General features: G+C 39.9%; 5 protein-coding genes and 1 long non-coding RNA gene across 15 annotated transcripts in view; 3 read left to right on the forward strand and 3 right to left on the reverse strand.

The window, feature by feature from the left end:
- Nucleotides 1-1,472: 1,472 nt before the first annotated feature.
- On the reverse strand, nt 1,473-134,926 carry LOC148223046 (uncharacterized). 2 transcript variants are annotated; one of them, XR_015805030.1, is made up of 3 exons: nt 134,531-134,926; nt 1,966-2,061; nt 1,473-1,688 (listed from the first exon to the last, which is right to left on the reverse strand). It is a non-coding gene; the product is annotated as an uncharacterized LOC148223046 (long non-coding RNA). The 2 variants fall into 2 exon arrangements; XR_015805031.1 differs by lacking the exon at nt 134,531-134,926 and adding an exon at nt 53,312-53,444.
- A 20,250-nt stretch (nt 134,927-155,176) lies between these two features.
- On the reverse strand, nt 155,177-183,201 carry GPAM (glycerol-3-phosphate acyltransferase, mitochondrial). 3 transcript variants are annotated; one of them, XM_088169331.1, is made up of 21 exons: nt 183,023-183,201; nt 181,524-181,654; nt 179,505-179,627; nt 176,456-176,529; nt 173,517-173,630; nt 172,121-172,270; nt 171,314-171,410; nt 170,164-170,300; nt 168,755-168,854; nt 167,856-168,068; nt 167,379-167,492; nt 165,323-165,408; nt 164,271-164,386; nt 163,400-163,470; nt 162,030-162,294; nt 161,396-161,538; nt 160,013-160,090; nt 159,107-159,244; nt 158,219-158,408; nt 158,061-158,119; nt 155,177-156,896 (listed from the first exon to the last, which is right to left on the reverse strand). In XM_088169331.1, exons 2-21 carry the CDS (start codon nt 181,623-181,625, stop codon nt 156,780-156,782), a joined length of 2,487 nt encoding a protein of 828 aa, XP_088025457.1. In that variant the 5' UTR covers nt 181,626-181,654; nt 183,023-183,201; the 3' UTR covers nt 155,177-156,779. The 3 variants fall into 3 exon arrangements, with proteins under 3 accessions (XP_088025457.1, XP_088025458.1, XP_088025456.1); XM_088169332.1 differs by having other exon boundaries at nt 156,633-156,896; nt 159,107-159,247; nt 181,547-181,654; nt 183,023-183,134; XM_088169330.1 differs by having other exon boundaries at nt 156,633-156,896; nt 159,107-159,247; nt 183,023-183,127.
- A 32,283-nt stretch (nt 183,202-215,484) lies between these two features.
- On the forward strand, nt 215,485-224,568 carry TECTB (tectorin beta). 4 transcript variants are annotated; one of them, XM_014872456.2, is made up of 11 exons: nt 215,520-215,612; nt 216,506-216,594; nt 218,387-218,577; nt 218,954-219,096; nt 219,177-219,249; nt 220,575-220,678; nt 220,758-220,841; nt 221,001-221,163; nt 222,908-222,977; nt 223,858-223,890; nt 224,365-224,568. In XM_014872456.2, the coding sequence occupies exons 2-11, from the start codon at nt 216,519-216,521 to the stop codon at nt 224,415-224,417; spliced, it is 990 nt and encodes a 329-aa protein (XP_014727942.2). In that variant the 5' UTR covers nt 215,520-215,612; nt 216,506-216,518; the 3' UTR covers nt 224,418-224,568. The 4 variants fall into 4 exon arrangements, with proteins under 4 accessions (XP_088025460.1, XP_014727942.2, XP_088025459.1 ...); XM_088169334.1 differs by lacking the exons at nt 223,858-223,890; nt 224,365-224,568 and having other exon boundaries at nt 215,485-215,616; nt 222,908-223,277; XM_088169333.1 differs by lacking the exons at nt 223,858-223,890; nt 224,365-224,568 and having other exon boundaries at nt 222,908-223,277.
- Nucleotides 224,569-245,159: 20,591 nt separating this feature from the next.
- On the forward strand, nt 245,160-264,534 carry ACSL5 (acyl-CoA synthetase long chain family member 5). Its single transcript, XM_014872499.2, has 21 exons — nt 245,160-245,881; nt 253,468-253,653; nt 254,190-254,298; nt 254,952-255,016; nt 255,096-255,197; nt 255,504-255,603; nt 256,293-256,471; nt 257,084-257,116; nt 257,303-257,354; nt 257,873-257,946; nt 258,394-258,471; nt 258,687-258,821; nt 259,299-259,433; nt 259,508-259,603; nt 260,133-260,205; nt 260,970-261,058; nt 261,138-261,254; nt 261,699-261,842; nt 262,766-262,867; nt 263,243-263,314; nt 263,690-264,534. The coding sequence occupies exons 2-21, from the start codon at nt 253,498-253,500 to the stop codon at nt 263,828-263,830; spliced, it is 2,052 nt and encodes a 683-aa protein (XP_014727985.1). The 5' UTR covers nt 245,160-245,881; nt 253,468-253,497; the 3' UTR covers nt 263,831-264,534.
- Nucleotides 264,535-266,152: 1,618 nt separating this feature from the next.
- On the reverse strand, nt 266,153-276,780 carry ZDHHC6 (zDHHC palmitoyltransferase 6). Its single transcript, XM_014872500.2, has 10 exons — nt 276,388-276,780; nt 274,577-274,668; nt 272,849-273,008; nt 271,637-271,798; nt 271,000-271,053; nt 269,403-269,570; nt 269,074-269,115; nt 268,592-268,737; nt 268,452-268,495; nt 266,153-266,715 (listed from the first exon to the last, which is right to left on the reverse strand). Exons 1-10 carry the CDS (start codon nt 276,634-276,636, stop codon nt 266,612-266,614), a joined length of 1,221 nt encoding a protein of 406 aa, XP_014727986.1. The 5' UTR covers nt 276,637-276,780; the 3' UTR covers nt 266,153-266,611.
- Nucleotides 276,781-276,856: 76 nt separating this feature from the next.
- Nucleotides 276,857-288,358, forward strand: part of VTI1A (vesicle transport through interaction with t-SNAREs 1A) — a 258,318-nt gene continuing 246,816 nt past the window's right edge. For all 4 annotated transcript variants that reach the window (XM_088169337.1, XM_014872501.2, XM_088169338.1 and 1 more), the window contains exons 1-3: nt 276,857-277,284; nt 283,836-283,894; nt 287,745-287,855. In XM_088169337.1, the coding sequence (XP_088025463.1) occupies nt 277,191-277,284; nt 283,836-283,894; nt 287,745-287,855 (264 nt within the window). In that variant the 5' untranslated portion in view covers nt 276,857-277,190. The remainder of the gene's footprint in view (nt 277,285-283,835; nt 283,895-287,744; nt 287,856-288,358) is intronic.

Raw genomic sequence — 288,358 nt, forward strand, 5'->3', positions numbered from 1 at the left:
TTCCAGCACAGTGTCCTTCTTGAGGAAAGGAGTGAGGCATACTGAAGCAAATCTGCTGAAACATCATTTGGCACTTCAAGCACCACCAAGGATGGAAAAACACTTGGCAGAGACTTTTACCTGTATTGTGTTGGTCTTCCATAAAAATGATATCTTTGCAAGTGTCATAAATTATGGTAGCATGTTCATGGCTGTCACACTCCCCCACCAGAGTGGGCATCCGAATTTCCTTCAGAGTAATCAGTCAAGACTGATGTTTCAGAAGTCATCCACTCCAGTCTCATTAAGTTGACTCAGACTATGAATGGATGATTCGTCTTATTCTTTTCTTGTCATCTACCACCAAAAAGCTCTATCACTTTAACCCCTTCCTGAAGGCTCCTTTGACTGATCTGATTACTTTCCTGGCTCCTGAAGTATTTTTGACTCAATCTGATTATTTTCCTACTACTTTTTTCCCTTTGCCTGTTCTTCTCTGTCACACAAATATTGCTTTCTCTTTTTCCTCCAACTGATGCTGTAGAATAGAAGAGCACTGGAGCAGAGATCTTGCTGTCTACTTTCCTGGAGGTTAAAACTGAACAAGTCCACCACAAACTTAGTGTGCTACCACATTATAAATTGTGAAAATGAAAAAAATACTTGACATCCAAGAGACACAGATTAAACTGCTGAGAGAGAGAGAAGCATGTTTTTTTAATGGCAGATGAACACTTTGATTTTGTTCGAACTCCTGTCAATACAGGCTGTAGAATATCATGCAATTACCTCCACATTCAATCCAACATTGTACTGGAGAACCAGAACATTTCCTTTAGAAATTAATCCAGGTATTAAGATTACCTCTGGGGAAGCAACTAGCCCAAAGCTATAAGAGGCTGCATTTTTCAACAGCCAGGAATATACGGCTACATCTGCAGATTCTAATGATTAAACTCATTTCCCTCTTTGGAGCCTTCCTATTTTCTCCTTAATGCCTCTGCCATACCAGGATTTGAATGGGGAGGAGAGATATAATTAACATATGTCCATGTCTAATTTCTCAATTGAGAAATGAGCATGATCCAAAGGCATGGGGAGAGAATATTGTGTTGGCCTAGCATTTGGGAACTTCTCAGTTTTCTATAGCCTCAATTTCAAACTACATCTGTGCATTACATACAAATGGGCTAGATGAATGTAAAAAGAATCACTAATTTAAAACAGCAATGCAAACATTTTTGACATTTAAACATTATCCAGTAAAGGTGATCAACCCTTCTATTTTACAGAAGTGAATACTAATGAGAACTCACACATTAGAGCCCTCCTGGAGTAAAGAGGGGAGGGAACACATTTCTATTATTTCATATTTTTTGTAACAAATTAATTCATTACTATGCTTCAAAGACTGAATAATTCCCCACAGTGCTGGCTGGTCTGGACTCTTATTCCTCTTTTTTTTTTTTTTTTCTGTTGCTACTGCTGCCCAAGTGGCTGCTGATTAATGTAACAGAATATTCAGCATTACAAATGAAAAAAATACTGGGGATTATGTACTTTCTGCCTTTCCAAAGGCCAGCTGCTGTCCAGATCAATTTATCTCCTTCTTCTCCTCACTCTCTCTTCACCTGCAGGTTTCTTTGACATGCTTTCACCTCACCATGTTTTTCTCTTGCTCCAAGGATAATGTGTCCTCCTAAGGAAGCCTGGTGAAATAGAAAAATGGATGGAAAGCTTGACCCACACATAAAGATCTACATTACCAGAGTGCATTACAAATGACAGAAAGTGACATTGACAATACAGAACCTAAAATACTCCCTATCCCAACCGTGTGCCTGTAGCTTTTGAGATCTTCTGGGACCTCAGAGGCTGACCTTTGATTGTGTCAAATTTCTTTGTATAATTGAGTTTAGTTGAGCTTGATTTTGGTGGTGACCTTACCAGACTGTGAGCAGGGCCAAGCTTTTTGTCTTTATTCACCTTTGTGTAGCTAGGATATGATTTCTAGCAATGTTCCTCTTCTGTGCAGCATGTTGTATACTAGGGTAGTGACCTCAGCTGATAACCCTGCTGCCCCTGCAATACAGAAAAAAATTATATCAACAGAGAGAACAATAAAGAAGGAAGCAGAAAGGTTAAAAAATAAAGCCATGTTCTTTCATATAGCACTGTGAGCTAGAACATGTATTTCTACTCCTTTTAACAGCTTAAGTATGGCTGTAGAAATGTCATGTAAATGGTCTCAAAAACCGAATACTCTGAATAAGTTTGTCCATGCCATATATCAATTTATTGTTAAGCTCTGAAAATACAGCCCCTTCTCTCATTTACTCCTGCTGAGGATGTCTCTCTCTGGCAAACAGTGTTTCTAACACTGTTTTCTTCCTTGGCATCCTGGCCCAATTCTGCACTCAGGTTTTTCCATGTTTCTAATTTGTCTGTTTGCTCTCAGCTCCCCACGACAGGGTATTGGGTCAGATTGAGATGAGCTGATTTTCCCAAGGCAGCCTTGGAGCTGTGCTTTTGTATCAGTAGATGGAAAGGTGTTGATAACACACCAGTGTTTTAGCTACTGCTGAGCAGTGCTGGCACAGCATCAGCCCTGTCTCTCCAGAATTCCCCCCATCATGAGCAGGATGGGGTGGACATGGGAGGGGACACAGCCAGGAAAGCTGATCCAAACTGACCAAAGGGATTTTCCTTATCATATGATGTCTGCTCAGCAGCACAAGGCTCCTCAGGGAAGTTCAGGCAGCCTGAGTGCCCTTCAACCCATCCTTGACAGCACCTGTGCACAAAGGCAACATATTCTGTCAAAGGAGAAATCAGGCCCTGCAAGCTTTGCTAGCAATCAAATCTTCTAGGCAGGAAGTGAACAGTGAGAAAACAGAGGATATTGCAAAGGGGTCAAAGGACTTCAGGGGTCTGCTGAGACTCAGCCTCCTGAATCATTTACACCTTCCTTATACATATAGAGAGGAATTATCCAAGCATCTCTCAGTGCTTTACACGGAGAAAAGCCCAATTTGTGTACTTTGCCCGAGCTCCAAAGTAAAAAAAGCACAGGGGAAGATGGATGAGGGACACCACAAGGGACATCACATGGCTTTCTCCCCCAAATATTCCACTACCTTGACTGGGTTTTTAAAGAACTTTTAATACTGTGTTAAAAACCTCTCTGCAAACCAGGAGAAATAACGTCTTTTTTCCCAAACAGGAGCATTACTTTTCCCCTCAAAAAGTTGTCAAATCAGACAAGAAAAAAGAATATTAAAATGTTATTTTGCTTGTAATTATGCAGGTCATTTAGCCTTTTAGTATCTATTAATTATTCTTTTTTGTCTAGGCTTATTATAGAGTATCCAGCTGATACTGCTATTCTCAGTAGCCTGAGGAAGATACTTTGATGTTAAATGCTGTGCTATCAGGAGCGTTTACAGAGCTGGCCTGGGTTTTTTGGCTTGTGTTTTTTATTTGTGGGGTTTTTTTTGTTTGTTTATTTGGTTTTGTTTTAACTCCCTCCAATTTAACTCCCTCTCATGTAGCCTGTTGCTCATTTGACCTGAATTGAATTTGCCAAAACTTTGTACTAAAGCAAGTGATACTGTTTTTCTGTTCTGTAATAGGGTTTTTTTCAAGCTACTTTTTCAGTCTTTTCAGACTGACCTGTGAAGCAACAATTTTCTGATCCACTTCTTCAACAGTAATTGTTCCTGCCTATCTTAATCACCCAGCATACGGTGTGTGCCTGAGGATTTATTCCAAGTGATTAAAATGATTTCCCAAGGATGTTCCATATGATCCTTATTTGATTTACATCTCTCTTCATTTTCACTATTGTCTTCAAAATCACAAAGGTTCAATACAGGTTTTGTTGTTTTAGGGGTTTTTTAAAGGAAATTATGCTGAGAACTTCTCACTGCATTAATGCTTCTGATGCTCAAGGATGTTGGTAATTTGTGTGTGTGTAATTACAAAATTCTAGTTTGCTTGGAGTTTTGTCCTTTTATTCACCCTGTATAAAATGTTAAGAGTAGCGGAGTCACAAATGCACTTCATGGTATTTCTGATACTCTACTGAACTGAAGATAAAATCTAATAATAATCTTTGCCATAAATCAACTGTCTTCCTCTAGAGAGATGATGAACAAGCTTTTTGTGGCGTGCTATCTAATAACTCAGCTGGTCACAAGGCTTCTGTATGACCATACACCTGGAACACGAAAATCATCTGCTTTATTCTGAAGTTACTGGTAGAAAAATGAGATATGAGAATGTCACAGCAGAGATAAAAGGATTGGATCAGTGCAGTTATAATACCTGGGATAAAATTAAAAGTGTTATCTAATTTTGTGCTTTAGGGTATGAAGTGAACACCAGCTTAGGTCAGGAATAAGTCCTTCCTCTGAACAACATATACCCTAGAGCACAAATGGTGACTGATTGGAATAACTGGTGACATGGCTGCAATTTTTCATCTTCCTTTGCTGAAAATGTCTTCATCATTCTCAGACATTAAATGAACCAGTGCTATCTTGTGATTTAGAAATCCCTTGTTTTGACAGACTTGGCATTCCTGTGTCACAACAGAGCTGATCTCAAGTTCTCCTACCTGGAGAAGAGTTTGGTGACAATTCTCAGCTGCAAGGATACATCTATATCAGTTTGCTAAATAGAATGGTACCCAAATTTCATAATTCATCAGTACATGACCAAATAGCATCAACTCATGTGGTATTTAGATATGTAGGCATTTTAGAAGTTGCTTGATCTCTTTTTTCATCTCCCTTCAGAAGTGCTCTTGGAAATGCAAAAATTTGGGGAATCTGAGATCCTCTGGAGCTGGCAGTTCTATAAATGTAGGGCCCAAATATTCACCAAATGCAAAACAAGAGACATTCACTGAGACCAGTGTGACAAAAACAGGTGACTTTGTCAGGACCACTCCAGTTTATGACACCTGAAGTTTTGACCCTGAACTGAATGGATGGATAAAGCAGGTCCTTTATTTGCTTGCATATTGAGTCCCATTTGTCTGCTGACTAATGCAGGATGCAGCAAGAGGCACAAAAGCCATCCATAGTATCTAGAAAAGCACCCAATGCCCAGTACACTTTGCCCATTTTTCTGAAAGAGTGGTACTGTTTGAGTGCCAAAAGTCTTTGGAGAGTGGTATCAAAAAATCTGAGAATAAGAATCAACTCTAAAACAAGAAGCTATGAGAATTACTACAGGGTCACACAAAGGTAAGAAACACACCCACATTAATTTTAGTGTGTCCTAAACAATCAAAGAAATGCAAGTCTGAAGGTTCAGACTATGTTTCTGACTGGTTGACATTTGCTGTCCCCACACAACCATGACAGCATAGCATAGCTGAAGGAATCTCTGCCTTTTGGGAGCTATAATCCTAAAATAGGGCCACAGCTGCCCTGGGGGATCCAAACCCACAAACCATTGTTTGCCCACCTGGGGTTTAAATAGAAAATACAAAACAAGAGGTATGTAGAAAAATTATGATTCTCTTACTATCCAAAGAGCAAACTAGTTATAGAAAGGTTCTAGGTTCTTGGGAGTGCCAAGATTGTATCCTCTGGTATCTAGAGTCTGACATAGCTCAGGAGCTCTCTGGGTCTGTAGTAGCATTTCAGCACTGCACTTTGTAGGGTAGATGAAGCCCCTATCACAAATGGGAAGACAAAACTCTAAGAGTAATTTAAGCCTCCACAACCAAGTGGCAGGTTATCATCCTTCTCAACTACTGGTTTTAGATGACACTTTTTTCTGCACAGCAGCACTAAAGTGTTCAAAGCAAAGCTTAAAAAGGAAATATTTTGCTACACACATGAACTTCCATTTCTATTATCTACATGTGATGGCCATTCAGTCTCCTTCCTGTTCACTTTTTGTGCCACAAACATTTTCTTGTGACTGGTGAACTAAGCCTGAAGGAGGCAAAAAAAGATTTTAAAACCAATTTATTTCAGAGCAAAGGAAATAAAAATGAATACAGTCCCCAAATAAAATCTTTTCAACTCCCTCTATTTATTTCTTATCTACCTTCAGTAATAATGAATAAATAAAAATTAAGAAGGAACTATACCCCATCTCAAAAACCAGAATCAGTCATCCTCTGTGCTGACGCAACTAAGAAACATAAAATTGATGTAAAGGAACAACAGACACTCTTTTTTCTTCTAGGGAGTTATTTTCTTGTGATGGAAGCCAATTAGTGTTGTTCTCTGAAGAAACATGAAAACATCAGAGAGAACACTTTTTGTCTGAAAAGAAACAAAAAGAATGAAAATAATCTGATCTAGAAAGACATTTTCATGTGCCTTCAAAAAAATGGAGAGAGAAAAAGAGACCACTGCAGTTTTCCTGACAAACATAATGCAACTTTACTCTTAAAACTGCCGGAGTTCAGATTTTTCCCTTAATATTATCTACTGAAGATGTTCTGTTTCAGACAGTGTCTCACTTTGCCAAAATTTTCCTGCTGAATTATTTCCTTTAAACAGGGAAGAAAAGATGCTTCTAAAGCATTGCTGCCTGTTGAGATCAGGAGTTCAGGCAGGAAGAAATGTTGATTTTTTTCAAATGTTCTTGCAGGAAGACTGTTGCTTGTCTTCATTTTGAAGTGGATTTTTTTGCTCTTCTGGGATGCACCTTCCTCTCTCCTCAAAAGACTCCTGTTTGCATTAGAGTAGCCTTGAAGACAAATGTGACCCTGCTCTGGGAGAAGCCTTAGATCCTGCCTGGGGAGATGGAAAAGCACCAAGGCTCCACGGAGCTGTGAGTCTGTCCTTGTGCAAACATCGATCGTGTCCTGACACAGTCAGGCACTGGAGGGACTCAATGAGCCTCAGAGTGATGAGGCAAACAGTCTATCTGTGCAAACAAGATTTGAATTGATATTTGAACATGCAAAAAACAGACAATTTTGCACACAAAGACAGAAGGAACACTGAAGATGCACAGAGCCAGGAGAGTGGCTCCTCTGCAGAGCTCCATGGGCTGGCAGGGCAGAGGGATCATGGCAATGGAGACATGAAAGGAGCCACAACACTTCCATTTCCACAAACATCCAGGGGCGTTCTTAGTGTCCAGGGATGAATTCCAATTTGGACAACTTGCCAAATGCTGTCATAAAGGAAGAAATACCAAACTAACCATGTAAGCAAGTTCTTCCTGCAGCTCAGTTGGCAGTTTTGTGGGAGAGAGCCCCAAGTGCCACAAAATATCACAATTTATTTGGTACAGCAGGTGACAGTCAGAGAAGCAAAGAGAAGGGACTAAATCCTCCAGGTCCTCAGCTGCAGAGGAAGATGATCACCAGATTCCAGACAGCTTCAAGTGATGAAGCTGACACATTTTAGGGAATTAACACATGACATCTGGAAATTAGAAACACACAATTGAAAGGCAAGAGCTGGCTGTATTCCTTCCACTATCCTGCTAATGCACAATAAAATGTGAATTAATCTTAATGATCTTGTTGTTTCTAGTTGATCTTGACTTTTTTTTTTTTTAAGTGATCATTTTACTCACTTATCTAGATTTTTGAACCATATTAACCACCTACATTTTTTGGCAACAGGGAAGTTTTTCTGATTTTTTTGCACAGATGGCTAGCCCATTGCTGAAGTCCTTTATTTGGAAAAACTCAGCCTTAAAAAGCTGATGGTGTCGGTAAGAGAAATCTTATATTTCTGGTTTTTTCTTTAACAACATGAAAGCGTCCAATTTATCACTACAGAATTGATATGATCTTGATTTTTCCCTCTGTCTTAAAAGATTCTGGCTTTTAAAATATAATGTAAATACTTGCTAGGGTATTTACAGAAAAAGAGAAATCGGAGCTATGGCAGCACTAAGAGATCAATGGACTTGAATAAAATCAGCATAAAAGTAGCACAAATACCTTTAACATAAAAATAGCTAAGGCAAAACAAGAGCAGTGGTTTCCTTGCTGATTCAAGTCTTGACAAGTTCTGACACCCATAATTTTGTTCCAGAGACCATTTGTTCTCACAGCTGTAGCTGTGACAAAATATCTTCCGTGCATCTCTTTACATCAGAGATCTAAAGCCCTCTGTAGGCAAAGATGCCTTTACAAGAAATTTCTTGGCTTTTGAAAAATTAAATACACTTGTCAGCAAACTAATATTTTAGTTCAAATATTTTTATGACACCTATGCAAATCTACTTAATCTAAAGAGAGCATGAGTCCCCTACATGAAAAGTCATCACATCTAATCTGATTCTGATAATACTGCATGTGTGTTTCAGGGTTTCCTGTTTGCTTGGCTAACATGGACTATGATTCTGCAACCTCCCATCTGTAGTTCTGGTTGCTTTTTTGACTTGATTTGGTAACAATATTTTAGAAATGCTGATATCTTTCCAATGCCTTAAATCCAAAACAAGGGTCATGGGAAAAACTCTCATGCTTGAGTGTAACCACAGCAAAGTGAAGCCTGGGCCAGAGATATTATCTTTGAATGATAAAGGAAGCAGATTAAACACATGGGACTGCCCAGAGACATTTACACATAAGGCAGGCCATTAATGGGCAATGAACTAATGATACATCTTCAGAAAATGCTTCCTCTGTGCCCAGAACCACTAACAAGATATGTAAGATGCAAACACTCCGCCACATATTAGGCACTGGGCTTGGGTGACTTGTGTCCCAGGATACCCAATTTAGTTGACAGAGCAGGAGGAGCTGCTCCAGGCAGCAGGTCAGAGCAGGTGCTGCAGAGGTGACAGTGAGGATTTCTCATCATGGAATTGCACTGTAGCAGTTTAATGTATCAGACCTGACTGTAAAACTTTGTGATCTGCTTGGTGCAATCGGGGATTGAAAGAATTTGTCTGTGCTGTGAGATGCTGAACACATGAAGGCACGCAAGCAGTCACCTCTGGGACTGAACTAAATGAGAACATAAGCAAATGAAAGGAGAAACAGAAACAGTAAGGCAAAACAAGCCAAGATGCTACGAATGTAAACACTTCTCAGTCCTTTTGTGATATTCTTCATGTGTATATCCTGCACTAGTTCTGCTGCATTATTTTGTTCTTTAAAACCGCACAGTTTACAAAGAGTTTAAACAAATCCAACAGAAATATTCTATGCTTAATCTAAGCTGTGGGATAGAGCACACTGCAGAGATGCAGAGTCAAAGATGAGATGGGCAGTGCCTGTTAATAACAAGAAAAGCCTGTACAACTTACAGCATGGTGCTCTAATTAACAAAGAATGTAGCAAAGACACATTCCAGATCTGTGCCTAATTTTCCTTCAAGTAATTGCACTTCTGTAAAGGAATCTGCAAGAATACAGTCCTCTCTTGTGTGTGGATGGCTTTAACCTCCACTCATGGTTTCATCCCGATGGAGCTTTCCTCCTCAATTTGTATTCCTTATGAATTTCCGGGCTCCAGCCAGAATCAGAACCAAAGATGAGGCACTGCAACTCTGAAGGAATTTCTGTCTGGGGACCCAGACGTGGGAAATCTCACGAGAAACCATGCTATGAAACTGCTGGACAGGTTTGGGGAACTTGAAAGATGAGGGTAACCTGGACAAAACTTCACACCGGTGATTATTTGTGCAATTTAGATACAAACTATTAAATCTAATTGGTCTGGATAATGTCTGTGATTATGTTCATGGCAATGGATCTGTAAAGCAAAGCAGCTGATACTGAGGACCAAATATCACTGGGCTTATTTAGGTTTTTATCATTTATGTCATTTTTAGATGTCAGATTTATATCAGACAGGCTCCCAAACCATTTGCATCTCCCAAAATTTCCCTGCCATAGGAACCAAAGTTTAAGTGAAATTTGCTTCAAAAGCACACTTCTGCCCCAAGAAGACATGGTAATTTGCATGTGTCTGAAGGTACTTGGCAATGACATATCATATCTGAAAAATTTAAATATGAAAGTGCTTTGTAGATATTCATCATAGACAATTAGAAAATGGTACTTACCCAACATAATCTCCTAAATTCAAAAATATTCTTCTGAGCTTTCAATGAAAAAATGTTGGTGAAAATTTGAACACTTTTTTTTTCCAAGCAAAAACATACCAAGGTATTTGGATTCTACATATGTTGGCTCTTTGCATCATGCTTGTCTGATTCACTCAATCAGATTCCCAAATTTTAGCTCTGTGCTTTGGAAAAACAAGATCCATCTGGTAGATGCAGACAAAACCGCCATAAAAAGGATTAGCTGGTATGATATTTTTCTCATTTTCATTCCTAGTCTTGAGAAGGACCCAGAAGAAAAGTCACAATAAGAAAAAAGGTCTCTGTTTTAATGGAAGAAGTTATCAGTTAACATGTAGCACCAAGATAGATCTCAGTGGATGAAAAATACAGCCAGGCATGAGAATTTGGTAGCCATGAAACCTCTAACTCCCCGTGTATGTGTGTACCTACAACAGCCTGACAAAAAAACAGTTCTTGCCTGCTGACATGAAGGAGTGACACCATTACCATCAGAATTACTGTGAAGCTGACACAGGCATAAAACCTGTGTGTTCATACAGTAGAAATAGGGGCACACACGCAGCCAGAATAGCATTATGATATATATCATATACTGTCTTCAGAACAGAGAGCTACCTCTGAACTCAGTGTCATTTAGTGTCTGCAGCACAGCTGAGTACAGATAAAGGGTTTGGTTTCTCCCAGTCTGAATGCCTCTGTGGCAAAAATGGGCTGGGAGAGCATTGCTTTGCCAAGGAGTTTGCTATTCAAATGTGCTGCATGTAATTAAGGGCATTTGCATGAAATTTCTACATCCTCAAGGCTCAGCTTAGAAACACACACATCTGTCACAACCTGACATGTTCAATGAAAGAAGAAATAGAGTTGAAATCATTACAGGGTGGTTATTCTTAATGAGAGAACAAGTCAAAATACAAAGAAAGGAGACAGGAAAGGAAAGCATTCAGGGACTGTCAAGAGCATGTCAAAGCTGCAGTGTTAATAGTAAAAAATCAGCAAAAAGCTTTTTAATTTCATGTCTTTCATCTTCAAGCCTCAGCAGTTATAATAATTCTTAAACCTGTGATTTGTATGTTAGCTAAAGGTTAATGATTTTTATTTATAGCACCTCAAGGCAAAGCTCATTGACAATTTTCCATAGATGGCAACAATGTCTGGAATAGATTTTTAATCATGGGAATTATCTGGAAGATTTAAAAAATCTAGGCCTGTTAATGCTTTATTCAAATTTCAGAGACCAGATGATGTTCTTTTGCAAAATATCTTTTAGACTCTGCTGGCATTTTATCAGACTTTATAAGGAGGGCTTTTGGCTAATAGTACCATATAGCTCAGCAGCATGACTGCTTTGCTCTTGAAATTTTCTTGACTTGAGGATAATTTTAGGCAAAAAAACAATTACCCAGTGTCCTGGATTCATCTGGGATAGAGTTAATTTTCTTCCTGGTAGCTGGTCCAGTGCTGTGTTTGGGATTGGCTTTGAGAATGATGTTGATAACACAGGGATATTTCAGTTGTTGCTGAGCTGCACTTACAGAACTCGTCAGCTTCTTGTGCCCTGCCAGCGAGGAGACTGGGGGACACAAGGAGCTGGGAGGGGACACACAGGACAGCTGACCCCAGCTGAGGGATATTCCAGCATGTGGCACCATGCTCAGCTTGTAAACTAGGGGAAAGCTGGCTGGAGGTGGATGCTCAGGAACTGACTGGGCATCAGCTGGTTGGTAATGAGCAATAGTTTTGCATTTGCATCACTTGTTTTTCTTGAGCTTTATTTCACCCTCTTCCTGCTATTTTCTTAATTAAAATGATTATTTTTGTTATTATTATTCAATTATTAAACTGTTTTTATCTCAACCCTGCAGCTTTCTTACTTTTACTTTTCTGCTTCCCTCCCCGTCCCATGGGGGCTGGAGGAGGTGGAGTGAGCAGCTGTGTGGTGCTCAGTTTTCAGCTGGGTTAAACCACAACCTTCAGGCTGCTGAGGACATCCAGATTCCTTCTTTAGGTCTGTTTGAGAGGCCATGTTGGTACTACTTTAACATAGTGCCAGTAGTTACAAGAGCAAATTTACTCTTCTGAAGATAACATTCTGCTTTACAGTTAGGGAATGTTTCAAACCACAGGCATCTTGCTGAAACTACAAAAGCATCTTAATCAAGGTTAAACCCCTAAATTCCCACTGTGATCCAGCAGAGTCGATTAATATGCTACTTTCAGTAGAACAAAAAATTGGAGAGGATCAAGAGTGAATAAAATACTTCCTCCTTTAAGCAAGGTTAACACTGAGTTGAAACCTTGGTCAACTTAGGTCTGTGGTGAATGATTTTTTTAATAGCCTTCTATTTAAGCAACAGAAAAAGCATCTCTGGCAAACTAAAAAGAAAAACCTCAGGCAGTTAAAATATCTAAAACTTAAAAGAATAAGGTAAAATTTAACTTTAACACTACCTCTTTTCTTTTCTCTTTGGGTACAGAGTAATTTTTTGTGATGCTGCGTCTTTGAATGTCTTTCCATTGGCAATTAATTGCAGGAGGCCTTAATTGCCCTCCTGCAAGTCATTGTTACCTAAAATGAGTTAGCAGAAGCTTCTTCTGTTGATTTCTCTTTATGAGTATGAATATGATTTCTTGGACACAAAATAAGACAAATACCCAGAGAGGGAGGAAGAAAGAACAAGAAAGATAAATGTGCTACTTCTGATTCTGCAGACCATGGCATGAAGTGTCTCTGTAAGAGAAGCAAAGTTTGGTAAACATCCCTATCAGCTGCCTGGGTAAACACACATCACTAGCAGGTTATTTCAGACAGAGCTGCCTTCCTGGTCACAGGCTGAGAGCAGCACAGCCAAAGGCACTCTTCTTCAAAGTAGATTCTTTTCTTTAGTAAAATGCAGAGAAGGAAGAAAAGAAACAGAGTCAAGAATAGAAAGAGCACATATTCAGAGATGGGTAGCAGTGGGAAAATAAGTTATCTTCCAGGTGAAAAACATTAAATTTTTTTATGGCACACTTTATTTCTCCAATCTTCAGTAAAACCTTGACCAAAGGCTGACTGATAACTTTGGTTATCTGATAACTTTGGAGGCCTTGTTCTCAAAAGCTTGCAAGGAAGGCAGAAAGGGTGGAGAAGGTTGTTATTTCCACCCATTAGTAATGCTGGTTTCAGCACTAAATTAAAAAATCTCAGGTGTTTTCTCCATCCTCTACTCTTCTCACATTTCTTTCTGATGTTTCTGTTTAGTTCAGTACATTGGCTTAATAGCAAAACCTATGCCAGATGCTAAAATGGCATCAACTGATTTAAAACTTCATTATATCCATCTTTCCATCTTTAAATTTAAGCTAAATTTATAAATAATTTGCTGGGTTTTTTTATCTTGGCCAACATAAATTGCTTGTACTTCAAATCCAAATTTGAAAACACACACACTTCCTTTTGAAACTTGTACAAGAAGGTTCACTTTTTAATTTTCATGTCTTTATTTATGTTCTTTTTATGCTATAAAATAAAGCCTTAAGTGATGCAAAGAATTTAATCTGCACAACCAGAGTTATTGATTTAGCATCTGAAAAGAATTAATCACTGGATTTATATCCTGTCCTCCATTAATTTAACTAGTCTTCCACAACCATAGTCTCCAGAGACAAGCCTGCGTGAAGAAATATATTCCCTGTTAATTCCATGTTGAAAGATCAATGAAGTGTCCCAGAACTTGGCATTAAAGTTCATCTTACTCAATTTTACAAAAGGTTTCATTTCTTTACATGCCACAATAGTATTTTATGTTGCAGTCTCCAGTGACACGAGGAGAACAGATGCTGAATGGTACCTGAATCCGGCAGAGATTAAACAATCTCAGCATCCACAGCAGTTCTGTTCTCAGGATCCTCTGCTACCCTTTCTGACTTATTAGAGGATGTCTGTGGGGTCCTGGTCTATGGCTGCACTCTCTCATCCAAGCACTACAGCACAAAGGTTTGAAATGCACATTTCATCCATCACAACAAGAGCTGGACATGTCAGTGAGGACATAAACACCAATGGCCCTCGTTAATGCTGGAATGGTCTTCAGGACTCATGAGCATCATGAAGTCTCATGACATTTACAGATGTCTTGCCCTACCAAAAAGCACAATAGCCTCTTGATTACATTTCCAATTATGAGTTTAGAAGGCTAATTTAGGTCATGAAAACCATGTTTGGAAATAATGTGACCGAGGTTTTTTTACTAGTGTTGATGTTACATTAGATATAAAGAATGACAAGGACTTATTACACATACTAGCCAAGAAAAAAATTAATTTAAAGTAAGCAGACATTTTCCTGGAGTCATATATCAACTGATCAGAGACCTTCTGTTCCTCATGTCAGCTTTATGAAGCAGTATGGAAGGCTTCTCTGCAGTCCAAACCCAGATTTTGTTGCCACAACTTTCAGGTTTCAAACTGAGAATAGGGTGGGACTACAGCTGCCCACTTAGATTATCTTAAATCCATCACAAACATGCATCCTGAGGAACCTAGTGAAGGCTCAAGTACTTTACTATATATTCAGTCTCATTAGATTTGTTTTCTTTACTCTTCTCTCTTCTTGCCCTTTGCACAGAAGTCCTTAAGTAGAATGTCAAAACAAACAGTACTCAAGTGGGAGATAAACATTTGATTTTGGGATGTTAAAGTTAGTTTCAGATGGCTTAACTATCCCACAATGCCCCAGAATGCATCCCAATTCACACAGGGAAAAAATCTTACATAAAAATGAAACAGCAACCCAAATCTACAGAGAACTGCTAAATACTTCCATATTGCAGCTGATGTTATGGTCTTTAGGAAAGCTCCACAAAGGCCTCCAGACACGTATAAGTAAGACAAGATATGAGCATTAAGCTATTTTTGCAGAAGGCCAAGGTCATGAGAAAATGGTTTTGTGTTTTTCTGTTTTTCATGCTCTGTGAAAAATCAGCATCTCTCCGATATGTTACATTGTACACAGAGTTCTACAGCAGTAGCTTTGCACTGCATGTATGTGACACCTTTTGAAACTGCTGGAAGATTGGATAGAATGCAAAATAATGACAGATTCTGCTAAAAAGACTGAACCAGAAACTTCAAAGCAGTTGGAAAGCTCGGACTTTGTCCCTTCTTTTTATTTTTTGCAGGGTCAAGGTCAGCCCTTTAAGAGGACAACAAATTGGACTGATGGAGGCATCATGTTCTGACCAGGCAGGAGAGCTGATTTCTGCAATGGAACTGGAGAACTTTTGGGAGATCACACTGACCTTGTAAAGTCCAAGTGAGTCACACCATTGGAAAAAGTGGTTCTTACCAAGACCAAGAATAGTCTTGCCACATACATGAAAGTGAAGCAAGACAGAAAAGAAAATAATTGTTTTCACAAGCAAATTGCCAGCAGTCTGTACTGCCTAATAACATCTAGAATCCATGACTAAGTTTATATTTCTATTGTGCATTTAAAAATTGCAATGCAGTCACCAAGTCCCACTGAAACCAAGAGAAAAGGAACGTACTTTTCACATTACATGTCAAAACAGTCTGGAAACTGTAGTCTTTCCTTCCTTATTATTTATTTTTTGCTTTGGTTACCTCACAATACGTGACCAGAACAAAACCTTAGAGAGAAAGCATTTCCTTACCTAAAGAAAACTTTCCAGATTTTGAAATATTTTTACCTTCCATAAAAGGCCACAAAAGAAAACACAAGAAAATTTTCACAGAATGAAAATCTCCCAAAAACTAGATCAAATTTGGATTATTTCCACATCAGCTTATTGAAAGCACTGGTAAATGAAATTGAAGGCCAAGGCCTCAAAAAAAAATTTGTCTCAAAATGGGGTTTTTAGCTGAAAGCTGCAGTGAAGTGAATGTATCTTGACAGGTCAGTCAGAGAATGTTGTTGAGTGCTATGTGATCCCACTGCTAGAAAAACTGATATAAACCTACCAGGCTGCTCTCCAGAGCCACCATAGCAGAGCATGCTCATGTGCAGAGATGCTCTCTAATCTCCTTCTCATCAGGCTTCTACCAACTGGTTGCCTGTGCTGGAAAAGGACTCAGTGACACAAGTAGACCCAATTCCAGAGTTACATAGCAAAATTTATCAAATTAATTTTCAAATGGAACATGTGTTGACCTCAGCTCTTTACTGGTGCAGCTTAAATTTCAATAAAATCAGTGTTTTTCGGTAGGCAAATATCCTCAAATCCCTGCTCAACTCATTTAAACGTTTCAGTGCTGCTGTCCTTTGAAGCTATATTCATTTGCTTTGGCTAGACAATGTTCCACATCTTGATCAACTCAGTCTCAGTTGATTCATCTTTCTTATTACACGAGAATGTGAGCCTGAGAATGGGACCTAAATGAGGACAGTACCTTATTAATTTGAACATCAGCTGATGGGAAGGCAAAATAATTTTATTGCAGTCCCTTCAGCAGTGAAATACAAATTACTACAGCAGATGTTACCATGAAAATTTAACTCTGATTTTCTGTTCCAGCTACCAGCCTATAATTTAACTTTTTAGTCAGGTTAGCAGTGGTGTACTACCCTGACTTCTTTAATATCTTGACTGAGGACATGGGATTTGTCCTCTAATGGCTTGGTATGCAGTGACACCTATTACAAGCACAGCTCACAGCACTGAGAGTGAATTTGCCGTGTAACCCGTTCTCCATGATCACTTAATCAGAACTTTGGTTACCATTTGGACACAAAGTTCACACATTACATCTTTTTGCCTGCTCACCCACAACTAACAGACTGGGTAATTTCAACCAAAATTATTTTTTTTGAAATCATGATGAAGGGAAAATACATTAAACTGGTTTGATTGCAGAGAGTCCTGCTCTTCATTTTTTGAATAACGATTTCCCCCCCAGTGCATGTAGAGGTCATTTACATTTGGGAACAGAATAAGCTCTCATCACTGTGTTTTCCCATCTGAAAAAGCTGTCCAAATTTGATCAAGCTATGAGAAAAATGCAATTTACACACCACGTGTTCTCTAGGAACTTCATATTCTGTTATATCTTATTCTAACCTTCAAAGATATCTTGTAGAGAATAATGCTCTGGGGTCCAGTCTCAGAGCTGTGCTCCCCACATATGGACATGCTGAAATCTAATGTACTGACAATTCTGTGGAGTTTGCTTTAAAAAACAAGTTATGAAAGACAGTGAACATTTATTTTAATACCACAGGTTTGTATGAACTAAAAATTGGCAGTAATTAATTTACCAAGGGATGTTGTTTATAAAATGTAGGTATTCCTGATAATTCTGTGTATTTTGCAGTTTTGGAAACTAGAAAAAAATGTGAAGAAAAATAATGAGTAAGAGTAGTATGAAGCAACCCATTGCAATAGCAAACAGAACAACGTGCACTGCAGGAAGAGTTCATGAGGAATGGTAAAAGGTTCTGTGACCCATAGTCATGGGACTGGTACCTCTGTGGAACAAAATTAAGGTCCTTAATCAGGAAATGTCAAGATGAACAAAAAAACAGAGGAACCAGCAGCATGAATAGACCTGTTCAAACACATTAAAGATTCCAACTTCATATGTCCTCTCCTTTGAGACTGGCAAAATTCCATTGTTGCAGTTTCTGCTTACATCTGTTCACTTGGCTTATCTGATAGGTGAGCTCAGGCCAGGCTATGAGACTTACAGACATAATAGCTGTGTGGTACCTTTTGCTTTGGAAACAGATCTTAAGCAAATCCCCCTGACCAAATAGAATTGAATTTCTTCAACAGTTATGCATGCTCTCCAGATGTGCTAATGCATTATTTTAGGTAAACAGTGAAGACACAGGGAGAAGAAAAAAGATCAGGGACCAATTTGAGGTGCATGAATATAATAGAGAAGATATCTCCCCAAACCCCTAGGAGGTGTTCAAGATTTCTGCATCTTTGTTCATTTTCTGAAGAAAATCAGCTGTGAAACAACCATAGGAGTGAAAGGTTTGCTGGGTGACATCTATAGAAAATTTACTAAGAGCTTAAGAAGAAACCATTTAATTACAGGGAAAGACTGGAAATTCCTTCAGAAAGCCCAAGTAAGGAGCTTCTTAACTGAAATGAATTACAAAGAGAGAACACTCAATAAGTGGGGGGGAAAAAAGAGATAAGCAGCATGAATATGAAAGCACTGCTGTGGCAAGAGTAAATCCCACGTGGAGGAAAAACTAACAAAGGATGTCCAGAGCAATAAGAAGGGATTCAGCAGATATGATTGTTTCAAGAGAACTTCTGGGAAAAGTTGGGTCTACTGCTGAATGGGGAGACAGCACAGCTGGCACAAGGAAGGCTGAAGTGTTCCCTGTCCTTGCCTTGGCAAAGACTGTTCCTGTGTTTAGATGTGTACCAGCACAACCTAGAAAGAGGGAGACGGGCACACTGTGTGAAGAACAGGTCTGTAATGCTGAGCTACTCTGACTAATCACAATGTAAATTGCTCAGTCTGATTACCCCAAATCAGTGGCAGTTTTTTGGTGTCTGTGGTCATTATTTCTCTAGGCAATTTTACCTATGAGAACAGGAAAAGTGGAAGGAGAGAAGGATGAAGCAAGCCGCAAGGATTAGGTGTACTAAGCTGTTCACGTGTTATTCCTGTACGTGACAGAGAAACTGTGGGGCAGGTGCATTTCTGTGCCAGCCTGAGGGGCTGGGAGAGCCTTTCTGCAACACTGTGTGCTTGAAGAAACCTTTGTCTCTTCCATTTTCCCTTGTCCCTCTTGCTCACAACTCCCTCCTTCCCAAAATTAACCTTTGAATTGAAAGTTCAAAAGGTGTCAGGGCTAACAGGGGTTACCCTTGCAAATCAAAGGCCCACCTAACAATCTGCTCAGAGTCATAATGTCTGCATTAAGAAAAAAGCTAGTCAAAACCCAGTGATTAAGTCATTAGTTACGAAAGCTCTTCATGTCCTGTCGACTTTTGTGCACTTGGAGAGCAATGTGCTAATCTGAACCACGATGATGTAAAGAAATTTTTTCTGAAGTTTAGTTTCATTTTAATGTGGCATCTGCACTGACTGAGCTAGCAGTGTATTCCCTAAAGATACAGCACAGCAGTTCTGTTCTTTCACCTTAAAAAACTCGTTGCTGAAACATCCTGTGTACCCATTCAAACTCCAGATGTTAATGGACCCCAGAGTTATTTTGGTAGGAAGCTGGTAGGAAAGCTGTATCAGATGTTTTCTCTAGAGGAGAGAGGGAGGGAAGGTTCTTTCCTGAGAAGTGCAATCTCTGGGCAAGAAGATGGGAATGATGATTTTGCTGCTTGGCAGCTGATCATATGAAAAGTTTTAGACAGAACCAAAACTTTCCGGGATACAAATTGCTTAATTCTCCTTTTGCAAGAGCACTTTCACTACAAGACAAGAAAAGACAAGTTAATGCTTAACTGCCAGCCTACCTTATTTTAAGTTTAAACATTAAGGTAGAATTTTTTTTCTCAGTGGACTTTCCTGAGCCACAAATGTGTCCAGTTTTCCAGTTTGCCTGTGTGCCCTTCCTACTGTTTGGTTTGACAACTGTCTCCTCTACAGAGCCAGTTTCACCCCAGCCATCACTGTGGTCTGGATGCTCAGCTGATGCAAAAAGATGGATATAGAAAATATTCTGAAAGAGGCCTGTTTTAAGGAAAAACATTTCACAATCTGCCATGAAAGACTTCAGATGATCCTTAAATAACAAGCCAAGAAAAATACAAATTGATATTCATGTGATTCCCAGGAATACAAAAGTTACATCCATGAGAAAAATGATCTGTTGTTGTATTTTCTTATAAACTGGAAGGAGTCTGCATATCTACATTGTAAGCAAAGACAAGTATATAAACAGCCAGCAGAGCCTCAGGATCACTTCTTGCTAACAAGTTGCATCTGAAATAATAGAAACTACTCACATTAAATCCTTTTCCCTGGCATCCAACTATTCACTTTCTAACACACGAACAGAGCTAAGGCAAAAGAATTATATTCTAATTACCTTGGCCAGGTGTATTCACATACTCAAGTGTAATTCTTGTGTGAATTTATTCTTTATGGCAAAGGAAGACTCATTGAAATGGATTTTGGACAGAACCAGAGTAAGGCTCATTATTTCCTCTCCTCAGCAGCAGCCTCATCTTGCTGGAGAGCAGCAAAAGCAACAGACTTTAAAATGATGGTGACAGGGTGTAACTGGGCCTGGGGTGGAGAAGGATGCCCCTAATCTTGGCCACACAATGAAAACCCCATTGGGACTGCACTCAAATGGAGTCTAAATGTGGCAAATCTCTCACACCAAGGTGAAAGATGACTCCAAATTCCAGTGAGAAAAGGCACCAGAAGTGCAGCCTGAGGGTCATTTGCAGGAGACGGACAGCAAAGCCACAGATTGAACATCTGAGAGAGTTTAGAAACATTTCTGATAGAGATATCTGAGACTGCTGCTGAACTGCTCCATTCAAATACCTCTCCCAAACCCAGTTTCACCAAGCCTGTGCCAAGGAAGGTGAAGAATGATCAAAATTTGTTGCAAGAATTCAAAAGAGTAAAAATACCAAATTTAGAAGCAGTTTACAAAGTGTCCAGGTTAATTTATATTTTTTCCTTAGAGCTGAGTTACCCTAAGCAGAAACAAACTCAATTTTCAGTTGTTCATTATGCAGTGATGCAGACTATGAGCCAAGTTAAAAAAAATATGAAAAGAAATACATTGTTGTTAGACAAAATTGGACAAACTAGTTGTAAATATCTCTGAAATGAGATTTTGAACATACAGATTATGAGACTGTCTGAAAAACTCAGTGAAAATATCTTTATGTAATTTTAATTTTAAATCAGTCATAACATTTATTTTTTTTTTCTTCCCCTTAAAGCTGCAGTGCTTGCAGCCAGCTGACCATGAAGTTCTTTCACTCTCAGGTGAAAAATATATTCCACTCTCTGGGATTATGAAAGATAAATATTTTTTTAAATAAAATATATGCAGAATATAACCCAAAAGATAAATTAAACAAAATATCTATTTATTTTATAAAACAACAAAACCAAATAACCTTGTAATTTCATGTTCAGCTCATGATGATTGAGTAACATTTAGTACACTACTTAAAACCTTCACTAATCAAGCAAATGAACCAATCAGCCCTGTTCTGAGATTTTTGAAAGCAAAACTGGGGGGATTTCCAGAAGACTCTTGCATGGACCTGAGTGTTGTACTGTAGTTTAATAAGAAACAGTTTTTTTCTCTTTGCAGCAGCTGAAATTTAATTAATTTAACTTTGAAATCATTTTCTCACAGAAGTATATGCACAAATTTTTAAACTCCTGCTGTTGAGAGTTTGATCTATGACTTTAATATTGAATATATTTCAAAATTTGCATCCCAGGTCAAATAGCCAGGTATTTGCATTTAAATGGATTATCAGCATATATTTCTGTTCTTGTTACTCTCTGTGCTTTCCATGCAGCTGTTTGATATGAAGACTTCTACTGATGCAGACAGGATTTTAGTAATCAGGGCAGGAGACAGGTTAATATACTTTAAATTAGATATAATGCTATTCCAATATATGCTATCACATTCATATCAAATCCTTATATGGAGCATCATTTCCCAGCACACTGAACTCCATTCACACAGAAAGGAGGCTTGAGGGACAGGCTGAAGTGTCAGCTTGGTGTAACAGGCACCAAACACCAGCAGAGACTGGGATATTGGGATATTGGGATATTGGGATATTGTGTTCCCCTGCACTCCCCTCCAGCAGTGCTCCTGCCATTGAACATGGGCAAATCACTGCCTGGTGCCTCTGTGCTGGCAGAACAGACCACTGCTTTGCAGAGATGCAATGGATTCCCTGGCCAACATCACATGTTTTAACTGGGTTTTTACAGGAGCTCAGCAGCAAAGCTGAGATGGGCCTTGTGGAAGCCAATGCAGAACTGCTCCGTTTTTATCCAGCTTGCTGGAAGCATCACACACTGTCCTTGGCACAAATCCACACAATATTCTGTCAATCTATTGTTTTTTATTCAGTTGCAGAGAGAAGATTTATGTTAGATTTATGTTAGATGTTGGCAGGGGAAAAAGAAACAACTCTAATTTGCTTTTAATTATGGGTAAGGTCTGTAATAAATTACCTGGAGAGGCTGAGGACTTCCCACAGTTAAAGCTCCCTAGCAGCAGGACAGAGAAAGAGCTGCCTGAAACCGGAGTGATGGCAAGGGGAGCTCACAAGGAAGCTGTGCTCAGCAGCATGGACTCAAGCCTAGAGGAGTTCTCAGGGCTCTTCTTACCTGATTTTTAATGAAATCTGGTTGAATAATCATAAACATTTTGCTGGCTGCCTGTTACAAATAGACGTGGCTCCATCACACAGGTATTTAATGGGAACATACAGCATTGGAGATTACACCTGGAGGAGCTCAGGGAGGCTACAGCACCACCTTGGCTCCCCAGCTGGCAAAGAGCTCCTTCTCTCCTGCCCTGTGCTCTTCTTGAGATTCGTGGTAGCAAACAGCCAGAAATTTGGCAAGTCCTGCCCAGTGTCTGATTGGACTTGTCCCACTGGTAGGGAAGAGGAATGACAGACAAATAAACAAAACAGCAGCAAAAAAAATCGGCATGTGAGTTATCTCAGAGATATCCACATCTCCTGCTGAGTGAAACTCTGTGAGAAATCTTTTGGCTGACACTCTGAAATCTGCAAGTTTACTTTGAAACACCAAAGTTGTTCAAGTCCTTATACTATCCACATTTTAAAAATCACCACCTGAAGGATTTATGGCAGGGTGCACGGACAATTACATTACTCTATTTGTTACTGTGGAAACACGTTTTGTGGCTGGTGAAATCTATGAGAAATATATTGAATGAAGTTCTGAAAAACAATATTTTAAAATTAAAACCGAGCACCGGATTTAGCAACACTCGGAAGCCTTAGCCTCAAGGAAGTCATGAAATGCCACGGAGTCAGCACAGGAAAGTGCCACTAAGTCTTGATGGGATTGATTTGGTTGGACTAGGTCTGTGTCATAGAACAGAAAAATAAAAGTAGAGTCAGCTCATCAAGCTGGTGCTCTCACAGCTGGAGAGCTTTGCCCAGAAATGGGTGCAACAATGAGTCAGAACACAATGGTAATTGCTCCTGCTCGCTTGGACTGCGAATATTCTCCAAGCAATCCAACCCTATGACATGAAACTGTCAAGACTTCAGTTCTTTAAGTAACTTTTTCAAGTTTTAAGCTTTCCATTGGCACTTAGTCATGAAAAACTATTGAACTTCTCAAATGTTTGTTAGAAACAGATCTGCAGACGCAGGATGGAGTGTCTTCACATACCTAAATCAAGGAAAAGAACCATGCACTTTGTTATGAGACAGCTTCAACCTTCCTGGTTGAACTGGAAGAAAGGAAGAAATCTGGTTATCACCTCCCATAAATGATGACTTTTTCATTTTTATATTGAAGGTGGTTTGGAAATGGAAATCCCAGTACTTAGTTAAGAAATCCAATTGCATTGAAATAATTTGAGGTGGCAAGACAGGAAATCCAAATACCCTCTGTTGCTCAGAAAGATCCAAGCTTCATACCTAGAGGGATTTCACAGCAAATAAAAAAGATAAAAGGAATAAAGGAATTAGAGGAAATGTGTTTGTTAAATAAGAAGGGAATTATCCTAGTGAGGGATTCTTCTGGACTCTGGGGGGAATAATAATTTCTTTCCTACTGACCAGGCGCTAGTCTTTATTGACTAAGATGATGTAAATAAAAATATGATATATCTTTTTGAATTTGTCTAGTCCTTTCAAGCAAGTTATAGCATTGTATTGTAACCCTCAGTGAAGTTATTCTTGATTTACCCTGGTGTCTGTGGGAGGAAGATTGAGGCTTGCAGAAAACCAAGGTATGAGACTCCAGATGTGATCTATGCAAAAGCAACAATGACAAAAACTGAGATGTGTGCATAAAAGTGCCAAGTACTGTGAGTTTATTGTTTACCTAATCAGATATTCACTGTCAAAAGTTCAAAAACTGACAATAAACTTAACTGTTGCATCTTTAAACTTATTTATAACTTACAGAGGGAGTATAATGTCTTGGGTTTGTCTCTTGCATAAAGTTTACAGCCAGAAGGAGATAATAAAATCTAGGCTGAGCTCATATTGCTGAGAGAAAAAAAAAAAAATCAAGACCTGTATGTGTTGGTGGCTGTCAGGTGAGATATTTTATACCTCATTAGTGCTGCAGCAGTTGTTGCTTTTGCTTCCTTTATGAATAGATCATGTGATGCCATGCCTCGCTCACACACTCCTCACCAATTTGTCACAGCAAACAGAAATAAGGGATTTCTTGTCAGACTCCTTTTCACATCAGTGAAGTGAAACGATGAGCCATGCTGCAGGAACAAGTCTGGACGTGCTTCACAGCCCTTGGACCACCCCAGTGATGCAGAGAGGTTTCTTTAGGAGCTGCCCATGCAGTGTGTGCTCCCTCAGCAGCATGGCCTGGCAGGGCTCTGGCTGACCTCCCTGGAAGGGCCCCTAAGTTTCAAAGCACTGCAGATCACCCCTGGGGAAAGCCGTGGTTTTCAGAGCAGACAAAGCACTGCTGAGCAGTGTTTTCATTAAACAACTCAGTCCTGGAGATTATTCAGGACTTTGGGTCAGTGTCTCCCCAGTAGAAAATGCCCTCCTCGTGGAAGTTGACTACATGAGTTCTTCCCTCAGATCTGAGCTGGAATAGTCTTAGGTTTTGGCCAGACAAAAGTTGTGTTCATGGGGGGTTTGTTGTGGTGAGATTATTCAAACCATGTCCAGTCTGTGGAGAAAATGTACCAGGATTCTCATATAATTCAGGGCAAAGACACAAAGGAGAAGTGATGTAGATTAATTGACCTACAGACAATGCAAAATGGAATAGAATTCTACAGACAAGCAGTTATGAAGAAAAGCACATGACAATACCTAGTCCCTGTTTCCACAATTGTTAATATACTCTACAATAATTACCCATTATTTGCCATGCCCATTCTGAGCACTCCTAAGGCAAATAGAAGCCACTAAAGTAATTTTTGGGAAATTGACTCTCTCTTTCACTCTCTCTGCTTGCAGGAAAATCTATTCAGTTAAAGAAACACAGCTAAATATTGTTTTCCTTTTTTAAAAAGCACACAGTTGTTATTATACCATGTTTTTAGTGGAGGGCATGATATTGTGTAAGCTTTAATTAATCCACTGAACCATCAACTTATATTCCACTGCAAATACTGCCATCTGCTAGCAGTCCATGCATCAATAATTAATGTCTGCTACAAGTTTGCTCCCCCAACATTATCTGGTTAGGTAATTAGCCTATGGAACAATACTTAACGTAATGCATTATTGTTCTATTAAGTGTGGCCTGTTTGAAAGCACTAAAGAATACCTTAATACTGCTCCATTTCCATGACTCATACCTCAACAAACACTCATCCAGAAAATGACAAAGCAATTCAGAAAGGATGGGGGGATAACAACAACAAACCCAAAACCACATAAAAACATTAAAATTAGGCATGAGAACTGTTTATTTCAGAATAGCCTGAGAGGAAATACAAGACAATCCAAAATCACTGCTCTCCACAGAAGGCATGAATCAACATCAACAATGATCTGCTTATGAGAAAGGCCCCTTCAGAAAACAATGATGAAACATTTTGTCATCAAAACTCAGGGGTTTAATAAATCAATGGAAGGGGGAATCAGGAAGAGGAAAAAACAAGGCAGCATGTCATCTTTATTCACTAGTGTAAAATGTGGTTGTTTCCGAGATTACATCTGAATTAGGCTTGTGAGGAAAGCAAGTGATGAAGATGCAGCAGAGGAGAACTGAAGCCAACAAATCAGCACTGTCAGATCCTGTGGCTGTAGTGCAAAACCTATCAGTATTTGGCTGAGCGTTTTTTTACTGAGGCTCTTGGCCTCAGGTGATTACAAAAAGAACTCTGATTTTATTTTGAATGAGATCACTAGCTTAGCCTGAGGCAGAGAAAAAGTTAGCAAAGTCAGCCCCTAAGTGCACGAAAAACACAACAAGCATATAAAAAAGTCAAAGTTTAGGAACCTGGAGACCTCACACATCATCTCTGCCATCTCAAAAATTGAGGTCAGGATTTATTTGACCAAATTTACATACCAACATCATAAGCAACTACACTTCAGCCGATTCTCTCCACTCATTTTATAGCCAAGAGAATCCTGCCCCTCATGTTGGCAACACAAATGTTTTCTACCACATTTACCTGGAATAATTTGCAAAATTATTGTCAGTTTAATGGTGTAGACTGAAGATTATGTATCTGCAAGTTTTACTCCTGGACCAGGCTTTCTCAGTTTCAGGTGTCCTTCCTTTCCAGCAGACTCTTTCACAATTACATATTTTCAGTGGTTGTGACCAAATAATGGAATAAAATCTATAAACTATTTCAGTAAGCCAATCCTAGCAGGAGCTCATTGTCCTGTTCTCTCACTTTTCCTTCACTACTTGTGTTCTCATTGACTTCTCCTCCTATTCCTTTTCTTACTCTGATAGCAAACCTAGAGCTTATCTACAACCACAAACTCTGACCACCCCAACAGTGCAGTATCTTTGTCCAGCTGCAGCACTCTCAGACCTCCTCTGCTGTCTAAATCTCTTTAAAATAAGTCATGATATGCAAACAGTAGAGCACTAAATTAATGGAATAACAACCCCTGAGCTACTGGGCTAACTTCCCTCCTCATTAAGAGAGCAGGAAGAGCCCTACAGAACTAGGCCAGCACCTCATGGTCTCAGCTGCAAAACTGAAGGGATCCTTTGCTGATCCCTTCTAGAATTTGTGGTTACTTGCAAATTTCTGCATTTCTACAAGTATCAACATTTCTCTACAGTTAGGGGAGTACATGACACATGAAAATATTCTTTTTGCTCCCATGATTATGATTTGTCAAATTTTATTTAAACTTTGAATATTGTTTTGTCTTGCCATAAGAATGACAAAACTGAAATTACAAGTCCTTGCCTATTCTTATGTCTAGTATTTTCCTGTTATCAATGTCCCTTGGATCTCTGAAAGCACTTGGGGCTGTCTCCTTTGAATAGGTGTAGAAACACATGTGGAGTTTCTGATGTCTGAATAGAGACCTTATGGAGATAGTAAGGTTTTTTTTATTATTACCATTATTGTCTTTTGCATAGTGCCTAAGGCTCCACTTGGGACCAGGATACTTGGCATTGGATAAATTACTAGAAATAATCCATCTAAAGCTTGCAATTTAAAGAATATATACAAGGTCTGAGATTACTTTGGTGATATCACTAAAGGTGTGTTAGTCTGAGACTACAAGAATTTTTTGGTAAAAAAGGTTGCAAAGAAGGGCAGGAGAACTATAAACAGAGCAGTTTTCTATGTACCTATTCCCTTGTAATTAAGATGTTGAGTTGGTGGGAGGGAAAAACATAACACTTGAGAGTATTTATTAATTACTTTTCAGCTTCAGTGCACAAGGTTAAATGCAGCCTCAGGCAGCTTTCACTGATGTGACTCACATCTCCACAATGTCAGAGCTTTCAGTGACACTGAAGGGCTCATATTTTGCAAAGAATAAACGACCCTCTGGTGTATTAATTAAGCATGTCCTGCAGTGAGGCAGTGCAAAATGATAAGAAGTTTTACACAGTGATTTTCGTACCTCTAAAACGTGTCTTGACAACTGCTGTGCGTGAAATCTCTCATTTATCCACAGAATGTGGGCAGCATGGATAAGAAACGTGTTTCCCCATGGCAACTGTGTCCTCAGTGGGCTCAGTCCTGGTGGAAAGTCAGCACAGGCCTCTTCCCCAGGAAGATGACCAAGAGATGACCTCATTATGTCCAATCACAGCACTATTTTCTATTAATTTTCATATGAATTCAAATGAGAGTTGAGGACCTTGGTAAATATTCCAATGGAAAAAATTACAGAAATACAGAATCACTGGTATACATTTTTTAAAAATTTTGGCTATTATTTTACCATGTTTTCTAACCACATAAAATATTTTTACTTATTTTTTACAAACATGCCCCCAGAAAAACAAACCTAACCCACTCACAAGTCTTGATCCAATCCAGCTATCTCAGCTGCTGCATGACCTTAGTTCATGATCGTGCTCTCATATGGATCCTTGTGACCTCCTGGAGGGCAGAATATAGAGTGTCCTATAGGATTAAATCCATCCAGGTGAATTGTATAAAGAAAAATAAACCCTATCCAACCACAAAAAAACAGGAATAACACCTTTTACCATGTTTCCCAGTGACTGTCTCCCCCAGACTAATCATTATAAAAATCATGGTTAATAGACAAGTCTAGAAAGTGTGTTTCAAAAAATATTCAATTTTTCTATATTTTGTTTGCTAAAAAATAGAATTCCTTTCAAAAACAACATAATGCTTGAAATTTTAAAAGACAATCCCAGAAAGAACATATAACAGAGTTTATGCTCCCTCTGTAACCTTCCTTTCTTTTAGAATTCTGAAAATGACCAATTCTGATACTTTACAAAAATTTCAATTTAGACTTTTTCTATTTTCTGTAATTTTTGGCACTAGATTACAAAATTCTCTTACTCTTCCTCACAATGTCAAATTTCAATTTCATCAGGCAAAATCAAGGATGTTGAGTGAGGCTGCTGCTGGCATGGACAGCTACATTCAGTTTCACCACACTTCTGCAAGCAGTTTGGTGTTTATTTAAGTGCTCTGATCCCATGTACCTTAAATTCCCAATTATTGAAACAGAACAAAGTGAAAGCAACATTTTTCCATTTATCTTCCCAAACACAAGGTGTCCAAAATAGCAAGATCTTCTTTCTGCCACTCTTGTTTTACACCTGGGTCCCTGATCACCTGAGTGCTTGGCATGAACTCTTGTGAGAAGTGTGTAATGTGGTCTCAGCCCAGCCCTTTGTTCAGACCTCTGGTTTGGCTGCAGTTTTGCTCTCACATTCTTCATAGCAGCTCCATCAAGTGGCCAGAGATCTGAATGTGCCACTGCAGTCCATGACAAAGCCACCCACAGGTACCACGCAGGTACCTCTTGGTTGGGAACACTGCAAACACATTCTGACATGCTTCTGGGGCAAAGTCTGGGTGGAGTAGCAGATGCAGAAGGGAAGTACAGAGAAAAAAACAAAAAAACCCCAAACACATAGGGGTCCAGACAGAAGATTAGATATGAGAAAAAGTATCAATGATTTGATTTTCAGTAGTTTGAAGATTTGCTAAAGTCTATAGACCAAGGGTTTGGGTTTTTTTTCCCCCTGAAAACTTTTTGGAGGGAATTAGTTTGGGATGTTTTCTAGCCTTCACAATAAAGCTTGTCTTCCATAAACACCAGGACAGAGGCAGGTAAGGTTCCAAACCAAGAAGGTAGTTGCCATATCTCCAAGATATGCATGGAGCCACAGCTCAGGGGATTCATCTTAGGTTGAAATTTCCAAATTTCCATCGTTCCCTTGTGAAGTACAACAGGTATCTGGTGCTGCATAATTTGTAGTCTGAGGAAAGTGAGCCTTTCCTGTTTCCTTGCATGTCTCCCTGGGTTCTGACTCACCTGGAGCACAAGGATTTGCTGCTAACCCCACCTCTAATAGGAACCTTTTTTGAGATATTGGGGAAAGTTACTGCATTCCTCCATAACCTCCTTTTTCTGCCTTGCTTTCAAATGTACTGTGCACTTGTCCTGCCAGCATTGGCTCCTGAAAGGATCCAATAAATAATAACTAACCCACAGTTCAAACATAAGAATTTTACAGAATTATTTAGGGAGAAAAGAGATTGAAACTTCAGAGCCCTAGGAAATCTGAGCATTGTTCTGAAAAATAAAAGTAGGAAAATTCTCCACACATGGTAATTATCATTGCTTCATTAAAAACTAAAAGAAACCATGACAATTTTTACACATTGGAAATGTGATTTCTCTAACACTAAGGAGCACAAATTCCCCTTCAGTTCTGCATTAGCTTTTTTAAAGTTTCCTAAGTGGAATTGTCTCTCCTTATAGGCTATTTTCAAATAATCTAGTTCCTGCCAATATTCTTTGTTTTCCTGAAAAGATATGGGACAAAATAAAGCTCTATGTAGTCATGCAGAGGTAGATTGCCTCTGGTTTCTAAGCTGATTGACTCTGAACAAGCAGTTTTCAGTCTTTTCTGACTTGTAAAGTTCTAAAATTTTCCAACAGAGATGCACTCCCAGCCCCCTGAGAGCAAATTTACTCTACTGACAGTGGGTTTTTCTCAGCTGTGCTTTGTGGATTCCTTTGCCCACAGGTTCGAAACCACTGCTGTGTGCTGTCTGGCATTCTGCAGCATAAACACATCTCTGCTCTGAGGAAAATTGCTCCCAGTTTTGGGTCTTTGAAAAATACATCTGGATCTACCTACTGAAATATGAATTCATTGTATTTTCAAGCCTTGGAGCCTGATTATGGCAGCATGAGCAAGTAACCTCAACAGAGCCAACTGATCTGCATGGGTGTGAAACCAGATATAAATTAATCCCTTTGTTTCCACAGCCCTCACTGTCAAATCTTCTTTGAGTGCAATCAGAAGTTAAGCTACATTATTAACTTCAGACCATGACATTTTTCCACACCCACTAATCAAATACTGAATCCATTTAGCAGATTTTTTTTGTAATGTGGAACACAAAAACAATGTTGGATTTTCTCAACAATTACACCTTTAGACCTCACTAACTTGTTAGCTTTCTTTTTTTAGTGTTGTATATTACTTTCTGCACTTCTGTTCTTGCTAAGGTATAAACATCTATATATATTTTTTGCAAATGAATTACATCGTTCCATCCACGATGGGACTCAGAGATTCATTTTTGAAAAGCATTGCCTGTGCTATGTAGGATTCTCACCAAAGGGAGAAACAGAACACCATTTTTAAATTCTCACTTATGGCCCCCATCCAACAAAACACTTAGCCATATGTCTGCTTTTCCCCCCAGACTGGGGGTTTGGCTACTGGATGGCACAAATCTATGCACCAGGAAAGATATCCACTGCTACTTACAGTCAATCAAAGATGCTTAAATAGCTAATTTAGACAACTGGAATGTGACAATTATCCTATGGAAATCCAAAGACTAATGGGCTCAGGGACCCTGTTCATAATGGAGGTGCAACAGAATAGTCTCAAAGCACACAACATTAGAGAAAATTGCCTCATGTATGGCTGTTCTTATGTTCTCTGGTTATCACATTTTAGAAATTGAAGCATTCGATGAAAACCACTGGACTATAAATTGGTGCCTTCAACATGTAGTTTCTTACTTCACAGTGTGACCTGCTCAGTGTACCCTATTAAAAGGGTAAACATGACAAGATAATGGATTCATTTTGGCAGCAGCAATACATTTTGATTTTTTATTATTTCTACTTTACTAGCTCACATTGAAAAGTCTAAGAGCTCTCTTCAGTTGCTAATCTATGAATGGCTAATGGCTAGACCCTCATGTTCTGGGATTAATGTTACAAAATGACAGAGGAATTGCTCACTAGACAAACAAGCACTGGTCATAAATTTTCAGGGGATTTTATTTACAAAGTTTAGCTTTACTCTCTAAATATGCTTTCAAATGCTAAATATACTTTTAAATATGCTCTCTAAAATGCTTTCCTGCTTTGCTTTTCGGATTATCTCAATGTTAATCTGAAACTAGCTAATTTTGAACACCCTAGGAGCTGGAGTGCTGAATTTATATTGAAGTCCAGCCTAATCCTTGTCAGTAGCTCCAATCCATTTTCTAGGTAAGCTAAAAGCACTTCTATCTTAACAATTTAAATGCATCACCAAGCAATCATCCTTCTAATCCACTTGCACAGATTTGTGTTTACTGCCTGTGTTCATGTATCTAAAGAATGAAATATGGAACCAACAAAGTGCTGAGGATCTACCTGGCAGTTTCCTGGCCCCTGAAATTGGAGGCTATTTTTTTGTTGTTGAGGTATAAACTCTCTTCTGTGCTCTGTCAAAGGAAATAAAAGATAGAAGCAGGGAAGGGAGAAAGCACCTTTTAAGGCTCCTGAAACTTTTAATTGAATCAGTGATTCAGGAAATCTCATTCTCCCTTCTGCCTGTTCTGAGGTGGAAAGACAATGAGCAGATTTCTGTCAGTGAGCAGATGCTCTGAGCATGCAGACATTTTTGTGTCTAATGATAGCTTTGACGTTATGATGAGTTTTGTGGGATCTGCTGCCTGGGGTATCAGTAAGGGATTCATTAAATGCCTTTCCTGTGAAAACTATAAAACGTTCTCTTAAATATGAAAAAAATGCATAAAATTTGGCTTGTAATGATGTTTCACTTATCACAGGATTGCTCTGGCAGTAAGGTTTTAATTGCTCAAATTACAGTATCTTTCAGATGTCAAAATTACTTGCATTAATTGCCAGTGGAGACAAAGAAATAATGCTCCTGTACATTGCACACCCAATTAGCACTAATGGTATGGTTAAACTTCATATGTCTTTCTGTAATATGATTAAAAGGAATCAGCTACCAGATAAAGTTCAGAACTAAGATGAATGCACCTTTTCAGTCTTCAAGTCTTAGTCTAAGTATTTGCTTACATGAAAAAACCCATCCTCAGATCTGTTTTTTAGATGTACATATTTCCCTAACTTCATTTTAGGCTGATTTATGTCATATCGGAACACGGCTTTATTTTCTCTTATAACAGAAGCCAGCACTACCCCTACCTAAGTGGTTTTGTGAGTGGAAATATCTGGTTTCTCTCGCAAAAATCCCAGCTCACATATTTCTAGTTCTCCTTTACCTTAAGGAAACAGACTCCTATTTACCAGGAATGTGTTCAGTTTGCTATCCAGCAGGTAGTTTCTCCTTCTCAGCTGGAAACCACACAAAGAGCTATGACTAGAATAAAAAAAAACATCATTATATAATGCTACTTGTTATCATTAGAGAGGCACCACATGTTTTGTCCTCTGCATTTAACATGTCGTGCAATAATGAAATTAGTAAATCTGAGATCCAGTGTTTAAGAGGATTTTCCTCTACTGTTGCTTGGAAAATATTTTTAGTAATAGAGCCACAAATTAAATTTTGAAAAGTGCAGGAAGGTACTAATAGGAATAGTAAGCCTGTACTCTTTAAATAGGTTTTCCAAATTGTTACACAGCAGTACACATTATGTATCATGACCTGAAAAAGACGAATTCTTTACACCGGTTTTTCATAACTACAGAACTTGTTTCTCATTGTAGAGTTAAAGGAGAAGCGTCTTCTGCTCAAATACTGAAAAACTGCAAAGTAGCTGCGAAAGTTTTGGCATTTTAAGTTTACCTGCTTACTTGCTAAATTTTTAAACGCACATATCCGAAAACTCTTTTGACATTATCTTTAAAAGGCAGTATTACTGAAAGAGTCTACGTTTAAGGAAAAAAGTCTCAAGCCCAAATAAAGAATAACAGAATGAGCAGAGAATTTCCCATTGGCTCATGGTGGTCACCAGGGCAACTGGTGCTCCTGAAGGAGCTGTGAGAAAGGAGAGGGTCAGAGTGGGCAAGAGATTACTTCGGGTCCTGAAATCAAAAGGTTTTATATGTTCTGCCAAAGTTGTTATCACTTAGTAACTCCACATATATTTGTAATCCTCACTGCAAATTCCATCAAATTCCACTGCCTAGTAGCACAGTGATTTTATTAAATGTCTCACTGGGGAGTTATAAGAAAAATAGAAAAATGCATCATTTGCAACCTTGCTGCACACTCTCTTTATGGACACATTTATGAATTCAAGGCTTTGTTTTTGATCTGCATCCTTTTTACTCCTCTAATCTCCTTTTAGGGCTTTGTGGATGGGATGTTCACACCACATAAGCATCACATAATCCACACCATAATTTAGGAAAGCCACCACGACATTCTCTACACTTTCTCCAGTCCCACACTTATTTTGGAATAGCAGATGTGAGTCCATCCCTACTAAAGGATTCTGTAGGGGTTCAAATTTCAGCTGACCTAACAGAGATATTTTATTAACTAATGCAAAAGCAATGCATTGAGGATTATTACAGTCCTAGAAATCATCCTAAAGCCCCTGATGTGAAAATAGCTGAGGAGATTTTTAAGAGGAAGTATTTAATGTGCTTGTCTCCTGCTTTCCCCAGCCTAGGTACCCACCTACATCCTCTCAGAGCCTGGATGTGACACAGACCATTGGTGCTCAGCACAGCCCTTCTCATGCTCTAAACTAGTTTGTCATGGCATCAGAATATTATGATTAAAGTTTAGAAACGGGCTGAGCCTCAGCTGATCAGGTCTCTTTGGCAAGGATTAAATCAACACAGCTTCAGTTCTTAGACTGGATCCTGATCTTTTACAGGAATTGGACAGATTAATTGGACAGAGTAAAGAGAAGCAGTAAAGAAGATTAATTGGTTTAAATCCTGGATGAATGATCTCTAATTATTAAACTAAAGCAGTGGTGCAAAAGTTATGAACATTATGTCAGTTTGGTTTCGACTTTTAAAAAATTTTAATACATATTACTGGTTTCTGAGATGTTTATGAAGTAATTTGGCTAAAAGCTAAGTATGTTGCAACCAAGAAAATTAAGAGCAAAAAACAGAACCTAACCCACAGCTGGAGAAAAAGGGGTTTTCTTTCTATGCAAATGTGGTATTCAATGCTTGAAAGATTTCTTATTCACAATAAAAGTTCAAACCGAATGAAGAGATGTTAAGTTTCTGGAAGCTACAAAACTGGAATACAGTCCCTGACCAAAGCAAAGTTACATCACACTCAATAATGCTAATTTTATGATAATGAGCAGAAGTTGGTTTAAACTACAAGTCTCTGTAATGTGTTCAGCATTTTAAACCACATATTCCAGTTAGGGGCTAAATGTTAATACAGATCTCCACACAGTACCTTCAAATACCAATTAATTAGTCAATATTTCTAAGTGATCAGAACTGACCCCACATAAATATAGAAAATAAAGAACAAAACACATTTAGGCTAGTGTACTTTATAATTTTTTTTTAAGAGGATATTAAAGCTGATAATAAACTTCAGTCCATTGTTAGCAACAGCTGTCAGAGCAGGCAGGTAGTGTAGCAAAGGTGGAAAGGTTAAGGAGCCTCATGAATATGAAAAGCTTGAAATTACTGCTCATATTGACCCATTGTGTGGCCCAGGACTGGACCCTACAATGCACACCAGGCAGGGACCCTTGCTGGCCTCAGCATTAGAAACTCAGGGGGCAGATAAAATTTATCCTTTAGAACACAGAAAAAAGCCTGTTCACTGAACAGTTTATAGTCCCATAATATCTTCTTAAGCAGCTAGATGCTACAGGTTATCTCATAATAGAAACTTTTTCCTTTCTCCTCTTCCACTATAAAACACAGCCAGTAAAAGAGGAAATTTAACTTAAAAATCTGGAAGTAACAGAAAAATAAATCCTTTCCCTTTTTGAAAAAAAACCACAGAACCATCACCAGCAATGAAATTGAAATGTCATCTCAAGTTAGACACATAGTTCGAGCTATCAATCACAGAAAAAATTCTGCTTGCATCTGTATGAAAAGTACATTTCACCAATTTTGTACCAGAAACACTCCCACAATTCACACAGACACTTTTCTCTGTGCTCTTTACTGGCTTTAGTACTATGAGCCAAAGGATATTTTAGGCAAAGTATATTTTTTTAAGTTTATTCCAGGACATCTAAATGAGATGTGTGAAATAATTCTTCTACTCTGCTACTAAAGAGCTACAGCCCAAGAAGGCTGCTCAGTTTAGGGGATAGTTTCCTGAAGACATAGATGGACTAGAAAGATGCCAGGAAAACAACAGAATTACTTCAGGTCTAGAAAGCACAACCTCTGAAAAAAAGGCTAAAAACCCCCCAGTGCTGAACATAAATAAGGACATGGTAAATCCTGAGGTACATAAAATGCACTTATAAAGAGCAGGACTATTCTCTTTACAAGGTGCAATGGGTCTTGGTGCACCCAGAAAGGCTGAGGTGAAATAATTGGAAAATCTGATATAGAACACTGAAACACTGAAGGTTTTTAAGAACATGGCAGACATTTGTCAGGATTGATTTAGGCTGATCTGGATCTAGGGCACAGGAATGGATAAATTGATCACTTAAAATACTGTCCAGTCCTATTTTCCTTTCATCTGATCTCTCCTATTGAGTAAATGAGATTTGTGCAGCATGCATGCTGTGAGAGTCAGAAGGGCTAATAATCCTTTGCTCATTCTTAAACATTAATTCATTTGAATCTCTTTACATTGTATGTGTAGGTTATTCTATGAAGACATTTATCATTACTACTCCTTTACGAAATGAAGGCCAGATGCATTTATTAAAAGCACAATATTCCAGTTTTGTCTAGAAAAATTGAGATCTCCTTCCAGTTTTAATTCTCCTATTTAATTTCCTCTTTTATTAATCAAGCTTCTACTTCCTGTGACCAACTCTGTAAAGAAACAAGTGGAAAGGCTAGAAGGCTTATCTGTTTATGTTGCTATATCTTGTACAAAAATCCTTTTATTCAGCCAAAATGTCAGAGCCCTGACTAAATAAAAACACAACTCTCAGAAGCATTGTATAGTTGCAGCATGTTAAACATTAATACTTCTGAAACACTGACCCAAGAAAAATATCCATGTTGGTGACATTGTTTTTTATGCTATATTATAGAAGCAATAAGAATTTACTTATTTATAATATCAGATACGAGCCACTAATCTAGAAAATTAGATTTCTGAAAGAACACAGATTCCATTTGCCAAGAACCAAAAATCTATCTGAATCTCTTCATTCTTTTTAATGAACTTTCTCAGTGAAACATTGATATTGAAGGAATCAATATAACTTTTTAAAAATATCCCTATTGTCATTCATTTATTCAAATAGAGACCTTAGCCTTAATTAAAATAACGCTGCAGAGACCCAAGGGAAGCACATATGTATAGTTTCTACAATTACTAATTTATTATTTCAATTAATTATTTATTACTAAGAGATTTTTTCAAAAAAAGCTCATAGAATTTTAATAAAAGTTACAGTAGACTCTGAGTACTAAAAGTGCACATACAAAATACTTTCATATATCAAAATGAAGTCAAAATAATTTCAATGCATGTTAATCTGTAAGCAGTTCTCTTTCTGTGGAAGTGCAAATAAAGTTACACACAGTCAAAGACCAAAAGCTCAGCTGCACACGTGGCTGCAGTGTCAGTTTGGTTTAGTCTGACCCTTCCCTTGGGTGAAGATCAGCCCAGCCTGGTCTTCCTCAGCCTCTAACCCAGGGATGATGGAGTGGAGTTGGAGAGCACAGCTGTGCTTCTCTCATGCTCACCATGCACTGCCAGAGAGAAGGATTCAGGCTGGTGGGCCTCCAAATTCCAAAAGTAAATACTAAATGGCAGCAATCCACCTGTGTGGAAGGATGCTGCCTCCAACCTCCTCCCGGGTCAGGTGGGCATTAACCTCACCAAGCTCATTTGGATGGAAAGATCACACGTGGCACCTTCTGTCACCAGAGACACTTTTGGAGCAGATTATGTGTTCAATTATTAAGTTGCTGCAACAGCTTGGTTGTCATTTGGCAGTTGATGCAAATCTGGCCTCACATGCTGAACTCTACTCTGTCACAATCTACATTTATTAAGCCTGTTTAGGCTGTTTCTAAATTAACCTGCCATCAACATCTTCTCATTACATCATGGTCAAACTAGCAGTGCAGCTCAGGAAAGTTTACTATGCCAAAAGACTAGTCCAGAAATATCAATAAAGTTATATTATGTCTATTTAAAGGGTGAAACCTGCAGTTGTCCCTGGATATGTACAAATGTGTGATAATTGACTGCACTGTTACACTGTGTACAGGTGTAATGGCATATGGGACAGCCAAAATCTTATAAAAGCAGATTCCTTTGGGATTATTAGACTGTTACCTGATGAGTAAGCAGCAGTGTTTTGCTGAGATGAAAGGCAAAGAGTAAGGAAAAGTTGTCTGTTTCAGTGAATTGTGCACAACTGTTTCTTTTCTGTTTTAACATTCAGCACAGCCACACTGGGGAAGTTGTTAAAAACTTTCACCTTTTTGTGTGTACTACTTAAAACATACACTGTCAATACCACAGCACTCTGAAGGACTTCCTAGTACAATCTTGCTTCAAATTCACAAGGCCAAAAGCAGAAACGTTTACTCATGATCTTCACAAAAGAATGTCTGTCTGAAAGGTTTGCCACAATATCTACAACAGAAGTAACTCAAAGGTGAGAGTCACAGCCTTGCCTCTCAGACATCACCAGATACTAGTTAAAGATAGTATGCTCTCCCCTACCCTGGCTTTTATACGGTGATTGAATACTAAAATTAAAAAATAAAATACAGTGACATACCTTATCAAATCTTCTTTAGGCCTAGAGCCTTTGTAATAATTAATTGTAAGAATTTGAGTCTGAATCTGCAGATATACAGTGACATGAAATCTTTGTCCCTGTTAAGGCAAGGGCCATAAGGGTAAAGCATAGCTCAGACTTGCTTAAGGTAAATTGGCACCAAAATCATAAAATTTATTTGTGTTAGCTGTTAAGACATACCAAGAAGACAGAAAAAAAATGGATGAGGCTGGTGATGGCCAGCCAAGGGCAGCTTCGTACCAGGGCCTGGGGAGTACAGAACAGTCTTGACTTACTGACATTACTGAAATGTTTGAAGAAAACAAGATAAGAAATCCAGCTCTGCTGCTTTGCAAGATTTTGATGAACATATGGAACATCCTGCTGATAGGAAAGTGAGGTTTACAGCCATATGCTCAGCCAGTCTCTGGTGTGACTACTGCAGGGCTGCAGTATGCCAAGAATTGATCGTGTGTATTTATATTTCTCATGATGCTGTGTGACAGTCATAGTGACCCAGCTGAGCTTCATCAGTGAGGTCTCATAAGGAAAAGATGTGGGAAGAAGAGGATGTGCTTGTGTCATTCTTTCTGTTGAGCTCATTGTTGTGGGAAATGCGAGTTTGAGGTTTGACTTTATTTTTTTGTTTGTTTGTTTGGGGTCTTTTTTGTATCTAAAATTGTGATAAGATAATAAAAGACAATAAAACCTTGGAGTTGCAATATATTAAGATATTTTCAGGTAGCTGTTGACAATTAAAATATGATGAAGTTATTAAAATCTAGTAATAATGATTCTTAGCTATCTATCTGTGAATATATACAGCCATGTTTTAAACTGTATTTTTTTTTACTAATTCAAACTACTGGTAAAAGTCCTGTAAACAAAAAAAAAAAAGGTAGACTAAGTATATTAAGATTCTTATTTGTTATTGTTGAAAATAATATTTTTAATACCTTCCTGAGGTCATCAAGGACAGAACTAGAATTATAAAGATGTAATAATTTGCTGTTTGTGTCAAACCCACATGATCTTCAAATAAACTGCTTGTGCAGTATCACTCCAGGAACATATTATTTCATAGCTATAACAAGACCAAAGATACACTGAGCTAAAACAGATGGGATTGTGTTTGTAATGCATTATTAGGCAGAACCCTTTCAAGGAGCCCAAGACATTTCAATGGAACTTGAGGACAAATTAGTCATGGTCAGCAAGGCTCTCGAGCACCAACACAAGACGTCTGATAAGTAGCTTAAGATTTAACAACTACCTCAGAGAATTCCTGAGCATTACACAGGGTACTCATCTTCTGATCCATTGCATCTTAAAGAGAAGTGGAAGTAAAGCAAGGAGATTTCTCTGTTATTCATTATTTACCTGTTGTCCTAACCCTTGATATTTTATAGAACACTGAAGTCTCTTGACTCCTCTGACAAGGTGAATTATGTTGGAGATGAGGCAGAGGAAAGCTGCCATAGTCTGTGTACAAATCTATTTTCAAAAACAGCACACATAAGCCTCCAGTTCCCATCTCTGGAGAGAGTAGTTTCCTTTCCCTCTTGGTCTTGACTGAAAGGTCATTTACAACAACAACATTTTCATGGCAAGATTAGGTAAATTGCTGTAAAGAAACTGTAACAGTTTGTGTGCATTGACAGGGCACTTGAGCACAATTACACTCGGGAACTTTATTTAACTTCCTCGTTTTATCAACACAGAGCAACCAACTTCTCCACAATCTTTTAAAAGTGGGGAATTCAGAGGAAACCAGATTTTAGACAACAAAGGTAAAAGCTCAGAATCCATTTTTCTGGCTTAATAGAATTTTCTCAGTTCCTGTAGCCAATAAACTGTGTTCATAGTGTCAGTAAGTATCTTAAGGTAGAAGGAAAAGCTGTTTATTTTAATTTTTATTAAAGCCTAAACTCTAAATCCTGGTGCCTTCCATTCTTAACTTTGTCCTTGTGACTAAAGGACAGGCTGCATTGCTATAGAAAGATGAAAAAGTAGGGAAAAAATTCTGGGAGAAACTAATGTCAGGCTCAGGATCTAAAATGAAAGTGCTTAAAGAAAGCAAGCAAAAAGAGCAAGATACAGAAAAGGGAAAAGGAAGGTGGATTCTTGTCTTAAGGATATTTAACTCACAAAACTTGCATTGACAGATAGAACATACTGGCCAGTTACAAAAAAGCACTAGCACCCAATATGGAAGTTAGGTCAGATTTTTCTACCTCATTGGATTATTTTTCATCACTAATTTTGTGTTTCATATTTATGGTTTGTTTGGGGATTTCTGACACAGATTTTAAACAATGACATAAGGAATCATTGTGCATTACAGGGATTGCAGTTCTAATCTAGATGGACTACCTGGAAAAATTATATTAAAACAATTTTTTGGGATAGTAAACTTCTCTTAACTATATTTGACAACAGATGGATGACTATTTGCATTATGCCCATCAGATTCACAGATTCTTCTCAGAAAGGAGATTTTCAGCTGCTGTCTAAAGCATCTGCATGTGGCAGCATTCCTCCAAGAAGGCAGAGGACTTTTATGTCCATCATAGGACTACAGGAAAAATCACAAACGTGTTAAAAAGTGAATGAATATATTTGTCCAAAATATGTCTGTAATTTCAGAAATTTCTGCCATGTGTCATACACCTTTAAGAAATACAACATTTGTTGTATGTCCCATGGAATATCATCTAACATGATAACAAAGCATATGCAGACAAACTCAGAACCCAACAGAACTCTAATTCACTACAGATATTTTCAGTATAATTAGGTTTTATGGCATTAGCTCTGCATTCTTTGGGAAATAATTTTCTTGCAGTAATTTATTGGTTTGCTTTTCTGTTATAAACAAAAAATCACTTGTTTTGGAATTGGAGCAGTATTACCTTCTACCTGTTGTCTAATAGATAAAAAGGAGCAGAATAAGTGAAAGTGGCATCATGGAGTAGAAGAAACTAGAAATTTATGTAAATCCCATCTTCTTGGAATGGCTGATCAGGGGAATCATTAAAAATAAGATTATATTCTTATTCTTATGTTTTGCAAAAGCCAGGCTGGGAGCAGTTAATAAAGACTCTCTAAGGCTCTTCAGAAAGTCTGCAGCACCTGAAACTGTGTCAGACACTGCAGACAGAGCCTGTCCAATGTAATTCTCTCAGCTCAGTTTTGCACACTGACCTTAGCTTTGCTGGGATGAACATTCCCAGAGGGCTTAGAAGACTGTTAAGGGAAAGATCAAAGACAAATTTCTTCCTCCTGGTTGCTGCAGCATCTATGACCACTTCTAGTGACTTGTCTCTTGCAGTGGGCAGCCCCTTGTGAAGTCCTGTGCTTTCATGCTGACTTCTGCATAGACATCAGCTTTGGGTTTATGTCTTCAATAGCAGCTCTGAGGGACTACTGTGAAATGGTAATTTCTAGCCAACAGACCTTATGAATTTTTTCTTAATGTTTTCTATAACTTCTAGCATTAAAAACACAGTATTACATGAGGAAGGAAGTTATTCCAAAAAGCAAATGGTTATTTGCTTCTGTTTGAGGAAGCCATATTCCAGAGGAAACATAATTCAAGAATTTTTCATTATCTTTAACATGGGTAAGAGCTCCATCATGAAAAGTTGAAAAAGGGCACTGTCTCCCTTGGCTACCCTAGAAAGTTTATACAATAAGAGTGCTTGAGGCTCTCTTACTCTAAAGCTCTGTCACCCTGGTAAGGCTCAGCAAAGCAGAAATACAGCAAAGGAAGCAGCAGTCCCAAACCAGAGTCCTGTTACAGGACTGGAGGGCACAGCCTTTTGGAACCCAGCATATCTCACACTTCTGAACCTCCTTCTACTACCACAGAAGATCCCTATCACAAGGGAAAGCTCCAGGCTTCCCATTTCCCAGCATCCTCGTTCCTGTTGCAGGTCTCCCCACAGCATTTCCCAGTTTTTCTATCCCCACATATCAACTTTTTACCCTCTCATGTCTCAGACATGTCTGCACTCAGCAAGCCTCACCTCCATCCTACTCCCTCTCACAGCAGAGCTGGTGCCCTATACACAGGATCCCTTTTGGGATGCTGGCTTTGTCCTGTTAAAACACAGGGCCCAAAGCCCCAGTAAGACTGGCCTGACATGCCTTGTTTCTCACAAATTCAGGGAACTTTTATTCATCTCCATAGTGTCTTCCTTATCTTCACATTCTTATGCATTGCTTCCACGATCATTTATTCCATGACTTATGCAGTAATTAAAATTGCTCGGATTTAGAACATCCTAGTCATTCTAAGACATGGACTGTGCTCACTCTTCCCCTATCACCCCCAGTCTCCCAGGGAGAACAGCTCTGTGATTGCTCTATAGATCAGCAGACCCGTGGTTTTTCAGTCACCCCATACCACCAGACTGAGTAACTAACATCCCTAATGAACTGGAGGGCATAGGTGGCTTCTGGAATGAACAGCTGGGGTTAGCTGGCATTGAACTCTTCATTAATTAAAACCAAGTCAATGCTTAGCACAAGTTCAGGGACCAGGAAAAGAATTAATTAGCTTCTTATGAAAAAAATAATACCAAAAAGAAAAAAATAAAAAATAGCCAGATTCGGATTGGTTTGGATTTGATTGGACTTGATAAAGAAAATAGCCAGATTCAGATTGGTTTGGATTTGGACATTATCTTTTTTCTGTTGTTTTGGGCTTTGTTTGTCAGGTGAATGCAAGAAGAAATCATTAAATGTAAAAAACCTGCTTCTTCAATGTCTGTTTGCATTGCACCAAGGAGATGGGAATGAAGAGCAATTCCAGACCCACACATTCAACTTTCCACTGCAGACAATCTAAAGTTATGGGGAAGCAAATGTCACAGGCACGGTACATTCCAGCTCCAAAAGACACAGCACTTCATTCTCAGGTTTGGTAATTCAGAGTGCAGTCTGTTATTGACAGCTGAGATTAAGGAGGGTAAAGATTAGAGCATGAAAGGAATTTGTTCTGTTGTATATTTTAATACAATAATTGCTGGTTAAGCAAGAGAGTGCATCACGAGACTCATAATCAGTCAGTAATATTCACTCTCATTGATTGCTGCATGCAGCAGTGAAAGACGAGATTTTAATGTAAGTAGATACCCTCCCAAAAAGCAAATGTTTCCACTATAGCCAGCAGTGCCCTGCTCCTCCCTGGAAAACCGTGCAGGTAGATAATTACAACTCAACCAAATGCCTCAGACAGACATTAAAAATAACTTTCCTTTGCCACTTAGCATTCAGCTGAATGCTTCAGGATGATAGTCCTGCACCAAGACACAGGTGTACCTGCATTTTTGTCTTCACAAACCAACAAATGAAGTTACATTTAAATCTATTCCCCTTGTTCATTCCTGTGAAGTCATCATAATGGCTTGTGTCATGAATCTGTTCTCTTTAGATACTTATTGTGTGATAGAATTTTCTCTGTATTGTGAGGATGAGGGAAAAAGCAAGAGCCTGAAGTTTTAGTGAGTAATCTTATTCAAATATAGGAAAAAAAAGGGGTGCCAAGAAAAAAATGTCTTCCAAAAGAAATTATTTTGCATAATAAAAAGAAGAAGGGGGGGGGGGAAAGGATGGATTAAGAAAAGATTTAGAAAAAATTCTAAAAATTCCTTTTTTGAAATTGACCAAAAAGGATTAATCAGCCACAAGACAAAATCACCTCTCATTTTCATTTGTGATATATCCTAGTTTGACTGACATATAAACATAATAATAAACATAATAATAAACAACCTGGTTTATTATACCTGGATATTAATATGGATGTTGTGAATGATTTTGCTAAATTTCCTGCCCACAGACTTTTTTCTAACACAGACGACTGGAGAATTTGTGAACAGAAGCCACTTATACAGAAATAGTAGCTGGATGACAGTAATGGCAAAGTTATACCACAGGTATTAATTCAAGGTACATCATGTTCATGTTCTCTGTGTTACTCTGAACAACGAATGCATTAAGGAAATATAGTCTCGTCACTTGAGAGTTTATATTAAGTTAAAGGCTTGAATTTAACCATCTCAGGTACATGATTTAGGTTTGAGGTTATGAGAAGTGAGGATCTAAACCATATATTTTAAATCCAAGTCCACAGCATAACAACAAATAACTAATTTGGAACATTTTAACTATTTTCTAGAGGAAAACACAGCTTAATCAAAAATTAAAAGCAACACTTCGGGTAAAAGAAACGATTTAGCCAAAATGTTTGTTTAGATGGAGAGAAAAGGGAATTAATCTAAACAGCCTCAATCACAAATTTGTTGCTCTATTTTTCTCCATTTCTCTGTGCTTATAAACAATATATTAAGAAGCATAAAACATTATTCAGTTTCAAGGCATCTAAAATGAAATATTTATCTTTCAAAACTTGATGTATATCCAGCTGAATTCAGGATTAATTCTGAACAGGAGAAAAACAACATTCATAATCCTTCACAGAATTGTTTTTTTCACTTAGAGCAGAGTTTTCTGGTGAGGTTCATTTGTGAGAGGTGTTAGCAAAATTCTGAAGTCCCTAAAGTTGCACTCTGCTCTAGGGAATGGCATATAACAAAATGAGGAGGGGATTCAGTAGGAAAACATTCTTTTCACCTGCAAAGGATTGGGAAGAAACCAATAGGTTGCTAGAAACATCACTGAGCTTTGTTTTGTTTCACGGAAGATCCCCAAACTACAGCATTTGGCAAAAATTCAGGTAAATATTCAGAGTTTTCAGACCTGTCCTCATTCCAAATCTTTGAGTGGAGAGTTCTGGGTCCCCTGGGTCCCAGTCTTTTTTGTTGAAGCAACAAAGCCATCATTAGATCTTGTGGAAAAACAAGAAACCCTTGAGGTTGAGTACAGAGTAAAACCAGTGCTTGTGGTTTGTTTATTCTTTACTTTCAGGTGTCATGCAGCAGAGCAGGTAGAATGAGAAATGCACACTAAGAAGTCTGCAGTCAGTACAAAATTTGGTTTTTGCTTAAAGAAGGGAGGAAAAGGAGAGCACAGAAATGTTGTCACAGCTTCACCTTTCCTAGATTCAGCTCCTCAGTTCCACAGGAACAAAAAAATACTAACAAGCTAATGCCTGACAGAACTGATGTGCCTGGAAGCTCTTCCACATCTTCCATGTAGTAGTGGAAAAGCCCAGACACTTCTGTAGGATATTGCTTTAGCATTACCTTTGTCATGTACAGTAGAACAGCACTGCTCAACGTGTGTTTGCCTTGCCCTGCAAGCCTTATATGAGCAATTTATACAGCAAGGTAATAAATGCCTTCCAAGTCACTGGCTGTTCAGTACAAAAAAGTTAAAAACAACCTTGTTCACATACTCTGAACATCTGAGGCTATTTGAATTAAATCAGAGAGATTTGCTGATTGAGATTCAAGTGCTGAAAGGGTAATTTGAATTAAGAGAAAATGTGGAAAAAATCAAATGTGCAAAGTCAAAATCCACTACAGTCAATGACTATATTTACCTCAGTGAAGAATGTTCTTCTTAAACTATTGATTTTTGCTTTCTTCACCAAAATCAGTTCCCTTTTAAGTATAATTCAAAAGCTATGATCAAACATGGTGAAGATTGTTATCAATTATAATATAATTTGCATAGCTTTAGCCCCAGCTGAGGAGTAAAGATCTTTATATTAACAGCTGTAATAATTCAAAGATCTTGACTCAAGCAAAGCTTTAAAAAAATAAGGAAAGAGAGGATCAAGTCATTATGACTTCCATGTTATAGATGAAACATGAAACAGCATTACAGGACAGCAATTACCACAGCCATGCAAACTAATGAACTTACAAGTCTTCTGACTGTGACTCACGATCTGTTCCGAAATTAAGCCACAGATGGATTTAGTGATTTAAATGACACTGCTATGTGGAACCACACCAGCTGCCTTCAGCCTTAGGGCTGAAGACCTTACACTCTCCAGCTGCCAGAGCAAAAGTCAAAGGGTATCATGAATGATAATTTCAATTGAGATGTATCAATATAAATTCAACTTGTTACAATTTCAGTTACCTGATGTGAAATAATGCATCTCTGTTTAGCTGCTGCAGAAATTTTAACAGTTACCAGCTGGCTGTTGTCCACTGCTTATAAATAAATGGATAGTAACTTGGCAAAAATACAGAGACTTTTTCTCTTTCTAGCAAAAGGAAATTGAAGACAACAGAACTAATTTCAGTCTAGCTCAGGATGCGATTAAGATTACTAGCTCAGTTCTATTTTTTAAAGGTATTCTTTTAAGACTAGTACCTGACCAAGAGGAAATTACCTGGATTATTAAATGTTCTTTGAATTGTTATCACATCAAGTGCTGTCAAATAAGCAAAAATAATGTAAATAAAAATCTTTGTAGATGTACTGATGAAGACCCTAGAAAGTAATTTAAAAATCTACCCTGAAAAATTTTGGATTTAGGTTTGTTATATGATATTGTGACAATTTTTATCTTTCTATGTGTTAAAAGTTCTGTGTTATAAATGGCAAGTAGCTTGAGAATGGTTTTCAGGTCCTTCAGGTTCCTGATTCTCTGGACTTGCTTCCCTTGAAGTTTGCTGTAATTCCTGTTGTGTCTCAGTGACATGGCTCTATTTCTGGACATGGCTGCACTCAGCTAATATTATTATGTGATACACAAAGTCATTCATTATTACTGAGAATACTCATTCTAATGCAAAGTACAAAACATTGTGAAAGATTTTATTCTTCTTGAGGAAGGCATTGATGCTTGCTTACTTACTTGCAGAGTTTCTTGGAGAGTTTTTTGGGTTTTTTTAATATTGTTCATTATTGGTATTTTCAATATGCAATATGTTTCTATGCAAGATTTTTAGTCCTGGGAGAATTCTATTGCCTTTGAAGACTTATTATGGGAAGGCTGAAATGAATGTTGTTGGATTGGAACTGTAGGACATTTGGGAGGTGCTTACTGTTTCTAGAAAAATAGAAAAACGGCATTTCCTGAATTGAAGAATTTATTATTACAGTAACTTCAGACTCATCAGTTCATAGAAAAAAATTCAATTCTTATGGGTGTTTTAAGGATCATAATTGCTTGCTTAAGCATGTTCAACAACTCCAGTGGGTAGTGAGGATACAGTATAGTGCTGTCATCACCATATATTGTACCGTGAGGGGAAGCTGGTCCTCATGAGGTAGCACAAAAATGAGGACACATCACAAAGCCATTTCATGCTTTTGTCTTGCTACACATGGAGATGAGTACAGCAGCTCAAAATTCCCTTTCTAACATTAAGTCTAATTTACAAAGTTTTGGCTAAATATTCCTATTTTCAAGAAAGAAAAAAGAGCAGGGGAAAAGGACACGAGGAATGGAGCAAGGACAGTGATAGAAAGGATTATCAGCATAAATTGACTTAAATATGCTTCCAAGGGAAGCCCATTATTTCTGGCTGCTCTGACGTTTTAAAAGGACCTCTTGTCCTTCTTCAAGGCCCTAATGTGATGAAAACCTTACCAACTTATAAGTTGTCCTAGCAACCATTTGCACTCTATTTCTAGATTGTGTCTTCAAATTCCTGCTACTAAATTATTACCCCTTTACCCCTTTCTATCACATCTTCTCTCCATATAGGTTGTTTTAGGGATTGTTAAACTCATGTCTTATTTTCCTTCCAAATAACCCAAAGAGACTGAGCTTATTAATGTCTCATTTATTAGGTGCTTTTTCTGTATTTAAAATCACTGCTTTTGCTGAAGCTGTCGAAACTCACTGAACTTTTTAAAGCACTTGCCTTCACAATGCCACTCCTCATAAATACCAAATAGAGCAAAAAGAGCATCTATTGCACTGTATGCAGATAAAACAGTATGCATTTACTCCAAATTAAAATACCTTTTCTTAAATAACCTTCAGTGATGCTCTGATGAGTTCCAGAAGGCTATTAAGATGGCTGGGAAAAAAAGGAGAAAGGGCAGAAATAATAATAAATTATGTTTCACTGCATTATTTAAATATTAATGATTATTAATATTATATGTATTAATATTATAAAAGAGAAGTTGTTGTGGAGGTCAGAAAATATCTGCAAGCTAGTATATTTGGATATTTGGCAGTGAGAAGCAGTTACCATGGTAGGAGCACAGAGGACAGCTCTGCAGTGGAGCAGTCCCATACTCGTGCTCTCTCAGGAAAGAAGCCTAGATAGGGAAAGGGAAACTGAGGATGCTGGGAATGGGGACAGATGTAGTTGTAGCCTTGATGGAAAATTTTGTCCAGGTATCTTAGACCCCACAATTAAAAAGCTGAAGTGAAAGAAGCAGAGCCTATACAATTATTTCTCTAAAGAAAAATCAGCTGATCCCTAACTGAGAGCTGATGGGGAACAGATTGCACTCCCAAAGAATTGCTCTTCTGGCAGCTAGAGAAATGCACAGGAGTGAAGGGATAAAATACAAGAAATACCTGAACCCAAGAACAGTAAATAGCTCTGATAGACACATGCTCAGAGCACTTAATGGAAAGGAATACAGGAGGAGATTAAGAAACATATGACCATTTATTAGTGGATTTTTCATAGGATTTATGTACTTGTGCACCTTTGGACAGAGCATAAAAACTTGATAAGTGAGGATTAAAGAGTCCCTCAAGAAAATGTATTAACTGGGAAACATTCACTAAGCTTCTAAAGATTTAGTACTTATTGTAGAAAGGAATACTGAAGTGTGCCTTAAACATGATCTAAAGTGAAATATTTGAAATGATTTTATGAAGAAATAGCGTTACCAGGCTCTTGAGGACAGCAAAACTGTGAATCACCCTTTGGTAACAAAACTGGTTCCTGAAGTCTTTTCATTTTGATCATCACTGAGATCCTATTCTTTTCCCAGGTGTCCTTCCCCTGAGATATGTACAAGGCAGTACTTACAGCCCTTTTGTCCTGACTGTGGTGCTTTAAAACCAAGGTACAGCAGGCAATTCGAAGAATAAGGTAATTTTGTTAATAAATAACTAGGAAATCCCTTTATGCAAATTTCCTATCTGGTTCAACTATTTGCTCAACAGCCATCAAGAGGAGAATAAAATTATTCCATATAATATTTAATCCACTGTAGCTGTGCTGAGTCAGATTGGATGTAACAAACTCCTTTCTTCCATGGACAGGCCTTCAATTGCACAGCATACAGAGGGAAAATGAACCACTCTGATCCATGCTTTGACACCTTGAAGACAGATTGCAGCAAGGTGCTGACTTAGACAAGACTAAGAGAAAACAGAGAGCATCCCAAAGCAAACCAAGAAGGGTCAATGCAGAACGAAAAGGAACTTTATGATTCTTAGTCTGATAGTTTAGTAGCTTAACTGAACAACACGATTCACCTTCTGATTTAGCAGGAACACCTTTTATGGATTTGCTTCAAACAAAGATGAACGCTTTTTTATACTGTACTACTTTTTTTCCCGTGTTGTTTTGGTTTGACTCTAGACCTACCATTCTCCCATCTCCAGAAAGAGAATAGAAGACTGAAGGTCAAAAAATTCCTTGTGATAGCACAACCATGTTTTGTCAGAGATTCACTCAAACTCTTACCTACTTGAATTGTCATCTCTGGTCTATCTGAGCATTTTTTCTTGCCTGCTGTTGGTGTCAGAGGGATTTTCATTTGTCAGCTGATCACAGCTGCCTCCTCCTGCCTGTCAGAGAAGACACTGCCTCATGGCATTGAGGTTAAGAAACAAGGTAAAGGAATGAAGCAGGTTTTGCTACTCTCCATAAAGTGCTTATCACTTGCTGTACTGTGAATAAACGAGTTCATTTGGAAATTAGTCACGGCAGCACGAGAAAAGAGGCTCTTGAAAGCTTTGAAAGTGAGTAAAGAAATGACCAGGGCAGGGCTGGAGATCTGAGCACCAACTATTCTCCAGGAGGATGACTGCACTTCTCTGGACAAATGCCTACAGATTAGGGATGCATATTTTTATGGAAGTGCTTTGAAATTTTCATTTTAAACATGAGCTCTAAACAAAATTCTAAGTTTCATCACCTCTGAGACCAGTACAAAACTCAGCCAGTATGATTATACGAGAGCAGTGCAGGAGCTCTTCCTGAGCACAGCACAAAATGTGTTGGTGGCCAACTGACCCAGTCCCTCACAGATACAAACTGGCCAGAGATTAACAAATTATCTGTGGCCATAGCAAGGAGCAAATCAATAGCTCTGAAGCCTTATGGAAATATCAGCAAAACAAGGGATACTTTAAAGAGCAAATAGGTAGTAATTTAGAGATTTTTTTTTTCCCAGAGAGTGCAAATCAGTTCAAGATGGTTTGTCAGTGGTTTGTCAGTGCAGAAGGCCTCATTCAGAAATAAATCTTAAAAGTTGAATAATTCCACTGCAACCATGAGAGTGCAATGTTGGAGTTGCTTACAGCAGTGAGAAATGGTGCATACACTGCAGGCCCCAGGGAGAGGGCAGTTGGTGTTAATTTATTGCCATATGAAATGCAAAACAACTCATGAAAGTTACCTCTTTCTAAGTGCAATAAAAAAGGCAAGGGAAAGCATCTCACATGCTAAATAGTATTTGGAAATTGCTGACCTGTCTCTGGACAGTTACCCCTGAGCAAATCCTACCAAATTTAGAGAATAAAGTAGAAGAGGAAACTAAGGAAAATAAATAGAAACCAAGAAAAGCATCAGCAGTGAAGAGTGAGGCCAAGGTAATATACTTATTTCTGTATCAAGCATGTGAAATACTGAAGTAAAACTCATTTATGTTCATTGACTTCAATGAGTTTTTCATCAGCCACTCACTGCAAACATGGTTTAAAATGACGAGGAAATCATACAAGCAGTGACATTATGTAAATGTGTTCAGAGACAGAATATGGCTTGTAAATACCTTGTATGACTTCTGATAAATATCTAATTCAATTAAGAAGCTGAGTAAGCATGGACTGTATTTATAAATTAGAAGTAGTCTTCTAGGAAAGTTGATAGTGATGATGTGACCCTGGGAACACAAAAATCAAGGCAGTCTCATACTGGAGATCAGGGGTATAAATCACTATAGGTTCCCTGACATCTAGAAAATAAAGCTGATTAACACTGGCTGAAGGCTTGACCCATGGTAACAGGTATCCATGGTAGCCCCTCATGGCCTCATACTTCTTTCAACAACATCAGCAGCAAAATTGAAGCTTTACAGGGGGATATCATTACACTTGGAGTCCTAAAAGTCTTCCTTAGTGATAGAACAAGAAATGTATTCCTGACACGATTCTGACTTTTTTTATGTCTTTCTTATTGGCCATTTACAAAAATGTAGAGTGGAAAAAATTACTTCTGACAGATAATTCATCAGGACCTGAAAGCCAGGACCTTGGTTCACAAAACTGCACTGAAATTTTCTAAATTACACTGGCAGATGTGACAGAAGGATGTGCTGTAAAGTTTAGTGCCACAGCTGCTTGCAGAAAACGTGTGCTGACTATATAATAATACAATGAAGAAGAGGAAAAAAAACCCCACAATTAATAAATAATAACATAAACCATGCTCCATCTTACAACCTTGAAGGAGTTGTAAGATCTTTAACTCCATTTGGTTAATTTGTAAAAGGGAACTTATTAAGTGCACAGGCTGACCCAACAAAGATTTCTGTTTGCTTTGGTTTTGGATGGCTTTAATTTTACTAGATAAAGAACTTGCGTACAAATACAAGATAAAGGATACGAAGTCTAATTGCTTAGCTGCATTTATGTATTTTATAAACTGGGTGCCTAATGATCACTTTTCTTAGACCCACAGTTTCTAGTGGGAGACTGGCTCATATCACTTCTAGTGGCTGCAATTCTGTCATTTTCTTCCTCATCCATTTATGGTCAACTGTTCCAGTCTCTCTGTGCCTGAAATTACTCACTTGGGTTTATCTCCAGCAGGGGATACTCATATCTCTTCTCAGACTTGATTTTGTCAGAGCACAGTAAAATCCCCCTTAGTCTGATTTGTCCTCTCAGCCCTCTTTGCCCCCATTCTGACACACTGGTGGCTCCCAATCAAATGTCTTTAAGGAAACCACCCTGATTTTCTCTCCAGCTCTCATCTCCATTTGGAGCCACCTGAACAAGTAGCAAAAGTTCTGCTCATTAATGTGCTTGACCCTGTTCTTTGCTGCATTAATTTTCAGCTATTTTTTTGCTATTTCTGTCATCCAATTGCTCTGGTGTGGTATTTCAATCTTTCTGCGTACTAAAATTCAGCTTTGTGAGATCAACAAATTTATTTCAAATGCTTCTATACTTTGTGACAAGTTTATTAATGGGAACATTAAGCAAGGCCTGTGCTTGAGGAATTTAATGGTAATCACCCTTCAGTCCATCAGTTTCCTTTCCAGACGACCCCGTTGTTATTTTTCTTTCAGCCATGACTGATTTGTCTCCTCCAGTTTTAGTAACTATCTTTGTGTCACTGTCACACATCCTTTACAGAATTGCAGAGAATTAGACTTCAGAAAATTCAGCTACCTAAACTTTATCAGAGGATAAAGTTGACTTATTTTTGATAAATCTTTACTGCCTTCACTCACTGGCTTTTAATTGCTAAAAATTGTTAAGTTTTCATGCAAGCACAGTTCCTTTTTTATTTTTGTTTTTCAGAATGCAGAATTCTTTTAATTATTTAGTGCCTTGCCAGTTCAACAAGGTCCAGAATGCACTCAACCCAAAAATCCCAATACAGACCCTACAACACATCTTCATGCAACACAGAGACAAGGAAATGCACTTGCCTTGCTGGAACACTGGCTCATCCCCTACCTGCAAATACGGCTGCATCAGCTCTGGCTTGCTGTGTTACTTCTTCAGGATTTTTGCTAGGAATCAGCACTTGGAAAAGCAGAGAAACATTTTACACTCCACAGAATCACAGATGTGGCAAAACCCAGCTCAGTACTGGTTCTAAGTTAACACAGGTCACAATTCCCCCAAACTTCCAGATAACCAACACTATCAGAGAGGCAGAACAGTAAAAACTGAGGTTTTCCCATTCACTTCAGGAAATGGAAGCAAAAATCTGTGATGGACACAAGTACACAGCCAAGCTTCTGTTGCTCCCTATGAACCCATGCAATGCTCCCTGCCTAAAATGCCACTACCTATTTTCCCACATAATTTAAACATAATGCAACTTAACAGGGAAAAAGGTTTTCTTCCATATCTGACCAATTGTACTCATGCAGCTGAAATAAATATGTTGGAGCATTAATAGAATCAAGCAAAATAATGCATGATTTCTGAACTAGGGAGCATATTCTGCATATTAACAGAGTTCCATCTCACTGCTGCTAAGGGGATTTCAACATTATATTTGCTATAGCAACCCCTGGAAATGCTCTTCCTGTCAGTGAAAGTTACTTCTGTGCTTAGAATAATAATTTCTTAATAATACCAAAACAGTACAGGAGACTAACATCTTAGGTAAGAGCTAAGAACAAATTACACTGCAAAACAGAGGTGAAAAAGAGCTATTAGTTCAGGATCTCATCCAGCCAACACAATATTGCACCTGCTAACTAACAAGATACGAGCTGAAAGTCATACTGATGGTTTTCAAAATGATAACAATCCTTCCTCAATAGAACCATGTAACTATGACAGAAAGCTCCTTGCTTTATTACTGAACTTTTCCACACAGTATTTTTTGCAATAATTGTTCTCCAGCTTCACAACATCACTGAAAAAATAAACCCCTTACCTTCCCTGCACAGCTTCATAACTGGAGTGGTGAGTCCCAAGAGTAATTCACAGTCATGCAAGCACTGTGACTCTAAGGATAAATCTATTGCACAGTCAGCATGCAAACTAAGAATTTTTTTATCATCTCATGGTTTTGGATCACTTGTTGCAGAAATGGTTCATTCATCTATACCACTGTTCAAGTTTATCCCCAAAGATTGTGAATAATGTTGCATTTTAAAGAGGATCACACAACAACTTCAGGAAATGTTCTTGTCACACCAGTGGCTAAGGCAGGAGACAGGCCAGTTTCAAGCTATTTTGCAGAAGCCTTTCAACAAGCTGCAGTTTAAACCCCCCAAAAATAGATTTTAACAAGTAACAATATGATACTGACAGTTTAAATGTAACAGAGCTGAGTCCTAGAAGGAATTTGCCATCTCCACCTGCCTGCGTTTCTGGCCTTATACAAGGAGGACCAGCTCTGACAGGGGAGAGTGCCTAAGTGCTCTGTGTTTCTACAAGAAGCAGAAGGCAAACCTGGCATAGATTACATAAAAAACATAAAACTTCTAAAAAAGCAAAACAAAACAAAACGTGAAACTGTTTTATGTAATTCCAGTGGTAATTGCACAACAAGTCTTATTACTGCAAGGCTACTCTAATTAATTTAATTATTTTATAGCATGTCTGATTATGACAAGAATGATTGTAAGAGCTGCAGTAATGTGGCAGATCAGTGTTGCACTGCATACTAAAGAAGGAAAACATACAGATTTTGTGAAGGCAGGAAGGAAAGAGACACAGTCTTGTGATATTTCTGTCAGATTGCCACTGAGAGAGAGGTTTTCTGGTCAAAGGTATTGGCAATATTGCCCCTGGTCACCCAGGTCTCACTCAGTGTGGTGAGATAGGAACCTGATTAGGACACCAATCTGTCTGAAAACTGTCTGGGAAAAAAATAATCTGGATGAGGCTGAGGATTCACCAACAAGCAGGAAAGGAAGAAAATGCTTTGACTGCAGGTACTGTACAAGGTTCCTGTATGTTCCTATAGCTATTACCCCAAAGAGATCCTGTGCAGGAAAGAGGCAGGAATCCATCTGAATGTCTCAGTATGACTGGAGCACAGCTGCCAGGGAAATTAAAAACCCCATAATGAAATCATTTGCACATTTTTGCTTCTAAAGTAACACATCAAAGTTTGTAAATTGAGGAGAAGGAAAAGACTGGCATGAAATCACAAGGCATAAACTTATCACACAGACATCTAGAGAGTCAGATGTAATTTTTAAAACATTAATGAATTGGCCCTTTCTTCATCACCTCTCTTACACATTCTTTTACCTCCTGTTCTTACATTTTGGGTGCAACTTTGATATTCCTTCCAACATAACAGGAATGAAAGAGTGAAGCTACGTCCCAGGCAGCAAAACCAGAAAAAATATGTTCTCTCAAGGACATTAAAATGGATAATGTTGGGTGTGACATTTTTTGGTTTTATAGTCGTTTATCATGCATTTCTTTAGTGAGATCCTCTAAAGTAAATACCTGAAATCAAGGCACATTGAATAGACATATTAAAGTATGAATTAAGCCATAATACTTGAGGTATAAAACATCACAAATCTAAAGAGACAGAAGGCACAGAGGAAAGTATAAGGTCTCATACTTCAGTGCCAGAACTGGAAACAGAAATCCAGTTTCTGAAGTGCCAGTGCAATACACTGCTCACTACTGGGAAAGCCAGAAGTGGTTCACACAAACAGTGAGTATTACTTATGGCAACAGCTTAGTAATATAAGAGTTGGCATTCAAAGGATAGCATTTATCATGATAGATAACAGTTTATTACCTATGATATGAAATATTGAGACATAATATTGAAAGAGTGAGGAAATTTGTGAGAAAGCAATAATGAGAAAATGTAGATTTCAAGATAACCAACATTTTCAGCCCTCTCCCTCTTCTGGGAACTGAAAATGTTTCAAACAGAAAAGACTAAATAATGTCCATTCACTTCATGTTTTCATTCTTTAGATATAAATTATTCTTTTGAGTATATTTTACACTAATATAATTGTACCACATGCAAGATTATTCTGCAGTAGCTCACAGGTTTTGTTAGCATTCTTATTTTCGTATGTTTCTTCTTAGCAATTACAATAGCTTATATATAAAGCTTTTAACAGATCTCCAAACATGCAGATTTTGGGTCAATATCAATTGTGCTTGCACAAGGTAAGTCATAATTGCTGTTACCCCTGCAGCTTTTAGCAAGCTCAGGTCAGCAATGAGGTTTTGACCTTTGGAAAAAGTCCAGTTCAAAGTCAGCTTACATGGGCACAAGAGCATCTGTGTTTGTCATGCATTTCTTTTAGAAACACTAAGCAAATACATCCCAGAATAATATGACCTGTGGTAATATAGATTTTCTTTCAAACCATAAAGCACAAATATTTATGGGAACATTTTGTCAGTTTCATACAAAGTAACAAATGTTCGTCAAGTGTTTGCTTGCAGTCCTTGAAGAGCTATAATCAATAAGGATCTGAGCTCCTACAATACCATGTTATTTCTGTTGCAGAACCAGGCAATGGTGCCTTTGATATAAAATATGTTTACTGTGCCTTTTTTATGCAAAGAAATATTGAGTCTGTCCATCAGAGAGACGAGGTTACTGTGTGTGACCTTTGATAACAGAATGCACACATAGCCCCTGCTCCAGGGAATAAAGGAAATGCTATTTTCCTTTGTGTTGTGGGGAAGCACAAGATGAGCTGGGAGGAAGACTACAAGAAGTGTTTGAAATGACAAGGATGATATGCCAGCATTCACTAGGATGGGAACAGCTTTTCTCATCCATTGTCTGGGATCAAATCTCTCACCTCAGAAGTGGTTACATTTCTGTAATGATGAAAAGCTCTATTCTGTGGTTTATCCACACCACAGAAATTATCACCCTCATTTAAAATACTAGTAGTTCATAAGTGAGAGAATTACAGAAGGAATATTTGAGTTATGTTTTTGCCTGACTTTCCTCAATCATTACCTTTCTTCCCAGAAAGAAGCTAGACAGAGCTGTTTTTTCACCAATGCAAGTTTGGCTTTTTAATGAGCAGAGAAGTTCTAAAGAATCCCACTGCTTCAAAACTGGGCTTGCAAACCAGCATCTATTTATTCGAGAAAAGAATTCCATGGGAAACTGTTCCTGATTGATTAAGGGTTGTAAAACCCTTCTATCATCCCTTCAAATCTGCTTTAACAAAATTTCTGTTTAAATTATCCTTCCCAGAAGGAGGAAGAGAGGAATGCATAGACTAAGAAGAAAATTGCAAGTTCCAAGTATTTTAATTAAGCATCAAATAACAAAATTGTTAGATAGGAAATAATTACAACTTTTTAAGGAAGGACAATACAGTAGCTTTATCAAATCTCCTCTAACACAGACACCAGCAATATCTAGCCTGTGTTAGAGTGAATGAGAAAAAGAGGGCTATCTCAGCCTTATTCTCACTGCTGTCCTCATCTCCTGCCACGTTTCAGCTTGGCCTCTCTTTTTTTATCAAGGAGCAGTAAGGATCTGCCTGAAGTAGTCTGCCAGACACCCACCCACACTCCAAAACTATTGATCTATAGGAAAAATAAGCATCAAAAGTAACACAGATAGAATCAGAGGCAGGGGCAGATCAAGAGGGCAACCTGAAGTGTAGATCAGAAGCAGACTCCGTCAGCTCACAGGTACTTTGGCAGCTTGAGGTTTTCATGTACTGAGATACCTTTGACCACTCAGAAGTAACTTCAGAGACTCTGCTGCAAAGCAAAGGCCTCAGACCACTTTGTGTGTTTCAAGTGCTTTTCGATTTGCCACCGCTACCAATATATGTCAAAACTTGACTTTAAAAGTTTTTGTAGCAGGCATGAAAGGAAATGGAAACGGCAAACTCAGGCACACGGGCACAGTTTGTCTGCAAAGAGACTTGTATAACTTTAAGGGAAACAAAAGCTTTTCTGCTCCCTTTATAAACTCAGAAGTGTGCTGCTTTTTTCCAAAATATTGCCCTACAGCAGGGGAGAACAACATCCTTGCCTAAAATTATGAGCCTCTGACTTACCAACAAAGTAGACATGCAAGCTGGGACCTCAGATTTCCAGTGGGATCCACAACAAGATTTTGTCAAAGAAGAGACAAGTAATTTAAATATACATAGAGATACAAGGACAGATGTAAAGCTGATCTGCATGCAACCAGAGCAAGATGAGCCTCAGGATTCTTTTTTCGCACATTATCATATTTTCTTTATGCAGCTGGTTTAGAAAGGTCTTTTGGGTGAAGGTTATCTAAATTCTCTTCTTACTCTCTTCTCACTGTTACTAGAATAGGAATCCAAACTGCTCTGAGACCTGAATGTGTGTTTAAGAAAACACAGTTCAGAGGAGAGAATGCAATAGCTGCTTGGAACTGAGTATAATTCAAGTCTGATATTTGGAAACTTCTGCCTCGTAATCACAGTGGTGCTTATGAAAATGTCAGGCCAATTCCTTACATTTAAAGAAAACAACATGTTTCTTATGAAGTCACAAACACCAAGGTTGATCTTATTTCAGCTGCTTTCTAAAATGAAAGAGTTTCTTCCAAGAATTTCAAAGTACTTAATGTAAATTCTGTGCCAGGACAGCAATTAGAGCACAAAGAAACCCAGCAGCAGCAGGGCTTCAGGAATTTTTGTCAATGCTGAGGTCAAAAGCCAAGTGCTCTAGAGATGAGAAAACAATTATTTGTGCAATCTATGGTCTTGTTTCAGTTTACAGTACTGTAAGGAGAGGGAAACTGGGGCTGCTGTTTGTTCCAAGCACTGGACTAATATAAAAATAAAAAGCACTCAGCATTGATGGAACAGACAAGATGAATGGAGTATAATTTCTCCATTCACTCAGTCATACTTCTATACACACCCATATGCAAAATATTTAAATCAGTAGACCTGTAATAAGGTGAATTTATAAAATACAATGTTGACTACCAAAACAATAACTATACTATTTGTTTCACAGCAAACAATCCATACCAGAGGAAGAAAAAAAAAGGATAAAATAAAATAATTTTTTAAAAAAGATAAAGCTGCCTCATTTAAGTAGTGGAATGACATTTCTAAAAGTACCGAAAAGCTGAAGGGGTGGGAAGTGGGAGGGAACAGGAAATGAACTTTAGAAACTCAGAATTAATACAAGCAATAAAGAAAAGGAAAATCAAACCATTATTTTAACTCCTTCCTTATGAACTGTGGATCACAATTTTCAAACATTTGCAGTGATACAGAGAAACTTAGATTAATCCAGTATTTTTTTCTGTTCCTTGTAAACTATCAAAGGCTCAAAATCCCTACAGGCATCTGGTTGTCTCCTAAAACCTGTCTCACTCCTGGCCTTTGTAACCTCTTGAGTAAATGTTCCTTTGTCTGTAGATCCATCATGTAAGAACATGACATTTATGCAATCAGACAAGCTTTAAAGAGAAAAACAGTGAAAATGAGTGAAATCCAGATTCTCTCTTTTGAGGAGTTCCCAACATTACATCACAGTAGGTAACATTCAGAGAGGAAAAGAACAAGCTTCAAATTCTGAAGAACTGACAGTTGATTTTTAGGTAATCCCAAATGCCTTAAATCACAAAGCTATGGAAATATTGCTAGAAAGTAACCTTTGAGTCCAGCCTGCCACTTCAAATGAGACTGTCTTGGAAACCCCCACAAAAGGATCTAACACAACTTCTCTTGATAAACTGTCCAATTACAGCAGGCAATCGCAGGATATGAAACCAGAAATTTTCAGTTTCTCATCATCTCACAGAAGTTTCTTTCCAGAGTCCAATGCCCCAATTCGTCAGTAGTTTAGATTCTCTGAAAAAGAGCTGAGGTGAAAATCTAATTTTGACATCCTTAACGAAAAAACTAATTTTGTTTACTGAGATAAAAATGAAAATAGTCCAATGAATAAAACCTTCCATAACAGTGTTCACAAACCATCTGCAGATTCAGACTCAGATGACCCCTCTGACCAACAATAGCAACTGATGTTCATGTTTCAGAAGAGTCTATTCCATTTGTAGAATTTTTTTGAGAAAGATGATGAAATTAAATGAACTGCATAGTGAGTCAAGCTACAAGTGGGTTAGCAATTTGCACAAATATATGAAAGTTATTTACCCACTTGTAGTCTGTCTCATCATCGCCACTCTCTCCTATTTAAAATGAACAATGGTGTCTATTATCTTCATTAACCAAACTGTTTTGAATCAATATGAATCTCTATAGCCATAAGCTATTTTATCTGTGCCAGAATGGGATCTGCACTGAAACTGCAGTGGCATTATTATCTTATTTCCTGATGAAAGTAATGCAAATGAAAATCTCTGCTAGCTGATACCTCACTCTTATATGCTCATAGTTGAATGTCTTAAAAAGATGTTATAGCCCAGTATAGAAACAATTTATAGTGGAGATACTAGCTGAGATCAAAGGCAAAACTATATGTTAATGAGTACAAAATACATACCCCATACTTAGGAAAAGACAAGGCCTCTAGGAAGGGAAGAACATAAAATCAGAGTGCACATGTAGCTAATAATTTGGAAGAACTTGTAATTATGAAAGAAGGAAAAATTAGAGCAACAGGAAGATATTAGAGAGAGCCCTGGGGGCCTCTCAGTTGTATATTTTCAAATAGAAAATGCATACTGGAATGAAACAGCTACTATGCTGGCCAGATTTGTCACTGCTATTCCATCTCTTTGCTGATGTAAACATCAGTAAGATCAGAACAGTAGCTGGGGGAATTTTATACCCTCAATTTTCTTCTTTCCACTGAATGACTGCATGACACACTGTTCCCAGCTACTAAATTATTTAATGTATCATCTACAAACACCTGGAAAAATATTTCTTGCTTCATTTCAATCACTTGCATTTTATCCCCTAATCTACTAACAGAGGAAGTAATAAGAGCTGTCATTTCAAATGACTCCTTCAGATTGTTTGAAATTATTTCAGTAATGTGTTACCTCAAAGCTATTTTTAAATAATCCTTTCTCCCCATCTTGTTCACTACAGAACAAGTAGTGTGTGAAAAAAAGTGTGAAACTAAAAGTGTGTTTAGAGGCTGCACTTTATAAATAGTTAGTTAACTTTTGTTATGGTTAATGGAGGAAAACTCAGAGGAGCCTTAATGGTCAATACAGCTGTGGTATGTCTTTGTGATCTGGAATACATACCCAGGAGAAAATAATAGTAACACCCATCTATTTAATGGAGAAATCATCTCTAGGACACAGCAGTCTTTAATAGAGGAAAAAGGTCCCAGAGAACCCTCAGTGAAATGTCAGCACTGGGCTGAGACTTTTGTGTCCGAATTAATGAGCCTTTTCTCTCCAAGCTTAAAACACTAAACCAGACACAGCTCAATGAGCATGCAAGAAACAGGTTGCCCATGGGATGGGCTAAAGAGCCAGGCCCCAGCTCTCAGGCTTTGTGTTCTGGAGATAAAACTCATTTTATATGGACTGCACTGACCACAAGTGTGAGCCCACAGGCAAATGTCTGTGTTTTCTGCCTGGGGCCGCATCCCCACAGCCCTGCCAGCCACTGGGGCAGCATAAGAATCCCTGAATCCACTTTGGACACACTCAGCTGCGTTTCTGAAAGGCTCAATGGGTTCTGCTAGGACAGGTGATTCTCCTGAAGTGAGACAGGGAGCGTGGTGGGACTGGTGAGCCAGCAAGGGGCAGCCATGGACGATGGTATTTCAGCCAAAATCGGTGAGGGATGTGTTCCCAGGGCATGCAGTGGCTCTGAAACCTGCATCAAAACAGCTGCTTGTTTTCAAAAGTGTCTTTAATCAGCAAGCTTCTGCACTATTGGCTGCTCTAAAACACCACACAAGTTTTGGTCACAGAGGAGCTGCTGCTTTGCATACTGGGAAGAGGAAATCTCCTACTGCTCACTGGAAAATTCAGAGGGCGAGCATCTTCAGAAGATGGCAGCAACTAGGAAGTTTGTATATTGGTTAGCAGCAAACTGCATGTCTGTACACCCCTCTGTGTGACTGTCATCTGCCAAAACACAGCATCTCACCTGTGGCCAGCTGTACTTTACAGAAAGGAGAGGGGACACAGCCAAGAGCTCATCCATGCTAGCAGGGACACAAACACTTGCTGCCAGGGTGCCTTGTCCCCTCCTCAGCCACATTAGTAGCACAAAGCCATGGTACTGTAGTTTCCTTTTTTGACAGCTTTCAGCCTCTTTCTGAGGCTGCTAAAGGAACATCTCTGTGACAAGCATTGAATTGCAGCCCAGAAAGGAAGATAAAAAGACATCTCTGTCAAAACAGTGGCCTGGTTTGTCAAACCTGCCAGCCTGATGCAACGCTTCCAAATCTATACAATCTGACCCACATATAGTAACAACCTAAATTCAGAGTTATCTATCACTGATAAAACATAACAAAGTTAGTGAGAAATAGAGAGGTGATGATGATTGAATACTTGGAAACTTAGATATCTACTTATAAGCAAGTATTTTTGAAAATGTTGGTTTATGTCGATATAGTAACAATCAGTGCTCTGAATTCTTCTGACTCTCAACAAAGAGCTTGCAGCCACACCATTGATCTTGAAGCCTGTCTGTGCTCACCCGGTTGTAGTAACACAGATCTGGGGCAGAAGGGCACAACATTACTCATCCAAGATCACAATGGAAGTTTGTACTGAGGTAGAGAAATGCAATAACTCTCATCATTGCACAGATTTCAGCAGTTTTCAGACCAAACCAGAAACTCACCATCCAGCCCTCTTCTTGCTTTTCCCTTAATTCCATGCCATGCACTGCCAATGCTTTACCTTGAGACAGCTGTGGCACAGGTCTGATCTCACGGTGCTTCAATTGCATTTCACAAGAGAGCAGAAAATTACCTTGGCAAAAAGCAAAGCCCTTAGTTGGGTTAGAGAGGCAAATTGGCTCCCCATGCAAACAGATGAGTGCCAGAGCCAAGGAAGGAGGGAGAGGGATCTCACTCCTTCATTTGAGTGAGCTGTGACCAGCTCAGCTGCCTCCTGCATCCCGAGCCTCACTGCAGGCACTACAATAACCCATCTTGCCTCTGGAGATATAAGTGCTGACAAGGAAGGCATGAGAGGGATTAGGAAAAACAATATTTGTAGGGAAGTAATTTACCTTTTATCACACAACCATTCAGTGACAGAGTTGTTTACCAAGACCCCCTCAGACAGCATTGTTTGAACAAAGCTAATAGTGTTACCATCAATTTTATTTTAATTTTTTTTGAGAATATTTTTTTTTCTGTGCACAGTCATCTTTTCTCTTTAAAATAGCTTCTTCTTGATCAGCTGGAGTGTGGTCAAAATATGTTGACTACATCATAAATCACACACAAAAACCTACAGAGGCTAAATGTGAGAAAACACATGCAATGAAAACTCCAAATGAAACACCGAAAAATAAGAGCCATGGAGAAACAGAAAGTAATTTCTTCTAGTGTGAAAATCATGCTACCATATTTATAAGTTTACAGTGGAAACAGTCTTCAGCAGTCAAAGTGAGGGAGATTGGATCTTCGTGGAAGGGAAGTAAATCAGCCCCACAGAAATATGTGTGATATTCTTCAAAATGAAGGAAACTTGAAAGGTGTGCCTGAAACCTCCACATAAGCTGATCCCAATGAATATTTGCAACCATTTCTCAAGTGAAAAAGAGCCATAGAATAAAATGCAGGTGTTTTCCAATAGCTAAACTTTTAAAATTCTTTAATAATTGTTTTCTAACTATAAGAAAATAAATTAAGCATATTCCTGGCCCACCTAAGAGAAAAATATTACAGGGCTCAAACTTTATAAATCTTCACTACTGGTGAAAAGAATTATTTTGCCCTTGGGCTACTAAGAGTGGCTGGGTTTACCAGCATTTGAAAGAGTATTAGACATTTATATGGCTAATGAGAGCATTCATGGTTACGTAAGAAGGGATAAATAAAATTAAGGCTATAAGCCTTCATCCTTCAGGGCTAACGAAAAAAAAATCTTTGGAGGTAAACTATTACATGAAGACCTGAGGTAAAATCTTGGCCTTGTTAAAGCTAGAATTCCAAAATAGCTGTGGTTTTACATCAACCTTGCTTAATTACGCAGCTTTCCCTGACTTCATTAGGCTATTTGTCATCTGCAGAGCTGCTTATTCTCTTTCACAGCACCTGAAAACAGCCGGTGTAGCTACAGATAAGCAGCTGGTGTGATTTTATGTATAAACTGTAATGACAATTTCTGTATTTTTTTCATGTCTACTTTAGAGAACTGAAATTAAATATTAGATCTGATTAGGAGCAGACAGGCTGCTATTTTGACTGGCCCTAGGACTATGAAAGTCCTTGGAATGAGGCAAGAGCACAGTACAGCACATGCCCATCACACTGCATCATCCTGCTCCCAGGGAGCAGCACGAGGTGTTGAGTTAATCATGGAGAAACTCTGCTCCAGTGCCAGCCTGAATTCCTCTGCATCATCATCAGAGCAGGATCCCTGAAATGCCCCAGCATTTGTCATTAGTCCTGACTGGCATCTTGCAAGCAGGTTCTTACTTGCAGGACCCTACAAGTAGGCTCTCCCAGCTCCCACTCTGCCACCTGCTCCCCAGGGCAGAGACAAGCACCAAAGCTCACTGCCTCCTCTGTTTTCTTCTGGTTTTCTACCTTCTTGGGCCTCTCACAGACACACACATCTCCCTGCTGTTCCTTCCCCAGCAGTTCTGCCTCCAGGCAGTTGCTTTATTTCCTCTACCGATGTGGCAGACACAGTAAAACAATGCAGGGCTTCCAAAGGGTGGCTCTCCCATAAAAGCCTCAGTTTGAGCTGGCAGCTCTGCAGGACAGACCCAGGCAGGGCTTTGGCAGCTGTGATGCAGAGCCAGATGCTGAAGCTTCCCTGCTTGTCTTGCTAGCATACCCAGCAGCCTACACAACCCATCATGATTATTCACTGCATTGTGACAGGATTTGGGATTACTCTTTTGATGTTTGCCAGCATGAGCCAGGACTACATTACTCCTTTAACACCATGATGAAGCATGATTCTAAGGGCATTTAAATGCTGGAAAGTAACACTCTCCCAGTGCTGCTGGTGACAACATCCCCTCCCTGTAGCCATATATCTTTTGATGCCTCACATATGTATGGGGTATTCTCCCTAGTAAAGTACTAAGATGATTGAATATGAGAGAACAAAAGTGAGCTATTGAATTAAAGCCATTTATTTCTCCTCTCTTGTGCTTAAACCCCTCAGTTCCTTCTGCAGAGGTAGAAAGAGAGAGAAATCCAGCTGACAGATAAGACATTTACCACAGAGTAACTGGTGAGACAAAAAAATAATATTATGCACCTGCTGCTTAACTTCTCCATAAGAAAAGTTAGGAAACTTGTGAACATTGTGAAATACTTATAAAACTTGTATAACAGGAGTCCTGAGACTGGTCAGTCTTTTACTGACTAACTTCTTCCAAGAATCTTGCAGCACAAATTGTTAAGGAGTAATTCTCACAGGCTGTTAAAGAAATAGCTAGTCATTACACTTGATTTTCAAAGGAATTTCGGTGTAAAATCCCCTCCAGCTCTAGAAAATCTGGGCTCAATGTTAGTGAGCCTTATTTTCTGTCCTCTAAAATTGAGCTTACCTAGCTTCCTAAAGACTTTGTGTGTCTCTGGATAAAGGTTTTACAGTGCTGATTTTATTATCCTGACCAATAATAAAGGGAAAACCCTACAACAAACAAGTTACACCAACTCAATTTTTGCAGACATATAAAGCAAAACCCAGAGCTTTTAACGAACACGGTACACTTTGTATCTCCTTGTGCCTCTGTCCCAGGTCCATTGAAGCTCTCCTGTGTAAATATTGCTGAATATTCCTCAGACATACACAGAGATTCACGTATTCATTGACTGTGACTGGCTTTAGAGGTGGTATCAGAGAGCTGATATCCCCTTTTTGGCTGGAAAAGGTCAGGGTGAGGCAGCCTGCCAGCCAATTGAATGGATATCAGCACAGCTGGCCAAGACTGAGCCAACAGCAGAACCACACCAGCCTTATGGAGAAAATGTCATTCCTTGAGTGGGGAAGACAACTGCTCTAACTCACAAATGGGTTCACACACCCCTCATTTCTGGTAGTGTGAAGAAGTGTCTGTTCCTTCAAACGTATTGTACAGGAACTAGGAAGAAAAAATTAAACAACAAAAAATCCCCAATGAATCAGCACAAGAAACTTTCCCAAACTGAGGCAGCATTGGCACTCTAGGGAGAAAACCTTACAGCTTGTGAAATTCTTGTAGGTGGGGAAGTTTAAAAGACCTTTATCACTATTCCCCACGCCCTAGGATGGGTATGAGGTTACACAGTTAAACCAGCATTCAGTTTTGAATCTCCAATTGTACAAACCCAGGCAGGTTAGATCTTTGTCCATTTATGTCAGGACACATGGCTCTCAGTCAAAGCTCATCTGCAGTGTCACACAGGTTCACAGAAATTGATATCAAACATTTTAAGGCAACCTTGCTGTAACAGCTGGGTATCAAGCTCCCAGGAGGGTGTGGTGAATCACAGCCCTACTCCTTCTCCATGGATGGCCCTAATTTATCTGTAAGTCTCTCAGTTGTGTGGAAGGACACCTTTGGATGGAATTATAAAGTCTTCTTTTTCATCCCAGGCAGGGAAACAGTTCTTCAATTTTTTTCTGTACACAGCAGAAACTTCTAAAGGTGTGGCAGTGACCTAGCACTAGCCTATGCCTTCTCTTCAAATTAGTTTTGACAAAAGAAAAGAAAATACTAACAACTGCACGTATAATTTCACTGTTTTGTAGTCAGAAAGTAAAGTGCTTTCTTTGACAAGTCTGAAGCTCCTGTACTTTTATCTCCACTGTCTTCATCTTCCTGTGTCATCAGGGCAAGGAAAGAAGCTAAACAGTCAACAATGAAAGAAACTGGTGTTTCTTCACTTTCCACCTTTTTTTTTCATCATCAATAGCAGTATGATTGATTCCTGCAGATAGGTAGAACACTGTATGTGACTTGGAATAATCCCCATAAACTTCAGCTGCTCAAATGTTAACTGCACCAAGAGTCAAATAAGAAGCTGATCCATTTCTTGCTTTCCCTCTAATTGCTTCAGGGTGCTTCTGTCCTTTCTCCTTTTCCCCGTCTTAACAATTATCCCATGAAAAACACTTTGGAACTGATTAAAGGAATTTCACATTGTCTCACCTCACTGTGCCATCGTGGAGCACCAGCCCCCTCTGGGGACAGCAGAGCATTGTGTCCCCAAATCTCAACACAACCTCACTGGCGATTTGTGTCTCTGAGCAAAGCAGCCCCACACAAGCAGGAGGGCACCTGCACAGGCCACTTTCCTGACAAAACTCTCAAGGTGATGCTCTTTGCTGGATGCATTTTGCTGTTTGCTATTGCGGTGTGCTGGGCAAAGCAGAACAGTTATTACAGGTAAGGAAGGATTAAAAAGCTGAAACAAACAGTGAAAAAACACTCTGTCTGCTGCTTCATTTTTCTACAGATGAGCAATTCAAAATTAAATTGAAATCCCTGCTATCAAAGCTATCTTTCCTCATAATCTTCATGTACCTTTTTCAGAAAAATATACAATTTAGTTCCTATGTGGAACCAGTTTGCTCTTAAATGAAGAGAACAAGGGATGGAAAATCATGAAGATGTTATCTAAAATCTATTTGTCCAATAGCTTATCCATCAGTTTTTTGTTAAATACACATAAGGATACTGAAAAAGTGTGGAAAATATTTGGTTACCTAGATAGATACCATCATATAGAGACGTATAGTGATATGTGAGTCCAGCAAAATTCCTTTGGAGATAAATAACACATCAAAATCTTTCAATAACACCCAATACAAGAGTAAGTAAGGCTGAATTGTTTTTCCTCACCAAAGACTTCCAGTGTGTGAACAAAAGAATCCAACTTCTGGTCAAAGAAATTGGGCCATTCTTCTAATGGAAAATTTGTTTTGGATTGCTAGAGACTTTTCAGCTGAACACTAAGTCAGATTAACCAGTTCAACAATTAATTATTTTTTCGCAATTAAAATATTGAAAAAGATCATTGTTAAGTGATCTGTTATACAACTTGGAGACTGTTCAGACAGCTCAAACAGGCTTGATTAGCATGCCATGAACAAGTATTTTTAATTTTTAAAAAACTCTAAAGAAATAGATCTAGATGAATCTAAAGATTGAGTCTTATGAAAGTCATGTAAGTCTAACTTTTCTTGAAACTATAGGGCAACAAGTCTTTGGTTATATTTGCTTTCAAATTTTGCTTCCCAAGGGGCATTTTCAGACACCTGATTGTACATATAAGAGGATAAAACCAAAAATTTATATCTGCTAAAACTACCTTGGAATCATGCTAACTTATGTGAGATCTCAAACATTCTTATATTAACTATAAATTACCCTTTTTTAAAAATTTTCTTCAGCTTGGCAACACAGTAATCTAAATTTATTAATTTAAATCTTATTTTTCAGGAATTTTAGTTAGAAGCTGAGCATAACTATTCACTGCAAACATAGCTTCTTTGGGTCTAGCACAAGATTTCTGCTAAGGAGGGACCCTACCATTTCTTCTGAAATAAAACACTTCCTTGCTGTTTGTAAAGTGATTTTCTGCATGCAGTAGAAATCCTAAAACATCCTAAAGCAGCAAAGCGCATGTTTGAACTTGCACCTTCTAACCTGAATGGAACATGACATGTGCTTATATCCGAGTGCAGTCTTCAGTGATTATAAACTTTACATTAAGCACTCTGGCAGAAGCACCTGCCTGAAGTGAAGTCTGTATTTACAGTTTCCTGAACATCTGAACTTCTGCCACTGTTATCCCCCAAGGACTCTTATGATATGGTCTGAAATGGAGATCTTCATTAGAATGTGCACCACATGCAGCTTCTCCTCAACAGTTGCTTACAAATTAGATGTAGCACGGACTGTCTCTGACCTTCAGTTAATTATTTGATACCACTACTGAATTTCAAGAACTCCAGGGGTTATCTTTTAGAAAACACCTTTTGAATACCTGAGGAGCAGCAAATGACACAAGGTCATTCATTTAATAGGATAGTGCCAGCATCCTGTGCTGAGGACTGCAAAGCAATCCTGCCCTCAGCACCACCAGCTATAGGAGGAACGAGTGATTCACAGGGAAGGGGGAAGATTCCATGTTTTTCAGAATGTTCCGTGACACAAATGTAAACAAGGTCATTAAGGATTTCCTTCACAGGAATCCTGACTTTAATTCTGTTGACTTTTACTCTGGATCAACACAGCAGAGAGAGTTCAGTGAAGTGAGAACTTTTCTGAGCATCGTAACTGTAGAAATAATTCTATTTGTGGGCACACCTCACCTGAGTTCCTGCTTCTGAATGTGGTTTGCTTTGATCCATCCTAATGCAAACTGACAAACAGAGCAGTATTCATATGAGCAACAATTTCATCAAGTCCTCCTTGATGGGCAACCACCTTAGAGTACATACAGGTGTTACAACCTTGCAATAAGCCTTGAAGGATATCAAATAATTAAAACTCTTATGGTAATAGTCAAAATAACAAAAGTACATTATTTTATTCCATTGACTTTTATTTGGCCACCCGTGTATTTGTAATTTGCCTTTTAAAAGTTATCCTAAACTTATCATTTGCTCTTGTTTGTTCTCTGTAATACGGGAATATGAAATAAAGGAACCATCAAACCAACAAAACCCAGTAATGCAATGTCACAGTCAGCTGAAGAAAGTCCCAAAGGATTAACTGTATTCTAGGAAATAAAATTGGAGGTAGTGGAGCCCTGTGCTTGGCAAAGAAATACGAGTCTCTAAAGACATCCCTACTCAACTGAGGTACTTACATATTCCCTCCAAGATGGATGTGTGGTGGATTTGTGGGGAAATGAGACTGGCCAGGAAGATTGGAAAGAAAAATTCAGGAAGAAATGCAATTCTGTCGTGTACAAATATGTTGCACAAAAAAAATCACAGAGCAACCACACAGCTCTCTCATCTAACTCCATTTAAAAAAAAAAAAAAAGTTTTAGATTACAGTACTAAGTAGAATCCCTGAGGTGAAATTATTCTTTGCAAGACATCGGACTTCAGGTGATGTCTCTTACAGGATGTTAAGTTCACAGCAGTATTTTTGTCAGAGGAGAGATGTGCAAGCAGATCCATCTCCCATCATCTCAAGCACTTTCTCCTGCTATTAGTTACCCTACCTACTGTTCTATCAGCAGTTTGTCATCCTGAAAAGCCTCAAGCATCTCATCCCCTCCAACACTGGAACTCACAGTGACAGGTGACACGGACCTTGAGTTTTGAAATGAACAATTAGAATTACTCTTTTGGCAATGACTAGAAAGTCATATCAGAGGGGAAAAGTAAAACAAGTTTTCAGGACAACTTTTCCCATTTTCTGCTGAGCAAAGCTTCCTCGACTGACAGAATCTTATAGCAGCATCAAAACAGCTTAATTTTGACTTAAGTCTTGCTTTGCGTTGTGCCTGAACTTGATCAACACCAAGCATCAAGAGATAGAAGAATTGTACTAAAGTTTACAATACTCAGACACCTATCAGAAAACAGAAACTGCACTTTTAAGAATAACTGTGGAGACACCCCTGTTTTTATGATTGCAGCTCAGCTGAAAGAGCAGGAAATCTCTCCAGACTCCATAGTGTGTGGACCAGCTCTCCAGGACACAGACACTTCCTTGCTGATCAAATCCAGCTGTGAAATCTTGTCACTGCTCTGCTATGTTCCAAAAGGTGAATATAAACCAATCTTTTACATATCCAGCCTTACCTCCAAGACACATATAGAACAGTAAGTATATTCAATGACACACATAAGCACAAAATAATAGAAGATTAATGAATAGATAAGAAAGAAATGGCAGAAAGGCTTTGGTGGGGGGAGGGGGACACTAGCACTGAGACTGTAAAAACTGAATAATAGATTTGATTGTTTAACATCTCAAAGAAATCCTTGAGGTAGTTTCAAAACCCTCAAGTCACTTTCAAGCCCTGACACAAAGTGCAGTGAAATCAATAGAAAGACATTTAGTGCTTAAGAAAGTTAACAGAACAGAGCACAGAGAAGATACAACAATTTGATTTTGCCTGAGGCTGTGCAAATTTTTTACTTCACTTTTGCACCCTAGTGCTAATATACGCTTTAGTACACAACGAACTAAAGTGCTTTGTTTTACAGATTATTACTGAAATTTTCTACCGTGATGCCTGCTGTTCAAGACAAAATTATTTATAAGATCTCTTAATTATTTTAATTATTTTTTCTTCTCAGCAGATATAGTTACTTTTCATTGTTGGTTTTTTTCTTCTGGATTGATCAACTACAAAGAATATAGAAACAGACATGCAGTAAAGAAGATATACTATACTATTTCAAGCAAATAGAAAAAATAAGCCTCTTACAACAATTACTGACTGACAACAGGATTTCTTTTATTAGCCAACATTTCACCACTGGAAACAACAGGGAAGAAAAGAGATTTAATGGAAATACATATGGCTGAAATCTGTTTTCATGCTGCACATTCAGCAGTTTAGATACAGAAGCCCCATAAGTATTTTCATCTGGCACTGAATCCCTGTTATTCAGACCTGTCCTTCTGCCATCCTGTTAGCTCAGGATCAACAAACACACAAAATCTGCCTCCCTGCCGTGGATGTGAATGTCTCTGTATGAGATCTACAAAGTCTCAGATCTTAATGTCGTGTTGTATTGTGTCAGCCACATTTGTTTGGTTAATTGAAAATCTTTTCGTTTGTAGGTAGCAAATCCCATGTTTTGTGCATCTCCTTCAGACTCCCTCATTTTCTCTGGATTCCTGGGCATAAAGGGAAACCACACTGGATGGCTCTGAAGTCTGACATAGCATCTGCTCCATTCTCATTCCACATGCAAAATTATTTATTTTACTCTTCAAACATTTCTGTATAAAACAGCACAGTTTTGGGGCTTTAGGAAAATCTTTTCAAGTTGTTGTCTTCTCTGCATTTAATTGCAGGTTGAAAATAAATCTCTTGGTTTCTTGACACCTCTCTGCACCATTATTCCTTAACTTTTAATTAGTCATCCTCTGTTAGCTTCTTGCAAAGCATCTGCTCCCACATCACTACTTGAAATGCCATCCTACCTAGAAATCTTTTTACAGATTATGCATCTATCATGCAAATAAACAGACATTTAGATCAAGAGGGTCAAAGAGAACCTCCCATATGCTACCAACAACATCCTTTGAGAAGGCCTTTAGAGGAAAAGTACAAAAATTACAAGAGTTCATGATGCAAGACTCAAAAGCTCGTCACAGGTAAAGGAAGGGTATTAGCAATATAATGATGTGATTTTCATTCTACAGCAGTAGAGCTCTTGAGGTCTATTAAGGAGAGGTGTGCAGACAGCACAAAATAATAGACACTTGATGAAAAGTGTCTCTCCTGTCTGCTGGCACTTTCAGATCTCACCATGCTTTAGTAAACAAAGTGAGAAACAGCACTTGGAACAGTTCAGGCTGCATGGATTCACCTCTTCTTTTACATCCCTTGAGCAGGACCCCAAACAGTTGGGAGCAGCTCAGGCTGATAACCTGTTTTGAACACTTCAGTCCCGTGTATCTGCAAACAATTTCTTCACTGACTTCCTCTCCTTATCTGCCCCAGGAAAATTACTCCTTTCCAGATAAACAAAAACTAGGCATCTTATCCACATAGGCTGGAATAAGATAGGAAAGGAAAAATGTGGAGGAAAATCCAGTGACTGTCTTGTTAAAGGGTTTGAGTAAATTGAGCTTTGGGAAGATAAATACTCATGAATGTATGCATTGTGCAGCCAAATGGCACAGAAAATCCCTCAGTAAAAGAAGCAGACACAGAAAATAAAATTAAATTTTAAAAAAATGCTCATGCAGTTATACTTTCCAGCATGATCCCACAGAAGACCTCCAGATAGATTTTCAGGGTGTTAGTGAGTCTAAAGGTGGGATTTTCTTAGAAAGGCAAGTGCCAGTGCAAAGCTTCAAATGTCAAATATTTATATGGTCTGCAGACCTTGACAGGAAAAGTATCTGGAGGTGTGTTCATTAATATTAATTCTTTTTCCTACAGGGACTAGGATTTCAGATAAATAAGAACTTGAGCTAATTTTTGGCTAAATCCAAGATTATCCAATTCAATCCTTTAAAATACAAAATACCACCCTAAAACAAACAGAGTGAAGTTCTAAGTGATATCAATTTTTAAAGATTTTTCCAATATTTTGTTGATAATAGAGAGAAAAATGGCCCAATGTTTAAATATTTGACCAACGTTTGGAAGCTCAGAATTCAAGTTTTAAGGATATTTTTTAGTTTAAATAAAGAGATTTTCTTAACCTTCCATTTCTCTGATTGTCATTACAAGTTCAAGTCAAATAGGCTTTTTCTTCCACGAAGAGATACAGCAAAAAGTCAGACGTAATATTTTATGTAGCTCATTTTGCTCTTTTCAGATTTTTGTTCATAGAGGGTGCACTTACAAAGGGGCGTGGAAGAAAATATAATTTTGAAAACAACCCCCAAAATCTAAATTTCCAAACATCACAAACCAAAACATATCATCAGCACTAACAAAAAGAAGGAATTTTTAAGCATGAGAGAATATGGTTTAATATTTAAGGAATCATCACCATTTATTCATATATTGTCTTAAGTTCTTGCAATGAGTCAGCTTCCCAGGTACTTTTTGTTTTTATGATTCTGTTTTCCCTCTACCCTTCCCCCTCTTTTTTAATTTGTGACAAAGTTACTGTTCTTTGGGCAAATGTCATCCAGGTCTAGCTGCAAGAAGCTGAATCATTTTTCCATAAATAAAATTTTTTAAAAATCAAAACAATACAAATAATAACATTTCTTTGCAAATATAACTCAGTTTTTTCTGCATTTTTTGTGTGGGTTGCATGTCCTGCTGCTCTTCACCATCTTTGGGGTCTAAATGTCATGCCAACTGGCTAAAATGTACTTTACGTTTTTTCTCCTTTTATGTGGTTGTATTGCCTTGTTGGGGGGGGGGTTCAGCCTGGAATGAGGCATAAATACACATATCTTTAGAAATATCTTGGAGAGTGGTGTGAGAGATCAAGTGTGCCAAGTTGTACTCGTGATTAATCCATCATACAAGTATTGAAAATAAAACAGGAGTAACTTAACGAGACCCAGTTAAAAGTGTAAACCCATGTACTGAGAGGAAGATAATTTCTGTGCTGTTTTTAGAGGTGATTGTTTCAGCTGCCCCCTCTACTCTGATTCTAAGGCAGCTGGAGAAAACAGGAGCTCTGAATGGACCCTGACACCTCTCCTCGATTGTTTTCCTTCCAGAAAAAGGAGATACAGTAGGGCAGGAGTGAAAGAATTGCCACGACAAATTGTTCATGGGGCAGAACCCCATCAGTCATTGGAACCTCTGCTTCTCTCAAAGAGCTCTGAATCCATCAGCCTCACTCTGCACTGCAGCCAGAGGCATGGCTCTGCTACACACAGGGATAGGTTTCTGTAGGATTATCACAGCAGCTGCCAGAGACAGGAGAGAGCAGCTTTGGTTCACTCCCACCACTTTCCTCCTGACACAATTGTCCTTTCCACTCTGTAAGGTGGAACAAGCAGGAGTCTAAAACCCCAGGCACACCTATTGTACTGTACAGCCTTGGCAGAAATGGTGGCCAGGGCCATAAATAACCCCCCAGCCTTTTCTTCTGACACCAAGGGAAATATTTATGTCATGACTGACTGGATTAGGGACATTTTTCTTTATGAGCACTCAAATCTTGAGTTCACCTATATCATTTCTCAACATCAGCAACTTGAGATGCTGGGTAACTGATGAGGAAAGAGCCAGGACTATAAGCAATGAGATAATTTGGACCTTCTCCGACCTTCTAAGCTGTAATTTAAATGGTGAGACCCCTGGAAGTTATAGGAAATACTGGAATTTTGTGATCTGGACTGCTTTTGGTGGGTTTCACCATTTCCTATATTCAGGAAATTCTGAGATTGCCTCAGATTGTCAAAGCTGAGAAGTGTCAATAGAAAACATTAATCAACTAAAAAAAAGTCACAAATTTATAATCCTATGCAGATTGATGCCTTCTGTCACATGGTCAGCCACTGACAACTTTAGCCCTAGGCAAACTGGAGATCCTTGTCTCTCACAGAAGACAGGGGGAGGACAGACAGAGTTCCAGAAACAAACTTTGCCTGTTACTTTTTTTAAGTACTTCTAGTTTCACCTGTCTACCACCTCTGTTTCTGACACAGGAAAGACCAAGAAAGATAAATGTAACATTTTTGCAGAAGAAACTTCTAAACAAGAATTCTACAACCATGGTTGGACTGTGTGATCTTAAAGGGCTCTGCCAACCTTGATGGTTCTATAATGCAGAAGATGACATAAGCCTCTTAAGGTGAGGGGTTTCTTCCAATCAGCTAAATCAAATATATCTGGAAAAGCCTACTGTCAGGTATCAGAATCACAGACTAAACCCAAACAACTCTGATTTCTCACTGCTCAAGCCTTAAAAGCACATTTTTGAAAATCAATCTATCTTGTCCTGGAACTGATAATTGTACATACCTGCTGTGAAAGCTGAATAAGCAGAGTTTTTAGGAAACAGAACCCAGGAGCACAGTTCTCCACTGATGGAAAATTGAAATGATGAAGCATTACCCCTGAAGAAACAAATATCACAGCCAGGAAACCTGGATGAAGGCTGAAACAAAACCTGACAGAGCGGTTATTTCAGAAATTACAAAAAGGACAGGAGTCAGTAATGACATGAGGAGTCTAGAGGGCTGAGGGGATTTTTCTCTGAACCTTGTTTATTTTCTATAATGCTATTTTCCTTTAATGTACAGCAGAGCTTCTGTGTTGACAATTACTAATATTTCTGGATGAATCTCTGTGCCTAGCACTTCTCAAGGATTCTGTGGCGTTTTCTATCAGAATACCACATTTAAGAGAGATGCAGTATTCACTGTACTATCCATTGAGTTGTAAGAAGCTCTTGTTAGCATAGAACCAAAAGTTCCCTGTGTCAGGGACTTGATTAAAATTATAAGCAGAGAAAATCTCTTATTGTATTTAATCACAAAGTCAACCATTTTCTGCTTCAACAAATGTGTGTTTTATGGAAAGGGTGGATGCCTCACTAAACAAGTGTCATGTCTTTTAGGGTAAGTGAAAAATAAAAACACAGAAGCATAAGAAAACGAGATTTTTATCTCAGTTTTGAAGAAACAAAGGATATGAAAGCTATTAAATGAAATTTTGCCCAGTCACTATTGCCAAACCACACTTAGTTATCTTTTGTTCAGGTGAACCATTTCTTTGAAAAATTATATTAGAAGAGCTTATAAGTTTGAATGCACATTGTTTCAAAATGTCATCTTTTCCTTCTCTTAATCCTTTCAGAACAAGAAATACCAAGTTCCAAAGGAAAGCAAACTGCACGTGCCTAGGAAGGATAAAACCAACCCCTGCTTGATTAAGAGCTGAGAATACTGACTCTGACACGGCCGAGAAACATTTCTTTCTCCTTCTCCAGGTAAAGCTAAAGGATTGTGTGTGCACACATACATACATTTAGAATCACAAAAACCCACGAGGAGCAGCTGAAAGTAAAAGACACATTAACACTAATGTTATCCTGTGCTAGAGAGGAAATGGACCTAAATTTTAGTTCCTTAATACTGTTTTTTCTTTCTCCTCAGACTAAGGAAAAAAAAATTCCATTGCTACTTGAAAGGAATACATCATCTGTCTATATTCAATCTGTTAGTAATGCTTTCTTCAGCAACAGAATATTTGCATAACACTGTTCTCCTTGTCAGGTTCACAATAGTGGTGGGACTTATTAGACTGACTTTGTGTTGAATATTCAACAGTAACTCACTAGTCAGATAAGCAGCCTCATAGGAGTCAAAATGTACACGAGCTAAGACAGATGATTTAAAATATAACCCTCTCCAGATTTTGAAAACAAAACGCACTTTGTGCAAAAGACTGAAGGCTGGTGTGCAGGCAAATTGTCAACAAACCTAGTCTGGTGCATTATTTGTGTACACTGAATTTTTCTGGTTTGAAATAGAGGCTGTTGAGGGCTTGCAAAGGCATATACACGTCTTGACAGCGTCATAAATCCTTCCCTTCTTGACCAAGCTGCTTTGAACAGCTCCATGTCTCACCTGTGACTGCTGAAACCTTTCCCCTTCTACAGAGAGATGAGATACTTCACATAAACATTAAAGAAAAATCTTTACAGAGACAAAAATGAGAGAAAAGGGCTCTGGGTACTTTTGCTGTTGCTGTGCTTTGTCAGACATAACTGGAAGGAACAAGTTAGCTGAATGTAGATATGGCAGGATAAAGAAAATGCAATAAAACACTAACTTTCTATAAACAAAAGGATAATAACTATCATTTAAAGGAGAATGGGGTTTATATATTGGGAGCAAAGGGAGCCTTTGACATGGTGAAAGCCCTGGACTCCAAGGAGAGAGGCAGCTGGAAGGTGGAAAAACTCCTATGAAACTTAAACATATTCCAGTGAAACCAGTTTAGATGTATTCCCTCTGTTTCTACAGCAATATCATCGAGGAAGGAGACACCTGATAAGAAAAATGAGCTGAGTGAGAAGCCAGAGACTTCCCCAAACAGGCTGGACAGAACTCAGAAGCCAAGGACTGAGAGAGAACCTGAGAAGAATTGTGGAAACAACAACGTGCTGCTGAGAGCTGGGTTCTGGGCAGCACTGGGAGGAGCAAGGGCCATGGAAAGGATGCAAGATTTACACTGTTCTCTGGAGCAGGAAGCAACTCCAACTTTCTGGAGATCTGACATATAGTCTAATAACATCAAAGACCTTTGCAAAGCCTAGCCTCTGCCCACAAGGTGAGGCAATGGGACCTGCTCCTCCTTCCACAGCTGTTGGGACTCCCTTGACCCAAGGGCTGTCTCTTCACAGCTCTTTCTGAGAGCCATTGCACTGGAACAGGATCAAACACACATCTGTGCCCAGATCACACATTTTATCAGCCACAAAACCTCTCCAGATGGCAGACAGTCATCTACTACCAGTAATCCATTTCTCCTCCTACTTTTCCACCACAGCAAATTGATGTCAAGTCATCCCAGCAGTCTTTTAAGAGAGAACAAGGATATACAGATGTTGTTTGTTGTTGTTGTTTTTAATAACAGACAACCCAGGGGAAAATATTAAAAATTAAAGCCCATAGTGCTGCTACAGAACAGTAATTTGGTTTAAAATCACATTATTTGCAAGTAGTTTTATTTCTGACAAATGGCAAATGCAGCCACTATAGCTGCTTGCCAGGCCAGCTCACTCTTTTACCTGCTGTGAGCTGAAGTGTTGGCAAACTTTATTCTTGTGCCTTGTCACAATTCCTTTCAGCCTCGTACACAGTTTGTAAACATTGCTCCCACTTTCTCTCCCCTGGCATAGAAATTTTGTCTGCTCCTAGAGAAATATTTTTCTCAGTATTTATCGCTCCAATTTCTAGCTCCTGTAACCCTCTCACCTTTTCTCTTTCAAATAACATTTTAACAATCAAGAAAGAAAAAGAAAGCGTCTTGGGAGCACCAATTTTGGCAAGATAAAGTAATATTGGAACTGGTAAAGCAGGTCCTTGCAGAAGATCAAGATTCAAAAATTCATATCAACAAGAAAAACAGGAAGCTGTGCTGGACAATTTTCACAGCTGGAATCATCATGGTAACCAGTTTTCTAATCTTGTGCTCTAACACAGGAGCTACACAGCAGTAGCTGTGAGCTTTCAGATATTCAACACATCTGATTCTTGAAATCATGTTGAACTCCTGCACTCAAGGTCTCAAGTAGATGAAAATATGCATTTTTCCACTTTATTTTTTTCCTGTGAAGTTAGCATATAAAGTTCCTTTCCTCCTTGCTAATTTATGAGGTTCACATAATATTTCATGTACAAGGACCCACAACATCAACACATTTTTAAGTGTGTGAATTCCTGCACTAAACCATGTCCTCCAGGACTTTCTGATATTGAAAGACTAGCTAGGAATATGACTATTCATCTCTTGCTTCTTCATGAATCCTGAAGCCACCACCAGGAAAAAGACTGCAGAAAACAAAGGGGACTCTGCAGAGCTACCACAGTGTGTGGCACACACTTTCACAGAAGCATCAAAGGGGCAGAGGAGCAAGATTTCTGAAAAATTCAAGGGTCTGAATTTGAGGGTTTCACCCACAAGCCTTTAGAGTTTTACTCATTGCTTGGGATCCTCTCATAAGTAAATAGCAAATCAAGCTGGATGGCCTTGTACCTACCAGCTTGACTTGAGACTGGATTCTCTATAGCAGCATTTTATGCTCCTGAGTACAGTAGAATACAATACAATACAGAATACACCAGAATATAAGCAATAAGCACACAGGCTTTCTGTGACACCCACAAAACCAATAAAAAACATATGACTATGTGGTCAGTCAACTCACTTCTCGGCAGTAATAAGCACATTTTAAATAAATATAGAAGTGGAATCAGAAAAAAATACAGGAGCAGACACCTTTTCCCTCCCTTTAAGTTTGGTAAAGTTAAAGATCATTGCATTTCTTACCAGAGTTTATTGAAAATAATAAATCCTGTCTCTTTTGTGGCTGACATAATGAACCTGATACTCCTACACTGAAAACTTTTTCTTTGTATGATAGCAATAGATAATTTAGGTGTCTCACCAAAAACAACCCAGAGTTTGTTGACATTTACCTGCCTCATGCAACCTTTTCATTTCAGTCTGTAGAAAATAGGAGATGGGAAACCTCTCCAGAAACTGGATTTTTTACTTCTGTTTTTATGTCTGCAGCAGAATTTTAGGTTGCAGGTGCCACAATTGCTAAAGGAATAAATGCCCAGAAATTCCAGATTCGATGTAAGCAATCTCCAAACTCCAGAGAGTGATGGGAGCAGTGTTGGAAACATCAGAGCCAGAAACTCTATCCCAAAAGGTCTCATTATACCTGCTAGACAGCCCAGAGAGCAGAAGGGAGTGCTGTGGTTGAGTCACAGAGGCAGAGCTATGGTCAATTCATGCTTTCCAGATTGCAGCAGCACAAACATCTGAGCAGTGCCAAATTCTCATCCAGATGCAGCCAATGCCTGGGAAACGAAGGAGCTCTCTCTTCCCCCACCCTGCCCCAAAGGATTTGATACCAGGTGCTCCTGCTCTGCCCCCTGAGCACAAGGGAGCAGATCTGATCCTCTCCACCTGCCTTGTTCCCTGCACGAGATTTCCCTTCAAATTTCCACTGCCCTGTCTTTGTTCACCCTCTGGAAGCTGTTCAGGCATTTTCATTTTTTCATTTCCTTTTTTTAAATTTAATAGCATATGTCAGTAGTTGATCTTTCCTAGACAGGAACCTTGAAACTATAATTCCAATAATTTTTAATTCAGTGTAACCTCTCTTGATACATTTATGCATCTCTTAATATTAGAAGAGGCTTCAATAAGCTCACATTGCTAGAGAATACCCAGATTTTCAATCATCTACAGCAGTACAAATTTCTAGGTCTGCTGAATGGATGCCTTGGTTTCAGCTGATGTAGAGTTAATTCCTTCTCAGTGACTGGTACAGTGCTGTGTTTTGGACATGGAATGAGAATGGTGTTGATAACACACTGATGTTTTGGGGTTTGCTAAGTCATGTTTATCCTAAGTCAAGGACTTTTTGTGTGTGTGGCTCATGTTTTGCCAGTAGCTGGAGGAGGTACATTTAAAAAAAAAAAATGGGAGGGAGTATAGATGGAAAAGATGACCTGAACTAGCTCAAGGGATATTCCAGATATTCATGCCATAGAACACCATGTCCAGTAAACACATAAACAGGGAAATGGGGAAGGGGGGGCAATCAGGGGTCAGCATCAGCCAGCAGATGGTGAGCAATCATGTAGTGCACCACTTGTTTTGGTTTTATTTTTTTCTTTCACTTGTTATTAATATCATTATTATTGTATTTCCCTCCCCCCCCCTCCCCCCCCCCCAGTTAAACCATTCTTATCCCAACCTACAAGTTTTACTTTTGATTCTCTTCCCCATTCCACTGGGGTAAGGGTGGAGAGGGGGTTTCAGCAAGCAGCTGCCTGGTTAATTCCCAGCTGGGCTTAAACTCCACAACAATAGGGTAAAGTTTATTTCCAGAAGAATATTTGAAAAAGAATAGTTTTCATACATATTTTTGAGGAAGAAATGAGGTCTGAAGAGACTTAACCAATAACTGGGGAAGGAAGAAAGAAATCCCATTAGAGTTGCTTAGGTCAGAGAGGTGCAGAAGCATTCTATCTCCACTCCTACACATCTCTCATCCAGCCTCTAAATTGCCTTCATTTGTGCAATCACTGAGGAGTTTGTCTTGCAGGCTCCAGTAAAACTCGCCCTGCACAGAAGCATGCAAAGCTCCTGGAGAAAATGTTGCTCACAATGAGCTCCCATCAGTGCTTGCTTACTCAAGAAAAGGCATTTTCTGGAAAATCTAGGCAACATGTGGATAACACACCAACACATATAGATGGGTTCAAATGAGCAGCACCAGCTCTGCCACCTGGTTCCTGGCAGTAATGAGCCACAGCTGACAGTGGAAATGAGCATCACATAGCCCACATTTCCTACTTTTAAACCACAAGAGCCATTAAACCGTTCAGACATTTTTTTAAGCATCCTTTTGTGCTCAGGCTGTGACTTCCCTATTCTATGAGGATTAAATCTCTCTGAGGTTCTCAAGAAAACCTTAGGAACTCAATAAGGGCTTGTGTAGCTTGGAATGTGCACATTTATTTTCCGAACTTCACTTGATTTCACAGCAGTTTTTTACCTCTCCTGCTAACTCCTATGAATCATGTTTTGCTTTGACCCACGACTTTTTATCTAAAAATTGCACTCAACATGTGTTTTCTACAGGAAACATTTTCAACTTCTCAGGCTCAAGTTTTTGCTTAATCACTTCTAAGGGTAATTCCTGGGAGAGAAAAGGTAGAAGAATATTTACTTCTTGATTGAATTTTCCCATAGCCAGAACTCTTTAAGTATTAATTTTGTGGCTCTTACAGCATCTCAACCTTCTAAAAAATAAACTAAATCATCAAAATAAACAATCTAAGATCATGAAAATTCAGGTTTTTGCATCTTCTAAAATACATCATGTTACCTTGTATAGAAACAGATAACATTTCCATAAACAATAGATTTTAAAAAAACCCTATAAAATTTAATGGAGCATTTCAAATGCTTGGTTAGAAGGCATGGTTAGGAAACTAATTTTCAGACTAGCAGGCCACAAGTGGTAAACAAATTCCCAGTACAAAAATGTTTCAAATGGAAATTGCATAAAATGAATGATGCTTATTCATGGCCACAGCAGGCTGAGGAAAAAAATTAATTTAAAAAGTTGGGGTTTTTTTATTTTTTTTAACAAAGTCCAAGCACATCTTATTTATAAATCAATAGCTGTCTCTAGCCAAACCGAAGTGCTTGTACAACTTCAGACAGGTAATTACTTACAGGGATTGGATGAGGAACAAGCACATCAAGGGATATTGCTACGTCAATCTCTCTTCTTTTATGTTTTATTGTAGCCTTTTAGATGTTTCAGAAATCAACACTAAGAACTGATTTTATCCTCTAGCAGCTGCAATACAAAGAAAAGCCAATATACTAATACACAGAAAGATGTGCATGGCTGCCTTGTCAAACCATTTAGTGTCATGGTTTTGGGGCAAATTTCACAGGAAAAACAGATTGAGAGATTTAGATTTTTTTTTTCTTTAGGCTGATGAGTGCAAAATGAACTAAGGTCCCTGTAAAGGGCATTATGAATATGCCAACACAAGATGTGAAAACTACTTAATTTCAGGATGAAATACATTTTTAAGACCCTTTGCATAAGCATAGAAGAGGGTAATACTGTTGCATTTCATTAAACTACACTAACATGGTACAGTAACAAAACACCAATTACCTCTCCATTGAGGAAGCCCCTCAATACACATTCAGCTTAACCAACAGATGGTATGACCACCTGACATTTTCCACTGTCTTTATTAGAGAATTTGAAGTATTGACTTTTAAGTTACACCCTAAATTGTATGGCTTTTATTTAAAAGCTTATTTTTAGCTGAAAACCTAAAATTTTTAGGTTTTGCAAACAAAATCCAAAATATATATTTTGCTTCTTTTTATCAAAAAGTACAGTTTTCTCTAAATATTTGTGTGCATGCCTATGTGTGTATTGGAAAATACATCAGCATTTTCTGTAGGGAAAACTTGTTCTTTGTAGATCTAATTTTCAGTACTAAAGTTTTTGCTTTTTTAAGATTGAGAGAGCTTCTGTCTCCAAAGTCTATTTTTGAAGAAACAATAAGAAACAAAATCATATTTATTTTGCTGGTTAGAAAAACAATTTCTAAAAATCACCCCCTAGGATACTTACTGCAATAAGAGTGAGATAGTACATGAAAATTATATAAGTCCTAAAAGGTCTAGGCTTGAATAAGATCTGCAAGTGTTCCTCCAATTTCCCTTGTATCTCTGGAAGGTCTTGGCAAGTCTTGCCTCACAGAGAAGTGAGCTAAAGTATACAACTCTCCTGAGATAATGCTACTTTTTATTAGAAGATTATGTATTTTAATGAAGTGGATACATTTAGTTGCCTCTAGTATTTCCTCTGGTGTTCACTGCTCTCCCAAGTGGTGAGTCAAAATTTGCATTTTAACACAAGCTGAGTACTCTACTGGAAAGGCATCATGCTTAAAAGCTCATAAGTAGATTTTTGTCTATTATTTAGTTTATTGAAATGTTTTACTGCCTTTAAAGTCTCTTGTTTAAGAGATACACAAAGCTCCTGTTAATTGACCTAATTTACCATCTGTATTTCTGCACTTATTTGTAGGATTATTATACTAGAGCATAAATGTGATGAACTGCTTTGCTGGGCAATTACTTCACCTGCTTTGCACTGATCTGATGGCACAGAACAGGTAAAAACCTCCTGGTCACCTGGAAACTGTGCTTTGTGATGTAGCTTTGGCTATTCAAGACCTTTTTTGCTGAGTTTCAGCCATACAGAGCTGACAGCAACTGTCCAGCTTCTTCGAGAAAATAATCAAATGTGCCACCTAACAACAAATGCAATGCTCCCTTTAGGGGTCTGTCGGAGAAGGGAGACGCGGACACCAATTCGGTCATCAGCAAAGTCTCGTTTATTGATACGCAGAGTGGCGATTAAATACAGTGCTTAATTAGCTCATGCATAGTGCAAAATCTGAGCTCATCATTGGTCTAGCTGTGCGGCTTAGCTAAGCACTTCGGCATTCATGTTTTTCTCAATTCTGCGTGTCTTCCTTATCTCAAGGACACTGTATCCGTGAGACTGAGGCCCACTTTGCTAGCTTTACTAAGTTGATCTGACTATGGCCTTTTTCTTCCAGCTATTCCTGCACCAGGCTCTCTACACTTCCCCCGTTTTCTTTTTGAGCTAGAAGAGTGGTATGTCAAGCTTTGCTAATAGTCTTTTGAATAAAATTTTGTAAGCATGTTATCAAGCAAGGTAGCAATAAAGCTAAGCACAAGAATATATCTAACACCATAATAGCATACTTAATAACGGTTCGAATCCATCCCCCAAGACCTAGGCTTTTTAACCACTCGTCAATGCCCCAACCATCTTCTTCTTTTAGGTTGTGTAATTTCTGCTGCGTGTTTTGTATCTCTTTGTGGATGGACTCAGAGTGGTTAGATAAATTTATGCAGCACATTCCCTTGAACCTCTTGCAACCATACTGGCAACCTTACTAGGCAGGTTTTAAAAGGATTTTGTACTCCTCCTAGACTTAAGCAGATTGATTCTTGTCTTGTTATGTTAGTGAATGTTACCTATACATTTTCCCGAGGCGCATGCTGCATTGGAAAAGATTTTGTGTGAGCAAAGTTAGCAAGCATAAGCAGTGTAATGATCATCATTTTGATTTCTTTGGCGGCCTATTCTTTTTACGCCCTGTATTGCTCCCTGTTATCTGCAGTTGTTTTACCTCTTCTATACTTTGATTTAATACCTCCTCTGGGTCTGTACCGGGCTTAACTGGTCCTACCCGAGGCCAAGGCAGGTGTGGGACTTTATGTCTGCATCTTGCAGCGATAATGTGTGAATTTGCATAGATGTGCTGTCTCTTAATCCAGTTGGTAAGTTCCCACCAGGCCCAAGCTAACAGGAGCTGTTCTGGTGTCTCGTATAGGTTTCGTACCTGGGCATATGGCACTCTTGCTTTTTTTTTTTCTAGGGCCCGACCCCAATTTGAATCTCTTAGGTCGTCACTTTGACACCTCTAGCACCACAAACTAAACACTGTTCTCTGTTCCACCCACGAGCAGTCCCCACAGCCCCCGCACTTTAGGGCTACCCAGGCTTCACACCATGACCCCCCACACGCACAACAAGGACGGCTGCTGAGAGGCTGTTCCTCTTGGTGGGCGTGGCTCTCAATCCAATCAGCCCAATTCGGTGGTGGCTGCCTTAGCGCCTCACGGGCAGCGCTGTTATAGTGTCCCAAAAAGGTGGGGTTATCCATTCTAGTACCCGTGTCTCCCGCGTTTTCTTTTGTAGCTGTGTGAGTGCACCGAGTAGGTGGTTGGCAGTACTCCAGATGGTAAGATCGATGGGTGAGGAGATATCTCGGTGGGAGACAAACCCTTCATCGATGCAGCGTATAATACCTTCAAGGGCTTCATGTTGTTGCGGGGTCACGGTTACGGGTGCGGTTGGGTCAGTTCTTTTAAGTAGTGGTCTGAGGGAGTCTAGCAAGGAGTTGGGTATCCCAACAATCGGCTTGAGCCATTGCAGATCTCCTAGCAGTCGCTGTGCCTCATTTAGAGTGGTGATTTTTGTTGTAAGCTGGAGCTTCTGTGGCCGTACGATTTGGTCTGTGATAGACCACCCCAAGTACCTCCATGGTGTGGATCGCTGTATTTTTTCTTGAGCTATTATGAGGGATGCCTTTGCTAGGGTGCTTTGAATTTCCTGCATCTGAGTGTCTGTAAATGCTGATTCTTGAGCAAAGAGGATATCATCCATATAATGATAAATAATTGTGTTGGGCCACTGTATTCTCAATGGTTGTAGTGCGGCATCAACATACAGTTGGCACAGGGTAGGCGAGTTTTTCATTCCTTGTGGAAGAACAGTCCATTCATACCGTTTATCAGGTTCTTCTCTGTTTATTGCTGGTAGGGTGAACGCAAATCTTTTAGTATCTTGAGGGTGTAAGGCAATAGTGAAGAAGCAGTCCTTTAGATCAATGATTAGAAGAGGCCAATGCTGTGGGAGCATTGCTGGGTTGGGGAGGCCTGGCTGTAATGCCCCCATTGCCTCCATCTGATTATTTACTGCCCTTAAATCATGTAGAAGACGATATTTTCCTGACTTCTTTTTGATCACAAAAATTGGCGTGTTCCATGGGCTTGTTGAGAGTTTTAAATGTCCTTGTTGGAATTGTTCTTTTACGAGTTGATGTGCTTGTATTAGACTTTCCCTTTTTAGAGGCCATTGCTTAACCATTACCGGTTCATTGGTAGTCCAGGTGATTGGGATTGGGAAAGTCCAAGCAATGGCAATTACCCCAAAGGGTGCTCGTTGGATAAAACGACCCCCATCTGAGCCAAAATGTCCCTTCCAATCAAGCAATGTACTGATGGTGGTAACGCAACTACGGACAACACAGTCACCAAATCTTGCCCATCTATAGTGACCCCTATTGGAGGAGTTTTTCTGGCAAGGGTGAACCCTCCGACGCCTGTCACGGTATCCGTGGTCTGCAGCGATGGCCAGTTGTGGGGCCATTTTTCTGGTGAGACAATGCTGGTATCTGCCCCAGTGTCTAGGAGTCCTATCATTTCTATTGTCTCTCCTGCATAGGTTAGTTTCACCTTCTTTTTGGGTCTGGTATGGAGATCCATTGTGAGCATAGCAATACCTGATGATCCGAATCCTTGGTCTCCACGTGGGGTTTGTCTTTGTGGTTGAACACCCCGGCTCAACTGTGGAAGTGGAATAAATTGAGCAATACGCTGACCTGCCTCAATTGTCAGAGGAGGAAAAGGAGTATAAACCATTATTTGTATTTCTCCCGTGTAGTCTGCATCGATGACACCTGGCAGCACAAACAGTCCTACAATGGAGCTCGACGAGCGTCCCACTATTAGTCCTCCATAAGCTTGTCCTTTGATATTTATCGGGCTATAAACTCCAGTTGGGACTTTGACAGGGCGAGCTGTTATCAAGGATGTTTTTACTGCGGCTGCCAGGTCGAGTCCCAGGCTCCCTGTTGTGGCTGGTTGTAGACAGGAGATGGCGCTGATGTCACGGCGGCTACTTGTGTTCGGGCGCGGCTGCCGGGCGCGCTTCGCTGGGAGTTTTCCGACTTGCGGCGACAAGCTGATGTGTTATGCGTGTTGTTCTGGCAGTTTTGGCACCATACTCCTGGGGCACGGCACTCACGTCGGAAGTGGCCTCTTGCTCCGCATCTGTAGCAGCGCGCTGAGGGAGGTCGGTGATCACTCGACGTGGCTGGGGCCGCTGTGGAAGCACGGAGAGGAGCAAGAGCGGCTAGCACCTGTGACTGTGTGGACTCGGCTTGTTTCTGTAGCCCTAAGCCTATTTCTTTTAGTGCATTAACTAAGAAAACCTGTGCCCCTGTCGGCTGTAAAGCCATCCTTTCCAATGCCTCTTCTATCGACCAATTGGCTCCTAAAGTTGATAATACCCTTTTTGTTGCCTCATTGCTATTCTGCAGCGCACATTGCTTTAGTAGCGCCCCTCTCATATACTCTGGGACTCCTGCCTTTTCAATAGCAGCAGCAGCCTTATCTACAAAGTCCCCAAAATATTCATTTCTTCCCTGTTTTATCCCCATATACATGGGTATGCCTGAGCTATCTTTGACCCGACCGATGGCACTCCTTACTAGACGCATGGCTTCCCTAACCTTGTCGGGTCCCGAAATCATTTGAGCTTCTGTCCTGCAGTATTGACCCAATCCCATCAGTTCGTCTATGGTAATTCCAGCTAACGGATCTCCCGGGCCCCTCTGTGTTGCAACTGACTCCTGAACAAGGGCTTGCCAGTGGGCGTTAAATAGCAACTGCTGATGTTGCGTGAAAATCAGTTTCACTATACTTCTCATATCATTTGGCAACAGCAGGTATGTATCGAACAAGAAATCTAGCATTTGCTTAGCTGGCTCACTCCGGAAACCAAACCGACTCACTGTCTGTCTTAGCTGGGCTAGCAGCTTCCAGTCGGGAGGCGAGTATGCTCCTACTTGGACGGCTTGTCCTTGCTGGTTTATTCCCTGTGTATACGTGACGGGGAAAACCCAGGTTTTCGCTGCGTCAACAGCGCTCTCGTCCCCAGTCTCCAAGCCGTGTCTGGCTAGCATACTCCACGCCTCCCCCCGCCGTCTTGCCATCTCCTCCCACAGGTCGCTTTCCGCCCTAGGGACCGGAGCTGGCTCCACGGTGGGCTTAGGGGCGGTAGGCTCAGACTGGCAAGGGGATTTTTCGCCGCCGGTCTGGGGCCCTTCGCTGTCGGAAGGCGGGGTTACTCCGCCTTCTGCAATTGTCTCCGCCGCCGCGGCGGAATCCTCCTCAAGCTCTTTTAAGGGGGGTGCCGAGGGCCAAGCGCAGCTAGCCATGTCTGTCATTCCTGCCGCCTCCCCAGAGATAGGTATTTCTACTCTGGTCGTGCTGGGTGCTCGGGGCTCATTATCGCCATACTGAGCATTCCTTTTATATGCCTCTACTGCCTCCCGAGCCGCCCTTCTCTCTGCTTGCTGCTTTAGCAGCGCATTATGAACTACCCGCCAGATCTTTCCCAGCTTTTTTGCTGTTTTATCATCCTGTAATACCGCCTCCCACAGTGCATCCCCTAACTTACGCCACTCATTTAAATCATGCACGGTGTGAGGATTAGAGAATAAACCTTTAGCATAACCCCAGACTAACAACCCCGGTATATCCTTCCTGGGATTAATCTCTTTTAACCCTAACTTATCTATATGTGCTATAAATAAATCATATGCTGCTTGCCTGTCCATTTTTCGTCGTCAGCGCTGTTGCAACTCTCCGGCTTCGGCAGCACGTATGGCCCAGGACCACCTTTATGGCTCCTGGGGGTGTCTTCCCTACGTCGTTTGACACCGACCCGGTTGCAGCAGGCCCCAACTCTACTTCACCGACCGTGGCGCGTTCTCCCCCGTTTTCTGAAACCGTTTTCTTTTCAGCGACGGAGTCACGTCGGGGTCACCAAATGTCGGAGAAGGGAGACGCGGACACCAATTCGGTCATCAGCAAAGTCTCGTTTATTGATACGCAGAGTGGCGATTAAATACAGTGCTTAATTAGCTCATGCATAGTGCAAAATCTGAGCTCATCATTGGTCTAGCTGTGCGGCTTAGCTAAGCACTTCGGCATTCATGTTTTTCTCAATTCTGCGTGTCTTCCTTATCTCAAGGACACTGTATCCGTGAGACTGAGGCCCACTTTGCTAGCTTTACTAAGTTGATCTGACTATGGCCTTTTTCTTCCAGCTATTCCTGCACCAGGCTCTCTACAGGGGTCTTTTAAGATAAAGCAAAAACACCTTCCCAAAAGAAAGTTACCACCTGTCCAGCAATCATTTCAAATTTGTCTGAGACCTGTTTAAATTTTCTCTCCTTGGCTTGGGAGAGGTCAGCAAAGAAGCCTCCCTCTTGTTTTCCGTGTCCTGTGGCTGAGGTGAGAGAGGGGGGAACAAAACTCTTCTTCCATCTCATCCTGGCTGCAATCATAGCTGTGATTTTTGTGCACAAGGCCAGCAGCACTTGCCCACCTTAAAAACTAACCCAGGCCACAAGTAGCACATGATCTAGTAAAAAAATCCAACCAACTAAAAAAAATAAAAATTAACAAAAAGAAAAGCCAAATTCCAACTCTCACTTGTCTAAAGTAAAGCTTCACTTCCTAAATTATCCTGTGACTATACAAAGCACTTTGGCTGTTGAAATTGTTCATTTTTTTATTAATTATATGAAAGGGGACCAATTCTGAAGCCTCCAAAACCCTTCAGTTTTCTGTTGAAGTCACTCTCATTCATTATTTACTCCAAGAATTCTCCCTTCAAGCAAGACACATGCATTTCATTTCCCTTTTTCTTTCATTCAAGACCTATTTAACTACAGCTACAAAACAAAATATAAATACAACATTAAAAAGTACCATTTGAGTGAAATACTGAATAACTAACAGTGAAATAACTGACAATTTTTGGTTTAGGAAAAATGTTCTCTTCCTCCTCTGCTACTTTTTTGGAGATGTTTCACTTCCAAATCTACTTAAGATAGAAAGTCTACTGAACTGAGACGTTATAATCATATTTGCTGATTGCTTTAGCAATTGTCTCCTGCAATCTTCTAAACAAGTCATTAGACTCCCACTGATGGTTTCCAGGATAGAAAAAGACAGCATGAACAACCAACAATCATTATTTTTTTCAGTCCAGCTGTACTCACATCCCACATTCACACATTTAGGTCTGAACACATCATAGGCTGCTATTACTGTGCAAGGCAAATAGATGATGACCTGAAGGAGCCAAGACTGCTTTTTCAGTTCCTCACATTACCACGAGGCAGACAGAGATCTCCAAAACTCTGCATCTGTGGCAGGAAATCAGAACCTGATCACCCCAGGAGCTGTGGGTTCAGTTGCTGCTTGCACCTCCCAGCTCCTGCTCGAGCCCTGCAGAGCAGCTCAGTGCTGGCAGCTCTGGTCCAGGAGAGGTTCCATGCCCTCAGGGCTGCACCACCTCCTCTGGGAAAGCAGCAGGCCAAAATTCACCTGCTCTCCCCTCTTAGGAAAGTCAGTTTGATAAGGATTGTTTCTGATTAATAGACATCCATTCACTGCATACATTTGCAAGGTAAGGTCTAAGCTATCCACAGATGGTTTGCCTTCAGATCTGTAGTGCTCTTAGGTTTGGGCATTTAGGGTTTTTTTGGTAGTTTTGTGGTGGTGTTCTGTGAATCTGGGTTGTTTTGGTTGAGGGGGATTTTTATTGTTATTATTCTTGGATATGGATTTTTTGTTTTCATTTTGGTTTTACTAAAAGGGAGATAGCTCATATGCATCTCTGCAAAAAAATTCCAGGGTTTACTGCAATACAGCAACAAAACAGATTTATATTGTTGACTGTTGGTCCCATGGGAAAATAAGTTAGTAGACCAATACCTGGATAATTAGATTAGACAGCAAGTCCGGTTGTGAAGGGTGAGGAATATCCTTTGATACTTTTTACCATCTAATCTCCATTCTGCAATGTTCTTAGCCAAAATGGCAGATACTGGTAAGTCTGGGCTTTATCCATATCCCCTATTACCCTGTCTAACAGGACAGTGTTCTAGCTATTTCCGAGCTGTGATAGAAAGCAATTTCTCAGCTGTTTAGATTGTAACATATATTAGCATAACAGTTACAACTTAATTAGCTCTTATTCTTGTTGATTCACCAGCTTGTTAGCATCTGATCATCTTTTCCCATCTGCCTCTGGGGGACTGAAGACAGCTTTGATACATTAGAACTACAGCATAGTCAAAATTATTCCTTATCACATTTAATGATTTCCACCCTCTTCCTCATGGCAATACAGCACAACCCAAAAGGGAGCGGGATGAACTCTGTCAACTCCTCCCAGGCGATGTGTGATGATCCAGGAGGTCACAGTCCCTCTCCCTGGTCAAAGTTCAGCATCTCTGGGTCTCACCTCCAAAGCAGCATCACAAACAGCACAGATCTGGTGGCAGATGGCAATGTGTGCTGGTGGTAAGGACTGCTAATAACAAGCAGTACCAAATGTTGAAATAAATTATCAGTAGAGATAAGGAGTATTCAGCACAGAGGACTTTAAAGAATAATGAAAACAGTGGCTAGGAAGGTGCAGGCAATTGCTCCTGTGGTTACAGACTGATGTTCACTTGATATTTCCCCCCTCCCTAGACAGAAAGCCAACACTGTCCTTCTGCAGTTGACCCCTCTTGCTCTCTGGGGGGAGATGCTCGGCAGTCATCCCTACAGCCTCCCCCAGCACAGCCAGGGACAGGGGAGGAATTCCCTTCCCAGAGGCTGAGGCCACCTCAGAGGGCAGATCCAGGGATGTAGAGGCACTTCCATGGCTCCATGAGCAGCATTCCAAACAGATCAGGTTTGCCTTTGTTATCGTCCTTCCCCCCCATAGACCTGGCCTCAGCCACCTCCAGCAGTTTCCCTCACCACCTCTCTCGGAAACTTTGGCAGGCACTGTGGGCTGCCAGAATAATTTACTAGAAGGGCAGAAAGAAACGATAAATCAGTTTCAAAACACATACACACACAAAAGTGCATCTTCATCACACACCAGTGAAATAGGTCCTCTGTCAGGGCAAGAGGCCACAGCTCCTCTGTGTTCCAGGGTCAGCTTGGGCAGCATTCACACATTTTTTTAGCATCACCTGGGCTTGGCAATTACCACTCTATTCTCTGCTGTTTAGTTACAGAAATAAGTGACAGTTGCTTCACTCCCAGCACTAGGCAGTGGTAGAGGGAAAAAATTAAGCCTACAGTGTGGTTAGGGACATTCCTGGAACTGAGGCCACTGTGGGGCTCTTTACCTTATGGTTTGGCTTTACTGCATAATTGCAGATCCCACACAGACTGCTTGGTAGCCTGTAGAATAACCTAGGCAACAGAGCAGGAGGGCCCCCTCTGCTTGCCTTTTATTTTTTTTTTTATGAATAAATGTAAGAAAAAAAGTAATTACCACAGTGTGACCATGCCCATTGATGCAGTGGAGTGTGGAGGAGGAGGAGAGAATGTCCCACTGCTGAGAATAGCTTTTAAGTATATACCATGCATTCATTAGCTTTGTTTACCCAGAATAATGTCATGTAAGTCAGCTGTGGTGTAATTGGGTGCATAATACAAATATATTCTTTAGTTCAAAAGCACAATGAAAAGAGGGGGTAAAATAATACTTCACACTGTGAGGTTATTTATTGTTCAGCAAAGTAGAAAACCTGATAAGGGGTTGTTTTCATTTTTCTGACTATTTACTACTGATTTGTAAACTTTTACTTTCCCCAAGCACAGGCCACCTTTTACCCAACTGTGTCCACTGAGAACAAAACTTTTCAATTCTATAATTGAAAAAAAAAAATTTCTTATAAACATAACTTAGTTTTATGAAATAAGAGAAATCAAATATGATAATAGTTGCTTGACTGTTCTGGCACCAACTTATAGGCAGTCATTTCCAGTTAAACTTTCAGCTTGCTGGAAACCAGATGTCTGTGTAGCCCTGGGAAAGGACAACAGGCAATGCTCAGAAATCATGAGACTGAGCAGAGATGTCACCACCTCTATCAATATTGCTGGGAGAGGAGCTTTTGCAGTTGTCAAAGAGCCCTCTGTGCCCAGCACACCTCACTCCACCAGGCCAGCTGTGACACAACACAAACTGCTGGGCTGGGTGGCTGCACCATGGGATTCCCTTCCCACACACCAACATCTGTCCCACATCTGGCACAGCAGGAGGAGACACTGGCACAGGCTGTCCAAAGAAGCTGTGGATATCCCATCCCTGGAAATGCCCAAGGCCAGGCAGGACAGGAATTCCAGCAAACTGGATTAGTGAAGGTGTCCCTGCCCATGACAGGGGGTTGGACCTAATGAATCTTTAAAGGTCCTTTCTGACTTAAACCATTGAGTGGTTACAGTTCTGACAGCCATGTGTTGGTCCTCTCATAATCCCCACACCATTTCAATGCAAGGAAACAAAAGAGTCAAATAATAATTTATATTCAGCTATAACATAGAAATCAACCATATATGCCTACATCTTTATGCACAGATGGTGATAATAATCATACTGCAAACAGCTAAAAGGCTTCAGTCTGGGTCTGCAGTCACAGCAGATGTTGGCTGTTCAGTTCAAGCAAGTTCAAAGGAAGCAAATTGGAGAGTGTTTATTGCAATATTAGCTATCCAGGAAAAGACACACAGTCACCAAAGTTCAGGTTTTTCTATTAAAATCTTACCCTAATGCTTCTCCAGAATCCCAAACTGTATGAAATTAGAAAATTTAATTCTACACTACTCAAATGTAGAAATTAGAATTTATTGTTAGAGCAGAGTAAATACCAACTCTAAAATACAAAGATTTAAGTTTTCTAATTACAGACAAAAGCTTAAACTGTAGCAAGAAAAATATTTAAAACTCAAAACATGAATACTGCTGGTTTGCAAAAATACTGCTATATTTTTTAGTTACTGAACATTGCAGTTTAAGCCTGACAAAATGTAGTTTTGAGTATTATCTGAGACCTAACCAGTTGTTTAGTTTGGTTTTGGTTTTAATTCATGGCTTTGTTTAGAAGATTTTAATTTTTTTACTGTGCTTTATATTTTCATTGTGAAAAGTCATTTCATGAACAGGACAAAATTTTGGTCATCATCACCTTCTCAGTTCTCCAGGTATATATTCAGCTAGAAGAGCTGTAACCTTATACTGTGTCACAGGATGTTCTTTGGGCAAGGAGAAGCAGAATAAGTTACTTGTAGGGTTTCTAGCTGGCAGCATCATTGGCTGTATAAAAATGCAGGGTGGTTTTCTAAGACAGGGCAGCTGTTTTAAGAAAATAAACTTCTCCCTCTGTGGTTTTACTCTCAAGAAATCTCACAAATGTTGATGTTGCTCAGTATAATCAAAGCCTCAGCAAGATTCCTAGGATTTTTAAATGAAGAAACAACTTAAATCTTATTTTAATGCAAGTCAGCAACCTGTTAGCACAATGGGTCATTGACTTCTCAAAACCCTTTCTCCCTGAAGTAAGGGAAAAACAAAAGAGAAAACAGAAGGGTCAAGCAGCTTCTAAAACATTCAAGACAAAATTAGACAGGAATAGATTTGACAGCTCTGCAATTTAAAACCATTTAAATGCAAGATATTATTTCGAACTTTGTCCACCAGAAGGAGATGATTTGGACGGGGAATCATGACTTCTGCTCTAGTCAAACATGTGGAAATAAAGAGTTAGAGAGGAAATCTTTGCCAAAACTAAACTTTTCTACTGGAAAGTTTATCTATCTCAGAACACACAAGTTAAATTGTTGCGCAGCAGAAAATTCTGAAATTCCTCTAAAAATTATTTGAAATATTTCATTAGTGCTGTGCAATAACGTGTTTCTAGTAGAGATTTATACTCCTCACATCATAGAAGGGCTGTGATGTTGAAAAGCACAGTATCTTTTATAATGCTGTGGTCTTTTGATAAAGCTTGTATTATTAAAAACTTTTTGGTCTTCAGGTACCTCCAAATAAAGTTTTTCCACCAAAAAAAAAAAAAAATCTACATTTTTTGTTATGAAAATTCTGACTAGCTGTTATAACCAGAGTCCTGATTTCCTACATGCCAATTCTTAAGCCCATTATCTACCCCTTGTCTTGCTAATTAAATAGCTCTCTTGTCTCTGAAGGCACAAAGCCAGCAAGAGTCCTTTCCGTGCCTTGCAGCAGGGAGGCAGCAAAAGCCACTAAACCTGACCAGAATTTGACAATGGCTTGCTTAGACCCAAGACCAGACTATGAAGAGCACCTTTGTCTCTGTGCTGACACAGCCTACGAGTGCCCCATTTCTGTATTTGGGTTATTTTTACAGCAATCAAGGACGGGGCTTGGACCCCTCCACTTCAGGTACATCCAGGGCCCAGTGCAGGCAGAAAAGTGAGGACAGCATTCTCCACTCAATTTCCAATTAAAAATGAAGAGTCAGCCATCCTCAGTCAGCAGTAGGGAACAGAAGAGGGCTGGTCACACAGAATGGCATTTTTCATGTTGCTTTGCAAAAGGAACAGACAGGAAGGGCACAGGTATTATCATCCTGACATTAAAGGAATGAAAGAAGAATAGGGAGCTGAAGGAATTCTCCTAAATGGGAACTTTCTTGCCCCATTAAAAAGAGCTAGGACTCTAAATGTCCAGTCCACGTTCTCAGGCTGTTTCCCTGCCAGGACAATGTATTCAGACTAAAAATAAAAGTACATTTTTATTTCCACCAAGAAAAAAGATGTTGCAACTGTTCACCCAAAATTAGTCAGCTGTGGTCATTTCTACATCAAAGAATATATTTAGAATCAGAGTAGACCTTTGCCCATCGAACAGGACGCTACAATTCAAGCAGGAATTCATTCTTAGAAAACCCTTACATCACACTGCTCAGGAGGTTCAGACACCTTTGAACTCTGAGCTACAAAGTCTGAGACGGGGGAAGTACAGATCACAATAAAACATTGTCCTGCATTTGAGAAATAATCCACTTACAGGGAAGAAACCCTTTTATTTTATCATCATGTTAGTCAATTTTTTTTAACTGACCATACTGTAAAAGATATTTTCTACTGACACTTGACAAAAGAGAAAGTTTTATAGCTAAAGAAAAAAAGTCAGTTAACCACTTCCCTATTCTTCTGCTGGCAATATCTGTCATCCAGAAAGCCATTTTCCATTATTGCTACCACAGTAATATAGAATCCTTTTCACTCCTTGGAAAGAATATTCATCATTTATAAATAACCTCTCAGTTGTTTCACTTTATCTCACTTTCTTGGAATTTTTGAAACTTTAATGTAATTCTTTCTTGTCCAGAAAGATCTGTTAGTTTGCAGCATCAAAATGTCAGAGACTGAGGAAAGTTCCTCCTGAAATGAGTTTCCTCAGCTCTTCAGATCTGACTTAACTGTGAGGCTCTTTACCCATGGCATCTTTCATGACCTCAGTGAGTTTAGTTAAAATGTTCACTTCGAAGGAAAATGAATATTGAGCTAGCAAACCATTTTCTTCCTACTATGAGAGTGCCTTCAAAAGATCTCCTACTCACACCCTTCTGTTAACAGCCTAGTGGCCATTTTTTAATAGCACTCTTTTGCTACCTTCAGCAAGGGGTACCTTTTTCCAAGTTTCCCTTCATTTTTGGGTTAAACCTCAAAGACTTTCCTCAATAACACCTTCAAATATCAGAAACACCATTGTTTTCCAGTATTGTGTCTTATAGCAGGTGGAGACTTGGGGCTTTGAACTTATTTCCACTCCTGCTGCTGACATCATATGATACATAAGTGGTGATGAATGACAGCTATTTAAAATCACTCTACTCTCAAACTTTCCCTGACAGGGAAAGTTCTGCATTCCACTATCATCCTCTGCACAGAAATAAGGTAAAAGCCTGCAGCTCTCTTTGAAACTGAAAGCAGCCCTTCCCTAAGCTGGTTTTATGGCATGGAAAAGATACACACAGAGCTGCCATGGCAAAACCATGTTGAGGATTTGTCCTTTCTTTGTCGCACTGATCTTCCCAAAGAACTTTTACACTTCAGGTTGTGAAAACACACGGTATTTAACCTTTTCCAGATGCCTCCTGCATGAAGAAGTTGAGTTTGGCTATTCTTTTAGCAAACAAAAGAAGCTCTTAACCTTCTAGCAGTGCTTGTAACAAACTAGAGTGTTTGTTAAGTACTAAACACCCCCAACACATGCTTGAAGAAGTCATTTTATACCTACTGGTGTATAATCTACGTTCCAAGCAAACTTTGTTTGGGAAAACTTGAGAGCAGAATTCTCAGGCTTTAACCCCAATTGGTAACTAAGTACCACACAGCTTCTCACTCAGTCTTCCATCAATGGGATAGGGAGAGAATCAGAAGAGTAAAAGTAGGAAAATTTGTGGATTGAGATAAAGACACTTTCAACCTGTAAATAAGAAGCCATGCACATAAGCAAAGCAAAACAAGGAATTCATTTGCTGCTTCCCATCAGCAGATGTTCAGCCATCTCCAAGAAAGCAGGGCTCCATTGCATGACCTGATTACTTGGGAAAAACATCACTCCTGACATCCCTCCATTCCTGTTTCCCCAGCTGTATGTACTGAGCAAGGTGCCATGTGGTTTGGAATATCCCTGTGCTCAGCTGGGGTCAGCTGTCCTGGCTGTGTCCCCTCCCAGCTCCTTGTGCACCTCCAGGCTCTCACTGGTGGAGTGGGGAACAGAAAAGGCCCTGATTCTGTATAAGCACTGCTCAGCAGTAGCAAAAACATCTTTATCACCAACACTGAGCCAAAATACAGCTCCATAACAGCTACTTTGAAGAAAACTATGCCCCAGCCAAAAGCAGCACAAGGAGTTTGCATTGCCATCTTCTCATGAAGAACTCTTGATGGATCTTGCTTCCACGGCCTTTTCAAACTATCTGTACTTTTGGCCTTCAAAACACCTTCTACATAGCACATAACTATATTGCTGACACTGCCTTCAAAGTTATTTTTGTTCAGACATTCTATGTTATTTCATTTAGCCTTAAAGTTCCTGTCCTGACTGAAAACATCATTCACCATCTCTTTCCTGAATGACAATATTTCATTCCAAGCCCATCACTGCACACATTCAGTTAAGGGAAGATTCTTCCTCATGTTCATTACTTTGCATCTAGTAACACAATTATTTTGCCACATTCATATTCTGAAATTCAGGATGGTAAAGTTTTCCTGCTCCTGTATCAAGTCTCGATTCTTGCTTTCCACTCACCCCTTTTCCCTGTTGTTATGAACATACAGATTTGTCTGTTGCACAAATTGATTTTCTTCAAAACATCTCTCACAATGTATCATTTGCACAGTCAGTGACAGGTTAGTTACTACCGAAACCTCTGGCTAAAACTAACCCAAAAGGGGTATTTTAGGAAACTAGCTATACCACAGTATCCAGGTAATTTTCCTTCACATATATATATATATATATATTTACTTGTATAAAAATTAATAATTGCAACTTTTTCCCAAAAGGACACATTAAAACAAACAAATACACATTTTGATAACAAGTAGCAGCTATTTTCCCCAGGCTTGTAGTTTTAAAACTATAATCAGTAGTTCAATAATTTTGCATTTTCTTTCTTTTTGAAATCTTGGTCAAGCATCCCCAATATAGGGACTTGTTACTCAACTTTTTTAGAACTCTTTTGGTCCCCTTTTGAGAAGGGAGGGGTAGTCCTTTTACCTCCCTTTTCCAGTAAAAGAAGCCTGTTTTTTCCACTTCCAGTAAGAACAGCCTGTTCTTTATCAAATCATAAAAACCTGTGTGGGAGTGAAAAAACAACAAAAAAAAAAAAAAAAAAAAAAAAAGGAAGAGGGTAAAGTAAATTAAAAACAGCTAAGTATGCATACCATAGAAAAGAAAAGCAATATAAGTTTAAATGACCTTCTTGCACTTTGGTGGCAACTTTTGACAAGCTTTATATAGAAATTCACTGAGTTTTGAGTTTCTGATGGATTTTCTTGGGCCAACTCTGGCTCTGATATCTGACAAGGAGACAGCCATTTGCAATGTTCCAGAAAGGTTTGGTAGCAAGATAAATATATTGCTGTGTCCTTGTAGCACTCACAACAAAGATAAAGAGTTTTGAACAGAATCAACCTCTAACCCCTAACAGGATAAGCATCCAACTCAGCCCCAGCTCCCAGGCTAAAGCAGGAAGGTTGAGCACTGCTGTTTTCACATAGAACTCACCTCATCTCCTTAGATCCCTTGGACAAATCTGTGTCCACGTTCTCACTAACTACATTTAGTTTCTTTTTCTCTCATTTTACATGCCTGTTTTTTCCACAGTGCTTGGCTAAACTTAAGATTATGACCAAACTATTTGAAAAGCAATGGAAGGGTTGATGGGGTGCTGTTGGCATCAGAAGCAGGCTCACTCATTGATGAACTCTGAGATCCACTCCAACAGAAATAGGATAATGTATGTAAGGTGGAAAAGGTGACACCTCCCACTAACACAAAAACTACCCCACCACAGTTGCCAAAACATACAAGAAAATCCATACACAAAATAAGGAATTTGTTCTCTAGGTGTAATTCTTAAAAGGTTCCCACCAGATGAAAAACATTTCTTAACTAAGCATGCAAATCCTTGAAGTAAACAAGGGTAAAGTTGTAGGATCTGAATTATGGGGGTAAACTTAAAATAACTTTTCATTTGTAATTAACTGGATGACAACTGTGAATGAGGCAAGTCCTGAACTTGTCTGAGTCTGATCACTGCTGTCTGGTGTTCCACACCACTCCTTTAAAAGAGCTGGTTCTGTTATGCTCAGATAATCTGAATGTACACACAGCATAAGGGCTTTGAGGGAATCTTCCTCCTGCAGGATGACAGAGTGCTAGTAAGTTATGAGGAGAAAGGATAGGGTAGAAAGAAGTGTTTGGAACTTTCAGGAGCAATGGAGGGATTAGAGGTGGTGGGAGAGGGTTTAGTAGGGGTAGCTTATAGGGTTTTATGTAGGAAAATATAGCTGTTGTACTCCAGTGCACACAAATCTGGATTAAAGTTATTAAAACCACTGAACTGCAGGCACCCATAAACATCACTGTATTTTATTAGTGAAAATATACTTAAATCTCCTTTCTCTTTAGACTAAAAGGATTATCTAACCCTATGAGCATAGCCATGTAAAAGAGAAAGGCAAGGAAGCAAAAGGAAATCTTTGGAGTTTGTTGTGTGTTCAGACCTGGAGTGCTCAGCAGTTCACAGAACAGCAACTGAAGTGAGCAGCACAGGCTTCTGGCTCTCTGATCACCAGAGAAAAAAGACGAACACTTAGGAGAAACAAATCATATAAGCAATAGGAGTGCAAGTAAAGTGATTTGGGAAAGGGCAGCTTTCTCTCTAGTCACTGCTGATGAAAGCTGGCAGTCAGCAGCCACAAGCTCTAGGCATTGCCTGGCAGATTTCAGAGGGCTGTGCCTTGGAAGAAACTGCAGACATGTAGTGAGTGACAGCAACAATCATTCAGAAGAGGCCATGTATTGCATTTTATCAAATCAGAGTGTGCTAACTGTTCCAGAGAACACGGCTACAATGAAAAATATCCAGGGTAATAAGATAAATACCTCAAAAAGCATTAGTAATAGACATTAAAATGACTTGTAGCACAGAGGTGTTTCCTATAGACACAGGCTGCCATTAAACATTTAAGGTGAAAGCATTAAAAAAAAATATTGCTATGTCAAATATCAACAAGACTTCAGGTCTTAGAGGCAGCAACAGAAATGCTAATGGCAGTGAGAAATCCAGATTTCAAGGATCTCTGCCTTTCTTTGTCATGTGCATGCACACATCAGTGCTTCCATCTGAAGACAGCACTGAGCTGAGAGCAGCTGAGCTCAGCACCTTCTCCATTTTTAGAGTGCCTTCAAGGCAATGAGACAGGGCCAGTCAGACATTATAAACCAAGGGCTTGGATTCCTAGCACTAAGTCCAAAAAGCTGTTTCCAGATATGTTCATCCAGTTCTTAAATAAACAGGATATATCCTTTGTAAAGGCTCTGGGAAGCCAATAAATGCATTTATGCTAGTGAGACCGTATACCCACTGTTTCAATGACGGTTTCTTCTTCAGTTTGCTTTAAATAAAATAGAAGCATAAAAGAGTTTAGGTTGGAAGGAACCGTTAAAGATCATTTAGTCCAGCTCCCCTGCAACCATCATGGACATCTCAAACTAGATGAGGTTACTCAAAGCCCCATCCAGCCTGACCTTGAATGTTTTCAGAGGCATCTACCACCTCTTTGAGCAACCTGTTCCAATGCTTCACACCACTTTCCACGTGAAAAAAATTATTCTTTCTGTCTAGCCTGAGCCTACCCTATTTTAGTTCAAAGCCATTATCCCTTGCCTGATTGCAAAGGTCCAACTAAAAAAAAAAAAAAACCTGTCCACATCTTTCTTATAAGCACATTTAGGAACTGAAAGGCTGCAAAATAAAGTTCCTCCCAGAGGTTCCTCTACTCCAGACTGAACAGCCCCAAATCTCACAGCTTATCTTCTCAGGAAAGGCATTCCACGCCTTTGGCCATTTTCATGGTCCACTCTAACAGATCCATATCTTTCCTATGCTGAGGATCCAGGAGCTGGATGCAGCATCCCAGGGCCTCAGCAGAGCAGAGGAAAGCAGCAGAATCCCCACCCTCACCCTGCTGGCCACTCCTCTTTTGATGTAGCCCAGGACACAGTGAACTTTCTGGGCTGTGAGTGCACAGTGCCAGCTCGTGCAGCCTCTCCTCCACCAGCACCCCCGAGTCCTTCTGGGCAGGGCTGCTCTCCATCAGCTCATCCTGAGTTGATAACCAGGGATTGCCTTGACACAGGTGTAGGACACTGGACTTGGCCTTGTTGAACCTCATGAGTTATCCATTGCTGGAGCTTGTCCAGATGTTCTGCAGCTGCATTCAGTCCCATCATATCATTGACAAAGGCATTAAAGGTCTCAGTCACACTGCAGACCCCTGACACCTCTCCCCACTCAGTGACAGTGGTGTGACTTCCCCAAGCTCAGAGAACTTGTAGGAGGGAATAGATTTGAGCAGGCCAGACAGCATCTCAGTGAAGGTGGATTCTAATAAACTAATAAACTAGTCAGGATTTCCTCAATCACTCTGCAACATGCTTATATCCTTCCCCATTTCTCTTTGCTTGGAGGTAGTGAATTTTTGGCCTTGTACATAATTCATAGAGGACAATTATATTTCTAGAGCTTTTCTAGCCCTGTGTACTGTATAGGCTATGACACTACCTCAGGAAAAAAAAAAGGCAAATTTTGGAATGCAGCATAGGGGAAGAGGAAAGAGTGAACACAGTTTGCAGGAAGGGTGAATGTAAGACACCACATGAATAATGGATGCCAAAAGGCATAAACTGGAGAACTGAGAATGCTCCTGGAAAGTTCAGCATTCTCCTTTCTTCCTTTTCACAGCAATTGCAATAAATGCCTCCTGTTCAAAGATTAATTAAAATAATTTATTTTTCTTATCTTGAAACCATCACTTCTAACAGATATTTTGCAAAATCACAACCTTAGAAAATTTTCCTCCAGGTTGGGAGCCAGGAATCAATAGTGATACCCATTGGAATGTTTCCTATTCAGTGGGCATGCAACAGGAGCATAATGCATGTCCTCATCATTGTTTTTTATTGTCTTAGGCCTTTATCTCAGCAGATTTATACTGTGTAACTATAATTGCCAGAAATTGTCTTCCAATGTGCTACTACACAAAAGTGTTTGAAGGTAAAAGAGCAAGGATGGTAGATTTGTTTAGTCAAAAGCACATCTGATTTCAAATTATCACATTCTCTTCTATTCTGAGGAGTGATTTAAAGGAAAAGAAGGTGGTTCTGTACGGGCAGCACCCCAAAGTTCTGTACATTTACCAAACAATTTAAGCAGCCATCATTCCTAATAAATTAAGTGTCTCTTCTCACCCTAAGACCAAGCCAATTCTCCTATCTCAAGGTAAGGCACATTATGCCTTGTGGTTCAGTAACAATATTACATTGCATTTCCATTGCTCAAAATCAGAAGTGTGGAAGGAGAACCAAACATGACCAAGGACCAGACTAATCCCCTTAAGGAAGAAAAATCCACTGAAATCAGCAGCTAAGTAACTCCCTCCCATACTCTCAGCTGCAGAAAGAGTCTTGAACCTGCTGTCAGTGGAAAGCAATTCAGGGACCCCTCTTTTCCATCTGTGCCCCCAGCACACCTCAGAGGAGGTGGCAGTGGTGTAGACACCCCAGCTGCTGCCAGCAGAGCCTGACCACCCCGGGCTGTTGATCACCACCACACCCTGTCACTGCTGCTGTGCCCAGCCCCAGCCCAAACCAGCTCTGCCTTGGTTCACTCCAGGGTTTCTGGTTCAGGGTGCTGGCACAGGAACAAGGCCAGCAGGTGGGTGAACACCTCCCCTGTTCCAAGCCCTTCTCTAACCTATGGGGAGAGAGTTATTTAAAGATCTTGCTCATTGGCACAAACTCAGCAGTCCTCTCACCCACCCACCAGCATCACCCCAGGGCAGGAGCTCTGGGATTACGTCTGCACAGATGGGAAATTAAGTCTTCCTTTCCCCGTGAGTTTCTTGGTGCAAATTCCAACTCTCTTTGGTATATAAGAAAGGTTAACTGCAGCTGACAGTATAATCCTGTTCATCTTGAGTTTCTGGAGTGAATTAAGACAAGAGAAAGGTTTTCAGACAAGTTTTTGTTACTGTTCTTTAACACTCATGCCAGAAGCTGTCCTAGTGATAGTTAGGATTTCCACAGCTTTTATTTGGTCTGATACTGCAAAAGTTGCATATTTCTAAGTTCTAAGATCAGGAGATTCAGGATTATAAAAGTCAATTTTATGGGAGAGGGAACATGAGCATTTTGAAGTGTTTAGGAAGAGCTTTCAACATGTCAGAGCAAGAAAAGTGAAATTAGTGAAAATTTGTGCTCTTTGCATTTTATGATGGGAGAGTTTTCAGATCTGTACTGTTTTCATTTCTATTGCTATGACAATGCTCTGAAAATTTTTTCTAATCGGAGTGCAGAAAGAGTGACCTCCTTGTACCCCTCCAGAGTACCTTAATTTCTGTAGTTTCTTGATTCTCCTCACACAACATGAACTCTGCTTCCCAGCTACTGGTTTCTTTCTGTGTGCCTGATGAACACCCAGCTCACTTCCACAGCTGTACATGAGAAACAGCTGATCCACACAGGTCTAATACAATGCTACACCTGGAGTTTTAATTCTGTGTATGCCCCATTGTCCCTGTCACACTTTACAAAACCATTAAAAAAAGAAGGATGGATATACATAGCATTTTCTTCAGCTTCTATAGAGCTCTTATTAACTTTCCTGAGCTCTGGGCCAGTCTTGATTTTATTGTCAATTTGCAGCCATTTTCCACAGCCTCCCCTCTTGCCTCCAAACTTAGCTGTAGGGAGTGACTTTTCTTCACTTCATGTAAACATCCAACCCCACCTCATCCCAGAACCTTTTCTGTTTCTCCAGCAAGAAAATACTGCCCTCCTCCAGCCTCTTCAAAGACTCCTGCAATTTTAGTGAGTAACTCTTGTGCAGAGCAAAGACAGCTTGCCCCTTTAGACTAGATTTTCTGACCATGTTCTCATTACCACTCAACACAAAGGTGTGATTAAAGTTAATTGCAAGCAATACCAGGAAAAAGCAGCACTTTTCTCACTGCTGAAAACACCTAATTTCCTCCTGTAGAAATAGACTCCGTGCTCTCTGCACCTCAACACTTAACTACTTTTAACATCTACAGATCAATTAGTCAGATACCTACACAGATTGAATTTCCACCCAAACACATGTTCTGTTACTCACCAGTGAACACACTTAACAAGAACACAGCATAGGTTGTGTTCTGTATAAAAATATGCCAGTTAACTCAACTTAACAAGCCTTAGACCCAAACTGCTTTCCAATTTTTAGCTCTTAGAGAGACACTGTCTGAACTTCAGCTGAACAGGTCTGTGTGGGCTTCATCTTGCCTAAGCCTCAGACTTCTTGCATTACTTCCAAAGCTTCAAAGTATCAGTGCCAGTTTAAAATAAAGCCATTGTATGAGAACAGACTTGGTGTTCAAGAGCAGGTTGTTTTTTTTATTGTGTCTTTTTTAGCTTGGACAATAAAAAACAGCCTGTGCAAGCTCCACATTTTATCCTGTTTGATACCTTGGCCTTCACCAGCACAGATATAACAGGTAGAAACACCAATAACTTTCACTGACATTTAAAAGCATGTTTCAGTGAGTATTAGACAGTTTAAATGCTGGAAGTAGAGGTGGCTTAAAACAAATATTTTCCCTTTTCCCCAGAAAATCTTTCAAAATTGTAATAAGCATAAAAGAAATAGGCCCTACGAAAGTGTAACAGCTCCTAAATGAACCGTTATAACCACCTTCTGAATTTTTAGATAGTATAAGCTTGTTTCTATAACTTTTCCTTAAACTACCAAGTAGAATTGAGGGAATAATTACATTCCAGAAATTCAGTACTGGCACCAGATGTTAGATTTCACATGACAGCATGAAGCTTGTTATAAATTAGTATATTTCCAGTTACTACTGAGATTTTCTGTGAGAACAGGTAAGCTTAAAAGTAATTGGTTTCTCAGTTTTTCTAAAGAGACCAAAAACATGTTTATCATGAATGAATAAAATAATGGACATATAGAGTTTGTTGCTTTTCTTTCCCTCATACAACATTCCCATGAGAATTAATCTGAAAAGGTAAATGCTCCAGCATTTCACAGATGCAAGGTGCTGCTCATCCACAACTTCTCTGTCCAGCAAAGAAAAGCTCAGCTTCCAGCCCTGGTCCCATGAGAGGCACCACAGGGTTCAAGAGTCAAAACTTTCAGCAGGGGCAGAGCCACTGGGATCCTCAGAGAAAACTTAATTTCTCAGGCAGGCACAGCTGAGCACTTCCAGCTGGGAAGGTATTTGCTGACACAGCTCAGTCTAAATATTTGATTCCATCTAGTATGAAATCTACAGAGAAGTGGTGCATTAAGGTTTCAGTTTGGCTTTGGGGAGGACATCAATACCATTCAATCCCAAAATTATTTCTAGCATAACTTCAGAAGAAGTGCTGAAGTGCTCTGCCACTCAGAAGCAGAAAGCTGAGCCAACCCACTCGAGCAGATTCCTCCTCTGTTCTCTGTGGGGTATTTCATTAACTTCATTAAAGAAACTTCCCACTAGTGAACAGCATTATGCAATTACATCTGTTGTATATAAGCAGGGGGATCTTCTTTCATCTTCCTCTTGGATCACTCTCTCCCCAAAAACAAATCCCAAACTTAATTCTGCACTCATAGAAACTGAGGATCAAAGACAGGTAGAAACATTCTCCAGTGCTTTTAAAGGTGTCCCTGTTTGGGGACACTTTAGTTTAAAAAGCATCTTTCATGTCTTGTGCTGGATACACAGTGACAAAAAAACCCCTCAGCCAGGAAGGAAGCATCAATGATAGGAGCAGCATGAGGAAAGCCTCCCTTAAAGGAGCAGCAACTCCAACAGTCTTTAGATCAGCAAATTTCAGAGGAGCATCTGACATAAAATTTGAATCCCATTATCTCTGATGTCCAGTTTCCATTTTAATTTATACCCAGCTGCCTAACATGTTGAGCAGACACAAAAACAATCTTAGGCAATTTTAATTCAATCCACTGTCCCTTAAGGACATTATTTAGCTAGATTTCAGGTGCTTCACTTGCAGTGGAAAGGTCAAACTCTCCAGTGATAGAATTACTTCTGGTATGTGGAGATTCATACACTTCACTGGAAAAATTTCAGTGAAGTGAAATAGACAAAAGAACAGTTACATGCCTAGTGAACCTAAGCTTCTGAAATGATGTGTCTCTGATCCAGCCCACTGGCAGTAGCAGGAAATACAAATGCTGACTACTCAGTAGCAGCTAAAACTATCATTTTTCAAGAACTGTTCAAAAGAAAGTGCTTTATCTGAATGACCAAGTTTTTGGTACAATATCTCCCCATAATGTCTCAACAATTTGTAGATCAAGTACCAATAGTTTCTTGCTCAGCAGTCACTGAGACTCCACCATCTCTTTAGACCATACCAGGATAAGAAGTTCCCACCATGAACTGGATTTTTGCAGTACCTGAACAAGAAGCCTAGGAAGACCAACATCATTTCACTTGGCTCTCACTGCATCAGTTTCTACAGATGGAGGTAAAGTTGTGGTATACAGCCAGTATTACATGGCTTAAAGCTTCATCTGGGAGGTGCTCACCTGTGCTCTGGTTTGGCTCTTCCTCATGAAACTCCTGCAGCTGCAGAGTGCAGCAGAGCTGTGCTGGCACTGAGCTGGTCCTTCCCCAAAGGGTGTTTGAGCAGGTTAAATTCACCAGCTTTCAGAATGATACAGGGGAATTGCAAAGCACAGGCTCTAATCACCCAAAGCCTCTCATTTCATGCCCTTCATTTCTGTGAGCCCTCCCTTGCTGCCCTATACATTTGGATCAATTTATACAGGCCTCTGAAATACTGCTGCTGCCATAAGACACCTGAGAAAAATTAACCTGAGACACCTGAGCAAAATTAGCTGTGGTAGCAGGAAAGGAGTAGATGAGCAGCAGTTTACAGAGCCCCTGAACCAGCAAATTGCTGTCTGCTGAGCACTTTGGCCATGATGGATACCACAGCTTCATTAAGAACCCACATGCTCCTGTCTTGTGTCACAGCACACACATCTTCTGCTTGAGCTCTAATTAACTCGCATTGGTCTGCAGTTCAAACTGTGGTAAATAGGGTTTTGCTCAAGTTACCATGCTTCTGCTGGCTACTGAGGCTTCCTCTCCCTTGTTAAATCCTTAATGCTGCCCAGCATTTTTTCTCTTATTAAAATACTAGATGAGCTACCATTCAGAAGATTTGGGATTCATTACACAGCAAAGACTTAATCTCAAATGTCTCACCAAAACCTGCCACTTTCTCATAAGCTCCAAATCCATGTTTTACACCTTCTGTTAATCCCCTCAGAGTAGTCCCCTGGAGTAAATTTGAAGGCATCTAACACAATATTATCTTACAATAGGTGACAAGCAGTGAGAAAAGCACGCTGATTTCTAGCTGCAGTCTGAGTGTCGGGTCCTTCTCTTGTGAGGAGAGGAGAATCCAAGCAGGCAGATTGCTATTGCACAGATGGCCTGACCACAAAGAGCAAGAAAGTTACACAAGTTATCCACTTGAAATCCCAGTGAGCAGCACAAGGCTTTTGTGCTATTTACCCTTCCCAGTAGCTGTAAACAATCCACTCCAGAAGAGACATTTTACAATTAAAGTCATGTTCTCCCAGAAGCAGGAGATTCTCCTGATGTTGCTACCCACTCCTGGTGTTTCTCAGCCAGATACAAAAAAAGCTCTTCACAAAACAGGGCTTCTGCTAAACATGGGAGTGATCAATCCAGAGCAGTCTCTCATCTGCCCATGCATTTGTTCTATGGCACAGAGAAAAGCTTCATGGCTTGTGTTCTCCAGACTTCACAGATTCATGAATGTCACTGTTGTGGTGCCTGAGCCATGCTACACACTTCCCAGGAAGTTTCCTGTGTCTTCAAGGAATAATAGCGCTTTGCAAGACCTTTACTGGACAGCCAGTAAAACCAGGAATGTGGACAGAGCATGATCCAGCTGGTCATGGATGCTTTCCTTGGTTTGCTAGGCAGGCAACTTTGCTTCCTTTAATGTTTCCTCTCTTGATTATTCTAAAATCAAGGGAAGATATTGAGAGAGCTGTAGAACAATGCATAAAATTTTGTCAGTCCCTGGAGATGTTATAGAATGCTTTTCTGGAGCAATACTAACATACTAAATATAATTCAACAACTGTCAGGTTTAATTTCAGTACAACTGTGCAGGGTTTAGAAAATCATGGTTGCAGACCTTGATCTGCAATTGGATCTTGTGTAATAGGCACATTTACTTACTTGGAGATAGTATTTAATTAATCCCAAAAATGTAAGATAGGTACGTCTCAAAATTATTTCCAAATGAGCAAATGCACCTTTATGATGGAGAGTGTAATTTTCTTTACCACTTTTCTCTGGCAAAGGCAATAGAGATGCATGCTCAGAAAGGAGAGTTGTCACTCAGTATTGTATGAACACAACAGATAAACCCTGCACACTATTGACAAAAGGCAAAGACAAAAGAATGAGGTCAGTATTCAAAGAACAGAACTCTAACATTGAAAGCAAGCTCATTTATCAGACAAGCAATTATTAGACAAATAAGACAACTTACTGAAGTGCACTGTCCTGTGAGTGCACAATTTGCTTCTAAATTATAATGTCTGTAGTGAGGACATGTTTTCTTAGCCCTTTCCCACCTATTGAGTAATGTTGTACACACTTCTGATGCCCTACAAAGGAATAAATAAAGGTGATAAATCCATCTGAGAAGAAATTGACTCTATCCCTGCTGAAACCAAGTCAATGTCATTTCTTATCCTTGTCAGAATAGAGAAAGCAGGCAAATAAAGCTTTTTATTCTTCCTCTCCCAACCCCAGACTCCTGCCATCCACTTGGTTGTCACTCCAATGAAGGCTGTAACTATGTCAAGCAGAAATAAAATGTAGAAGACGCTATGTTAACTAAGTCTACTTGGATGTTTGATTGTCCACATCCTTCTCACTGAGTAGAAGTGTTTGGAAAAGAGCTGCATTAGATGGGACTCATTTGGTTTATTAAAGAAAATGAGCATTCATAATCAGATCAGGAGTGAAATGCTAGCTTTCATCTCTGATCACTAAAAGTGCTCAGACAAGCACATATCTGCATTAATGCCCACAGATTGTTTGCCAGTGATTGGTATAATGATGGTGGGGAATAGGCACTGACCTAAGTTCTTACAGTGGAATCAATAATGATGTGCAAAATTATCATATTGCTGTAAATATGTGGAACCTTCACAGCTCTTATGTAAGTTTACACAGTCCAGAGAAACTATGACTTATGGCACAGAAAAAGCTAATTTACATCATGTAGAATGCACAGGAATAAAAGCCTTTTTTCCTTAAAATATTGTCTATACACTTCCATTTATTTGCCCTTACAAGTATCTTAAAACACTTAAAATGAAAGTGGAACATGATGTTTTATAAGACCAAAGTGTTTTGTTCAAATGTCATTTAATTTTTTTTAAAAAAGCCTTAAAGGTCACTTTAAAGAAAAACCAAAGAGGGCCTGAATCTTTCTCAACAGAAGTTCACCAAATATGTTTCTCTGATTCATTTCTCTCAGAATGGCATTTGTCAACACAAATTCATTCTCTCCCAGAGCTCCCAGCTATCTCATGCTTCAAGGCTTTTTTTCCAATGACACTAGATAAATGACTTTTTAGTAAGGTCCAGCTGCCAGCATAGCCAAAGGGTAGGCAGGTACTCCACAAGTCCAGTAGCTTTTCCAGTCAGCCAGCAGACATTTGTAGGAGTAAAACTTTGGAAGTTATTGGGGTTTTTCTTTATTTCTCCCTGTCTACCCACAAGACAGGAATTTTAGCAGCATAGGAGATTTTTTTCAAAAAATATCAGCCTGAACAACTTCCAGTAACTTCTCTACAGACCCAGAAACCCAAGATCAATGAAACAATAAAACACCCAGACGCAGCCAAACAACAGCTTTAGTGAACAGACTTAAGTAAAATCAGAGCTGTAGAAACATGTCAAAAAGCATATAAGGAATTTTGTTTGTAAACATTTCAATCATACCACAGAAATCTACTCAAGAGTATCTTTATTGGAGTCCAAGTTCAACTAATATATGAGCTTGGTTCTGTGCATTACTTTCCACAAGCCTGACACAGCCCATTAACCATCTAATACATTAGAAGTTTTCTTGTACCCAGCTAAAGCCACAATAATTTTTTTCTTGAAATAAGTTTGTTCTGTACTCACTTTTAAACATACCAAAAGATTGAAGGACGTCTGAGCAAAGTGGTAATTTTAGTACAGCCACTCAAGACCAGTACAACTAAAATGCCCTTGACAGAAATTTTTGGTACACTCACATGAAAGCAGCAAGTTATGTCTATGTTACTACCATTAATTTCATATCACTCTTTGTTGCTGGTCACAATTTCTACTTAGCAGCAAGGCCACAGTGTCAGTGCAAGAAAAATGGGGCCCTAGGAGGCACAGCAAGTCCTCAGTAAATTTCTTGTGAGGCACATCTGCCTTGGGGTTTTGTACCAGTATGTTCTTCACAAAGGTAATTCCACCATTTTCAAGAACTTATTTTTCTGTGAATTGTACAAGCTGTTTGCTGTCAGAACCTTAACAAAATACAAGAAACATTCCAATGCTTGGACCAAATCTCAAGTCACTGCATAAGCTTCAGGAGCAACCACTCATTAACATCTTCATCCCAATCTTCAAGTCATATGTGCCAAGACATTTAAATCCTTTTAGTGGCATACTTGCCAGAGAAGTAAGCACGTGCAGGTATATAAAATTTTGAATTGCCTTTGCATCTCACAAGGCAACAGCACCAAATAGGAAGATTCATGTTCATAGACCATGAGTGAAATATATGATCAGATGCTCAGAAAAATTCACTTGTAGTAGTCAGTCATTCTGACTCACATTGTCAGCTCTTTCAAATCCATTTACCTTGGCTTATAAAGAACTTCACCAAAATTACTGCATTTAGAAGCTGACATTCTGATTAGACCATATGCTAGAAGAAAAAAAAAAGTCACCTTGGAACTAATGACTTCTCCTCAAAGTCCTTTTCACCATAGTTTGAATCCCAAAAGCATTTTATTTCTAAGGGTACAGGTATGTACTGTTAAGGAATTTCACATGAAAATTTGTATTCTTCATCTGTGCAGTCACAAAATCTCATCTTTTAGATATTTTTGTCTTCCTGGAAAGTTGTTTGAATCTTTACTGCAAAAAAATATGCTTTATTCTCAGTCTGATAAATAAGTGATCTGTAAAGTTAGAGACACAGTACTGGCAAACAAGACAAGCTCTTAATTTTCACTTTTTCTTTTCACACACTAAATAATGCCTCTTCAAGGAGGAAACACTGAGCAGAAATATTACTAGGTTGGAACTTGCTAACATAAGAGTTCACTTCAAATAGAGACTAGCACAAGTGTGGCTGCTGCTTTCAGCTGAAGGAGCACTAGAGTAATTCCTAGCTGTTTTCACTAGATATAGAGAAAAATCAGCATTAAGCTTTGAGCATGCAAACTGCTGATAAAGCGGATTAACTTGTAAAAGGCTCATTCCTGCAAAATCCTGTTGCTCATTGCTGAACTCCTTGTGTGACTGCAAGTCTAGTCTCACCTTCAGACCTAATACTCCAGGCTTTTCCTCCCTGCAGCAAACAGGAAGAGGACAAAAGTTTTGGCTTTATATTAGTCACTTCTTGCATCTGTTACTGTGCCAACTACAGATTTATTCCTTGTCTTCTTACTGCAGTCTCAAAGCACACCACAGCTACTGAGAATACACCATTTTACCAAAACAACCACAGAACTGATGGTATAGTTATAAATTGCAGGAACTAGAAACTGCATCCAGACTTCCTAGATTTTGCTTGTAATAACACCTCTGTTTTCCTTTACATATGAGGGTTTTTTCTCATCATGACTAATACTGCAGTCTTACCATCTTCTCTTTAAAGCTGCCATACGTGAGAGAAGAGGTTCCAGGATCTAGCATCTCTTTTAACAGTCCAAGGAGGACTGCAACTATTTTTTCCAGCTGCCTTAGGGCACAGGTTAGAGTTTGAGAGTCCAGAAAAGCAATAGAGTTGAGGCAACACAAACATTTTGGCATAAAGTCTCGACAGCTCAACATCTTAATGCTGCTGACAGTGGCTGCTGTATTTCACATCAACCAAGAAATGCAGCATGGGTTGACAACTTCAAGTAACAGGATGAAGCATTAAACACTTCATCTGCTTCCCAAAAAAGCTGCTGTAGGACTAGAAGTTGAAACTCTCCAGCTTCAAAAATATCCCTCAAGGCCTACACATCATATGCCTGCTGGGGACTACTGCTAGAATTAAGAACTCGTGCTCATGGTCAAAGGCACAAAACCTTCCAGATCTAGAGAGGGTGAAGAAAGCTCATAATACTTTTGCCAAGCCTGAGTATATTGCACTTCAGAGCTCCAATATCAGCATGGAAAGTGAAGCTGGGGATCCTGATACCACCTGCTCTTGTCAGTTTTGAGACCTTTGGTGTTCTTCAAATTAGACAGTATTGTTAAAAAAAAAATTTTCTGCTGCTACAAGCTCATGATGCCTAAAAGAAATGTTCCCACAAACACTTCAGATGGCACAAACATTTCACAATTGTTTCCGATTTGGGGATAAAACTGATTGAAGAGATCCATTGCCATTCTCTTGCTGCAAAAATTGATGAGAAATGACTAATTCAGTGTTGCTCTGCCTCTGTTCCAGATAACATCCATGTGACCCATATCTGGCACATCAAACAGTTATGCCTTGTACAGTTGTGAGCATTTGAACTGAGTGTGGACATGTGTGGCCAAAGTGAGGGGGGAAAAATGTCCCAAGGGTGCCATAGCCCTTACTCATCATTATTAGGACATAATGAAAATGAGCAATGAAAGCCCCACAAGAGAGATGAGGCTTCCAAATAAAAGGTACACTGATGCAGGGAACCCAAGGCTAACTCCAGCTGACCTGGACCCAGAATGGGAAGCAGCAGGCTAATGTTTCCTCTGCAGCCTGTCACCAACACATGGACATCCTCTCACCATTGCCAGAGAAGCAATTTGGCAGGCTACCCTTACCATGCATTTGTTATCATCTGCCACCTGCAGATCGTTCCTCCCTTCCATTTACAACGCTCTGATGCTCACTAAAAGTTTTCCTAGTCCTGAACAATGCAGCTGCTACCAGGGGTTTGAGCTAAATTAGCTTTTTTGCTCTGTTCAGCCCTCACTGAGAGTCGTACCAGCTGTGGAGATGGTAGTTGCTCCAAGACCACAGGTAGGGATAAACTGAGTTTGAATCATTGAAGAAAAATCCTCCCTTACATGCTGCAGGATAAGGAAGTTTCAGAGTTTTGAGTAGTCAATCATAATTTATGCTATTTTTAATATCACAACTCATATTTCCTCTTGTAATAGATTCACAATTGATTTGGCCTCCATTGAAACACAATTCTCTTAAGGGTCCTCATTCCATCTCCTGGCATTATTAGAATTAATCTTTGTAAGAAGAACATGAGCCTTTCTGACAAAACTTTTCCAAAGCATGGTGATTTTGATTACCAAACTCCAGCTATCTCAAATTATTAATGTGTACATTACAGGCTAAATAATATGAAAAATACCTCCTCCCAAATCTTCTCCAGTAAGCTTACTACTGTCAATAAAATGAGAGCAGCAGGGCCGATGATTCAAAACTGCATAGTAAAAAGATTCAGAAAGAAATATCAAAATTAAGCTTATAACCCATAAAAACCTCTTAGGAAATGAATGAGCAGTCAACTAAACTGTGCTAGAACAAAATTCCAACAGTAAATACAGAAGCTATGTGACAGAGAGGTCTCAGCTGCAGGAAAACAGCCTTGCTAGATTATTCCATGCTTTTATCACAGTCATCTTCAGGAGAGCTGGCAGCTCCGCAGCTCCTCCATTGCACAGTGCTTTGAGCTCATGCCCACATCAAAGGCTCGGTGGGAAGGTTGGGCACATTTTGTTTTAAGCCTTGACTTCACACAGCTTCCAACTAGATTGGAAACATTTTAACATAGTCAGTATTCTTTTGGTAGTTGTAACCATTGACAACGCATGGTTGGTAATACATTGACATGGATACATAGAAGCCTTTTGCCTTTCCGGTGGTGAAAGTTCACAGGAGCCACTTAAGCAGAGAAAAAAGGGAATATTGGGTGAAGCACACAGTCCTGCTTCACAGTTCCATCACAGCTCCCAAATTTGTTTCTTCCTCCCATCCCTCCATCAGCTCCTTAAGTCTTACAGAATGCTTTGTCTCCCCTGGTCAATACTATTGCTTTGCACTGGGGTAAAGCATGTCTTTAAACCTTGACAAAACAATCTTTAAAGAGCCTTGAAGGCAGACTCCTCTTTTCTTCAGCTTCTCTCTGCCCAGCTGTTAGGGGCATCGTGTATTTGAAATCCAGAAGGCACAATTCCCACCCATGGAATTGGGGGCAACATGGCACAGTATGAAACAGGAACTGAAATCCTGACTTCCTCTTAATGTCCACTTTTACCTTACAGTGAAGTCATACAAGAAACAAACTTCTTAACTTGGGTCCAAGAACTCTCTCTAATCAGTAGGTCAAAGGTTTATAAGTTTAGATTCATGGTTTTCCATAAACAGCAAGATGACATATTCTAGGAAGCAATTTGTGGTAAAGACAAGCCTTTGGAAACCCAGGAACTTCAAATCCTAAAATGAGATTTTGTTCAGTGAGAACATTGTCACTTATCTCTGAGAAATTATTCCATTTCTAGGTCACCTGTGAGAATCAGCTGGTGAACATCAGAAAAATGTTCCCTCAAAACAATTTTGGATTCTCTTTATCCATTGTTTCCAAGAGAGTGGTCATGGTCATCTTCCTGACATGCTCTTATAGCACACAATTTTCTACAATTGAGTCTTACCAGGCACATTTCAAATATCAAGAAGATGACAGAACTAGAATACCCCTGTGTCTACAGCAGTGACTCTCAATTAGCTATAAACATTCACGGCGCAGTTCTGGTAATTAGTTTGAAAAAGTTACAGCATAGCTCTAGATGTTCCAGGAAGAGATGTAGAGAGCCAGAACTGCCAGATGGATTATTTTCTGCAAGTTATTTATTCAGCATACCATCACAGAAAATTCAGATAGAATGTAACACAATAGGACAGTGTAACAATTATTCTAAATCTCTGTGTAGTTTAGAAGACATTACTTCCCTTTTGTAGCTCTACTGAGCCATCAGCATGCTGCTATAACTGAAATATGGTAAAATTTACTTTTTACTTCTGTAGCAAATTCAATCAGACAGTTCTTTTCAGAACAAAGCAGAAAAGAGTTTCAGAACTTTCAGGCTTACTCAGTATTCCGAATTTTCTTTAAGGAGTTCGAAAGAAAGATACATTGTTCTCATTCTATGTACCGAATTTTTTTTAAAAACCTGGCCTTTACCTACTGAGCAAATGAGATGGAAAAGAGGTTTAACATGCTGGAACAGACACATGATACATCCAAATCTACCAGTGAAAATTACATCAAATTCAAAAGTGAATGGACATTTTAATCCAGTGTAGTGCCTTGTACCTCCAGACAGAACTCCTGGAGCTATTTTTCCACTTCAAAGAGAGCAAAGCAGTACTAGACACCAGTGCCTTTGAAGTACCATAGTCTTAATATAAAGGAAACTCTTCCTATAAGGGAAGTAGATCAAAAGAATTTGGTTGTCTAAGTTATTCATTTGGTGATATTTGGTCATTTGTGTATTGAGCCCTTACAGAAGGTCAGTATAAGAAAGTGAAGCCCTGCCCTGCTGTTTGAGTGGTCTAACACTGCACACTGAGTAACAATCCCTGGCTGTCATGCTCCAGTCATTAGAAATGCAGTGTTTTGTAAATGGCCAGAGTGCAGTGATGCCCTCAGCTTCATAAATTGTGTCGTGTCCCCACACCTGGTTTAGTAGTGCCACTGGACCAGTATTGCAGTTATACTGCTCACACTGTTTACACTGGCCCTCTTTGAAATAACTTTGCAATTTTATATCCCATGTCCAGCCTGCAATATCTGAAATTATGTTGATATCAAAATTCAGGCCAGTCACCAGTTTCCAGGAGCATGGCAGTACAGGGTACATTCAAGGTACCAAATAGTTGCAAAAAAAAAAAAAAAAAAAAAAAAAATCCAAAATCATGGTTGATTTTCAATAGCAATTACCATTATCTTTCCAACCCCCATAGTGCTACAATAAATTTTTAAGGGCCTAGAAAGGAAAAAAAGAGTTTTTGAAAAAAAGCCAAGAGCAAACTTACTGTATGGTGGATTAGGGGTCATACCTTGGGATAAACTATTACATCAGTGACTCCTTTTAGTGTGGTGTAAATCTAGTGTTTTACAGGGTACCAACAGCAAATTAACCTCCTGTCCTGCCTTGATTTATCCCCAGATAAAAGGATAGAATTACCTTATTTGTACTGAACAGATCCCTAGTTACCAGTTTCAGAGGGAATTCCACCATAACGGAACTGAATCCCAGACTGCTACCACTGGAAGCCCATGTAACCCAACTCCATGCATGCTGCCTCTTACAGCAGCAAGAGCTGCTGCAAAGGCCTTTGGGATTCAATTCCTCTTCCTATGTTAATTTGGTAGGTATCTAAATTAAATAACTAACCCAGATTCTTTCCATAATCTACAGAAATAGAAAACATATCTTGAGAGAAATTTGTACCACTCCAAGTCTCTCGAGAGGTGTCACTTGCTCTCTATTAAATAGAGAGGGAGCTTGGGCTCTATGTCCAAATAAAGTAGACCTCAGCATTTGAAGTTTCTTGATATTTCATTAGTTGTGCAATTACACTCAAACTAATTTTAACTTCCAGTATGGAAGTAGTTTGCTTGGCATACACAGGCATTGTGTATAAGAATGATTTCATTCCTATGGCTGTTAGTGAATATGCAAACAATAAATATTCAAAGAGGTAAGAAACCTTCCAGCTCTAAAAAAAGTAAAGTGTTACTATACTCTAAAAATCATCTCTGTTTTATGTCTCTGAAGGTTGACATTAGATTGCTTCCCTACAGTTTTCCTATTTGCATGTTGCTAATGAGAAATTGCAAGCCATTTCTTTTGCTGGGTTTCTAATGAACCTGATGTGTTTCAGTCTGCAGCCTCAATACAATTTTATCCCAAATACTGAATGTCAAGTGCCACTCCCATCCCTCACCTGTGTTCTTAAAAACCTAGTCAACTTGTCCTCTGGGAGAAAGGAAAATGCTAACAACCAAAATTACAAATACTTCATTGTCTTATTACAATATGCTTATTTACATAAATGCCCTCTATTCATCTTATTGGATCAGCCTGACAAAAACATAATTTGCATTTAAATAGTATGACTATAATTGACATCAAGTATCTGCACTTATTTTCATACTCTTATATCCCCATATAAGAGGCAGGGAAAAGCTTTTCCTACTCAGAGAACAAAAGATGAGGATGAGATAATAGGCAGAGCAATTTCTCAGATCTTATTTTCTAAGTTCTCCATGGACCCTGCACTTTCCCTCCTCTACAAAACGTGGTAGTGGAAGAAGAAGCAGAGAAAAATCAGGCTTGATCTGGTCAAGGAGAAATTGAATCAGTTTGGATGATGTAACAAAGTCACTTTTAGATAGCATATCTGAGTAGAAACATCCGAGACAAAAGATATAGCAAATGGAGAACACCAGCCATTGCTTTTGTTTGTGGGGGTCTGCATTTCTTTTTCTAATCAAGACAACTATCAAATCATACCATGGAAAGCAGAAGCATAAGTCCAAAGTATAAAGGTTTTCTTATCAGTCTGGAAGAAAAGGTTGTCACTTCGGAACTCCAAGAGAATGCTACAGAAAGCCCCTGGAAATTCTTGCAGTACCACTCTGCTGCAGGAAGGGAACTGGATTGCACCTGAGAGAAGGTGGGAGAAGTGGTGGTCCTGTTCTCCACAAGGAACAGTGGCCATGGAGTGAGAAGTGGAACAGGAAAAGACTAAACAGCACCAGCTACAAGAACTGGAACAGGATCCTAGAGCAGATTCATGCCTTCAGGCAGTAATGCCCCCTCTGAACAGCAGCTGCAGCCCACTACCTGAAACCATCCCATAGACATACAAAGCAACTAGAAACTGCTTTATCATCTCAAAAGGAAGCCCAAAACCAGAATGAATTATTGAAAGCTTCATTTCCTGAGGTTCTGGAATACAACACAATCATTGCTTGGATGAAGGAGTATGGCAATTATGGGATACTGATTACGGTTTATTTGGTGATGTTGTTGACACTCTGTGTCTCTCTTCTCCACTGTATTTCTCCTCCATAAAGCCACAGAAGTGTGTCATTGCCACATGACAAAATTCCTAAATGAAACATTTAAATGAGATGATTTGTTAAATCCAAGAAAGGCGAAAAAATTGTAGCAACATTGAGAGGATAAAAGCTTGCAGAGTTATACGAGCACAGCTGAGCTGCTTCAGCTAAAGCATCATTCTGAAGGCAATGGCCAGAAAGCAGCAGAAAGTTCACACAGGACATCCCACTTCAGGCAACAGGATGGCAACTCCCTTCACCAAAGAAGTTATTATCCAGTTATGGGCTGCAAGACTTGCCCAAGAAAGGGAAAGGTTAGTTACTCCTAACTGCTCCTATTGTGACCCCAAGTCAAAGTGGATTTTAAACATTTCCCAAGTCTTTGGGGTGGAAAAGCAAATCTCAGGAGTTCACAGAGGCTGACAGATAGACTGATGTTTATGGCCCTTACAAAACCCTCCTTTGTGTCAGTCTCAGTGCCACATTAGCACAGGTTTGTTGAGCTGAGCTAGCCTGATCTATTTGCTCAAATATTTTGTGGCTCAAGGACAGAAAAAGTCTCCATGACATTTAAATAGATCCAGCTCACTCCTTGTAATATCAGCAGCATGTGTTTTGTGTTTGATTTCTCCTCTTTTTAATCCAAATAATTAAGAGAAAGAACATCTTTAGAAAAGAAAAGCAAGAAAAATTCACAACTAAACCTCAGGCAGAAAAAGTTGTTTCCAAATATCCTCCAAAGCTAACACTTTTATTTTTTGCAAGACATTTTTTAATTAATCAAATTCAGAGAAATAAAATACTTGCAAGACTTCACCCTCAAATGAACATCTTTCAGCTGCTTTGCCAAGCCCAACAGCATCCTTTTCCCCCAGCACACCTGGAGCATTTGTCTAGCGCCCTCTGCAAGTTATATCAGCATCTCCCAAAAACCTCAGGTATTCTCAAATTTCACCTGGCCATGACCAAATATATACAAATACCAAATTCTTCAGATTCTTGACTCTAGCATCCAGCATATGGGCACTAGCCCAAGAATTTGCACAAAGGCATAGTGTGCAGGATGCCACACCAACCAATTTAAAGGGCCCTTTTCAATGCAACTGGATAATTAATCTTATTCCTCATGAGAAGAGGAAATGGCACCCAAGACTCCAGTAAGTATCTCAGACTTAAAGTGCAATATAAAAAGAGTTAAAGACAAAACACAATTAACTGAAATTTAAAGTCTCTTAGTAAAATTACCAATATTTCCTTTTTCTTATGTATTAGTGTCATCTATTGCAATCAACCCAAGATTTTCCCAAGAATATAAGCCAAAAGATTACATATCACCTTGTTTAAACAAAGCTTCAGTAAATGCTTCAGGTCTTTTATCAATACTCTGATTTGTCAAGCACTTTATGTCTTAAAGGTATCTAGTCAATTAAGTTGATGCAAATGCTACCAGAGTCAAAATGGCATTTTCTATTGCCTACAAACCTAAGTCAGGCCAATTACTTACTAAAAATTACAACCAAAAAATACTCTCCTTTATTTTACATGATTTGAGTTTTACAAATCTTTTACAAAGCTTTTGTATAATCCATCTGAGCTACTGATGGGATCTGGAAAACAATTTGCCTTATTTCCCTGCATTTTTGGAGACCAATGTACTTGTCAGCTCTGACAAAGGAAAGATTTTGGGTTTTTTCTGCCAAAATATGTCACTGAGTTACAAGCTGATTTGTAACTTTTTTTTTCAGATCAATTCTCCACACTCAGATTAGTCAGAATAAAGCAACCCACGGATCCACTCAACTATTTGAGACTACAGGTAAGTGCTCAGTGCCCACCATTGTAAATGAACCTTACAGGGGTCAAAAGTCAACTCATATACTCTAACAGGTCAGTGTTTGTCACTTCTTCCAGCAGAGGACTCAAGTTCCCTACAGACTTCTGGGCACTTGAAGACTCCACATCCTAATCTAGGCATCAATCTGGTGTCCAAGCCACATTTCTGTGACCCAGTTTTTTCCCCTTCACATCCTGATCTGCTTGTGAGCCCTCACTCCATTTCATGCTGTAAGTGTGCCAAGAACTTTCATTAAATGTGATTATCTCCATCCCAGGGATATCAGGGCACTGTAAATCACCAGCTGTTCTGCTCATCTCTTCTATGAGACATCAGTTTCAACCTGATGAAGATCAAACTCCAGCTCCAACTTGTTCATACCACAGACATGAATAGCTTTTGACCTGCTCAAGTGAGTCAGTTGAGGCACATCTAAATTTCATAGAGAAACACTTCTTGCTGGTCTTTATGACCCCATGGACCCTTGAATATGTTTGACTAAGGATTAAAGTGTTTTATAACAGTATCTTATAGCAATTTATTCACTCCTTTCTTGCTCTCATTCCTTCTGCATCCTCAGTGTCTAAAAGACATGTTTAGTTCCCAGGGAGCAGCAGATTGTTTAAGTTGCTTTCGTTGAATTCACAAATCATCTTGTCCTTTTCCCCCTTCACCTTGCATATCACCATTAATTATCTTTTTCCTTATATACTACTAAGAAATTTCTCCTTTTGTACCCTTCCAGTCCTCTTTTTTACTCTCCCACCCACTATTTGTGGGTTTTGTTATCCCAGCGTCTGTTTCTCTCTAATATTGTTTCAGTGCAGTCGTGCACATCAATCACTTATTTTAGAATATTATTTTCTTTTTTCTTTGCCTCTATCATTGCTGCAATATTTCATGAGGTATTCACTAGACATCCAGAAGCGCTACTTAATTACTTGCCTTCAGCCTGCAAGCCACTCACATGATCAGAGGCGGGAGCTCCAGAAGGCACAGAAAGTAATTTTCTGGCATTTTGGTTGAAATTTAAAAGACTTGTAACACCTAGGACAGCTACAGAAGTGAGCTGTGCTAAGTCAGTGGCCATTTCACAAGCTCGGGAGAGTTTTCAGCATAAGGATGATAATTATGTTTTGTACAGTTTTTCCTAATTTCTACTCCAGATATTTTTATCCTCTATGACAATTTCTGCTGACATATCTGTACAGAAATAGCAGGTTAGAAGCTACTACAGGCTCCTCTCAAACAGCTACCTGCAAGCAAGAGACTGCTTGGTTACTTTCCCCCTTCCACTTTTATTCAAAGAGTCAGGCAGCAAAGGAATCCTCATGCAGGCCTGGAGATGCAGTCCCAGCTAAGCCAAGAGGAAAAGTTCAGATAGAATTGGTCCATCTGCCAGTCTGCAGTGCCATTTCTCACCTTAGAATGACTAGAGAAGCCAGCCCTATGGGGCAACATGGCAAAACCCTACAAGGGTTATTTAGGAGAATCACACCATCCCACATAGAGCCAAGTTTGCAATTACATCCTTTCTGTCCAAGAAGCACATCCTTCAGCAAGCCAGCAGTGCATGTGAAGCAAGAGAGGAGCAGTGGTGCAGCTCAGGCTGCCTCAGCCACTCTTTTACTGCACAGTCTGATTTGGGCAGCTATTTGTCAGCCCACTTCCCTGGGCCTTCATTCAGCAAGGTACCAAAGTACACCATTCTTGCTATTTTAAAGCCAACTACAATGACAGTGATGGACTGCATCTGTCCTTAGCATTAGAGCTGCTTTTGGTGAAATTAGGGCTAGATAAGCCATCCATGGAACACACAGTGCTGATCAAACACCTGCACACGCTCAGGTTTCTCTGATGTTCCCTAAACATCAAATTCACCAGGATCAATCTATTTTTCCCAGTAAAACCCAATCCTTGAGCCCACACTGCTCCTGACACTCCCAGCCTGAAGCACATTGTAAAGGCATTAGTCTCTGCCTGTTGTCTTCCCTGCTGCCACTAACACCAGGGAAGAAATTAACTTTAGCAGACAGAGCAGCCAGGACAATTATTACTTCAGTCAGGGAAAGCACAGTATTATGTTTTCCAACCCTATTATGAAGGAACTCTAAAGCCTTAGGAAAAGCCATTATTGATGGACCTGAATAAGTTTGTAAATCTATTATACTGCATATCACCTAGACAACTTGTTTTTTCAGGTTCTGACTTGCATAATCAGTGAAAAACTGGGGCAGGGTGAGGGGATGTGGAGGGAGAAAAAGCCTTTTCTGCCTACTAATTAAATCATAAATAATAGCAGAGAACACAAGATATCCATTTTCTGTATAGAATCAAATCCCCAGGGGCTGACTGCCTCCTTCACTAACCCATCAAACTTCATACAGGCAGAGCACAGTTTCTCATTAACTGTTTTGGGGTTTTTGATGAAACAAAACCTTGGAAAACAATATATTTAAGTGAAGCAGCATTAAAATTACTTGTTTTGATAATATTTGACTAAAAAAACTGTTTTGAATTATTTATTTCATGATGAATTTGCCCACAAAGAGAAATGACAATGTTTCAAATCTGGTGATTTAATTATTCCATCTTATAAAGATTTTTTTTAATAATACTGCCTTATCCCAGCTCATGATGGATATAGCAATTTAGGAGAGGTACACACACAAAAAAATAACAAGAACAACAGTCAAAAGAAATCTGAGTTTTCCCTGTGAGAACATGGCTGTGACTGGAACACAGTCCAGGATTTGAGTGGCAGATAATTTGACTTTTCCTTCCCACAGTCTTTTGGGGAAGAGTGACAGCTACTGAGCCTCAAAAAACTCTTTTGGACAGGGCAGTGCATTATCCTACAAGACAATAGCAATTCTCCACCCAGCTAAGGAGAAACTGATGCACTGCTGGTTTATCTAATTCCTTAATTTTCTGTCTTTTCCTTTATTTCAGCAGCTGATATAATACCACCTAAAATGGATTCAACATCAACTTTTACTAAGTCACTTACTTTTCCTTGTTTCCCCTGCTAAGGCATTTCCTCCTCACTCATTGCAAACTCAAACATCTCTTGACAAACAATTCTATTTTCAGGGGAGCAAGAAACGGGGGGGAAGAGGAGAGAGGAAGAAGAGATGCTTGCAGAAGTTGACTCCAAAATCAATTTGAGCAGAGCTTTGTCTCCTCTCCATTCCCACTGTGCTGCATCCCCAGTGTCTCACTTAAACTGTAACTAATGAGCAGAAGCAGCAGGCTCAGCCATAAGGCAGCACCTGCAGCAGAGCCTCTGCTGTGGTGTCAGGTGGCAGAGTTCAGCAGTCCCCACAGCCATCCTCCCCACTCCAGAAGAAACCACGATCTCCCTTTCCAATTTATTTCCTGCCAGTCAAAGCCTAAGGCCTGCATTTAAATGCTGTACTCCGGATTTACACAGAGATGAAATCCCACCAACTCCAGAGGCAGCTGCTTCATTCCAAGTTGAGTGAAAAATAACCATGGCAGCAGCTGACAACTGATTAGTCCATCCCCAGATGGGAGAAGAAAAAGGTCTCTGACTAATCCAAGCTACTACATAAAACACACAGGCAGGTCAGCTAAGTGAAAAAAGTGGGGTTGACAGGAAAAATAAAACTGATTCTGTCACTAAGAAATGCTTAACTTTCCTAGGGACAAAGTATTGCTTAAGGGATCACAAGATCCCCTGGCTCAAATCCTGGGTGCATCTTTTTAACATATTCTTAACATATTCTCTGCATTCTTCTCTCCAAATCTTCATCGTGGAAGCTTCATCAAAATTTATGCAGGTTTTCTTAGCTTGGCTCAGATCTTGGTGAATCTGGAGGAAACTCCAAGACACAGTAGGAAATATTGCCCTGGTACAGAAGCAGCCCGAAGTTACATTAAATTACAACTAAAGGGTGATTCCACAGCAACATGGAAACCAATAGGTTTCGGTATTTATTTATAAATAGAAACTATGTTTAAGAAATTAGTATTTATTTTAGCATTATTAGAGCACTAAATGTACATCAAGACACTGTTACAAACATAATGCATGCAGCCACATCTGTTTTTACCAACAAGTTTCCTATTTGAAACCCATAGGAACTTGGTCCAAAAACCCACAAGAAAACGTTTTATAAACAGTGTTAGAAAATAAGTGAAGTGAAAGAATCACTTAGGCCTTCCTTGGAATCAGCACACTTGAGAGTAGTCAGAAGTAAACCAAATGAGAAACTCAATCCCTGTGCTGGGCCTAGAAACAATTTATATTTAATAGAAAAATAAATAAAAAACCCCACAAAGTATCACCAAAAAAACCCACAAAAGAACCCAAAAAAACAACAAGAAAAAAACACTTCCAAAAAACCCAACTAACCCAGAATATTTGTCTTCAAGAGGATGAAAGGAAAAAGCTCTCCACTTATTTTCTCTACTTTGATTTAAAAGGTCTTACACAATCAGGCTCCACCTGAAGTGGTCTGCTATTTATCATATCCATCAGGTTACACATCCTCAGCCTAGTGTTTCTGATGACAATTGTACTCTACCACTCAGAAGAAAAGCCAAAGCACCAAAATAACCAGAGGCTCTATAAGTGTCAAAAAGTGCTCTAGTTCAGGAAGAAAGCAAATATTCAGTTTTGGTCCCCAATCATCTGCCCCAATAACAATTTTACTATGGATGAAGAACAGGAGAAATATTTTTCTCCTATTAAATAGCAAAACAAGTAACTAAAATAAAGCATGGTTTTAACTTTAGCTTTTTGGCTTTCCTCAGAATCCAGCCAATATTTCAAGGGAAGAACACTGTGTTCCTGCAGTGAGCTACACTGCTGAGTGAGACCAAAACAGACCTGAAGAGCTGTGGAGCACTAACTCAAGCATGTTCTGTTTATTCCTCCTGGAGAAGGTAAGTGTGCCTGCCCACCTTGTGAGGTGATACTAAAGAAGTCTGCAGATGGCTGCGGTGTGCTGCTGCTCTCACAGAAAAGGAAAAGAAAGGAGGGACAGCTCCGTGGTGCAGGACACTCCTGTGGATGTTTCTGGGCTGGGGCAGGAGCCCAGCAGCACCTCCTGGGGCAGGCAACAAGGTGAATAAGAGGATCAAAACAAGGGAGCAGATGGAGGTCTTGGAAGCTGCACACAAACTGTGCAATGTAGAAGTCACTGGGCTGCAGGACACAGGGACAAGAATGCCTGCAGCAGCAGAGCCAAATGCAGGTCCTTCACTGTGCTGAGAGAGCAGTGCCAGTCATCACAGAAACAGCCAAACCCTAAAGAGCAAGATTCAGATGTCTCCAGGAGTGTTACTGCACTGCACAGCTCTGACTCGACACAATAACTTTTTGTCAACTCACACAACAAGATAGAATTCTTATTTTAAGAGATTCTTGCTATACCAGACAGTGCTCAATTTTTCCCCAGACATTTTTCTTTACCTTCAAAACTGACATGTCTTAATCAAAAAACACCTTATGTCAGTATCGGTTTTGTTTTTTGCAGTACTCTCTGCAAACTTCTGTCAGTTCCCCACGTCTCCCACCTGAGCAAGGGGGATGTGCTCTCTCAAACCTGGCCCAAGGCCTGGCCACAACATTACTTATCTTTCTGCATCTGACAGCTCCAGTTAAAGCTTTATGTCAGAAAAATGGAAAGCACCTGGGAAGAAACTCAGCCTGTAATTACCTCTGCTCTACAGGCTCCCAGGATATTCCATGATGAAAGGAAATACTCTTCTACCACAGTTTTACTCAATAGCCACGTTAGCAGGCTACTACCTTTGCAGAAATAATGGCCTCAGGACTTGGATACTCCATCTGGCTTCAGCTCTGTAGTTTTTGTTGTGACGGGATACACTTTAGGTTTCCAGAGTTATTTACCACAAATCCCTTCTTTACATGGTCACAAGTAATAATTAAATCTTAGTACTGTGTGAAATAATGCAAGCGCCTTACAATTTGATGTGTTCATAATTACATTTATTTCTAAACCAATATGGTAGCTGTGGATATGAATGCAATGTTTCAGCATTTAGTTTAATATCAGCAGGCAAGAGAATAATTAGTTAATGGGCATGCAGTGTTTTAGTAAAAGGATGAAAGCATTAATTATTATTTCTTATATTTTAAATTGCTCTAATAGGCAGAGTCCTCCCAGAGTACATCTAAAGATTTATTATTCAGGTATTGTTTCATACATTGAAATTCAGGCTTGAAATTAGATGTTGTCCAGGGAATTGGTAATGACTATTATTCCTAATTTTTTTCCTTGAGAAGTAAATCCCATACTCTTAAGAAGTAACTCACAAAAGGCATTAATGATTCTGCATTACAGTTGTCAGCAAATGCACAAATTTGCCTAATTCAGCAGTGATTTCCAAGGCAAGTACTTATTAAAATGTCCTTGACCACCACATAAGTATAAACATTGTGCAATTGCAAACAACAGGAATTTTCTTTTGGTGCCAGCAATTTACAGGGTTGACCAAATTCAGAGGAAGGCTACTCAAGAACTTAGTTCCATGCAGGGACAGAGCACACAGGTTGGTAGCACAGCTTCAGACATGTCACAGAGTGGCAATAAGGGAGTTGTATGCTTCTCAATGTCAGAGTCATTTTCTGTTTGGAAGCTTTCATTAGCACCATACATGTAGCAGAAATTAAATGGTGACAATCCAGGGACAGCAGGAAGTGGTCTTTGCAGAGAAAGAAAAGCAGGAAACTCTCTCATGATGGCTTCCCATAACTTTAGCCAAATGCAGAGCTGCTGGCACTCAGGTTTTGGAGTTATTCACATCCAGCTTGTTGGGAGAGTATGCTAAGCCTCAGGGGCAGGGCTGCCCTTGTCACCCTTACAGCTCACAGACAGAGCTCACTCCAAGCTCTGGAGCTTCCACATCCTCAGACTGAGCCCAGCACCCAACAGGAGCTCTGCTGCTGGCACAGCAGGAGTTAGTGCCCAGAAAGAGCTGAAGCCAGAGCCAAAGCTCTGCCCCTCACCAAAGCCACTGTTCCCACCAGAGAGGAGCCTGAGATGCCCCACCCCCTGCCAAGCAAAGAGACTTTTCTGGGAACAGCCCAGGTGACCCCTGCCAGGAAATTCAGGCTCCCACTCTGGCCCCAGCTGACCTTCTTCAAGGAAAATAATGTTGATTTCCAGAACCATAGCTGCATTTTGAGTACAAACTGTTTTCCATGGCATGGCTGCAGCATTCAAAGGGGGAAGGTACAACAGTTATGCTCATTATCAAGCTCCAAGACAAAAGTATTCCCACCAGCAGAGCAAGAAGGGAGCTGTTCAAGACAAGGTACTACATCCATTATTTACATTTTGCATCACCACCAGTCTTATTAGTACATATATACAAACTGAAGGATTTTTTAATCCTCTTTCAGATGTTAAGTATTCCCTACATTATTTCCCATGTCAGTCTAGTAAGGCATATAAACAGATACAGTTTCATACTTGCTGAACATCTCACCATTGTCACCTAATTATTGTTTGTATTAATTAAAATACTGTATGCAGATAACATCAACGCTAAATGACAACAGATTGAAAGCATCTAAGCAATTCATCGTGTCACTAAAATATGCAGGCATGTTTCTCAGCACTAGAATGTCTCCTTTCTAATTTAGAGGTGAATTAGGCATTGCTGCAAGTTTGTGACTCAAAGATAATTGCAAGACACTTTTCCTGGCTTCTTGTGTTTTCAATTTGTGATTACTGCAAGAAGTTTAATAGCAGCTGTAATTCTCTGTGCCGCCCCAGAAGTCCCCAAGGGGCAGGCCACAATGCCAGTTTCTCAGAAGTAACCCATTACACTTGCTTGCTATAAAGATCAGAATGTAAAATAAATTTGAAATAGAATGTAATTAAGAACTCTTTTGCCAAGAACCATTTCCCTTCAGGACATTATTCAGAAAGTCTGAGTGTTTTGATGAAAACAAGTAGAGACCAAACCCCTGGCCAAGTAGCAAGGGCTACCTCTCATGACAATTACTTTCTTAAAAATTAAGAAGCCCCATCAATTGTCTGCTCACTGTGGACTAGGCTGAAACACAATGTTTTCTAAGTTGCTTAATGTTGAGTCACATTGCTTAGCTCACAAGAGACAAGTACCTAAATTCCCCATGAGGAAAGTTAAAATAAGGAAAGACAAATAGGTTTTTCAGAACACAGTCCATTGGCCAATTTCTCATATTGAAGGCTAGAAAAAAAAAAGGGTTTGCTGTTCTGCAGGTTTGCTTTTTTTCCCCCAAGTTCTACCTGTAATGCTAAACAGACTGGAGCAGGTGTTTCCAGTCACTTCAGCAAGGAAAAAAATTCTCCATTCAGTGATATGATTGAGACCAATTGGAGAACAGCAGAAGAAAGACTGCAAGCAAGATACTGGTACTGCATTGCTGAACATCTGTAACAAACCCATACAGCCAGGATCAAAGCATAGCTGGCATCATTTCATCCTATTGCAATTAAAGCCAACAAGCAACTTCATCAAAACCAAGGCAGTCAGTGTGAGGAAATTCTACCAGAATTCCCTCAGCCCAGACTCAGAAGTTCCTATTGCAGCCTTGTACTTAACACCCAGACCACAAGTCTTAATGTCAATTAAATGTGGGGAGCACACCCACACAAGCACTGAATATTCCCCATACTGAATCCCTTCAGCTTGGAAGCAAGCCAGCACAAAAAGTGTTGGAAGTACCTGGGAAGGGAATCTATCCCTCTTGCCTGCACACCTACTGAGATAAATTTGGCTCAGTGCTGCACCCAAGACCAGCACACAGTTCCATGGTGATCTCTCCTCAGACAGAGCTGCATTGTCAGAGTCAAAGCATTTGAAACATCATCACCTTCACAGCAAAACTCCATGCACCCAATGCTGCCAAGTAGCAGGAAAGAATTCCTGATCATCTTCCAACAAGTACTTCAGTGACACTTCATCTTATTTCTTCCCACAGAGGCACAACACTAGCCTGAAATTCTTTAATTTCTTTAAAGTACATAACTCCCTTAAACACACAGCAAGGTTTCGTCATACATTAAAAACCACAGGCCCCAGGGCCCTGGTGCCACCAGACCATCTCAGTAACAACAGATCACTTGTGAATTAGATGAAAGAGACTAAAAAACGAACAAGCAAAAGCTGCTCTCAAAGTCAAGGCAAACATATTTTTAGGGCACGAAAACAAGAAAGGGAATATAGAGCCCCCAGCAGAGAACTACAACAGAATTATATATTAAACATCCCCATCAGTGCAGGCAGACCATGAACATCACTGCCAGCATCACACACTGCCTCAGCTCTAACCAAATCCCTAAAACATTGTATTCAAGCAGATTTTGCATCTCAAAACACAATCAGTTGCAAGAAATCTTAAGGATCCCAAAGATACAAAAACCTGAGCCTTAAATCTGAAGCTTGATGTTATATGAGTAATTCCAGATGAGGAACAGAATAGCACAGACTCAAAAAACAAGGAAAGAAAATTTATAGGGCAGGCTGATTTAAAATAAAATAAAAACATTACAGAGCACAATGACTTATTTTCACATTTCCTTAGTTCAGCCATCACATCAGCTCAGCAGGTCAGAGCAGAACTCTCATGAGTCACTTCATGGTCTTTGTCTGACAGGGTACATGATGCATCCTTAACACAGTACCTTTTACAAGGGGAAAGAAATCCTTAACAGCTCACCTGCAAAGGGCTCCAACAGCTTGCAGGCAACCATCACATTTGCCTTCAGTATGGTCAGGACCATGTCCCACAATGAAAATGACTGTTCAAGACAAAAATAGTCCTATGGAGCAATGCTGCACCTTTGAGTTCACAGAGAAGAGCAGAAACTGACATTTCTTATCACCAAAGCAATGAAGCCAATGTGGGTGCTTGTACTGTCCCAGCCAGACTTGCAAGGCTTTACTTGTCCTTGGAATGCCTGAATGCCTGCAGGAATACACATCACCCTAAGGAGATGGTTTTTTGTGAGCACTGAGGACAGTTTTGAAACACTGGAGTTGAACAGTGGATATTTGGACATGCCCAAGCAGAATTTGTGCCCAGAATTCCACAGCCACTTTGGGAGCACTCAGTTGAGCCTAGAAGTCACAAGAAGCACATGCAGGGTGGATACCAGCAAGTCATCATTAGGTTGGGTCTTGAGTTGTCTGAATGCACTGGAACAGAGACTCACTGTTGAGCCAAGAGCCAGCACTGCATTTGGAGATACTCCTGCAGATTATATCTTCTCCCTGTTCAGTCAGGCCTCATGGGTCACCACCAGCAAGTCTTTTATATTCTGGTTGGTGCCTTACACTCCTTTAAGGAGGATCATTAAAATACTTTAGAATGCTTTAACCTATATGTTAAGAGTAAAATATAGGGTATTCCACCAGAAAGAAAGGACTTTGATTCCTCCCTCTTTGTGAAAGAGCACAAAGATGATCAGATGGAAGCAGCTACATGGATGTCACACAGATAAACCAGAACAGATACAGACCCACAGAGTGGGACAAGTGGGGAGAGCTCCAGTGTGACCCTGGGATCTGGGAGGACATGGCCCCCAGCAGCTCTGCAAGCCCCCTCTTCATCACATGTCAATATCTGCCAAGCCTCCTGTGCAGGCCCAACACCCACACACATTCACTTCTTCATGCAGCACACTTGTTTGTAGTTATTGCTGAGCATTTGCCTGTGTGCTCAACTTTTCAAAGCTGGGTTGCTGAATAAGGTCTTCATCCAGTGAAAGACCATTATTCACACAGCAGTGTTTGTTAGAAACCAGAACAATACATTATTCATACAGTTATTCCATTCAGTCAGCCTCACCCTTCCAACACCTCATTTTTCCTACTTAGTCTAGCACAGCATTTTCCAGAAATTGGGCATAAGGCTGAGATTTTTGATTTATTTTTTGAGGCCACTTGATATGTACCAGGCTAAAAGAAGCCCTACCACATACATACACACACATAAAAGCCTTTTTTCCCCCCTCCACTCACTGCATCATCCTTCAACTCTTTGAGTAAGACCCACTCCCTGCTGAGCAATGCACTCCATTTATCACCACCTGCAGAGAATCCTGCATCAGGATTTGGCTCTGTGCTGCAACAACCCACTGTCTGCTCTGAAGGTTACAGAGGAGTGCAAATACGTGTATTATACCCACTATTTAACATATCACCTTTCATCTGTAAATTGTCTGAAAATTCAAATTGAACTGATATGAAAGACGTATATTACATTTCCCTAAACTAAAACTTGGGTACAAGTCTTGGCTCCTCATTTCAGTTAAACCAAAACCTCTGGCTGCTACTGTAACCAGCATACAAATAAAACAAAGGATTTACTTGGTCATGAATTCTTGATTCACAAACACATTCACAAGAAAGCAAAGTGTCATTTAATATACAAGAGGAAAAAACAGTTAACAGCACAAAATGTAAAATTTGCACCTCTATTACACTACAAACTTTCTATCAATAAATTGTCCATCACTAATCAAGAAGCCTGCAGTAAATGAATTCCACCTCCATTTTTTAAAATTAAGTTTGATGTATTATTTGTTCATTGTGTCCTGTAAAGCTTAACTTCATCTGTTTTACAGCCCTCTGAAACTAGAAAAAGCTTCAAGCTGCCAGGTTCAGGGGACAGCATATGATGCAAGGACAGAATTAATCCTGTATCTTCCAGCATCTTTTGTCTTCCAAGCAAAAGTTTCAATCAAAACAGATCCAGCAGTTACACCAAGGTATAGTGAAAGTAAGGCTTACATGTCTGGACAGAATAACTTCTGCAATTTCTGTCACAAACCGCAGGCAGAGAGAATAAAAGGATGTGGGAGAGCACAGAGTTCCTATCACATTCCTGCCATGTACTTTGCACATAAACATTTTTATTTGCTACTTTTATTAAAAATCCAATATTTCCTTCCAGAAGCACTGATGCACACCCTCCTAAGAGGAGGAGCCAAAACATCTAGTCCTGGATGCCAACCCACATAGTTTTGGGTAAAGCTCATGATCTCCTCCACAGCTGCACTTTACCAAGACTCAGAACTACTTCAGTGAATCTTGGTATAAACAGTCTTATTAGAATTAGTTGGTTTTCTTTCCAGAGAAAAGCCTTGAGTCACTGCAGGTTTTAATCACTATTTTGGAACTGTACAGAGAGGCAGGCAGTAATGTAGCAAGAAAATGCTGACATTAAATAGACCATGAAGAGCACCTGGAGACAAATATATTTTAGTTACAGAATCTTTTCCACATTAAGAAACAAACAAAATGTAATGCTCTAAATCTCTGCCACATTTGCCTAGAGCCCTGTTACAGGCATCAGTATCTCCTGCAAGAGGATTAGCTTCCAGTAAATGTGATCTAAAGCCAAGTACCACAACTGCTGCAGAAGTTACTGCTTTAAGGAAAGAACTGAACTAGAGCTCCTCTATTCGCAGGGTAGGAAGCCTACACTCATATCTGGAGTTTCTCTGATTATTATTTTGACACAGAATAAAGAGCTCCCAAACCAGCCCTTTAAAGGGATCCCATAGCAAGATCTAGTACCTAATTTTCCTCAGGACTAATGATGAATTAGCTGTAGTTCACCACTATCACCTCACCAAGGCACAGTATTTATATATATGCCTTTCAACCAAACAACTTCAACATTTTCAGACATCAATAGATAATAGGAATATTCAGAAGTATAGTATATTTACATACCTAGTCTTCAGGCACATAACCACTTCAGCCAACTTCTGGATTTCTCTTGCCCCCACAGGATTCTCTAAACCACTTGTCTTTAGTAATACCTTCTTAAAAGAACACCTTCTTCCTACCAAGAAAACATATTAAAAACACAACCACCTTCAACTTAGCCTCTTCCTTCAGGTTTTATCTTCTTCAGCGAACTGGCTAATTAAGCCAGCAACTCAGCTTCACCTGGAGCAAATGGAGAAGGTCTCTTATTGCAGGTATGAGCAATGAATCACACAAATCATGTAACATTGGTAAAACATGAGTATTTTCACAGAACGAAGGAAAAAATACATTGGAAGGTGATTTTAGTAGAAAAGGACTGGGTCAGCCATTGTTAATATCTGTAGCATTGGAGATGCATGGGTTAGGTATGGATGTGCCCTTCCTAAGAGACATAGGATTAACTGAGTTTTACTAAAGGAAAAAAGTTCCCAGAGCAGCTGATGACTCAAAAACTGGCACAAGAAATCTTTGTACATTTTTTCTCTGCAGGAAAGATGTTCTCCTGATGAAGTTAGCAGCTAAATCAGACCAATATGACAAAACTGGTTGATCAGATGGAATTTACAAGAATAACTGGATGACAGATCTCAGGTTAGGTGGTCTGATGATATTTTTGACATTAAGACCCAGGCATAAAAGACAGGAGACAAGCAGTGGGTAGGCTGTGATTCACCCCTTTAAGTCCTTATTATCCAGGTTAACTTCCAACAGCTGGCTATTCACAGTTAGCTGCACGCTTTCTTTTTATGTGCCATGAACAGGTTTTGTAAGAAGAAATATTTTGGGTGTTCTTCTGAACAATATCCTCCAGAACAAACCAGGAGGATTTCTGAGCTGCCTCACTGTCCTTGAAACCCTTTGAAAGTGATTCAGTTTTTCTGGGACCCTGAAACCTCGCTGAACTCATGGCTCATCTGCTGCCTGTGGGATCTCGGAGTAAGGCTCTGAGAGTGGCATTGGGTCTTTTTCTCTCACCTCCTACCAAGATGTTGTCTTTCTTCCTTACAAGTTTCTTTATACAGTCAAGAACAGCTCAAGCATTTCCATATCAAACTGAACTTGGTTAGGACTGATCTCCAAGTATTGAGCATAGAAGATCTCACCATAGCAATAGAACCCTAAAGTCCACTCTCTCCCAAACTATAATTACCAGTTTTGCTCCTCTAGACTCAGCCCACTCAACTCTCTTTTTCAGCTAACTTCCAGTTTAAGTTTTCCCTGTGCTTACAGAGAAGGTTTCCCCTACTTTTTTCACTCAGCTTCATGTGCCTTTTGGTTGAGGTTATCTAATGGGGTAGTTAAATGTTTAATCTTTGTCCCTTAGCCAGAATTAGCTCTGTTCCACCCAGAGTCTTTTCTTTGATTAATTAAAAGGAAGGAGGAAGCTATACAGTAACTCTATTGCTGTTTTCTACTGAATAGCATTAAGTGTTCTGGATATTATCTGACAAATGTGCAGAACCACAAAACAGAACTGATAATAAATATAAAGTTGATAGTATTGTAGCAATACTAACACCAGTGATATCAGTTAGGAAAGTCATGACACACTATGCATTACTCAAGGAATTTGGCTTTTTTTGTTGTTTTGTTGTTACTGCTGCTGAATTAAAACAGGGTGCACTGTTTTAATGACATAACAGAACTGCATAAGGCTCTTCACATGTTGCTTTAACATCATGGACAAATCTCCAGTCACCATTCCTGTCCACGCTATTTTCTAAAGGCAACTAAAATGATTTCCTTTTTATTTTCCGAGTAAAGTGTGAAACTGTTTTCAAAACTAATTAGCACATTGTGTGGCGAGTAAAAATTAGTACAGCAATTGACATCACAAAACCCTTACAAGTCCACAAGAGAATGGGTTTTGAAATAATTCACCTAAATCTTCATAAGATCTTGAGCCCAAAGAGACAGAGAAAATCACCACAGAGATTTAGTGTGAGCTCCCATCAAAGTACTGTCATATGTAGGAATATACTGTAATTAAATGAAAAGTAAACAGTATCTTTCTTTGCTTTGCAATGATAAAAAATAGCCTGTGGTCACAAATCTGCACAGTCTAAATCTCCTGCACCTGTAGTTTTCTCCTTCTTAGAAAATAAGAGGAAGCTCAGAGACACTTCCAACAGCTGCAGGCAAGCAACAAAGAACTTGTGTTTCTCCACCCTGCTAATACAGATGTTATTGTTTGGGTTTGGACCAAAGTGAAGCTCTCCAACTTCCCAGGAAATCCATGGAACCAACTGGGCAAGGAGATGTATTGTTAGATGCGCTTTGGCATTAAATATTCCTTAGAAGAAAAAGCTGTAATTTTGATGTGCAATCTTTCACTAAACATTAAATGGATTTTTAGTGTGAAAAACAAGCAAATAAACCAAATTCCCAAATATACTTCCTTTCCTCTCAGTCTTTTGTCCAGTTGGGGTTTTTTTTTATATGGAGCTATCACTTTGTAATTAGCTGGCTACTCTTCTGGTTCATGAGTTAAATGTTTATTTGATTATTTCCTTTTCTTTGCCTAAGATACTTTAGAAACTTTCTATTCTTCCCAGGTACTAGAGGTATCTCCAGTAAAGAAGCATATCCTTGACTTTCCAGTCACTGTAATTGAAGACTGCTCCACTGACCCAAATCAGCTTCCCAGAGCCCAGCTGAAAATTCAAATACTGCCAAACATTTGGTAAGATCCCATCCAGAAGTGGCTTCATCAAAGCACCCACAAAGGAAGATTTCACCCCAAAGGAAGAACAGAAGAAGACAAATTACTTGGTCAGGGCAGTTCCCTGCAGTGGGGTGCCAGGATTTCCCCTGAGGGGTGCAGGAGGTGGCCAGGTGGGTGTTTCTTTGGCTAAGAACTGTTCAGCAACTGATTTATTTCTCCAGGGTTTGGAAACCTTGAGAATATCTTTCTTTAATTTCAACTCACTGTTTCCCATTCTGAGGGATCCATAACAAACTGACAGTGAGGTCTGAGTGTTGGCTGCTGCCTTTCCTTCCACAGAACTCAGGAGCATTTTCTCCACAGCATTTTAGCCCAAAAAAGTGAAAACAAGCAGAAGCAATCAATCATCCAAGAAAAAACACTGTAGAAACTGTTTAGTGGATGACTTCTACATCTGGGATACAGCAGCAAAGGACATTTCAGAAAGACTGGAGTGCAGACAAAGCTGTGAGATATTTCCAAGAGGTTAACCTGGCACATGGGATCCTTACAGGGACCATGCACCATGGGCAGGGACACAAAGAGCCATTAATGCCCTCCAGGGCTGCCAGTGGGACCCATCCTGCGTTTGAAGGATTACATTTGCAAATGTTAACTCCAGAATAAAAGCCAACAAAAAACAACCTTCAGTTTTATGATCTCAGTAGTTTTCTGGGCTCTCCTTCAACTACATCAACACTTGCTGGGATTAGACTTTATTTGAGTTTGTTTTTTTCAAAAACATTGCTAGGCAATTATCTTCAGTACCAGATTAGGTGATCCAGCTCACAGTTCTCAAATGCTGGAAGTCTTCCTCGCTCATCATTAGCACTCAGTTCACCGGCTGACTGAATTATTGCTTGAAAGTACTTTTGGATTAATTACCTCTTGTGGGGTATTTGGAGCTGTTTGAATCACTGTAAATTAATTTCTTGATCTTAAATTGTAAAACATCAGAGAATTGGACTCACAGAAATGCTTTATTCTACCCTATATTATACTGTTTGCATCATTTACATGGCTTCTTACAACCCCTAGCTGGACTGAAATGCATATTCCAAAATAACTGTGTCCCATTATACAGGTAATTAAGGCACAATTAGATCCTTGACACCTTTAAAGTTTTCTCTCAGAGCTGCAGGGTCAATCCAAACTATGTTGATTTTCTTTTTCCCTCTCCTACATCAGAGTTCTTAGCCAAAAGCCTCTTTAAGATTTACAAAGATTTCCTGAGAGCTGGTAGACGTGTATGAGCCAGGGGTTGGAAGCTGGATTTCATTCTTTGCCTCTGACTTTCCAGGCATCCTCAGGCCTCTCAAATCACTGACTTCATTTACCAGTCACAAGGGGTACCACTTGCCATTCACATTAATTTCCCATCACATGGGAAAAAGATATTTAACATTTTGCAAGGACATGATAATTCTATGGAATATTTTTAAAACCTAATATGAGATATACAAAGGAAAGGGAAAATATGATTATTCAGTTCTAATTGTCCTATTCTTCTGCAGAGCACAAAGTAGTCAGCTACAGGTACGATTTTATACAGTTCAGTCTGTTTGCTTTTTTCAAATTGTTCATCAGTGCTTAGATGGAGAAAATTCCTGTCTATCACTGTGGGATTAATACTGTAAGATTTCCTAAAAGAGAGCTACACCAAAGAAAATTCTCCCTGATATGAGCAAATAAATTTCATGCATCCAAACAGCTCACTTTTTAAAATATCCTATTTTGGGATATTTGTGGCATGATCCATCCTAGAGCCGTTGAATTTTTCGACTCCACGATTTTCTAGAAGTGGAAAGTCTTTATTTTTTAGAACTAGCAGAAAGAAATAATGATATTTTTAAACCCTCAAATGCCAGAAGATCAATATGAAATCTGCAGAAGTACAATCCTTCACAATTTTAAAACAAGCCTTTTTTAAGAAGTAGTTCAAAGTGCGCCTCCTGGACCAGCTATTAAAACAAACACATTTCAGCTTGGAGATTAAAGTCCATGATTTTGCCAAGTTTTCCCGGGATTTATTCTGCAGTTTGCATTGTGCAACGAGTGATTCTGTGCATCACATTTCCCATTGCAGCAGCCTCCAGCAGCGGGAACCAGACAAGACACAATCTGTTCAGTCACATCTTCAAAGCAGGAGTCACAACAAACACTCAATATTCCCACTTCACATGGAATGAGCTGGCGCATTTATATTAACCATTATTGTGGGCATTTAAAATCTAAAAGAGAATTGCCAATAGGTACCTAAATACCCCCAATATGAGTTCTCATTCCAGAGCTTACATGAAATGTGATCCTAATAATTGCCCCACTGCTTGCCATGACAGTGGTGGCCACTGATTCCCCAGCTGGGGCCAGACCTTGCAGTTCATGTTTACTACCACTAACATCACTTTTTCCTCTCTGTTGACACAGCCAGAAGTGCAGACAAGGTGGTCTTGGGCTGAAGGAAGTCTCTGAGCACTGCTAAAGTTAGGAATAGAATGTTTGGTCCTTGGATAAAATCACGTAGCAGCCAACCAAAGGGACATGTGTAGCCCAGAGCAGCAGAAAAGAGCTATTAAAAGATAATTGCCTAATTAATTACTTGAAGACTTCTAGAGCATATGAAGACATGAAATTGAAGACTTGAAGGTGCCATTGAAGATCTGTAACTGCTGTGGCTTCTCAGCTGTGAAAGCAGAGCCTTTCATATCCCCATGAAGGAGCACATCCTCCTCCTTGCTGGCTGCTGGAATTCTCTGCTCCCGGGAGGCCCTGCCAGTGTTTACCCCTGGGAGCTTGCAGAGAGCTCTGGCAGTTTCAATATTAGTCAAGCAGGATGTTCAAAGCCACATAAGGCATTTACAGGCCCAAATTCCACTAATTGTAGAAGGAACTGAATGCTCAAAAACCTTAGGGACCATCAAGTATTTTACCCCCATTTTCATGTATAAGATTTCCTTTAAAGGAAAGCTTTTGGTCAGAGATGCCATGGGGAAAGCATTGGTTTGCAGCTCCTCTTGCTGAACTGATTACAACAAGCAATGAGTTAATGAGTTTTCTTTGTGGTTTCTTAGTCCTGTTTGTAGAGATGATTTTTTTATCACTTCTAAGCTCTCTGTTGGACGTGACAGCTACAAGGTGGGGTGAAGAAAGACGATCTGTGCAAAATGTGCTGCCAGTAGCTAACGCATAAAAGTTTTAAATCACTTGCTTATGACAAGCAGAAGGACTCTGTGGCTAAGGTTTACTGACTCTCTGACACAGCAGTTCATCACTCCTGGCCATTCTGTCTCTCTGCTTGCTTCTACCAGGTAAAGTGCTACTAGAAATGAAACAAATGACAGCACAAGCTCACACACGTTATTTTATTACTGATGGACCCAAGGCACTACCACAACCTTCAGATGTTTATCCTGATGGTTCAGGGAACACAAGCATTCAAGCCTCAGATTTTATTTCACCTTGTTCTAAAGATGGAGATTAGCCAGGTAAGCATCCTTTGCTAGGTCAGTCATAGGAGATTTCACAGGAATTTAGTCAGGCTGTGATACTTTTGTTGATCCCACTGCAGATGCAGAGAGATGACTCCTACATAAGGTAGATCTTTCTGAATTGCTGTGTAGTCTGGCACACTACAGAGACTCACTGGAGGGCTCCTGCACACAGCTCTGCACACAACTCTGTTCAGCAGTGCTGTGCCTCCCCTCCAGCCCTGTGGTCCCTCTCCAGGGCAATCTTCCCTCTGCCTGCAGGGACAGAGCACATTTTTGGTGCCAGCAATCACAGAAGTTTGCTAAAGAACGCAGCTTCCACAGGATTCAGTTAATATTTTAATATTGTACAAGAGATCAAACTTGAGATGTGGTTTGAAGCATTTGTTAACCTTAGCAGACAGGTATTGAAAGGGCAGTAACCTCCTCCTGCCACCTTCCTTATCCAGGTAACAATCAATCTGCTCCCATGTCTTTCCTCTCAGGGTCATTTCCCTTGCTGCTTTCAGACAGTTTCATACATGAGAAATATTGAAAGAAAAAAATGTAAAACTCCTTTCTTAAAACATTTACTACAGAACAAAGTAACAAGAAAACTCCATCTTTCTGCCACACAAGCTCTTTCTCAGGAAAAAGGATTCGAGGTACCTTCAGTGTCCTGGGTGGTTTTCAGAGCTCTCTACATGAACAATTACAGTCATTGAACATGTCAGTTCGGTGGCCAAGCCATGAAGTAACCCAAGAGCCTAATTCCTGAATGACTAGGGAGAAAAATCTCTTCTAGGCTTTTAGGACAGTATTAAGATCAGCAGGAGGGATGCACTCACAGTGCTGTGGCCTGGAACTGGGCAGAGATGGGACCCTGCAACCCACACTGATAATCTGCAATTGGGAAGGAGGACAGGCACCTCTGCAGCCTGTTAGGACTGAGGGAAATAAAAGGATGAAACAGCAACCTGTTTCTTAATTTTAACTTCAATTTTTGAAGGAAAAGTCCTAACTTTAAAAGTCCTAATTTCTTCCCCAAATCGGGCAGCAGCTTTATGAAAGCAAAAGTGTAACACAGCCCAAGTTCAGGGGGTCAGAGTACACCCTGAGAAGGAAGGATTAAGAGGGACTCTCTGTTCCTACACACACAGATACCACATGCAGGGCACATCCACACTACCCAAATCTCTCCATGGAGCAGGAGGAGCTGATTCCTGCTATGTTTTCTTTGATTGGCTGAGTCTCACTGCCTACCACTACTTGTATGCTTCTCTGTTGTAGAAGTGAGGGATAATATTGACATTTAAATTAAAAATTATCCCACAGCAGGAAAACTTACCCTGACACAGGGTGATACAGTGCTCCCCAACTAAAGGGCAGCCAGTGAGCAGAACTGACCATCATAAAAAATAAACTTTACATTTCACATCAGAAACAATAAACAATAAATTTCACATCCATATGGACCACCAAAAGGCCTATTCCATACTGAATTCACATACACTGATGGGTGCCCCAACATCTAATCCAAATGATCAGTTGCAGAACAGGAATAGCAGTTAAAGAGAAGAAGGGGAGATACACTTGTGAAATATCAAGTGGGATATAGAAATAGAGCTCTCCTGCACATATCCTTATGAAAGGAAAGAGATCATCTCTTTGATCAGTTGATGTGAATTGGAAACCCTTTGTAAGCTGGTCAGAGGAAATGCCTCTCCCTGTGCAGGAGCAATTAATGCAAACACTAATGAGCCTTTGAAACTTGTTGATGCTGCACCACTGAGGCAAACAGGAGATCACACAATAAAAGCTATCCTGCATTTCAGCCAGTGTTCTGAGGCAGGAACTTGGAGATCTGGAAATTAATTTTTAAGGTAAGTTATTTAACTGTGAGAGTTTTTTGATTTATGTCTTATCCCACACCCCAAGCTGCTATCAGGGGCAGGATAACACAGACATGATTTTCTCACTGCAGGACAAATCCTGCCTTTTGATACTCCACAGAAACTAAAGAGACATGTTAAGGGTTGTGTTTATTAACTCTACAGTATCATAGATAATTCACTTTATTTCAGCTCTGCTGAGCAAATGAAAATCCTTGGTTCTTCCCTTCTGGAAACCTAATTCCCTCAACCACTTTGGAGAGGTACTCAGCTGAATTAAATTCCTCCCCAGAGAGATTTTGTAAGTACAGTAACACTGTTTAAAGATCACTGCCAGGCTGCCCATGCCATCCAAAATCCTTCTGGAAGTATTTAAAACAAGCGGAGTGGAGAGGTTGAAGTGAAGGAAATGTGAGAGTTGTGCAAGTATGTGATAACCCTTCTGAGAGAAAAAGAGTGTGGTGATTACCTGAGTCAAGAATCAATTTCCAACCCAGCAGAAACAGCAAGCTTGCTTTTTAATTTGTGATAAGATGAAACAAAGCTATAAGGAAACTCTGATCACAATTTTATAATAGGTTCTATAAGAAATCCACTAATAAAAGTGTGTTGAAAACATGTTATTTAAGTTTTGTGGTAGAGATTCAAGAGACAGAATCCAAGAGCTTGAGCAAAATCTAACACATTCTTATGAATTCACAAAATGTTTTACAGGATCTCATGAGCAAGACCCTGCAAATTTGGAGCCAGAAGCAAATTTTTTTACAGTTCACATATATAAAAACAGAACCAGAGGTTTTTAATGGCAGTGTTGACACATTGTTAATTATACATGATGCTTGAAATATGAAAAAAAAACAAAGAGAGGAAATAAATTAAAGAATTTCTGGGGTACTCTGAGTATGTCTGTGTTTTCTGTTTTTTTACCTGAGAGCCAAACCATTAATTGAAACAAAGACAAATGCTAAGTCACTGCTGAAATCCTCCTTCATGTCACTGGAAATTTATAGTGCTCTTCACAATCTCCTTTGGATGAGGAGAAGTTATAACCTGACTGAACTGCTCCCAGCACTCAGTTGTTACCATTTGTTTCTTTGCAATGTACTGGCACATTCCTTTTTTTCCTGACTAGAAAGGCAAGAGATTGGTGTTTATTAGATGTTATTTATGTAGCACTTCCTTAAAAAATAAAAATTTTTTAAAACGCAAAAACCAAAAGAGGCATACAGATTCCATAGAGGATGAAGACATAGAAATCTACCTAACCTAATAATTAACTTCATTTTCATTTATTTAGTCAAGTTTTGTTAGTTTTCCTTTACAAATATGATGTGTAGGAAAGCAGCTGCTGTAAAATGACTTACATTAAAGTGGTGTCAATCTTGTTTCACAAAGACAATCATGATTGGGTTATCATGCAGAGAAGACAGAGAATTGATTCAACTGGGACCATTTAAATAAAAAAAGATTCACTTTCACCTCCTCCCTCCTGCATCAGTCTCCATGTATTGTGCCTTGCATGAGCTAATAACAGATTCATTGCAGCCATGCTGTAACTGATTGCTGTAACTTTGCATATTTTCCCAATGTGTAGGAAGAAGTAGCACTGGGGCTCTCAGGATTAACAGATCTATGCCTTGAATTACTTTTCATTTCCATTCAAAGTCCATGCAATTCTTTACAAGGGCTCTTCAAAAGAAGTCCTGCAGGAAACAAAGCCAGAAAATTCACAACAGATTAAAACTCAGCAGGGATGAATTCATATGTGGTGAACAAAGGAAATACAATAAGAAAATTGGTTCCACTTTTACATTTTTAAAAACGCAGAACAATCACGACCTTACAGTGATCATAATTCTCACAGCAGCACAAAATTAAGTGCCTCAAAGGCTGCCTGTGTCTCTTAATTTGTCTAAGGATGGCCTGGAGATCTAAGAGATTCCACAGGTCTGTTCCAATTCCAACAGGAGCAAAATAATGGAATCGTTTAGGTTGAGAGGGACCACTGAAAGTCAGGTGGTCCAACGCCCCCCACCTGCCTCGACAGAGGGCCAGGACAGGCTCTTCAAACCTGGCCCAGTCTGGTGCTTGACCCCTCCACAGGCAGAGATCCACCAGCCTCCCTGTGACCTTGCTGCAGGATTCCACTGCCCTCACTGGAGATGTTTTCCCTGGTATCTGATAGGAACTTCCCTTGCAGCTTGTGTCTGTTATCTCTGTACTCACTGAAATTTTAGAACATTTCAAGATTGCCTTGGTGTATCTGGTATACTAAAAAAAAAAAAAATCCCTGGATTTTTCAATACAATCTTTTGCTCTGCACTTTATTTTTATCCTGGTCTGTTGTTGTCTTCTTAGAAACCGTTTATCCAGAGTGGCTTTAGAAGACACAGCAGGAGAAGCCCAGCTGAGGAAACAATCCAGCACCTTCCTCGAGCATTTGAGAAAGAAAACGAGAATAATTGCATTAGGATATGAGAAATTTGAGTAAATATCTGATGTCTCTCTGAATGCATTAAATGCCAGTCTGTACTCTGAGTTAAGTGTTTTAATTACCCAGAGTTCAAGCTCAAGTTCTTCAGCTGGCTGTGGTGATTTATCTGACACATGGTATGTAATTGGCCTGCAGTTTGCTCTTAGCTCATCTCTTTGGGTCAGCCTCTGTGATTCTGAGGAATAATCTTGAAATTCTTCCCCAAAGAAGCAGCGTCCCCTGCATACTGATATCACAACACTGGCAGTGCTTTAAACCCCTCTGTTCTGCTGTCTAAGGAGGTTCACACATCCCTTAACTCCTGCACTGCCCCAGCATCTCCACCCTCCTGGACCAGCCCTCTCTTCCAGCAGTTCCTGCTGTCAGCCATCAATAACAACCTAGGAGAGAGAAGGGATGAGGATTTTGTGAGCATTTTCCCTTTGGATTCCTTCCTTTCTGAAACTCTACTCTTAGATGAAGTTTACCCAGGGAGATAAGCCACAAATATTTCCCCACAAAGCAAGAGGAGAGACAGAAGAAGATGAGGAAGAGAGGTCTTCATGTAGCCCTTCATGCCCAAACACTACTTTTTTGCAAGAGTAGAAAAATACAGTCCAGTTGCCTCATTTTTTCTCCTACCCAGAAGTTTCAATTGAGTGTTAGGTTCTTATTCACTGAACTGGTGTCATTTAATGGTGTCTCAAATTGTTAAGCAGTTTCTGAATCCTCTCTTCTGATGGATGAGGCAATTCTGTCTTTACGTAATTCAGTGGAGCCACATGAGACTTAATTAATATTTATAAAGCATTCAGGATGCTCAGTTGAAAAGGGTGATGATATAAAAGCTCTGTAAAAACACTCACAATTTTTCAAATTCTCTGATGTTACAGGTCAAATTAAAGACTCGTTTTTCCCCTTCATTTTCCAACAGCAATTGTGTCCCCTATGGGCTGTGTGGAAACAGTCAATGCCCAGAAACCAGTAACACAGGGAATTTAAATTGAGTAGATAACCTATTTATACTTGTAAAGGACGGCAGGGCACCAACAGCAAAAGCAATGAAATGTTGTTTCCTGTGGGTAAGTGCTCTGTCTCCTCTAACCACCACCTCCCCAGACACCTTCCCACAGCCCTCTGACATCTGCACAGGCACAGGGGGTTGAGGCAGGAGCTGATCCAAAGGCACTGAGGGGTGCTCAGCCCTGGCTGCTGCATTGCCTGGCAGGAGAGCTCCTTAGAACATCTGCAATCACCCTGCTTTGTGCAAGCTGGATGGAAATTGTCTGGAAAAGAAGACATTCCAGCTGTCTGAAGAACCTCATTTCTTAAAATTGCCAAGCAGAGCCACGTCCAGATCAGACCAGACTGAGGCTCTTGAGGCCTCTCAATGATGTCAGGCTTCTACCTCTGCCTCACTGGCCAACAGCCCTTGGTGCCAGCAGAGAAATAAAGCTCTGTTCAACTGAGGCTGGAGCAGAGTGGAAACGGTCCCACCCTGCTGCAGGGCACTTCCAAAGAGATGCAGTGGGGATCACAGTGACAACAGCAAAGGCACTGGACTGGAAGGGATGTGTTACAGCTGCCAAACACAAGCACCAGTCAGAGAAACATCACAGCCCACAGGGAAACGTGGTTATTTTTCAGGTCACATCTACCACGCAGAGGAAAATTATAGAGAAAGAGAGTGTGTTGTGTGTGTGTTTGCATCTCCACTCAGCTGTGCTGGAAAAGGGAAATCATCAAGCCCATGGATTTGTCTAATGTGGGATGATTGAATGGCATGTGGCATAATTCAGCAAGTAACCTGAGGCTATCTGCCCCCATAGGCAGCCTCTGCTGAATCCTCCAGCCCCTCAGGAAAGGCTTCCCAAGGCTCCTCAGGGCTCCTTGGGATGTGGCTGCCTGTCCCCACAGCCACCTGCTTGCTTGATCCAAGGGCTGCTCCCACACCTCGTGAGGAGAGGAGGGGCAGCATGAGCTGCTTCTAAGACAGAAAGGTGGAAGTTAGTTTGTTTCCTGACATAGAATGCCTACAGCTGCTTCCTGCAGACATTGGGATGATCTTGTCCCTGCTCTGTATCAAGTCAAGGGATCACTGGACCAAGTTCCCAAACCAGGGTGCCTCAGCAGCACGCTCTCATTGAAGTGTGGGCCAATACTGCCTTCACTTTCCTCCCCTGGTGCCAGCTCCAGCATGTTTCTGGTCCAGAAACATGCTGACAGTGACCAGTGGTTCTCTGCAGGGAACTGAGCTGGGACTTTGACGTGCCTGAAAAATAATCCATAAGAAAAAGGGATGGAGGGGGTGAAATTGCAGAATTTCATTCAGCTGTGCTCCCAGTGAAGCCTCAAACCAGCTGCCTCGGGACAGGGGACACAGCACTGGGGATGAGCTAAGGAGGGAGAGGGTAGGGGAAAGAGCAGGATTTGTTGGGATCAACAGTTCTGTCAAGACATGCACATGAGTGACATCTCCTGAGATGCACAAAGCCACCTGGACACCGGGACAAAGATGCTCAGCAGGGTCCCAGCCATCTCCCTGTCCAGCCCCACACCCATGAGCTGTGCAGCAGTGAACAGCACTGTCCCCTCTACCTGAAAGATTTCTTAAATTCAGCAGACTCCTCAGTTTTTATTGAGAGCAGGTTCAAATCTTCTTTGCACTAGAGAGACCATCAGGAGGCTTTTTAAGTAAAAAAACCTCTGTGTGCTGATGAATTAGCATGCTCACTGGTGGTTTAATGGCTTCTTTCTGGGATACTTGAGATCAAGAAGGTTATCTTCACAAGGAAAAGCCTGCAGAATACTTTAAAATTAAATTAGTGCTTGTAATGCTTTGCAGAATATTTATGAAGATGATGTGATACCGTGATAACACCTTATACCCACAGTCAGACTAAGTCTTGGAAAAGTCTTGTTGCCCTGCAGCAGCAGAGGAAGCTTTATATCTAAAGGGGAATAAGCTGAGCTGGCAGCACTTCCAGTCCCTCTCCTTCCCACTTACCTTGCAGAAGATCCAGTTCTCTGCCTCTCACAGCTGTAAGGGGCATTGGTTTACACAGTGATAGGGGAGGGGGTCTTATATAGATCTTCAACCCATTTGGGATCCTTCCAAACTTGATCCATGCTCAGGCCTGGTCTTGGAGTGATGGCTTCATTTCTTTAAAATGCCTGCCTGCACCAGAGAGTGCAGGAAGATGGGTGAAGAGCTTCTATTGCACATTTTCACTTGAAGAGGAGTAAACTCCTCGTGGTCTTTCAAGGTGGTGTTTGTGTCAGGTGTCAAACACAGCCCGGCTCCTGAAACTGTAAAAATCAGTCACAGCAACAGATCAAACCAACTCCAAATGAAGTGACTCCTATGTCCAGCAAATACTGCAGCTGGCTGCCAAGGAAATGGTGTTTTGTTTCTAAGGGACAGTCCGGGGACTGAGGTTTGGGAATGGTGGTGCCTGGTCCCTGAGAGGGAACAGCAGCTATAGATGGAACTCCACCACCATCTGCTGGGCACGCTGGGGATGGAGCTGGGCTGCTCTGCGTTTTGCTATGAGCAAAATTACAATACTTATCTAATGAAAAAAGTTTAAAATGCAAAGTCCTTAATCCCGTCTTACAGCCATCAGGAATTTTTTCTACTCATGGACATAAGTTGCAGCTACGTATTTCCTTTGGAAAGTCTGGCTTTATTCAATTTTATGGTACCTGTGATAGATCTGAGACACAAATTGTAAAAGTACAGCCTGAATGTTAAAGCAGGCAAACAGTGGGAAAAGAGTGTTTTCTTAGGCAATATAAAGAGAATCCCCTCATGTTTGTTTACACAGCAGTGAGCAACCGGATTCTGGATTAACCCCTTGTGTGAGAATGAGCTGGGAGAAAGAAATCAGTGTACCAAGGAGGACAGAGGGCATTGCTGTAGTCACACAGTAGCAACAGAGAGAACTGAAGAAACATAGAGACTGTACTGAAAAAAATCACCCTGAGTTAGTTGGACCAGGAGTCTCACTGTGTGCCAGTTACCTCCAGGATGTCCTGCATACCCAAAATTTCCTGCACAAAGTCACCTTCCAGCTTAGCTGAATCTGCAGCCTGGCACTACACACCAGGCTACTGCAGCAGCAAGGTCTCAGGCCTGCTGCATCATTTAGATCTGATTCTTTAATAGATGAAGAATTGAGGCTTTAATAAGAGATAGGGGAGCTTTGGACTGCTGTGCTCAGACTAATCTTTTAATGGTTGAAAGTGATAGAAAAGCTGCTCCAATTTCTTATCTAGCATTTTCCTTTGAATTATTAATAACCAATTTGTACTTAATTTACTTAGTTCAGAAAATTAACTACATGTATCACTGATTCCAAGATTTTTCATTTTTACTGCCTTCCGCATTGGCAAAGGGATAACTTCATATAAATCAATTAAAAGATAAGAAAACACACACCCAACCTCCTGCCCTGGTTTGGTCTCCCAGCTCTTGGGAGTATATTCAGAAATACCAGCTTCTAATATTTCTATGCTTCTTTGCTTCAGACTTCTGTAAACTATAACTTGGGTTAATGATTACAGCTGGTAAAGGAATGGAATTCTCCTAATATCTAAACCAGTTTTCCTACACTCATAGACAAGTAGAAACATTTTGGGATAAAAGGGACAGAATCTGCAGGTTGAAGGAAGAATACAAGAGGTTTTAAAGCCCTGTACCAGAATTAACTCATATTATATCTAACTACTAGAAAAATGTAAACACAAAACGTATTTAAACTTCCTCATCTCTTAGAAAAGGGAACATTCATTTTAATACATGCAATAATTTCTTTGGGGGGCTTAAAAAACATTTTTTCAAGGATAAACTAAGGAAACTAGAGGCTATAAATGACCAGCCAGCCAGCCAGCGAGACAAAGGGAGAGATTTGCAGGCAAAGGTGCTGAACTATGATAATTAAGTTTAATGAAGGGGAAATATAAACACAGAAAAAGGCTTTTACTGCCTTCCGACAGGTAGTAGTTTAATTGGCCTTCTCCATCCTGCAGAGACAAGAGGAAGTCTGATTTAAAAAGAGCTGAACACCATGGTTAAAATTAGGTCTCAGCTAAATCTAAAAAAACCCCATACATTAACAGGGCCATAAGGTGAGCCCCTGAAGCTTTCCACAGATATGCAAAAAGTTTAAGTGGGAACAAAATCTCAGCCCTTCCTCAGCCTCATCTGAAGAGGGACACCAAATCCAAGGTGTGACACTGGTTTTACAGACACACCACAGTGAGCAGCTAACAAACCATCCCAGGTACCAATTACACAGCAGCCCTCACACAGCACTGAGCTCTCTGAAAGAGGCTGCTGAAGTATTTTTGGGGGGGATCCTAAAAACTCTTCCAATGAAAATGGATTAAAAGAGTGTCACTGTCAGTTCTGTGGCATTTATAAATGTTGTTTTCCTTGTGTAGATACAATCACTGGAGCCTGAACTCCTGAGATAATGCAATAGCCAAGCCAGCAGTAAACCCACAGCTCAGGAAATACCACTTGGCTTTCAGTATTTCCAAAGCAGTGCCAGAGTTAAACTGTAAACTGTTAACAGATTACGGGGTTAATTTGTAATTTATTATTGTTATCTGCCAGGAACACTCTAGAAGATGAAATGCCAGGGGCAGGATTCCTCACCCTTTTTCCAGTCACTAGGGATTTTACTGCTGGCAGAGGTAGGAGACTCCTACACCTCTCTCTATGAAAAGGCTCACACAACACAGTAAGACAATGTGATTGTCTGATTTCTTCCCCAGTCCTTTCCTGCTCCCTGCTGGCACTCCATCTGTTTTTTGACCAGCAGAAGCACTAAGAAAACATTTTCACCGAACAACCTTAACAAAACCCTCCTATATTTTACTCCTCAGTGATTACAGGGACAAGAAGTATAACCCATACTACAGCTGCTCCAGGTCTCAAACACAAAGAATCAGCCAAACCATCAGCCAAAGCAGCCAGACCAAGCAGTTTCTGTACAAACCTATTTCTACTTTGCCCAGGAAAGATGCTAGACCAGGAAAGCAGAGCTTTACCTGTCTGTTCTGCTCACCACCACACAGCAAGGCCCAAACAAGAGGGACAGGGACCCAGTGTTTCCCAGGAAAAGGAAACATCAGCCTTCCCAGGCCATTTATCTCAGCACTTCTCTTTGCTCACAGAAAAAAAAAAAAAAAAAACAACATTATCTACTCTGGTTCTTTTCAGTGCGACTGAAGACTAACTTCACTACTTTTATCCAGTCTGGGTACTCCCATAGTCAGGGGATAATCCAGATTCTTTTCTTCTCCATACAGGGGGCTGAGGGGAAGACTTTCTTCCCCTTCCATCTTGCCTGCATCATCCTTCAAACAGAGCTCTTCAAACAGGACTTGGTATCCCAGCTGAGACCTTATGGACTGCAAAGTTTTGCCCTGTGCTTGTCATTCATGTGCAGGACTAAGAGTATCACGACATGACACCTGCCCTTTCCGTGGCAGCAGGACCCTTCTACGTTACATTCTGCTTGTGGTCTGACAGTAAATTGGAGTTTTCTCCAAAGAATTGCTGCACAGCTGATTTATTTCCTCTCCTGTGCCTGTACATCAGTTCATCTTCTCTCAGCTGTAATGCACTGTACTGCTCTGGTTGGATGGCTTTCTCCTTTTTGCCTTCAAATCTTCCCAAGATATATCATTACCTCTGGGATCATGATGTCCTCCACTGGACTACCTGGTTCTCCCAGATCTTGTTACCTACAAATGTGAAGAGCAAATTCTCTTCCATTCCCAAGGTCACTAATGAAGATACTGAACAGACAAGACTCAGAACAGATATAAAATTGTGTCCACACCTAATAGTAATCCTTCAACTCCAAAAATCTTTCATTCTGGCTGTGACTTGTGTTTCAAGGAGAAGAAAAAAATCCACTTCATACCTGTACACATATAGTTCCTCAAATTAATTCCTAATGAAAACAGAGAACAGCATCAGAAGTGATGTGTCTAAGGCCATTCATGGGTTCAGTGAATATTTGAGCCTAATTTACATCATCTCCATATCTGGGCTTCCTCACCTCTCAGGGACTGCTGTTCTGGAAAACCCTCAACACCGAGACACTGCAAATAACTATCAATTTAACAACCAACATTATTACTGTGCTGGAGAACAACCTTTTCATGCAAATTACTCATAGCAATTATGCTATACGTCTTTAACTGAAATTTTGCACTGCATAATTAAATGCACTTAGATTTGTATAACTAATAATTAGCTATTAATTAAATAGCTTTTGTTTCTCTAACTGCCAATGCTTTATGAACAGATTAAAGTCAAAAATCTTTTTGGGGTTTATGGTGTCTCAGGCCTGAACTCATAGTGATGAACATTTCCTGCACATTTCTTCAGACAGAAAATCCTTTATTCTAAAGATAGCACCAACTATGATAATACCTTTTGGATAATTACGTTAACAAGTTGGCCAACGTACAGGAGAATAAATAAGGCCAATAATTCTCACCCAGCACTGCAAAACACAAGGAACATCTTTAAATAAAGACTGAAAAGAAAATGTTTCAAGCAGCAACTCAAGATCAATGTGGATCTTACCTTGAAAACACAGGGCTACTGAAAACATGATGTACCATAAGAGAACAAAGCAGAGAGCTCAAAGCAATGATCCTTCTAAATAAGCCTGACAAGCTTTTATTATAGAAAAACTGAATTAAGAACAAACTAGAGATAAGTGTTTATCTGACATTTGGGATTTCAAAAGACTGAGAAATAGGAAGACATTTACAGAAATAACATATAAGGTCATCACCAACAGGAATTGGGTTTAATTCAAGCTACTGACAATAATTGAATTCTAAGTTTCCTGCTTCAGCCTAGAGTTGTCAATTAATTGAGCCTTGCTTGCATGTGAACATTGCTAGAGGCCTCTTACAGAATCAGCTGATTATAACTTTTTCTTCCTGAAGAGTGAAGCAGCATCCCTCCTTCTCAATTTAGGTAATGATCATCTGTGCAGGTTTTATTATATTAAAGCCTCATTCCAATTAATTCACATTTGCCAGATGCTGTCACAATTGCTGGCAGGTGTTTATTACACTCCAGGTCAGCTTGAAATCACCCTAAGAAGGGAAGTCTGCAGCATCAGAACCATCCCAGGCTCCTGAATGACACACAAACACCCCCAAGAGGAGAGAGGAACTGCAAAAGACTCCATGTACAAGAACCTTGTGGGGATGGGGGAACAGAGAGGAAAATGGCACCTCCACTTTGCAACAAAACAGTGGCTCAGAAGTTGGGATGTCACCTCAACCTGCTTTTGAAATGTCTCTGCTCCAGCTCATACACTGGTAGAGACACATCTACAAAGAGAGATTTTAATGGTTTCATTTCAGAAATTACCTGCAGTGGGTCAATGTTATTGAATGAATTATCTCAAAGAGTTATTTAAAAAAAACCAACAAAAATAAATCAAAAGAACACTAGAAGAGCTTGTTAAATGTCATATTAGCAAACAGTTTAATTTATTAAAATGACTCCAGTACACCTCTGTGCTTCTACAACAGACACACATTACACATAACAGGTAAAACACAGTAACATTCTCCAGTCAGCAGTTCCCGGCTCATCAGCACAGAAACACAAAAACAACAGTATCATACATCACCTCCCAGCTCAACCTTCTTCCACGTGGTGCTTGGGGCAGGTCTCTGAGGAGCAGGCAGGCAGCTGAATGCAAGCGTGTGCCTGTGTTTCCTGCTGAGAGGTGTGAGTGCAGCCCTGTGCTGCCCAGAGCCCAGGACTGCGGGCACGGAACCGCGGGGAGTGCGAGCCCCGCTTTCCATCACCCTAAAAACACGACATCTACAGCATGTGTGGGGAGAGGTTAAGTTTCTCACAGCGTGAAAGACACTGGCCCAAGAAGATTTGCACACCTGAGTATGATGCTCATAAGAATTACGAGACTCGTGTAAGTCTTTATAAAGTCTTAAAATACAGTTGTGGTAATTCAGGGCCAGTCCTTTCTCTTTTACTGGTTTACTTTACTGAAATCAACTCGACCTGGAATTCAAACAGCAAAGCAAACATGAAAAGTTATTAAAATCAGAAGACACTGAAGGTGTAAATACAGTGCAAGTGTTGGTTTTAGTCTTTTTGACTGTTACAGCCTGATAATTTTACATTCTGTGCTTTAATTTCAGGAAAAAGCATAGATGTTGTGTGTCAGAACATACACACTAGCATATATACATGTATACATACACACTTGCTGCAGAATGCAAGGGCTTCCAGTGGCATATGATTCATAATACCAATCTATCACATGCAGGTTGTTTTTTTTTTCATACAAAACCAAAACAGTTTTAGAGGTGCCCCTCCCCCAGCATATATAAGTATCCATTAATGTGCATTCACATGCATTATTACCCACTCATTGATTTATGTTAACCGGATTTATTTTTTTAATTTCTTTTCAATGTAAGCCATAAATTTTTTTAGTTGCAACACCTAGCCAGAACACTCCAGTGACTGCAGTACTCCTGGGTTTTATGTTAACTAATACCTCTGTTGGCAAAACATTCTTAATAAAACGACTCAAGTTTTGTTTGCTTCATATTGCTTCATTTTTAAATTTTTTTTTATGTACAATCTTTGCTGTTAGTACACTTCAGATTTGCTGAAGTGCAGTAAACTATGAGAGCTCGTTATTCAGAAGCACCTAGATTTTTTTTTTAATATTAAATGGAAGCCATCAGCAACAAACATTGTATGGAAAAGTGGATGAACAGTGCACATCAGCGAGTATGAGATGAAACTGTTTTCTAAACAGCTTAAACAGCTGGTAGACTTCACAAAACAAATCATGTGTGATGCAGTCAGTCCTGCTGAGACAGCAGAAGGATGTAAGAACACAAGCGACTCAAGGGTCAGTGTTTATCCATATTAATGTAGCTTTGGTTCAGAAATTTTTTAAGTGTTGTAGAGCACCTGGTTTAGTGACAAAACACATGCATCTCACAGTGCTAACAGTATAATGCTAATAAACTATAAACTGCAGCTTTCAAATATTAATAGCATTTAATAAAAAAATTTACAGAAATATTCTTGTTGACAAATGTGCAGTAGAAATGCAAGCTCCTTGGCCACAAACTCGAATTGTGTGCATCAGTTTTGTGCTGGCATAACAGTGCAAGTGCTGGGATTCAAGTATGCTTTTCCACGTTTGTGTTAAGCAACAGATTACATGATGAAGTTTGGGGGATTTTCTGCTCACAAGGCGAGGATGTGAGAATCAAGCAAAGTAATGCAGCAAAGGAAATGTTTAATTTCCCTCATCTAGAAGGCAGAAAGGAGGGAAAACACATTTCACAAGCAAACCAGCTTCACATACCACCAAGTTATTGCTTCAGCTAAATCAGCTGTACTAAAATACAGGACTACAGGCTGCAATCTAATCTGCCCTCACATGAAGAGTAGATGAAATCTACAGTGCAAGTCCTCCATGAAAAAGGATCAAATTGCAACACCAGAGTCCTGTTTCATAGGACAGAATTTATTCATCATTCAGTTTTGCCTATGAATTAATTTTTCTGTAAGTCAGATCACAGTCAAAAGTACATTGTTTCTATTTCTGTGTGTCTACAGGTACTACTTCATGCCAATTTAGGTCTGTTCAACAACAGAATACAATATGAACACTTGTTTCCAAAGAACTGACAAAAATATAGCTGAACTTTTGAGGGACAAAATTAAAACTTATTTCACTGAATCAAGTCTTTACTCCACTTTAAAAAAATCTGACATCCTATTAATTAAAAATAAAACAAAACAAAATCAAAACCGCCCCCCTGAACTTATTAGGTTTTTTTTCAATTAAATAATAATCTAAGATTTTACAAGATATTCACATTCAGGCAACTGTCTCCTGACTCATGTGGCTGAATGACAGATGCCATAATAAAAACAACACTACTCTCACATTCTTCCTGACAGCAGTGATTAGTGCAATTTACCACTGCACTACACAGTTTTAATAGTGCAAGGTGGGCCTGCTGCTGATTCTCACAATCACCTGCTACATGATTATTATTCTCAGATATCTGTACCTGTAATTTTCATTAGAATTTTGGCATTTATGTTAACACTTATGAAAAACTATGGCTTTATCCATGAAGTATATAGCCTACCTAAGCAAAAATTTTAAACCATTTATTTAAAACAATAAAACTGAATTGGAATGAAAGTTACTTGGTTAAGCCATAAGCTGTGTTGCCACTAAACTCAAGATCTCAGGGTTAGCTACAGAACACCAATATGTGTACTTGTGCATCTGTTACAGTCTTTAAAAGTTCACTTAAAATGTAACACTGATAAAACTTTTTTTACATCTAATTCTAATAATTTATCTCATTTTTTGCAACATGTTTAATTACTTGTATCGAAAGTGTCATCTGAGTTTCGCTGTATTACAACAGGACTGGGACTGTAAGAAATCCATAAATGCACACGTAAGAAGGCACTTGTCTTCCAGTAGTTCAAGTCAGAGAAGGCCTTACCCAGACAGTGGCACCTTACAGTTTGAAGGATTAGCAAATGTCCCCAGGCTTTGCCACAGTCTCAAAACCTGTCCTCGTGTCCCTGGACAAAGGTGCTGTGTGTGGTCTATAACACCATGAAGCTCATGACGAATTCCAGCAGTCTCTGCCTGTTGCGCTGAGGTAGGAACGTAGTGCCAAGCTCCAAAATGACATCTTTCTTTTGCTGAGTCTGCTTGAAAACCTGAAGCACAGCATGAACACATGTAAGCATCACCATGTTAAAGGAACCTCCTCTCTTCTGAGACTAAAATGTTATGGTCTGTACTAAGTTTTCTCTCGTTTACAAGACTTCTTTCTTTTCACTTCCTGAAGGCTTAGATGGCAATGTCTTTAGGTATTACAAGAATTCACTCAATGTTGAAGCCCTTCAGGGGTTATGGAAGAAAAGAAATTGAGACAGTGCAGGATAAACAGCCAAATCTTAAAAGTGAGGGACAAAAAAAGCAAAGGCATCCAACTGAAAGTGCAAGCACTTTAAAAACAAGAATTCAGATGCTATGCTATAATAGATGCCCAGCAAGTATTATCTAGTTCTACTTTTCATTCTAGTTTATCCTGCTGTTGGAAAATGATGGATTCAATACGTGCTTTCCTCACAGCTATTCAGAGTCCAGAGGAAGATACCTTTACTAGGCCAACTATTGTTCGATTATTCAATATGTAAGAATTTAAAGGTAAACACTTCAAAACCCACACCCAGCAACATTTTGCCTAAATGTCAATACTTTCAAAATTATAATGCTGTATCTTATCTGGCATTCAGAAAGCCATGCCGGTCTGATGAAAAAACACTTCACTTGCAAATCTAGATGAGTGATTTATAACTTAAAATACTAGTGGTATAACACAAAATTGAATGTTTATCTTAAAGAACACCTGCTTCCTCATGGTGAACACTGAAGGTGTATAAGTATGGTTCTTCTGGAGCATCAATCACTGCTAAGCCAAAATTCAATACCTAATGCTTTTTCAAAGATTTAAGTAGACTTCAAAATTAAATTTAGCTGTTACTGAGCACAGAACATGCTCTCAGCCTTTCAATATTGTTCAATAGGGACACAGAGTAGAACAGAGGAACTTCATTTGCTGTGAATAAAAATGTCTAGTCACCCAGCCATCCAGACACGCCTTCCCAGGGGCAAGAAGTGCCCTGTTCTGCAGCTTGTGCTCTCTGCTACAGCCCTCAGCCTGAAGGAAACCAAAATGCTCCAAACCCACAATACATTTCCACAGATACCTTCAGTGATTTTAAAATGACACTGTACAGATTTCTTGAAATGTCCAAGTTGTGCTCATTATTGAAATGAAATTTAACAGTCATCAGCTCTGAGCACCAGACACTTACTCCAATTTCCTTGAAGACTTTCACCGCATTTTTCACGTGACTGTAGGTAGCACTTTCAGCTGCAAGAGAGAAAACCCAGAGATAAACAAACTGAAGTTCAATTTGGGCTACCTCGTGGTAGAAAGAACAGAACCAGTTCCAAAAGCAGTTTAACATACCATACACAGCAACATTCTTCTCCGTCCTGCTTATTAAGTGCCTGTGTAGCTTCTGAATATATTCAGACTCTAAAACAGGACCACTGAAATTGTGCACAAAGATGACAGCAGAGCTGTATGCCTCCAGTAACGGTCCCAGTAACCTCTGCAGGAAAGTGATGTACTGCTGGTGCTCTTGAGACTGGCTCACCTAAGAAAAGGGAACAAAAGGTTCAGTGACAGAGACCAGTGGAAACCAGAAACGACCTGCAAGGCATAACGTGGCAAACAAAATAAAAACAAAAGCACAAAAACTTGTATTAAAACAAGTGTGGGGAGCATAGCAAAAATAGGACAAAACAGGCACTGGACATCACAGAGCAACACTATTTTTTCCTCTTCCAGAGTATTACTATTTTCCCAAGATAAAATTGAAGACATCCTGCTGTTTTGCAGCCAACAGAAGGGATGCCCTACATTCACAGAGACAGACAGAAATTTTCAAGTGTTAGCAAGATAGCCTGAAGAGTGTTTGTGTCAGCTCTGAGAAAACTAGTAATATATCTAATATATCAACATAAGTAATCTATGAAATGAAATAAAGGTTGAATATAAATACCAGCTGGATGTGCCACTTTTAGACTGCATGAAAAGAATAAAACCAAGATACTTGAATCTTTATCAGTTTTCAGGACTCTAACCATTGCTCTTCCATCTCCCTGTAAAGATTGTTTATGTTTCTCCAGCTGTTTTCCTCATGGGAAGGAGACAAATGGACTATCCAAAAATACTAACATTGCAAACAAACAACCCTGCCCCCAACAAAAAAATTATCAGTATTTGTCCTGAATAAGTAATTTATATCTCTCACAAGAGGGTTCAACATTAGTAGCCTAAGGAAATTATTACCTTCAAGTAGCAATCTCTCTGCTCCTCTCCAAAATCACTGTCTTCATCTTCCTCATCACTTCTCCAAGATATTGGCTCAGGGAGTTTTTTATTCCACTGCTGGTCTGTAAGACTGGGGCTAACATCCTCCTGATCATCCTGCTTAAATTTCAAAAACAAGGTGGTAAATAGGTAAAGCTCCAAATCCAGGCAAGCAATAGGTTTATTTTATAATCTCATCTGACTTAATGCATTTATTAACCAGTATCTAATGGAAGCAGGTGAGACTCAATTACAGGCAGCATTGAGAAAAGGAGAGAGAAGAGACATTTGGTGAAAAAGACTGAGGTTTTTTTCTTGCTTCCTCCTGGGTGCCAAGGCTTGTTTACTGTGCACAAAAAGAAGTTTATGAAGCAAAGAGATGCTTAATCAGCTGCCTCTACTCTTAAGGTTTTCTTTGCACTGTGCACCTCTGGCAAACTAACACACAGCAACTCCCTTAGAGCCCTGACACTGCAAGCTGAGGAGTTTTACAGTAATTCTGAGATCAATGAATAGGAATTAAAGAATGACAAAAGGTCTGGACTCCTGACTCCTCTAGAGTAGAAAGTAAAAATCCATGTAGCTATGCTATATTTGAAAGAGCTCCAATAAAAAAATAAATCCCAAGTCTCAAGTCAGTACAAAAAATACCTGTCTTCCTTAGTAGCATTACTGGAAAAATGAAATGACACAGAGAGTCATGAAGCATCACAGGCTGACTGTACCCAACTGTGTGACGCTTATGAACAGGAATGAAGCAGCCTCAGTCCTGGGCACGTTGTTACAAGCTTTCAGTAACAACATACACTTAGAACAGGTCTCACAACTAAGCATAAACCACCTATAGTACAGTACACTACTCCTACAGTATTTCTGCCACTTTACCTCAGCCACCAGGAGAATGCCATACTGGATCAGCCTTTCCACAGACTCATGGCAAACTTGATAGATCACCTGGCAAGGCTGCACAACATAAAAGGAATGCAATGAAAAAGTCACATCCATTACACCCATTACAGCAACATCACTCCCTGTTCAGTATGAGTGTTTTAGATACAGCAGTATTATTTCTTTTATGCAAGCTATTAAACTTTTATCAGCATGATCCCAAAGCACCATTCTTGTGTTTATCCTGACAGACATTTAAAAAAATTATAGTGAAATAGGATATTTAAAACATGTCCAGGATTTTTCCGAAATGCATTACCACTGGTAGAAAGCCACATTAAATATTCTCCCTTTTTAACAGCCTCTAACCAGATTTTAGTTTGTTGACAATTCTGGAATAAAATCATAAAATTATTGAAACTCATAACAGTGATCTGTTTGGAATTCAAAGGAAACTACACTTTCAAGAAATTTTCATACATTTTGAAACTGAATAAAAAACCCCAACCTCTTTTATATTTTTCATAATCATTTAGGAAATATTTTCTTAGTTAAAAAAATAATAATCAAAAAGCAGAAGGATAATATTACTAAAGAACTCCAGTATATGAGATAACATTACTACCCAGGCAAAAATACTGAATTTGGCTTATGCTTCCGTGCACAAGCACAAATCAAATATGAGTACAAATCTAAGAACTAATTCAAGAATCTCTAGAATTTCAAGTAACTTCTACACATAAGAAAAAAGAACATCTAGCACTTAAAATTGAAAGTATGCAGAGTCTGAAGAGTGAGATAACATCAGCTCTTGTCAGTGTTTTGTAACCATTAAAACTGAAGTCAGGCCATGTTTAAAATTGCCACTAAGTACTAGGTGTGGCACAACATGAGTACTGCACTCCTATGCAAATAAGGGATATCTTTAGAATATGGAGCCTTATTTCCCAACATAATTTCTATCCCCTGTGCAAACTCATCGGAGCTGGGTACTCACAAAGACTTTTGTTTCCTTTGTTAAAAAATAAAATCGTTTGGGCAGAAAGCAAATACAGCAGTGATGATCTAATGACAGGAATGACAAAATACGTTAGAGAAGCTGCTCTCCCAGCTTCTCACAACTCCAGGTAGGCTTCTTAATGCTGCCTTTCTCAGGAAAGGCCTAAAGCACAGCAGAAATGTCCCAGGCCCAGCCCAGCATCACCCACTTCAGCACTTGCAGGAGCAGCAGGTGGCACTCAGTGTGTGACAGCATTGACACCACCATCATCACACTGACTGACAGTGAACAGAGCAGAGCTGTGACACTTGCAGAAAGCATCCTGTAATTTTAAAGTAACAAGCAGAACAAAAACTGGACAATGCAATGCAATTACTTACCAAAGATACAGTGAATTCATTAGAAAGCAAATAGCACAAGCTGGCAGCTTTTCTGACCAGGTGTTCCTGACTGATTAAACTGGGAGAAGCACCACTGGTACCATTTCTGCACCTCCTGCTCTGAATCGCGTGAAGACTGCAGGCTGGAGCAGAAACAAACACAGGCAAAGTTTAATTTTCCAAAGAGCTTCATGGCAAAGGAAAACATCAAACTTCTGTTCTGCTCACTTCAGTCAAATATTACACGTGCAATTCAAGAAAAAAGACAGATTTAACCACTATTTTGTGTCCAGTAATGTCAGATCAAAACAAAATCTCATTAAATTACTGCTCACCAAAGCACAGGTTTTGCCATGTTGGCTCAGAATTCTGATAGTGCCTTGCCTATGGCAGTGACCAATACACAAATACTTCCAAGAAAGATAAAGGATGAAGGGAAAAAAGAACAGAAATATTCCTCAAACAAAATACAAGTTTGCTTTAAAACTCTTTGTTAAGGTAAACATGGGTTGAAACAGGAAGCAAAAAAATATATTAAAGTAAACAACATGAGAAACTGATGGAGATTTTTGTGCAGATGCTTTGACTTCAGGGGTTACAAGAAAATCTTTCCATAATAAACCCCAGAACATACCAATAACAGCCTCTTTAATGAATACATGAAGTAGTCCATTGCTGTAGAAGTTGAGTTCAAAGACAGCAGGTATTGTGATGCTGGGAGTGACGAAGAACTCATTGTTTCTGCTCGTGTTTGTGATATTTACACAGTTCCCCAACAAGTGGATGGCATGCATGACAACATCATCTGAGTTCCCTGAAAATCCCAAGTCAAAGTCACGGGCTAGAACCTCCTCCTTCATAGAGAAGAAATCTTCTACCAGTCTGGAAAGATCAGTTCCCTAGAAATAAACACAGAATCACACAGTTAAACAATTTTTCTGCACAGGTGCCTATCAGTAAACCACATAATCAAGTATAGATCAAACACAATAAATGCCAATAATCCAAAGCACAACAGTCATATCAGAAAAACTGATTTTCACTGAGTTTTGATGAAGTAGTTCTGCACGCAATGTGGATGTAATTATATTTTACAGCCATGGAACTATTTGGGAATGCAAGGTTTTTCTTTGCTTCATGGTTTGTTTCACAGCCTGCAGAGACCTGAATACCCCAAGATATCTCAAGACCATGTCAGAGGTATCATATTTCCATTACCTATGCTATAAAGTGGGGGAATATTGCACTTAACAGAACTGAACAACCGGTCTGGAACATGAGGAAAAGCTTTTCCTCAGGAGCCTCCTTTTCTTATTTTCTGTCAGGATGGAGTCAGATCACATTGTAAAATGCTTCTTTGATTCCACTGTTTTAGGAAATTGGAAAGACTGGACTGATGAGAATGGTGACACTTCCTCCACAAGCAGGATTATACAACTGACCAATGTTTTTCCATTTGTTCTCAATTTACGTGCAATAAAAGCTTCAGATTTAAAGGAATTTTAGAAAAAAAACTGCAAAACAAACTTGTAGGAGGAAGAAAACTTCTTCCAACTCTCATGCACAAGATTTCAGGTAAACATTAGTATCATTCTGCCATTGTGATATAGTACTTTAGTACTGAGGAATAGAAAAATCTATTTGGAAATTAATGGGACAGTTTCTAGAGTATTCTATAGTGATTTGAGATCTAAAAAACAACCCTAATACAATAAATGAAACCTATGTAATCTTAAAAAAAACCGTAACATTTTGAATTACAAAAATCTATTTCCACATGAGTATTTATTATCATCCCATCAATACTGGCTCATGTTCAAGCACCCACTGCTAACTAAAATATCAGCACTCAGACTACCTGAAATCCATTTTAATTTAAGTGCATCTTTCTTTTTTTTTTTATCAGGATCATGCAATAGTAAAATCCATACTTTTTTTTTCTTTTTAGATAAGTTAACAAGGCCAAAGCAATGTTTGGCTATTCAAGCAGCACAGAAGTCTTACCTGCCTGTGTCTGTACAGCAACAAACAGGCAACAATGTGGGTAGACATCACAGCACAGGACTTGTCAGCAGCTAGAGGTGAACAAGATAAACTTGTTAAGCACCTGAGATATTCAGAACACCATTACAAATGAAAGAGTACCCCTATATATAACATATAAACATATATTATTAAAAATAATAACAGCAGTGATGTGGGCACAGAACTGTACCCACCGAATGAAATACAAAGTGTATTATGTCTGTCTGGAGACAATATTAAAGTAATCCAAGTAACTTGGACTAAGAAGGCCAAATAAAACTTAAATATTTACTAAGGTAAGTACTGTTTTCTGTGCATCTCTGGTACTACAAACCACAGATCTACTGACTGAAGCACACACCACATAACCTATAAAACCTGGCAACACTGGTCCTCACAGCTAGATGAGCTCATGTATGATAATGCCATTAAAACACTCCAATAGCTCATTACATGAAGGGACAAGCAATGAGTGCATCAATATGACAATCAAGCACTTCAGAGTACAGAAAGTTTAGTGTACTAGCCTAACAAACAGAACAAAAATCTACTTGATCAGAAAAAGAGTTTATTAAACTTTGAAGAGGAAGGAAGGAGACAAAGGATGGAGAATTGTCAAGATTATGTAAGTTGTGAAATGATCACCTGAATGGAGACAATTAGGAAGTGTGAAATTACCACACAGAAAATTCATGCTGTCAGCAAAAGCAAACCGGGAGCTGACAGCAACCTGCTCCAGTGGAAGGTGTCCCTGCCCATGGCAGGGGGATTGAAATGAGATAATCTTTAAGGTCCCTTCCTATCCACACCACTCTATCATTCTGTGGCAGTGATACTCTTCAGCACTTACTGAACAAAATGTGCTCAGCCAAGTTGGATATCAGCTCTCTCCTGAAGGGTTCGCTGGTGATATCCCTGGAGTTGGGCAGCGAGGCCTCTGCACTTTCATCCACCGTATCATTAGATCTGAACACAGAATAAAAATTAACACGATGACACTTACATTCTGATCAAAATGTAAAGTAATATAAACTGATTTTTATATACACTAAGTGAACCACAGCAAAAATATCATTACAGTCTGGTAAGGGCAGAAAATGTTACCAGCAAAAAGCTCTACCAATTTTTCCTAACTACTTCTTTGCACTGCACAATAATCCATTATAAGACTACCAAAAGAAAAATCACAAGCTTTTTCTATGGCTACTCATGACTTTCTGTAACACCAATTGCCCTTTTTCCTTCAAGGAATATGGACAACAGTAGAAAAGCAAATTTGCCTGAAAAACAGAGCCCAGTCTTTCTACAAACTAGAAATGGTCTTTCGTATGGACTTACAACTTTTTAAAGGTACAGGACTGACTTCGTCCCCACCAGGACCACACAGGTTTGTATAACTCCTGAAAAAGCCAGCTAAAGTGTATATCTATGTAATAAATGCAGAACTAACCCTTGAGCAGTTTTGCAGTTCTGACAGCCACCTCCTTGAAAACAAGGAGTACTCACTCACTCACAGGTCCTATTTGCTTTGGAATTATTCCATAAACCTTGTGAAATGTTTGTGAGGTTTAAAACCAAATCCTTTATTTTTCACTAAGCATGTAATTTTCCCCCTTATATTATTCCATAAAATTTATAAACAAACCAGCAGAGGTTACTCAATTTTTTAAAAAAAGGAAAGAAGTCTACATGAATTTATTTGAACAGGACTCATCAGGAAGAATGTAACTCTTATAATAAATTGCAGTTATAACTGCCTAAGTTTTGCACTTTTGTATAAACAATTCAATTGTCCATGTGGAAATCAAGCACTGCTTCGAATGTAATGCAGAACACTAAAATGATAAACAAACAAATCCCAACCTGTTTTCCCTTTTAACAACACTCCAAAAAAATCTCTACCTTGATGGAAGTATAGCTGGTAACAAAGCTTGTTCCAAAGAAAGAGGAGCAGGCACAGGTTTTTGGCTTTGGCTGTTTACATATTCCTGTCAAAAAAAGACTTGTTATTTTTTGTACTCTTTCCATCTTATTCTTACATTTAACTGATAATGCTATTACAGGAAAAAGACAATTATTCAATAAGGCAACTGCTTAAAAATAGCTCACACTAAAAAAACAGTAATAAGGTCAGAGATATTAAAAGTTTTCAACCGCTTATTCACTTTTGACTATTTTATGCAAAAAGCAGACTTCCCACAGCAAGGAGTCTGTACTTCATAAAAAAACCTGCAATGAAAACAACACATAACCTCTGTCAGCACCCTGCAGAGAACAAATCCTTTGAGACAGTTCCACGATTAAATTAATGAGAACTGCCTCATTAACATGAGTGAGAGCAAAGCCTAGCACCCATTCAGAACCAGCATGGAGACTGTAATTATTGCTTACTCCTGCCTTCCTCAAATGCCAGGAGAGAGAACTTCTCCAAGGGAAAACACTAGCGTACAAAACTACAGCTGCCAAGACACAAACTAAAGCCCCCAGGAAGCAGGCAGGGTACTGCATGCTTGGAATTCCTTAATCCAAATTTCTCAAAAGCCAAACTCCTCTCCTTATAGGTTAAAATTTACACTCTTCTGTTTTCAGGACACCGTGTTCCCTCAGTTTCTGTAAAGAATGGGAAACTAAAGAGCCACTTAACCTGCTGGTCAGGAAAACAGTTCCCTCCCAGGAAAGCTGCTTAAAAGACTTCCACAGCCTCTTTCACACTCTCTTCTACTTCTAAGCCTGTGCTCACAGAACTGCAGACGCCCAAAATTAACCCCCAAAGCTCATCTGCTTTAGAAAAACCTGCAGTAACACAACTACAGTTACATTTCTGCAAATCTGAGCTAATTTATACAAATTTAAATTATTCATGATTTAAGGACTTATGTTATTTATTACTGTTCTGGAGCACAATAAGGAACATAGGTATAAATAAGACCTGACAGAAGCTCCTGGGAAGGTACAGAGTGATTAGCATTTCACTAGATTAAGAGGGCAGATAACCCTCTTTTCCTTACACTGATCCAAGAAGAGTTGTTAACTCCCTACCAAGAATAGCCCAAGCCTTTGCCTTTGGAAGTGAATTAGTATCTTTCCCTACTACACTAATTATAATGCAGTGCAGCCGGTCACAATAATTTCATGCTGTGGTAACTGAACCCTCCAAACCTCTCCAACCCTACTGCTTTTCTGAGAGAAGTAGGGCAGAAAGAAGAACACCTAATTAATTTGAATAATGTTCTAGTAAGTTGCTGTTGCAGTGCTTAATCTCATTAAAGTCACACTAAAAATAAGGTATACTGTGACAGAATACAGATTAGTGAAATGTAGATTAGTACCAGCAGATTCTGCAAAGAGATCAGAGAAAATTTAGAGTAAAGGCAGACACTGCTACACTATCCCATCCTCTGAGAAACTATAGAACAGTATATGGTGAAGTACTGTAGGTAAAAGTTGTGAACTAATAATGAATGATGACTTTCAAAGAATATATAGATTTTTATGATATATTACCCATGACACTTTCATAGCTACTAATCTGCTTAGCAATTTTAAAAATCTATTCGGATAAATGCCCTTCCTCAACCACTGCAGATGTCATTAAACTGGAAAACAGTATTCAGCTTCCTTCAACTCCAAATGTCTCTACAATGTAAAGAATTACTAAATAGTAGAAGAATAATTTTAAAGATTGCTTGTTAAACAAACAAAAAATCCCACCAGTAAAAATACTTAGACTGTTTCAAAACTAATATATCAACTCTGAGACTATTTCAGCTTAAAACAAGTGTGTCCAAAGACTCACACATTCATCAAAAACAGGGATACTTTTGTCCTGTCAGAATGGACTGACACAGATAATGCTAGTGATGATAACCCCAAAGAGAAAATCAAAATAAATGTGTCCCACGATTGAAATACCAAAAATGTCAAACTGTCAAAAAGACTTTCAAGATGCCAAACTTACTTTTAAGGAAAATGGTTGTGCAAAATCTACTCTGACACACCCATAATTCTTCCGCAGCATTCTGAAGACTCCTCTAGCTATACTCCAAAGGCTTTCATTCTTCTTAGGCTTGCCCTAGAAAACATAGGTGGTTGTTTTGCTTTTCTTCCATTTGCAAGTAAAAGGTTATGTTTAAAATTAAAATGCATGCAACAGCAGACAAAGCAAGGCCAGAGCTTTTGACACACCTTGTAACTTCAAGTAAATCTAGAGAACTATTTTTCTCTGTAGATATCCCCTTGAACATATTACTTGTCATGTCATGAATTTGCATTTGGAAGTGTGTCACCTGTACCTCAGCACTCCCCATTTTGTGACTCATGGCTCAACACAAACCATGAGACCATGGAAGAGAGGACGACCACAACCTTTAACTATGTTTTCCTGCACATAAGCAGAAAGTTCCCTAGGCAAAACAAGTTGTTGGATTGCTCTTACCAGCTGTTCACTGTTATAGTGACCTTCAATTATGCGATCATAGGAGATTCCCACAGGTATAATTAGGACATCGGGAGTAGCATTTGAGAAGAGAGCATCCACCACCACAGACAAAAGCCCAGCTCGAGCTCCAGATGTCTTTCCACTTCGAGACCGTGTGCCTTCCAAGAATATTTCTAGAAACTGCTGCTGTCTCAGCAATTCTTCTATGTGCTGAATACAAAAAGATCGGAAAAGAGAAAAAATAAGTATCCAATCATATTGGGATACATATGTATAATAACATACAATTGTATTTCAAATATATTGTTGGCATCCATTTCCTTTTGAAAGCATTGGAAGATCGTGACTTGGCATGAGTACTTGTGGAAAGAAAAACCCCAGAAATTAATTAATGCCTGACACAAGACCAGACCTATGTGCAACTGAATTTGCATGAATATACGAGCAGTATAATGGCATTTGCTCAAAAAGCATCTCTAGCAGTGATGCAGTTGATTTGCATTCATCTTTTCTTCTGGTTCCCCAGCACATCCCATCTTCCAAAATGCCGATACAGCTACTACACTGAATGGCACAAAGGATTACATCAACCCATCACGAGCAGAGACTTCATTAGGACATGAGTGAAACAAGCTAAGTTAACTCAGAGAGCATTAATTACACATTCTTTCATAAGGATTATGCAAGGTGGATATCTGCTCATCCTCAAAGGGGCTGAGCATGCAACTTTCTTTATTCTATAAATTCAAACCTTCATGCAAAAACGAATCCCCTTTATGCAGCATAAAACTTAAGAAAAATTCAAAGCAATAAATACATCTCCAGAGTGATGGAACTCACTTTCCCACTTGCCACCCAAGTAAAATACTACCTACAGAAAGACAAGAAATACACACCACGTAGAGCAAAGCTCTGTACAGGAAATCCTTACGACCGTCAGGGTTCTGATCCAACTTCCGACGGATGAAAAATCCTCCCAGCTTGCGGATCAATGTGCTACACACCAAAGAAGGATTACACTCATTGATTTCAGTTTGCAGGAAACTACTACACCTCCAACAAATAATTCCTTGTACACAACAGGGATTCAAGTAACTGAAATTCTTAAAGACTAAAATGTATTACACTACTTGCACATGATGGGATATTGCACATGATATTTCACTTATGAATAGGCTTCTTTACACTGTCTTGCTCCATTTCACTGCCTTGACAGGCCACTGGCCAGGAGATTGTTGCACACTAAGATGCTGGTGACCCATGTAAGAGTTAACCTGAGCTGGTCCAAATCCGTGCTGTGCTGCACAGACTGCGTGGCCTGCATGCCCGTGGTGTGCTGCACACTCCCCTCAGCTGCAAAATCAGCTCAGCCAGCTGATTTTAACATAGCAATCTGCAGGCAGCTCCCATTTGGCACCAGCAATTACACCACCTGCATGGTCCTCCTGCATTTATCTCTTAGTGTAGCAAGAAGTTCTCATGAGGACATCTCTTCTGCTTGACAGAAGCAATGATGAATAGGGTTGTTTTCTTGCAAGAAAATCCTTTACTGGCTCAAAAGACCAAATAGGAATACTCCTTTCTGCAGACAGGGTGCTATGTGTGGATCATGGGCCTGCTGAATGCAGCAGAATTCAAGGTGCCCAGCTCCTAAAGTAATGTTAGACTATCTATGCTAAACTTTCTTTATTCTGCTGGCCCTAAGAACTAGCTAACTAATTGATATTTTATATGAATGCCCTTTTCACTGGGATTTTGACAGGCCAGCACCTACTGGTGTAAAACATCCTCGAATTCAAGGTATTCCCCTTCTTTCCTCATAATTTCCTATATCTTCTGTTTTTTTAAGATATCAAATATGCCCAAATTCTGTCTCAATTGCAAAACATTACCTAAAATACCTCAAGTTCTTCAGCCATCAGTAATATAAACACAGACTCAAGTAGAATATTTTTCCACAAAGTATTATTCACCTAATACTGTTGCTGCTCATTAGCCAGCTCACTAAACTGAAGCTCACGAAGAGCAGTCCATTCACAACTCTTTCTCTGATATCATCTTTCCTTAGTCACCTAACCATTTTGAGACTCCAAAAAAGGAGTATCCTTCCTCCTTACCCTACTAAGGTTGTAACAGAGCTTCTCAGAAGGATGCTGTGATGCTCCCTCTCTGAACATGTCATAGGAACCAAAGAAGTTCTACATGATGGCCCAATAACAGTCAGATAATTTTATATTTGGACATTTTGTGCAATAGATCAGATCCCACCACCTCAGTCTTATTTCAAATAAGGAGAGGTCATTACCTGAAGATGGGGATGTTGAGATTGTTCCCTGCAGCTATGTAGGGTGCTTTGATGTTATGGCAGAAAAGAATGAATGTAAGAAGCAGGTAGTCAATGTGGGATTTGTGAACAGGCAAAAAGATAAGAGGCAAATTCATCTATGGTGGGGAGAGAAGGAAAAAAGAAACAATTCAGTTGGTAAGAAACATGCAATATTATTCCTTTTCTTAAATCCACTGTTGAGATTGCTATTATCATCTCATCTGAACTGAAAGTATTTCCATGTAACCATAACTGAGTCTGTTTACTCCTGGCTTTCCTTCAGCTGGGACAATGAGAACATTCTAGTCAATTTGTCCTTAGTTTTCATGGACTGTAGTTTTCAATTGTATCCATTACATTAACAATGATTAATCTCCCAGTTTCTTCAGACTCACAGTGTTGAGACACTAATCAAACAACTGAATCAAAACCAAAAAAAGGGATGTGGAAAACTCCTCACTGCCACCAAAGTACTGGTATTTCTATTGGATATTAGCAACGATTTATGAATAGTGGGTTTCCCAAACATAGTATTCAAAAAGATCCAGAAAAGAACAGGAACTTTTCTATTTGTTTCATTTATCTAATCAATATTTCTAAGGTAAATCCTGCAAGAAGAGTTAATTCATTTGAGTGTAAAGAAAATGGCAATATTTTGGAGTTTGTTTGACCAATTTCAATAAATGTTGAAAAACTGGAAATAGATTGCTAGTAAGAAGTAGGAAGTTTTTTTCTTAAAAGCTTTTATGCCAAATCACAGTAAAAATGAAAAGTCCTGACTAGATCTACTAATTTATTTGCTGGCTGCCCCAGCTCAAGAAAACAGAGATTATGCTGGATGCAAGGTTATCTGAGATAATCATTCAGCCTGATAGTTAAAATTTGATCCTGAATCAAAGGTAAGCCCAGAGTTCACATAATATTTTAGGTTGCACAACTCTAGGAGCATATATTTAATTAAGAACACTGTTTCATAGTGTTCTTATTGTATTTCAGATATGAAACAATTCTACCTACAATTGCATTTCATACAGACTTAGCAGAACTCTCACAAAAACGGAAGTGCTGCAAACATTATTAGAAACTAATTCAGAAATCTACCTCACTGGATTTTCCCACCCTCCCTTACCTCTGTTGCTGCTTTGACCATTTCTATTTGACCTCTGTGGATCTGGATATTCCAGAAGAAGCTGTTAAACAACTTCAGTAACACCCAGCCAGTCAACCTAGGGGAACACAAACACAATTCAAAAAGCTTCATTTATTTCTGCCTCTGTTTTATATTGCTTCTGTATGACTAAAGGCAAAGCCAGTTCATCTGATAACTTATATTCAAACAAAATTACTATAAAATCCAATTGCTAAACAAGGTTTTGCCTATGATTAGTAGCCACATTTCAGCCTCCTCTGTTATGACACAAATCTTGTATCAACCTCAGTGAAGGCTGTGAACTAGGAAAATGATAAAATCATCCTTAGTAGTAAATGTAGACACTACAGGAGAAGATTTTATCTAAAATAAGACTCTCCTTGAAATTTACAAATTATAACGTTGAATAACCAAATGGAAAAATTGTCCTTCAGTCTATGATGCTGCAGATAGATGCTCTTGCCCATATGAGCTTGAAACAACAAACGATGCCAATACTGGTCTAAGTATTAGCACCAAAACTCGTTTTGGGAGAAAATGAAAAGTTTGTATTTAATCTTTTCTTAAGATATATTCCTTAGAAAGGCAGAGGATTTCAGCTGCATCTGAAAATTAAGATTAATTACTATTTTATTAGCTAACATTAAAAAGGGGATTTTTGTGAGTAATGTATTTTTAGAATAATTATTATTTCTGCATCATGCGTTACAAGATCTGTTGGTATTATGCAGACAAGTTTGTCCATCCTTCCATTCACTGACAATATCAATGACACATTTTTCTTACCTGATTAAAGCAGGTGACACATTTGCCACCATTTCCTGGAGAATTTTCCTAGCTTTTTTCTTCACTTTGTTGATAGCTTTAGGATCCGTCTGAACAAAACTACCTGGAGTACTTGGTTCAGAAGCTTCATCTACAATGGCCTTCTGGACTCTAATATTAAAAAGTAAAGTTTATGAGACAGCTCCACAACAGAAGAGTCCAAGACACAGACAACAACAGCTCAGAATGAGCTATGCATTATTACAGGAGTAACTGGCAGACATAAAAAGCATCCACACTGAACTATTGTGTACTCCAAACGCATTATATTGAATTTAGTTTTATAAGCTCTAATTTAAGAGCTTATAAATTTAAGAGCTTGACTGAATGGGCTCAAAGGTGAGTACATGAAACAGTGTGTACACAGTTCACAGGTACTAGTATTAAGTGACTGCCAATTTTCTGAAATGCTTAATAAAGTTAACAATTCAGGGAAATGGGTGCAATCTCTTTTTTGTTAATGTTTTCTTTTTCCTGCCACAGCAACTTCACTTACCTCATTAGACAGATTTATGCAGTTGCTATTTTGAACTTCTAGATTATTGATGCCCTTGAATTTTCAGTTTTACAAGTCCAACAAAATTTTATAAAGGCTACTTTCCCCCTTTAAAACATACCCAAGAGACAGTAAGTGGCTTTAACACACCATGACTGTAGCACAATGCAGTCTGCTTTACTTTTCAAAAGCAACACTATCATCTTCAAAGGGGACTCATGCTTTAAAAATTCAGGAGAATTAGGAATGTTAATGCAGGCAGTGTGTGCCCTCTGACAAAAGTAGCCTCAAGGAGCAAGCGTGCAGATGAATTTCTTTGTGTCCAAGGAAAACTGATACCTAAACAGCTGATCAGGGGCTCAAGATGCCATTTAAAATGAGGCATATGAAACAGAAAACAGGCTCCACAAAGTTAAGGCTGGGTACTCCATTCTACAGCCTTTTTCCATTTTTTTGCTGCACTCTCCAGGTGTACCCTTGGGGTACTCCAAAATGCTGCTTTCCTATTATTTCTGAAATACTGACAATTTCTGATGACTGCAGTCTGACTTCAGTGGTAATGATTTACATGAATTAGATTAAAAGAAGTCTGAAGAGCTCTCATGTAGCAGTTTTATTTTTCTGTGTACTGTCTGCTGTTTCCCCACTACACACCATTCATCTAGAGACTTGTAATCCTTAAACTCCCCTCTTTTAATATCCCAACAGAAATTGCAAACTACATTCCTGAAAGACTGTGCTAAAGATACTGCATCTTCCAGTATTTTAAATAGTCTGATCTTCAAAACTTGCAGTTTCTAAATTAAGGCACATTTTAATGTGCTATTAATTTAAAAAATAGTTAATTTTGTGTCATCTTACCTGCTGCTATTCAGCACATTTTCTGTCAGATTCTTGGCAAACATACCCTTATGAACATCCCTCTCTTGCACAAAAAGGACATAACAAAAGCGTCTTGCAAGCCACCCTCTGTACCTACAAAATATGAAGGGTATTTCAGTGTGATCATCAAAATATTTTGCTGCCAAAAAAATAGCATTAAAAACAACTAAAAAGAGAATTAAGAAGCAAAAGTAAGTAAAATTTTATAAATAGCTGTCTAAAAGCTTCTGTATCTTCCAGTAAATTGCCAATATCTTCATGTTATGGATGAAACACCTGAGCCAAATGGGGTCTGCATCCCTTCGATTCAGGGTGACACTGGCCTTAAAACACCCCCAGAATCCCAGGAACAGAGCAAACAAACCAGCATATACATTTTGTCTGTCCCCTGGAACCAACTCGCCAGCTCAGACAGGCCAAAAGGGTTGATTTCCAATTTGGTGCCCCTTTCCACTGAGGAAAGTAAAGGTCCAGCTAAGAGGTTTGTCAACTTCTTCAAGAGCACCAAGTCCTCGTGGGAAAGCTGCTCACGTAAGCGCAGGGCAAACTCTCACAAACACTTTTGAAAATATGTTTGCATTAGCCACCAAAACTCAATCCACTTTCTTAGTTAGCTTTTCTTCCTTTACAGTGTTTTCAAACACCCAGTCCTATGTGTCTTCTCCATACCTTCTCCTAGCAAAGCTTTAGCAAGAATATAACCACAAAATAATCACTAAATCTCACTACAAATTCAAGTGTTTAAAGTAACTTATGAAGACAGCCTCTTCTTTTTAAATTAACCCTGTCCTCTACTGCCTCAATCATACAAGCAGAAACCGCTTGAGAAAAGGTTATTTGGAATATCAAACATCACAGAAGATGCATGTGACACAGGAATAGCTTACACCCCACAGTGGATATTCATCACTATTCCTCTCCTAACCTCCCTCATTTACCAGGCCAGCAGTGGACAAGCCACCACTTACACAAAGCAAACACCCGGGACCCCCAAACAGCAGATCTGATGTGATGGGGCAGAATTAACAGCTGGATGAAAAAATCAATTCTGGCAATTCCTAAGCCCAGAGCAGTAAGTATTATGCAAAAGCCCTGTCCTGAGGTGTGCTGGTGCAATGCCTGGCTGCTGCTCCAGAGAGTGCCCCAAACTGACACGTGGGTGACAAAGCTCATGGTGGTTTCCACGCTGGAACGCCGCCAACATCTCACCCGTTGTCATCACCTGAGTTACTGATCCTGGCTGTTAAACCTCCCTACCACATTTCAGTAAATTTATACACATGTTAAAAACAGCAAGGAAAGATGAGACAGAACTTTTACACTGCAAAATGCCAAAGCCCTTGAGTGCACTGTAATTAAGACTGGTGCACATGCACAAGGCATGGGCATAGAGTGGCACAGAATGATTACATAAATATTCAGACCAGCTATTCGTGCTGTCAGAGAAGAAGACTGGTGACTCTGTTTTAACTGCTTTTTTTCCTTTATACCCCTTCTCTTTGAGAGCCTTACTGATTTTTCTAGAAAGCAAAGATAAGACAAAAATATTTTTTGTAACTGTGAACATATCAGAACAGCACACAGCTATCACAGAGATCTATCAAGGTATGAAGGCTCCTACATTCATTTTACAGCTTAGACATAATGTAGTTTAATTAGAAACATCTGTTTTCTGATCATGCAGCAATGAGAGAAGACAAAAACAACACAGAATGGACCAGTCAAGAGACATTTAAAGCTGGCAGTTGTACCTCAGATAAAGGCTGTCAATACAGTTACAGCGTGCTGGCAGTTAGAGAATCCCTCTTGCTTTAAGGCCAAGAAACTGTGACTGTGTAGCCCCATGAGACCTCAGAACTTCATTAAAATTATCCATTTTCACACTATAATGACACTGTATTTCTCACTATTCTGAGCTAGATGTTTTTATTTCAGACTGATTCATTAACCCATTTTTTTTTCTCATATTTCCAATTCAAGTAAATTTGATCACTCAAAACCATTCGAGCATTAGACTTTCAAAACTAATTTTAAAAAGTTAAAACAGTATTTCTGTTATTTTTTCTGTATTCCAAACTACAAGCTCATCTCTTAAAAAAACAATAATTAATTCAAATTTAATAAAGAACAGCCTTCAACATTAGCTTTCTCCCTCTCAAGCACACACAGTGCTGCCTTTCACTCAGACACTTTGGCTCATTTCTTTCAGGCTGCTGGCCTCTCTTTGTTTGCTCTGACTCTACAACAAACACTGCACGACCTGCTTATGCTAATGATTACTGTAAAAAAAAAAAAAAAAAACTTAGCAAGCATTATTAACTTTCCAAAGAACAGAATATTTTTGTACAATTCCAGTATCTTCATCTCAGAACACAAGATGTGATTCCAATAGCACAAAGACACATCTGCATTTTTCAGATTTTTTTTCATTTATATTGCACTTTTCAGAAGCTGCACTCTGCCACTAAGGCAGAAAAGAGACAGATTCATAAGACATATTCAGGTTTAATTGCCATAAGTGGTAATAGCCAACACCTAAGTTGTGAGCCAGATCTGCTCAGTAGATGAAAGTGCAGCCTGAAGTCATTCTACATAAAAGAATAAGCCCCCTCAATATTATGCTCCAGATGCTGCCATTTGCACAAAAGGAGAAAGAACTTTTTTTGTGAAAAAAATTCTAGGTCTTTTGTGAAACAGGTTTGACCCCTACACTCTTTGTTTAAACCCCAAAGGACTTCGCCCAGTTCCCAAAAACACACAGCCAGATTTAACAAGCACAAAACTGAAGTCAGCACCATATTTCTGCATTTCAGGACCACAATATATATCAACTCAGTCCAGACCATAATACAGACTTCTCTGTCATAAAATCAGGGCACATTGAATTTTAAAAGCAAAAGAAACCTTTGCTACATTACCTTGTATGTGTTTCATTGATGTATATGACATTACGTAGACCCAAAGAAGGAATACTAGAATTGAAGAAGTTATCCTGTAAAACCAAGGAAAAAAAAGATTGAGGGACTATTTCATTACATAAAAATAGCTTTGTCTGTTACATTCATCATAACATTTAAGACAATGCAATGCTTTTCATTTGTATTATAAGCAAAGCCAAAACCAGAGAAATGTTGAACCTGCCTATACAGTACACAAACTTCTAAAATGAAAATGGAATTCAAATAACTATTCCCAAGTCTAATACTTCCAAAGCATTCTCTAGGCTTCACTGTGTGGTTGTACTGGTTACACTTTTCAAGCCAGAACATTTCATCAGATCCTGATGTAATATAGACCAGGACTTGTCTGTATATAATACAGAAGTCATCTTTGAGACAGAACTTTATTAAGCCACACTGGGCATTAGTGTAACCACAAGCATTTGCCACTCAGTCTGCAGCATACAGTTTGCCAGCAGACCAAGCATCATGTAACAACCAAGGCAATCATGTAACAAGCCCAAGGGTCAGGATATCCATCCATGGTTAGGTGGCAAATCTCCACATTCCTGCTCTGCCTGAGCAGGAACTCAGTCCAGCCTTGTAGAGCCTTGTCACAGACTCCACTCCAAGCTATTAACTGGGATGAGTTCAGGAGCACTTCCACAACAAATATTCCTTAGCAGGAAGACCTAAATTCTACTCTTCCATAGTCCAAGTGAATACCTTGACCAATAGGCTGATTTCTTTCTACTCAAATTATACATAATTATAAAACTGGCACCTTGCCAGCAGTGAACTGCAGCTAAAACTACTGGAACTGTACATGCCAAAGAAGACAGAAAAAGGACAGCAAAGGAGAAAGATGGTCACCAGCAACAGCAGAGCTGCAAAACAGCCTCACCATCAATTCTGCAATGGGGATCAGGTAGGAGTCATTTGTTTGTATTTTGTTTAGGACACACCATTTACCACAAAATTAAAATGCATGACTGTCCTATGTTATTTGCAAATCAGGTAGAAATTATATGCTACAGTGAGAGCAGAGAGTCCTCTGCTTCCTGTTGAAGCACAACTGTGCTGTACAATCAACCAATCGTTGCTCTAAGGTCTTAAGAGGAAACTTCAATGTTATGCTAATTTCTTTCCTATACACTGGTGAATTTTTGTGGATCTTATAAGCTGATGACATGTTCTGGCAAAGAGAAGCAAAATGACTTGTTCTTGGTCTCCCAAACAATCAGCAAACAAGTTAAGTACCAATGAATGCCAGTCCATACCAGCGCTCTAAGTGCCAGGTTAAACCTCATTATGAAACTCATCCTCCAGTGGTACTGTCACACTTTAGCTTTTCCTTATTTAACTCTTCTCCCATCCTGTGTCAGGCAGAGCATGTGGTTCTTTGAGACCAACTGAAGCAATACAGGATTTCTCTACTGGCACAAAGAAGAAGTCCAGCTCCCACCACCACATCCTGGCCTTTTCTGCTGATCTCTACAACTCACCTCTTAACTTACAGCACCTCTAGCATTCATTATATCCTTTAATATCCCAACTTCATGCAGACAAGACAAAAAACTAAGATAGACTAAATGAATAAAGCAGATAGTTTTCTGCTTTGTTAGTGAACTTGATCAGCCCTCAGGAGAGCAGGAAGGAAAACGAGAGGGAGAAGCAAGACTTCCCATTCTCAGCATTGGCAAGTTGTTAGTTTGGGCAGCACACTTAAAGAAATTGGACTCATTAATTGCTTCTGTTTAAGAAAAATAATGAAAAAGGCAGCTCCAAAAAAAAGCATTTGGAATCTAATGAGAGGATTATCTTTGTTACTGTCTGTGCAAGGATGGTATTTTTTTCCTTATAGAAGGCAACAAAGGGCTTAATAAGTCATGCCCCTTTCCTAAGTGGGATCTCAGGATAGTTAATTAGTCTCTTATTAAATGGACAAAATACAGAACAAGATTTTTATTTCTAAAGCATAATTCTTGGTTTGAGAGGAATAGCCTAATTACTAACAGGCTAATTACTAAATGTATAAAGCCCTAAGCTGAGGATTCACACACACCTTTTCATAAGTCAAAACACTTGACTCGTCTGTTTGAAGTAGTCTCAGTTTATCTAATTGCTTGTCTTGTTGCCCATATTATACACAGCCTTCACAGTACATTTGGATTTCTATACCACATTTGTATGTCATTGATGCAATTTTCTGTTCTGGCAGAGGAACAGAGTGAAATAACAACTTCTCTTTGGTGGAAGAGAGAAGCAAATTTTCCCTCTAGCCCAACCAATGAAGATGTAACTGAGTGCAATCTAAAGCCCAGGGTGTACACATAGCCAAATTACATGATGAACTGGTTGCAAACTGTACTGTGCCATTTATCAGCATTTTGCATCTTGAGCTTACAGAAAGCCTGCCCAACACTGTTCAATAAAGTTCACATTTTAAATTGCACAACCTCTCTAGAGCCACCACCTTGACACTGTTCCCAGCAGACAAATATCCCCACCATCACAACTGGCAGTCCTTGTTTCCAGGCTGAGCAGAGAGGCAAGGAATCAGCCAGGTGTAGGGAATTAACTTGTTCTCTCAAGTACAGGACTGAACAAGTTGGAAAGGAAGCATATTGCTTAGCTTCCAAACTGTATGTATTCTGTGGATAGAGAATTAGAATGTCGTAAAAGCAAACTTTCACACTTTTATATGCTCCAAATTTCCATTATTAATCGAACACACCAGAAAATTTTGCTGTCTTATTTCCTAGTAATAATTCTGAGGAGCTGAAGAGTTTTGTGCAAGGACTAAGTCCGCACTGAGAGGTGGGAAACTAAACACCAAAACAGGTGTGTGCTTTCGTGTAATTCCATGGCAAATTAAAGGTAAACACAAACAACAGTGAAAACTTCCAGCACTTTATAGAGTAAAAACATTGTGACCTTAATTCTGAAAGTAAGGAAACTACTGCAACTTCACTATGCTGCAACTATGCATTATTGTCAAAGATAATCCATGCAGTAATCTTCTTACCCGGCTCTGGGGAGTGCATACATAGCAACATCGTCCCACAAACGGCCTTTTCCTGCTCAGCAGAGCCTCCTTCCATCTTAAAGTGGCAGATCGGAACAGAGTGGGACGAGAGTTGCACTCTCCCTGCAAAACAAAAGACCACTGTGTAAATGTGCAGAAATATGTGTTCCACACTGTATGAGAAAGCTTGGAGGAAGAGGAGTTGCCAGACACACACAACAAATTACCCCTCAATTAAACAGAGCACAATTTTTTCCAGCACATTTCTAAAATTAAAAAAAAAAAGCAAGATCTGTATGTATCTAAGCACTGCTGCATGGGCTGACACACAAAATTTTAAAAGGAATGATAACTGTAGGTACGAAACACCAAAGAAACTGCCAGCTGAGAAAACTGAAAGAAATTAACAGAACACTACATTCTCAATAATGTAAAGGTGCTTGCAATATGAGCAATGTATTTTAAGAGTCGACTGAACATCACCCTGTAAAACTGCAAGAAGACTCAATGTATCCAAAATATTCACTCCATGGACTTTGTAGGCACTTTCAGCAGTTTCATGCAGAGTGACATGAAAAAGGAACCCCTGTGCCTTCTCCAAAGTTACACTGTCTATCTGAAGACTACAGAACAAAAAAATCCAGAGTGACTGCATTCACAGAACTCATTCTCTATGTTAGGACATAAAGCAAAAATTATAGTTATTCAAAGACCTTGATTTTTTCCATTAAAGTCTACTAAATTGTTGCTTGCCTGAGAATGAGAACTGGGTTGCCATTTTTAAACCACATATTTTATTGAAAGGAAAGTTACTTCCAGTATAAAAAGAGAAGTTACAAACCAAACCAAACCCAAAATGTTGTTTAAAATAGAACTTTTAAGTGGTAGAGCAGCAGGGTAGAACCAAGATTGGAAGACACAAATACAGACCATCACATACTCAGCCCCATGAGAAACTCCCAGAAAGTCAAAAGAAATGCTGAAAATGCTTAAAAACTTAAATTGTGCATGTATCACATTTGGCAAGCAGCATGAACTGGCAAATACTCCAAGGCTAACTCTTCCATCTGAAATAAGTATCAAGATGCTAAGCCTGCCACAATCCCTTCTCTATCACCTAATGCTAACTCCAAAACAAACCAACTTTGTTCCAACCCCTGACGTACATCTCCAGCATTTTCCTACAAAACCTCCTTTCTATCTCTTCTGACTTGCCTGTCCTTATTCCACTTTCTCACAGACCCCCTGGTCTGTAAGCTTGCTGTTCCATGGAACTTAGATCTAGCTAGATAGAAATCCCAGCTGTCAAGACATCTGCCCTTTCCCTCAACTCTGACCATGTTTCCAATTCTTCTTCTGTATCAAGTTCAAACTCCTCCTCTCCAGATCCATGTTTAATTCCTCCTGACCTATGCTGCTAAACCAGCTACCACCACCTCAGTCCCCATGTGGCTCTTTTGGCTCCACCCAGACCACTCTGCTCACTGCCTACTTTGTCCCCTCAAAATCCCAAGGCTCACTCAATGGAGGACACAGACTTTTAATAGGCTCCTTATTTATATCCACCAATTTTTTTCTGCCTCCTGGACTGCATGGAAAGCTCCAGCTTCGATGCCTATATGACTGTGCAACCTCAGCATCAAGCTCTCTTTCACCTGCACACTTTAAACTACATCACCCAGAAGAGCAACAAGCTTCCCACCTGACTTTCTGTTTGACTTTGGCTAGTCCAGAATGGAATTCTGTACATTTACTGCTATATAAATTATTAACAACAACACACCAGAAGACTGTTAGACTATCAACAGAGTTTGATGGGATTTTTCTTTTCTAGCAACATTATTCTTTGGCACAGGATTGAACTTTTGGTTCCTCCTTATGTTTCAAGTTAAATTAAAACCAAACTGTATCGTGCATGAAAGACAATATTCTTTATCTTCATAACAATAAAAAGTCCACCTCCAACTTGAAGAAATAATAAGATAAATATGGCCAGTAACATTCCCAATTTTTACTTACCCACTCTTCACTGGAATGCTTACATCTACTGATGCTGCAGTCTGCTGAGGTGGACAAATAGGAAACATCTATTGTTCCAAGGGACAAAGCAGTTTCATCCATGACACAAGCGTTGAACTGAAGATCACACACTGCAAAATAATAGCATGTGCAAATATATATTATTTTTAGCTATATATTCTTATATTTATATGTATGCACAGAAACACATACCTAGTTTCAGAGAGGGCATCTAGCATCTAGGGCATCTAGCAATAAATTACCAAACTGGTATTTTTTCACCCTTCAGTAGAAGTTCAGTTCCAAAGATGCTTCCTTGCAGGTAGAAATCAGCATGATTTTAATATGCTAAAAACCCCAGCACATTTGACTTCCATAAACACAGCTTCCTGCATGCTTTTCTTCCCAGAACAGGTCACTATAGCGCCTTTGTAATTTTCCACTGTTCTTTACTGCATGGTTTAAACCCTGCAGCCATAACATACGCATGTCAGACACTTTCATAAGTTTACTATTCTCTTGCACTGTGACCTTGCTCTTTCATAATTTGCTTCTCAAGGACATCTATGATCTACAAAAACTGTCATTAATATTCTCACCTAATCCTATCTCACAGTATATTTTATGTGTCTGGTCTAGCTGTAGTCAAACTAGTTTGTGAATTCCTTGGGAAGAAGTTCTCTGTAAAAAAAGCACACCTCTAAATGTGAACACAGTGCTGACATTTCAGTCTTGTGGGATTAAAGAGCAGTACAGAAATCTAAACTTGAACTATTAATTTGAAATTGAAGTTTTGTAGATAATATAATGAGCACAGTAAATAATTCTCCCTTGGCCAAAGAAAAAAGGAAGGGCGAACATACTAAAACAACTTAGTGTTGTACAGTGTATTTGCAAAAGACTACAAATTAAACTGCTTTGTTGTTGAGAGCCACCAAAATAGGAATCCCAGCATTTTCACCAAGAGAAACTGTAAACAGGCAAAACCTCCTCTTCCATGTGTCGCTGCAAGGAAACTTCTACCATGGCCCAGATTGGGCCGTCAGGAATGAGACTGTTCCCACCTAGCATGCTAAGCCAACATCTGCAACAGCGAGATTTAAACTTCAGTCCAGCGTTTTTGCCTTTCTTAGTGCCTTCCCCAAGTTGCCACAAACCCATCCCGTGATACCTGCACGCAGAGAGCTCCCACTACAAACTGCAGTCTGAGCCAGTATAACCATGCATATCCTCGCACAGCCTAAGTACCTCAGTCATCCCTTTATCTTTGCTGGCTCTTACATTCGATCCGCCTTTTATTTAAATTAGTCCTCAGGCAAATTACTATCTAGCCCTCCCAATAAATACCAAAAAAAAAGCCTAGAAACCTCAAACGCTGGAACCGAAATGCGTCCCCCTCGTGCTCAAGGTGACCTTGGCTGCACCGGTACACGCAAAAGATGAACTTTAAGAAATACGCAATTAAAAGCCCGTTTGAGCAGCAGCAGCCGCATACCTACCTGTGAGCCAACCCGCCCCCCGAAGCGCCCGCTCCCGCTGCGGCGCTGGCGCTGTTCACCTGCCGGCCACCGCCATCCCCGCGGGCTCCAGCAGCGCTCCGGGCTCACAGGGCTCACCGCGGCTCCCTCGGCAGCGCTCCGGGCTCCAGCCCCGCCGCTCACCAGACCTGCTATAAATAAAACCGCGCCGCTGAGCGCGGTGGGGAGTGCGCAGCGCCCCGGGCACCGCCGCTGCCAAGGGGCCGCCCCGCGCCTCCCCGGCCGCCGCGAGGGGCGGGCGCCGGCCGCGGGCAGCCACCGGCCCCCGGAGCCCCGCGGGGATGGCCGAGCTTCCTCTCGCCCACCTGGCCCCCTGCCCGCCGCCCGGCCCGCGCTGCTCCTCTCCGGCCCGCGTCCCCCGTACCGCCGCTGCTGCTGCTGCTGCTGCCGCCGCCGCTGCCCCGCGCTGCCCCGGCCGCACCGCCCCTCCCGCCACGCGGCAGCCGCTGCGCTGCCCCGCCCCGCCGCCGGGGGCAGCACCGCCCGTGCGGCCCGGCCCGGCCCGCGCCGCCCCGCCTGCCGCCCGCTCCGCTCCGCTCCAGCCGCACCGCCGCCGGCCCCGGGCCCGCACCCGCGCTCACCGCGGACTCCGCTGCTGCCCCAGCCCTCCCGCCGGGCCCGCCGCGGCGCCGCGCCTGACGCGACTTCCTGAGCGCCCGGCCCGCAGCGCGGCCCTGCCCGGCCCCTCCGCTGCCCTCACAGCCGCGGGGCCCGTGCCCGGCCCTGCCCGCAGCCGCCGCCGCATGGTTCAACACCGCTCCCACCGCCCCCTGCCCCAGCCCAGAGAGAGCAGCGACTCACGGCTGGTAACTCTCAAATCTGAGAGCTGCCCAACAGGAAAACGCTGGAAAAGTGATGTGAAATGGTGTTTAAATGGGTTTGCAGCGATTCAGAGTTGCCGCTGAGAACAATTGTGGAAATTTCGGGACAGGTATCGATCCGCCTTCCCGGCCTTGCAGCAGTACCAGTTTGCCTTTTACTGAGCGCAAAAGTAAATGTTGATTGAGATTGCTGCATGTAACCAAACAAGAGCGAGAGTGTTTTTTGGCTTTGGCATTCTTGGGCTATTTAAAGACAGTTTCTCTGTGGCTTGAGTTACAGCCCAGCAGGAAGGCTCGTGCCTACATTTCTTCTTTGAATGTCCAAATCACAGCAGTGCAATACAGGAATAAAATGACAAAATAAAAGATACCGCTTATCCTAATTCAAATGCTCTGCTTAGAGATTTAAGTAGCACGAGGTGTTAGTTTTCCCCTTAAGGTCTTCCTTCTAGATGTTGTTTTGAAATTATTATAAATGAGAATTTTAAAGTAAGAATTACAACTGCCTTTCACACATAAAAGAAAATGCGTGAGATGTGATAGACGGAAACCTGACTGCTGCATGCATAGGGGAACTGCCCTAGTTCCCACGACTGAGTGCCTCCAGGGAATACCACTGGAGTATTAGCGCTGATAGTTTACAAAGAGCATCCTGCAGTTTGTGGGTTAGAAGGGATTCTGAGTGAATTTTCCTCCTTTAGCAAGGAAAAATATTTTGTGGCAACGTAGATGTTGGAGCCTAATTTTTAAATTTAAAAATATAATAAGATATGAGCTAGTAAAATGTACAACTCATATGTATTTCTGTGCAATAAGCAGTCTAATATTTGTGTCTATCAAATAGTTTTCTAAAACATCACCCATTGTATAAAGAAAGGAAAATCTGTAATTGTATTTCTTAGAGCACATTCGCATAGTAAAGTTTTCATTCAGTTTTCTCATAATCTGTACCAGGAATTTCAAATTTGTCAGTTCTAGTGAAGGAGAGCTGGTGAAGTAGTGCTAAACACCCACTTTCTAGTTTTGGTCTTGCAAAGGAACATACCCAGAATCTCTGGCCGCTTCTAAAATACAAGCCCTTAGCTGTCCAGCTTTATAACAAAGCTTTTGACTTGACGTCAACTTTTTCTTGGAGTGATTTGTTGAAGGTCAGTTGGGAAAGAGGGGGCAGATTCTGCTTTCAGCTGGCTCTGCTGCAGCTAAGAGCAGATTTGTAGCTGTTTCGCTAATCAGAGCCGAGGCAGGAGGCCGTGTGTCACTGACAGTCACAGTGCTACTGTCACATCTACGCTCCCTTTGCTTGCTTAATGAACATCTCATTGCCTTAGGGGAGGCCAGAGAAGGAAACGTTTGCCTTTGATTCGGTGACCAGCAGCAAATCCCACACTCAGGGTTGTGTGGTGTTTGACCCCAGGGGTGCTGGAAGCCTCGGAAGGGGAAGCTCAGAACTCCACTCAGAAAAGTGAAATCCAGTGTTACTTCTTGTGTTTTTGTAACTCTCTTTGTATAAGGAGCAGATCACGGAAGGAAAGTCCCAACACAATGCTGCAGCCCACATCCTGATCATTGCTTCCAGCGTGAGTCTATGTGCAATGAGGGGAGTCAGAGCTTGAATCATCTTAGAAATCACATTGGAGGAGATGATTCAGGAGCTGCATTACATGAAAACTGAATATAACAGAGACGGCAATGAATGCTTATATATCAAGTCTAAGGAAATGTAGGAAACATAAGGCCATTAAAATCCTTACAATTGTCAAACAATTTGCTTCACTGTGTTTGTGTTGTTATTTGTGAGCTTCTTAGTAGGCACTTTATAAAAGACTGCTTACATACAACTTAACCTTCTCTAGGTGTAGAATCACATTGATTTTTCCCCCTTCCACTCATGAAAAAAAGGGGATCAAAGAGGGCACTTGTTTTCAGTGTGCTATGGTGTAACTCAGAGCAAACTCTCAGCCACTAAGTGTAAAGCCAGCTTGTCTGCTTTGCTTCCCTCTATAAGACATGAACTATAGTACAATTAAAACCTAATGTGAAGCTTTTGGCATGTTTTATCGCTGTACACTTTTACACTGGTATATTTTTTCTGGTTGCAAAAAAGTTATTTCTGTGATATACGTAACACAAGAATCAGATGAAAAGCCTCAATGGCTTTATCTTAATTTTGTGCAGTCTCTAGAGTCTGATTTTAGTATAATTTATGAGAAAACTGCTTAGGCTATTCTTTAGACTGTTTTGAAAAGGATAGTAAACAGATACAGTGTTTTACTTAAACACGGTGATTCTGTGTAACAATGAAAGAATGTTTCTTGTATGATTGTAGAGCAGTTTTCCCCTTTCTCTAACCTTAAAAAATTCTCGGCTGACTCTAAAATAAATACAGAGATAATTTTGTCACCCATTTGAAAAGGATCCTGAATTCGTCTAACGGGACTTAGCTTAGCAAGGTCTTTTTACACTTGTATAAATCCTCAGGCTTAGTAGTAAAATCTCATTTCAGTATTGAAAGCTTGATGGTGATGTTGTGTTGCCATGGAATCAAGCAAATGGGAAAAATTTTTGAATGCCCCGAAGGAACAGACTTTCAGAGCTGCATGTACCCCAAAAAGCCCAAATACTGCTGGGTTTTGCTTCCAGAAAAGGGAGATTCTATCCTGCTTCCATTGAAGCCAATGGGAGGCTTCCCACTGATCTCAGTAGGAGCAGCAGCATGCCTGAGTTTTGCAATCCATCTTTTTAAAGTCCTTAAACTGAAGTGTTTGCCATGCCAATGAGTCCAGGGAGGTGATTTGCATATGATGGCAAATGAGCAGAACCCTGGCTTTGTGTGAATAAGCTGCTGACCACATTCGTGCATAGCAGCCTGCAGAGGAGAAAGAGCTGGCAGGACTCTTTTTTTCTAAAATAATGATTAGTCTTTCCTAGGTTTAAATTCCTCATGAAGCTTCCAGTGGAGTTCAACAAAGTACCTGTTTGCTGGACAATTCTGTGCAGAGGAGGAGGGAGCAGGGACAAGGGGACTTCTTTTTACATCGGCTCTACCCTGGGTCTGTTCTCTGAGCTCATTTCCAGCAATTCCCATGATGTCACTTTAGTAATGGAGACATGTTTACAAAAGACTACACAGCATCCTCTTTAAAAAGAAACTTTCAAATTGAGGAGCATTACAAAAGTTAGGAAACCAAAAACTGTGTGAGGAGGGAGTAAAGATCCAGACAAAGATTCTTTGTTTGAAATGACCGAACTTGACCTCACATGACTATGAACAATAATGAATATGCAGTTTGGCAGTGGCAGAACTCAGTGTCAGCAGTATTGCCTTTGGTGTACAATATATTAAGAGCATCTGAGAGTGGCAAGTGGCCACGAAATGGGCTGATGATAAGATTGTATGTAAAAATGGTTTGGGTATACTTTATATCTCCTTTCAAGACAAATGATTTTTTCTTTTCTATTTCATCCCCCTTATCTTGAGAACAAATACAAAATTCATTAAGAGTATAGTGACTCTGTCCTATGTAATATATTATGTTTCTGTAATTTTGAAAAGATAAGGGCATTTTAGCCCAAGCTGCTCTTAGCTTTTCCCTTGAACTTGTTACTCACATTAGTAGAAAAAAGGCTTTTGTTCTAACAGAAAGAACTGGTATAACAAACTGGGTTAAAACCAGTATGACTAACTTTTACACTTCCAAACTTACTACCATTTTTCTATCAAGAAATTACACACATACTTGCGTTTTGTACAAATCAGAAAATCCTAACTATCCAAAGGGATTTGCCAGCATTTTAAATTTAGCAATGCGGAATGGCAGAATTTGGAACAAGATTTTCCCATACTCGTGCCTTGAGCAATTATCTGCTATAACAATGCAGGCTTCCCCCTCCCTGCTGTGAACAAGGGGGATGTGTTAGGAGGGTGGTTGCACTTTTCCACTTTGTTCCTTGAGTATATTTGCAAAGCTGACATTCTCTTCAAGAGCTGATTTTATGTGAAAAAAACCAATTAGATGAAGCAACTAATTTACTGCATATAGGCCCTAAATATTGTTGGCCATTCCAAAGTATTATCCATTTGTAAATGATTAAAAATTGGTATGTGTGGGGGACTCGTGTTTAAAGGATACATTGCATTTGCAGGTATTTCAAGTTTCACTAATACCTTTATTGTCAAGCCAAATAAATTTGTACTTGTGGTCAACTTCTCTGCAAAAAAAGCAAATACCTTCTTCTCATCTAGTTCCCTCTCCAGGAATCCAGAACTGCTCTCTACCCATCCAAAAAAGAAACCAAGGAATATAATAGAAAATAGAGAAATCTGAGAACTAAGGGCAGTATGGACCATATTGAAAAAAAATGGCATCTCATAGAAAAATCACAAAATAGTGATCTTATCAAATTTGCTGTGACTCATCCTTGAGTCACAGAACTGTGAATTGTTCTAGAATAACAAATTATCATGAGGTTCTAGGCAAGTGTTTCGTCAGTATCTCAAAAGGAGGCACTTTTCACTGCTCAAGTTTGCTCTTGTGCAGCTGCTGGCCTTAGAAGAACTTGTCACATCTTGCAAAGTACTGTAGATATTGAAGTTGGGATCACAGACAGCTCTTTCAACAATAGTGCACAAGAGGCTTTGCAACAGATTGTGTGACCCAGCCAGGTGTTTAATCACATGGTATCTCACCCCTCCCCTCATTTTCAGGTATTTGGGGCCATAATCAAGGCACTGCTAGGTGGAACACTGGAAGAGTCTTAATTGTGTCTTTGACATGAAAGACACAAGACCTGATGGTTGGGAAATTTTCACTGAATTTTGGAGATATCTTCTGAAACAACTTGAGAGAGTTATGAAAGTATCTGGCCATCAGTTCTGCTCTGATGCAATGGTCCCGATGCAGTCTGCCATATATTCCAATGAAGGTTTTACACTCCCAGTATTTTCCAGTCCCTTATGTGATTATCTCTTATATAGATGAACAGGGAGCCACCTCCAAAGGGCAACACTCCCTGCTCCCCAATTTATCCAAGCAAACAGAATGGATTTGCTGATTTTTGGCATTGCTAAAAGCACAAAGGAACTAAAAATCCCCATAGATGTCTAGATATATTTACTTTTTGTAAGTCAGTCTCACTAAAAAATAGACAGTCTTCAGGCTTTAGTTTACCATAGATATATGTAATTTCTTTTATGTAACTGAAAATTTATCTATGAACACAATCAACAAAAAGTAAATTATAAATGTTGTCTCAGCATGACAAAATTAACTGAGAACCCTGACAAAAAGCATTTTTTTTGCTTTTGGCCTTCTCTCTGCACTAATCTGGCTACACCAGTTGTTACATTCCAATTCTGACACTCAAATCATGTTGAGCAATTTTCCCACAGTGTGTTTCCCAAACAAAGGCATTTTTCTCACTCCCACTTATGTGTCTCTTGCATCTGGGAACTGCAGAAAAATGTCCTTAAGTCCTAAAATCCAGCCAACCATTGAACTTGTATTGCAGTGCTAGATTTCAAAAACTGTGGGTGATCATTTGACCAAAACAATACCAATTGACCCAGCAAAAGCATACTTTTTCAGTTACTAAATTACAGATATTCAACTCATATCATGATAAAATCTTAGACAGATTTTTTTTCACTGTTTGAAGCCTAACCTAATACTTTCCTGCACACTTTATACCTTCATGAGAACAAAAATCTTTTTATCTGTATGACCTAAACTCTTAAATTGCCCAGTTATTGCAGGATATTCACCTGAAGTGGCAGAGGCCTTGGAAAGGGTATAATCTCTTTCTAGAAGATGAAGTTTTTGCAGGTCCTGTCTTCCCCCTTTATAAAACAACAGAACATATTACTAACTTGGTATTTCACAGATGACCAGCCATTGCTTCAGGAAAATTACATGGGTCACAACATGACAGGCTGGATGCATAAAGCTGCTTGTGGGCTAAGTCACCCCACAGCTCTTTCAGATTTAGGATAATGATGGGTCATACATGCCTACCTTATTCTTACTACACTTTCCCCTTTCATTATTTCCACAGGATAATAAAGCAAGAGGGTTCTTGTTTATTTTACCCATACTTACAAAGAGAAACTAGATATTTCTTAAAGCAAAGTACCCTAGGCTATAGGACAGGGATGTTTTGAGCCAGGTCTTTTGAGGGAGAGAAGTGATTGGCACCTTTGTCATCAACTTAATGCCATCAACTTAACCTGAAGTACAAGCAAAGATTATATCAGATTTTGGCTTTAAAAGCCCTGTCTTTCAGAGACACAAAGTTACAAAGAAAAAACATTTCTTCCAGCATAAAAAAAATGGAGCAAATTTGGGCACCTGTTTATCAGCATAATTTACTGAAAGTGTCTCAGTAGTTCAGGTAAACTAGAATTGGTGTTAACAGGCAGTAGAACTCAGGTTGAAAGACAAGAAGAGGAGCCTCCTGAAGCCACAGTGTCTTAGTTCTGAGGAAAAACATTAACAAACTGCAGATAACCACTTCTGCATTTTGTGACTGAACTTTTTAATTAATGGTATGGATTGACTATATTAGTGTAATTTTATCATTACATTAGATCATTTATCATAGAATCTTAAGGGTTAGGAAGGAATCTTAAAGGTTATCTAGTGCCAAGCACCCCTGCCATGGGCAGGGACAAAGTTTGTAAATACAATTGTGATGATGATGATAATAATAAAAAAAAATGATAAATATTTGATTTATATTATGAAATACAAAAAGTAATGAGCAGACCAATGCACTTTGAATGGGCATTCAGAAATCTGCTTTAGTGGTCAGAATATACTGAGCATGCATCTGCCTCTGGCTCTTCCTTGCAAAAAGTTTTTGTCTTGTCCTGAGCTACTGCAGTGTCTCTGAGATCAAACTGAGCTTCCCCAATCAAGCTCGGCTGTGTTTCCCCACCCCGTTTTTTCACAAAAGAGCTTTCTGTGCATTTTCACCTGTGACATTTCTCAGATACTTTTCTGTGGATAGTTAGTGTTTAGTATTTCTTACATGACACATGCTTAGAATGTGCTAATTAAGTTAATGCATAAAAAATAGTTGGAAAGCACTGGCCAGATCAGAAACTGGAGAAGGCTCCTTTGCACTTAACAAGTAATTTCTGGAACAATCTTCCAAGAGAATTATGTTGCAAATGTCAGCCCCAAGTCCAACCTACATCATGGCATCATCTGACACCTTTGACCATTCCTCATTCAGTTTCAGCTCTTCTGGTAGATCATTAGTATGTATGGACCAGGAGGTACCATCAGTAATCCCACCCAGTGTGATGAAACATGAAGTAAAATTTCATAGCCTGTTTACCCAAGCAATACCTGCTACTAAAAATAACTTGGTTACTATATTTTAACTAATACTTCAAGGACTGGCATAGATATCTTATCTGCTTCTGATCAGCCCCCAAAATAAGAGCCAATCTATTTTGAAATATTATTTATTTATAATCTAGGCATTTTTAAATCTCATAAAAAGGTCGATGTGGAGAAAAAGTCACCCACGTCTATATTTAGAATATTTGGAAGCAGAACAATGCACAGTTAAAGAGTCTGTGTGCCATTTTGCAACTTTGTGGTCAGTAGCATGATCCATTCTGTCTTTGCTTCTCTGCTCTTTCTGTTCCTCTGGGGACTTTATGTAAGATGTTTCCTGACCATAAATATTTGTGATATCCCTGTGGTCAGTTAATATTCAGAATTTTAAGAGCTCCCTATAAAATAAGATGTGCGTTTTCACACTAGAAAATATATCCTGGTGGAGCCCTCCAGTGAAGAAGTACCTTAAATGTAACTTGTGTTTGCTATGAGAATTCAAATTAATCATTTAGAAAGGTGTTAAATTAAGGATAGAGAAGGAAAGGAGGTTATTTTATAACTAAAACATTTTAAATTCCAATTGTGTCTACAGTCCTTCTGATTTAGACATGAACTTTCATTTTTGCTGAACTGAGATTATTTTTCTCATCTCCATTCTCTTCAATTTCTTCCATTTTATGCTACATTCTGTATTTAGTGCAGTGTTCAAGATATCTTTAGACATTTTCCTCAGTACAGATCCTGACTTAGCATAATTAAAATTAAATAAAAGAAAAAGGGCTAAAACAGTAAACTTAGTATAAAATAAATTAAAAACCCCTCTCTTGAATGTTGACTATGTCTTCTGGTCTTCTCTATCTACATGTTATTTGTATTTCAGCTCACATAGCCTGAGATCCTTGGGGTAAAATCACAGCATGGCAAAAGCCAATGGCAAATCTCCCCCCTGACCAGGAAAGCTGCATCACAGTAGTGTATGGTACAAATATCACAAAACCTATATACACTGTCACAGGACAACCACAGGCACTTTCTGAGCCCTACTTGAGCTTATACTCCACACTTCTGTATTAAACAAGCACTTAACTTAGACAGGGAGGACTGAATGAATGTGAAATTTATTCAGCCGAGAGTAACCTTTGAAACCACGCTCACACTATCAGCTGTGATTTGTGCAGGACACCTCAGGAGCTGCAATCTATGCATCCTTACGTAACAGGCATTAAGAAGCAGTTACACAACTTAATGCAAACACCACCGGCAGATGAAAATCCATGGCACAGACAGGATCTTGAGTAATCATCAAAGCAATGCCAGAAAGCAAATTCTACCTGCAGAAAACATTTTTTTTGTGTTAAATTCATTTCCTAGGATGCTCTGTAGTTCTGTTGCTGGTAGCTTTAATAGTCTGCCCCAAAGTGGATTTTCATTCTGAAGTTTTTATCCTTCAAAACCTGTTAATACAAACTTTGACCAAGGCTGCCAGAAAATGTGTGCAATTCAACTCATATCTTTACTGACTGCAATAATAAACTTTTGGTCTAAAACAAACATGTCATTAGCAAACAGATACTTTTGTGCACTGAGGTTACTTGGGCCTCTTTCCTCCTGTCATCCCATTTTTCACTCACGGTTCAGACACTTCAGACTTTGATGTCTGAGTATGTCTTCATGATGCCAGGGCACTGCAACTTTCTCAAATTAAGTACAGGGGTAGAACATACCCCATTTTTTAGTGCACAAAGTTTATTAGTGTCCTTTAATTAAAACTGTAATTCAGGCAGTACTTTTATCTCAGATGTTAACTTAGGTTACAGGGTATGCCTAAAGTCAGGCAGTTATGGCTATCCACACCTCTATTCTAAACTGAAGAAATGGCATCTATCTATCTTTGCACTACCTTCAGAATATTTTCTAAAGCTGATGTAATTTCTTGATAAATATGTTTCATTTTTAATGAAAGGAGCTTTCCAAGCTCCACTTTAGGTACTTCATAGTATAAAAGTTGAAGTGCTATACAAAGCATTATATGGAACAGACTCTGGTCCCTTTTACATCAATAGAGATTGGGATGACTCCAGATTTCCACTGGTATAGCAAAATAGATTTTTTTCCTCAGCCAAGAAGAACAGGGATGGCAAGATGTAACTATGTGGTCAGAAATTCTATTTGAAAAATGAGTAGTTTATCACAGTTTACCTAGGTGACATCTTTAGAAAACATCAGTATAACATCACCAGGCCTCAGATAAGACACAGGTGGTGTTTTTTTAGTCTATGGCATTGCTTGCTTCCTTGAGTGTTCATGTGTTCATAATGGATAAAGACATTATGTTTTTGAATCAAATATATTTAAACAGCAATAAAATAGTAATACTGGATAACTAAGGCAGGCAGGGTTGGGCTGCATTAAGGGGTATAGGAGTGGTGAAAGAAGTTTGGGGTTTACCTTTTTCACAGCCTGATAAAAATCCACCCATCCAACTTTCCTTCTAACCCACCAATCTATTTGCCCTGTCGAGTATCCTGTTTTAGTCTTCCATCTCTCCAAACCCAATCACTTGGAAATGCTGAAGGAAATACATTCAGTTCCTGGAAAGCCTACCCAACAAAGCCCAAAGACTAAGGTTTAAGAGTCACCTGAAGACCTGAGCCTTCCTTGTTCACCTTTTCCATTTTATTCCCACCTCACAACAGAAAGAAAACCCAGCAATCCTTTGGGATTTTTTGTTGAAAACATGCTAGTGGCAAAATATATCCGCCATCAGGGAAGTGTGCAGTGATCTTGAGATGGGAAATGATCCATCTGAAAAAGAACTCCTCACCAACCATCACACTGGCCCAACTGTAGAGGCAGAGGAAGGGTGTGAGGAATAACTGAGGGAGGGGCAGGAGCCCTGCAGAGTGGCAGAGCCATTAGAAGAGTCCTGGAGCTGTGCTCAGACAGTCACATCCCATTGCTTGTGAGGAGTAGCTACTGAAGGAGAGCATAAACATGGGGGAGGGAGAGCCTCAGAATGAAAACAGACTTCATGAAGAATGATGTCAAATTGCAACTTTAAAAAGTATATATTTTACGTGATTTTCCAGGTTAGGGCTTAATTTTGTTTTCTGGGAGTAAAAAAAGGAAAATAGCTTAAATATTGATAACAGATCTTTTCTCTCATTTAAATTCCCAGTTAAAAAAATTAAAACCTGTTTGTTTGCATGCCAACAATTCAATTTACCAGAATATATTTGTATTAATTCCCTAATTAGAATACATTGCATTTGTCAGAGCCCTTTAGGCCACAGTAATATCAATGGGATTAATCACCAAAGCATTCTTTTCTTGATCTTGTGTTTTCCTGAAGTATTGCTACAAGATACATCCAATTCAGCCATGCTTGAGAACATTGTAATTGTGTTGGACAGGAACATCATTCTTTCCTTAATGAAACAGGCTTCCAAAGTGGTTTCTACCACCTACAGTTTGGAAACCAGTGTGCTGCCATATAGGATAGCTTCTTTCCTTGCCTACTATTGGCAAACTGCCATTTTATCTCTATATGCTCAGTTAAACCTCTGCCTACAAACTAAAGATTTATGAGTGCAGAAAAAATCTGGGAAATGTGATGAAACATTTATGTATCATCTTCTAACCTTCATATCTTAACTTTCTAAATGTTTCTTTGTACTGGTTATACCAGACCTGTTTGTCATCTACAACATCTTAATTGTACTGTTTTAACTAGCACGTAAATACAAACATCATTCCACAGAGTTATTTTTAATCAGGGATTCCTCATGCTCAATTTAAAAATAGCAAAAAAGGAACACATAAAAGGTAACTGTCAAACAGGCAGTGATTCTGAAAGAAATTAAGCTGCTCTGCTTCACATAATGCCCCATTCTAAGACACCTGAGAAACATTTATTTTCCAGCCTGTAAGTATCCTGAGCACTATATGGACAGCTCTAATTGTATTTTCTTTTATGCAAAAAATATGGCAAAATAACCAGTGCATTACCATGGCCTGCCAATCCTACCACATATGTGGTCATGAGAAAGGACATAAATAAAATCTACCTGGATAAAGAATGATTCATGCATAGAGAGGAGGTGCCCAGGAGAGGTGCCAGGGATGATCTCTGTCCCCTGCTATTTTATCTGTCTTGCTGAAGCATTTACAGCTCCTATTACTGTGACACCAGAATATATAAGGACATACAGCTGTTCTTACAACACTCAAATGGGGTGGACAGATTACATGGGTTATCCTGGGTCAGAAGTTTGAAGATCATTACACAAGCTTCACATGCGCTTGATGGGTAGAAGGTATTTATTGACCATTCCTAAATAAATCATCACCTAACCTCATTCCCAAAGCATCCAAGTGTTTCTCAAGCATTCATGCTAAAATAGTCAAGAAGTCCCATCTTGGAAGTGTTACTGGACATGAACCAATGGCTGAAATGACTTCAGTTCACAACAATTGCTCTTCCACTATGGTTGTCAAGATAAATACATTCCATAACAAGGCTTCTAAATGTCTATTGTCTAGTCTATCATTTTAATCATAGAGTTCTGAGTAAGACTGTATTTCCCCCATTGTCCATGTGGTCATAAAATTAAGTTAATTTCTGCTAGATGAAGATGTTGTTAAGCTATTATGCCTCTAGGTTTTCACAGTTTGACTATCAGATCATGCATTAAGGCAACATTATACCTGAAACTGATTTGGAAGCAAAACATCCCTGTTTACATGCATGAAGAAGTCATCCCCAAGCTATAAATATATTAGTATGATCTTGTTAATTTACTGAAGCCAGCAGTGACATTTCTGTGTGGGACACAAGCATGTTATCATCTACTCTGAGTCATCTAAGTTGAGTTTGATGACTGGATGTCACCTGGTAGCTTCTCCCATAGAGGTACCCATTGCTGCTGGGCTGAGTAACACAGTATTCCATAAATTCTATGCATGTGCTTTACCACAAGTGGAGGAATAATGTTCTTTATGCAATTGTTTATGAGTCTCAGTCAGGAATTTTTAGTATTTTTATTGTTATCTTTATCTGTAAAATGGAAGAATACTTACCAACTTGGTAGGATGTTGGGTAGAATAATTAATTGTTATTTGGAGATGCTCTTAGACTGATGAATGTTAAGTCCTACAAGAGAGAAATATGTGATCCACTGACACTTGATTAATACACACCTATGTTATCACCTCTGCAGCCTTTACAGCAAGAAACAAGCAAGGCTGGATTGCTCAATTAATAATAGGTTTGGATAACACCTGTCAATGAAAAGTAATGTGTTCCGTATGTTGACATATTTTCCATTAAAATACCTCATTTTACAGTTTCATATAAACATTTTTCATCCAGTACCATTTTTCTAACACAATGGATTACTGTATTGCCCATCTTCTGGAAGCTGGACTAGATGACCTCTAAAGGTCCCTTACAACCCAAACTATTCTCTGATTCAATGATTTTTCTGATGCCAATTCAAGTACATGCTCAATAAGCTTAGGCAGCAGTAATTTGCTTCAGACTTCATGATAATGTTTTCAAAATAATTTCACTAAGACAACTTATATTTTTCATTCTTGATTGTAAAGCCACAAGGATATGTTGTAGTTACCTAGACAAATCTTCATGACAGAAAATCTGCAACCAATAAAGGTACCAAGGAAAAAGCATACAAAAACAAATGTCATTAAGTTCCAGAGCACCAAATGTGCTAAAGACACATGCTGCAGCAGCACCGTGGCAGCAATGTAGTGAAAGATGTTTTCAGCATGTATTTAATAAATTCTAACTTCTACTGGTAACAATTCAAAGTTAAAAATCAGAGGGGGTGGACTGGAACTGATTTCAACAGTACTAGAGAGTTTCACACAATGCACCTGTTCAGGTGACTTTGGAAAACTATGGGTTCCACCTTTCATATCTTCATGTTGAAATATCTTGACTATTTCAGCTGTAACCAATATGAGCTTTAAGACTACTTTAATGCATTAAGCTTAATATGGTGCAGTCAGATGTAGGAGCCAATCAAATCAGAAGTGTTATTAACAGGTTTTAGCAGTGTCTTGCACTGGAGCTGGTTGGATATTTTTGCATGAAAGAATGGATGGAATTATTACATAACGTTAATCTTTATGGGAAATTTTTTTTGTTAATCATCTCTCATTTAAACTAAAATGAGAGCAATTCTGTCCCAATCGCTTGCTGAAAAATGAAGATGTCAGCTCAGAAATACTGCAACACTTAGGAGGAAGAGGATGAGCCCACAGTTTAATAGTGTTAGCTTAATTTCAACAATATCATTGTGCTTCAGGAGAGATGCAGTCCAAAGGCAGCTTCCTGCCTTCATTCTCCCCTCCATGCCAGGATCCTTGTCAAGGTTATATGTTCTGCAGCATCTGCCCTGGTAAAATGCACCTTGAGAGATGTTGTCTGAGGTAGGAGTCCATGCACGTAAATGCATCACTCCAGGTATCTGCAGTGGTATTTCTGAATAGAAAAGCTTTTGAGTTTTCTCTCTTTGAAATCCATGGACAAATCTGTGATCACAGACTAACTTTTCTCTGTTCTGTTTACATGGACAGCATTGCACACACATGGCAATATTTCCAGTAAGTTTGGACATGCAGGGCAGTTTGAGGCAGAAAAGCACTAATAGATAATATTAATACAAATTAAAGTCCTGAGCCTCAAACACTTGCTGAGCTGAATGGTTCCCTCTCAGGAGAGGAGTGTAGTGATGCTGAAGAGGCCTGTGACATATGTATTACTCACAGGAGCCATGGTGCAAGACTGGAAATCCACTTCCAGCTCATTATGCATGTGTGATTTCAGCTGTCCTAATGGCAGGCTCACACAGATACACACATTCAGCTATACAGCAGTGGAGGTATAAAACCTACAGCCATTCAGCACCAGTGTACCAGCAATGTACTGCACAGACACCTCTCCACAGCAACTGGGATGAGCTGGTGGCTGCTGCAGTGCCATATTTCAAACCAGCACTTCCCATGGAGAGGAAACAAGGCAGAATGAAAGCTATGAGGAGTTCTCACATTTTTACATCAGCATGCCCAAGTGTTCCTAACACACTTTCAAAATTTTCATTTCAACCCCTGGATATTCATTTTTGGAAAGAATAAGATTGAAGATGCAATGGCAATAAAAGACAAGATAGAAGGATAAACACAGCTCACTCCAAATCTGAAGATTCATTATTTAGTCTTCTCAATAAATGTATCTCTATAAGAAATTAGATTATTATCTACTACTACCTAGGAAAATCCAGTTGCTGATATATCTAGTAGATACTCAGATGAGTGAAAACAGATGTTGTGCTAAGCAGGTGAGAAAGTCTGAAATAGCAACACAGAAAACCATTGTGGTTCTTAATCTAGAGCAGTTAATCATCCGGGGCAATATTGCATCCATTGTGACCACAATTGTAGCCCCAGCTCTAGCCTGGGAGGAGCTGTGATTCTGCTTCCCTGGGCATCTGGGACACCTGCAAGGTCTGCAAGGTAGCAGGTGGTGCTCTAATACAGTCAGAAGGGGTGATAATTTAGAGGGTTTTTTAAAAAGCATTATTAGCACAAAACTGGATTGGACTTACAGGTCCAAGTTATATAAATTACATAAATGAAAAAGTTATAGAAATGAACACGTTATATAAATGATTTGCCACACCTTGTTCATCCATCTGTTTTGTCTGTGCCTCCTACAACCTCAAAAAATTGTCCTAAGTCCTGCTAATACTGAGAGATTACTGAAAGGATAAGGAAAAGATGAACTGGACTGAAGGACCAACACATTGGGTGAGCTTCACCCAGCTAAGCCTCGATATTTATATCTGTCTCTCATCCTAGGAAGAAACATTCATTTCTGGGGCACAGTTCTGATCCCAGAGCAGATGCCTCAAGCATCCAGATGCATCGCTTATAACAGGCTTTGAAGGACCCAGTTTCTCTGCACCGAATCTAAAATTTAAGTTGACTATTCCAAATATAGACAAACCATTGACTTCCAGCCGTGCCAAACCCCATCCCAGCTGACAATCTTGACAGTCTGGTATTAAAGCAAATCAATTAAGAGTTTATATAGATGCACAGGACTGATAGGAAAGCCTGAGATATTTGTAGTTACCCAGTGTTACAGCTCAAGGAAGTCAAACCCTGGACTTTGAAATATAAACAACTTCAGATTGACCATCAAAGGCTTTAACCTGCTCAAATCTCCTCCAGCAGAACTTTGCAGCTCTATCTTCCCTGCAGGGTTGCTTCTGTCCTTGGAGAAGACATTAATCCTCCCACTGAGGATCTCCAAGGATCTCATTGTAATGCAGCTAATTATTGGTAATCTGCTGATGTACAATTAATATGCTCACCAGAACAATTTGTGGGGTGCATGGTATGCCTTGCTATGCCAAGCAAAAGGATCTGAGAGTGGACAGGAATAAATCCCAGCTTGGACTGCAGGAGATTAATGATCTGAAGCACCTGCTGTCTGACAGAGACATCCAAGCTTAGATGCCAGTTCAAATAAAGTCCTTTAAACAAGGATGCTTTGTAATGTAGTGTTAGAAAATACAATTCTTCCTTAATCAAAATTAAGGAATAATTTTTGAATTTTTGCTTTTTACTAGAGACCAGAGGAGGAGTGAACAGAACTGCTAATCCACCCAGTGTGCTACAAATATTGTAAGAAGAAACAATTCTCCCTGTAAGAAGACTGAAAGCTAAAAATATAAGGCAGAGACTGAAGGGCAGCCAAAGGCACAGGGTGATATTCCATGTCTGTAATCACACAGCTGGCCTGTGCCCAGGGCCTGTTCTCTGTCCCCACAGCACTGCTTCAATACATCCCAGAGCATGACAGTACAAATGAAAAAGCCTCTAGAGGTTGTAGGAGGGAAAAGGGTTGCATGGAATGATGTCTTTTGCTGTCCTAAGTTAACATGAAGCCAAAGTTCACCATCAGTGTAAGGGCACAGCTGGCAGAATCTGCTGCTGAATGAGTGATCCCACCAGCACTGACTGAGGACTGGTGGGACCAGCAGTGGGAGTGGATCAGGAGCAGCCTCCAATTGGATCAGAAAGCTGTTTTACAGAAACCATTGCACAAATCAGGAGTGAGCCTTAGGAGAGATCCAAGCAAAAGCACCAGTCCCACCTGAACTGGACACACAGATTTGGAAAGGGGCTTTGTGCTACCCCAAAGTTCCCCAAGTGCTTCCAGTCTGAACACAAGGAGATGTAAAAACCAGAAAGATGCTCTACATAATATCACAGAGTCTTTCTGTCTTCCACACCTAACAAAACTTAACCAATACAAAAACAATACGAACAAACATACCTTAGCTGAAGAACCTTGGTGGGAAAGTCAAGGGGAAATTACGTCCTCCCAAAAGTTTCTGCAACTGTCAAAGATACCCAGAGTTTGAAAATACACGAGCACTGTGAGTTTCAGAAAAAAGTCCAAAATATTTTGTTCGAGTCATTTCTTCATAGTTAGGATCAAAAAATGAAGCAGCCAAATGAAAAAGAAAAACAACAATAGATCAAAGTACTAGTAACAGAATATGAAAAATTCAAGGAAACTGCACAATATATGTGATTCCCTGTGCCACGGCTAGCACCTAGCATGTACGTACTTGAACATATCAAGATTGATTCCTATCCATGGACTACACAATGTATTTATGTTTGCAATTGATGTATTGCACAACATAATGAATAGCAAAGTAATAACAAAGAATAAATCAGTTTCCTTAGCACCAGGTTCTAGATAGTACTAATCTGCAAATAGCACATGATTCATTGGCAATTCCCTTTCATAATACAATTTAAAGGGAATGATACAGAAGTTCATCACATTCTGCCCATAGAGACATCTACATCCTGTTCAGATAACCAGTTTATATAGGTGTTGGCTTTGAGAGTCTTAAGCCAAAGATTATTGACCAAAAGCAGTTACCAGACAAGGATGAGCATGGCCTAAGTAAAACCATGTCTTTAGGCCATTACATCTAAGAAAAACAATCATCACATAAAAGCAGACTATAACCTTTAGGTGAATTAACAGCTACCTGTTTTACAGGTGGGAGAGAATTAATTTTTCATAAAAGAAGTTGGCAGGCAATTTGTTTTGGAAAGGCTGAATGCCCTCAGTGTTAAGAGCCTAAGACTTAAGCTACAACCATGGGTTGTTTCAAGAATAGCACAAGACATTCCAACACATCACAGGAGGATTCCCGGCCTCCATGACATTCAATCAAGAAATGTCTCTGTTCTGAGCCTTGCTTTTCATTACTCTTTGTAAGAACTACACAGGGAGTAGAAATTTAGCACAGGGGAGGCAGGTGATGGATGCAACACACTTCCAGACACTGCCTAGTTAATTACACCTGTGGAATTCATACTCAATTGTAGTGTGAGCCAAATAGATTCCAGGTTTTTTTAATTACTTGTTGCTATATTAATGTTACTTCTATATTGAATAGAAAAGCTGTGACTCAGAAAAGAGCCACCACAGGAATGACAAGTATTTCAAACTGCAGAGAAATGCACTGGTCTTTCCTGATGCAGAACCACCAAGTGATAAGGTGGTGAAAATAAAAGGGGATCTTAGAGCAGATAAAAGAACATTCTACTTAACTCATGCATGTTATTAAATACCTATTAAGACATGAGTAGCAAAGAATCTTGTGGGGGGAATAATTGATGAAGTCTGATCTGCCCTGCAAATGGTTCAGGAGGAGCAGACCCTTCTAAGCTGAGAACTGAGTGAGTAAATCCCCACTGTCTGTACATGGTTGATTCCTGTATCTGCAGCTGGGTGCTTAGCTCAGGGTGTATCACACCCACAGCTCAACACACACACACCAGGCTGTACCTCTGGCTCAACTCAGCTCCACACAGCCATGCACACACTGAAGAAGTGCCTGTACCCCCCTCTCTGGTCTGCCTTAAGAGCAAACCCTCCCTACTTTGTGCTCACTTGGCCTTCCATCTTATTTCTTTTTTCTCATTCACTTGTCTGGTTGCATTTCTTTTGCCTGTTGATGTTTTTCAAAATGAGATGAATGCTATGCAAAAGCTGTGGAATGTCTCCTCGGCAAGGTCAGGAAGGTGACAAAAGCTCTCTGGCATACAAGGATGAGGGAGAAGTGCAAACAAGAGCAGTTCTGTCACACACTTTCAGAAGCATAGCCAAAGGCAGGGTCAGAGAGACCAGAACAGTTAAAATAACTCAAATCTTATCCTGAGCACTGCAGTAAGGCTCAAGAAATACTCATGTAAATCATTCCAAATCTCAGGAGACTAAGAACGTATTTAAATTTTCACTTGCATTGTATAAAAGGATTTTCACCTGAGAAGCAGATATTTCTATAGAAGACTTCTGACCACAAAACACTGTCTGCATCTCCTAAAGGTATCTCTCATTTTAGGGCAGAAATAAAAGCAGGATGCAGAGGCTGAGTATTCTTCCGATCCCTATCAGCTGCTCGTCAGCTATTTAGAAACTCATTAACTTCCAAAAGAGACCTTGGCCCTAATTAGTGCCTGGACTGATCAGCCTGCCTCTTCCTCCTTTACCTCTGCCTCTCAGAGCCTTCTACAATGATTAAAGGAAACCACACTTCTTTTGTATAATTTTAAAAATGGTATTTTTTTGAGCTATCAGAATCTGCACACAACTGCTGAATTCAGTTCTATCTTGGAGCTTACCAGACCACTCCAGAATTGTCCAGCTTGCTTTGGCACCCTAGTTCTTCATGCATATGTGTATCACTCTTAAATTCATCACTAAACCAGGCTCTGTAATTTCCTTTCCATGGTCTTTCATGCAACAGAATCTGTTTAAACTGTGATTGAAGTGTCACCAAGGGCATTCAATCAGCTGTAATGTTGGTGCTAATCCTGTAGTCTTTTTAACATTATCAATAAGAGGGAAATGAATGAAAAATGGACTAATTCCTTCTTCCAAAGTTATTTTATATTCTGAATGTATATATGTACCCTCCATCACAATGACAAAAAGAACTTATGGATATAATAGAAAAACAAGAGGACTCCTCACTTTAATTTCTGTCTAAATGGATGCAGTTAACATTTTCAAGTTCAATAAGTATGAGCACTAAAAGATAAACTTTTTGTAAAAAAGCAAAATGAGAAAAGTTATGATTGCAAAGCACATGCACAGTCTTACTTCGAGTCTTATGCAATTTAATGTCTCTGGCCAGTAAATGCAAATTATTTTTCCTTTCTTGAATTTCTTCCAGTTTCTCAGAAATATATTTCACATTCATCATATCTGCAGAAGAAAAGAAAGCCCGTCGTGCCCTGGTCGTTTTGGATGACTGGACATGGGTTCCTCTGCTGCACAGCCACAGGTGCACTCACAGTCCTCTTCCCAGGTAACTGTGATAGTCCTTATTCACCAAAATTAGAGGAAGCAGTGTCCTTGCACATGGACTATCAAAACAGTCAGTACAAGGGCTATTAAGTAGTAATACTACCCTAACAACTCTCTAATTAATATAATTAATGTAAATGCTACCTAAAGACTCTTATCTTATTGAAGCTATGCACACAGTGTTACAGGAAGGCAAACTGAAGCTATCATAATTCATTATCATAATTATATATTAATGATAACCCTAGATTTCTTTTTCCAAAACAATGTTTGGAAAACATCATCACTACAGCAACAGAAATTCCAGCAAGAGTGAGGATAGTAAGCTCCTGAAGGGTACTAGTAGTAATTAAATTATATTAAATTAAATTTCAATCAAAAGAATTCTCAGCCTGGTAAAAATAATAAAATATTTCAACAGAACAGGATGCCATTCCAAATAAGGAATTTCTTAACATTATATCTAAGAGAGCCATGAAGCTAGGAGTCCATTTAAAATAGCAGTCAGTGACCTGTTTAAAATGTTCTTGTTCTGGCATCCTTACCTTGAGTAGTCACATATTTACCAAGCTTGAGCCAAAGGTATGGTCAAACCACTGATTAAATATTTCCTGAATTCTACTGCTGTTTTCTTTAGGATTCCATATATATGTGTACCCTGACCATATTTGCCTATTTTCTGCTTCTTTACATTCTCAAACACAAATTTCCAGTTTTGTATTCACTTTGTATTAGCCAGTCCTTTGTATTCAAACAATTTTTCACACACACTCAGGCATTTTCAATTTCTTAAAGATTTCTTAAAATCTTTTAAAAGAAAAACGCTAACTGTTTTTCTCAAGTAAAAATTTCAGTCTATATTACTCTTGGGAGAAGAGGTTTCTGCTTCATAGAATGCTGTGACAGAGAAAACTTTCCTAAACAAGCAGTGCTTTCAGATTTGTAAGCACAACTGCTCAAATACCAGACTTTCAATCCTGAAGAGCACTGCAGTATTTCCCCATTCATTCTCTGTAGAATTTGGTTGAAAATTTGAAATAATGAATTTTATGGAAATATGGATATATCCTAAAGATATACTTTGCTCATGGGATGGAGCATTATCTCTTTACCAATTCTCATTTTTAAATAACTTTAAGGCAACAGACCCTTTTCAAGGTGAACACTGCTTTTCCAAATGGCCCTCTCTGCCAGTATTCTCAGGGCAATAACTCTAAGCTGCCCTCAGTAGTGCTGGAGGCTCCTGTGCTTGCAGGATAAAGACCAATCCAAAGAATACAGGGTGGGCTCCACAGCCTCGTTGTAAAGTACTGTCACTGCAGACAGAGTAGCTTCATTGGAAAAGGTATTTGGTGAAAGATAGGAGTTAATTTTTAAAAGGCTTTTGTAAGTGAAACTCAAAATTCAATAGATATATTTGGCAAATATAGAGGAAAAAGCTTTTCCAGTGCTAATAATAGTGGGGGAAAGTCCATCGGTTTTGCCATCCTGAAAAAAACCTAGATTTAGATGCCTAACTTCTTCTGAAATATATGAGTTAGGCATCTAAATCCCCTAATCAATTTTTAAAAGGTATTTAGGTGCCCAGCCCCCTAGACTTAAGATATTTATACATAGACAGTTTTGCAGAAGAATATCACATAATTAAAAAAAAAAAAAAATCAGCGTACTGGCCAAGTGGCCAAGTAGAAAATTCACAATAGTCAAGCACTTAAATAAATCATCAGCATGATTGATCTCAGTGACCTTTAATCCTAGTGGCTCTTTTCCCAAACCATCCAGGACACTCTGTCCAGTATGTTACATCTAAAAGATAATAACCATTGTAGATAAGATGGCTATATACTGCATTTAGATACAAATATCAGGGCTTGTCCCTGCACCTGAGCTACGTTGCCCACTAGTCAGGATGCCCCCAACTTTGGCATGGACAGGCAAATAAGAGATAAGAGAACCAGAGGAACTGCCCCTCCTTGCCAGAGAGGCAAGGGCAGTCCACACCTCAGGGAAGGCAGGAGCAGGTTCCCTTTGCACAGTGAGCTTCAGAAACTGCCCCGAGGAAGGCAGAGAAATGAAACATCAAGGTACAGTATCCTTCCTTATGCTTTGAGCTCCTGGGGCCAGGCTGTACCTGGCCTTCTCACTTCAAGAGAGTGTGGTTAGATTGAGACTAAAAGGTCCAGGCTGGCTGTGACTGTGCTGTAACGCAGCCTTTATTTCCTTCTCTTGGATATTTCTTTCTCATGATTAAAATAGCTTTAAAAAGTGCAAACCCATGCATGTATAACCTGAGATCACAGCAACAGCCTGCTGCCAAGGGATTATGTTAACTGACCACCAACTCCTGCCTGCAGAGCCATTTCTGTTCGATGTCATACTGCTGGTGAGAGGAGCAGAGGTGAAAAAGCCAGCAGGAAACCACCATGGAAAACCTGCACAAAGAGAAGGACTGTTGGAAGGAAAGATTTATAACCTAAATTTCACACACAAGCATATTTAAGTAGAATGGGCAAAGTCATGAAATGAAGGAGATTGATGGAGCAGCAGAGTTTGCTGAGCTCAGTGGAAACTGCACAGAGAGGTGATGGGACGGGAAACATGCAAGGAGGTGTGAAGGTGACAATACCAGAAGGTGACATTATGTAGTAACACTTTCAAACATTGTGGGTTTAGTGGCATATTGGACAGACCATAAGGGTTGCAACCACATGAGGAAAATGAAGACTGGGAAGTGGAGAAATGAGCTGGTATAGGAATTCACAAAGCTGACTGAAAGGCTTGAGGTCACCCTGCACCTGGGCATCTCAACTGACCTGGCTCCTGACAGGAGGTGCAGAAACATGCAGAAAGAAAGGAACATGGCATTTGTTGTACTAGAGAGGAGCATCTTTCCAAACTACTTGTTACTAGCCACAAGATTAAGACTTGGAAGAGAAGTAAAAAAGGTCTGGGTGATTGAACTTAATTCACTCACATCTGCTATTTCTAAGTGATGTAGGCTTTGATCTATTCTATTTTTACTTATCCATTAATAAATTATCTTCATTATTAGTTAATGAATTATTGACAAAGATACAAGAAAATTATGTTTGCCCTCATATCGTTGCTTGCATGCCATATTGGAATGCAAACACTAAATAATAATTATTATAGATAATGAAAATAATCAGGACAAGCCAAGGAAGGGTCCAAAAGATGGGGCACCATTCAGAAGAGGGTGAAATGTCTTCACCAGATTTCATTAGTCACTTTGCCTTTCTGAGCCACGTATGTCTGTTTATAGTACACCACTAACACCATCTCCTGGCCAGCTGGTGTCTAGACTAAAATCTTTATAAAGGCCTCAGAGAGCCTGAAATGAAAGGTATTGCAAACATAGAAAATACCATTGTTGCCATGTCTTCTCTACATTAATATTCACTAATTTCATCTATGCCAAAATAATACCATACCCATCCCCAGAATTAGATGTAGACTGTGGGCATTCCAGCTACATTTGGTTTTTTTCCAAAGCATTTCCAGGAAGATGTATCAGAATGCTCTCAAATCAGCTTACATTTTCAGAGCTCACTATTGATTTGGGTACACTTTGTTTTGGAGCCCACTGAGAAAAACCAAAACTGATATTAAGAAAAAGCCTGTGAAAACAGACCCTTTCCCAGTGTTTCAAGTTCAGCACTTTAAGCCTTACACACTTTCTGAAACATCAATAATGTATCTTCCCAACCAATTGCTATAAAAGATTCAGTATTCCCTGTTCTTTTAATTTTTTTTAAGGTATCAAGAGCATCCAGAAATGCAAAGAGTAACTCTTCAACTTCATGTGCTTTTAGTATATCTATGCAGTCAACAGATCGAGGTCTGTCTATTTACTGAATTTATCCAGCTGTTTTCAAGCATTTAAAATAAAGATTTGACATCTTCTTGATCTTTTAAAATCTTACATATCTGCAGATGCCCAGATTAGCATGTAAAGGTATTACCTTGGAGATTGCTCAGGGTTTATTACTCCTATATATCAACCGGGCCAGACACCTTTCATTTCAAAATCACTTAAGAATTAACTCACAGCTCAAGGAGCTTTGGCTTTCAAGATCATATTTCCAGAAAAGAAATCATCAGAATCAGTAACTTGAATTTTTGCCTTCAAATTAATTCAGGAACATAAGGTCAACTTCTAATTTTAGCTAATCTCAGAAGAAACAAACAGCAGCAGAGCTTCCTGCGTCATTAACAGCATAATCAATCTGGAGTCTTGAGCACAGTCTGTCCTGGAGGATGGAGTACTTGGAGCTGTAGGGGTTACTGAGGAGAGCAACTCTATGGATCCCTTGGAAAGTAATCAGATAATTGTATTCCTGAGGGATTTTCATAAAATGGAACTACAGTATCATACTTTCTGGAATAGATTGTAAGAAATACTACATGAATGCCATTGGTATATCATAATTGCAAACATTTTTCAGATTACTACAATGCCTGTTCAGCCAGCTTAGATTGAAATGATGCTTTGCTGCAGCCTGCATATTTCCTCCAATTACATTCTGTAAACTACATCAGAAGAGAGAAACTGTCATTTTAAAAGCTAGCAAATAGTACTTTTGCCCAGGATGGTTAAATTGATTTTGAGTGATCAATGCAACACCACCTACAGCTCAGCAGAAGAAAACACAAAGATGTCAGCTTTCTCAAACCTGACTATCAGAGGGAGCCCATGAAAATCTCTGAAGAGCAGTACAGGGGCAGTACCACAGCCACCTCTTGCATTTGGTATTTAAGTGAATTCTACAAGAAATAGTATCTCCAGCCAATTAAAAAAGTAAGATCTGGATTTTATTTGGTATTGGTATTGGTTGAGTCATAATGCAACAACGGAATGAAAACCCAAATGAGTGTCTAAAACCTTTAAAGCAATTGCTCTGCTCCATTCCACTGCATGAAGCTGTTACATTTCTCTGCTACTCTGAAACATGGTGAATGAGAAGAACCATCTCAGTGGATGTCATCAGCAGTGTGTCGGTGTAACTTGAAGAAAACAATATCCTTTAGCTGATCTGAAAATTGGTCTGTTATTTATGGGAAGTGTCAGAAAGTGACCTTTTTGGAGGCTGAATGGCAAAGAATGTGTCTTGAAAAAGTGAGAAGAGAAGCTTTGTTTATAGCATCAGAAGGGGCAAATCCACTGAGACACTCAACTGGTAATCAGCTGTGAATCACCAAATCATTGTCAAAAAGCCATAAAGGGCAGTGAGAATGGTACACTGACAAGCAAGGGGGAATTTACTACCTCAGGTGGCAAAAGAGCCTCTGAGATGTGAGTCCTCTGTTCCAGAAGACATGGCCTGGCACTCCAAGAAATCATTCCACAGCTTCCCAGAAAGCTTTTCTCATTCACAGACAAACCCATCGAGAGTTTGCTTGGACACTTCCTGCTCTAAGCTGTTTACTCTTTCTGTGGCACAGGAGGAGTAAGAGGAGGAGGATGGGCAGCTCAAGAGCCCTACACTGGGCTTTGCCATTGTGTGGCTCAGTTCCATTATCTGCAAAACGGAGATAATGGTACTAAGATTGTGATAAGCATTATTATGATCAGTTTACAACCATAGAACCAGCTAATTAATGCAGCTAAGTTTGATACATGTAGCTCTCAGAGCCACAAAACTCTCTAAAACAAACAGCTCCCTTTCACAGCAAGAGACTGTCTCCAAGGATGATGCTATCAGACTGCCAAAAATCACAAACTTCAAAAAATCAGGACAATACTGGTATAATGGATACAGTGTGCTAAGAAAAGTAGGTCTAAGAATTAACCAGTAGGATTATGTAGCTTGGGAAACAAAAACGGTGATTTTAATCAGCAGCTGCCACTGATAGAAGTGCAAAGGTTTGTGTTTGATTTGAGACAGCAGCACTACAGATATTGAAAGTTTATTTCATAGGGAAAACAAATGGATCTTAACTCTTCAAAGGATAGGAATTATGGTGAGCATTTCAAGAACATGATTTTTTCCAGTCTTTCATGTGTGCACTCCAATCTGGATCCCACAAAGCAGGTTTATAATTCAGCTGGATCAGACCATAGGGAAATAAGGAAGCTAGAGGAGGGCTCTGTAGCTCAGGTAAGGGCAGAGGTATTAAAGAGGGAGCAGGAGCACTCCAGGCTTCCAGAGCAACACAGATTGCAAGTCTGAGGAAAGGTTTCTGGGCCTGGGAATATAAAGCACTTCCAAGCTACGTGGCAATCAAGTCCTTTACTGCAACCCAGCATTCCTCCTGCTTCTGAAATATCTTTATCAGTTTGCCCCTTTGCTTTGTTTTTTTCCTCCTTAACCATATTTTTTAAATGAGCAGTATACTTTTAGGGTCAGTTTCGCAGCAGTCAATGGAATTGCTACTGAGAGACCCCAGAGGATAAATTTGCCTTTAGTATACTTTTTATGTTTCACTGCACTGCAGTGCTGTTTTTGTCAGGTTTTCACTAGCAAAGCATGCAGGCTGGGTGAGCAGCATTATTTATGGCCAACACACGTGGCCAGGAATCAGGCAGAAGATCAGACATCTGCTGCAGACTCTTTTAAAGTTGTGGTGACATATCCTAACCCAAACTGAGAAACATCATATTTCAGCAAGCTTCCCAGCACCAGTGGGATAATGCCCAGAAAAGAGAGCATTACTGGAGCAAGAAGAGAATGATCACTGTGTCAGAGCCAGCTGCCAAACTGAGAAGATTAAACTAAGGAATGACACAAAGAGTCCATTCTTCCTTTTTTCTCACCTTCCTCTTAAAATCCTCCCCCACACTGAGGTGAGATCCTCACCCACATTGCCAAAAGATCAAGACCTGTTGTTGAGACAACAAAAACTAAAAGGTTTACAAGGTGTTATACAGGATGGCATGACTGAGATCCAAAAAAGCACTTATGTACCTCAGAAGCCATTTAGGCCATTCAGGTGATTACAGAATGCTATTCCATTGCTATGGCCATTACAAAATACTTAATCCCTGTGTTCTCAACAGAAAATCCCTGCAGTTCTGCTCTGACACATACCAGATGGGACAGCAGCTCTGGACTCAGTGGAGCCCAGCAGCCATAGCCACACCCTCTTCAAAGAACAGCTGAAGCAGACTTGTGGTCAGGATTACAGGAGACCTAGATGCAATTCTTGCTTGTTGAGATCAAAGCTATCTTTCCCCAGAAGTGCTTCAGCTTCTGCCTGGAAGCTATCCTTGGGCATTCAGTGAATAATTGGAGGGTGCTGGAGCAGGCTCAGGCATGTGTGCTGCTGAGTGTGCAGGGCTGCTCAGGCTCCCAAGGCAAGCAAAAATGAATGTCAAGCCAACCAGAGCAGCGTGTCTGGCTGGTCTCCACTCAGATGCCCTCACACAGACATCCAGTGTCATTTAAGATGTCCTTGACTGTCCTGCCCAGCTTCCAGTTCCCACCCCAAAAGTGCCCGAGTGTCCTAGAGGTCCTGTGTCCCAGGATATACTGGGCATCTTACAGATATCTGTGCAGGTATCTTGGCCACCTTACAGCACCTGTTAATGCAATACATGCCTCATTTAGACAAATTAATTAAGTACATGGCAAGTTTAGGCATCTCCAACTAGAGGCAGTCCAAGGACGAGTGAGGTCTCACATGACCAGTGTAAGTCATCAGCTCTGTCTCGCATGACCTGTTTTACATGTCTCATACATTCATTAAATCAAACACCATGTCTTTATTAAATCAACCTCCAAATCCTTATCCCTCATAACTAGCTAGTTTCAAGACATCCTCTAAAAAATAACACCAAATAAAGTACTTACCCACACAAAGGCTTCAAAGAAACTCAGCTGGAAACTGATGTTCTGTTCCAGCAGTAGCAAACTGCAAAACAGGCAAGACTTCACTGGAGAAGTATCCAAAGAACATTAAATATGCTGGCAAAGCTAAACAGCAACAGGATCAGGCATTCAAATGAACATGAAACTATTTTCTTTAGTCACAATTTTGTGTTTAGCAAGATTTGCTGTTGTAAATATCTGTCTTGAACAGCAGAATTGTCAAAGGAATGCCTCTTCAGCTGAGAGACTGTTCTCTCTCACACCCCAGGAGTGCATGTGCCAGCAGCAGCACTGTCTCACCAAGCCCATGGCTGCAGGTGATTGCTGAAAAATTATGATTCAGTGTTGCGTAGTTACAGAGACAGAGAGCTAATGCACACGGAAGTCAAGAGCAGAAGACTGTCTCTTCTGGTGACCTGAACATCCATCTCTCGTGTTTATGTGGCAATTTCCTCTGATCTCCCCTTCTTCTGATAGGTCTTGTGCAGCTACTGAAGAATATCAGCCACTTGGGGACTTGGGGTGCAGGAGATCTGTGGATCCCAAGCTCTCTGTACATACGTGCATTGTTCTATAATCTGCTCACAAGGCTAAAACATTCATAGGATAGAACTGCAGAATCATTTAGGTTGGGAAAACCTTTAAGATCTTCCAGTCCAACTGTCCTAACTGCCAAGTCCACCCCTGACCATGTCCTTTTTAGTGCCACATCTGCATGTAGCTCCAGGGATGGTGACTCAGTCATGTGCTGGTGAGTGACCAAGCACGTGCCATGAGTAATAAACTGCTGGAAAGGTGTTTACACTGCAAAAGGCAAAACAATCCTAAATCCGTAAGGTATTTATGACTTGAGGGAATAAATCTACACAGCACCGCTCAGTTAGGCTTCAGGAAAATTTTATTGTACCAACAGAGTGCTGCACTTCCAAGAGGATCCACTCACTCAGATCAGGCCAAATATAAATACAGTTGCTGTGCTTCCAGACCCAGCACGGCTGTCTCTATGCCTGTGGGATAAATACACTCCTTATCTCAGACAAAACTGAGTATGCCAGGTTTTGGTGTGTGGAAACACCATCATTTATACATTGCAGCCTCTAGATGAGTGTCAGCTGATCTGCCTTCCCCTGGAATCCTGTCTCCATTGATCCTCATTATACATAAGTCCTTCCATATAGCTAAGGGACTCTTCAGGTTTATTGTTTTGTCCAAAACAAATAAAACTTGGATGTTGCAATATCCCTTGCAGGTTGAAACAGCAGAAGTCATTTGCTTCATGTAAGAGCCAGACAGTTGATACTGACACAGCTTTCCATGACAATGTGAGGAACAAGGCTGGAGACACAAGCTGCCCTTGTAGATGAAATCCACAATAAGGCCTTCATTTGCTCTTGGTTGAAATCTTTACAAATACTTAGGTTGCTGAGATTATTCAATGGGTTTGGAAAGACTCAGGGAACTGCAACAATCCTCAATGGTCTGCTTTGCAAGTTAATGGCTTTCCTTTTTCTGTGTGTGCACTTACAGAGAGAAATCTAACCCTTCCCCAAGCCTTCACCTTTGATCAGTGCAGGTATCAAATGCTGGTTGGCTTAGGTACATTCTGTGCTTGTTTCTCATGCAAATGCAAACTGCTATGCACCAGCTGGCACCACTGCCAAATTTGTTTCATGGTTTTCATTCTGTTTTCTACCTTTTGCCTAAAAGAAGTATTATGTACATGGAGATAAGTTTTCTGTGAGAAGATAGTGAGAGATTTATTTTCTCTTACAAATTATGGGATTGGATGCGTTTTGGAGGAATTCCACTGAAACCTGTAGTATTATACCAATGATAATTTAATTACAGTATTTGCTAAAAATTATCAGTAAAAAGCTAATCTGTGTTTAAGAGCTTTGTCAATGTTATGGTGAGGTGGACCACTTATATAATTGTTAGCAAGGCATTTACACTATGCCTAATCAAGGTTAGCCAAATATCTTTTGCTCTAAACCAGCCCTGGTGGGCAGGCCTGGTAGGCCGAGTCTAACCCCAGGACTGAATCTGATCCTTTGAGTTTGAAGAGTTGGCTTGTACACAGCCATGAGTCCTTTCTCATGCCCAAAGTCACAAGCTTTCCCCTGCAAGCCTTCCCTTGTTTCTGGGCTATATATTCTTGACAACAGGATATTGACTTGATCATAAAGTCTCACCAGAAACCCTGGTTTGTCCTTCCAGACCAAATACACAGAAAACCTAAAAATTAGTACATGTTGACACAGTGTATAGTTAGATTTAGCCTTAGAAAATCAAAATTAAGCCTGAATCCCTGCAGGATTCGGGGTGAAGCTATAAAACAGACACCTGGAGTTAAATCTTCCTTGTTTTAGGATTTCTGATGAGGATAATCTCTAGTTAGAGAGATCACACCAAACAATTGATGAGCTTTGGTTCTTGTTCAGTGGATTATTCTTTAATTCAATTAAAATAACAACAAACCCCGGCCAGAGGATTTTATCCATGTGTCCATCTTTAAGTAATCTCATTTAAATCAGAATGTGATGGCTTGCAGGCTCACAAGAACAGTGAGAACAACTCCTTACAAAGCTTCAATCTTGGCTCAGACTTGATATTTGAAATTAAGCACGGACACATATAGGTTTTTCAGCCTCTGTTTCGGGCTTTGGATCCGTTTGCCAGAAGAGGTCACCCTGATTATTTAATTCCTCACGTCATTGCAGATTCACCTGCACACGAGCAGCCCTCACAATGCAGGTGCACTCATGGCCCTGCTTTGCTCAGGTCCTCTGGCTTGAGACACTTGTACTGAATGCTGTCCTCAAGGTGCTCCTACAGATCTCACTCACAGGACAGCTAAAAACTCTTTGTTGAGCACTTTAGGTTTAGGTCAGGGCCATTGTGCTCTTCCATTCCGCTCTCTCCGACAAAAACTCCATAATATGGACAACTAGTACAGTTTTATTACTGTTTTATTATTGCCACCTTTCATGCCAGAAGCTGCTTGAGGGAAGGCAGATCCACATCAAAGCCTTGCCATGATGGGGCAGGCTCTGCACAAGAGGAGATACCAGACCATCTGTGAGGAGCCCCACAGGGCAAGGTCAGTGAGAGCCTTTGTGTTTAGTGACTCAGGACAGGTATCAGAGCATGAGAGGTTCAAGAGCACACGGAACTGGGCAGGCACACAGTGCCCAAAGCTGAGGCTGGGCCAGTTTACACTGCCAGACTGTTTAAAGCCCATGTTCTTTATGCAGAGATATAAAATAGCAGTAGTGTACCCATTGCTTCTGGGCCTTTCACTAAAAGCTGACACAAACAGGATGTAATGGATCACCAGAAAATCCCACCAGCCAGCCAAGACTTTCACAGGGAACTTCCTGATTGATGGTCGTACAAAGAGTAAATTTGTTTCAGTTTTCTGTGCAATGGTAAATTTTATACAAGCTATAGTTTAATATTCAATGTATATCACATGCATTTAGTATTATGTCTTATTATTATGTAGTATAATGCTTAGGCTTATGGAAGAGCCTACCTAAACTCAGATTACCTGCCTGTGAGCTTTTAGAAAAAAAATAAGTGAAAAAAAACAACTCCAAAGATGGTATATGATCTGTTGCCATTACTTTTGTCCACTTGTATGGCACAAAAGCTTGACATTCTCAATAAGCCATTCAAGACAAGCAGCTAATTCCTATAAATACATTTTCACTGAATTCAAGCAGGCAATTGTAGCTTCACCTCTCCAGAAATTCTACGTTTTCCTAATTAACTCACTAACAAAAAAATTTTGTGCCTTCAGCAGGTTTCTGTTCACTTGTTTGCAAGATCTGTAAAAAAACGCTGTAGAAAGATTTGTAAAAATCAAATAGCAGCAATACAGACCCATCTAGGGGAAGAGAACTGCTTTTCTATAACTCCTTTTTTTTTTTCCTCTCACACTGGACAATACTGGCGGGTTGAGATTTAACCAGAGATGGGCTCCTTTTACAAGATTGCTTATATAAAGCGAAGATAACACCAGCTGGGTTCATTTGAAAGAGGACATCTTGGAAAGAGCTGACAGAGCTGCTTTTGGAATAAGACTGGAATGAAAATCTGAAATAATTACCTCCTTCCTGTCTCGTAGGTATAACCCTTAATTTCTTGTAGAATGCATGGGATTATAATTAGAAGGAATTGTCACTGATATGTGCTTTAAGGCCCTTTTATAAATGCATATTTTTAAATAGAGGCTGAGTGAAAATGTTGAAATTTATTGGTTTTGCTAGAACTACTGAATTGGAATGATTTTTTTTTTTTTGTAAATGATATTTCTTACTTCTGACTTAGTCTGCTTAGTTGATGTATGCATGAGGGTTGATACTGAAGAATGTCTACAAAGGGAAAATATGAGAACTGCAGTCCCAATCCCACAGGCTGTATGTTTTTCCCCTGTGGGAAACAGCTTTCAGGTTTAAGGCCTGAAATGTAAATGTAAATAACTTCTATGGATGTTTTCCTAGAAACTCAACATTTTGCAGCAAAGGAGAAAATGTATAATTCACCAAAACTGAGCTACTTGAAGTTAAGATTATATACATCAGAATAGCCATCCCACAGAGAATAGTTTCAGCATTAAATTTTAAGCACATTATATATGCTCTTGTGTCATATTTCTTCTGGTAATTTCTATTCCCTCTTTTTAAAAAATTCCTCTGTTTCAGTTTCATTTGGTTATATTAACACTTTAGGTTTAGATTTTTTGCAAGAAATCAAACTAGAATAATTAAAAGCCACCACTACAACTGAAATAGTAAAATTGCCACAGTAGTGACCCAGTTATAGCAATGGTCTTTGAAACATTTACCCTGTAGTTGCAATTACATTGGGTGACAGAATATCAGTAATGTTATTCTTTTCTCTCTGCAAAAAGGACATTTTAACAGTAGCTACTATAAGTTCAGGACTGCAGACAATTCATTGTTTTTATTTCCACTTTTGAAAACATTTTCAGATTTTATTTCCTGTGTCCTCAGATCATTGCAAGAAATGGTGACTCTTGCTATTTATCTGCTGGTCATCTTGGCTCGTGCTCTTGCGGGGCCTTGCATCCCAAATAAAGCAGGTAAAATAACTTAAGTCTCCTAAGATCTTCTCCTATAATTTAGCTGCCAAAGGTTTTTTTAATTCAAAATCAAAAGGTTTTCCTTCAGACAGTTAAACTGTGGATTCTGTAGAATTAATCCTTACATTTGTTTTATTGATCTGCTTTGAGCTAGCACAGTAAAGAACGCACCATTCAAGTCCTAACCCCATAAAGAATTAGGCATATAGTTAACTCTGTGCAATAACCATAGTGCAAGAAATTTATTCACAAATGCATAAAATAGCAAAGAAAACAAAAACAATTAGAAATTTTCTGTAATAGTACAGGCTAGATGCAGCAGATCTTTGTTGCCCAAACTGGGCTTTAGTCTCATGGACTACAATCAGATGGCCAGTGGTGACTGAATGTGCTGGGCTGAACTCCTCAACTATTACTGCTACTGCTACTACTGTTATATTAAAGCAAGAAAAATATAAAAATCATTGAAGATAAGGCTCTAATTGCACACTGATTGCTGCCTAGAAACTGAAGTGATCTGGTGCCAGACAGAGCTGTAATGTAGATTTCACTACAATTACAAAACGTGCTCTAGAAACGTGTTTAAATATGCCTCAATTTAGTGTTTGCTTTTTAGTGCATGACTGCTGTCAAATTACTGTCAGTCATTTCATGGTACATCTAAAGTATTTGGCCCTCTAGCCATTTATTTCAGTACTTTTATTTGCACAAGCAGCTTCTCTTAACTGCAGGAATTTCCATAGCTGTAAAGTTGCCAGTTATAAATCTGAGCATTAACACAAGCAGAATCAGCTTGCATGTGCTGAAAGTTTGTTAATCAGAAAAAAGCGAGTTATTAAGGTGTGTAGTTGACTTTCCCAGATTATTCCCTAGCAGACATGGAAAGGCTGCAAAATGAGGCTTTTAGTATAAAAAATGAGAGTGGCAAGGGCTTTAAAAGAAATAACTGAATAATTCCAGGGAGGTTGCCTTTTTTTCTCACTGTAGTAATTGGAAATCTTTCTCAGTTTTCAGGTCACTTATGGTTAGTCAGTATTTGCCCTTAAAATTTCCATCAGATGTTCCCATTAGCTCTGCCTGTGAAAAACATCCAATTCTACTACCATGAAGCAATCAGTCTGTCTGTTATGATGTTCAGCATTCATGTCTTTATTAGCAATCACCGTGTTTGGAAACACACAGCACTGCTGTTAACAGGGCTGGGAGTTTGGGTCATTTCTTATTGTTATTAGCAGGCCCAGGTTCTTTAGCTCATTTTTAGATCTTGGCTTTTGACTTGACAATTGGAGAAATTCAGTTTGTGCTGGCACTGCAGTGCTAGTCCAAGAGAAAAGGCAGAATATCTATTGTGGTCAAGATCTGTACACCAGTACAAAACAGTGAAGATCTACAAAGCCTACCAAACAACTGCACCAATATTATTTTTACAGAGTCAGTGGTGTTACAGGAGCCAGCTTTGCAGCCTAAGTTAATGAGACATTTTCAGTGCAGTCCTTTTTTACTGCAGGTTTCTCAGCAGTGTCTCTGCTTTTCAATCAGCTATTCCAGAAAGATAAAAAATTTACACAAAGTTCTGCATTGATTAGAAGGCAAAGGCCAACTCTTCCAAAGTGGACAGAATTTAACAACCTGAAGGTCAGTTTTGTGTAGCAAAAGCTGCTCTCATTAGGGAATCTTCAGCACACACCCCTGTTCACAGAAAGTTAAGCCCAATGGAAAGTAAGTGGGCAGACCCACCTCTTTGAAAGGAAATTACCACTGAATAACTCTAAGTGTATCATTTTCCTTTCAGATGTAATTCTGGTATACTGCTATCCTAAAACCATCATTACCAGAATTCCAGAGTGTCCTTATGGATGGGAGGTTAATCAGCTGGCACTTGGAGGCATTTGCTACAATGGGATCCATGATTCAGGATATTACCAATTCACAATCCCAGACCTGTCACCTAAAAACAAATCATACTGTGGGACACAGTCAGAGGTAAGACTTTGCAGGTCAGTATTTCAGTCAGGAAATGGCTGGACTCATTCGGGAGAGTCCTGTCCTCTTCAGCTTGAAGTAAGCTTTAGGTACCAATGGAAGAAGGAGGCAAACTGCAGTATCAAGGAGAAGGAAGAATCACACAGCTGTGCTTTGCAGCTCCAGGCAAAATACTCACAGGCTTAGTGGTATTATTCTTCTGTTCACTTGCACCTGTATTTCACAGAACTTATGTTTAGTAAGGCACAGCATATAACGAGCTACCAAACTGTGTTCCCTTGGGGAGGCTGTTTTGACACCAGAGTCTTCCATGTTTCAAAGTACATTCCTGATGCCTCAACGACTCAGTACTGCCCACATTTCTCTGTCTCCACAGTTCAAGAATCCCATGTATCACTTCTATAACTCCATTGTCTCCAATGACTCCTCAGTGATTGTGAAGAGCCAGCCTGTGAATTACTCATTCACCTGCACATACAATGCCAACTACCTGGTGAACCAGGCTGCCTTTGATCAAAGGTACATCCTCTTCTGGGAGCGTGTCTCACCCTGTCCTCATCACGATGCCTCACTCATGCAGAATTTTGTCCTGTCCCCAGGGTGGCCACTGTCCATGTGAAGAACGGGAGCTCTGGCTCATTTGAAAGCCAACTGTCCCTCAACTTCTACTCTGTAAGTGCTCTTTGCCACTCACACCTTCACCTTTACCTTACAAAGGCTTCAGCCAAAGAGCTGGAAAAAATAGGGCTGCTGTTCCTGACTTTTATGTGTCATGGAGCACATTACTAGCCTGGACCAGATAATTGCAGCAGGATTAGCAGGGGTTCTTCTTTCTGCTGATTAACAGGGATATACTTAAAGTGAACAGAGCAGACTCTCTGCCAACATGCCAAGTCTTCTTTTAATCCCTCAATTCAGGCAGATTTTTCTGCTGAGAGGTACATTTCTAACCTGCTGATAGGTTTTATAAGAAAAATCAAAACAATAGCAGCATGAGTCTGCACATACTCCTGGCCTTGCATGGCCTCTATAAAAGGAGCAAAGCTCCTTGCATTTTTCTTGCAGCTTTCTCCCTGGTCATCTCACCTGACAGATATTTCATGTGCTCTACAGATCTTTAGGTCATGCTGGAACTTTGTTGCCAACAAAACATTGTTCCTTGATATCAGGCAGATCTTTTAAAGCATCCCTCTTCTCTCCATAGCTCCACTGCACTGCTGAAGCAGCCAGCTCTTAATCCTGGAATCTTTGCTCCACCAAAGCACAGTCAGAAGCACCAAAACAGCCCCTCTAGTATAGCACAGCTAGGAAAAGCACAACTAGGAACATACTGTGTTAAAATTATAGGCCAGGTAAAAGGAGTATTTACCACTAGGTAAACCAATGCTAGGACTAAACCTGATAGTTTTGTATAATTCTGGTGCTAGCTTTATTACCATCTTAATAAAGACAATAATAAAGCTAGCAACAAGAAGCATCCCAACAAGGAGCATCAGGATTTAAGGTCGGCCTTTCAGTGTATTTGTAACAAAAACTTTTCACCTGAGCACCACACTGCTCCATGTTCAGCAGGCTGGCTTTTTTCTTGTGATTTCTGCTTGTCATCATTCCTTTTCTCCAACGTGACCCTGTCCCAACTCCATTGCCATTCTATACACTCCTCTCCAATCTCTCACTCCCACCAGCTTTCCCCACCACCAGAAGCAGCAGCAGCAAGCTTGCTTCCCACCCATGCTGCAATATATAATACATGCTACAGCTCAAACAGCACCAAGTTCTGTCACTGATCCTAATTATACACCAAATATTAACCAAAATATTTTTAAACATCATCTGGGGTTTGCAATAGTCCTACTACTGGTGTAGAGTTTGGAGGTTGCAGGTTGTAAGAACCCAGATTTCTGGGGTCAATCTCTCCAGTGGTGTCTGAAGTTGAATCATGCCTTGCTTTGTGTGTTACAAGTAATGCATGATGCCTTTGTCTTTGTCTTTCAAAGAATGCCAAGTTCTCAAGCATAAAGGAAGCCCCCTTTGTCGTTGAAACATCAGAAATCGGCTCTGACATATTTGCTGGAGTGGAAGCCAAGGGGTTAAGTGACAGGTAGGCAAGGGAAGGAGGGATGAGCAATAAACTGGCAGTTGGGACATTCCTTGCTAATCTGGGGTTTGTATCTCCCCAGGTTTAAAGTTGTTCTCAACAACTGCTGGGCAACTCCCTCCTCAGAGTATTTCTACCAGATCCACTGGCCTTTGATCACCAAGGGGTAGGTGCTGGAGGGACCCAGGGGAGCTCCTGGAGGATCACTGGCTGTGGGGTATCAGGGAGCAAAGGAAAGGCAAATGCCTTCATTGGACTGTCACCTCAGGAGATGTTTCCCTGAAGCCATGGGGGCTCTGACTCTGCTTCTCCACACACAACACAGGTGTGCCACGGACTACTCCATCCTTGTGCACGAGAACGGGAAAACGAACCGGGCCACGTTCCAGTTCAACGCCTTCCGCTTCCGCAACATCCCCAAGCTGTCCAAGGTGTGGCTGCACTGCGAGACGCACGTCTGCGACAGCGAGAAGTTCTCCTGCCCCGTGGTAAGGCCTCCCTATGGACAAACACGGGGGGCCACGCTGAGACAGAGCACGGCCAGCCCTTCCCCAGGGCAAGGCAGGTGCAGAGGCAGCGCCAGGGCTCTCAGCAGATGGAGGCACGGCACTGTGAGTGGCCAGCTGTGCTCCCCCACCCCTGTCATGCCACAGGCGGCATTGGGAAACTTGTTTAAACATACTGAGAAATAAGGTGGCCGTTGAAAAACTCAGCTCCTGCCGATATCCCAGGACTATAGTCCTGTCTGACTAACAGCTACAGGTAAACACAAGCCAGGAAAAAAGGAGAAAGTTGAGCTTTTTCCGTTTTACCAAGGTGCTAAGAGCACCCTGAGGGCAGTGGGAGAACCTGGCTCAAGTCCCCCTTCCCAAGGGAAGTCCTCTCTGGCATGCTGCAGTAAGTCATTGCTCTTGCAGACATCCTACTCTGCATAAAATACATAAATTGTTTCTGGAGCAGGAACTGAGGTAGAAGAGTGGATTCCTGTATCCTTAAATGGGAGCATGGTGAGGGTGCTATACAGGCACATAATTTAACATGGGCAGGTGCCCATAAAATGTCTTTCTTTAAAGACTTCTCTCTCCACCCTTCACCAAATCAGAGCTCTGCAATTCTTTCTTAATTTTATTTAACCTGAAATGAAATGCCCAAAATACTCCTTGGCTAACATGCTATCATTTCAACAACAAATGTTTCTTGCTGGAGAAGAGAAAGCATCACTCCTGGTGAGCCCAATTTTTCTTTATAACCCCTTTCTCAGGAGCCAAATTAAGACAGCATTTTGTATTACACAGCCTCAGTGCTAAGCAGGGGGAAATGACTTGTACAAAATTTACATGTTTGACAAAAACACATTGTTAGATATTCTAAGTTTCAAAGGCAACAGAAAAAACTCTTAGATCTTGTTGTTTGTTTTTCAAGATATCTTCAACTTTTTATCCAGCCACAGAGCAGAGTTAAAAGAAAACACAAACCCATTACTTCATGTGTGCCCCTCTGGCAGTACTGTCAAACACTTACATCATCCTTTCAGGCACTGTGCGGAATTCCCACCTCACCCTCCAGTGCAGGATAATTGCTGTAGCTGGTGACATCCCTCGAGTCCCCTTCCCACTGAAACCTGCAGCTGGTGGTCTCCTGCAATTAAGGTTCTACCAAGCTGGTGGTCTGTGCTTACAAGAAACTCATAACCAGAATTACCCCATGCTGAGTTTGTAATAAAAATGCCCACAGCTGGGGATCTGCAAAGGTCAGGAGATGCACAAGGACCTTTAATCTGCAGAGCACTGCCTCCAATACAGACCTTGTCAGCTGTGACAGCGTCATTAGTGCTGGACATGAGCTGATCTATATGGAAAGGATTTGGTACTTCCTCTTTCTACCCAATGAGCAACAATTATCATTAGCAATAAACAACCACAAAAGCCTTCACAGAGGTCAGGAGTTAAACAGATGGATCTCAGTTTCCCCCTTCTTGACAGGAATTTTGTTTAAGGCAAGGTGGGAAAGGCAGCCCACCAAAATCTTCAGAAAATGAACTGTAAAGACTCTCCTTAAATCTCTCCTGCACTAAAACCCTCAATAATTACAGACAGAAAAAAAAAAAAAAAGTCCCTAGAAAATATGCAGCAATTTCCTTGGTTGGAAACATCAGAATTGATGCCCAATTGTGGATTTTTAAATAATTTTTAATTGTTTTGGTATACATGGCTTTTTGTCTGCTCTCTTGAGACATGTGACAAACGCAAGCAGCACGCGGAACAGACCGGAGGCGTTTTGGTGGCGGAGATCACCGTGCGCAGTGAGTGCTGGGTTCTTGGGGTGCTCCTCCCTTTGGGAAGTAAGGAAGCTGGCAGCATAGGAGCAAGCAGAGGGAGCCAAAGCCCTCTGGCAGACCCCTTTCCCCCAGGGCACCAGGAGCCTAGAACAGAAATTGATCCCCTCCGACTCTGGCAGAAGAGCTCAGTGAAATTCTCTTCCCTTGCCAAGTGAGTCAAGGCACCCCTTTGGCATTTATGATAAATGGCCAAACCACTGACACACTGAGCTGGCAGTGAAAGCTCTGCTCACCTGCCTGTGACCTCAGCAGCAGCTTAGACACGCTCTGACAAGTTCCACGGGAGTGGGACAGAGGTCAGGAGCAGCAGGGAAGTTTTTCTTTACACTGTGGGTCTGTACTTCAGCATATCCACACCATCTTCATGTGTTGTGGGGATGCTTTGTGCCTGTCCCTCCTGACTCACTGACAGCACTGGCATTGGCCTTGCCTGCTGTAAAACAACTGTTTCCTCCAGCTGCTGCCTCCTGCAGGCACAAGGGATTTCTCTCTGAGCTGGTTCATCTTTTGAAACAAGTCCTTGGAACAAACTATGTTTTCACTAGAGCCCTTTATAGTAGTTTATCAACTGCATCCACATCACTCTGAAAGCCGATTTAAAATTACAAATACACATAGTATACAATTATTACAATCCATTATGTTGCACCAGTAAACCCCCATTGATGTTAAAAGGTAAAAGAAGTGAGGATCCTTTTATAACTTCAAACAGTAAATCCAAGAGGAAGTATTTTTTCAAAGTGTGACAAATGTTTTCTGTTGTGCTTTTACAAAGCATGCTGGTGCACTTTGTCCTATTTTAAACATCATCCTGATGTAATCTTTTTCCTCCTCTTTTATACAGGCAAAGGTTTATCCAGATTTTACACACTGTCAGGTAAACAGCAAAGTATTACAATGAAAGTATCAATCCTAAATGTGGATTTTGAGTGTCTCTGTCAACATAAAATCCATAGCTCAAAGGAAAAAACGGAAATATCAGTAAATTTGACAGAAGAGCGAACATTTCAAAATCAGACTTTATTTCCCAGGATTATATAGTTTGTTTTCCTTCTTTCGGAAGGAAAAATAAAATCATATCAACAACTTCCAACACTGAACGATGTTTTCTCTAATTGTCACACCCTCTTCCAAAAAAGGAACAATCATGCTTTACTGGGTTAAAAGGGGTGTCTGGAAACATTTCTGATTGGAAAGGCTTTGAAACACACCTTTGAAAGTCTATTTGTTAACATTTGATATGGTGACAGAGCCACATTAGGGTGTGCAGTTTTATTGAACGGGGGGAGAAGAGAAGGTGAAAGGGAGCAGACAGGGAACTATTCACATATAACCTGTGTTTCTCTTGCAGATATCATCTCTCACCTATTCTTCGTGATTGGATTTTGTGCTGTTTTATTATAAAGTGCAGCCCAGCTGTACTTTGTGACTTTCCCTAATGCTGTTTGGACCTGGACTTCTGGACTAAAGATGTTTATTTTACAGAGGAGAAAGGAAAGCCACAAAAAAAATCCTTGTGCACCATTTTACCAGACAAATAAAACATTCCATGAGCTTTGTGCCTCAAATACTGGGCAATCCCAAAGCAGATTTGCTTCTCCCAAGTCTCTGCTGGCATTTTAAACTAGAGAAAACACTTGAGTTACGCCTCCTTTTAAAAAGCTGTGATGGCAATAGGACTTGTTTCTATAAGAGAATACAGAGATGTGCAAATTCAGCATTTTTCAATGCCAAATTTACCTTCAGGGCCCCCTTTCCCTGTTAGTCTCAGTGTGGTACCAAACTCCCCTCCAGGCCTGGTCTTGCAAAGTCCTGGTGTGTTCTGTGAAGTCTTCCAACAAAACAAAAAACAACCTAACATGCCAAGGGTGGGAGGAAAGGGTGCTTTTCATGTAGCAGTAATTAGAAGGTGCTCAGAGTTAATTACCTGACATTTCTTTCCTGATTCTCAGTGTTGTCAGTATTGATTGGTTGGATTAAGTAGAGCACACTGTAGGAGTAGGGTGTCTTGCTGACTGGACAGGCTCAGTGCTGGATGGTTTCATGATGTGGGTGCATACTGAGCACAGCTGAGAATGGAAAACAATGTAATGGGCTTTACCTTTCCTTGAACACAGCCAGTGGCAGACACAGCAGGGTCCAGGTGTTAGGTATGTACCTGAGTAACAACAGCAAGACAAAACCACTGGAAAGGGAAATCATGATTTATAAAAAGCAGGAAATATCAGAATATGAAACAATTCCCCAACAAACATACAGTAGGCTCTTTACTTCCATTGGTTACTAGAGCAATATTGAAAAAAAACTCTGGAAAGTGTCAGAAACATTCTTAGAACTTTTCCATGAAACTTCTAGGTCCTAAATGTGAAAGAGGGAAGAACGACTATAATTGTTACGCTTCCAGTTAATGAACACGGTGGGTGTACCTGAGTTTGCACATACTGAAGCATAAGTGCATTACAGAATTTTTGCTATGGATTGTAGAGAAGGAACCTCCTGAATAACTCTGTGCAGGATTTCCAGCTCCCTGTTCTTGGTAAAAGCTCACTGTCATGAAGATAATGCAGAGCTAGAACGCGCATCCAGCGGTAAAATACAGACATTTATTTCTTTTCCAGGGGCTCCTTTCGCTGCTCCTTTCGCTGCTCCAGTCTCAGTCCGTGAGTGCTGCGGGGGGCGCGCACAGCGGGCGCCGATCCCCGCCGCGCACAGCAGAGGGCGCTGCCGGCACGGCCGGCTCCGGTACCCGCGGTGTCAGCCCGGTACCCGCGGTGTCAGCCCGGTACCCGCGGTGCCAGTCCGGTACCCGCGGTGCCAGCCCGGTACCCGCGGTGTCAGCCCGGTACCCGCGGTGCCAGCCCGGTACCCGCAGTGTCAGTCCGGTACCCGCGGTGTCAGCCCGGTACCCGCGGTGCCAGTCCGGTACCCGCGGTGCCAGCCCGGTACCCGCGGTGTCAGCCCGGTACCCGCGGTGCCAGCCCGGTACCCGCAGTGTCAGTCCGGTACCCGCGGTGTCAGCCCGGTACCCGCGGTGTCAGCCCGGTACCCGCGGTGCCAGCCCGGTACCCGCGGTGTCAGTCCGGTTCCCCGCCGTGTCTGTCCGGTTCCCCGCGGTGTCTGTCCGGTGCTCAGCGGTGTCCGGTGCTCAGCGGTCCCCGGTGCCCCGCGGCACATTCCGATCCCGGATAATCGCCCTGCACGCTCTTCGCCCGCGTTTGCAGAATCACCTCCCTTCCCTCTGCCCCGCTCCCACTGACACACCGCCTTTCAACACCCTCTAAGCGGCTTCACCTCTTCAAATTCATGTTCTTCTTAAAAGCCTGTTTCTTTTGCCTTGCTTTTCATTCGCTGCACTCCTCTCGCGGCTATTTCGTGCAGAAAGCCTTGAACCCAGTTTCCTTAGCAGGCTGATTAATTCCTTTCTGGTTACGCAAAAAGCGTGGCTTCGGAACCAACCTTGCGGGATTTCACAGCTGTGAAGGGCGCCTGAGAATTCCCAGGCTGCCGGCCGTGGGATGGAGGCTGTGGCACACAAATCTCCTGCTCGTGCTCTCGCACCGAGTGCGGCTCGGGCCGCCCTCCTGCCTGTTCCGCCCTGGATCACCATCTCCCTGCAGTCCAGAAATGGTTTATTGCCAAAAACAGTCAAAACACAACTGAAAAACGGCTGCCAGAGGTAGCTGTGGAAAAGCCTGTCTGCCGGAGAAGGCAGCAGCACATGAACAGGTTTCCATTCCAGAAGTACTGCTCCTTAAAAAAGGAAAAGTTGTCCATCCTAAATAGTTTGCATAAAAATATCCACCTTCTTTTTTCCTAACCTGCATATGACTCATCACTACTTATTCTACTAACACTATTTAAATTGCCAGTATCAGAAAATGCAATGATTGCTAAAGATTTTAGCACAAGATGAAGTTTGATAGACTTAATTATTTCAGATGGACTAAAATGATGGATCTTTTCCAGATGTCAGGGCATGAAGATGCTTGCCTTGATCTCTGCATCTGAAAGCCAAACACAAGTCTGGCCATGGAAACATAAGGACAGGAAGGTTATTTAGAGAGGATTCAGATAATCTGTTTAGAACCTAACATTTATCTCCACAAAGATTCCAGTTGCGTTTTGTCCCAGTTCTCCCTTCTGTTTGGACGAACTCTAATGAGACATGAATTTTTGCATGCTTTCCTTCCCACAGTTTGGCATTGCAATGCTGAAGCACAAGGTCACAGAGGTCATGACAAGAAGTAAGAAAGAAATGAACACACACAGTCATTAGGATGATAACAGCACAGGTTGCAGCACAACGCTGCCAGTACAGTGACACATTTTACACAATATTTTGTTCATTAAATATAGGTTCAGTTGTAGTATGCGAATGGTAAACAGCATTAACCTGGGTGGCCTTTATTTAACAGTCACTGCAGATGCAAATAACACTTCAGAAGAAGTCCAGAAAAAGCTGCCAATGAAAGAATGAGTCAAATCTAACACAAAATGAGCAAGTATGCCACAGTGCAAGCTGGTACCTTCCATTATGGACAATCAATCCTTAGTATTCCCAAACAGGCAGTGCACTGTGATTCCTGTCCCGCCACCCCATGTACAATAGTGAAGAAGAAGGAGAAGGTACTGAGACTGTCAAGTCAGAATTAATTAATGTCTCATATCCTGTGCTGGGATCTCACAATTTCAAAAGCAAACGTTAGAATTAAGCCTCAGTAGGTGTTTGCTGGGGGATATGCACATGATCCTGCTGCAGAGACGCCAGCCTGGGTCTGACCTGACATGCCCACCTTGTGCAACCCCTGCTAGGGCAGCCCTGCAAGGAGTGAAGCACATCAGGGCTGAAAGCCTTTCTGCAGGGGGATCTCAGCTCTATAGCACACTGAGGTAAACATTGCATGTGCTGCCAGAATTGGCAATACATTACACAATATAAACACAGGCAATGTCCCAGGTCCAGATGCCATGTATAGAAACTCCCCAGTCCTAATCCTCATTTAAATACCAGCTTCATATCTTTACTCTGTAAATCCATGACATTTTGTTTAAATGTACAGGTCAGGGACAAGGAAAAACTCTACCTCAGAATAATATCATGACTCACTACATACAAAACACATCATACATGTATATGGTCTGTATTAGGAGTGAACCTCTCTCTCACTCTCACTTTGAAAAGATCAAATCTTTTCAAGTTATTCCTATGCAAAGGGCAGCTCACAGGTGCAGAGGCAAAACTAGCTATTGATTGATTGGACCCCATGGCCCTTTCCTGTAGCGTATCACTGCAGCCCTACAAACAAAGGTCAAGTTCAGTGGCTTCAGAGAAATAAATAGTAAGTCTTGCAGACTGGCAGTCAGGCACACAAGGTTGAGCAAAGTGCCCTGAGCTCTACCTGAAGCCGTGTTGCACTGAGAAGCAGAGACCAGCCCTGCTTTCCAATACATTTTTCTTAACTTTGTTGTTACAGGGAAAATCTAGAACATACTTTAAAAACAATTATCATAGATATGCTCTGGTTCTAATAGGTACTAGAACCTAATAAGTATATTAGAACCTACTAGGTATAAAGTTCTAAGAGAAGTATTGTGAGATTCCATGGTGCGAAGCCCACCTGCAATGCAAACTGCAGCTCTGGGGTGCAGTCTCCAGGCTCCCCAGATTGCTTCTTGACAGCCTGTACCTCCTCCCCTGCTAAATTTTCTCGGCATGTGGTCTCATCCACTTTAACACCCTCCTCCCACAGACCATCTCTCTCTGAAAATTTACACATTGTGACACAAAGCATCCACTGGAAGAGATCCCACCCTGTAGCTCTTCTGCTTACACTCAGCTGCTCCTAACAAAAAAATAACATCCGCATTTTTCTTCCGGGAGCAAGCACATCAACATACCACAGACATTCAGGATGTATATTAAATTAACTTTATCATAAAAAGACAATCCACAATAGGAAGCACAGACTTGTCAGTAGCATGGCCCTGAAATGCGTTTTGAGAAGATCTTGCAGGTTTAAATTTCATTCTGCTTTTCCATAAGCACATCTGCAGAGTGCAAATGATGCAGTAAGGCATGACAGGAAGTGGGGCATCTGATCCTAGAGCTTGGAGAGCACTAAAGCTGAGGTCTAATGCTAAAGCCAAGGTCTAATGCTAAAACAGATGTCTTATCACCCTGAAATATTTGTCCAGCACTATAAATTTATATGGTGGTTAATCAGCACTGATAAGAACATTCTGAGCACTTCTTTCTGTCTCCATGCCCAACACTTCTGTGCTAGCTCCTTATAGTGAATACTTCAAAGCATTCTAAAACCATTCTATTCACTTGGAAGGTGTAATCTTCCCTTTACCAACTGCGAAAAACTGACATGTAAAGAATGTCATAAGCAGGGGCTCATATCCAATTGGCACTCATTGCAGTAGAGGGGATTGTTACTGGAACAACAGAATATTAATCATGGAAAAATAGGTAAATTGATCTGATACTTCTGAGAATGAGTTGTGAATTGAGAAAACTTGCAAATTTTGCATTTATTTTATCTGTATTGGAAAGAGAAAATCCATATATACCGAAAATCAGTGCAATAAATTCAACAGTTCTGATACATGATTTATTATGTACTTTGTGACACAGTAACAAATCACAAGTATCCAGAGCTAACATAAAATAAAAGTCAAAGGTTAATAACCTGTGACGGAGCTTACATCAACATTTTTTTCCCCACACTTGTGCCAGGTGTGCCACTGTGCCTCAGTGGGTGTCAGTCCTTCCCTTCCTTTGTACCTGGAGCCTCACCCCCTCACAGCCAGCCAGCCCTGGGCTGTTCACTGGTGTGAAGGGCAACAATGCAGCTTCAGCTTCTGTCTGGGTACATGGCCTATCTCTAAAGGAATCACAGCACTCAGGAATATCACAGACATAACAGATATTTCTTCAGTGTTGTTGATCCCACTGGGGATGGGTAGGCTGCACCTATAAGCATCACCAATGGTTTATACCTTTAGCAACAAAAGGAGCACAACTATTATATTGAATATGCGAGATTTGGGGTGCATTATGCTAATAGACCTGAACCCTTAATCCTGCAAGTATTTTCCAATATGTAAAGAAAAGCAGAGGGGGAAAAAAACGCTCAACAAATAAGTTACTGTATGCGCTGTCTTTCATCAGAATAAACTGTAATTTTTTCAGTATTTTTACCTAGGAGAGATTCTCAACCACTTCACAGGTTTATTTGTCAGATGGGGAAACAAGTTTCCACCTCACACCCATTAATAGCACCAAAAACAGGCTGCCTAGGATGTACAGCTCCTGTTCTGGTGCCACATCTTTCCCATTGGCTCAGCAGCCTTTCTAAATGTGTTTCTTCCTTCAGAACAACTGGGATAATGAGCTTGGATAGGGCATGATATCCTCACTATTATTCCCAGTTTTAGACTACCTCAGGGCAGTCTTCACCAATTGCTGTAGACCTGCTGAGTGCCTTCTGACAATGTTTGTAATTCAATGGAAAAATCCCAGGATGGACAGACAGATGTCTGTTGAATTTCCTTTGCTTATTACTGGATGGAAGGACGACAGGCACTCAAAAATCATTTTCCGAGAATTCCAGGCAGGGGACACCCCAAATATTGGCTGATGAACCGCCTGAGCCACACAGGACTGGCACCAGGCCAGTAATCTGTGCTGCTGCCACAGCTGGTCAGATTATAAACTCATTGTACTTCACTCAGCTTTTGCTGCCTGTCTATCCTGGAGCAGCAGCACCTCTCCCTGAGCCAGCAGAGTCATAATGTCCTGGACTTAAAAGGCAAAGCAAAAGGTTATTCTGAGAAGTGTTTAAGGTAACCAGGCCATTTTGTCAGAACTGCCTGGATCTGCTTTAGAGGTATTGATCTCAGCCTCGTTGATGACAGATCATTTAGCTACCACCTCAAAATATACCTATAGCTGGTATATGTTCACAAGTCCTGCAACCACCCCTCCAGCTACAAGCTGTCATGGGAAGCATCCTGTTGGTTAATTCCAAGTGTATACAGCCATGAAAATCACCTCACTGGATGCTTACAGTACAAAGGGATTTCATTGCAGTTTCAAATTCACAGTAAGTGCTTTTCACTCGGATGTCTTTCCCTATTTATTTTTTTTTTTTTTTTACAGACATAGCCTCATGGTTTAACATTTCTTTCACAGGTATGGCACACAGCAGGAGAGCATCATGTAGATAGGCCACATAAGAACTTACCTTAAGAAAAAGAACTTAACAAACCTAAACCAAAATGCAGCAAAAATGCAGCAGTCTCAAGCCTAGCTTTGGTATTTGACAAATCATTTTCAACTAAAAGTACATTTTGTTTCCAATAACTACATTCCAGCTTTGTCCTAAATGCAGCTGTGATTTTAGTCCACAATAATTAATTGCCAATCCATAACTAGCCAGTATAATTCTTCAAGTAGGCAGCAATAAAAACATACCTAGGAACATCACTCTTACGTGGAACTTGGGATTTCTTAGTCTCTGAGGACTGAAAATCACAGAAAGGTGCCTCAGATGCATTTTGATTGGAGACAAACTTACTTGAATATACAAATATGGGGAAATCACAGACTGGGAAAAGGAGGAATCTCAATTACAGTATCATATTTGGCATGTGTTTGTAAGCAGGGAACACAATATCAAACTTCTTTCTCTGAAGAAAAGGAGTGTGAAAAGTTCCTTCAAGTCTTTCCTAGCTCTCCTCTGGAAAATACAAAGACCAGGTCGATTCCCCAGGAGAGCTGAGGGTGACCAGGAACCCATGCTGGTACACCAGGAGAATACTGCTGCTATCAGTGCAGAAACTAGGCCCCTTCTCTGGCATCCAGTTTGTAACTCCAATATTTAATCCAGTGAATTCCCTGAAAAAGGCTAGAAGTTAAGGTCAGCTCACTGCTGGATTGTGAGAACTGTATGCATTGGTATATTTGTTGATTTTGCCCTACTGACCAACAAGTACACAATAGAAGAGTTAAGTTAAACTTAAACTGCATTGCTGCTGACCTTAAACTGTGAGAGAGCAAAGACAATTTTCCCATTTAGTGGAGCTCTTTAACTTCTAGCTGAATTCACTGACACCTGAATGACTGCCAGGATGAAGAGGAAGTGAGAGCCATATACAACCACTTCCCTTCCAATTTGTCACAGAACAAACAGAGCTACTGATCAATACTACTAATACCTTAATTATTTATTACCCCATAGTGAACACTTATGTACAGAGTTTAACCACAGATATGTCCTTGAACAGCCCAATGGGCTGTAATTCAGCAGATAAACATGTATTGCTTGTTGAATATCAGTTGGCTGATGATCAGTTAGATATCTTGTGGTGATGGAAAATTAAGCACTTTGTGGTAGCTGGAAATTGCCACCAATGTTTTACTCATTAATAGTCCTGAAAGTAAAGTGCCTGGAGGTAATACAAGAAACAGCTGCTTTTTATGCAAGAGGATTGTCAGCTGCAGGCTTCTCTTTGCTGCACAGAAAAAGAATTTCCAGCATATCAAAACTATCAAGTGATTAAAATCCTATGAAAAGCATTTCCTTAAGTAATGATGGACAGAAACCTGAACCAACACAGAAACATCTGCAAACAAGACATCAGTGACAACTAAAGACAACCAGAAACAGCTTCATTCATCCTCTCATCTTACTTTTTCTCTCCTTTTGTGGAGGAAAGCTCACTTTCTGAAACAAATATTATCCTTTTTTTTTTTTTTTCTGGAAATCCTCTGCTAAAATTCCAAAGTTTGATCACTATCTTGGAATTAGTCAGCTTTCCCTGATGGGTAAATCTACAGTAATAAGAACAAAGTTCTTCCTCCCCCTACCTTGGTCAGGGCAAATATCCCATTTTTCACATCCAGAAATAGAGACAATAGTTATCAAAATCTAGCACATGAGAGTCCAGGAATTACTGGTTCCTCCAGAGCCTTCCCCATGAAAAGACACACGTACAGGTTTTATTTCTGTTACTTCAGTGTCTGGAGAACGTGGGTGGTGGGGACACCACCTCATTACAGTGGGCATTAACTAAGGGATGGTTTGAGCTCTGCACAGCCAGGTGAATCATGGCTGGCAGCACAAGGGTGTCCCAGAAAAGCCCAGGAGGACTGGGGCAGACTCTGTTCCTACTTCACTGAAAATCAGCAGCCTGGCATGCAGGCACACCTCAAACACTGTTCACAGGCCCAGCCCTGGCATCAGTCACCTTTCCAGCCACAAAGCCCCAGCACTGTGGCAATTAATAAAATGCAGTTTCTGCCTTCTCATATTCCATTGATTCACTCTGACTTGGCTCTAATCAGGTGGAGATGGTTTTCTACCTTCTTTCTGATCTTTTACATATATTATCTGATTTGTGTCACTTTTTTCTACAGTTCAGGAAGAAGAGAAAATTACTGCTTTGATTTGCACTGCCCCTTGAAGTTCTGAAATGGGCAGTCACATAGAATTATGGAATATCTCAAGTTGGATGAGACCTGTAAAGGTCATAATGTTATGTGTGGGAGTGACTTAGTTCAGAGTTTATTTTATTCCTAGTGTCACATGTGAACACTTTACCTGTGCCCTCCTCCCAGGTAAGAGCAAAATGGTGAATCTATAATAAACAGAGCAAAGTTCTTCTGCAGAGTGGGGATGTAGCAAGCAAAGGAGAAAGCAGCACATGCTATCAGCACAGTTCTGGGGCTAAGTACAATGCCAGCAAGAAGTCTGGCAAATGATCATTTATTTGTGCATTACTTCCCCAGCTAGACTCAGTGGCCTGTGCTTGGTCTGTCTATTGCTGCAATACAGAATTACATATCTAAGTAATTACATATCTAAGTATCTAAGAAGATAATATATATGCATTTTTAAAATGACAAAACAATGAGTTTGGAAACTACCTAAGAGGCAAACCTTGAGTGAGGCCAGCTTCTAAAAACTGTGCTCTTGCAAGATGCACACAGCAGATGGCTACAGACTGCTCAGATGCAGATTGTATGAAATGGTCCTGCAGTACAGGCATCCAGATTGGAGATATTCCAGCAACTGCACCAGGTATGTATTTAGATGCAAAGTTTTGCCCTATGTGGATGAATTGTGTTTTTAAGATACTGGCTACTCTAGGTGGAGATGCATTTATCTCTGTGCCAGTGCTAGGCACACAGTAATCCTTGCTGAGTGTTCTCACTTGCACTATGCAACAGAAGTGTGTAACACAATGAAGTCCATAAAATAAATTGCAAAGAGGATGGTTGCAGTTATTAGTCACTATAGCAATTTTCAGTGTTCACTAACAGCTGCTTTCTACCACAAGAGGAGCATTTCCCATTTGTGAAGCTTCACAGGCTTTCCGCAAGAGCTAGTAAGAAATAGAAATCATCCTCTAAACAGCTAACAGTAAGGACAGAGTCCACACAGATTTGGAAACACTATTGTCTTTGGGAACCATATGTAACCTTAAAAACTGACTGCCTTTGACCAAGTGTTTGCACTTGCATATTAGCCATAACTAACTAGGAAGAATTTATTTATTGTTAAAACCCAAATAGGCACCTCAGGTGAGCTTCCAGCTAATGCAGCAGAGGTCCTGTCAGAGAATGTTTATAAAGTACTTGTGCCACTCATTGCAGAGGGGACAGAGTTTTGACAGAAATGTCAGAGAAGGAAAGTGTCCAGCTTTATGTCTGACCGTACCAAAACAGCTATATTTCAGTCAGAAGATGAAAAAAAGTGCTCTAAAGATGGTCACAAGAAATTGGTCTTTTATTTCGTGCCAGAAAATAAAAATGCAAAAGTTATTCTGTAGTGCAACTCTGAATTGTTTTATCATCTTCAATAATCCCAATTCCCACTGACTTCATTTTTTCTTGTATATCAATTTGATTTATTGGTCTCCCACAGATTTCAGTTGTTTGCATATTTTATAGTACTATGTAACACATTCCTTACGGTGATAGCTTCAGAAGGATTTTCACACAGCACCAAAAGTTTGAGCTCCAAAAAAGCTATACTTAAGTGTTTTTCTTAAATCTTTAACTATCATATATTTGTCTATCTTCCTGTATCAAAACATGGCTGGTACTTATAATACCAGAATACCTCGATCAAACAAAAAATTTCGATGTTTTTGGCCTGACATTCACACTGAAAGGGACCATACTGAAACCGAGGAGCTTGCAGGAGAGTTAAAGGATGAAACAGATGACAGTGATCCAAATCAGCAGACAGAATTAACGAAATGGGATCATGTGTTACCTAAGTAAGTATTAGGCAATCAACAATTTTTTTTTTCCTATAATATGTATAATATGTATGTCTGTATCAAGATTTATATCCAGAGGATTACAACTTTTCCTCTCAAGTCTCGGATTAGAAAAAAAAAAAAAAAGAAAAAGAAAAAGAAAAATCATTTGACTTGGGAAAAGGTCAGTAAGGAATGAAAAAAAGTAATTGAGCAAACAAAAATGTTGCAAGATGAAAGCTAACCAGTCTTCCACAGAAGCTCATCGTGCTCTTTGCACCAGCCCCGTGGCAGCACAGAGAACTGCTAATAAGCAGGAACAGCTGCATTAGCTGCTCTTGAACAATCTCCAGCTGTGCTTCATCGAAAGGGTCTCAAACATGACAGCGAGATCTCTCTGAGAGACTTTAAAAGAAGAATAACAACCTCTGCAGTGATAGGAGACTGCTCAAGCTTCTGGCCATGCAAAATGGGGAAGAACTGAGAGGGACTTCCCCCAAACTCTGGTAAAAGTCCATCTCACTGGCAGTCACTTAAATGAATTGTCTTAAGGTCACTAGAAACAGCAATCACAAGGGCTCTGGATGAGAAGGTAATTTACTTCAATTTTAAACTCTCTGTTAAGTCTGGGCACTGGACCTCCATTAGAAAAGTTTCGGTGTCTGGCAAGCCTATGGAAATATTGTCCAAATGGATTCATTGAAAAAGTCTTTTTGTGAATCATTTCAATTTAATGGAAAAAATCAATTTTAGACTGAAATTCTTTACCATGTTGATCTATAGTAAATCTATACCATTTGCTATGGATCCTTGAAGCCACACTGGAAGTGATCTTGAAATCACAGATAAAATACCACTAATAGATTAGACAACTAGAGGGTAGACAGCATCCCATTAAAATAGTGTTTTCAGGTTTGTAAGGTTGTAAGTAGGCTGGGTAAATCACTGAGGTGAATGCCCTGCACAAAAACAAGTTATTATTACATGAGGGTGTAGCTGTCACAGTATAAAAGATGGTTGAGTAAGCAGATCAAATAGCAAAGAGCAGGAAGCTAACAGCAGTGCTAAGGAGATTACAGAAACAACAACTGATACTCTGCTGAAAGGGGTAAGTGACTTAAGACCAAAATTACCTAAAGATTAAAAAAAATTAAAAAGTTTCTTGCTTTATCCACTTCTTGGGCAAAGGTGCTTAACTGAAGTTAACAACTCCCTGTTGCCACAGAGTTAAGATTTCAATTATATTGATCTCTTCTGCTCTCTTGTGTGCATGTGTGCATCACAATGCATGTTTTGATCTTTTATAGCAAGATGCTAGGAGATTTTTATGTGTGAGGATATTCTCTAGAATATCTAGTTCCATTTAACAGTCTTGACTAACAGCTACTGTGTGATCACTTGCTTGGTGCATTTGCACCTTCGGGGTGGAGATGAGAAAAAGAAGGGCAATGGAGCTAAGAGAAATAAAAAATATATAAATTCTTAACTTCTATGACAACTATTTGGTGCATGGAAATATGTGAGATAATGAATCAATGTATACTGGTATGTATTTTTGAAGAGCATGTGGAATTACTGCAAGACTGGAAGAAAGCAAATAGCACTTCAACCCACGAGAGAAAAAGGAGGATGCCAGCAACAGCATGGATGCTATTTTTTCAAATAATTAAATAGTACTACAGAATATTAAGTACCCCAGTGACTACACAGAGCTAAGTGAAGCCGTCAACTCTGCAGCCTGGATATACCTCCTCAGACAAGGAGGTTTTTTTCCTTTTTTAAATTATTATTTTTTAAACAAACAGATTGCAAAATTTGGAGATGAGAATGCAAATTAGATGAAATCCATCTGGGTGTTACAGAAGTATTTCCTAATGAGTCTTCTTGCAAAAACTTAATTTAAAAAAATTAAAAACACCACTGTGCACCACTTTTGAATGAAATAGAAGGAAAGAAAAGAAAGACTCATCATTTTCAGCACTTGTTGAAATCTCCAGAGCTTTGGGTTGTCCTCCAGCTGTGTTGGGAGGGTGAAGTCAAACACCTTCTATAGTAGCTCCTGCTCTATGGGAGTATGGGACCCTTTCTGTACATTTGGTCAACACGATAGGTTCGGGATATATTGCTCCAATATGGAATAATTAATGATATTACTTACACCAAAGGTTTTACAACAGTATGTGGGTGTATAAAATGAAGTGTAGCCCGTGACAGCACCTGAAGAGGAATTCTTGCAGTGACCTGCACTCCACACCATGGGCTGAAACATGAGCTGAGAATGTCAGCAGCCAGAAGAGGACAACAGAGGATGTTACCACAGAACAAGGCTCTTTTGTGGAGTGTATGCACAGCATATGGAGCACACACTGCTTAATATATTCAAGCAGTTCTTAGTATTTACAAAGTGTCTGAACAGTTTAACACTCTTCAAGTGTTCCTCTGCTGTTCAGAATCAGCTGCCTAAGGCTCATATAATTAATGACCCGTTTCTCACTAATGATGCTAATTTGACATTTATAGTATTTACAGCATTTATTGCATGCTTCTGCTAACAGAGAGATAGATTTCCTTATGTGCTATAGACATGAGCCCAGCTTAAATGCCATCATTTCCTCAAGGAAGATTTGAAGCTGGATGTTACCAGTTATAATCAGAGATTTGGTATTGCAGGAATATTTTCTAGTGTTTGCATTGCATACCTCTACCAGGAAGCACCTTCTTTGGATTGCTACAGAGTGAGTCAAAATGCTGTGACTGCAGTCATAGCAAATTCATCTAAAGCTGTGGGCAGACTGCCAGAGAAGCTCAAAGCACAGTTTTGGGGCAAAATGTACCGTGGTGGGTGTTGTGTTTGAAAGGTGAGAAAGGAGCAGGTTGTGTGCCAAAGAAGAGGAAACACTCAGGAGCTCCAAGCAGCCTCGCATACAGCAACATCCCATGGTACAGAAATTAGTCCTGGCAGTGCTGCCTCAGGCTTAAAGGTACTCAAGGCAGCATGAGCCAGTGCCTGCAGTGCCACCCCAGGATGTACTAGACTGGGGCTACAAATGCAGTCTGTTTCTGACTAGTTAAAGTATTTCTCCAGGCTGGTATCAACTGCAGCAAATCATATTGCAAAACACCCAAGACCAGCTGGAAATTAAGCAAAGACATTGTGCTTCAGCATTTCAGAAAAAAATAATGCAATTCTGTTCAGCTAAAACTGTTCTCTTGCTTTTTAAAGTTTGAAAGATCCTCAAAGCAAAATAAGGTTCAGCTTTCTTAAACTGCTAGAGACCAAATAAAACTTCTTCCTAAATAGCTCTGAGGTCTTCTAGAAAGTACTTTGTGGGAAACAGTCTGAGCAGAAATCAGCTACTCATACTAGAAAATGATAAAGCTGACTCAAGAGTTGAATTCAGCTGAAGAGCACTACTTGCCTGGATTTGCTGTTAAATGCATATCATTCTGTCATTTGTTATAATTACCAAACAAGCCCCCTTCCATCCCATTTCCTAACAGAAAGTACCAATTTCACAGCAGAAGGAATATGCTCCCAGATCCAGCACAGGCACAAAGCAGTCTGTATCAAAGGAAGTTCTCACCACATGCAGATGAGAAGCCACAGGAAAACCATGTTAACACTATGTTGACTTACACAAAAGACTTAGAGAGAGGCAGCAATTTTCAATCTCCTCCCCATGCCAAATTTCCCAGCTTGTTGTCACAAAGTCTCGTGTCATTTTAATAACTATTGACAGGAGCACAGAGTCATCACGAGAAATTCAGAATTTTATACTGAGGGAGAAAGTGAGATGCATGCACTGCAGTAACCTGTGAGCTCAGAGGCAGAAGAAACAATGCCACAGGGTACAGAGCCCCTGACAAAAATCCTCCAGGCTCCTCAGAACAAGAGTCTTACACCAAAGCTCTCCTCCAGAAAAGCCTGGAAATGGAGCACAGCATCTATGGGAAAGTAGCAGTCAAACTGGGTTTTACCAAGTAAGGCAGATACGAGTCTGAGTCAAAAATTAGACAAAGCCTTCTCCCATGCCACCACTTTCCCACTGTAATTGGGGAGACATTGGCCCAAGCACTGTTCTCAAATACCTGAACCCCAGAACCACAGGACTTGGAGGGCAAAGCAAGCAAACCACAGAGACACATACTCCACCTCAGCCTTTGAGCAAGCTGGTCCAAAGGGGATGAAACATTCTCCTGCTGAACCTGACAGGTGAAGGCATCAGAAGAGTCCCTGGCATTGCAAACAAAATCAGCATCAAGAGAAGCAGAGCTAAAGTTACCGAAGGGCGACTGGTTGGAAATGGCTGCTGACAGCAACCTGGAGAGCTGAGCCCAGCTTCTGGCTGCCATGTGGGAAGGAAGCATTCCGAGGTGCTTGAGATGCCACGACAAGCTCCGAGGTGTCTGGCACATTCACCAAAGCATTGGCAAGGCTCACCAGAGGTGTTGCAGCACTGACAGGCAGGAGTGGCACTGAAGGGCACAATCTATCTGTCACCAGACTCTATACTTTACTCTTACTCCGTTTTGTATTCTGCTGGCTCTGACTTCTTTATGTGTCACCAGATATTAATTAAATAATCTTAATTAATCAGAGCATTTTGGCTTAATTGTTTCAATAGCATTCTGAGTTTGGACTCAATATATATTGCAACCCAGTGCAAGTCGGATTTTACAGCTTATCATATATTGTTTATCACACTTCAGCTGGAAGGAAAATAACTGGGTATATGTGATACAGTAAAAGAGTAATTAAGGATGAGGCAAATACCACTAGCAGTGAAGTGTGAGATTGCCTCAGTGGCAGTGCCGTTCATCTCTCTCCATCTAAACCAGAAGTAACATTCTATCTTACACAGCATAGGTAGAAATTCTCTTCCAGGACAGAAAAGCACACACTTCCACTGCCATCCTAATCTAAGAGAAATCCCTGTTCTTGTTATATATTTATTGTAGATCCTTTCTGTCCAAAACAAATCTGGGAAACATGCTAGTTTTAAAACACATGAGAAGTCACACTGAACACAAGGGAAATTCAACTAAAATGTTTGTATTTAAGTGCTCACCCTGACACATCTGATTAGTGATTTGTCATGACTTCCTATAGTACCTTTTGACAATCATATCTGCTGTAGTTCAACTAAAAAAAACATCAGATTCATCCCTTTTGCAAGTCTATTGCAGTGACTGCAGAGGAAATGCCTTAGAAGGGCATTGGGGCATTCACAACCCCATACATGACACACTGAGTCTGAATCACACTGCACTGAATCTGGTATGCAAAGTCATGTACTCACCTTGCTCCAAACCCTTACTAAACATGACCCAGGGGTTACAGCTTAGCTACAGGAAGTACTGACTGCCTGAATTTGAATATCACTACCTTTCCTTCTCAGTGTATTTCCCTGAACTGCAATGTATAACTATGTATTTTTAGTCAAGCAATTGGCCTTTTCAAATTCACTAACTTCACTTCGTACAAAATTGAATTTGAAAATTCTTTATCTATACAACCCTGAAAACCTACATGTGCTATTGAAACTACCTCAAACACAGTCTCTGCATTTCTGAACCTATTTTTAGGCACCAAAATACAAGTGCTTTAATCATTACATGAGCTACTTCAACAAGAGAGGCTTAATTAAAGTCTAAATTCTCAGTTCAAAGCAATGTTTCTTTTTGTGATCTTGCATGACAGTGATCTCAAATACCTTCTAAAATTTAGTCATCTGTTTACACAGATTTCTAAAGAAATACATATGTGGAAATTAGAGACCATGCCAGTACTGATCCAACAGCATAATTCATTGGTCTTTTAAATCTATGTATCTAATGAAAACCATATAATTAAATCACAAAACCATTGGACACCTCATCTCACAATGTCTTGAATTTCTTATATTTAACAGGGGCAAAGCTGACTCAGTCAAGGTTTGAGCTGAAGCACAGATCAAGGGAAAAGATTTCAGAAATTACAGGCATTCTGCATTGTTTCTATAACAATCTCTAAGTAGATCTGCCGTATTTTAAAGGCTGAACTTCTATTGGTTTATAATTATTGGTACTCAACATCAATGGCATTATCTCAGCCTGAAAGGTAAAAAAGAGTTCCTGTATTAGAGAGCTCCTAAATTAGAGATAGAGCTCAAGTCTCCTCAGAATATCAGAAAAAGAGCTAAACTCCAAGGCCTATCCTTTCTGTTAAGCACACATGGACAGATGAGGTCCAAGACACAACACACAGAGGACTGTAACAGAAATCTTAGCAAACCATTGTATTTACCACTGCAACATCAAAAGCTTGTCTTAAAGATTGGAATTCAGTTGTTTCAATAAGAATTTAACCAACTAATGAAAATACAGCACTGATAACACGTAGAAACAATCCAAGTGGTCTTTAAACTTTCCTCATCTAAATATTACACGTCAGGTATTGTGCACTTTGAACATCAGCTTTTTCCTTTTATTAGTATGAAAATCCAAAGTCTAAAGTCACTAGTCACTTCCTATTTCCAGTTTGAATGGTCAATAGTCAAAGTCTCTGTTCATAAACTTTAGTGTCTGCTTATGCTGCCCACATATTATCCTGGCAGTAGGGAAGGCAAAGTACAGCAAAACGTTCAAGTATATGTGTAAGTGGAATAAGAGAGCTAGACTTTGAAAACTAGTGAGCAAATGAATCAGCAGATTCAGTTTTTGGATCATCTATGCATCTCATCAAATTGAACAGAAGAGATCAATGCCAAATATTTAGTGTCAGAGCTCAGAAGAATTCTGATCTCAAACAGACCAATGTAAATACACTCAATAACATATTAAAAAGTTTCCAGTCAAATCAGTAGAATTATCTGTCAGTTGTTATGCTTAGAGTCAGCAGATCAAGATGGAAATCAGATGCTTTTTTTCCCTGCAAGGTAGAGAGTACCAGTTCATACTTGTATTTAACACCTACAGTTATCTCAACATTCTGTTTTGTCTGGTTTAAAAACCATAGATGCTTACAGGCACACACACGCCACTCAACTTTGCATGAGGAGAGGAGAATGCAAGATTGTCAGTGGTAACACGGAAGCAGCAAATTCACTCAGATTTTTCAATTTTATGCAGCAGCCACATCCTGCAATGAAAGAAGCTGTGCAGCTGTTCTTGGGCACCACAGAGCACGTGCAAATACACGTGCAGCCTCCTTAATTGTTAAAACAGTTCAATGACATATCTATGCTTTTCACACAAATGTTTTAACACAGCAAATATTACTTATAATATCCTGGCACCAAATTTTATTAGGTATGGGCAACTATTTAGGCTGAAGGGTTAGAGTTTATTTCATGTTTAGCATTCAACAGCCTATTGCATTGGTAGATTTCACAAGACCAATAAAAAAAGGCTTCTTATATGATACCTAGAAGTGATTAAACTCCAGCTTTGTGTGGTAATAACCTTTAGGTCTACACTATCACAGCTCAGACTGGTTGCACATTCTCAGTAAGAATAACTTTAAAGCAGCATTCAGGGATATCCTACGGTTGTATGTACATTAGCAGGTATCTAAAATACATCTCTGAATTCTGCATTCAGTAATGGAGCTCGAACAAAGCTGGAAGACGCACTCTTTAATTTATTTTGCTGCCTTTTTGTCCGTTTCTTCATTATTTAAGAGTCAAGTGAATTGCACAAGGGGCAAATGATTACATTTGAAAGATGTGTTAATCTGAATGGTGATACTTTAGATCAGCACAGAAAATGGATCTGAACAAAGAAAGGAAACTGTTGAGCTTTCTGTCACCTGTAAAAAATAGCAAAGGAAAAATCATATTCTTACCATCTTGAAAACCCCATGCATGCACTTCTGTCAAAAAGTAATAGTTTGAATAAATATTGAGCCATAACTTGCTCAGACTTCAAAAAATTAGCCTGATAAAATTCACGGAACTCCTGCTAACCTACAAAGAATTTATCATGGCATTTGTCATCCACTTTCTTAGTAATTAAGTCTTGAGGGGAAAAATTATTATTTTCATTACCTAATTTTTTTTTTCCAATCTTATGAAAAATACCTCCCGTGTTTGTGGGTCTGCCTTCAGCTCCTCAGTTTCAGAACTGGGACACAGGTGATGTTTGCACAACTGATCTAGGTTATTTTATGTCACTGGTTGTGTGCTTTGGTCACTGAGATCACAAACTACAGTATCACTCATTTGCAAACAACAAGGAACACAGATGATGCACAGAGACAAGCCTGTTCTACAGAACATAGCCCATTGTCTTCCAGGACTTGTGAATGTGTTTTCTCACACCTGCTTTCAAAACAAGCTGAAAAAAGATTACTCACTATTAGCAGTTCAGCAGAACATCTGACCAAGAGCCTCCCCTGTCAGACTCAGGGATGACACACTCACTGTTCCGAGTGGCTCAGTTCACAGTGAACTAATCAACAGTTTTAATTCATTCGGAAGAAACTGTGTAGGTGAAAGGTCACAAAATACCACAACTTGGATTAATTTGCTGTTCAAACGAGGTAAAATGCCATGCACTTTATGTATTAGAAAGAAAGGGTGGAGAAGGAAAAGTGGTTACAGCTTTACACATACAGCTAGCTCAGGTAATTCTTTGTTCCCTTCTCAAGTGACTCTGCTACGCTTCCCTGCCTTCCTCCCCCACCCCCACTGGTTTATAAAACACATCTAGGAGCCAAAACCACGGATGGTGTCAGCCATTCCAGCTCTTTTGAGATGATGATGCAATATCCACTTAGGCTGAAGACCTGCTCAACCGCTAATTATCAGTATCTGTTGCCTACCTTGTAAAAACCTTGAATCAATTGCTTTGTTTCCCACATACAAGATGCACCACAGACAGAAGCCAAGAGACTTCAACATTGGTGTCACTCTTTGCACCAAGTTTGGAAAACCCTCCCATTGATTTTCTTCCATCCTTCTTAAACTGGCATTTTCTAAAACCTAAGAGGAGGTTGCAACCAGAAGATCTAGAATGCTGTGCTGGCACAGGTACTTCCACTTCTATTCATATCCACTTATACAGGCAGGTTCTCTTACACCAATTAAGAATACTTAAGTCCTTAAGTGAAAAGTGTTAGTTTACTCTTCAGATATCATAAAGGAGTCAAATTCCAGTACCAGACAAACAAGACCTAGATTAACAAAAGCTTTATTATCTTGACCAGTCACAGAATCACAGAATATTCTGAGTTAGAAGGGACCCACGAGAATCATTCAGTCCCAACTTCTTACCCTGCAGAGAACCATTCCCAAAACTCACCCCATGTGCCTGAGAGTATTGTCCAAACACTTCTTGAAATCTGTCAGGCTGGTGCTGTGACCACTTCCCTGAGGAGCTATTCCAGTGTCCAACCACCCTCTGGGTGAAGAACTTTTTTTCTAATATCCAAATTAAACCTCTCCTGAGCTTCCATTCTCTTGGGTCCTGTCACTGGTCACCACAGAGAAGAGCTGCCTGCCCCTCCTCTCCCCACCACAAGAAAGCTCTCCTCCTCAGACACATCTTCTCCAGGCTAAACAAACCAAGTGCCCCCAGCAGCTCCTCATATAGCTTCCCCTCAAGGCCCCTCACCATCTTTGTTATCCTCCTTTGGATGCTCTCTAATAAGTGAGTGCTGAAAGGACTTTGCTATTCAGCCCTATCTCTTGGATCATGTGTAGAAAATGTCTTCCAAAGATCACATCCACATCCAAAGCTCCATCTGCATAGCTCACCTCTCAACTGTCTTTCTCAAGCAACATTAAGCACAGGCACTCTCTTATTCCCATTTCAGAGATAGAGGAAGGCAAAAAAAAAAACCCCAAACCAAAATCACCGCTATTTAAATCAACACAAGAAATCTCTCACAAAACAAGCTTGGCTTTCTTGGCAGTTGAGCAAGTGCACTAACCTTTGCACAGTGTCAAAAGGGAAGGTGCCCCATGGTGAGATAACCAGCCCCCTGTGCATCCCAACTGCGCTGACAGCCCTGACCCCAAAGTGGCTGTGGCTGCTTCACAGCCCCTTGGAGCTGCAAGGCAAACCTGTGCCCCAATGGCTGGACATGTTAAGGACAGGACTCTACACAAAGCATCTGGTGAAAAACATTGGAATATGTTTGCTTGCCCGAAGTGCAATCTGAGAGGCACCTTTTCTTAGTGAGGCAAGACTTGTTCAGTGCCGCTGCACACTTGGAGTAAATGAGAGCCCTATGAAAAACCCAGGGCTGCAGCTTTCACAGGGCTGGGGTTAGTTTTCACAATGTGCTGCTCTCTTCTAACACTGTTATGCAAGACTTGTATGTTTAACATTTCTAACCAGCCAAAATTGCTCTTTATATTTGATCAGGAATAATTTTTTTTTTACCTTTGAACCTGTTGCAAGGCAGGTTCAAAGGTTACCTGGGTGCAGTGTCGCCTGTTTATTAAAGCCACACACTGATGATTCGGGGCTTAGTCCTGCCACGGGAGCTGGGGAAGCACCACTGGAGCTGGGGAAGAACCAACCCTAGAACACCCCTTGGGAGTTGTAAAGCAGCAAAGGAAACAAGCTGTACCAGCCCCTCCACCCTCCTCCAGCACTGAAGGAAGGTAAGCAAATCCCTCCACAGAGCCTGTGTTTCCCAAGTACTGGGCTTCCTGCTCCTGCAGAGAAGTACTGCAAGTGGGATAATAACCTCAATTTGCTGCAATACCCGGATCCAATGCCCCCTTCTTATCACCCTGTGTGCTGTTAAAGGCAACAGCTGCATAACTGGCTGCATGTTATTAAAGAAGCAAGCCTGGGCTCAGGGGTGGCAAACAGGGAAATCACAGCTTGAATGAGAGCAGCCACCTGAACACTCCCTGTTGCTATAGACTGGCTGGAGGTAGAAACCTGTCTACAGTTCAGGCTGAAGCCATTTTCTTATCTGTTTGTTAGTTTTGCCTATTTAAAGATAGGCACAAAGCAGCAGTGCCAGGCTCCCATTCAGACTAATGTTTAAAGCAGGTTCCAAAAATATAGGAATATTTGTTTCCACAGCATCACAAGTAGTAAAAGGTTGCAATATGCTAGATCATTTATATGCACAAGTTTATTGGCAACATTTAATACAATAGAATCTAGCTTAACCCCTAACTAAGAACATAGAAGCTGTCAATAATGCCTTTTGAAGTGGTTTAAAAGGCCATATCATAGGGTATGGCACACCAGATTGTTGCCATTACCTTGGTACAACAGCTTGTTGTAGCTATAGAGATGGAGCCTTCTCCAAGCTCTTGCTTGTGCACAGAGACCATGGTGAAGACAAAGATCAACCTGAAATCAAGCTGCAAGCAAGAGAACTGGCAAAAAGCATGCTGCTCTTCTAAGTCCTAAGCCCATCTCCTATCCATACCTCCTTTCCTGAGGAACCCACTTGTGCTCTGAGATCGTTTCTGATCCAGTGCAGTTATTCTGCTTTACAAAGCTGGACATGACCCTTGAAAAGCAGAACAGAGCAATAAAGAATTATTATGTTTATAGCATTAAGAAAACAAACTGGAATTCAAAAATCATACAAATAAAGTGAGCTCACTCCTCCCACAGGCTCACAAAATTTAAATCCAAGTTTTGAAGGGACAACAAAGAAAACATTACATGGAGCCAATACTTTCATTTATTTCTATCCTCTGCTATTTGCTATATGTAGAAAGGTTCTTTTGACATCTTTGGATAACAAAAACTCATATTGTGCCATGACCTTAAGGTTTGTTACACTTGATTCATCCTCTATGCAAAACTTTTCTGACAGCGACAACAGAAAGGAAACAACCTGAAATCCTCATACACATAAGCTACCCACTGCTCATCTTAAGTCACTAATGGATATGAGGGATGCAGGTGTAAATTTTATATTCATGCACAAAGAGAAGCAAAGGCTGAGATTCATAACTCTGCTTTGTTTTTTGACAGAAAATCACTAGCAGAAAAAAGATCTGTGCCTTTCAAAAATCTGGAGTTTATTCAGATCATTGATGAAAAATTAAAAGCTTCAACATTCGCATGTCACTTGTTATGTGTATCAGGGGAAGAGTGTCAGCTGTATTCTAATTTATGAGCATTGAGCAGAAATGATCCTTAAGGAGAAGCTTTCCTATGTGCATCCTTTAATCCCTTTTATGTTGGAGCTGTGACACCTCTGAGCCCAGGCAATAGAGCATAGCCCTACCAGCCTGTGGAGCTCTACATCACATCCTGGGCTCCTGACAGGCCAGGTAGGGCTGTGCTGTGGACATTGCTCCCACCCTGCAGCAAAGGGACTGCACCTCAGATACACAGCACTGCTACCCAGCAGCTGACCAATGACAGCACAAATTCACTGCTTATTCTCTTGCTCCTGGAAAAATAACAGCCCAAGGCCAGCTATCTGAAGGGGGGAAATGGTAAGAGAGGCACATGGAGCGGGTGATAGTGGACCTGGCTGAGCTGGGAGCCTGGCCTTGTCTCCTTTCTGTAAGCACAAATGCCCCCTGACAGGCACTGTTAGAGCTGAAGCTCATAGCTTCTCTGATATGCCACAGGAACATGTCTGGGAGGGCAAAACCAAAGGCAGAGGACTTCCATGAGGAAAAAGTTTTTTGTTTTTCATGCTCAGCTTACAGGAAAATCAGTGAATCAACGCTAAGTTTCCCTGAAAGATACTTATATGGCTAAATAATGCCACAACTACATGTAAGTTAGGTCTACCTGAATAGCATAAAGTTTACAGCAGCAATAAAAACATAATTGCATAGTAGGGGCCACGAGTTTTAGGGAGCCAAGGTCCAGTACAGGTTGTATTTTGGATGCAAGTACATGCTGTGTTAATTCCATCTCAGCTTTATGATTTGTCTAATAAGATTACTCTGAAATCATGCAGCATAGGAAAACTGTCAGATGGGGAAACTCCTAAGTGAAGAAAACAATTCTAAAATCTGAGGTTAAGGCAATAAAGAAGAGAGAGAGGTGAAGTTACTGTCTTCCTATCCCTCCAAACTTACTGCAAAATTCCAGTTATATTAGACAAGCATTGAAGAGAAAAAGGAAAAACCCAACAGCAAGAAACCTAACACCAAACAAAAATAAAACAAAACCATCAGCAGAAATCCAGCCTGCCAGGAAGTCCATTGCAGCAATATATGAGAAATGTTTTAGTCAAAACATTTTGTTGGTACTACAGGCTACAAAGGTCTGCTCACTTTAGCATATATGCAGCTATAGAGAGAAAATTGCTATTGTTGAGAATACAGCTTTATATGTAGAGAAGATAATAGCAAAGAGATTAGAAAGAATAAGCTATAAATATGATTTTAAAATGTTTTGCTTTACTTTTCATTTAGGTCTACTTTAAGTTGTTTTCATTAACAAACAAAAAAGCTCAATGACTTCCTCTTGTGTGGGTGGGTTGTTGGTGTTGTTTTTGTTTTATTATTTTTAATCACTCCAGTTCCCCCATACGAGTTCCTCCCCTTTAAAGCTACCCTCCCAACGTGCTTTACTGCTTGCTGATTTATTTAAACTGGAGGCAGGAAACTGGCTGTGGTTTTTAACATGAGTGTTACCTAAGTGGTGTTGGTTTTGTACAGTGCTACTAAGGCTCCCTTTTGCTTAAGGAGACGAAGTTGATTTCCTACCCTATATTCAAAATGGTAGGTGCCTTTACTCACTAGCTTTCATCCCTATACATGCTCTGCCATATTTTCTCTGTAAGTAATGAAGTTCTACAGTATTTGTTTTATTGCTCATGGGTTTGCTTGTTGTTACTCACATGGGCTTTACTAAATCCAATGTGCAAGTGCAGTGATTAGATGCAGGGTTCAAGATAATGAGTTTTTCAGGAGACTCCTAGGAAATCTCTGGTAGTGTGCTATCAGTTAAATGTGGACCTTGGGCTGAGTTAAGTTCAGGTATGTGTTTGTTCTTTGCTCTTCATAATAGAACTGCTGTGATAATATGAAATAATAGACATTAATATCTAGAAACTTTAAGTGCTACCTTTTCTCTGTGTGGCTAAGGTGTCTAGTGATAATATTCTAGTTTTCTTAGGAGTTCTATGTGAATTTTCCAATCAAGCTTTTGTTCTTGCTCTTAATACCTTGCCCTATCACTAGAGAAAACTGCCTATTAATATAGTATTTACGCATGAATGTTTTGCAAGAAGTGAACCTGTATTATCCAGTAGGATAAACAGTAACCTGCTGTTTGCATAGAACCTGCTATACTGACTATATTTTAAATTCTTAAAAACTTCAAAGGGCCAGTTGAGCATGTTTCTAAGTAGGTAGTTTCAAGGAGAAAATCTGATTTAAAGACTATATGAAAACTTGGCTTTTCAATTAATTTGAGAAAATAACTTTTAGTACTAAGTAGTGTCATGGTGTTGTTGCCCTCTTGATGGAGAGACAGTAATATCCAACACAGTAAGATTACTTACTAGAAAAAAAAAAGGCCTTTCTATTTAAATATCCTGAAACTTGAATTCAATAGGTTTTATCAGCAAGGATCAGAAACCACAGCACTCTACTTCCTGAAAGTACGTTACTGAGGCCTCGTCCTTTCCCACCCTCTAGCAGAGTGTTTCTCAGCTAAGATCAAAGGGTGCTTGAACTGTTTGGCTCTGACTCTCTGAAGAGGTACTCTAAAAGCAAAGCCTCACTGAAGTATAACCTGGGCTTAATGCAGGTTACTGAGCATTTGGCTTCGTTTTTTGCGTGGCTCTGCTCAGAAGTCACTGCTGAGCTTTAACTTCGCTCAAAGTTAGATGTTCCTAAACCCTGTGGAACACAAGACTTCAGCTGCATCAAGGAGGAATGTGTAAGATACGGTTTCCAAGGAGTAGGAAGTGGCACGGTGGCTCACATCTGTGGGATGACACCAGGCAAGAGCTGAACTGCGTAAGCAAATGGAGAGAGTGAGCTACTGCTGATTAAGTAACTAATTAGTGTAGGTGGCTGTACTCCACTTTTCCTGCTTGTAAACAGTCAGTGTTACCTTACTAATCCTGAGAAAAAAGATGTCACCATCACATCAAAAGCTTAGGCAAACTTGATACAAAGTACGTAACTCCAGAAGACATTCTCCCAGGCAATGCAGACTGTTGCTTCCAAATTTGTGCAAGTATCTGAGGTTGCTTTGCTGTCCATAATGAACTCTTGCAATGCAGATGACACTGATTTTTCTTCATATTTATGTACTTAAAAGTACAAAGATCAGCCACATTCCAGTGGAGAGAATCTCCTCATGTGGAGAGCATAGAGAATAACTTTAATTCCTTCTAGGTAATGAAGGAATAGCTATAAAGGGGGAGGTACAGTAGAAATGAGACTGTGTACTCCTGAACTCAAGGCTGTAAATGGTATCTCTGTAATCTTTTCTGATAAAAACTAAGCCTTTGACTCTAGAGCTTAGTGCATCTTATCCCTGACCATTGATCAGGGCAGACAACCTAAGTACACTTTCAACTGTCCAGCATCTTACTGCACAAGAGGCTTAACAGGTGGTTTGAGACATCTTGTGCATTTTGTATCCCTGGGAGTTGAGCCTTCAGAACTCAGGGATTTCAGACACTCCACCTCTGACCCCTCTGATGTTTAAAAAGGCAACTGGTGCTCAGACTTACCCTGCAGTGGAGGCTGGTGTCTGTCCAAAATGCTCTGGTTTTTTCTTGTTCTGCACTGAGTTTTCACCAAGTTGATATAGATCAGGTATTATGTATGCATGGGGCACTTGGATTTGTGGGTTGAACTCTGGTTGTAGCTGTTCCATAGCACAGATCCAGGCTGGAGCTGTTCTCTTACCATGGAACAGGAAGGTCTATTGAGTATGGGTTCCTTTTCTGCTTTGAGGGCAGCAGGATTAAGTGACATTTGGATGATACCAGAGGTGATAAAGTGGCAGCTACTTCGACTGACAAATAGTTACAGTAAAAGCTCTAGGCATAGGAAACAACTGTCCTAATTCTGGGAATTGACACAAATTTGATGACAATCTCTTGCCACAGCTTGAATAACACACCCTATGTGCTTTGATAGAAGAGACTAAAGCCCATTTGTGGAAATATTGTTGGAAAGTAAAAGCAAAAACATGTGAGAATAGATGTGTCAGTATAAAATGCTTCCAACATAGAAATGGTGCAAATGTGATTTGCTCTATCACTTGAATTTAGTAGTGGGCTCTGAGCTAAAGGAAAAAAGTTTATATATCCAACCTTTCATGGAGAGGGAGAATGGAGATGCCTCTACCTCTCTGCCTCAGTGCTCATGCTATAAAAGTCTTGCTCACATTAACAAAAGAGGAAGTGTAAACCACAAATCAGATGCCGTTTAATCACTGCAGAAAGCTGCTTGCTAACTGCTCCATTAATGGGCCACATAAATATAGTGTCAGGAGCAGCTGATTACCAAATTCACTTTATTAATAATCTTCAGTCTTCCAAACCAGCAGTGCTAAACCTAAACTGCTAAGTAGCTTTACCCTGAATGTAAACTTGATCAGCAGACCTGGATTTAAGTTCTGCTTCTTTTTTTTTTTTTTTTTTTTTTTTTTAATCCAGGGTCAATTGATAAAGGCCCAAAGGAAGGGTGATATATGGGTGATATGCTGTGCTGCAAACAGGTTTGTGTTCCCATAGGTTTAATATGCCCAGTGACTGGAATTGCCCATAAGTAGAGAGTCACAAAGGCAGTTTCTGCCTTTCTGGCTGTAGCACAGTCTTTTTCGACTATCTACAAAAAGCCAAGGTCAGGAGTTTGAAGGGATGGAAAATTTGAAGGCAACTAAAGTTTAGAGTAGAAAAGAGGATTAGGGAGCTGGTATTTTTCAGATATGTAGGTGATGTGCATCTGGCAGCTTGGACTTGCTGAAAAGCCTCTAAGGTACCCTTTCTTATCCAGATGCTGAGCAGGCAAAGCATGCCTTTTCTTACCAGAGAACATACCAGGATTGCTGGTAACCTGCCACTGGAAACTACGAACTGTAAAACACATACAGGTAATCTAAATGATCAGTCTAGGCTCAGACACCCAAATTCTGACTTCAGGTCCTGGCTGAATGTACTAACAGTTTGTAAAATACCTTCAACTTCATTGGAATTATACTTAAAGGGTAACTGGAACTCATTCCATCAGGACCCCTGGTATTTTTGTACAGGGATTTAGTTGATAGCAGACATATTATCTACTGATGGGGTTCCCTTGATTCTGTACGTAGCACTTTGAAAGAGTGTTGTTATTCATCTTGCAAAGTGTGAGGTGGTGTGTCCTGCACAGATATTTAGACACTAACAAATACAAGTTGCTGAGATCTGAGCTGATTCAGACAAAAAGCAGTCCTTTCTCTTGGCAATTCAATCTTAAAACACATCAGAATATTTTTGAGATAAAAGTACTTGTTTCTAAGGAAGAAAGCTCAGGTCTCTGTCTTATAAGAAAGTCTGCATTCTCAGATTTTGTTTCCCTGCCCCTGACAGGGCATCCCCTGGGGGATGCAAGCAGCAGAATTTTTTCTGTATTCCCCAGCTAGACTTCCATTGCACACATTGACTTCCAGGTCACCACTTCCTAATGGAAAGCAACTTTCACAGTTTTTATTTGTGCTGTTTTTTTTGGCTGACCACAGTGTCACTCTCTGAAATATTTGTCTAGCATGACCAGTAAAGGCAGCTGACAATGAATATACTGTTTGTCCTGCAGACATATATGTAGGTGTATCAAACATGTAATTTATCAATACCTTTTCTATTTCAGCAAAACCATTTCCTATTGAACACTTACAATATGGAGGAATTTTCTTACTTCCACAATTCACATCATTGAAGCATAGCCATTTTTTGGTTATACTTGGGGAGATAGATTTGGGAAATTATATACTGGTTTTCTCCAGACAGATTATTTTACTTAAGGATGGAAAGAATCTGTTCCTTGTCTGACTTCATCAGGCTTCAGCTTTTTGTGGAGGTGGATGCAGCATAGATTAAGATTTATGGGGACAGGTGACTTAAGATCTCTTAAGAGGCTTAAAACATTGCATAAGTGTGCTTCACTATTGTACCACGACTCTCCAGGGGCAAACTGCTGAAATGATTTGCAGTATTGTTTAACAAGCTACTTAAGTAACCACTGCTCATAGGTAATTAAAGCTTCTACCTCAAGTCTACTAAACCTCCTGTTTGTTTCAGGTTCAACTCTGGCTCCACTGATCCAGCACAATGATCTGGATACTTCAAGTATTGTTCTCACCGCTCCCAACACCAGCATTGATCAGTCTCATTGCATTTGGAGGTGTCATCTTCCTGTGGGTGATAAGCAGGCCAAAACCCCTTTTACCTCCTGTTGACTTGAACAAGCAGTCAATAGGAATTGAGGTAATGCTTTCTCTGCTTGTGGGCATGGTCTGTTTTGGAGCTTAATCTGAATACTGATCCATTCTGATTCTGGGTGTCAGTGGAAACTCTTCTGTCTGATGTGAATAGCCTTCTCTCCCAGGTGTACAAGTCAAGAGCATGTTGGGGAGATGAGAAGTCTTAAGATGCTAAGATGAGAAAAAGCAGCTCCTTCCAACTAGGGCTAGGTGGGCTTTTTACTAGATGGCTTTGGCTGTCAGACCTTCCTGTATTCTTAATGCACTGCATCACCTTTGAAACCGGTGCTAGATTCATGTAATAAGACAAGTGGTAGCAGTCAGTCAAGGCCTCTCAATAACCTGTAACTGAACGTTAATTTGGGCCATCTAGAAAATTCCTCTGCATGTGGCTGAGTAGACCAAAATCAGAAAGGGAAAAGACTTCCCTAACAATGCAGTGCTATTGAAATGCTTTAAAGGGGATTGATGAGAGAACGACTGAGGAACAAATAACATTTCATCTGTTCTGCACTGTTTCATGCCATGCTCTGTTTCTAGGGAGGAGCCAGAAGAGGTGCACTCTTGACAGATAATAACCTGCTTTCTTATTACTTTGAAGATGCTAAAACCCTGTATGAAGTTTTCCAGAGAGGAGTGAGTATTTCCGGTAAGCTTTGCATGGTAGTTAGTACTTGTCTATCACAAGTAAGCAAATTTTTTTCCAAGATCCTTTTCCTTGTGCCTTGGCAGTGGTAATAATTAATGCAGGCTAGCAAAAGCTCTTCTAGCCTTCTGTGGGGTGGAGAGACAAGTGACCATATTTCTCCCTGTCCCAATTTAGCACTGATCTTATTTGGCAGACTGGGCAAGAACAAATACTGGAAGCTGGAGATGGTAGAGTTCAGTCAAGAGTCAGCAGATACAAAGCATCAGAGGAACTGGGAGGGGGGAAACACCTCTCCTTTGTCTTATGGTGTGAGTTTTCCTGCAAAATAGCTGCCTGTTTACAACAGATGTGAATTTGTGCACATCACAAGTCCTATGCATGGAAATATGTGATGGTTTGCAAGCTATTGCAGCCTCACAAAGGTTGTGCAATGGAAAAAATATCACCAGATCTTAGAAGCATTGCCTGTAAGGGTAAAGCTAAGTCTTACAATCTTGGTTTGGGCAAAGTGCTTAACTATGGACACTGACTTGCTCTCCAAGGAGTCACCTAAATGTCTGACTGAAAACATTTCCCACTTCAAATCTTTCTATTGTAGTGTTATGTCACTTCAGTACTGAGCTTGAAATTGCTTTTCTGAACTCTTTCATTAGGAAATGGTGACTGTCTAGGCTACAGGAAACCCAAGCAACCTTATCAGTGGCTGACATATAAACAGGTGAGTATTGTAAATGACAGATTAATTAATTTGGGATGCTCCCTTATCACACTAAAGTGGGGGAATAACTATCTTGCAGGTTTCAGACAGAACTAAATACCTGGGATCAGGGCTTCTGCAAAAAGGATGCCAACCATCATCAGACCAATTTATTGGCATTTTTGCTCAGAATAGGCCAGAGGTAAGCAACATATTGTGTATTCTTTCCTACACTATTCTGACACCTCGGGGTGAGAGGAGAATCTGTATTTAAATAGCTTCAGGCCACATGAGGAACAATCACAACGTTTTCCTTCCCAATTCCCTTCTTACTGACTGAGCATATGCCATTCCAAGCATGTAATACAATGACCTCTCACAACTCTTATTCTCATGGATGTGCTCCTTCAGTAGCCCCCAGTGCCATGTGCAAGCTGTATGAAGTCTGTAGACAATCCTGGCTTGAGGGCTCCTAGTTTTCCTTAGCTGTGCTGTTTTCTTTTTTCAGTGGATCATTTCAGAGTATGCCTGCTATACCTACTCAATGGTTGCTGTTCCACTCTATGACACTCTGGGACCAGAGGCCATTGTATACATTGTTAACAAAGGTAAATATTGACTTCCACTCTTTCAAAAGGATTTTTCTAGGAAACTTTGTTTTGAGAGAGCTAAGTTCAAGGGAATTTGAAAAAAATCAGAGTAGCTTTAACCTATCTGCTCTTATAGACACTTAATTTCTTAGTGAAGCTTCTTTGTTGGGCACATGGTTCATTCTTCAGCCTAAAAGAATCCAGTGGGCTTCCTATGTCTCCTAGTGTCTTAATTGCAAGACCACTGAAGGATGTGCTGGATCCTGTGGATCATTCTGCAATCAGAGTGCTCAACTACTTGTTATTTGAGATTTTGTAATATTGAACTCCCACACTGCCAAACAATCAGACAATGCAGACAGACTTGCATGTAAATTAAAACTAGATGTGTGTGTCTGTCTGATTTAAAGTTGTAGGACGAAAAGAGTAGAGGAGGGAAGGGTAAAGATATGCCTAAACCTGTTTAATCTATCTGGTTATTGCGTGTTCTAGAGAAACAACATCTAGCAGGCCATTATGAAATAACCTGGCAATGAAGTTAAATAAATCTTCAGAGGAACCTTCTTAGCACTGTAAGACAGCCACTGAATCCATATGAACAAATGCAAATGGCACCAAACCAATGTTATGTTCTAAAAGTTTGTGCTGCTGATCTGTCACTAGCCTTATGTCTTCTAAACAAACTTCTGATAATTTCTTTTCTGTAGCTGAAATAAGCGTGGTGATCTGTGACACGCCTGCAAAGGCAGAGGTCTTGCTTAAGAACTGTGAGGAAAAAAAGACCCCATGTCTGAAGATTATTGTTCTCATGGATCTCTTTGATAAAGAGCTCCAGGACAGAGGAGCTAAAGTGGGAATTGAAATTCTGTCACTGCAGGAGGTTGAGGTAGGTGGCTAAATGCTTCTGGAATACCTTGCCAGCTAAACATCTTTATCTTCTGTGGCAACAATGACACTTTAATGTAAACATTATCCAGTTGTCGTGCCTGTACCTGATATCTTGGTGAGCAGTCATTCTGAAACTTGATATCTTTAGCTAAATCGAGTTGCAGAGTTCAAACTGTGGACTAAAGCTGTGCCCATATGTTGTGGACAGCCAAGACTTGCTTACCTTAATTCGTGATACTGCTGTAACAGGATTTATCAGGCTTCTCAGCTGGCACTTGAGTCTAATTGGAACTGTAAATGCAAATTACTGGCTCCTTAGACATCCCAATACTAGGCTTAAGCTTGCATACATGTAAGGAGATGTGGCCTATGCCAAATAAAAGGAAACCTCTCCACTCATTCCAAACATTTGAATGTGTCCTTTCCACACTTGCAGCAGACAGTTTTTCAGAGTTATGTGTATTGGATTCAGGAAGAGTTTTCTGTTTGAATGAGATGGAGTATCAAGAGGCAAAGTAGTAAAACAGTTGTTGCATTTGAAATGCAATTACCTATTCACCTATTGTGCACATCTGTTAAGCTGTGGTTTTTTTTTTTTTTTCTAACGCAGGAGCTGGGAAGAAACAACATCAGGGAACCAGTTGTAAGTATCTCTATGCAACAGCTATAGACTTGTAAAACTAGTCTGTGGAAAGACCTCTTGCTATGCTGCTAGTAGAGGAAGCTGACAGATTTTTTTTGTGAACCAGAACTCCTGATTCATCACATAGGAATTGTATGTAATTACAGATAACCATCACACTGACTTTATGTGGCTTTTTCTCTCTAGCCTCCTAAGCCTGAAGATCTTTCTGTTGTGTGTTTTACAAGTGGAACCACAGGTAAGAATTTATAGTGATTCTTCCCCACTGAAAGAGCCTCCCCATGCATATTCCCTGCACAAAAATAAAGAAATCCTAAGAATATGGAAGTAAACCAGCAAATTAGAGCACTGTCAAACCACTCTTGCAGTATTACTTGGTATACTTTCACTACAAGTCAAGTGCACTACAATAAATCTTCTTAGAACTGGGGGCAAGAAAAGCCAAATTCATGTTGTCTTACCCTATGAAAAATGCAGCCTTAATGTTCAAGAGAATGGTTGCTCAACTGTGTATTTTGATCCACAGGGGCTAAAACAAAAATCTTGTTTCATCATTCTCTATGCTACTCCCAATTGCTCTGCTATTTCAGTAGCCATCTCTTTTATGTAATATCCACAGCTGAAAGCACTCAAGATGAGGCATATTTGTGATCTCTTATGATAATAATTGCTGGGATTGAGCCTAGCACTGAGATAGTTCAAACTGAGCCAAGAAGCAGCAAGAGCCATAGCTCACCTTGCTTGATCTCTCCCAAGGTAACCCTAAAGGAGCCATGCTGACACATCAGAATGTTGTTTCAAATGCTGCTGCCTTCCTTAGATGCACAGAGGTAAGCTACTCTCCAGGTTATGTCCCTCAGTCATGAAATCAGCTTTAATATGGGCATTTTCTGTAAACCATTCACTCCCAGAAACTGATGCTTTCCTAACTGCCCCCTTTTCAATGAGACAATACTACTGCAAGAAACTTGGTTTGAATTGAACAAGAACTTCTATGTAGAAATTATTCTAGAATGAGTCAGTCTTAAATAGTAAGAGTACTAAACCATCTATTTCAAGTCTTGCTAAAACATAAAACTAATTTTGAATTAGTGTAGCTGAGTGACAGCTGCAAATCTTGAGGAGGGGATGGACGAGCCTGAGACAGAGTTGCTTCAGTCATTAGAAGTGTCTGTCTCAAAGTAATTAAATTGATCAAATTTTAATTACTTTCTACTTAAAAGTAACTCAAGCAGGCACAGAAAATGCTAACCTACTTCTACTTCCTTTTCCTCTAGAACACAATTGAGTGTACACCTTCAGATGTTGCCATTTCCTATCTTCCTTTGGCTCACATGTTTGAGAGGGTTGTACAGGTACGTACAGAGATATGTATCTGAGTTTTTATAAATCAAATTATAGTAAAAGACATGTTAACAATCTGTATGTCCTCAAAACCTATTCACAAAATAACTATCCTTATTTTGTAATAACTGGGCACTGGAAACCGTGCTGCTTTTCGTAGACTAATAATTATGGCTAGTGAAGCTAGGAATTCTTCTTGACTAAAGTTAGTCTGGTCAATTTTTAGGCTGTGGTATATAGCTGTGGAGCAAAAGTAGGCTTCTTCCAAGGCGATATCAGGCTGCTAACAGATGACATGAAAACCTTGAAGCCAACGCTATTTCCAGTTGTACCAAGACTGCTCAATCGGATGTATGACAAGGTATGTCATATATTATTTATATGCAATCTTAGCTAAGTTTTCTTTGTGTTCATATGTTCAAACAAGCATACAAATACAAAATAGTATGGAATATGTGAAAACATCACCACTAGTTAATTACCCCTTAGCAGGAAGAATCTTTTAGAACCCTTTCTGAGGAGATGAAAAGAGCTCTGGGAGTGTAAGAACAGTGTTTCCAGTCATGACTGGGCTGTTAAGAGACAAAAACTTTGTTTACTTTTGTAATGCAAATGAATCAAGCGCAAAGCTAACAGGATCCCTGTTCCTCAAAGCTATGGCTGTAGTGTTTCAGCAGTAACATGAATTAGTATTGCCTTGGGGGTCACCTCCTAGACACTGCAGTGGTGAAGGCAGACCTTAGAACATCAAAGTAAGATTTGGTGCCTCTTAACAAAGCAAGAATGAGATGTACAGGTGTGAGTTAAACCCAAGAGTCACTGGTACTTTTTCTTGCAGATCCAGAGTGGTGCAAATACCCCAGTAAAGAATTTCCTGTTAAAATTTGCTGTGTTTATGAAGACGGCTGAAATAAAACAGGGCATCATTCGAAATGACAGCATTTGGGACAAGATAGTCTTCAAAAAAGTTCAGGTAAGTTATTCCAAGTGTAAAGGAGCTAAGCAATGTAATATTGGAGGATCTGATGGCTTCTTTTTCACTTGTAGGAAACCATGGGTGGAAAAGTGCGTATCATGGTGACAGGCGCAGCCCCTATATCTCCCTCTGTCCTGACATTTCTTAGGGCAGCCTTAGGCTGTCAGGTAAGCTGAGTTTTCTTTTCAAGTAAGCCCTATTTGACTGCACAAATGAGTGACCAGTGATATAGCTGGGGTCCAGCTCAGCTTGTTCCTGGGGAAAATGCTGTCAGTCTTGGGCATTTACAGACTGTTTCATCTGAGTTAACTGTAACAGGAAAAAAATTCTGCAGGGCCCACTTCAAACTACACTACCAAAACACTGTGCTGTAGGATCTGAGAAGAGGAATAGAGCAGCAGAAATAGGAAAATATAGCACCCAAAGTTAGGCAGCTGCCTCTGAGTTTTGTGGCTTATTCTGACAGTCAATGAGCTCCCAATGTAGCACATTTGAGAACAGAAAATGAGGTGACCAAAGCCAAGTTTGGATAGGTGAACTTTAACATCTGGTTACACCAATAAGATCAAGATATCTTAAAGGCAAAGGTTGTTTTGGCTTCCTTCCTAAGAAGATTTGAGCATGGGCACAGTTGAAACTGAGGCCTTTCAAACCAAGGACTTGATGTTCAAGGAATACTCATCCTTTCTCGCACAGATCTTTGAAGGTTATGGCCAGACTGAATGCTCAGCTGGATCCACTTTCTCAATGCCTGGAGACTGGACAACAGGTATGGGAGCTGAGACTTGAGAAGTCTCCCAGAGCTGTCCACATAAAGGGGCACTCAAGCCTAGGTGCTCTAATGCTTTTAGTTTAATGGAAATTAAATCATGGGTACTCAAAGTGATTCTTGCTAGCAACAGTCACCTACCTGCTTAATAGGTACTAAAATTCTTGACTCAACCAGGTGAAGAACCCCAATGTAAAGTGTCACAGGTCAGTTTAGACTTTGTCCCAGAATTAGGAAAGGGATAGAGAGAGCTGAGCAAAGTGCATAGAGACTTCCTGAATGGCCTTAAGAAACTAGCTTTGTCTGCTAAATGATGTTTTACTCAAAAATATTAGACATACTTGACTATTTTCATGAACGACCTTGAAGATTTAGCTTTTATTTTAGCAGTACTGGATATTCTAAATTCAGACTCAAGTCACCATCTTTGTGAACACAGTAACTGCAGAGCATAATGAGGATGAAATGCAAACGAATACCAGGATCTATGAGAGTTGCTCCTGAGGAGGCATGAGTAGTGTTTGTGGCTGGTTTGGTTGATTACACCAATAATACTCTAAGCATTGAGACTTACCTGCTATTTGTCCTGCATTAGCTGTCTGAAAATGGCATTGCAACAACTTGCTTGAACATTTGATGCCAGATGCCTTTAAAAGGACTTTAAAGGAGTTCTTGTTAAAGCAGTGAACAAACCCAGTAAGTATCTACAATTACTGCAGTCTTTTTTGTTGGGATTTTTGTTTTTGTTCTTTTTTTCCTCTTAGGCCATGTTGGAGCCCCTCTGGCTTGTAATATCATAAAACTAGATGATGTGGAAGAAATGAGCTACTTCTCTTCTAACAATGAAGGCGAGGTAGGTACCATCTCCTGTGTATGTCAGGGAATACTGAAACATAAGACTTGGTGATAACAGTGTTCTCTACTTGCTATAGGTCTGCATTAAAGGACCAAATGTGTTCAAGGGTTATCTGAAAGACCCTGAGAAAACAGCAGAAGCAATTGATAAAGATGGCTGGCTCCACACTGGAGACATAGGGAAATGGTTGCCAGTGAGTATTTGCTTAATACAAACCATCTCTTGCATGTGAATTCCTGTTACTTCACAGTAATCTCTAAAGATGGAATTTTAGGATAAAATCTCTACACAGTAGATTCACTAGATAACTCCAGGAAAAGCTCCAAAGGCCAATTAGGTTACAAGATATCAAATAACACCTGCTAGGCCCATAGTTAAGACTATTCTTCACTGTAGAAGTGATATAACAAGGTGTCTTGGTGTCTGTCAGATGAGAATAAAGGAGCTGTCTAATCATGTCCTGAGCTAACTGGAGAAATTTGAAAAACTCTTCTCTCTGTAGAAAGCAAAGACCAGCATGTGGTTTCTAGACTAGTTCCAGATGTGCCTTTCATACAGCAAAACAAAGCCTGTTAACCTTCTCTTATATAAGCAAGACAGTGACTTGAAACTAATGACCTCCACTTTTAACTTCTAGAATGGAACACTGAAGATCATTGATAGGAAGAAGAATATATTTAAACTTGCACAGGGAGAATACATTGCTCCAGAGAAGATAGAAAATGTCTATGTTGGAAGTGCTCCTGTAGCTCAGGTCTTTGTACATGGTGAAAGTCTGAGGGTAAGTGGTGTTAGGAGTGAGTATCCTGCAAGATTTTCTCCCATAACAAGTTCTGGATGATCAGGGCACACATATATGCATGTACAAGAGTCCTTGAACAAAATCTGTTCCTAAGAGAGGCATGTTTATAGGAAGATGTTCTCAGACCTACAGACTTCTCAAGTAACAACAGGAATTGTTGCAAGCTGGGTAAAGGCTAATTACATATTGGTGTGGGACTAGGACTTCAGGTTAGCTCTGTGTGGTTTAGAATCACAGAATAGTCCCCTCTGCAATAAGCAGGGACAACTTCAAGTAAAATAGGTTGTTCAGAACCCCATTCAGCCTGACCTTGAATGTTTCTAGGGATGGGGCATTTGCCACCTCTCTGGGCAACCTCTGCCATTGTTTTACCACCCTCACACTTTCAAAAAATTCCTTGTATTTAATATAGATTTACTGTCTTATGGTTTAAAACCATTACCTCTTGTCTTATGCCACAAGCCCTACTAAAAATTTGTCCCCATCTTTCTTGCAAGCTCCCTTTTAGTTTTGAAAGGCCACAAAAAAAGTCTTCCTGGAGCCTTCTTCAGGCTGAACAACCCCAATTCTCTCAGCCTTTCTGCACAGCACAAGTGTTTCTCCATTCCTTTGCCATGGAGGTGTTACCTATGCTAGCAGAGGCCAGTCTTCAATTTGTAAACTAGCCAAATGTAATTGCTGGATCATTCAGCACACATAAACTGTGTCAGTACTTCAATTACTGCTGACACAACTCTCAGTGACTTGGAATACTTCACAGCTACTTTGAAACTCTGCAAATGCATGGAGATGTGCATATGACTCGTCATAGAAATACAAGCAAGCTCACAAAGCCATTTAGCATGCCTTAGTATGCTTTCTTGGTCTCAGTAGTTTCTCTGACTATTTCCACTTGTTTTCAGTCTTTTTTAATAGGTATAGTGGTTCCTGATGCTGAGATACTTCCAGAATTTGCAGCAAAACTGGGAGTAAAAGGTTCCTTTGAAGAGCTCTGCAAAAACCCTGTGAGTGGTTTTGTGTTTAGTGGGTTAGAGATGGAATTTAGTTCTAAGTCCAATATTACATTGCTCTTACTTCGTTCTATCCACCTCTTTTCAGTAATTTGAACTGGTTTAATGCTGGGTAAGTCATGCAAGCATCCTTACAGCATAAACTGGAACTGGGCATAGGTGTCTCTTGTCTCTAGGGCTATTGCTGCTTCTTTTCCGGTAAGAAGATAGACATGACTTTGTAGTGGCCTTAATATGAGAAATCTTGAATGTTGAAATACGTGTTCTTGCCATCCTCAGTCCTTCCTGCCTGGGCAAATGGTTATGTTTTTGAGCTGCAATTACAGAATGACAGCTTTACCCACTCTGCTTCTGCTGTGTTTCTTCTAGGCAGTGAAGAAAGCGATTTTAGATGATATGATCAGACTGGGGAGAGAAGCTGGCCTTAAATCCTTTGAACAAGTGAGTACTTTCAAATCCTGCTTGCCACTAGCACCTGTATTGCTAACACAGTGGCTGGGAATTCTTCATTCCTGCTACTGCCTGTGCCAGGAGGGGCCCTGAGGCAGCTGCCCCAGACACCTGATTGAAGCAGACAGTGAAACACTGGCTGCCTGTCTCTACACCAGGCGACCAGGGGCTGTGAAGGGCAGCAGTAGCCATTGCCAAGAGATGGAGGTTCACAACAGGCTGTAAGGGCTGCTCTGGAATTCCACCCTCTTGCTGTGTCAGCCGAAAAAACAGTTTAGTTAGGACTGAATTGCCCAAGGAAGCTGGGAAGAACTGTTTTTTGTCTTCTAATGATGCATCATGCACTAAATTGTTTTCTTTTATTAGGTTAAAGACCTGTACATCCACACAGAGTTGTTCTCTGTAGAAAATGGACTCTTGACACCAACACTGAAGGCAAAGCGAGGAGACCTTGTTAAGTTCTTCCAGAAGGAGATTGAGGCCCTCTATTCATCTACTCAGGAATAAGTGGCCAGTTTAATTTAAACTGCATGGAGTCGTTAAATCTCTGACACTACATGGCCTGTGGTGAAGACAGGCTTGAGTGCAAGGGAACAGGAGCTTAAATTTATTTTTTTCTAGTACCTGAGAAAAAAGACTTGTGGATGAAGATGACTGTAGTATAACTGACAACTAGCAGTGTTAACATCCTGTGGGACTGAGCATCAACTGTCTAGGCAAAGCCAGAACTTTCATCTTTCTTGGACTGTGACTGAAATGCAAAAACATGCAAGAACCTCAGCCTTTAAAAGACAGCTGTATGCACTTCTCACTGTCAAAAGCAAATCTTGTTTTCCTGCTGAAACTATGAACTCCACTGTGACCGGTTGTGGATTGATCTGCATTCAGACTGAACTCAGTATGAATTCATGCTATCATGAATTCAGAATACGTAAATACAGAAGTGAATTTCCTGTTCCTAGTCCTGGACCACACTGTACAAGTTGTTTATAATGAAAATGAGTAATCTGGCATCAATTGGTTTGCAAAAGACATTTGTCTACAGCAAACAGTTCATTCTTTAGGAGGCACTGGATCAGTTTTTGCACATTTTCAAATGAAACAGCAGCGTTAAACCCTTTACACTTACAAATCTGAGCCTAGTAAGTGTAAAACTTTAGCTGTCAATCCTAAGGATATAGGATGCAATAAATTGAGATTGCACAATCAAACTGAAGCCTGTGTGAATTACTTGTGGCTCTGCTGCAACCATGTTGTCAGCTGCCAGGCTCTGTATGGCTGCAGCTAGAACCCAGCTGCTGCAGAACATGAACTTGTTCCCTACACTGTCACTGGTCAGCCACAGCTCCAGCCATGAGGCAAGAATATAGTGCAGTCCAGATTTGCTCCTGTACTCTAGTAGCTCCTCTACTCAACTTTCTTTTCCTTGTCTTCATTTTAGCCTGAGCTGAAAAAATGAATTTACCACATGAAATATGATGTGGGATTTTCTTGTGCTAAGCTGCTGCTTTAGAAAATGGTTTAAGCAAGATGAAAACTTTCTTATGTCTTCCATCAGTCTGCATTGTCTCTGCTGAGAGCTCCTCCCTGAACCTGCAGTAGTCAGCTCTAGCAGTTCAAAAGGCAGTGCTAACAAAGATGCAACACAGGGAAGGTGTATCCACAGCTTTCCTAGGCCAGTTCATTTTGTCTGCAGACAAGAATTGTCTTCCCTGTCTTGTTCAGACAGCTAGGGCTTTTCCTCTCCCTTTTTAATGCTCTTGGTCAGCTATCCCAAAATGAAAGCAAGATTTATCAAAAGATCTCCCCCTTACGGTTAGGCAGCTCTAGCTTTTACTAGTAAAAACAACTGACCCAATTCAGTTTCTAGTCTGTGCCCAAAGACCAGGCAACCATTTTGTCACTTACTGTGCTTGTCAGAAATATGAGGCTGTAAAGGTTTCTTATATCTCTGAAACTGCATGTAACAGCGTTGCTCATCTTTCCTGTTTTCCTTAAAGCAACGTGACATGCAAGTCAGTGATGGCTTAATCTTTTTCCCCAGGTGAGACTGGAGAGAAATAAAAAAAAAACTAAACAAGGAAGAAGAAATGTATCCCAGAACTGGTTTTGAACACAAAAATGAGCAAGTTAGTTGGGGATAGCAAATCCAGTACACCCAAGATCTACAGAAACTCGAGGCTGAATCCTGTGATGGCACCTGCTGCAGTACCTGGAAAGTAATTGTGTTGATATAATAAACAGTGATGCTTCCCTGCACAGATATGGTTGGAGGGTGAATGGCACTGCCTCAACAGTAAAACAGGAATTCAAGTGTAAATTTGTCTTCTATTGGTCTCTTGTGTGCCATGTCTGCTACATGAACTGATTTTCAAAATCTCTCAATCTAGCTGACATGTAATTCTACACTATGAGAGAACAAAAGCACCTGCTGCATTTTGGAGACTTTCAAAAAGCTTTGGTAACTTGGTACAAGTTACTCCAATTTAAGGTCTTCCTTCTAATAATCCATACTAGATGCTAAGTGAAAATGCTTTAAGAAGGCTGTTAATCATTAGCAGCAACAGGACTCAAAAAAAGTTTTGTTCTTGGATACTTTCTTTAAAATGGATCACGATCTCTTGGGTACAGGCTCAGATTTCAGAAGGAACAGACAGTGCTGGATATAATTTTTGCCATAAAAAGCATAAAATATTCCTATTGTAACAACTGAAGCCTTTTTAACCTTGAAAAGCAACTTACAAGGTTAAATCTTTACTTCCCAGTCAGTTCACACGCCCATGCCTATAAACTAGTTCTTCTAGGTCTAAGAACAATTGAACCCACGAGTGAGTATGAATGTATCATTTATTTGAGGTGGACAATTCACATCATTAAAAGTCACAAGTAACAAATTTTATCTGGAATTTGAATCAGGTGTTTATTTTCAAGGGCAGCGTCAGAGAAATACAAAAGATAAGCAGCACGCAGAACAATCAAATGCGGCTGAGGAAAAAAACTAAAATCTTAATGCTCAGAATGCAATTTAAACAGAAAAAAAAATCCTGACTTGTGATGAAAAAGATGCATCTTGAAGGCAAATCCACTGAATGGCTTCTTCAATTATTTATTGTTTAAAAAGTATGCAAACCATGGCACAGGCATATACAATCCTTTCAGCTGTGAGGAAAAGAAGACCTCATCCTAACATACTCATTGCATAAGTCTAAAGTAATATACAGAAAATTTCAAGTAAAGGATTGTGGTCTGAAGTAAAAATTCCATTTAATATTTAAAAAAATTAGAAGGCTATTTGCTTTTCTTCTCTCCATCCGCTGATTGATACGTTTCAGAGTCATACTGGTATTTTTCCACACACTTCCTAGGGAACCAGCCTCGTTCTCTCATTCCACCTTAAGACAACAGAATTTGCATTAACTTAGAAGAAAACATGGTCCACTACCGAGGAAAAATACAGGACTGGAAGAGACATCAAGCACTTACCTAGGTTATTTTCTTCTACAAGACAGAACATCTAAGTAATTTCTAACATCATTGCCTGGGGATGCAGGGATTTTCTCCAACTAGCTAAAATGTTTTCAGATGTCTCCAAAGTTTTGCGGTGCTCTACCTTCCTTGACAAATTCATCTTCGTTCCCTATCTGAATCTTTCTGTCTATAAAACAGGTTTACAGTTCATTTTTCTACACACCAGAGGAACAGGAAGCAGGTAACAAACTTGTCTACCACAGATTTTGACACAGCTGATGACTATTTGTACACACTCAAGCTGTATCCCATTTCCTACTCCTCTCCAGATAAACTATCCCAATTCTTTTGGCTTTTCCTTATAAGTCACATTTTCTATTATTCTAACTATTCTCATTTTTTTTGTTTTCCTCTCAACCCTTTACAATTGATCTTCCTCTTTCTTGAGATGCAGTAACTTTTTTTACTTGTAGACATATTTCAGCAGAGTCTCTGTCAATGCTGAGGATGGAAGGTTTACTTCAGCATTTGGGAAGCTGTATGCTTTTTCTTTTCAGAAAGTGTTATCTTAATATTATCATTGAATCTTTTTTCCAAAGATGATTTGCTACTTAATCATTCAATTTGCCATCTTGCTCTAGTGCAACTTTTTATTTTTGCTCATTTATAGCATTTTGCCATACATTCCTAATAAAACTCACCCTATTTTTAAAGTCTAGTCTGATCCAGCCTCTCAGTGTTCAACAAGTTCTCTATCCACACCACATCTTAGCTGATTTAAAAAACCCAACATTCAGTAGAGTAGGTATTCCTGCTAATCTTCACAATAAGCAATGCAATACAAACTATTGCCATGTTCATTTGTATCTGATGTCTGAAGTTTATTGGAGTGAGCTGCCAGGGCACTTCCAGCCTGTGAAGGTTTCAGACCTCCCACGAAAAGCACAGACTGTCAGTGTAGTGACTGCTAGCAGCCTCACTTGTGCAAAAATAAAATGCACATGCAGTGAATTAACTATGGTTTGGAAGAAACAACAGAATCCAACACACCCTTTGGCAGGTAAAATTTTAGTTCAGTCCAAAGCAAGAAGTCTGAAGTGAAAAATGTAAAACTTCAATGCAGGTGGCTGTGATGCTGACCCTCTGCAGATCAGAAGGAGTCTTAATATCTTCAACACCAACAGTTAGTTTTATGAATGCATATTAAAGTCTCTAAAAATTATTCCAAATCAAAGACATAATGTCTCCTAGTTTTCAAGATACACAAAGATTAATCTCTATACTTATATAGGGTGTGTAGGAAACCTGGATGTGTTTAAGACAGACCACCATTTAAATATAAAAAAAATTATTCAGCCTTAACCTCTTTATAGTCTAAAAGTCTACCTTTTTCTTAGAATATGAAGTGTCCCCCTTCTTACTCAACTTTCAATAAACCTCTAAATGAGTGTGCTGTCAGTCAGACAAAGTCATTTAATGTTTATCAAAATGGGGAAGTCTATTCGATGTAGAGAATAAAAACTGTGGAGAGAAACCAGTGCCAGTAATGTTATCATTCTACGTTTTGAGAAGTGAACATATAATATTGGCCACATTTCTAGATAGCTATAAAATTAATTTGCAATTTTCAGCAGAAAAAGTGAAATTAACTGCTCCATACCATCAGCAGCTGAGATGAGAATCTTCTCACCATACATCCAGTGTCTGGGGAAGGAAGCAAAAGAGGTAATTAGATGCCAGAACTCAACTCAGTATTTTAACCAAACTTTTAACCAAACATAAAGGTGTGGAGCCACTAACTTTAAGCCTCTGGTGGCTAAAATCAGATCCCCTTTACTCAGTGCAATTCTAGGTTCTTCAGTGCACGGTGTTGTGAAGAATGTTTTAACACCTTTAGTCACAGGGCAGCAGACTCCACTGTAATCTTCTATGGCTCGATACCTCACCTACAGATTGGAACAGAACACAGTAACTTGTTATTTGAAGGAATTACGGCCTTACTGATAAATTTCACACTAAAAAAATCAATTCAAGCATACCACATTTAAACATAATGACAACAGCTGTCAAAGGGACTTTAAATTCTAAATTACTGCTTAACAATGGAACACAGTCCTCTTTATTATCATCATCTTTCTTCCCATGTGGAAACTAAGAAGCAAATGCAAAGGCTAAATGCCAAGATTAATTAGTCAGAGATTGCTATACATTGTTTGTGTTGATTAATTACATTTATTTATACTGCTATGCTATATCAAAGACCAAACTTCACAAATACTTACACTTCTTACTCGCTTGTCTGCTTTCTGTTTCAGTTGCTCTATCTATAAATGATTATAAATAGAAATTTAGGCAGCATTCAACACAAAATGAAGCCAAGCATTGAAATCATTCAACAAACACAGGAAATACCATTAGCAGTCTGAAGCATTCACAAAACCGTAACTTTTTAGTGCATTGAAAAAGGGAGAACATTTAAGAGAACTCCTGCACATGTATTTCAAGCTCATCTATTTTAGTTATTAAAGAAGCTGGTCTATTATTGCAAAGGAAAGCAGACAATTATGTGCAGTGGGAGAATTAACTTGAGATACCATTGAAGACCAGTTACCGTCAAACTGTACTGGTGACATCCATCTCTAACTGGCCAGTCCAGGCCATCTCCCTCAGGAATGCCAGACCATGTAAACACTTGCCTGAAGTTCTTCCATTTACTTCCCATATCATAGGGGAAGATAAAGGTCTCACCCGTTTGGTAGTACTGGATTCTGTCTTTGGCCTGGAAAATAATTAAGGAATGTGGTACATAAAAAAACCTACAAACTGCAGTCAAGCAGCAAATATTAATAACGTTGGGTCCTAAGCCCTGTATCAGTCCATGGGACCTAAATGCAAATATTTTCAGGCAAGAGCAGTGAACTCCTGCTATATCAACCCAGGCTTTAAAAACTACTTAAATCAATCATGGCATTCAGAAGAAGTCAGGTTTGGGTGTCCCCATTCCTGTCACCTCCCATTTACTCTTTAACAACACGGTCCACTGACTGCACTGATAATTCCCTCCACACTCCAATCTTACTTCAGGCTTTTTTCAGGGACCAATGCCTGACTATTTCTCAGTTACAGCTCAGAACCCTTTGATTAATGATCACAAACATGACTCAACATTGGTAGTGCCAATTCTCCTCTAAGAATGCATACACAGGCATGATCTGAATTGCCCACATTCCGTAGTCATGAGCTTTACATTCCCACAGTTCTGATGACATCTAGTGGAGCAGCCACAGAGCAGTGCTCTGTTGCAATAATGCCATTTTATTAAATATTTATGTATTACAGTCCATGCTCAGCTTTCAAAAGGGACATATGAGCAGCCTGTGTTTTACAGCAAAAATTTTAATATATTATTCCAAGTCCTATAATACAGTGATAACAGGGATTTCTTTCACTTATGTTCTATTATCCCATTATTCAAAGGTCTAACAAGACTTGGATCCAGCCATATCTTGTGCAAGTACTTATGCACAGTCAAGATTCTCATGCTAATTTAACATACAAAATAAAAGAAAGACAACACGACATTAATGAAATGGTTGTGGACTTTTACAAAAAAAACCCAGGTAAAACCAAACTAATTTCTAAATACTGAATCAGTTTTACTTCCTCTAAACTTAGCTTCTGTTGCTTGATTTTATTTCTCCTGGAAAATCTTGTGAAAACCTCTATAAAGATGAGGAAATCTAAGAGAAATTTAAAGGACAGAAGACTAGGTATTTTCTAATACTTCTTTAAAATCGAAGAAAATCTTCCCAAATCAAGGAAAATCCTCCCTTACAACCAAAAGTAAGAAATGGGAAAAACTATTAGTCAAAATATATCACTTTGAATGGGTCAGTGAGGTGGACAATTAAAGGTACAGACAGGTGTAATGACAAAGCTCAAGCTTCACATGAAAATACCCACATATTTCAAGCAGATAAAGTCTTTTCAAAGCAAGTATTATTCTGTGTTCAACAAACTCCTCCAAAACAAAAGAAAAATCTATGCATTTACATGATTTCTCATTTCTTTCACTGAATTATAGGTGTTAGGTCAGTGGTGACTTGAAATAGCCTCTTTGGTTTTTACCCAGAGGTGAAACAAGAAAAATTATAAATATGGAAAATAGATTTTATAACAGTACAAGAATACTTGTAATAAAAGCATACCTTTTCTTCAATCCAGGATTCGATTGAAGTTTTGTTTGTCAAAATTACTTTCATCTGAAATAAAAGTATTAGGTGAAATTAAGATTTTCTGCAGGAATACATCAGCTATACAAAGACAGCTTCATTTAACAAAGTGAATTTGTTTTAAAGAACAATGCAACTTTTACAGACTTAACTGAAACATTTGTTAGAAGCTAACTCTCAGCAAAGATACAGGCTCTAGAATTATACACTTGAGACAGTATGACACAGTATTGCACTTTATATTTAAAATGTGTCTTTTTGTTTCCTTCCAAAGATCTCCAACATTTTGAGAAATATATCAGACATATTTACACCTATTTGCAGGGACAGGGCAAGTATTTTGCCTTTTTCAGCGAGTTTATAAAATCCATCTAATTTTTTTCTTAGTCCATTAGATTTTCACATCCAAGTCCTCCCATGAAAAATAATGAAAAAAACTCAAAACTGTGGTAACACAAAAACTGGGATAAAGCTACATAAATCCCTGGAAAAATTATACAACAAAATAAGCTCTGAAGAACTGTTCTTATGTCAATCCTGAATTCTGTTTCTGCTCCACAAGCACGCAAAACTTACAGCTTTTAACTTCTTTGTAACAGAGCCACAGACTCACCTGGATAATAAACAGCATACCAACAGCAATAGTTGTGCCTAACGCCAGTCCTAAGGCAAATAAAGATGCAGCAAATGCAGACAGTCCAAAGGGAATAATGGGACGAGGGTCTCTTTTGGCTGCACTCATGTCAATCTTCACAGAACTCCACCCAAAAGATATCTGAAAAGAAAAAAATTCCATTCAGCTCTAGAACTTTCCAACTGCTGAAACAAAGCAAGTTAGCCACAAGAAATCTGGCTCTGAGTCCCACATCTGACAGGTTTATAGTGCAAGGAGAGTAACTAAAAAAAAAACCAAAAACAACGTTCAAAAGACTTTTATCTTCAGAAGTTTGTTGCTAGATGGAAAATGAAGCCACAATCACAATCTTGCAAGCTCCACAGGCCCAAAAATCAGCAAAGAAAACAGGACTCTGGTGTTTTAACAAAAACATATTCATCAGCATCAGACGGACAATGTTTGCATAGAACAGTCCCCATTTTCCATGGAAGTGCTGCAGGTTTTTCTCTAAAAGCATTGCAGACAGCAGTTCTTAACATTATCCCTCTGCAAACACAGCTCAGCTGCTACAAATACAACTTCATCTGTTACACTCAGCTGATGTTATCAAGCTCTTCACTGCAACCACAAAAGTTGAAATCAAAGCTTATAATCTTAACCATGGATCTGAGATAAGGGGTATACTCCAGAACAAGCTTTGCTCACTCTTGAGGTTTTCCAGTTAAAAATCCCACAGTTAATATATTTATTTTTAGTCCCAAAAAATAATGTACTTTTTTTTCCTTGAAGAAATAGGCACAATTCTAGAAAAATGGCCAGTAAAAGAAAATAAACAGGATCTAACTTGTGTGTTGGAAATAAGTAGCAGCTGTTTTCTGTGCTAGGCAAAACATAGACTGTCTCTCTCTACATAAAGTACTACTCAGAAACTGTCTTCAGTCAATGTAAAGCAAAAGAAAACTCCCTGTGATTATGAGAAGCAATAGGGAAAAAAAAGCAAAAAAAAGAATGAAAATAGAAACAACTTTCTCTGAATCCCCCTCCATTCACACACATAGAGGTACACAGCAGAACTAGGAGTGCATGTGGCAAGAATAACAAGGAATTCCACAGACTTCTTCTCAGAAAACCAAATTCTCTTGTACTTCCAGAGATAAATTATGCACCCGACTTAAAAAACATTTTAAGCATTTAGTTTTGTTTTCTTACTCTGTTGTAAAGCTGAGTGTACATTGTCATAATAAATATGAAAGAAGCGTGAATGCATCCCAGTGGAGCTAAGAGGAGAAACAGAGTGAAAGATGCATGATTCTGGTATCCACAACAGTTGTTGATCCAAGGACAGTGGTGATCCATCTTCATCACACATCTGTGAATAATAAATATTGATTAATAGAAAGGACATGTATGTTTCTCAAAAAAACTCAAAGAATGGGTGACTTTCTACTTTTCAACCTCCATTCTTTCACTTGAACCCTCCAATTTCTGACAGATCAACACAGTAGTTTCTTTTTAGTTGCTATTCAGAATTATATTTCCATGTTGTAGAATTTTAAAAAGCAAATAAAAAGTGCTTCCAGGTCCTACCCTCCCTAGTTACTTTTCTCAAACTAACTAGTTGCTAATAGACACCCTAGTACAGAGCCTGGAGACAGAGCCATAGAAGGGGACTTGTAAGAACAACGATAACAATAATTAAGCACAACTGTCAATGTCAGTTTTTAAAAATAAGAATATCAGAAAAATAAAGGAAATATCAAATTCCCTGTGAACTACTTGTGGAGTATTTAAAGAGAGATATAGAGACAGAAGTGTGATAGTGACTCTTTCCAGTGGTGAACCCTCTGAAAGCTTTCTCAATTGCTATGTATTTATTGACCTCACACCATTGAAAATCCCTTCAAGAAAAATACATTTAATAAGTGTGAACACCCTAGAGACACTCTTGTATTCAGTATAAAGCCAGATATTTTGATGTAGCTTACAGATACAAAAAACCCCCCACCTGATTAAAGATTTGTTCACATCCCAAATTACCTTGACAGGTGCAAAACTCTACGTGACCATCTAAGTGATCAGTTCTCAGTGTAAAGATTGCCACTCAAGGAAAAGAGTTGTTAATTTTAAATCTGGGGATGATGTAGCCTAATTACAGCACTGCTCTGGAGCTTCAGTTTCTGTTTCCTAAAAAAACACTGACTGCACATCTTGGGTTTATAGAAACAACAAATGAATGAATATGTTGCAATATCCTTTCACTACATTCACCTAAGAGTCCTTCAGAGGACAACCTGCCTGGACTGCAGACAGCTGAAGTGCCTTGATTTTTTCAAGCTGCACTAAATTCTAGTGACAGCTATTTATAATAAAGTGTCCTTTGTATCAGGACGAGTGTTTTGGAAGATAACAAAGTGCAAACTTCTTGACTTGACTCAAAAGGTTTATTACTTCACTTAACATGTCAACTCCCCTCAAAAACCTGCTTTGGGGAAGAATAAAAAAACAGTCCAAAATTTCCACTCAAATGAACACTTAATTCTTATTTGGAAAGATGACAGAACAGATATTTCTGCTCTCTCAGCAGATCAATGTTTGGACTCAGAATTTATAAGGAATTTCAGATTATTTTTAGGTGTTTACACAGACTCGCATCTCTGAAGCAGGACTGCATTGTTTTGTTAGTACCATCGAGAAGCTCTTAACTGATTTAAAACTATAAAGAAAATGTTAAAGGCAGTAATTTTTCTAAAGTAAAACACAGCAAAACTGTATAGATATCATACAACTAGAAAGTGGAAAGGGCCTTAGTGTTCATATGGAAGCTTTTTTGAAAAAACACAATGTGAGCGCTGGAAGCACAAATTACAGTAATGGCCCATCATCAGATTTGAAGCTGCTCTGATATGGACTTTATACAATTGTAAAGAGAAACAGTACCTGTTACACTTCCGACAGTGGTGTGAACGAGGTGCCTTGTAAGACTGACACACTTTACAGTATTGGAGATACATGCAATCCTGAGATTTTTCCTTTAAACAGAAGAATAGGAGTGTCAGATGTATACACAACTCCGTTGGCAATGTTTATCTTGGCATTTTCCTAAGCAGCTTTGATTTCTTCTGACAGGGTGTGTTTCTAGTCCAACCCTATTAATGGTAGGCGTCAGGGTGAGGAAAAGACAAAATTAAATAATCTCCTAGCTATCAACACAGCCATCTCCCACTGCTGAAAGTGCTGGCTACTAAAAGAAATAAACAGTTCTTCTGTCAGGAAGAGCAACTGTACAAGCAGGGTTTCATAGTGAAGTTCTGAGAGTAAAAGTCAGCATGAGGCCATTTTAATTAAAAAAAACCCAAAACCTGAGCACATTTTCTCTCTATTTTACACCATAAACCACTCTAAGCTTACTACTAAGATACAGCACTGGTAACCACTAATGTTCAACTCTCTCACAATCTCTTTTACACACACACACCCCAACTACAGCAAGATGAGAGACAGACACTTGCAGATGGCAAGTAGTGGCCAAAATCCTGCACTCAGGAAGTGAAGCACCCAGTTGTCCTACTAAGACAATTATCAGGATTCTCTTCTGCCTAGACTGTGTCTTGAGTAATATTCCAGGATTAGAAAGCTGACCAGCATTAAACTTTGTATCATGCCAGTGGAACACAAACTCTGGGCAGCTGCCTTGAGATACTGAACCTGTATCATTCTTGACTACAACTCTGCCAAGTGATTACTGAAGCACAGGAAATGCAAATTTCTCTCTTGCACTGTGTTAAGAAGAAGGTAAGCATATAATTTTCTGGCTTGCATAAAATAAAAATATTTTCTAAATTAATTACTTCTAATTGTTCCTGCTAGCAGCAAAATCCCCAAAACAGGGGTCTGCAGGAGCACACAGAAAACCTTGAGGTTCTCATTCCCAGCTAAGAGTGGTTGTTTCCCGCTGCTTTGCTTTGAGAAACCCCTTATAAAACAAAACGCAGCAACTGCTGCCTGCCAAGCAACCTTACCAGACCCCTGACAGCACAGAGAGGGGATGGAGAAGGGCAGCAGAACAGAAGAGAGCCTTGGAGAAGCAAGTAAGTAATTTAGGCAAGCCGGAAGCCGGCTCAGCTCTGCAAGGCTGTCAAAGCAGGAGTCACGGAAATCAACAGTGCTGTGCAGAGCCAGGGTCAAGGAACGGCCACCTGAAATATTACAACGCTGGCCACTGAGGACAACCAAAGAAGACCCCAAAAGGCCACATAAGGACTTCGACAATGCAAAGTAAAGCTCTGCGTATACATTACATTTGTTTATACATTAAGAAAGTGGCGATAGCGAATGAATGTGTAATCAGTGTGGGTGATAAAAACTCATGTTTACCCAACGCTCGGCCCACTCGGTTATTAGAGAACGGATAATTGAAGCGTCCAGCGTGCTGCTTTCTAATACCAAAACTGTGTTTAAAAGTTTCTATCTGCTGGATTTCGGTATCAGGAGCAAACTGGGTTGTACTGGAAACTCTGGAAGCTGCAAGAGCAAAGCGGGGAGAGGCAAAGGAAAGATTTTGGCACAAGATAAGGAGGAAGTAATGGCCTGAGAGCGTGCAGTGTTCTTGGGGGACAGAGGAGAAACGGTGGCATCGAAAGACACGCGATTTCTACTGTCCTGACCGCGGGGCGGCCGGCCCGGCCCCAGGGCTGCCCGCCGGTCCCCCGCGAGGCCCCGGGACGAGGCGGTCGCAAGGCAGCGCTTACCGGCGTCCACCCCAGCGGGACGTACCCGGGGCCCACAAACATGGCGCTGAAGTAGTTGTAGAGGATCATGACGGTCCAGTTGAGCAGCATCACGAAGTTGACGCTTCCCCCGGCCGTGTCCAGGGGCCAGTACCAGAGCGCGGCGTCGGCCATGGCGGTGGCGGAGCACACGGCCACCACGGCCAGCGCCACCGCCGGGCCCCAGTGGCACAGGCGCCGCGCCCGCTGCAGCGCGCCCGGCCCCACCATCGCCGCTACCGCCGCCCGACCGCTGCCTCCCCGCCGCCGCCGTGCATGGCTCCCGCCGGCTGCCGAGGGCGAGGGCGGGAAGGGAAAAGGGAAGGGAGCGGGAAGAGGAGGGGAGGGAAGGGAGTGGGAAGGGGAGGGGAGGGAAGGGGAGGAGCGGGGGCGGGAGCGGCGCTCGCGCTGCCACCGCCCACCCGCGGTCCTCTTGCAATACGGGCCCCCCGGGAAACAGCGGCCCGCCGGTAGCGCCGCAGCCGCGTTCCTCCCCTCCTGCAGGTTACGAGGCGGGGCGTGAGAGACTGAGGGGCGGGAGTGACCCGTCGCTGCCGCCTCTCCTCGCTACCTGCGGTGCGGCGCGATCCCGTGCGCCAAGGTCATCCAGGAGTTGTCGAGACGGCCGAGAGGGCCTGGGCCGTACCGGTTAAAGCACCTGAGATTCGCCGGAACGTGTGGCGAGGAGCCCGAGGAAGGGGTGGGGGACGCGTTTTGGGGTGGCAGAACACGGAAGCGCTGCGGTCCGGAGCGGCGCCCCCGGCACCGGCAGCGCCATCGCCGCGATGTCCTCCGACTTCGAGAGCTACGAGCAGGACTTCGCCGTGCTCACGGCAGAGATCACGGGCCGCATCGGGAAGGTGCCGAAGCTGGTAGGAGGTGAGCGGCTGCTCTCCGCCCCCCGCGGGCTTCGCTCCGCAGGCCCGGCCGGCTGGTGTGTAGGAGCCGCTCCAGCTCCCAGCGATGGGCGCGCAGGGCGGTGGCGGGAGGTGCCGGTGTAATTTTGGTGAAGTCTCACCCCCATGTGTTTCCGCGCTCCTTACGCAGTACAGTCACCTCCCTGCCCCGGGTCTGTCCCAGTAGCGAGTTGTCTCTTGAGATGCGTTAAGAATACTCGGACAGAATATTTGTTTGCTGGCCACCTGTAAGGATCAGCTCTTCCCTTCTGCCCGGCTCTGGGGCCACGCGAAGTTACGCCAGTGCACCTGAAGGGCTGGTGGGGAGTGTTCCCTGAACCAGCATTGCTGCTGAATCCTCTTTATGGTGATCATGCCACAACATCACAAATGGAAATCAAATCTTTCTCCTGTGGCACAGACAGATTTTGTGCATGACTTAATCTGAATCAGTATTTTTGCTGCCTACTGTTCATACATTTGATTTGGATAATTGACTGTGGTGACTCACATGCAGGAACAGATTCAAAGAAATCAGTGTTCATTTACTTTGATGTGTTTGTCAGTAGCCTGCAGCGTTCATGGTCTAATTCATACTGTATCCCTGCAGTAGAGTCAATACTGTCTGTGAGAGTAAAAAAATGAAAATTATAATCTAGTTAATCAGTCCAGCTGAATCTTTCAGCACATAGGAATCAGTGCCCCAGCACAGGGCTCCGAGTGTGAGATGGAGGGAAACTGACATTCGTGGTTTTCTCATCTGTTCCTCTTGTAGCTCAGCTTAATGCCTCTTCTGTTTCCAGCTCATTTAATACTTCTGCCTCTGCTTCTTATGCATATTACCCAAACGTTTGGGACTCTTAACCGTAGGTGTGTATAAGAAGGAAATAAATACATACTAATGGCATACTTTTCATATGACTAAAGGGAAAAGGTAGCATGCATCCAAGACTAAAGAATAACATCCTACTTTTAGAGTGGGAAATGCATCATGAAGTGATGAAGTAGTGACTCTAAACAGGATTTGAGGTAGGTGGTCAACTAAAATGTGTGATCTCAGGGGATTTTGAATAAAAAATCTTTTTTATTCTGGAAGATTATGTCCAATTCTAATCTTAAATGTTAGAAAGTCTTCTGAAAAAACAGGGTTGACTTCCATGGTTAAAGGAAACTATGCCTTTTCCTTGGCTTAACAAAGATGTTTTGCTCTTGATCTTAACAGCAAGAACACAGGGAGCTAATTCAGTCAGAAGCTGCAGCTGAGGTGGAAAAATTTGTCAGTTTTCTAATGGAAACTTACAAAATGAAGAAGAGAGAGGATCAGAGTTCCTGTGATTGAATTTTAGAACTGGTGTAATTTAATCTGCTCAGAAATTATATTTAACCTGTAAATGGGCACTGGAAGCATTTACTGAGAGGATACAGGGAATCCTTTACAAAGGCTTCTTAACTTTTGAACAGTAAGTGTAAAGATCTCTAGCAGGAACAGGGAGACATCATAAATACACTACTGGCTCATCCTCTGAAAATCAATAGTGCTAGACTGATTTATAGGAAAAGAGAGGTTTAATTCCCTGATTGTAAAGAATAGAGATTTGAGTTTCTAATTGTACAGATTTTGGAAGTCATCAGAGTCTGTTCGATGGTAGGAAGAATATTCTGCTTAATAGTAGTGGATTTCCATAATCCTCTCCTTGAATCAGTCTCCCTTATTCACTTAGGGAGATTTTTGAGCTTAAATAAAAGATGTTTAGAGAGTATTGGCTTCAACAGTGATATAACCTAGAAGCAGCAGGCTTTGAAATCATCACTCTTTTATGAGACCATTAGAAGGTTACTTTTTTAATAGAATTTGCCATCCTCTCAGAGGAGACAGAATGCATGTTCCCTGCAGGACCAGTAACGTGGTCCTGGGCTAAATGGAGTCAAGACAAAAGTTAATTTTTTTCCTCCATGTTATATCTGAGGTTGGTCATACGTGGTTCAAACTGACTTGCATTATAGCTGCTTCTTGCACTGTACGTTTATGGCTTAGTTATTGCTTCTGGGCTATTCTGTCTTTCATCAGGGAAAACACTTTCCATGACTTCAAAACAAACTGCAGTCTTAGCTAACAGAGGCATTTGACCACCTGGAAAAAAAATATCTGATTATGCTGAACAATTTATCAGAACTATTTTAAATACACATTTTTCCCTTGTTTCTTAATAGGAATATTTGCAAGATCTTTGCTTCTTCATCACCAGAAGTTCCAGTTAGTTCTTGTGGCGATGGCTGGGAGAGGCTCAAAAAGAGGATTATGAGGTGGGAGGGGAGCATGAGGTGACAGTTTTCAGCAGCAGTGATTTGAGAGAGATTGCTGATGGCCTTCTTCCTCTCCGCTGGAAGAAGCAGGATGAAAGGTGTAAGGACTTGTGCCATTCTGCATAATAAAGAGAGATCTCCTGAAGTCTAGTGACTGGTTATTTCCCTCTGCTGCCCAAGATGGACCTGCTGTAATGGAGAAATTCTGGTTAATTGGTTTTGCAACATTCCTGCATTCTGTGTTGTCAGGACATGATGCTGTCTTGTGTTCTAGAAGGATGATGGCTCAGCAGACAACCCTGTTGTCACAAATGCATAAGTAGTTCAGCAAGAACTGTAACAAAGCTCTCTGATACCACAGAAACAATAAGCAGCAGGGACAATAGAACGTCTTGTGAAGAAATGTCTTCTGTTGTTGAGGCAGACATCACCTGGAGGATTAAAGAAAGTTATAAATAGAGAAATGCCTTTTAAATAGATTTTCTGTGATGCTGCTGCAGGTCTTTGAAGAATGAAGATAATTGACTGATGTGTTTTATTCATGCTCCTTGGTGTTTCAGAGAAACATCTGTCTTGTGATTTGTCCAAAATTTCATATAAATTTTGTTTGCTTGATATGAAAGAGAGTTTTATCAGCACAAATGTTGATACTTAGCCTGTTCCCAGCACAGTAGCCTCTGGGTTGTGATGGCTTTGGGCTGGAGTGCTGCCATTCTTCTGATTCTTGGTACCTGCATTTTCTGCTCGGCAATCAAAGTGCTGCATTTCAGTTGCTAACAGGTTTGCCTGAAGAAAGCCTCACCTTTAATTTTCTGTTGTACTCCTGTACTGAAGTTTACTGTCTCAATTTCAGGTCCGGCTCATTATGTAATTCCTCTTGATCCCAGTTTCATAACTCAAAGAGAGAAATGCATGTATTCTATTTATCTCTGCTGTTGGACAGTAACTTCTGGCAGTACTGAACATGTAACCACCTGAGTGAGCACAGCAACATCTGCAAGTGAACTGAAGCCCTTTCTTACTCACTTCCTCAGCATGTACGGATGAAAAGAAGAAATTCCACGGGCAGTGGGACTATTCAGTCTTAACTCAGGTTTTTTTAACGTCCTTGTTGACTTTGAGATTAAACTAGTGCTGTATTATCTTTCCAACCTTGCAGACAGATTCCCACCTTTCTGTAACTGCTGTATTTTGGGAGACAAAGAAAGTGTCTATTGCCAGGGCAAAGCTGAAAGAACTGGGTGAAATGTAGTGAAAGCTTGTGTCTTTTAAGGAAGTGATACAACCAGAGTGTTATATTGTTGTGTAAAAACGGAGAACAGATTTGTTTGCAATCCTACGCAGAGGAAAACCCCCTTTTGTTTCCAGTCTTTATTCATAGTTTGTCGATTTCACCACTTAAATTATATGAACTATGTGGAATATTTTGTTTGGGGCATTCTGTCTAGCAATGTAGGGAAAAAAAATACATTTAGATACATTTGATGGAGCATTGTTTTTTATTTTCTCTAAAGGATATTTGAATTCTCAATCAAAACGAAAAGTTATAAAACGCCTTTTCTTCATTTCCTGTGGAAGTGTATTTAAGGAAGTGACTGAGTAGGCAGGTTGAAAACTGCTAAGTCACAGTGGACTAATACAATTAGTAATATAAGCATCTTTAATTGGACTGTAACTTGTTTGTCCTGATCTACTTGATCAGTGGCAAACTTCTCTCACCTAGAGATTGTTCTCTTACCCTTGGATCTCACTTTCAGTCTCTTGAGCAAGTCAACTTGTGAGTATAGTGTCCCCCTTCTTATGGGGATTCTGGCTGTGAAATAGGTTGTTTCCTTTGCTTAACCATTGAAGTTAAAGTAAAACTGAAAAATGCTTTGGAAACCAAGGTTACATGGTATTGTGTGCCCTAGAGAATCAGCAGTTGCAACAAGTTTAGCTGCTCTCCTGGAAATCTGTGAAGATCCTGCTCCAGAGCTGCAGTGCTGGGATGTTGCCATGTGCTTGCTCACATATCTGTATTTGAAGAAAAAACAAAGGCAGTTGTCCTGGGCACCATCTGGGGGATTATGTACCTGGGGCCACCGTTAAAATCTGGAGTTGGGTTAAAATTAATTAACTCAAGCATTGGAGATCATTTGAATACCCTCTTCTCCTAATTTTATGAGAGCAGTTTTAGCCAGACCTTCTGTACTAATGAGTTTTCCCTACAAAAGTCTGTGGCTAAATTTGTTTGTGGGTCAGTAAGACTTCACTGGCCAGTGGAGTGCTGAGTAGTTCTTGTAATCACAAGTACAAGTAGAATTTGCTCAGTATGAAATACCTTCCAATATCACTAAATTTCAAGTTACTAAATGTGTATGAAAATTGTGATCCAGTACAACTCAGGGAAGTACCAAAAATGCTATAGTAATTTATTTTCTGCTACTATATTTTAAATTTTTATTTCAGCTTCAATAAAATGGTATAATGTATGTCATACCTTCCATTGTTTTTATTTTCTTCCATTGTCATCTTGCTAATTTCCAAATGAAGGAAAGAACAGACATGTTTTGGGATATGAGACTAGAAATGTATGGGGAGGGGAGGAAGGGGCAGATTTGTTTTTTTTGTGTTAAGAAGATAAAATTCTGAATTTTCTGGCCTAGGTGCCATCATGAGAACCTGGTGGCGAATTAAAGAAAGACATTGCTTGCAGAAAACTAAAAGTACTATGCAGAAAACTAAAAGTGCTACACAGAAAATATTTCCTGCATCTTCTGCTGGGGTAGAATTCACTAGATGTGGCAGCGTGAATTCCAGATTTGCAGGAAAGGTGGTCCCAAGCTCCAGTGTATGTAACTGAGGAAGGACAGATTGTGATGGTCCTGTGTCCTTGAATGAGTGTAGAGTATTTTAGGTGAATGAGAAGATAGGTGGATAGGCATTTCAGCCTGTGAGAAGCTGATTTATGTTCCTTTATTAAAGGGTCCTCTCATGAAATTCAGTGCCTTGTGGAATGCAGAGGATTGAATAATCATCAGATAGTCCCTTTTGGTCTTTGGTGTGTCAGTTCCAGGATACAAAGAGATCATTTGGAAGAGAAGCAAGGGGATTCAGACTTAAAAACAAAGCTCTGAAGTTTAGAGATACATCATCAAGTCTTGTACCAACGTGGACTTATCCATCATGACCTCTGGGGAGCTGTGACTGGAGACACTTTGGTGACATTCACTTTTTATCTGCTTCATTAGGCAAACCACAAGTACAGATGTCTCATGATACTCCTGGTTTCAAACAAACCATTTGTATGTTCAGAGTTTTGTTGTTGATTTCATTGACACAATGGGTGGGTTTAGAGTCTGAAGGCTGGAAGATGCAATGGTAGGATTGAAACCCTTGAATACCCACAGTAATGAAGCAATGTGAGGATATTTTATTAACCAGTGTCTGATTATTTCTCTGTTCCCTTTCATGCTATAACAAACCAAGTTGTGAAGCAATTGGAATGTGTGTGATGATGTTAAACTGAGTCTCAGTTCTCAGCTCAGAGTTTGGATTCTTTTCCTGCAAATGGATGGTTGGGGACAGGCCAAAAGTCTCTGTAGCTGGGATAGAGCCTTGCTGGGGAACCTGGCAGATGGTGATTGCTATGTATAGCTTAAAACTTATTTGAATTTTTAAAATTTTTCATATTTTATTAATAATTTCCATTTTTACTGCTACTAGAAAACAGTGGTTTTACTGTAGTACCTGTGGCATTTCCTTTTATATCTGTTGAAACAAAATAAACTATTCTAGACCCATCATAGGAGTAGGGGAATAGAAACATCATTTTTCTTCAGTACCAGAATTAATTTTAATTGGGATGCTTACTTTTGTGCATCTCATATTTTGCAAATTAATATGTTAAGCCTTTGTTCTTATATGATTTTTTTCCATTTAGTGTATGTATGTGCCTTCTCATGCATTTGTACACACCAGCAAGTGCCTGCTGAGGCATAATTCCTACAGCTGAAGCAACTGTAAGTGCTTTCCTAACTAGCAAATGCTGCATAACAAGGCAGAAGACCTCAAGGATTCTCCAGTCTCTTTTTTTTTTTAAATTACTAATATATGGATCACCATGTGTGAGGATGTCACACAGAATAAATCTTGAGTGTTTTAGCTGATACATGCAGTCTTTTGAAATGGTATGTTTTTCTTTCATAGTAAGAGCACAATTATATTGGTATTTTCACAATTCTGTTTCAGATGAGAAGAAGCAGATGGTTGCAAATGTTGAGAAACAGCTTGAAGAAGCGAGGGAACTGGTATGTTCTGGCTTTTCATATGTTAACTGCAAATTTCTAACAAAAATAATAGGATCATTGATAGTAACACTTAACACTCATGCCCTAAAAATACAGTGATATATTAGAAAATGAAACAATAGTCTTGAAATAGTTCTTATTTGAGGATATGAAATAGGAGAAGAGTGTATCTTTTTTGAATCCTGTGTTAAGTGATTCAAGGTTTGCACTATTGCTGTAACTCAGTAAAAAGTTACAACTTAGAGTTGTGGATTAGGTCTTTTACTTTGGGAATGTAATTAAATATTTACACACCATGACTTTGTTTTTGACTTGTAAGACTCAAACACCTACTTCATTCATATCTCAGAATGTCTTGTAGAGCAATAGATCTTTTTTTCTATTTTAGCAAGTGAGACATAAAGGTGAGGATAAGGGCGCCGTGGCAGTGTGGGTCACTGATTCAAGGAGAGTGTAGGTGTTAATCAAGCATCAGTTTGTGGTTCACACTGACAAAAAAAAACCCAGTATGTAACAACATGTGCTAAGCAACTGTGACTCTTCTTTTATTTATTTTGTTGCCAGTACAGCCTGTTGTGTCTTCCATCTGGGAGGAGGATAAGAGTAAAGTTTTGTAGATGTGGAGTAACTGAGCAAAGGTGTTGGTGACAGCTGAGATTGTCTTTTCCCACATGGCCAATAGTTCCTTACCAGAAGTTGCTTTTGTTTATTGCTTGCAAATGGGTTTGGTTTATCTGATGTCAGAAATGTAATCTGAATGTTAGGATAGGGAAAGAAATTGGCTTTTCTACCCTAGAATTTCTTATAATGGAAGGAACTTGAATCAATTATTTGGCTACTAAGCAAATTGATTTTTTGGAGTAGGAAGAAAAAAGTCTCTCTGCTGTTTGTAGGCATACATGGTGCTTTTGGTTTAGAAATAGAATTAGTCTTTTAGACCAGAGCATTGGAATAGCATTCAGAAAAGCTGGATCTTGGGATGAGTTCCTACAGTTTTGCCTTGTGAGGATGACAAGGCACCTAACCTTCCTGATTTGGTATTCCCAGTGAGAAACATGGTAAAATTACTGTCTCATCTCGTGAGCATGTTCTGAAGATACATTAAGGCCTTTTGGGCACTTTCATATTCAAACAGTTGCAAAAAGTAGAAATCTAGAAATGTTTTTCAGCTCATTTTCACTACAAGTTGACTTGGCAAAAGACAGAGCAGTACAGAGAAGCTCCAGTGTTGGTGGTCATTCACATTTGTAGTAGATTGGAAGGAGCAAAAATTGAATTAATGGCTTCTTACTTCTCTCCTTATGTCAGAAAAAAATCATCTAAGTTTCTATTTATTACAAGATTAAAAAATAAATCCAGTATCTGTATTTTTATCCTAACAATAATCATGATTTAATGTACTGGCTTTTCTTTCACACTTTTTTTTTAGATCTTTAGATTCAGTTATTGGCTTTGAGCAATTACCCAACATGTTTGTGATTAATGTCAAGGCTTGGGTTTAGAAATCAATTTGAACAAATCTGCTAATAACAGAACTGATTAAAAAGATCCTCTTTTAAACTAGAGGCTAGAGTAGAAAATCAAAATAAACCTAATTCCTTGCTGCTGATAGTTTCATGCATTGGTTTGCTTCATTGTCTTGCGTAGTCAAAGGTGGGGTTAGCTGATTTTATTTCCTACTTGGCTAGGAAATAACACTCTCATGTATTATAAATGTTATTATAGAGATAATTTATTTGTATTCACTAAGCAGTGATGGTTTTAAAACACTGTCTGCTTTGTTTGGGTAAAATCACTGGTGTAATTGATTGGATGTGTGTGCAGAACTGACATGAAAACTTTCAGACTCCCAGGCTGCCTTTTCAAGCCAGAACTGAGTAAGAAATCTCTGGAGAGAAATCCTGTTCTGCATCTGATGTGGAGTATCTGATTGATGATCTTTGATGAAGGACACATCACAAAATTGTTATGTTGCAAATGCTGGGTTATTCTTGTCTTGTGTTTTTTAGTTTAGATCTCTGTTTTAGTTCCAGTAAAATAGTGACATTTAAAAGTTGCTTAAAATGCTAGCAGCTGATTCCAGAGTCCAGAGCAGATTCCTATGGAGAAGTTCCTGTAGGAGGGTGAGACTTATTTTGAGTGGACAACATCAGCCACACTATTTTGTTTTATTTTTGAATGGAAAAATGGAGGGCTGCTCTGTTTTTGCTTGTTTATGAAAAAACATTATTCTATGACCAATAATGTGAGTTCTGAAAATGGACATACATGAAATTAGGTTGCATTTAGGTTCACACTTGCTAGGACCACTGTCTTCTGCATGGCTTCCCATGGAAGTTTCTCAGCCCAGCCACAAAATGCACCCATTTAATCTCATGATGAGAAAACACTGGTAAATATTGGACAGCCTCAATGTGCTTCATCATTCCTTGGACCTTAAACTCTCTAATATTAACTCTTTGGAATGAAAATTTTAGATTTCATGGACCACGGTCTGATTGTTGGTGCAAATTCTGGATTTACTGGTAGATGTTTTTATATAATGGACAAGAATTGAGACTTCATTAAAATTTCCCAACCTTGCACATATATTTATATATATCTATGAGAGAAATGTTTATAGAACATTTGAGATCAAATATATTAAGATGAAATTGATAAGAAATAAGCTATTAATTCCAGCTATTGGTTTAATTTATAATACCCCTTTGGAAAGTTAAGCCTGAGCTAAAGACCTGGGTAGAATTAGAAATTGCTTTGTGGGTTTCAATTCATTAGCGACTATTTAATTAAAGTCTGCTTTATAGTTTATTATTGAATATAATTTTGTATAATCAGAATAGATCAGGCAAAATGACTTTTGAGTATCTGGCAATTCCATTGATTAAATGCAGATGCTTTTCTTATGATATGAAGATGAAATTTCAAAGTGTAAGCAAGTGATTACTTAGGAATAAATTCTAGCAGTCCCTTGTGAAGACCTGCAACCAGTAGCCTGGACCCTAATTGAAAAGCATTTCTGCTCCTATGCCATATTGCTCAACCCAGATCAGTAGGAGGTGAGTAAATATTGTTTCAGGTGCCTACAGCAAGCAAGGAGAGGTATTCTTTTATCTTTTTCAAGTGAATTGAAAAGATTTTAAAAGGCAGGCATGGGATTCTTCTGCTGTTTAGAATAGAATTCCTGAACAGACAGCACCATTTAGAGCAGGCTCCAAGGCCCAGTGGGCAGGTCATTAGCAGCCCTCATTTACAGCTTTTGATTTGCTGTACCCCTGTGCCATAATGTAATATTTCAGGCTCCTTGGAATTCCACATGGCAAGAATAAATAAAAAAAGCTTTTGAAAGATAGAATATGTCTCTAATTTTTTAATCCATTTGATCTATACAAGTTCTTGAATAGCATTGTCACTGAACCCTGAAATTCTAAGATAAAAGATATTTAATATACTTGCATATAGATTTGGGACATAGATTTAGGTAGTCAGATTTGAAACATACAGACTGGTGGTAAATAAAACTTAAAATATATATATATGTAAAATACTTTTTTCAGCCAATGGTTTCCAAAACTGCACAGCTAGGTGGAGGTAGACTTTTTTTTGAACTATGCTTATTTGCTTATATCTAGAAATGTTTGGCTCAAATAATTCCCTCTGAGTGTTAGTAATACTAATGTCACTTATTTCTTGACTTAAGACTGTGCAAAGAAGTTGATAAATTGTTTATGTATTGCAGAATAAGCACCGTTTTTCCTTATAAAGAAAGAATATTTGAACTTAGGTAAATTTATTCTTGCTTTAATTAACCTTTTGATTTATATACCTCCTCTTTGTTTTTACTTATCAGCTTGAGCAGATGGAACTTGAAGTTCGAGAGATCCCGCCTCAAAGCCGAGGGATGTACAGCAGTCGAATGAGAAGCTACAAACAAGAAATGGGAAAACTTGAAGCTGATTTCGTGAGTTTTTAACCTATTACATAAAGAAGACATCTCTGAGAATTTTTAAAATAAAGCAATGCAGTTATTCAGGCGAATGAGAGGGTATTTTTGACTAGTGTGAGATGAGTTCTACATGTATCTTGCTATGTATGTGGACAGATGAAAATCAAACTGGGGAAGAGAAGCTTTTCTTTCAGCAGCAGTCCCATACCAATATTCCAGTTGCCAGTCTCCTGTCCCTTTACCCTGAAAATATGTTGTTTCTCTGTCATTAAACATTATGAGTGTTCATGATGTATGCAGAATAGTCAGCTTTTAATTCTATTTCTTGAGAAATGACAGCTTGTACTAATGTGGGCAGTAACATGAAAAGCAGTATAATCTCCAATCCGTGGAATTTTTGAATGTAGTTTGTCTCATGTGCACTTTATTTGTTAGTCACTGTGTTTTCTTTTCCATTGCACTTAGATTCTTCTTGGCTTTTGTACAAATTGGTTTGAAATACCACATTTTTTTGAGTA

The sequence above is a fragment of the Sturnus vulgaris genome, chromosome 8 (assembly GCF_052056855.1).
Source record: "Sturnus vulgaris isolate bStuVul1 chromosome 8, bStuVul1.hap1, whole genome shotgun sequence".
Classification (NCBI taxonomy): domain Eukaryota; kingdom Metazoa; phylum Chordata; class Aves; order Passeriformes; family Sturnidae; genus Sturnus; species Sturnus vulgaris.

Coding starts and splice junctions, on each gene's coding strand:
- TECTB (XM_088169334.1), top strand. CDS start 216,519: ATGGTGACTCTTGCTATTTATCTGCTGGTCATCTTGGCTCGTGCTCTT. Junction 219,097..219,176: donor CAGGCTGCCTTTGATCAAAG/GTACATCCTCTT, acceptor TCCTGTCCCCAG/GGTGGCCACTGTCCATGTGA. Junction 219,250..220,574: donor TGTCCCTCAACTTCTACTCT/GTAAGTGCTCTT, acceptor TGTCTTTCAAAG/AATGCCAAGTTCTCAAGCAT.
- ACSL5 (XM_014872499.2), top strand. CDS start 253,498: ATGATCTGGATACTTCAAGTATTGTTCTCACCGCTCCCAACACCAGCA. Junction 258,472..258,686: donor TGTTTGAGAGGGTTGTACAG/GTACGTACAGAG, acceptor GTCAATTTTTAG/GCTGTGGTATATAGCTGTGG. Junction 261,255..261,698: donor ACATAGGGAAATGGTTGCCA/GTGAGTATTTGC, acceptor TTTAACTTCTAG/AATGGAACACTGAAGATCAT.
- ZDHHC6 (XM_014872500.2), bottom strand. CDS start 276,636: ATGGTGGGGCCGGGCGCGCTGCAGCGGGCGCGGCGCCTGTGCCACTGG. Junction 271,054..271,636: donor GTATGCTGTTTATTATCCAG/GTGAGTCTGTGG, acceptor CTTTTATTTCAG/ATGAAAGTAATTTTGACAAA. Junction 268,496..268,591: donor TTAGCCACCAGAGGCTTAAA/GTTAGTGGCTCC, acceptor TTCCTTCCCCAG/ACACTGGATGTATGGTGAGA.
- GPAM (XM_088169330.1), bottom strand. CDS start 181,625: ATGGATGAAACTGCTTTGTCCCTTGGAACAATAGATGTTTCCTATTTG. Junction 173,631..176,455: donor ATCAATGAAACACATACAAG/GTAATGTAGCAA, acceptor CATATTTTGTAG/GTACAGAGGGTGGCTTGCAA. Junction 168,069..168,754: donor ACAGAGCTTTGCTCTACGTG/GTGTGTATTTCT, acceptor TTTTGTATTCAG/CACATAGAAGAATTGCTGAG.